This window comes from Capra hircus, chromosome 11 (genome assembly GCF_001704415.2).
Source record: "Capra hircus breed San Clemente chromosome 11, ASM170441v1, whole genome shotgun sequence".
Classification (NCBI taxonomy): domain Eukaryota; kingdom Metazoa; phylum Chordata; class Mammalia; order Artiodactyla; family Bovidae; genus Capra; species Capra hircus.
In genome coordinates, this window is record NC_030818.1 from 80,554,273 (window position 1) to 80,842,630 (window position 288,358).

General features: G+C 40.7%; 4 protein-coding genes across 7 annotated transcripts; 2 read left to right on the forward strand and 2 right to left on the reverse strand.

Moving 5' to 3' along the window:
- GEN1 (GEN1, Holliday junction 5' flap endonuclease) lies at nucleotides 822–27,319 on the reverse strand. 2 transcript variants are annotated; one of them, XM_005686984.2, is made up of 14 exons: nucleotides 27,065–27,319; nucleotides 20,627–20,799; nucleotides 19,565–19,751; nucleotides 16,055–16,231; nucleotides 14,281–14,391; nucleotides 12,199–12,272; nucleotides 9,916–10,007; nucleotides 8,296–8,446; nucleotides 7,522–7,558; nucleotides 7,351–7,431; nucleotides 6,295–6,425; nucleotides 5,177–5,238; nucleotides 3,137–3,277; nucleotides 822–2,472 (listed from the first exon to the last, which is right to left on the reverse strand). In XM_005686984.2, the coding sequence occupies exons 1-14, from the start codon at nucleotides 27,110–27,112 to the stop codon at nucleotides 1,142–1,144; spliced, it is 2,796 nt and encodes a 931-aa protein (XP_005687041.2). In that variant the 5' UTR covers nucleotides 27,113–27,319; the 3' UTR covers nucleotides 822–1,141. The 2 variants fall into 2 exon arrangements, with proteins under 2 accessions (XP_005687041.2, XP_017911101.1); XM_018055612.1 differs by having other exon boundaries at nucleotides 20,627–20,816.
- Nucleotides 27,644–100,286, forward strand: SMC6 (structural maintenance of chromosomes 6). 3 transcript variants are annotated; one of them, XM_018055613.1, is made up of 27 exons: nucleotides 27,644–27,835; nucleotides 39,491–39,636; nucleotides 43,189–43,306; nucleotides 45,323–45,428; nucleotides 52,544–52,680; nucleotides 53,313–53,374; nucleotides 56,624–56,704; nucleotides 57,428–57,529; nucleotides 61,202–61,321; nucleotides 61,423–61,521; nucleotides 64,758–64,904; nucleotides 65,329–65,417; nucleotides 66,104–66,268; nucleotides 66,648–66,826; nucleotides 68,156–68,360; nucleotides 71,452–71,566; nucleotides 73,077–73,237; nucleotides 77,117–77,252; nucleotides 78,163–78,243; nucleotides 79,339–79,509; nucleotides 86,249–86,386; nucleotides 87,392–87,537; nucleotides 87,792–87,917; nucleotides 92,301–92,406; nucleotides 93,960–94,112; nucleotides 97,473–97,570; nucleotides 98,396–98,906. In XM_018055613.1, the coding sequence occupies exons 2-27, from the start codon at nucleotides 39,496–39,498 to the stop codon at nucleotides 98,508–98,510; spliced, it is 3,297 nt and encodes a 1,098-aa protein (XP_017911102.1). In that variant the 5' UTR covers nucleotides 27,644–27,835; nucleotides 39,491–39,495; the 3' UTR covers nucleotides 98,511–98,906. The 3 variants fall into 3 exon arrangements, with proteins under 3 accessions (XP_017911102.1, XP_013823302.1, XP_017911104.1); XM_013967848.2 differs by lacking the exon at nucleotides 27,644–27,835 and having other exon boundaries at nucleotides 98,396–100,286; XM_018055615.1 differs by lacking the exons at nucleotides 27,644–27,835; nucleotides 43,189–43,306; nucleotides 45,323–45,428 and having other exon boundaries at nucleotides 39,531–39,636.
- VSNL1 (visinin like 1) lies at nucleotides 112,150–237,421 on the reverse strand. The gene is made up of 4 exons (XM_005686987.3): nucleotides 237,006–237,421; nucleotides 183,478–183,644; nucleotides 116,264–116,479; nucleotides 112,150–113,152 (listed from the first exon to the last, which is right to left on the reverse strand). The coding sequence occupies exons 2-4, from the start codon at nucleotides 183,637–183,639 to the stop codon at nucleotides 112,955–112,957; spliced, it is 576 nt and encodes a 191-aa protein (XP_005687044.1). The 5' UTR covers nucleotides 183,640–183,644; nucleotides 237,006–237,421; the 3' UTR covers nucleotides 112,150–112,954.
- RAD51AP2 (RAD51 associated protein 2) lies at nucleotides 259,169–265,833 on the forward strand. Its single transcript, XM_005687087.3, has 3 exons — nucleotides 259,169–262,568; nucleotides 262,814–262,897; nucleotides 265,715–265,833. Exons 1-3 carry the CDS (start codon nucleotides 259,310–259,312, stop codon nucleotides 265,831–265,833), a joined length of 3,462 nt encoding a protein of 1,153 aa, XP_005687144.3. The 5' UTR covers nucleotides 259,169–259,309.

The window sequence follows — 288,358 nt, forward strand, 5'->3', positions numbered from 1 at the left end:
AGTAAAAAAAATTAAAAATTAAAAAAATAATAATAATATAAGAATACTGGAGTGGGTTGCCATTTCCTTGGGCTTCCCTGATAACTCAGTTGGTAATGAATCTGCCTGCAATGCAGGAAACCCTGGTTTGACTCCTGGGTGGGGAAGATCCATTGAAAGGATAGGCTACCTACTCCAGTATTTTTGGGCTTCCCTTGTGGCTCAGCTGTTAAAGAATCCGCCTGCAATGCAGGGGACCTAGGTTCGATCCCATTTCCTTCTCCAGGAGGATCTTCCTGACCCAGAAATCAAATCTGTGTTTCTTGCACTGCAGGAGGATTCTTCAACCCTGAGCCACCCAGGAAGCCACAGATTCATTTTTTTTTACAAAAAGGGAAAGAAAAAAGTGCTATAAAAAAGAAATCTGGTTCCCATACCACTATTAATTAGTTGCATGATCCTGAGAAAGTTTCTAATCCTCTTCTGGTTATACATCCTATGTTTCAAATCTTTGTCCACTTGGCATACCTGTGAACCTCTGGAGATATGTAAGAAGTAGCTTTCCAAATTTAATCAACTACTACAACCATGAGTTTCACTATATATAAAATTTTGTGAATTTTATTTCACAAAAGAGAATGAGATTACTGAAACTGGAAGAGCAGTTGAAAGTATCTTCACATTGAAAGTAAAATAAATTTAAAAAAAGAGAGTAAATGTAACTCCCAGAAAGGTACAATAGAAGACATGAGAATGCAGGTAATTATAAAGAGTTATCCTCTGGGGAACAAGTTGTAATATCCAAAAATGCTTTAGAGGCTTGTGGAAGAAATGAGTAAAAATGAACAAAAAGGTGCATTTACTGTTTAGTGCTACGCAAACATTTTAAGGATATAACTAAAGCATAATCAATAAAGATATTTTTTTAAATGGAAAAAGTATGTTATAAAAATATACATTATCTAGAGTTCTCACTACGGAGGATAATGCTTTAAAACCAAAGTTTTAGGGAACATTTTAATTACAGTTTTGATTAAAATGGCAAGGGTCTCATAACATATAGAACCACATTAAAATTTTCTACTACACATTAGTCAGATGCCTTCCTTCTGCTTCTGCTAACAGTACTAGAATACTAAGTCATACCTGAATACTTTAAACTTCAAGTGTTTTGGAACCTTAGTTTTAATCTCTGACTTAAAGGAAGAGGACTATCCAAACAGGTACCAGAGTCATCTTTATCCTTATGGTATCGTAGCAAACTAGGAGGCTTTTTTGGGGCATCTGGGAGACAGGCTTCTTCATTTCTAGCTGTTTTATAAGCCTGGACACATTGCTCAATTTCTTTAATATATGACTTAGGGTCACTCAATTTGTTGGCATCATTTTTCTTGAGCTGGGTTGGGCTATGCTTCTGAGAACTCTGCTTCACTTTTTGAGTTGTGGGTTTAGCTTTCCCAAACTTTGGGACACTTTCTTCATCAGAGGAAAGCCTGTCAAGGCAAACACTCTTCTTCATTACAGTTTTCCGAGCGATTTGAACGCCAGCTTTTCTACTATGATATAAAGCAGCATTTGGTGGCCCAGTTCTAACATTGGAGGTTTTCATTCCTGGGTTATTGACAGACAAGGGTACAGATGTATTTGATTTATCATTTTCGTGAAATAGTTGGTCTCCTTTTAGAACTTTACAGTTTCTAGATTCATTTTGCAAATGAATTCCTAGAAGATCCTTGGAAAGATATGGTGGACAATGAGAAGTACTATTAGCAACACATTGTTCTTTTATAGTAAGTAGTGAGAAAGTTTTTAGGTCAACATCTGGTTCTACAGTATTCTGAGGATATGATTTTATAAGTATTCGTTCCTTTAAGGGTAAATCCTGAAGATGTAAATCACTAATGCCAGAAAGTAGGTGCTCCTCAGGATTAGTCTTCTGAAGATCCCAACAGGACAGTTTATTAACACTGGTGTTGTGCCGTTCTGATTCACAATACAATTGCTCTGGATTATTTTTTAAACTGTCAGGAATAGCTGTTTCAAGTTCCGATTTTAAACCATGAGTAAATGTGTTCCTGTGGATGGCCGGTGAATTACTAGAAGAAGTACTAAAAGAAGTACCTTCCCAGTCGATGGTGCTCAAGTGTAGATCAGCAACTGCGGATATATTATGGGATGAGGTACTAGGTTGACTAGATTCTGCAATTAGAGACTTACTGATATCTTTAATTTGCTGCACAGCCAAAGATCTTGGAGAAGATATTGACTGCTCTTGTGTAGTCAAACAGACAGCATCTTCAGGTAAGAGCAAGACATTCAATGGTGTGGAAATAGATTCCTCGGGTGATGCAGAATCAGGGGAAATTTCCAAGCTTAACTTGGAATTCTGCTTAGGAAAGATTTCCCATGTGGGTTTTAAAGTCATATGTGACTGAACTTTCATCATCTCATCTGATTCTTGCAAACCGTTTCCGTTAGACTTAATTTTCATGCCTGAAAAGAAACAAATATATAATACAATTAAAATCTATTTTATTTATTTTTTACACAGGCATCTGTTGGATTTATTGTTACGTGTAATAAAGGTAATTTTTGCAAAGTATTTTTTAAAATAGTGAATAATATCTTAAAGGACAGTGGGAAATCTATTTTAAATCTATTTTATTTTCTTTAATGTGGGTAAATAAGAGTTCAGATCAGAAATCTATATGATCAATTTTTGCCTCTTTTGTCTCAGGGCATTCCTGAAAACTGTTTTATACCTAATTATAACAAAATAATTACTAATAAAATATTATAAAATATTTTCTTTCAGAATTAGTATTATTACTGTCATGTTATAAAAATGTTAAAATTTCTTCACTGAGTTCTGGGAAATAAAATATATTTATAATCCTAAATATGTTATACATACTAATTGCTCAATAAATGGTTAGTGTAATTACTATTATTAACACTCAGTTAAGTTAGCAGACTCAGAGCAGAATAGTTTTTTCCAGGTTTTCATATTTTAAAACAAAGTATGTCAAGACAAAGGAGCAAGAGTATAATCCTTACTATTGATTTTACAGAATCAGCAAAATTTGGACAAGGTAGATTCAAATAGGACAATTCCTTTATGTGTGCAGCATAAATAGTTATCAAATGTGATACTTACTTTTTTGTTTCTTCCCTTTATTTTCTGACTTTTGTTTTTGGTAAATAGCAACAATCTCAGGATAAGCTGCTTCAAACAATGACTCTTCTTCTATTGTTTGTAGAGCCAATTCTCCATGTTTATCTTCTGTAGCATAATGTTCTAATGGATTAAAAATACAATAAAACCACCTTAATAACAGATCTGAAATACTCCATTTTCCCAGGTAACTCATTTTACCAGGTCAACTAGGTTATTAACAAATGGATAACTCATGCATTACAGGCAGACGCTTTAACCTCTGAGCCACCAGGGAAGTCCCTGAAAATCTTACTGTACAACATCTCTATTCTAATAATCTGTTGATACAGAAGTGATCTTTTTCCACCTGGCAAGAGCTGGAAAGAAATTCTATTTAAATTACAACTTTAAATTTCTCTTGTTTTAGAGATGGTAGGAACAGCTTAGAGAAAGGTTCAGTTCAGTTCAGTCCAGTCGCTCAGTCATGTCCGACTCTTTGCGACCCCATGAATCGCAGCACGCCAGGCCTCCCTGTCCATCACCAACTCCCGGAGTTTACTCAAACTCGTGTCCATCGAGTTGGTGATGCCATGAAGCCATCTCATCCTCTGTCGTCCCCTTCTCCTCTGCTTCCAATCCCTCCCAGCATCAGAGTCTTTTCCAATGAGTCAACTCTTCACATGAGGTGGCCAAAGTATTGGAGTTTCAGCATCAGTCCTTCCAAAGAACACCCAGGACTGATCTCCTTTAGAATGGCCTGGTTGGATCTCCTTGCAGTGGCCAAGAGGGGCTGTCCCTCACCCAAGGTCAGGGGTGGCGGCCGAGAGGTCAAGAGAAAGGTTAGTCAGTTTTAATTCAGTATAACAAGTGTAAAACTCCAGATAAAGCATGAAAACAGACAACTTCCTAAAACTTTAACATTGGTTTTCTTTAGTAGTAGCTTCTGAAAAGGACAGAACTGAAAGGTCATCAAAACTATTACCATTTTCCAGATTGCGTTTCAAAGATTATCAGTCTCTCAAGGAAATACCCAGGCTTACTTGGACTCACAAGAACTCAATAAACAAAAATGAGAATGCTAATGTGTACATTTACAATGAGATACATAAATAGTACACTAGATTCTTATGTTTATCCTATATGAGGGCAAAACTACATAAGAAATGTAAGTTAATGTGTCCAAAGAAGAAACAATGGAAACAAGTGAACTTAAGAGTATTTCTTAAAGCAAGCTGGGGTACATTTTCTCCTTAAGGGATAACTCCAACAAGGATAAATGAAAGTGGGCACCTAACCCTGAGTTCTAGACAGAAGAGATGCATGGCCAAACTGGGTTAATGGCATTGTCTTTCCTGAAAATACACTGTAGTAGGTGAAATTGTTTCTATATGGTTTTCAAAATTCTTTAGCTACTTTTCTACTATTCCCTTGAACAGCTTACGTAATTCTTTATCGTTCATCAACTAGAACTTATTGACAAATCTGTTCTCTCACTCAGTCACATGTAATTATACAATCTAATTTCAAAGCCAAACAGAAATGAATTTGGAATTATTTTCCATTTTAAGTGCTCAGTTCTTCCCCTGCCTTCAGTTTTGGAACTAATTCAGAGTTCACTGTATTTCTGTCTACAGAAAATAAGAGTCATTTGATACTATAAATTCCCATGAAAACTAAACACAGTAAAGAAAGAAGAGGAAGGAAAGGAAGAAAGGAAAGGAAGGACCACAGGTGCTTCATTCTATCAGCAACCTTCATTTCTCGAGAACTGATTATACAGTGAAATCCAATGACCAGACTATTTGTAGTAGTATTTTCTTTACAGATAGACATCAAAACCATTTCCATATTGTTTTTGTAAACATTAACTACAAAAGGAATATGCATTTAAGACATTTAAAATTTGCTATGAGTTACATATAGTACAGGGACACCGATGTATGTGATTCATTTCTTTTTTATATACACACGTTTTACATATGATATCTGCTAAACGTACATGACTAAATGTTATAAATTTTCCTTAAAGTATGTACATACCAGGCTTTTCCCATTCTATTTCAAAACAATGAACTCCATTTCTGATTCGGTTTTTAACGATTCTGAAAAAAACAAACAAACAAACCACATCTAATGGGGTCTAATTGCATGAGTTATTTGGAAATCTTTAATTTGTTGATTGAATAACTCAATGCCCACTAATTTTTATTGTTTTAATAATATTCTAAAGATTCTGTAAGGAACTACTGTATAGTTATTTCTGATTTGCTTATTTAAAAGATAGTGTTTATAATTGTTAGATCTTATCAGATAATCTTCATATGTCTGCAAGTGTCTTGCCAACCAGTGAATAATTTTAATGAAGTCTCAGTTGCCAATTATTTTTACTCAAAGCTTTGAAATATTACTCCATCATTCTGACGTCTACTATTGTCATCAAAGATGTACGCTAATGGATTGTGACTCCTTTGGAACTTATCTTTTTTAATACTTTCCCAAAACTTTTTATTTTGAAAATTTTCAAACATTAAGAAAAGTTTCAAGAATAGTAAAATGAATAATCATATACCTTCACTGAGAGTCACCAATTCTCAGTTTCAGCCCCTCCACTTACTTTACATTTCTGTTCCCTTTCTGGTCCACTGACACTGAGATAATTACCTAGTTAAGCCTAGCTACAACTTTTTATAGGGGCCTCCCAGGTGGCACTAGTGGTAAAGAACCCACCTGCCATTGCATGTTAGACATAAGAAACACAGGTCCTTGGGTCAGGAAGATCCCATGGAGGGCACAGTAACCTATTCCAGTATTCGAGAATCCCATGAACAGAGGAGCCTGGCGGGCTAAAGTCCACAGGATCGCACAGAGTCAGAGACAACTGAACCAACTTAGCACAGCACAACTTTTTATACTTCTTTAACAGTCTATTATTACTACATGTTTGAGGCTGAAAAGTATCAAAGCATCAACTTACTATGTTATCTTGACACTAACCCCTGAACAAGCTTTTAATATTCCAGCAGACCTTTCCTCCATTCTTCTAAAACAAAGAGATATATTGATATATCCTGCTATTAAAGATATTAAGAAGAATACTTTAGATCATAAGATGTTCCCATGAAAACATAGGGAGTTGTCCATACAATTCTTTATATTACCGAATCGGCTGCAGTTGATTAGAGTTCCTTCGACCGAGCTTCCTTTCTGTCATGTCATAGTGGGTCAACAGTGTCAACAATTTCTCACATGCATAGTGATTGGGCCACTCCATTTTTTCAAGAGTAAATCTCTGTAAATGTAATAAAAAATATAATAAGACTTCATTATCTCTTGGTGAACAAACAGCACTCTCAGGTGATCTTATCTTTTCCGTAAGAGACAACTAATATTAAAAGTTGTGTCAACAGGAAGATTCCCATAAGCAGTGAGCCTCCTAAGGAGGCAATACTGCACAGTGATTTCAGTGTGAGGGTTCTGGGTCTGAATGCCAGCATATTTCCTAGATGATGGGTAAATTACTTAACCTCTTTCAGCCTCAGGTTTTCTCTCTGTAAAAATACAATCCAGCACACGGATTATGAAGTTAGGGAAGATTACACGCAATGTGTTAAATATAATATCAAATTTTAAATGTTCAATAAATGTTGGTTGCCATTATTATTACTGTGGTTGGTAGAGCTAAGCAACAAGCAGTTACAATTTATCGAGTGACTGTTTTTCTACTTACTGTACTAGGGGTTAATACAAATAGTCTCATTTAATCCTCAAAGTGACTTCACAAGATAGGTAATCTTGTTTCTATTTTTGAGGAAAACACATATCTAGGGTTACATGGTAAGTGACAGACTGTCCAAATTTAAATTTAGGTCAATGTGCTTGTAAACTATACTGTCTTCCGAAACAATATGCTTGATCTTTACATTCTCCAGTTATTAGCATCTCTCCCTCAACACAGTCCTGAATACAAGACATCTGCACATGGCCTTTAAGGTGTCTTGTAAAGAACAGCGTAACTGTGATTTGTCTTACGGTCTGCAATTTATAGCTACTGTGTGACAAAGGAATGAAAAGTAGATATAAATGCCTGCAAAATACACATGCACTCAACAGCTATCTACTTCAAACCTCCTCTCAGAGCAATCAAAGTGATTACCCCTTCTTATCTTTCTAGTATACAACTTTACACTGTAAAGTAAGAGTTTATTTCCAGATACCTGAAACAATAATAAATCAGGTCTTTGGTACCTGACTGCCTTCACCAATTTATCCTTGTTCAGAAGGAATTCTTGAGTAACCTAGCAAGAGAAGAGAAAGTAAGAATGGAGACTTCAAACTTTTATAAAAACCTTCTGAGATAAATACATAGTTGAATTATTATTCATTACCTCATGGAATGGGAATCCCTCACAACTGCAAGCTTTTCTGAAAATAAGTTATATACAGGTTATTAATTAGGCAATTTTAGATAGACTCTAAAATCATGTATGGATGTGAGAGTTGTACTATAAAGAAAGCTGAGTGCTGAAAAATTGATGCTTTTGAACTGTGGTGTTGGAGAAGACTCTTCAGAGTCCCTTGGACTGCAAGGAGATCCAACCAGTCCAACCTAAAGGAAATCAGTCCTGGGTGTTCACTGGAATGACTGACGCTGAAGCTGAAACTCCAATACTTTGGCCACCTGATGCCAAGAGCTGACTCATTTGAAAAGACCCTGATGCTGGGAAAGATTGAGGGCAGGAGGAGAAGGGGACGAAGGAGGATGAGATGGCTGGATGGCATCACCGACTCAATGGACATGGGCTTGGGTAGACTCCGGGAGTTGGTGATGGACAGGGAGGCCTCATGTGCTGCGGTTCATGGGGTTGCAAAGAGTCGGACACAACTGAGGGACTGAACTGAACTGAAAATCATCACCTCTAATCTCATCTCCTTTACTGAAAAGTGTCCTTGCACAGTATACCAGTTATCAACCTTCTCACTGAAATATTATTAAATTACTATCTTATAAGACGGCCAAACTTTTGAACAGAATCAAGAAAGGGATTTTGTGAAACATTATTAATCTACACATGAGGGAAAGTTATGTGGAAATAATTCAACCAAAGGTATATAAATAGGTCACACAGCAGAAAACACTGAGTACAAAAATATAACCTTACTTCTTAATATTGTTTTCTATTGTACTCAGTTGCCTCTCATGTTCTGCATGGTGCCATTCACAAGGACAACAGTATTCATGATCATGTGGTTCACAGTATCGATCAGTTTGACATAATTTGCATCCAATACGTTCATGATCCTTAGATGAACCTTTACGGAGACACAAAAAGTATAATTTTCACTGCCTTTTAGAATTATCTTCTATATACTTTTTTTTTTTTTTTGCCTTACCTAAATTTTCAATAACAAACACTGCCTAGCATAACACCTAGCATATAGAAGGGTTTCAACACATTTAGGTTGAATAGAGTAATAAACACAACAGTAATTCTTAGGATAAACTAAGTCCTTAGCTGTTACGATCACTGACATTATTTTATTTTTTCGTAAATTACTCTTCTATCTGCAAGTGTTAACTTGTAATATGAAACTGTACATTTAGAGTAATCAGTGGAAGACTGTGGAGTACGTGGTAGTTACATACAAGAAGGATATTGTTGGTAAAAATTATTTAGTCAATAGAATAATTCTTTAAAGAATACAAAAGGAATACAGCAGTTATTACCTCTGCTAGTGGCTAGCTCTCAGTTACCTATATAGTTATTTTTAAACTAAGCTTGGAATATAAACAAATTCTGGTTGTGGCCTGGATGTTGGGCCCTAGTGACCATTAAAAGGAAAGCATGACTACCTTCAGCACTGTCTTGAGAATACATGAGAGCTTACATAAGTGATATAACCTAAAACCACCATTCATAAGGCATCAAAAAACAAAAAACAAAAAAAACCACCCTGCAGAATGGCATCTTATCTATAAGAACATTTATTTCTTCCATGCTATCATCTATAATTCTTAAATGCCAATGAAAATATATTAAGAAAAATAGATAGAGCAGAATTTCTTTTAAAAGATGAGCTAACATCATCTCCTAATCTCTCCTGAGAGCAAAAGGCTTTTTTAACCCAGTATATGTCAGACACATCTTTTTTTTTAAAGATAATTCTTATATTGCAAAGAGAGAAATGGGCTTTTTTTTAGTCTATTTATTAGTTCCCTGATCAGGGATTGAACTCAGGCCTTTGGCAGTGAAAGCATGGAGCACTAGCAACTGGACTGCCAGGGAATTCCCAGGAACATCATTTTTTAAACCAAGACTAATGAAGAGAATCCAAGCTATTTTTAGTAACAGTGAACATGTATTAGAAATTAATGTTGTCACTATCTTCACACACAATAAAAATACACCATATAAAGATAAACAAAACACTGATATAAAAATACTTCCATTTTCCCCTAAGATTTATCAGTACAATTTTTTCTTAAAATGGATTTCTACACTGAAAACATAATTTTAACACTGAAATACTTTGATAATGCAGTTTGAAGCTACAGTTATCCTATATCTATCACTGATATGACATTACTTCATTCAGTAAGTATTTACAGGGTGTCTACTGTGTCTATGTGACACAATTCCTGACTCTGCGGGTTCCTAATCTGGTAAGGAAGGTAGGTAAGTAAAAAGTACCAAAGGAATAGAGATGAAACATAGGTATATACTAAACATAGGTAGCTTGACAGCAGTGTTCTAGAGATATCATTCCTTATGTCTGCTTACCTGGATGGGAACATACAGAGCAATGAGCCAGTTTGTTAACGAGTACTGGTTGTGAATTAGAGTAACAAGATTTTTCATTCCACTGATTAAACCTTTAAAAGAAAATGGTTTAAAAAAAACAACAAACAAATACTAAGGTTACCAAACTGTCATGTTCTCAAAGGTCAGGCTATTCTGATCCTTTCCACTTGCCTACTTATTTTCCCTTTGGCAGTAAAGTTGCTGTCCTAGCCTGGGAACATAAAAACATAAAAAAATTTAAAACTCAGGGGAAGGTTAGTCTAAACCAATAAAAATCAGAATGACAGATTATTATAAGAAAATATAATCTCATTATTTTCAACTGTGAAGACAAACATAAAATATTGCCAAAAGTTCACCTTTGCTGAAACTGTCTCAATAAGAATGATTTATAGTTAGCCAACATTCAGAAAACAAAGATCATGGCATCCGGTCCCATCACTTCATGGGAAATAGATGGGGAAACAGTGGAAACAGTATCAGACTTTATTTTTTGGGCTCCAAAATCACTGCAGATGGTGACACTTACTCCTTGGAAGAAAAGTTATGACCAACCTAGATAGCGTATTCAAAAGCACAGACATTACTTTGCTGACTAAGGTCCGTCTAGTCAAGGCTATGATTTTCCTAGTGGTCATGTATGGATGTGAGAGTTGGACTGTGAAGAAGGCTGAGCGCCGAAGAATTGATGCTTTCGAACTGTGGTGTTGGAGAAGACTCGAGAGTCCCTTGCACTGCAAGGAGATCCAACCAGTCCACTCTGAAGGAGATCAGCCCTGGGGTTTCTTTGGAAGGAATGATGCTAAAGCTGAAACTCCAGTACTTTGGCCACCTCATGCAAAAAGTCGACTCATTGGAAAAGACTCTGATGCTGGGAGGGATTGGGGGCAGGAGGAGAAGGGGACGACAGAGGATGAGATGGCTGGATGGCATCACTGACTCGATGGACGAGAGTCTGAGTGAACTCCGGGAGTTGGTGATGGACAGGGAGGCCTGGCGTGCTGTGATTCATGGCGTCGGAAAGAGTCGGACAAGACTGAGCTACTGAACTGAACTGAACTGAAGAGTCATATTTGCTTGCTTTTCCTTTTTTATTCTTCACAATTCCCAAATCATTCCTTGATTCATCCCCATGCCAAAGTACACCTTTGCTTTCCTGCTTTGGAAAATAGTAATTGCTGATATTAACAATGAGTTTATTAAAGTCTTAGATATATCATTAGTCTTACAGTGGAAAGAGAGGCATCTTAGGAAAGAGCATGAATATCTGAAATCTTTCTCATGGTCATTCCAATCTTCATTTCTACCACTTGATGCTTCTTTTCATTTACTATCTTATACCTACTGGAGGCCAAGATTATTTTAACTGTCTCAGTGTCCTGGTTCCTTTCCTTCTATTCATTCTATGCTTTATTATCATCAATATTCATTTTTTATAAAACATTGCCCTCATCAAGCAAATATAATTGATAGATTCGTTCTGAAAGCTCAAAACAAAACAGCAGAGTTTGCAAACTTCAATATACTCTTAATTTTCCTGGATCCTCAAATGAAGTGTTAGTTGCTCAGTCATGTCCGACTCTTTGCAACCCCATTGACTGTAGCCTGCCAGGCTCCTCTGTCCATAGGATTCTCCAGGCAAGAATACTGCAGTGGGTTGCCATTTCCTTCTCCAGGAGAATCTTCCAGACCCAGGGATCAGATCTTGCTCTACCGCATCACAGGTAGATTCTTTACCTTCTGAACTACCAGAGAAGCCTGAATCCTCAAACCATGTAGGCTAAATTCATTACAATGTGTGGATATAGAGCAAAGGGTAGTGAAGTAAACCTTCTCATCAAGTGTTACTAATTAAATATTTGCAACATGTCAGACATTTCATTTATAGAAAAATACAATATTGAAGTATTTATATAAAAATAATTTTAAATATAAAATTATGTTGGTTTATCTTTACTTGCTAATAAAATAGTCTAAGATAGCTTATGGCAAATGTCCATGGTTATAAATAAACCCATTTGACATCTTCCTACTTGTGTTTGTAGTGAGCTAATAATATTGACGATACAAAGCATGGCTTAGGACGTGTTCTTTTCAGCTTTCTTTGGAAAACATCAGAATAAATAAGTGATTGTCAATGAAATATAGATCAGCTTAAAAATACAAAACCCTTTTTTGGAAAGCCCAATACTTATTGTATACACTATTAAATTCAACAAGACTAGAAGACTAATGTCATAAGCAAAAATAATTTTTAGTTACCTCTGAAGTAAACTTTGCCCTTTCAAAATCTTTATCAGTTTTAATGCTTGCTCTTTTCCAACTCCAGGGACTCCCTTTCAGAAAGTGGGAAAATAAATTCAAATGTTAATCACTAGAGAACAGATTGAAGGATGATGCATTCATTCAACGTAGGACTGTGCAGCTCAGAGAAGAAGGTAACTCTGTGTGTGCAAGACGCATTGTTAGGTGTAAATGAAAACTGCAGAAGAGAATATGGTGTGGCTTAGATTTGTAGGTTAAATAGCAATTATAGTATTAACTTATGTAATCAAAAAAGTCAGAGTTACATACAAAAGCACTTACAGTTTATTTTAGGAGAGGGAGGAACAGCATTTTAGATGAACAGCATTTCATTTTCTATGTTCATTATTTTGATAATATTTTAACTTAAGAAAATTAAAACAAACATTTAATTTCTAATACTATATATTTATATATATACACACATCTATCTATTTACATAAATAAGTATATTCCCATGATAATTTCTGGTTTAGATTGAGTCTTCTAGTTCCTATAAAAGTTTATTAATATGTTTTTGTAAGCAATGCTGCTCTTTAGCCAATATGTATCAGGATAGACATATCAGTGTTAAAATACTTCCAAAGTGGTTAGTAAACAGTCACTGACCACATATCCTGAGTGCCTGCTGGCAAAGGAGTCTTCTCCCTAATGTGACTTCCCTTCCCAACCCACCTACACCGAGGATTAGGGTTACACATGGCACAACAGAGGGTACCAGAAGCTCATTCCATTTCTACAGCCTATGTCTTTAGTAAACCAGTTACTAGATATTTTGCATATGACCCTTCTTGTATTAGCATTTAGTTACATATTAGATTTTTTCCAAAAATTTTTTCAGCAAATTATGTTATTATAGTAGTGTCTTAAAGATCATTAAGTACAATGATATAAATAGATAGCAGTTTTGGTTGCAAAGATATAAAAAATCAAACAGGCAAGGCTAGTCTATAATGTAATAAATACCACTATAGCTGAAACTGGTTTTTGTCAGTTCAAGTTTGCAAATCTTTTCTTATGATATTCAACACTGGGTTGTTTCCAGACTTTAATTATGATACAATTACATATAGGAAATAGTAATTTTCTATTTCAGAATGAGAACTACAATAATTATTTTTGTGCATTATTTAACAGCTTTTTTTCCTCCTGTTTTCTTTTCTTGTTAAAAACATTATTGATTTCTCTATTTGGTCACTGGTGACACAGATTAGAAATCAGAATTAATAATTTTACTATCCTATTATTTTTTCCCTCTTCTATGCCCCAGTGAAAAAAAATACATGTCATCCCTCTTTAGATTTCTCTTAGGTATACAGTCTATAGTATAATGAAGGATTTTAAAAGGATACAAAGATGATCAGCATGGACATAATAATGGGGCTATATAAAAATAGCAGGAGTTACAATATAAAACATTTTGTATTTTTAAATATCATATTTATGAATGGGGTTATGATTTTAATTCTTAATACATCCCTCACCTATTATACCTGTCACTGAGTATGTATTGTTATCTTAAGATATAAAATAAAAAGGCTTTCATGAGCAAAGCTCAATGCAGTGCTAAGAGGCATAGAGGGATGAATGACTTAGCTCAATAATCATGTTGCCTAGCAACAGTAACAATAACATGGAGCATGTGTACAGTTAAAAAGTTACTATGGAGATTCAAAACCAGAACACAGACAAACAGTGATAGAAACTAATATTGGCATGAGACAAGAAAAGAGTAGCTCCTATTTTTCTAAAAGGACAGTCGAATGTGAATATGGATCTCTTAAGAGTAATAGTATACTGAGATTCAGGCTGTAGTACCAGTTATGATTCTATTCTCATTTATAACATTCAGTGTCACAGTGAGCGAGCATTTTAATGTCACTTGAAATATTGATTATTTTAGTTACTGAATAGTTTATTACACCCATATCTAAATTAGATCCTTAAATATATAATACCATATTATATTCATATTTATGTACCATGTAAGGTATGAGAGAAAGCCACTATGAATACTAAATAAATACAATTTCAGCATACCTTTGGAAGATAATCACAGCCAAGTAGTATTGCCAGCCCAACCAGAGCATCTCTATTCAAACCTAGTTTACTCTTGATGGATGACATTGTATAACAGTCAACATGTGGGTCCTAGAAGAAGGCACAGCTTTAGTTTCATCTTCAGAAAACTAAACAAAATCAACATTGTAAAACATAATTTGTCAAAGTGAAGTGAAAGTGAAGTTGCTCAGTCATGTCCAACTCTTTGCGACCCCGTGGACCCACCAGGCTCCTCCGTCCATGGGATTCTCCAGGCAAGAATACTGGAGTGGGTTGCCATTTCCTTCTCCAATTTGTCAAAGCTGCCTCTAAATATTTATCCTAAAAGTTCAAAATTATCTTGATCACCAGAATCTTCATATAACCTAACATTTTAACATCTGAAAATAAAATCAAGTTTCAAAAATAGCTTTAAAAAAACTATAGTAGCAATTTTTTTCTTCTTGTTTTTTGGTGTCTACAAAAGTAGATTTTCATCTTACATAATTAAACATAAAATGTATATTATAGAAAGTAGACATTCCCTGTAAACGCATCATCTGAAGTAACTATTATTGATAGCCACGCATATTCCTTTAAGAAACTAACACATATATACAAATGCTTATTTACAGTAAAAATAGGCTTGTATAAAAATACTATTTTGCAATATTTCTTGCTCACTAATACATTTGGATATCTTAGTTGCTTCAGTCGTGTTCAACTCTTTGCAACCCTATGGACTGCAGTCCTCCAGGCTCCTCCCTCCATGGGATTCTCCAGACAAGAATACTGGAGTGGGTTGCCATGCCTTCTTCCCTGGGTATCTTACTGACCCAGGGATTGAACCCTCATCTCTCATGTCTCCTGCATTGGCAGGTGAGTTCTTTACTACCAGAGCCACCTAGGCCTTAATGACTGCTTACTATTATACTAGATGGACTCCAAGACAGTTTTTCTCAATGGGGACACTGGGAGCATTTTCAGAAAGATAACAGAATTCTCTGGCAAATGGCTTAGTTTTCCTGGCTTCGATCAAATGTCCATAGTCTCCCCTGCTCAACCTTGAACAGTTAGAATGAATATGTCCCATGTATAGTACCTGCCTCCATGAAAACCATGGCTGTATTTAGCCATTCCCTATCAATGGGCATTTGGGTTGTTTGCCAAGTTTTTGTAAGTATTGACAATGCTGCAACTACTAATAACATCCTTATAGATCTCTCTTTGCATACTTGGAGGTGTTTTGAGGCTTACTAACAGTGGAAATTCTGGTTCAAGGCAATACATATCACATGACATTTTATAACACATAACTGAAACTGATTCAGAAGTATACCATGTGAAACAAATCAAGTTCTTGGAGAAATCCACATTTAAAAGAGAATGAACCATGCAGTAGTGATATTTTTAATATGAGTAAACATTTTATTTAGCAATTGCTGTGTACCAAGCATTATGGTAAAGAATCCCCTTTGCAATGCAGGAGATCCTGGTCCTGTCCCTGGGTTGGGAAGATCCCCTGGAGAAGAAAATGGCAACCCACTCCAGTGTTCTTGCAAGGAGAATCCCATGGACAGAGGAGCCTGGCGGGCTGTAGTCCGTAGGGTTGTAGAGAGTCAGACAAGACTTCACGATCATGTGCACACACACAAAAAAAAACACAAGCATTACGGTAAGCATTTTATACGTTTTAGTTTATCTAATCTTCTAATAATCCCCTTTAAAAAATTAGTTCTTAAAACAAATGCTGAAAAAGAGAAAGAAAAAATACCTTGGTGTTCATAGTGAAATTCCTATAAACAGTCTGGGCCCCATAAAGAAAAGTGTCTCCATCATTGGTGAGGCAGCCATCCACATAACCACTGGCGTTGAGGTAGGCACACATGGCTTCAGCTTCACCAGCAGCTTGGACCCACGGAATTCCTAAGCATTCCAGCATATCAAGACACTGAAAAGAAAAAGTAGGTGCAACAAATCTAGGAACATTTGCATTGCTGCTTTTTATGGTGTTTAACTTACTGTTATATTACAAATACTAATAGCTTTTTAGTTACGTTTTAAATTATGATATTTAAGAAATAATTGGAAATGTGAACACTAAATACTTTTGAGCATTAAAGAATGAATAATTGCTGAACTTTTATGTACATTAATGAATACTGTATTGAGTCATGTTTTTATAAGAGCCGTATGTTTTAGAGAAAGGTACTGACCCATTAAGAGAAACAATACTATGTGTGGGATTTGCTTCAAAATAATATGGAAGTAGGGAAGCAGGTGGGAGTATAGGTGAAGCAAAATTGCTCAAGTTGATAATTTTTAAAGATTGGTGATGGGTTACTTTTGTATTATTTAAAATTTTCTGTAATGAAAAGCTAAAAATTTTGATGTCAATTAAAAAGTAATCTATATCCAATTAAATATTAACTTAAAAATTATTTTTTTAAAGTAACAAATATTCAATTTTCACTGTTCAGTATTATCTCAAGAATTTGGAAATATCTTTAAATTATAATAATTAATCACATTAACATTTACATTTGTAAAGCTATAGCAATCCTTTTCACATGATGACCATCCCAATATGAGCTCTTCTGAAGAAGTTGCAAGTACACAATTTTGGCTTGAGAACTTAAAAGTTCACTTTTTATCACCTCCCCTGTACAATGAAACTCTTATTGTGGGAAACCACACAGGGGCCGGCTGTTGGAGTGCTCCAGGGAAGTCACAAGTCTGTGCAGGATGTTTGTTATCAACCTCCTGATGTATAAATAATCTGCTATAGCTTTCTTTGGGTTATGAATTTAACTCTGTTGGGTAGCTTCAGCTTTACAGCTTGGTGCGTTCTTTTTTATTGCATGTCACACTCTCATTCTATCATTGGGGAATACTGGGTATGGTGAGGAAAAGTGGCTATTTACTTGCTTCTAGAGGGACAGAATAAATATCTCTTGTTTTAATTGGTTGTTTACATGTTATATTATGTAATAAAAAACCTCTGCCAGATGTTGCCCAAGGTGGACAAGGTTCAGAAAGACAAAGTACCAAGTCAAAAAAAGGGTACTTTTCAGGACTCTAGCTAGGCGACCTTAGGGAGACAGACTTGTTATAGGTGCTGCTCAACTGAAACATAGTTGTTTCTTCCTTACCCCTAGATAAGAAGTATCCTTTCATAAAAAACAAGAGATTCCAGATTCTTGTGCTGCTGCTGCTGCTAAGTCGCTTCAGTCGTGTCCGACTCTGTGTGACCCCATAGACGGCAGCCCACCAGGCTCCCTGGGATTCTCTAGGCAAGAACACTGGAGTGGGTTGCCATTTCCTTCTCCAATGCATGAAAGTGAAAAGTGAAAGTGAAGTCGCTCAGTCATGTCCAACTCTTAGCAACCCCATGGACTGCAGCCTACCAGGCTCCTCCGTCCATGGGATTTTCCAGGCAAGAGTACTGGAGTGAGGTACCATTGCCTTCTCCAAGATTCTTGTGCATGTCCTCCTAACTCTTTTCAAAAGCCAGCACAGAATTTGTGATGAGGTTGGCTGGAATTTTCCCTGCCCTAAGTCTCGATGATGTGGGGTAGAGGTTGTTTTGGAGGACTAATTTGTGCTTTTCATGCTTGCAACTAAAAATGGCACTAGATTAGGAGAACGTAAGGCCTAGCAACAGACTGCAGAGAAATATGATAATGATTAATGGGCAGGCAACACTGAATCAACATAAAATGTCTAAGTACACCACAACTGGTGAAATAAAGAAATAAGAATAGAAGCATTTTCTCAAAAAGACAAACACCTTTTTGCTTTATACTGGGTGTTTAATGCCTTCAGTATGTGAACCATAGATATTTCTAGGAACTGATATATAATAATTAGAATACAGTACAGATATTTTCTTCAATTATTGATAGTCATTAAGATGGAATAATCACTAATTGAAAATTACTTTTTTTAATCACATGAAAATAAAAAATAGAAAAAAATTGGACAAAACTTCTGGAGAAAAAAGCTTATTAATTTGTGCAATGTCTCTTAAAAGAAATTAAAATTTCAATCAACATTTAAGAAGAAAAACAGGGATGTGAACTCAAAACAAATATCATAAAAGGTTTATATCCTTAGCCTATAAAGAAATTGAACAAAACAATAGTAAAACCTCAAAAAGGTTAAGTGGGAAAAGGATATGATGGTCATTACTTACAGAAGGACTAAAACTAACTTAATGTTTAACTTCACCATTAAAAGAATATGACATATAACTATGTATTATATGTATTTATATGTACTATATAAACCAATAAATGTCTTTGACTTTGCATATAATAGTACAAAGATAGAACTTTAATATCCAAAGATTTTGTGGATGCACTGAAATTGCTTATCTCATATCTGTACTGGTAGGAAGTAGTTGGCAAGAGTTATATAAAATCCTTCCTAAACTTAGGTCTATCAAGCCCACTTTGGGTAATTTATTTTCAAATCACAAGAAAAAGCTATGTTCACAAAAAAAAAGTTTCTCACGATTTCATGTATAATAGAGAAGAACTGAAACCATGGGGAATGATTTCAAGTACAACCATTACAAGTAATAATTCTGAATAGAATATGGTAACAGGGAAATACGGGTATGCTACATTAAGTGAAAAGTCCAAGATAAAAATTACTTGTGCAAGATTATGACAACTTTAAAAATTAAACACATTTAAAAAGATACAAAATAGTTATAGCTTCCTATTGTTTTACTTATACACTTTATCTTATTATAGATTTATCTTTTTTTAAGATATATATTTTATAACAGATAAACATATTAAAATAATAACTTTTTATAATTACAAAGCCCTGAGGGAAGCCAAATCAAATTCTATCTATCAACTATTATTAATCCTGAATGAGTAAAATATGAATTAATGAGACTGCTATTCTGGGAATTTGTTAAGTGCTGAAGATTTCATGAAACTTAACATATTAAGTCCCAATTATGAACCAGTTGCTTTAGATATATTTTCTCTGATTTTCACTATAAACTTGTAAAGTATTATTACCCTCATTTTACAGAGTAGGAAATGAGGTAAAGATAGGTTAAAAATCTTGCCCCTAGAGTTTCTAGATGCCAGAATCGGAACTTGAACATGGGTGTTTCACTCCAAAGCATAAACTCTCTTCTCTATTCACATTGGCCTTTTAGTGAAGACAGTAAGTATTAAAGATATTGACCAACAAAGTTTATTACAGTAAAATACACTCTTTAATTCAAATCAGAATTATTGAATCAGGCCCGAATGCTTACCTCCTTCAAGATTGACTTAAAATGTGATCTCCCTGTTTTCTGAGACCATGTTTTTCCAGAAGGTCCATATCGGACCTGATTCCTCTTACTGATGACATCAGCTTTCAGGTGGGGGGGTTCCCCTTCCATAACGAACACCAGCTTTACATCCATTAGCGTTAAATATGAGATACGAAAAAATAGATTCCTGAAATAGAAAAAGTTAATGATACTTTAATCATCATATATGAATAGCAGAAGTCAACACTGCAGAATGACATAATGGCAAAGACACTAGTATCAAAAATGCTACATGCAATAATGTCTTATTTATTATGATTTTCAGTAGACTGAACTGAGAAACCACTGCTTGTTTTTTAGCAAAGGAGATTTATGATTATTCTAATTGCTATGTGGGAAATGGTTTGGAGGAGGAAGAAGCCAAGAGAAGAAGGAGGGAAGCTAGTGAAAACTTCATCTCAACAGGGCATATAAGAGATGTTGTCATACACGGAGGTAGTGCTTCTGGAGAGAAGTTTGTGAATGCAACATATGTTCTGGAAGGGGAACTGGCCAGACTTCAGATGGACTAGATACGGGGAGAGGTAAAGCAGGGGAAGAATGGCTCCCAAATTCCTGGCTTTTAGTCACTGGAACATCCTAGGGGATATGTTAAATAGGCAGTCAGGTCTACGAGTCTGGAGCTTCAAGGGTATGAAGTACAAATTTGTGAGTCACCAGTATGAGATGGCTCAGTGATAAAGAATCTGCCTGTTAATGCAGGAGACATGTGTTCAATCCCTGGGTCAGGAAGATCTCCTGAACGAGGAAATGGCCATCTACTGCAGTATTCTTGCCAGGAAAATCCCATGGACAGAAGAGCCTGATGGGCTATAGTCCACAGGGTTGCAAAGAGTTGGACACAACTGACTGAGCACGCACACACACAATATGGAGATGGCAGATATGGGCATGTGAATACATTTTAAAATCTCAAAATGCAAAATGGCAACAACAAAACAAATGAAGTGGAAACAAAACCAAGAAGTCCACCTACCTATATGCTGAGAATGTTTACTTTACCTGAGGTGGGGCTTCATGACTGTCCCAATCATTTTTTTGACTGTCTGTGCTTCACACACCCAGAGACTCAGATCAACCGCAATGGTTTTCCCACTGAGACTGTGCAAGTGGACGTGTTGTTTAACAGGCTCCAAAATTTGCCACAAGTCATTTACTCCCATCCTGGTGGTTATCTGCTATTTGAAACAAACTTTTCAAAAGATTGTTAAAAGACATAGAAGCTCAGAACAAAAATTTAGACAGCGTATTTTGAGCTAGTTGGGGGTGATTCATAAATAGTATTCTCATTTTCTTTTACTAGTCAGCTCTTCAGGATGAATCAAGAATACCTGAAACATTAAAAATGGTGGTAATACACTTAGTGGCTACAAAAATACTGATGCAGCAGCTGAAAAGTTATCAGCAGAATATAGCATGCTGGATTTGTCCTTAAAATCCACTCATGTCACCCAATATGTTTCTCTGTATTACTGAAAAATAAAGTTACTTTAAAATTTAAAGTCACCAAATGTCAATGGTTGTCTCTCTTCATTCTTTCTTCTTTTCCACGCTGCCTGTAGCAGTGGCTGACAATAAAATTTTTCACATGATCACATTAATACTGAATGAAATCTGGAAAATAAAAGGAAAAATTACCCTCATCCCAAAGGGTGGTAATTGGCTTTGCTCCAGTGAATAATAAGAGCTAACAAATGCAGAGAAAAATCGAAGGAACTGGTAATGTGTATTTGTCTTGTTGAGTATTCACTCCTTGATCTACATACCTAAAGAGAGAATAGGACTAGTCCTCTATCGTAATCAGGAAAAAACAAAGAGACAAAAACAAGGAAGAATGCAAACACACGAACAAAAGACAAAAACACAGGATTAATGAAGGAAAACTGATGGATAAGTGGAGGGGAGATAGAAAATGAAGACTTGAAGAATAGGTAATTATTTTTTTAAAAAAGAGCATTGGCTTTTTAAATTACAACGTCACACATGTTCATTGTGGGGAAATAAAACATCTTTTTAAAGAAAAATATTTTAAAATGACCTACAGTCCCATTTGGGCTTTCCTGGTGCCTTAGCAGTAAAGAATCTGTCTGCAACACAAAAGAGATGCAGGTTTGATTCCTGGGTCAGGATAATCCCCTGGAGGAGGGCACAGCAACCACTCCAGTATTTTTGCCTGGGAAATCCCATGGACAGAGGAGCCTGTAGGGAGGGCTGCAGTCCACGGGGTTGCAAAGAGTTGGACATAACTAAAGCAACTGAGCACAGGAGCACAGTTTCACTATTCAAAAAAAAAAAACTGTTAAAACTGTTTTCTATGCACATGATATTTAAAAAAAAATTAGCTTAAGCTCTGCTATCGTAACCTGCTTTGGTATTTTCTATATGCAAGTTTTCCTTTATTAAACATCTATAGCTGTTTTGAACTGTGGTGTTGGAGAAGACTCTTGAGAGTCCCTTGGACTTCAAGGAGATCCAACCAGTCCATTCTGAAGGAGATCAGCCCTGGGATTTCTTTGGAGGGAATGATGCTAAAGCTGAAACTCCAGTACTTTGGCCACCTCATGTGAAGAGTTGACTCATTGGAAAAGACTCTGATGTTGGGAGGGATTGGAGGCAGGAGAAGGGGACAACAGAGGATGAGATGGCTGGATGGCATCACTGACTCGATGGACGTGAGTCTGAGTGAACTCCGGGAGCTGGTGATGGACAGGGAGGCCTGGCGTGCTACGATTCATGGGGTCGCAGAGTCAGACATGACTGAGCAACTGAACTGAACTGATAGCTGTTTTTCTTTTCCTTTATTATTTGATAAAAACTATTATGTAGCATTTGAAGATTCAGTCTGACTACATAACAGATCAGTTCAGTTCAATCGCTCAGTCGTGTTCAACTCTTTGTGACCCCATGGACTGCAGCACACCCAGCTTCCCTGTCCATCACTAACTCCCAGAGCTCACTCAAACTCATGTCCATTGAGTCAGTGATGCCATCCAACCATCTCATCCTCTGTCATCCCCTTCTCCTCCTTCTTTCAATCTTTCTCAGCATCATCAGGGTCTTTTCCAATGAGTCAGTTCTTCGCATCAGGTGGCCAAAGTATAGGAGCTTCAGCTTCAGCCTCAGTCCTTCTAATGAATATTCAGGACCAATTTCCTTTAGGATTGACTGGTTGGATCTCTTTGCAATCCAAGGGACTCTCAGGAGTCTTCTCGAACACCACAGTTCAACAGCATCAATTCTTCGGCAATTAGCTTTCTTTATGGTCCAACTCTCACATTCATACATGACTACTGGAAAAATCATAGCTTGGACTAGACATATATTACAGATATCCTCTGAGTAATGACCTTATTTCCTTCTAAAAACACAAGGGTATAAAAACATATTAAGACAAAAAACTATCATCATAATGTAAAACAATTCTAAATAAAATGCAACCGTATTGTCTGCTCCTTTAACAGAGTCCATAGTAAAAGTAAATGCTCTCAAGTTGTACATGACTGCAAAGAAAATAAATGCTGGAAGCATGGTTGTCCTTCTCTGAGCTTTTCTGAATCTTAATTTTAAATGTGGCCAGTGTTACCACAAGTAGTATTTTGTGCACTCATTTTTAAGAAGAGCTGCACAAACTTTTGCTCATATGTCACTTTAGAAGGAGTATTGTAGATTTAAAAAGAGAAGAAAGCATTAGCTAATGGTGGTTCCAGTGCTTGTACTATCTATTTCACAAGAAAGCCCACAGATTGAATGTGGGTGACATTGCAGCAGATGCAGAATCAAGGTTGTCTTGCCTAAATATTAAGTAATGAAATATGGATATAGTCATATTTCAAATATGTGGTCAATAAAAAGCAATGTTCTATAACTTTATGAGTGCATCAGTATCAAACATGACTTCAGCATGGCTTTTTTAGGGATGAGAGTCACACCTTCTGGTTTATTGCAGAACACCTAAGAATGAATCACCTGGTCTCAGGCAAGGTAGATCTTTTCCCCAGCCCTTCCAGATCTAAAGCTCACTCCTTCCAACCACGGCTCTAATATAGACAGTGACGAATAAGGGTGTTGGGTGTCACATAGTGCAGTGTTGTTTGTCATGGCACACACAAACACACATTTATGTATAGGACTGAAATGTAAACTGTACTCCTTCTTTGGTTAGGCTGCACAGGGATCTTAGTTCCCCAACACAAGCCCCTTGCAATAGAAGCCCACAGTCCTAACTACTGGACTGTCAGGGAATTCCCTTCTCCAAGTTATTGATAAAGAAAATCTAACCTCCTACTTTATCTTTACATGGATACACAATATGGACATGAGATTGAGCAGGCTCCAAGAGTTGGTGATGGACAGGGAAGCCTGGCATGCTGTAGTCCATGGGGTCACAAAGAGGCGGACACGACTGAGTGACTGAACTGAACTGACAATGGGCATCTAATTCTTGATTCCACCATCTCTCCTCAAAACTGTCTACCCTTAGTCATTCCCAAATACTCAGTTGCTTAGGCCAAAAACCTAGCAGTCATTCTTGATTGTTCTCTTTACTAACAGCAACTTGATCAGCAAGGCCCTTGTCTCTAAAACACACTCTAAATCCCAATTTCTGAAGAAAATTCCCTTAGTTCTTTCTGCAGTCTCCTATCTGGCCTCCCTGCTTCCACTTTTTATTATCTCCTGCTGCCGCCGCTAAGTCGCTTCAGTCAGTCGTGTCCGACTCTGTGCGACCCCATAGATGGCAGCCCATCAGATTCCCCCGTCCCTGGGATTCTCCAGGCAAGAACACTGGAGTGGGTTGCCATTTCCTTCTCCAATGCATGAAAGTGAAAAGTCAAAGTGAAGTCGCTCAGTCGTGTCTGACTCTCAGTGACCCCATGGACTGCAGCCTACCAGTCTCCTCCGTCCATGGGATTTTCCAGGCAAGAGTACTGGAGTGGGGTGCCATTGCCTTACCTCCTACTCCTACACAATCATTAGAAGCTACACACAGAAGCCATTTCATTCTTTGTTCCTTTCTTGGCACCAGCTCTGCCTCTAAAGTGATATTAAGTAGCAATGGTAAGACTGTAAAGCATATAAAGTTCCAAAAAGGGACAGAATGTAACAATTTTTAAGATATCCAGGTACAAGATTTAAATATAGAACTGATGGTTCTTGCATGAGGTCATGATCAACCTGAAAAGGTTACCTGAAAATAGCTCAGCATTGAGTAAAATTTAAAAACACTGCACATAGCAAACTCACCCTAAACTGTATAATTTTATGTTCTGTTTTTATTTCAATAGGGTGCAATTTGAAATTTTTTGTGGTGTAGGATTTGATGAGTCTCTACTCATATTTTATAACATAATGACTTCACTGACATCAATCTGCTCATGCAATCAATGTATATTATTTATATAAAAAATCTCCTATTCTTAATTCTATAGAATTAATATGATGCAAGAACACTTATGTGAATAAGAAAGTCAGAGAAACCTATAGCAAATAATTTTATAGCCTTACTAGTGGTTTCAATTTATTTGCTTTAGTGAAAAAGCATTGGACTTGGGATAGAAAACCTACAATTTTGATCTTGGATACATTAACTGTATGTGTAACCTTGGGAAGACATTTAACCCATCTACAAAATGAGAGATGTTAAAAAAGATGAATCACAAGATTCTGACATTCTTTGAATCTCATCATCAATTTTGATAGCCTGGTATTTAAACTCTATTTCAGATTATTACCACTTGGTAGAAAAAACATGGATTTCTAGTTTAAAGAAAGAGCTTAAGAATCCCCTTCAGATTAAAACAAAACCAAATCCTTTGATGTAACCATATGGTGCCCATAAATCAGTTTATGCTCCTAAAACTTCCTTAAAAGCTAATAAGCTTTTATTGGTTAATTATAAAACTGAATGAGGTGAGAAAAGCACAGAACCTTGCTAATTCCACTAATGAATCAAATTTAAAGAACACAAAAAGAGGTCAATGGTCTTATTTATGTAAAAATATACATTTTATTAAACAGTTTTCCAGTTTTATTTTAGGCATAAACATTAGAAATCTTTTTTAATGATAAAGAAGGAAATACTTTTAATTTCCCAATTCTCATGTAGATAACTGTATTTTCATATAAAGTTTGGTAAACTGTATAAAATTTATTTCAGTACAGGATTATACTGTATAGGATATACCACATAATTTCACTAACTAATGCTATGTTTATTGTTTGTTTTATTTTCATCTGAATTTAGCCTAAACTTTGAAGCATAATATAACCCAGGCTTAACATGCTGAATAGTAAACACTTATTAAATGCTTATAATTTACCAGAACTCATCTTGCTACTGGAGATACAGTAGTGAAAAAGATCAAGCCCTGCATTTAAGGACTGTGGTTAGGTGAGCTTAGAGATAAAAAGGGAATTTCAACAAGGAGACAAGTACAGGCACAGAAGTAAGGTTAAATAGAGGAAGAGGAGTATATAGATCTGAAGAAGGCAGCTTACCTAGTGTAGGGCATCAAGGAAGGCTTCCTAAAGGAAGTGACAGCTAAGCACAGACCTCCCAACCGTGTTTCCCATCTCTTACCAACAAGGACCACCTCGGCCAGAGGCTGTAGTTTTCATCTATTTTGACTGTGTCGTATGTGTGTCATGGCAAGGGCTAGGATCGGGCATATATTTGATTATCTTTAGAAGTAAAGGGGTAGGAATTGTTTTTATTGGAGACCTTAAGTTTGACATCAGTTTCTTTGGGGGTGTTCTGGGTTAGCGGTAAATATCTTTTTTCCATCAAGAAAGGAAGTGTTGGAGTACAGAAAGTGGATTACATAGCTAGATTAGCATGTCACGGGAAGAGTTGTGTAAAGACTGAAGTGGGAAGCAAAGCACTGAAAGCTAAGCCAAGGAATTTACTTTCTTTAGTTCCGATGTTTACTGAGAGGGTTTACAATGTAAACCAGGCACGAGCTGGTGGGGGTGGGGGCGGGAAAGAAAGACTGTATATATAAACAACCACAAAGCCTTAAGGTAGTTGCTACGAGGGAAGTTATTTTCAAACACAGAGTTAACACCGAACAGGAGGAACACCCAAGTGTGCCCACAGGGTGATCGAGAAAGGCTCGCCCAGGATGGCCTAGCACCTGGCGTGGGACTTTGCCCCACGGGGCCCTGGCTCTGCGCTTAGCGGCGGCGGATATCTCCCCCGCGGGGGCGAGCCGCGGGGTGGGGAGACCCCGGGCTCGGAGAGCCAGGGCCAGGCCGGGAGTTCCGGGCCGCGGTCCTACTCGACCCAGAGAGAACGGCGGGAGGTGTCCTGCGAAGAGCGGAGGGCGAGATAAGGACGCGAACACAGCTCGCCTCCAACCAGCTTTCAATCGCCCCTAGATTGCAAAGGAGCGGGTAGAGGGGCCTGGGCGGGGCCGTCTCTCCACAGATCCGCGCGGGACTTACCCGGACAACCCTGCTTCCTTGGTTTTTGGAAAGACGCCCTTCTGTCATTTACCAGTTTGGTCTGAATTTTAACTACTGCTGCCTCCAAGTTTCTAAATCTCCCTCTACTCAAAAAAAAAAAACAGAAAACGAAAACTTTCTTTTTCCCTTCCCAAGCAAAGCCTAGAGTTCGGAGGCTAAGCACTCAGGCCTGGAAACCTCCCGGAAACCACTTGAATCCGGCGCCTCAGCCACGCGGCTCCGCCTCTTCCGGGAAGTGACTTCCGCCTTTCCGCGACCGCGGCCTTACACGCCGCGGCGGCGCCCAGCCAGTCGCTGTACGCATGCGCGGAACTGTAGCCGCCGTTAAGGTTCCAGGGTAGTTTTTTTTTTCTCCCCGCTTTCAGTTAGGCAACTCACCCGCCCCGACCCCTCCGCGCATCCCACAGTCGCAGCGCCCCGGCGCTCCTCCCAGCATCCCCACTGCCCGCCCAAGAGTACTTCCGGCCTCGCCTCCTAGACTCCAGTGGCGCGAAAACTCCGCAGCGCGCACGCGCGGGCGGAGCCCCAGCGGGCGGAGGGGGGGGGCGGGGCGCAGGCGCGGAGAGTCCGGCGGTGGGGGCCGGGGGCGGCGGGGCTCCTGCCTTCTCCCGCGGTGGGCGCGCGGTGTCTCGGGGACCAACGGCTGCTGGGCCGACTGCGAGATTCCACTAACGTGGCTTTAGCGTCCTGTGCTGCGGCGGCAGTCCCGCCGATCGGGGGTTCTTTGGGGGAGACTTCGACTTGTTCGAGGTAGGCTAAGGGCGCGCTCCGTCGCCCTCTCTTGCTTCGGATCCTCCCTTGGCCGGCGCCCTCCCTCAGCCCACCCGGTGGCTGCCGGGTCTTTGGAGCCGCGGCGGTGCCCAGGGCGCGCGAGTCAACGGCCGGCGGTGATCTCCGCGCCCTCTCCGCCGGCGGCGCGGGTCCCTTCAGCCGCAGGAAACTTGCCGGTGTCCGCCGGGCCCCTCCCTCGGAAGGCTCTAGCGGCGGTGCTTGAAAAATCCCGTCTCCGGCTAGCCTGAGGGAACCTGGCGCCCGGCCCCGAACGGTCCCCGTTAGGCTTTGATGAGTGGTTTGAGGGGGAGAAGGGTTAGGGGGATGAGTCTGGGCTCGGGGATTGGGTTCTTATCACCCCCTCTGATGACCCCTTACAAGTAACAACTTAACTACGTTTAAGAGATATGTGTAAATATCCCTGAAGGTGGCTTTGTTGCTGAATGCCAGTTTCAGGAGAACGCAAAACTGTTACCTAGAAAAATTTAAATTGTGACGTTTGGAAGTTTTATGATGGCCTGTCTTTCCCCCTTATTTTCTTGTGGAGATGAATTGGAGAAGAATCACTACTGGGAATTCCAGAACACAGAGCTCAAGGGTGGAGGAAGGGCTGCAGGACACTTTGGGGCATAAGAGGGTGCTGTGCTTAATTCATACGAGAGCAACTATTTGGTGTTTAAACCCTGAACACAGAACTTACGTGAGTGCTTGCTACTCTGTATATGTCGTGAGATTGAAAGGGAGTGTTCTAAATACAAGCTATTCTGGAGTATATTCAAAAGAAGAAAAAGTCCAAATGTCCAGACTTTTAGATGGCTGCTGTGTAGTCTTTTAAAATACTCACTAGCTTATGCACTGGCTTGTAGATAGTGCCATGGGTGTATGTGGGTGGTAAGGGAGCATGTTAGAAATACTTAGATTCACTTTATCTCCTTTTACTGTGAGAAATATGCAGAGTAATTATTTCCTGTAGGAATGTGTGTTTTCAGTTTTCCGTTTTTTTTTTTCCCTTGAATTCCAGTAAGTACAAAGAAGTTTGGAGATTACCAGAATATTACTTTTTACATGTTTTTGTATAAGAACCAGTGTTGTGTGACCCTGAACAGGTTGGCACCACCTCTGTAAATTTCATTTCCTGCTCTGTAATTGGGCTTCCGCAGCACGTCAGATGGTAAAGAATCTGCCTGCAATGCAGGCAACCTGGGTTCAGTCCCCCTGGGTCAGAAAGATCCCCCAGAGAAGGAAATGGCAACCCACTCCAGTATTCTTGCCTGGAGAATCCTATGGACAGAGGAGGCTGGTTTTTTATTTTACTGACTTTATTTTACTGATTAGATGTAGAATTTTGTATAAAACCTGCCTAAATCTTAATGATCATTTTTAGATCTAAGTTAGGAAAATTAGTCAAAGCCATAGTTAGTTTACTTTCAGGAATTAGTGGCTCAGCTGGTAAAGAACCCACATGCCAATGCAGGAGACTGGAGACTTGGATTCATTTCCTGCGTCCTGAAGATCCCCTGGAGAAGGAAGTGGCAACCCACTCCAGTATTCTTGCCTGAAAAATTCCATGGGCAAAGGACCTTGATGGGCCACAGTCCATGGGGTCGCTAAGAGTCACACAGTTGAGTGCCCACACATGCAGGTATTATGTTTAAGGCATAATTAAACATCACAGTTATATATGTGTATATACATATGTAAGTCCAGATGACTGAGAGTCAAGTGTAGACACTTAAGTATTTTTTATTCACTAGTTAATGAGATACATCTTACTCACTAGTTTCCTTGGTGAACAAATTCAAAATAGTTTCTGTGACTTTCTTAGTGCCACTGCCAAATCTCCAGCTTTGTTATTGTCTCGATGCTGAGTCTTGTCTTACTCTTTCGTGACTTCATGGACTAACGCGCCAGGCATCTCTGTCCATGGGATTTTCCATGGACAGAGAATTCTTTCCATGGCAAGAATACTGGGGTGGTTGCCACTTCCTTCTCCAGGGGATCTTCCCAACCCAGGGATCAAGCCTGAGTCAACTGCATTGGCAGGCGGATTCTTTACCACTGAGCCACCTGGGAAGTCTCTACTAGAATCTAACTCTATTATTTTGCTGCCTACTGGCCTATCCATCTCAATTTCCTAGAAGCACTTCAGGCTCAATGTTTTCAAGAAAAATGAATGAATCATTTCCAAACCTCAGTCTGCTGATGATAGCATTTACTATTAAGAGTAAAGATTGTTTCTGAAAATTAAACACAAGATAAAATTTTATACAGCAAGCCCAACATTAGAGGGACATATCACATTAGAATCCTTTTTGTAGTTTTATACATTACCAAAGGAGGAACAAGATGAGCAGACAATTTCACTGCCTATAAATAGTCAAACTTGGTTAAACTCAGTTCATGCCAAGTGGAACCTAGACATTAAAGAGGTTTGATTTGGGGTTTTGACAGCCTGGGTTTGGATCTAGGCTCTGCTAAGATAACACCTACATAAGTTTGGGTATCTTTTAAATGAGCTTCAGTATCCCCTTTTGTAAAGTAAGGGATCACTTATAAGGATGTTGAGAATTAAAGGGTTTGTACCTCTTAATCCCCTTCACTTATTTCACTCCCCTACTTCCCCCCTCCCCCTTTCTGGCAATTATCGATTTGTTCTTTGTATCAGAATCTGTTTTCATTTTGTTTTGATGTTTAGATTTAACATATAAGTGAGGTCATATGAGTATTTGTCTTCCTCTGAGTTATTTCGTATAGTATAATACCCTTTGGGGCTTCCCAGGTGGCTCACTGGTAAAGAATCCACCTGCCAATGCAGGAGATTGGAGTCTGATCCCTGGGGTGGGGAGATCCTGTGGAGATGGAAATGGCTACCCACTCCAGTATTCTTGGCTGGGAAATTGTATGGTCAGAGGAGCCTGGTGGGCTACAGTCCATGGGGTCAAAAAAGATTCAAACATGACTTAGTGACTAAACAAAAACAGCAATACCTATGTTGTTACAAATGGCAAGATTTCTTTTTAACGGTTGTATAATATTCCTTTGTGTGTATGTGTTTTGTTGTTCAGTCACTAAGTCCTGTCTGACTCTTTGCAGTCCTAGGATCTGCAGCACTCCAGGGGTGCAGGCTTCCCTGCCCTTCACCATTTCCTGGAGTTTGCTCAAACTCATGTCTTGAGTCAGTGATGCCATCCAACCATCTCATCCTCTGTTGTCCTCTTCTGCTGTCCTCAGTCTTTCCCAGCATCAGGATCTTTTCCAGTGAGTCAGCTCTTCGCATCAGGTGGCCAAAATACTGGAACTTCAGCTCTAGCATCAGACCTCCCAGTGAATATTCAGAACTGATTTCCTTTAGGATTGACTGATTTGATCTTGCATTCCAAGGGACTCTCAAGAGTCTTCTCTAGTACCACAGTTCAAAAGCATCAATTCTTCAGTGCCCAGCCTTCTTTATGGTACAGCTCTCACATCTGTACATGACTACTGGAAAAACCATAGCTTTGACTATACAGACCTTTGTTAGCAAAGTGAAGTCTCTGCATTTTAACACGCTGTCTAGGTTTGTCATAGCTTTCCTTCCAACAAGCAATCGTCTTTTAATTTCATGGCTACAGTCACTATCGGCAGTGATTTTGTAGCCCAGGATAATAAAATCTGCCACTCTTCCACTTTTTCCCCATGTATTTGCAATGAAGTGATGGGAGCAGATGCCATTTTTGAACTTTGAGTTTTAAGCCACCTTTTTCATTGTCCTCTTTCTTCCTCATTGAGAGGCTGTTTAGTTCCTCTTTGCTTTCTGCCGTTAGAGTGGTATCATTTGCATTTCTGAGATTATTGATATTTCTCCCAGCAGTCTTGATTCCAGCTTGTAATTCATCAAGTCTGGCGTTTCAGGTGGTATACTCTGCATATAAGTTAAATAAGAAGGGTAACAACATACAGCCTTGATATTCCTGTCCATTGTTCCATGTCTGGTTCTAACTGTTGCTTCTTGACCTGCATACAGGTTTCTCAGGAGGCCGGTAAGGTGGTCCGGTATTCCATCTCTTTTAAGAATTTTCCACAGTTTGTTGTGATCCACAAAGGGTTTAGCATAGTCAGTGGAGCAAAAGTGGATGTTTTTCTGGAATTCTGCTTTTTCTATGATCCGTGGATGTTGGATGTATATGTGTATCGTGTCTTTATCCATTTATCTGTTGATGGGCATTTATATTGCTTCCATATGTTGGCTATTGTAATAATGCTGCAGTGAACATTGGTGTTCATGCCACTGCTTTTGTTGAGCACTGCTTGTCCTTTAGAGACTGGTCTGTTTTGCCTTTCTTCTCACTCTGTTTCATTTGTGCTCTATATTGAGGCCACAGGGATTTTTTAAAAACACAAATCTGAGTGTTCAGATTTTATTACCTGAGTTTTGCTCACCTATAATTGTTTGATGGGTGGACTAATGAATTTTTTCACTTACTTATTTATTGTCTGTTGTATCTCATGTATATATTCCAAGCAGTGTGCTTATATTTCAATGTATTAAAAATGAGGTGGTTTAATGCAGAATGAGTTTGTCTGTGGTGTGGTAGGAGCAGAATTGGGAATGAGGTAGTCCATGGCAGATTCAGAAGCAGTAGCAATTTACCTTTCTTTAAAACCTCTGTTTTCTATTGATATTTCCAATTCTGTTATGACTGTTCTCACTGCTGTTAGCCCCTACTTTGATATTAATGGGAAGTATGAATTACTAGGTACTCACATTAAAATGGAAAATTTAGAAATTTATAATCCTGTGTGAAAATGCTTTTGGTTTTTCAAATTTCCTGTGTATATGCTTGCTATAATTAACCCTTGGTGATTGATTTTTTTTCCTCTTGAACTTATTTTTTCTTGATAATCATATTTGTTACTATTCCTGCTTTGATGGAGCTTGCTTTCTGCAAGGGAGAAGTAATATGATCCTTAATTTTGAATTTTTTATTGTAAATAAATATTGAATACCATGAAGAGCTTTATGAATGTATTGAAAATCCCAGAGGGGCTTTCTTCCCCTCCCCTATTTTTATGTTTAACAGGATATTAAAAGTATTTTTCTTTATATCTGTTTATATTATCTTTTTAGCATCTTAGAAACAGTTCTACTGTTGTAACCTGTATTTAAGTCTCAGGACATTCACGTGTATTTTTAAAAGTCCATTATCATTAAATTATAGAATGATTCCTGTTTTTAAAGGTTGGATCCTTCGGTGTCTGTTAGATGCATGTTGCCATGGCAACCTAACAGCAAACTGCAAATCCCAGGCTAAGTACAGCAAATAAAAAAACGTTGTCGTCATGTAGCGCACTGTATTCTGTCTTGTATAGGATCTCACATTGATTATGAGAAGCTAATCACACGTACCGTCATTCCCCTTCCTCCCCCGATTTTACTTGAAAAATGACTGTTTTCTAGTGGTAAAATACTAAGATCAATCAGCTGATGTCTGAGTGTCAGCTAACTGCAAGATCATGTATTAAGCATTAATGAAAACTGTCTAAAAGGACATTTAATATTGGGAAAATGAAGAAGCAGTGCTGCTTCTTTGCTCTTCTGTGATAAATAAATGACTGTAATTGAGTAAGAAACAGGTATGGGTGTGAGAAAAGGCAGTGTTGGGAAAATAATAGTCTGGTAGTGTTCTAGGGAATTTAAGTCAGCTGAAATTAATGAATATTAATTCTTGCTATTAAATAATTTGAAAATTGTGTTTGAGTTTCAAGTTCTGACTTGTGTAAGAGATTCAAAATAAACACTAAGTTACTTGTCAGAAAGATGGTGAATATTATGTAATTGTGACTGTAATGTTAGTACTTTCTCAAAAGGCATTTGTTTAGGTTAAATGTCCTTTGGATGTTAACTAATATTCCCTTTAAATGGTATTTGATTTATCATGATACATTAGGTTCCTTGTTGCATTCAGGACAGGATAAAGTCCTAAATTTTTAATGTTGTTTACAACAATTCTTCTCAGACTTAATGTACTTGTGAGTCACCCGAGACCTTGTTAAAATGAAGATTCAGATTCACTTGTTTTAAATTGAAGTCTGAGATTCTGGATATCTAGCCTGTTCCTAGGAGATGTAGATGCTGCTTGCTGGTCCTTGGACCACACTTTGAATATCAAGTCTGCCACTCATTCTGTGGCTGGCTTCTCTGCGGCCCTAACTTAATTACTGGTAGCTGTGCCTTGTCATTTATGGCAGTATGTCATGGGCATGCTTACAGTATTCCCTGCAGTAGCAGTTGGCCGAATGTAGTCCAGGCTTCCATGAGACTGTTTCAGAAGGGCTACAAGATCAAAGTTGTTCTCATAATTATCATAAGATGTTATTTCCCTTTTTACTTTCATTCACTTGTGACTACACAGTGGAGTTTTCTAGAGGTTATAGACGTGTGATGATGTCTGCTCTGATGGCTGATACAATGTGTACTTGTGGGTTGTTTTAATTTTTTTTCAGTTTTAATTTATAATACAGTCAATATTGTTAGAAACAAAAACCCTCTGAGGTCCTTGGTGCTTTTTAAGACACTGCAGCCTTTGAGAATTGCTGCCCTCTGGTTTTCTTAGGCCATGGACACAGAGACTCACATCTGGAACTTGACCAGAGCTCTTTCCATGGCTTGAGGTGGCTGTTGGGCTGGGGTGTGCGCTTCGCTTCTCTAGGCACTGGTAGAAGGCCTTCTCTGTCACATCCAGTGGGGAATGGGAGTAAATATAGCATCCTGTTACACCCTCTTATGGGTAGACCTCTAGGTTCTTCATCAGATGTCCCTATCATGCCTCCCTACTTGGCCTGCACAGCCTTTTCTGACTCTGGCCCAGATGGGATGTTGCGATGCCTCCTTTTAGCATCACCAAAAGGAGGTCCACACTACCCACTTGACCTTTGCTGATGCAGGGGGTTGTGAGGAAGGGACAACAGTTCTTTTAATGGTATTTGACTAGAGTGATTATTGTCTGAAAGTCTTGTTAGACTTCCTTTTCCTGGCCTTTTGTCTGGAGAGAACAGGCTTTCATTAAGCCTTTTGTTTCCCCCTGCACCTCTTGGTGTTTCCCCTGTTGCTGGCTTCTCCAAGTCTGCAGTAGTTGAGGGAAAACAAAAACAGTCAACCACCGTGACATCTTTCCTTGGATTGTGAGGTTCCTAGCAGATGTAGATGCTGCTTGCTGGTCCTTGGACCACACTTTGAATATCAAGTCTGCCACTCATTCTATGGCTGGCTTCTCTGCTGCCTTTTTCAGAGTTGTGTTATGCTTGTTTTATAGTATATAATTTTCAAGAATGTTTCACTAAGCAAGAGGAATAGGGAAAATATATCTGTTCCACCTTCATAGAAATGGAAGTCTCTGATTGCTTTTTTCAACTTGCACTTTGGGTCAAAGAATTCTGAACTCCAGCTCCACTGCATAACTCTTATATTTGATTGTTGAAAAATATATGAGTAAGTATTAAGATATTTTTGTTAAAGAAAAACGAGATTTGATAAACGTAAGTAGCTACTTTGGGGAGAAAAAAGATTAATTAAATAGAATTGACCTGAAAGGAATCAGGACCACAGTTGAGGATTGTCCAAAACAAGGTAATTTTGTGTAATAAATTTGAAGCTTTAAATTATCAGTGTTCTGGAAAATAAAATTATAGCAGACTTGTTCTAGGAATCTATAGTCAACCTGTAATAGCCAGTATACAAAAAAAGAAATTGAAGTGATTTCATAAAATTAAAATAGTCTCCATTATCTAATAGCTTTAAGGTTAGTTCTTTTTCACTTTCAAAAAAACCTTTCAGTGTCATGCCATAGTGGTGATAGCAGAGCATTAAAAGATAAGCTACCCAGTTCACTTAATGAAGCATGCATTGTCATAATAAAACTTGTCAAAGATAGTTCCCCAAAACAGTTCCAACAAGATACGTATAGATATTTGACATTTCTGCAAAATTGCTCTGTCAGTATAAGTTTGGAGGGCAGTGGATAAAAATTAAGCACTATATGTATCTCTCCCCTGCCCACCTCCTATCTCTCATTTGTACTTTAAAGTCCTTATTCTCCCACTTTGATCTATTTCTTGCTGTCTTTGTAACATACTCCACTGGCCTCCAGTGCACACCTACATGTCTGACTGGCTTCCTTGCCATCCATACATCATCAAGGTGAACTATCCTTTTTTCTACTGAGGACTGAGTTGAATCTTTCAGTCCGAATTAAAGAGAGGGAAAATCTCATTTAATCCCTTGCTGCCCAGATACCTGGCACAAACCTGCTGTGATATAGTTCTGGGGGCACCTAAACGGATTGAACCCCACTCCAGTACTCTTGCTTGGAAAATCCCATGGATGGAGGAGCCTGGTGGGCTGCAGTCCATGAGGTCGCTAAGAGTCTAGCACGACTCAGCGACTTCACTTTCACTTTTCACTTTCATGCATTGGAAAAGGAAATGGCAACCCACTCCAGTGTTCTTGCCTGGAGAATCCCAGGGACAGAGGAGCCTGGTAAGAGGCCGTCTATGGGGTCGCACAGAGTCGGACACAACTGAAGCGACTTATGAGCAGCAGCAGCAAACAGATTGAAAGTAGAGCTATTTTTCATATTCTTGTATCTTAGAAATTTTTTGGTACCTCTGCTGTGGATGTTTCTCATTATTCAGCAGACAGTTATTAGGTACCTATCACTTTAGGGCTCTAAGAGAATTTTTAAGAAAAAAATGGAAGCAACAGTTCAAGTAATCATACCATTTCATTTCAACAAAAGACCATCAACTTGGACTTAAGGTGTGGCATTTATGTTTAAAAAAGCTTGATGATGTTAATTTTCTAGAGAAAAATTTTAAGGAATATTGGTAAAAACAAAAAAACTAGATAATTAGCCTGGGTTATTTCTTAGAGAACAGTGAAGTGACACTACTTAGTTCAGTCGCTCAGTCGTGTCTGACTCTTTGCGACCCCATGGACTGCAGCACATCAGGCCTCCCTGTCCATCACCAACTCCTGGAGTTTACTCAGACTCGTGTCCATTGAGTCGGTGATGCCATCCAGCCATCTCATCCTCTGTCGTCCCTTTCTCCTGCCTTCAGTCTTTTCCAGCATCAGGGTCTTTTCCAATGAGTCAGTTCTTCGCATCAGGCACCCACAGTATTGGAGTTTCAGCTTCAGCATCAGTCCTTCCAGTGAATATTCAGGACTGATTTCCTTTAGGATGGACTGGATCTTATTGCACTCCACGGGATTCTCAAGAGTCTTCTTCAACACCACAGTTCAAAAGCATCAATTCTTTGGTGCTCAGCTTTCTTTATAGTGCAGCTCTCACATCCATACATGACCACTGGAAAAACCAGAGCCTTGACTGGACAGACCTTTGTTGGCAAAGAAATGTCTCTGCTCTTAAATATGCTGTCTAGGTTGGTCATAACTTTCCTTCCAAAGAGTAAGTGTCTTTTAGTTTCATGGCTGCAGTCACCATCTGCAGTGATTTTGGAGCACCCCCCCACACCCCAAAATAAAGTCTTTCACTGTTTTCATTGCTTGCCCATCTGATTGCCATGAAGTGATGGGACCAGATGCCATGATCTTAGTTTTCTGAATGTTGAGTTTTAAGTTTGAGTTTTAAGTTTCTTCTTGCCAACTTTTTCACTCTCCTCTTTCACTTTCATCAAGAGGCTCTTTAGTTCTTCACTTTCTTCCATAAGGGTGATGTCACCTGCATATCTGAGGTTATTGCTGTTTCTCCTGGCAGTCTTGATTCCCTCTTATGCTTCATCCAGCCCAGCGTTTTTCATGATGTACTCTGCATATAAGTTAAATAAGCACGGTGACAGTATACAGCCTTGACATACTCCTTTCCTGATTTGGAACCAGTTTGTTGTTCCATGTCCAGTTCTAACCATTGCTTCCTGACCTGCATACAGATTTCTCAGGAGACAGATCAGATGGTCTGGTATTCCCGTCACTTAAAAAATTTTCCACAGTTTGTTGAGATCCACACAGTCAAAGGCTTTGGCATAGTCAATAAAGCAGAAGTAGACGTTTTTCTGGAACTCTTTACTTTTTCGATGATCCAGTGGATGTTGGCAATTTGATCTCTGGTTCCTCTGCCTTTTCTAAAACCAACTTGAACATCTTTGGAAGTTTATGGTTCACATATTGCCAAATCCTGGCTTGGAGAATTTTAAGCATTACTTTACTAGCGTGTGAGATGAGTACAACTGTGTGGTAGTTTGAGCATTCTTTGGGATTGGAATGAAAACTGACCTTTTCCAGTCCTGTGGCCACTGCTGAGATTTCCAAAGTTGCTAGCATATTGAGTGAAGCACTTTCACAGCATCATCTTTTAAGATAAAATAGCTCAACTGGAATTCCATCACCTCCACTAGCTTTGTTCATAGTGATGTTTGCTAAGGCCCACTTGACGCATTCCAGGATGTCTAGCTCTAGGTGAGTGATCACACCATTGTGATTATCTGGGTCACGAAGATCTTTTTCGTACAGTTCTTCTGTGTATTCTTGCCACCTCTTCTTAATATCCTCTGCTTCTGTTAGGTCCATACCATTTCTGTCCTTTTATCAAGCCCATCTTTGCATGAAATGTTCCCTTGGTATCTCTAATTTTCTTGAAGAGATCTCTAGTCTTTCCCATTCTATTGTTTTCCTCTATTTCTTTACATTGATCACTGAGGAAGTCTTTCTTATCTCTCCATGCTGTTCTTTGGAACTCTGCGTTCAAATGGGTATATCTTTCCTTCTCTCCTTTGCCTTTCCCCTCTCTTCTAGTGCTAGGCAAAAGTGAAAGTGAAAGTCACTGGTCTTGTCAGACTCTTTGAGACTACATGGACTATACAGTCCATTACAAATACGCTTCTTTGGGGGAAATAATTAGTACTAGTTTTATATGATTCAATATTACTTTATAATGTATAAAAATTGGATGATTGCTCTGGAGTAAGTTCAGAAGGCATTATTCCATCTCATCAGTAGATCCACAGTTTCACAAATAAAACCGCTTACCTTTTGTGAAATTAGGAGTTAAAATCCTTAGATAGAAAAGAAAGAACGAAAGAAAGAAAGTGAAGTGGCTCAGTTGTGTCCGACTCTTTGCGACCCCAGGGACTGCGGCCTACCAGGCTCCTCCATCCATGGGATTCTCCAGGCAAGAATACTGGAGTGGGGTGCCTTTTCCTTCTCCAGGGGAAAATACTTAGATAGGTCCGTATCAATAAAAACCTCCATCATGAATCCCTCTGACGTAAAATCAGCTAGTGTTGCATATGCAGATTTTTTAAAACAAGAATTTATTATCTACTTCTGTAGTGAGAAGTCTGACATGTCTGCCTGGGCTAAAATCACGAGAGCAGGAGGGATATGTTCCTTTCCAGAGGTTCTTGAGTATCTGTGTCCTTACCTTTCCGCCTTCTCATGACCACTCACATTGTTTGGCTCATGGCCCCCTCCCTCCACACAGATGATAATTTTACTTTTTCTTAAAGTAAAAATGAATGGATATAGTTCTAAAATTTAAGCTTTGTCTGATTTTGTTAAGTTTTTTTAAATATATATATGGAACAGTTGTATGGGTGCTTTACATGATTTTCTTCATTGTCACTGTAATATTTGTTTAGACCTGATGGCTAAAAGAAAGGAAGAAAATTTTTTCTCTCCTGAAAATGCCAAAAGACCAAGACAAGAAGAGTTGGACGATTTTGATAAAGATGAATGTGACGAAGATGAATGTACAGTTTCTTTCACTAATGGTACCTCTACTTTGGTGAGTGCAAAATTATAAAATTAATAACTTTTGATTGTCCTGTTTCTCCTGTCTGTTTTATATATCGTATTCTTAATTCAATATCCAAAGCTGGGTCGCTAGCTGCAGAGGAAAAATAACATGAATTTTTAAAAGTGAGGTAAAAATCACCTAATTTTGAAGTTCATGTTAATTTTTAGAAAAAATTAGTAGAGGAAACAATAAAACAAAGAGGTAGTTCTTTGGAAAGGTCAGTAAAACTTACAAACCTCTACTAAGATTGACGAAAGGGAAAAATGAGAGAAAACACAAACTACCAGTATCAGGAATGAAACAGTGGATTTGACCATAGACTCTGCAAACAGCAAAAGGACAATAAGGAGACTTCTCAGTGGTTAGGAATCTGCTTGCCGATGCTGAGGACCTGAGTTGGATCCACAGGTGGCGGGGCGGCTGAGCTTGTGTGCCACAGGTACTGAAACCTGCGCTCTCTGTAGAGCCCGTGCTCCACGAGAAGCCGTCTCAGAGAGAAGCCCTCACACCGGAACTAGAGAGTAGCCCCCTCTCACTGCAGCTAAATAAAAGTCTGCTACAGCAATGTGCCCAAAAGTACATTTTTAAAGAAAGGACGATAAGGGAATATTGTTAACAACTCTGCACACATAGATTAGCAGTTTAGAGTGGACCAGTTCATATAACTATCAAGGAAATTTAATTCATCCTTTAAAAACTCCTAAAAAAGGTCTCTTCAGTTTCAGTTGGTTTGACTGAGGAATTGTACCAAATGTTTGGGTTTCATGTTCAAATTAGCATTCAGCAGAGAATTCTTAGACTTGACACCAAACATACAAACCATAAAATGAAAAACTGATAAATTAGACCTCATCAAAATTAAAAACTTTTCGTCGGCAAAGACCTTTTTATGAGGATGGAAAGTCAAGCTAGCAGAATATTTGCTAATCACATATCCAACAAAGTACAAATATCTTGTTTGTATAAAGAATTCTCAAAATTCAACAATTAAAAGCGAAGAATACAATTTAAAAATGCACAGAAGACATAAAGAGACATCTCACTGACATGATGTTCAGAATAACCTGTCGTGAAAGTGAAGTCGCTCAGTCGTGTCCGACTCTTTGTGACCCCGTGGACTGTAGCCCACGAGGCTCCTCTGTCCATGGGATTGTCCAGGCGAGAATACTGGGGATCTTCCCAACCCAGGGATTGAACCCAGGTCTCCCGCATTGCAGGCATACGCTTTAACCCCTGAGCCACCAGGGAAGTCCTGTCACGAGGGAAATGCAAATTAAGACCATGGTGAAATACCACTGCACACCCATCAGAATGACTATTTTATTTTTTTCTCTTAAATGACAATACCATATGCTGGCAAGGATGCAAAGAAAGTGGATCATTCATATATTGGTGGGAATGTAAAATGGTACAGTCACTCTGGAAAATAGTTTGGCAGTTTCTGTAAGAAATTTAGCATGCAACCATCTATAGCATATAACCCAGTATCTGTCACAGAGAAAGGGTCTTCCCTGGTAGCTCAACTGGTTAAGAATCTGCCTGCAGTGCAGGAGACCCTGGTTCTATTCCTGGGTCAGGAAGATTCCCTGAAGAAGGGATGGGTTACCCACTCCAATATTTTTGGGCTTCCCCAGTGACTCAGACAGTAAAGAATCTGTCTGCAATGTGAGAGACCTGGGTTCGATCCCTGAGTTGTGAAGATCCCGTGGAGGAGGGCATGGCAACCCACTCCAGTATTCTTGCCTGGAGAATTCCCAGGGATAGAGGAGCCTGGCGGGGTACAGTGCATGGCTTCGCAAAGAGTCAGACACAACGGAGTGACTAAGCATAGCACAGCATCACAGAGAAAAGATTTATCTTCCCACAAAAATCTGTACATGAGTGTTCATAGAAGCTTTATTTGTAATACTCAAAAACTGACAATCCAGATGTCATACAGTGAGTGAGTAGTTAAACCTGCTATAGGACGTCTCTACCCTGAGATACTATTTAGCAGTAGAAAGCAGGGAACTGTGCACATAGACAACAAAAGACAGTTAAGCTGAGTGAAGGAAAAAGGCTTCTCGAAAGGTTACATTCTGTCTGATTCCATGTATATAACATTCTTGAAATAACAGTGTCTCAGAAATGGAGAGCAGACCAGTGGGCCAGGGTAAAAGAGGAGTGGGTGGGGAGGAATGATGGGGCTGTAGAAGGACAATGTGACAGTTACTTGTGATGGGAATATTTTGTGCGTCACTATCAAAATGAGCACCCTGGTGTGGTATTGTACCATAGTTTTCAAGATTTTACCTTTGGCAGAACCTGGGTAAAGGAGTCACATGATTTCTCTGTATTATTTTTTATAACTACTTCTAAGTCTTCAATTAGATCAAAATAAACTGAAGACTTTTAAAAAGTCTTCAACCATGATTTCTATAGAATTCTGCTTGTTTTTGTTGCTACGTTATGTCCGACTCTTTTGTGACCTCATGGCCTGTAGCCTCCCAGGCTCCTCTGTCCATGGGATTTCTCAGGCAAGAACAGTGGAGCGGGTTCCCATTTCCTTCTCCAGGAGATCTTCCCAACCCAGGGATCGAATTCGTGTCTTCTGCCTTGGGAGACAGGTTCTTTACCATTGAGCCACCTGGGAAGCCACTCACATAAGGATATAAATGTTCTCTGCTTTTTAATAAGCTGCTGTTTAGTGATAGAGAGCCAGAGATTTTTATAATAAATAACTTAAAAGTTGGAGACATTAAACGTTCTTCAAAAACATTTGGAAGGTTTGATAAAATATAGTTGATTTATTTTCATATTTTAACTACAAAGTGTGACCACTGTGTGTTGAACTCTTGGTTAAAACATACATGAACCGTCTCTAATTTAATTATGACATATTCTCAATATGGCAATTATAATTCTACGCTCTCTCTGCAGTGGATACATTTAGCAATGTCTGAATATAATGTTTGGTTGGGGTTGGAGGAGAGAGTGCTGCTGGCATCTGGTGGATAGTGGCTAGAGATGCTATTAAATATCCCACAATGCCAAATGAAGATAGCCTCTCTCCAACAAAAAGTGATCTGACTCAAGATGTTGGTATTGTCCATATTAAAAAAGAACCCTGTGAAATACTTGTTAGAACCTATAAGGACTTTAAAAATAGCAGTTAATCATATGAATTAATGTCATTTGTTCATTGATTAAAGGCCTCTCTAGTGGCTCAGTGGTAAAGAACCCACCTGCCAGTGCATGAGATGCAGGTTCAATCCCTTGGTCAGGAAGATTTGGTGGAGAAAGAAATGGCAACCTACTCCCGTATTACTGCATGGACAGAGGACCCTGGCAGGCTACAGTTCATGGGGTGTCGAAGAGTTGGAAACAATTTAGTGACTGAGTATGCATTTACTCATTGATTGAAATTAACATTTAAAATTATACTTTCTGTAACTTTTTTCATTGGTAGCACTGCTGATCTTTCTCCTGCTAAGAAACAGTTGGATGATTGTAGTGATTGAATTAGATTGATTGTTTTCTCTCATTTTTTAAAATTCATAGACAGCAGCAGAAGTTGGAATAATTGAGAGTATTCAGCTCAAAAACTTCATGTGTCATTCGATGCTTGGACCCTTTAAGTTTGGTTCTAATGTCAACTTTGTTGTTGGCAATAATGGAAGTAAGTGCTTTTGCCTTCCTTCTTATTTGACTTTGAGCAGTACACTGAAGTCAGAATGCTTTAACTTTTTAAAATAGGTGCCTATTAGTGCTGATACAGCTAAGTTTTAGATCTCTGGTTTATGGTCATGAATTTTTCAGTATTTGCTGCCAATCTGCTGCTGCTGCTGCTGCTAAGTCGCTTCAGTCGTGTCTGACTCTGTGCGACCCCATAGACTGCTGCCAGTCTACACTTTAAGAAAATAATGAGTTAACTCTGGGTTCGTTATGCAAGAGGAATAAACCTTTCCTTCATGTTGTTTGCCACTTTATTTTTTTAATTGAAGGATAATTGCTTTAAAGGATTTTGTGGTTTTCAATCAAACATCAACAAGAATCAGCCATAGGTACACCCATGTCCCCTCCCCTCCCTCCCAAACCTCCCTTCCAACTCCTTCCCAATCCCACTCTTCTAGAATGCATAGTGATTTGAATCTATGTATCTTGGAATTCATACCATAGAAGAGTGGGCAAGCTATCCTCATTGCTGTTGAGGCAGTCCTGTGTCTTGTATCTATTAAATGTTGTAACAGCATGAATGAAGTGCCATGGGAATCCAAACAAGAAAGAAATGTGAATTCTCACTCATGTGGCCAATGAAAGCTTTAAAAAGAGATGGTATTTCTGGTGGTACTTGAATAAAAATGAAAGATCTTTTAGATCTTCTGGGGAAGAAGTAGCTGAAACATAGAGGAAGACATAGGAGTTGGAAAGACGAGTTAGGCAGCCTTCGTAGTGAACCTGCTGGGTATGTGGTGAACCATGTTGGCTGCTTGACTGAGCCAGTAGAGAGGGAGAGGAACTTGCCAGGGTCCAGGGATGGTGGTCATCCTAGAACATGAAACTAGTACAGATAGCTCCGTGGTCTGTTTGGTTGTTCTTTGTTTTCCCTCCTCTGTTAGTTCAAGAGAAAAGTGTTTTCAGAAGGGGAGAACAGACAAAGGACCAGAGCTATGGGGAGGTCAAACAGGACAAGTAGTAAAGACAGACTGGTCGGTTCTGCAGTTAGAGCTTAACATTGGTAATAGTGAAGGTATTAATCTAATGCGGGTGGTGGAAGCTGTGAATTTGAAAATGAAGGAAAAGGAGAGAGTTAGGATAGGAACTCGAAAGGCATCCCAGAAACTAAATTGGGTTAACTGTTGTATACTTGGTTTAATTTAGAGTATGTTGTGAAAGATGATGAGTTGATAAGAATTGATCTTTTTGGTTGATTGTGGAGTTGAGAAAATGGTTGTCATATCTGGGTAACTGTTACAGATTTTGCTATTTTAGCTTGTGATATTTTTTGTCTGTTAGGAGTAAAAAAGAATATTCTTTAAAGAGTGAGCAAATGAATAATACTCAAATTAGGAGTAATAATCGTCAAAATATCGCAAAATATAAAAACATCTGTCTATATGACTGGTAGTTTTTCGCATTCAAATTCATTTATTCAGCAAATATGTGAGTGCCTATTATGGGCTGATATTGGAGATAGCCACTGAGTTAAGGTAAGGTCCTGTCCCTGTGGAGCTTGCAATCAGGGTCAAAAATAGTTTTGGGCTTCTGAGAATTTATGGGAAAAGAAAAATCTAATTTTAATTAATTTAGGATGTAAGAAACATTAGATGAGTTAGATATATTTGGGTTAATCAGAAAGATAAGTTCATTTAATATCTGACAGGTCAGGATGATACTGTGAATTTTAGGTTGGAAAGTTTTCAACTGTTTTTTTTCCATTTCTGGGAAAAATTTGATTCCTGAAATGTACTACTGATTTTTTTTTTTCTCCTAATAGCAGCAGCTAAATATTTCATGATGTATACAACTTTTTGTTTGCTTTTGGCACTGGAAGAAAACTATAATTAAAGTGTAACAGTTCCTTTCAGGGATAGACTATTTCACATCTTCTCTGAGAAATATTTTTACATCAAATTATAGAAATCATACTTCTCCCTCTCTAATGCATGTGATTTCCTCAACACCTGTTCTTTAGGTGGCAAGAGTGCGGTGCTCACAGCTCTCATAGTGGGTCTTGGTGGAAAAGCTGTCACTACTAATCGAGGATCTTCTTTAAAAGGTTTTGTGAAGGATGGACAGAAGTAAGTGTTGGCTTTCTACATGTATCTTTCAGTTCTTTAATAAGAAGCAGCTTTAGATTCCCAGTTCATGTAGACATTGTCATAAATGAATTGGCTTCCCAGAAGTGGCGCAGAGGTGTCAGGTGTCATATCTTTTCATTCCTTTCTCTTCCCCACTGTTGCCTCTTTATCTCTCCTGACAGAACGCTTGTGTCACTTAATGCCATGCACCTCCCCCCGACACTTGTTTCTTTTACCTTTATGGAAGAATGAGCAGTGATAGATTTGTGTGCTTCCATCTAAAGGAATATTTATGAACATGGGACTTTAAATTTTTTCGGCCTCATAGCATGCGAGATCTTACCCCGACCAGGGATCGAGCTGCTGCCTTCTGCAGGAAGTGCAGAGCCTTATCCACTGGACCGCCAGGACTTCTCTGGCTCTTGTCCCGAGTCCAGCTTCAGCAAGTACATGTTGATACCACGTGAGCTAGAGCAGAATTAGTAACCAGTCAAGGTGTCCCTAAACAGAATTCTGTCTCCAACTCTCTTAATTCAAAAAAGAAGCATTCCATTCGGTCTCTCATTTTGTATGCTTTACTCAGGTGGTTCACCAGTGAATTTGGTGTGAGGACTACAATCACAAGCCTCTTTGTGGTTCATCGTGACCTTTGTGAATGTTTATATAACAACCATGTGTGGCTTTCTGTTTGTGTTTCTTTCGCTGAATGTTTGTCTTACATTCTCCGTCACCTAACTGTATGTTAATTGCCTGGTTTGCATCATCGTAGACTCCTGGCCTTTTGTCCATTAGGAGCTCTTGTCAGGCTGATCTCCTTATTCTTTTTAGTTCAGCCTCAGAAAACCCTGAAGGGATCCTCATTTCTCCTCTGAACTGGATGTCCAGACTGTCATCCCAGCTCCCACAGTGAGGCGGCTCCCACTGCTTGTTTCTCCCTCACATACTCGGTGCCCAAGGACTTCTGGAACTTTGATAATTAACACCGATTGTCATTTTGTCCCCCTTGTAGCTGACTTTCCTTCTGCTCAGTGTTATATCCATTTAACTTCCCCCATTTTCCATTTGATTTCTAAAAAACAGAATGGGGATGTGATGTGAATCAGAATTGCAGGTTTCTTATGTATTTCTCAGAAATGTTAGGAATCTTACCCCTAAGCCAAGGTTCCAAGTGGACTTAGGAGGAGGGAGGAAAAGATAAACAGAAAATTATTTCCCGTGCTGTATGGCCTTGGAAAGGAACTACTTGAAAACAATTCTCCAGCATGTTTTCTGTCTCTCCCGACCTTATTTGAGCTCGAGTCTGGCAAGGTCTTCTCTCCCACAGTCTCTAAAGAAAATTATGTCTGAAGTCAAAAGTTAGCTACTTGAACACTTCAAAGTTGATGGTCTCAACTCTGTTTCAGTTCAAGTTATCCAAGTATTTACCTAGTCTACCTAGCTAGATAACCCATTGATCTTTCAAATAGAAACCTCAGGAAGAAATTTTTTATTCTGTACCATTAAGTGTTTTATGTCTCAGTTAAAGATTAAAATTTTTTTTTCCATATGGGAAGTACCTGGACCCAAGCAGAAGCTTCTTTCTGAGATTTGTCCTTGGAATGCCATTAAAAAAAGAAAGATGGATAAAGGCTAGTTTGCACAAATCACCACCATTGAAGGACACAGCTGCCTGTAGATAGGAACATTAAAATATTTTAAACAGAGGTAATAACAGCTAAAAGCTTTGACCTGAGCTCAGTCTGCTTTGTACTGACCTTGTCTGAAAAAGTAGCTAAAAACAGCTTTTCCAAACCCGTTCCTACTCCTCTTGTCCTTGTCTTCCTCATTTAAAACGCTTGGTGGCTATAAAATTTCTCTAATTTTATAATCTCTGATTCTGTCATCACTTTTTTTTTTTTTTTAACAGAATTAGCTCACTGAGTATTATGTTTTTGTTTTGTGTCTAAAATCTGTGTGGCTGTTCCATCTTTCCTGAGGGCGCCTGTCAGTCAGGCACAGGTTTAAGGTGGTCCTCAAGACTCCCCCTCCCCACATCTGAAACAGCCTGCTTGTGACATTTGAGCTCCAGGTTGCCTTTGTAGAGGGTTCCAACCCTATAAGATGGTTAGGAGAAGCCAGAGGACTGACTGTGCCTTGAGGCTCTTTACCTGGGGCTCCACCCTCTGATCATCCAGCGAGGCTTTGCAGTTGTAAGGATATGTCTCCTCCTCTCTGAGACCAAAGTCTCAGGCCCATAGCCCTTCACATTCTTCAGCAGGTTCAGTTCACTGTTCCCTCCCTCAGCCTCCCTGATCCTAGTCCTGGAATCTAGGCACCAGGCCAGTTTTTGACATCAGCTGTAGCATTGGGGGAGTGGGTTATGGAGCGATACTACACATGCCTGATTGACTTAGTCATGTTTACAGAAGGTACTGCAGATTAGCTAGCCACCCAGAGAAGGAACAGGTGTGTCCTTATTCTACATGGCATTTTCCTTATTCCTTGTGCCTCGTTTCCATCAATACACAATGCTACAGTCACCTCTGTACAGATAAGGATCTCCTGAAGCCAAGAAAGAAGCCACAACCCCCTGGAGAAGGAAATGGCAACCCACTCCTGTATTCTTCCCTGGGAAATCCCACAGACAGAGGAACCTGGCAGCCTATAATCCATGGGTTGCAAAAGACTTGGACACGACTTAGTGACTAAACAACCACCACCCTACACTCTCTGCACTTCAGCTGCATTTTCCTTCGGGGACCTCCAACATGCACTTCCCTTTTCCACTTAAGTAGCATTAGACGTCCTGTGCTCTTTCGACATCATCTCCCTTCATGGCCCACCTCGCTGGTGATTGTAAGCCACACTTTGCAAGTTTGTAACCTTTATATGTGGAGAAGCACACAAAAGTAAAAAAAAAAAAAAAAAAAACTTCAGGTTTCCCTTCTTACCAGGACCAGAGACGTGTGCCATCTGTTGTTCTGGGTTTGAAAATGGTAGCCTGTTACATTTTTCCTCTTTCACTGTTGTTCCTTTCTTTTTCTGTTTTAAGCCACTTGCGTCTCTTCTTATCATTGGGGATTTTCTGTGACTTTTCTTTATTAATTACTTTCACAGTCCCTCATTGCTGCAGCATCAAGAGGTAAATGTCTAATAAAGCTGCATTTCCCTTGTGCTCATATTTTATGGCCACATTGTGTCCCATTCTCTTCTACCCACTTTGACGTGGGCCTTCTCTCCTTCATCCCATGTATAGGACTTGCTCAGCTAGTTTTTAATTATTTTTATCCTGAGAAAGTTGTTCGAGACATAGCTATAGATTCAGTGTGTTGTGGAGGTCAATTCGGGATCCTGTAGCCATCTTGAACCGAAACCCCTAGAAATTCTAATTTTGACAGGAACTTCAGTGACTTCTTTGTGAGAGTGACATATGAGAAAATAATTTTTGTTAAAATCAGCTTTATTGTAGCATTTTCATAAATTTCACTTGTCAAAAGTGTATAGTTTGAGTTTTAAATATGTAAAAATCTTCATGATGATAAATAAAAAATAGCTTTTGGATCCCCCCCCAAAAAAATGAAGCCACAGCCTTAGGGCAGCAGTGTGTATTCGTGTGTGTGTGTGTGTGTGTGTGTGTGTGTGTGTGTGCTGTCATTCTGGAGGAGCTCTCCATGGTCGTTCCTGTGTGTGTGTGTGTGTGTGTGTGTGTGTGTGCTGTCATTCTGGAGGAGCTCTCCATGGTCGTTCCTCTGTGTGTGTGTGTGTGTGTGTGTGTGTGTGTGTGTGTGTGTGTGTGTGTGTGCTGTCATTCTGGAGGAGCTCTCCATGGTCGTTCCTCTTCTCACTGAAGGGTCTCTCTAGTGACAGACACTGGGCTCTATGGCTCTTGACCCAAATTCCACACCAGCCACGTTAGTAAGTGGGGAGACAGCAGTCAGTCCCAGCACAGGTATCCTGTTTCCTTATATAGGTTTTCTGAGCAATCGTTATGAAGGGTATTTTTTGTAAGCCTTAAATGTTTTTAAATAACTTGCCTTTCTTATGAATTCATATGGTAGTGGGATATCAGTGTCTGCAAAGCTCTCACAATAGTAAAAATAGCTTTCAAATGCAAGGAGTGGCTCAGAAGGAAAATAAGTTGGTATTTGCAAATCAAGGGAGGTATCACTTTATTTTTAAAAATGTTTTCATGAGTTACAAATATTTTTGGCTTTATGTTGTAGGCCAGATACCCTTCCCCTATCATAGGCTTTAGCTGATAGTTTTCAACCTTGACTGTTCATTAGAATCACCGCAGAGAGCTTTAAAAGCTCATTAATTAGAACTTTTCAGGAGCGTGTCTGTCTTAGTTAGATATCGCTATTTCTGATTAAAAACGTACACACCCCAAGCCACTCAAGTTATCTTGAGAAGAGATAGTTCATAAAGCTGTAGGATGTATATCTTGGAAGCTGCAAGGAAGAAGCATAACTGGATCAGGAGTGACTGGAACTGAGAGACTCAGAACCAAACATCACTCTCTGGGTCTTCCTGTTCTGCGTCTCTGGCTCTTTGTGTCTTTGTTTCTGGATCTGTGTCTTCCTTCCTTCGTCAGGCTTATGCTTACAGCTCTTCCTTTCCACTACCTCCCTCCCTCTCCTCAATGGCTGCACTTTTTTAAAAAAACATTTTATTTTATATTGAAGTATAGCTGATTAACAGTGTTGTGGTAATTTCAGGTGCACAGCAGAGTGACTCAGCCATACATATAATGCATCTATTCTCCCCCAGACTCCTCTGCCCTTCAGGCTGCCACATCACATTGAACAGAGTGCCCCACGCTATACAGCATGTCCTTCTTGGTTATCCATTTTAAATATAGCAGTGTGTACATGTCCCTGACTATCCTTTCCCCCACCCTTCCCCCTAGTAACCATCAATTCGTTCTCTAAACCTTGTTATCTTTTCTTACTGCTAAGTGGCAAAAGTTCTGACTTACCCTTTCTGTGAGAGTGTAATCCTTTGTCGGGGGAGGAAGGGGTCCAGACTTCAAACAGGTTTTGCATTTTAATCCAAGTCTCTACAACCCAGACATTCACCTGTCACCATACTTATACATGTATCCATTCTCCCCCAAACTCCCCTCCCATCCAGGCTGAGTGGCCTTCTCTTCAGTGCTGTGCTCTCCCACCTTCCCTCTCCTCACAGGCATGCGGGTGTGTGACTGTTGTTACCGACCCTGGAGCCTGTGTGCTCTTTTAGTCTTCAAGCCTTTGCTATTCTGTATCTCCTTGTTCAGGCATGTGTGTGGGGCTGCCCATGAAAGGAAGCGCTCTTGAGTTCTCTGTGTCTGATTCATGGCCAGTATCCGTGATTCAGTGTCTTTCTTTGTCCAGGTGGTTTCCCAAGAACCTAACTGTTCTGTGTTCTGCTTCTCTCTGTAGTCTCTGCAGACTTTGTACTTGTCAGAACATAACGCCCCAAATTGATCTCTCTAGTCCCAGAGCCCTCAGAACTTCGTAGCTCCAAGGAATTACCTCCTTAACATTTGACTGAGTCTGAATTTGAGTTTGTTTTTAAAACTTGTGATTGTAAAGTAATTTTAGATTTACACAAGTGTTGCAAAGCTAGTACAGTTTTTGTATAGTCTTTACCCAATTTCCTTTACTGTTGATATCTTAAATACCTGAGGTACTTTTATCGAAGTACTGTGTGGTTAACATTGGTATATTATTATTAACTAGACTTCAGACAGTACTTGAGCTTTACTAATTTTTCTTAATTTGAATTTTAAAGAAGAGTATCTGGCTCAGTTACTATCCACTTTCTATATGCTTCCCAAGTGGGGCAGTGGTAAAGAATCTGCCTGTCAATGTAAGAGATGCTAGTTCGATTCCTAGGTTGGGAATATACCCTGAAAGAGGAAATGGCAACCCACTCCAGTATTCTTGCCTGGGAAATCCCATGAACAGAGGAGCCTGGCAGGCTACAGGCCATGGGGTCACAAAGAGTTGGATACAACTGAGCGATCTAACACACACGCACACACACATTAACGGTGTCTTCTATATTTATCTCAGTCCCTGTGGGGAGGGTTGGGGGCTGCTGAGCCCTCTTGTCTATGAGAGCACTTCCCTGCACACGTGTTCGGGGCAAACAAGAACTGAGCCCTTTCAGGATGTTTACCAAGTTCACAGTGAAATTCATCTTGAGTATTTTTACCTGTGTTTCCTGCAGATGGAAGCAGTTTTGGATTATGACTACAAATTCAATAAAACAAGTTTGTTCTGTTTAATATAGCCTTTAATTACCAAAAGCAGATTTATATTAAAGGACTTGAGCATTTTTGGGAGATACTCATTTTTAACCATAGAAAATATTGTCTGCTTTTATGTTTGAGGAAATTATATTTATTTATTAATGCCCTTCATTAACTTTAAAAAATTTTTTCTCCCAAGGCTTTTAACAGAATTTAGAGTAGAAAAACAGAGATTGATTCCTCCCCCATAATATGTTAAAATATACATGGCTATAAATGCTTCAAACTTCTTTTAAACTTTGAAAATAATTGTTTTGTAATACTAATAAAACCTTAGGAAATTTTGAGATTTAGTTTACATTTCTTGATGTCAAATACTTCAGCCATTTTTGTTGTTGTTGCATAAGTAATAGAAGAATCAAAATTGTTTCCCTTAATTCTCATCTTCTTAGAAAATATATTATTTCACCTTAATTCTCACTTCATCATTCTTAGACACCTATTGTCAGGATGATGCTTTATTATGTGATTTAGCATGATATTGATATGCAATATTATTATCCAGGCTGTATAATATTGATTATACATTACAGATAGGAAAATGTATAACTTACCTACATGACATGAAACAACCAAAACTTAAATGGATTTTGTGAAAATGTATTTCTGTTATGGATAGCATAGTCTCAGTTATTTTATTATAAAGTTTCTCTTCTCATCTTTGTTGTATGGTATCTTTAGTATTATTCTGTAGTAGCCTCTCAGCCATCAACTGCTGGTGTAAAGCTACTTTTCCAACGAATTAGCCAAATCACTGAGAGGTTTTGAAAATTACTATAAGTTGGTGTTACAGTTGCCCTGTACATTCCTGTGACTTAGTTTAACCTTATTGCTTTAGCTCAGCAGATATCTCAATAACATTAAGGAACAGAGGGGATGATGCCTACAGAGGAAATGTGTACGGCGACACTATTATTGTGCAACAGCACATCAGCATGGATGGAAGTCGATCTTACAAACTGAAGAGTGCAACAGGTTTGTTATGAATTTCTCTTTTATTTTGGTAAACTAGTAGTAAACATCCAATTAAAAAGAGGTCATTGATTGTGCTGGTATCACTGGAAGGATACTTCTCATCTCTTGAAACTTCCTTCTTGTAAGAGGATTGGTTGGTTGCATATATGTGCATATGCACATGTATGTATACATACATATATTACACATTGTGGTAGTACCACAAGGGATTCTACACCCAAAGTGTGAGTAGCAGAATTTGGGTCAGTTTGAAACAGTCTGTGATATGCCATTTTGATCTTCTTTCACCCCTATAGTTACTATCACATGTGGAAAGAGAAGGTTAGTGAAAGGTGGAAAAGGGCATAAGGGAAGAGGAGGGGGTATAAAGAGATAGATGAGAAGAAAAGAGCAAAGGTTTAGCTCTGGAAAGTAGAGAAACGCTGTCACTACATCTTTGTGCTTCTGCCTCCTCTGTGCTTGTGTCGTGACGTGTGTTGTCCCAGTTCGTTCAGATGTGTGTGCATTCAATGTGCCTTTCTTAATGACATCAGGAAAATAGTTCATATTTATATTTATAAATAATTGCTCGTTTTAAAAAATGTATTACTGCCCTAGAAACAGTCTGATCATTTTGTGTTTCTCATAACTAGGTGCTGTGGTTTCTACTAAGAAAGAAGAACTGATTGGAATTCTTGATCATTTTAACATTCAGGTAATTGCTAAATCTGTGTTTCAGATTAATAAATACAGCTGGCTACTTTTTTGTTTGATTTCATTTGTGGTATAGAAAGAATTTAAATGGCCTCATATGAGTAAATTGACCACAGGAAGAATATATTTAACTATTGTTAGTAAGCTTCTAATGGATCAGGAACCTTCAAGACATAACATCTTTAATTTGATAGAACATATAAGAATATCTTGTCTATAGTAATATATGCTAAAGTTTATGTTAATAAAATGTATGTAATAAAGTTTCTTGGCTTTCTGCTGTCCAAGTCAGAATAGCATCATAGTTTCCTAAACTTGGTTGCTAAGTTTCTTTTGTAGAAAGGAAATTTATTCTAGAAAGATAAAGAAAACATTTCTTTGTATATTTTAGATTTATTTCATCATACCTACAGGTGGATAAGATTTGAGTCCATTCTGCTAAGATACTTTGAGGACTTGGAAACGGGGCTCAGATAGTCTGGTAACGTTAGCCCTGGAGTTGTCCTGGGGGGAATATCTAATCTGGACCCTTTATTCTGTAGATGAGAAACTGGGAGCCAGCAAGAGTAACTGCACTGACAGTTGTCTAGGCGTGGTTACGGGCAGAGCGTGTAATGGGCCCCAGATATCTCTGTTCAGTTTTAATGCTCTATCCACTGTATCACCTCGCTTTACTCCAGGATTAAGAACACCAAGATTAGACACTAAGGGGAAAGAGCAATTATGTGTCTGGGTCTCTTTCCCAGTTTGGTTTAGAACAAGTTGTCCAGAAAAACTTCTGTAATGATAGAATGATAGATATTAGGTATGATTGATGTCCAGTAGGGTGGCCACTAGCTGCATAAGCGTCTGAAATGTGTGACTGAGAAATCAAATGTTTTACTGTGTTTTACTTAATCTGAATGTAGCTAGCAGCTTGCATGTTGGGCAGCACAGGTTCAGAAAAATAATTAGTGAAATCTGAGGAAAAGCAGATAGAGCGTAGAACACAGGCCAGTTTGTTAATCGAAATCAGCAAAACCGAAAGCTTGAGTCGATGGAATCACAGGTGTTGGGAGAAACTTGAAGGGCATCCAGTGTTGTAACATACCGCACGCTCACGTGTGCAGTCTCTACCAGGTGTTCCTTCAGCAGGTGCCTGCGGGGGCACTGGTGGGAAATGATCTCTGCCTGAAGCTGCTGACCCGTGTAGTTGACTGTATTTATTAAAAAGTTGTTTATGGGAAAAGCTGAATCAAGTCTCTTTCTCTTAAGTGCCCACTTCCTTGGGGAATATAAAAACATATTTCTTTTCTTCTGAAATATTTGAAGATATCATAACTGCTTTAGTTCTCTTCTTACACAATTCAGTTAACTAAAGATTCAAGTTCATGGATCAAAAATGCGAAAGGTCTAGAGCTACACTGAATATCCAGTAATCACTAATCACATGAGGATGGGTGTTGTGCACTCAGAATGTGGGTAGTCCGGATAGAGGGGTACTGTAGCGTGAAATGATACTCACTGGATGCTGAAGACTTCATGGAAAGGAGTAACTCAGTTTTCATACTGACTACATGTTGCGCTCAGTCTCGCTCAGTCGTGTCCGACTCTTCGTGGCCCCATAGACTGTAGCCTGCCAGGCTCTTCTCTGCCCATGGCATTTTCCAGGCAAGATTGCATGTTAAAATGATAGAATTTTAGATACACTAGATTTAAAATACATTACAAACATCAGTTTCACCTGTTTCTATATTTTTAATGTAGCTACTAGAAAGCTTGATTGTATGTGTTATTTGCATTGTATTTCCATTGGATGGTGTGGCCTGGAATTGTCAGGAGAAAGGAGGGTGTTTAATGTCTTTAAGTACCTAGTTGTATTTGTCCATCATACCTCTTACTTCTTCTCTGAAGTTTACCTGTTTATGCTTGCCTTTTGCTTACTCCAGGGTCTTGACATATAAGGGTGCCAGATTTTTAAATAATCTCTAGTATAAAAACTAGGAACCCCATTTCAGAGGATGTGGAAAAAAGAACATGAACTTTAGCAAAGCTGTTAATCCAAAGTTGGTGATAAAATGGCTGTCATTAAAGCTTAGTTTTGAGAAATTAGATGCTGTGTGAAATTAAGATACCACACAGGCCTTGTTTGAAAAAAAAAAAAAAAAAGACAATCAGAGCTTGAGCTACCTATATAATGAGAAAAATGTAATATGTAGCGATTTCTTTATAACTGCATAAATCTTTTTTATTATCTTGAAAGGGAAGACCCAAAATTTTGCTTGAAAGAAAGATTTTCACCAGGAGTATACTAAATAAAATACAATCAGTATTTTACACATGGTAAAATAAAGGAGTTACACATTTTTTCATTTCTGCTGACCCTTCATATTCTGTGCTTTACAAACAAGATTATTTTTTGACATTATTTCTGGCTTTGTTGGCAACACACTCCAGTATTCTTGCCAGGGAAAGCCCATGGACAGAGGAGCCTGGTGGCTACAGTCCATGGGGTTCACATAAAAGTCAGACACGACTTAGTTCCACAAATTAATACCAAAGATATAAACGGGAAATGACTGTGAATCTTTTGAAACAAGTAGGAAAAAAAATTCTTAATTCCTCATGAAGAAATAACAGGAAATAAGAAATCTGAAGAAATGCTGTACAAAAAATAAACGATACTTGTCATTTTAATTCTGATGAGAAGTAATGGAGTCGGACTTTTTGTATTTAGTTGGAGGAAGTAGTTAACTTGTCTGAGACTACATAGAATGTTCAGACAGAGCCATATAAGAGCCCAAGTCTGCTGCTTACACACTAGAGAACTTCCAACTTTGTAATCTGATGGTTAACCAGTAGCATAGGAGTGATATCTATAAAACAGGTAGAAGGAATGAAAACTTTCTAATAAAAACACTTCTTTAGAAAGTTCTTATGTAATGGGAGAATATTTAATTTTGGCTGTAGTATTTATTTTTAATTGGAGGATAATTGTTTTACAGTGTTGTGTTGGGTTCTGCCATACATGAACATGAATCAGCCATAGGTGTAGTATTTGTTTCACTACCATGAAATTTTGAAATATTTTCTTTTCATTTAAAGTTTCTAAGATTTTCTTTTTGTGTATTTAATGCTCTAACCTCTGGCTAGTACCTAGCCTTCCTGATGGCAGCATAGATCACTTGTAATGCGTATCTTAGTTCAATTCTCTTTAAGGCATTAAAATGAAATATTTAAAGATAATCTTTTGTTTGTTTGTTTGTTTCAGGTAGATAATCCGGTTTCTGTTTTAACACAAGAGATGAGCAAGCAGTTCTTGCAGTCTAAAAATGAGGGAGACAAGTACAAAGTAAGAAGCACCGAAATAAACATAAACCTACCCAAAAAAGAATACATTTATAAATTAAGTATATATACTGAACATTAATCATGGTCATATAGTAAATACCAAGTATTTTTTTAAGCCACTATTTAAAGTAATATTGTATGACTAATTTAGAAACTTAAGGTGGATGTATAATTTTACTGATAAATCCTTGCTGTAACTTTTTTGGCTTTTAATTCTGAAAGAAAGTGAATTCTAAAACTTACACTTGTAGAAATAGAAGGGAATGAGTGACTGTACACACATAATAACTTTTAAATATTAGATTATTTAGTACTCTTTAAAAAGCCAACAAAATATATGACTACTACTATAGCTTGCAGTGTGAATTTTGAATGGTTTTGGTGTTTGCTATGCTAAAAAATTATGTGCATTGAGAACAAGGATACAGATGTTTTCTTTGTTTTCACATTTGCTTAAAGAATGGAAGAACAGTGAAAATGAGAATTCAGAATGGTATTACCTTCACACCAAATGAGTTTTCTTTCACAAGGCTTTAAGAACTTTGCAAGTAAACATGTAACATGTATGTTTGAATGTAGCACTTTTAAGTAAATTTGGAGTTTGAAGTAAAATGTATTCTTTTGTGTTTGTGTTTAGTTTTCAGAGACCAGATTCTTTTTTTTTTTTCATAGTCACGTGGAAGTTTACAAACTCCTAATTATATTTTTCTTATTGTTTATTTAGTTCTTTATGAAAGCAACCCAACTTGAACAAATGAAGGAAGACTATTCATACATTATGGAAACAAAAGAAAGAACAAAAGAGCAGATAAATCAAGGAGAAGAGGTTTGTAAGCACTTAATACAATTATTTTTTGAAATCAGTCAAATTCTTATACCAGGTAAATAGTATTGTAAAATTATATACTGATGTATCTATATATGTGTGTCTATATAAAAATAGTAACATTTTTGTGTGTTTTTTACCTTCAGGGTATTTATTAGCCTTTGCTTTTTTTGTTTTATAATAATGGGTATGTCCATGTCTTAATCATAGACTGGAGGGCAGGGCGGTATCTAACCTACTGTATGACTAGTTACTTCCGTAATAACGTGTCACTAATTCCCACTGGGCAGTAGTTTAAAAAGTATATTTCTTTTAATGGGAAAATAAACAGAAGCCTCAGCTGGTATTTAACATAATATGCATTTATAATTATAGATGACTCTTCATTACATTGGTTAAATGTTAACATTCTTTTAGCACCTTATGTTTCAGCTGTTTATCTAGTACTTTAAGTCCCAGCAGTTTTTCTGTGATTCTGAATCTTGCTCTTTTGTCATTTAATCAGTTTTATGCAATCAATTGCTTTCAGCAACTTCATAATAAGTTCTTTTGAGACATTAATTAATGATTGACCCAAGTTAAATTTATTAGATGTTACACTGACCTTTTTACTTCAAATTTTTGAGGAATACATATTTAAAATTGGGCTTATAGTTATATGGTTCACCAAGTGAAAACTGAAAAAGTCAGGATGAGTATATTTATTTTTATTCCTACATTATTGCTTTGTACCTGAGGTATGTGATACTGTGTGCAAGGAGGTGCTGTAAGCCATAAAATTGATATAGCACATGTTCTTTGAATATCAGTGTTATTATTGGGGAAAGGAAATGTATATTCAGACAAATATGCATAATATATATTAACATATATTATTTTAAAAACAATAGATCAGGACTTTGAAGAAATTTGTTTGCTTTAAATAGCTTGATGTTTAAATACCCTCTTCACGGTATACTTTGTCATCAGCAATTGAAAATAATTTGTTTATGAAATTTAAGAAGTATATCCCTGTATCATATAGCTGAGTTTCTTATGTATAATATGCACTTTGTAAGAAGTTTTTTTCTGATTGATTAAATGTACTAGATTCTCAAAATAAACCCTGGATTAGCCTTTAAGAAGTAGAATGTGACCCAATGCAACATTGTAAATCAACTATACTTCAATAAAAATTTTTTAAAAAAGCAGTCAGGAAAGAATTCAGTGGGAGATACAAATAAAAATAAGTCGGAGAAAAGAAGTAGAACGTGAAGATTAGAAACTGGAAGTCATTCAGCCATCAAATACTGAGTTCCTGTCGCATGCCTTCTAGCGTTGTGCTTTGGCCGTGGCCATATAGTAGTAAATACATAACAAAATTCTTGGGGTCATGTACCTAACTATGCAGCAGAAAGCACATGGTAAATAATTGAGTATGGTGAGTGCTCTTAGAGGAGTTAAAGATTAATTTTAATAGGTTACTAGCAACAGGGGGCAAGTCAGGGGCAGTGGGAGGGGTGTAGTTATTAAGTAAGTAATGCCTCAGGTAAGAAATGAAGGGTGAATAATAACAGACAAAGGATGGTGAGAGTGAGAAAGTGTGTTCCAAGAAATAAGCATAGATGGAGTTTTGGGCAAGAGAGCCTTTGGTGTTTTTAAAAAGCTGAAGAAATTCTACGTTGTCTAGAGTGAAGAACACAAGAATGAGAGTTAGAAGGCCAGGTTGTGGAGGAGCTTTGAAACTTAAGGGCAGTACAACACATGAAAGTGGATAGCTTGATTGAATGTATATTTTCAGTAGATCACTCTGCTACAGAAGAGAGTGAACTACTCTAAGGAAAGAATATACATAGATCAATAAAGAAAGTAGTATTGTCCAAACAGATGATGACGATAGGTAAGTTAGAACAGTGGCCATGGTAATATGGAAAAGAGCTTTGAAATGGTTTGGGCCACTGTTACATGGAGCATGGAGGGTAGTGGTGAAAACAAAAGTCAGATTTGTGGGGCTGAAAACCAGGAAGAATGGAGGAGCTGGAGATAATTTTCATGAAACTTAGATGTAAAGGGGAAACCACTTTTAGAGAAAAAGGTGGTGCCTTGGGGTGGATATTGTTGAGTTTGTTTGTGAATGGAAAAGATAGGAGTCAATGAAAAGGAATAAATGGAAAAAAGATGAAAAGATGGGATGAAGAATCAACTAATATAGACCTCCTCAGAAGGCAGATGAGGAAGACAATGAAAGCAATGAGAGACTTTATTTTTTGAACTCCAAAATCACTGCAGATGGTGACTGCAGCCATGAAATGAAAAGACGCTTGTTCCTTGGAGGAAAAGCTATGACCAACCTAGACAGCATATTAAAAAGCAACGACATTACCAACAAAGTTCCCTCTAGTCATAGCTATGGTTTTTTCAGTAGTCATGTATGGATGTGAAAGTTGCACTATAAAGAAAGCTGAGTGCTGAAGAATTGGTGCTTTTGAACTGTGGTGTTGGAGAAGACTCTTGAGAGTCCCTTGGACTGCAAGGAGATCCAACCAGTCAATCCTAAAGGAAATAAGTCCTGAATATTCACTGGAAGGACTGATGCTGAAGCTGAAACTCCAATCCTTTGGCTGCCTGATGTGAAGAACCGACTCATTGGAAAAGACCCTGATGCTGGGAAAGATTGAAGGCAGGAGGAAAAGGGAACAACAGAGGATGAGATGGTTGGATGGCATTACCGACACAATGGACATGAGTTTGAGTAAACTCCGGGAGTTGGTGATAGACAGGGAGGCCTGGCGTGCTGCTGTCCGTGGGGTCACAAAGAGTTGGACACGACTAAGCGACTGAACTGAACTGAGAAGGCAGAAGAGGGGCTGGGCAGGATCCAAATAAGTGGGGACTGGTCTTAAGTATAATGAAGCTACCTCTTCCTTTTTAGCTGGAGGAAAAGACTGCTTTTCAGTTTATATATCAGATTGTTGAAAGCTGTAAGAGCTTGCTTTCTACAGCTTCTGGATTCTATGAAAATAGGCATCAGGGAGGAGTGAGGGATTAGAGTGGTAGGTATATGAGGTTTGAGGAGAGTGATAATGGATTGAAATAATCCTGAAGAATGGGAAAGTGACTTGGATAGAGAAACACACTAAGATCCACAGCGAAGTCCCCATTTGAACACAGAAACTCTGAATGGAGAGGAGAGGCTCTCCAGTCAGGTGTGCAGCGTTAGAAGCTATTCATATATCACTGTAGTTAGTTTTTGCTTGATAATTTTATTGATTGATTATTAAGAGAAAATTTTGATGAGAAAAAATATAACATTTGATTTTTAGAAATAAATTCCTTTTGACCATTCCAGTATCATTGAAATGGATCTAGTGGTGTACTTCACCCAGTCTGTCTCTCAGATAGGGAACTGAGAGAAAATGAGAAAACTGAGTTTTTGTGTGGCCTTGAAACTTTTATTCCTTCATTCTTCCTCATTTGAAGACTAGCCGTTTTTAGAGTGCAGAAATTAACAAAACTACTGCACATAGTAACAGTATACCAAAGAAACAAAAATATTTTTATTTCTGCTCTAATTAAATAATTACCTAGCAGATCTTTTTCAGTACTTGTTTAGGCAATGCGTTCAAAAGAAATATATTGGCAGAAAGTCCGTCTTTTTAGTGTTAGTAAGAAATACGTTTTTTTTTTTTAAAGCGACTTGGTGAACTAAAGCGCCAGTGTTTGGAGAAAGAAGAACGTTTTCAAAATATCGCTGGCTTAAGTACAATGAAGACCAACCTGGAATACCTGAAACATGAGATGGCTTGGGCAGTGGTAATTTTACTTAATTACTTATTCACACATATTTGTAATATGCAAAATATATTTGGTTATAGTTGGTCTTATATGTGATTTGCTATATTATTTCTTTTTAGGTCAATGAAATTGAAAAGCAATTGAATGCTATCCGAGATAACATCAAAATTGGAGAAGATCGTGCTGCTAGACTTGAGAGGAAAACAGAGGAGCAGCAGGTGATTACACTTTTTTATACCGAGGTAGAAGTTGGTTGAGTGGTAAATACAGGAGTGATTTTCTGTTGAGGGTCCACATGGACCTTTGTACCACGAGCAGACCCACTTATCTATTTACCTTTCCATTCTCTCTCTTTAAAAGTTATGTTTACACAATTCTGGAGTTATTTTCTATTTGTTATTTATTTATTTGGCTGCCTTGGGTCTTAATTGTGGCACCCAGGATCTTCATTGCGTCATGTGGGATCTTTTCCATGCAGCACATGGACTCTCTAGTTGTGGCACCCAGGCTCAGTAGTTGTGGCACACAGGCTTAGCTGTTCATGACATGTGGGATCTTAGTTCCCTGACCAGGGATCGAACTTGTGTCCCATGAATTACAAAGCGTATTCTTTCCCACTGGCCACCAGGGAAGTCCCTTTCCATTCTCTTTTAACAGCTTTACTGAGATATAGTTCATATACTGTACAGTCCACCCATTTAAAATTTACAGTTCAGTGGGTTTTTTTTTTAATGTTCACAAGGTTTTATAACCACCATTGTGGAATTCTCTGCTGTCTTCCCAGAGATGGATCTAACCTTTCTTTATAGGAGCCCCCATGTACTCAGGGTGACTGACTTACATACTACTATTTTATTCTACTTAGCTTATGAGCTTCTGACTGCCAGGCTTGGTTGTACTACAGGGTGTAATCTTTCCCAGCTTGCTTTTTCCTGTCTACCCCTAAGATAAGCAGATAAGTGTTTTTCCTTTAAGAGCTATAGCATTAATCCATGAAAGGTAATAGAGGAGTGTGTAAAAGTATCAGAAATGGTGAAAGCAGTACATTTACTTTGTGATCTCTGGGCTGAATTTCTTATTCCCTCTTCAGTTAGTGAATGGAAATTCAACCCCACCTGCCTCTCTCACTTTACTTTTTTCCATTTCTGAGAGAATATTCTGAAGTTTTCACTCGATTTTTCTCAGCTTCGTTTCATAGCTTGTCCTTGGGGAAGACCTTGTTGGTTTCCTCTTTAGATATTTTCCCAATCTAAAAGTGAAATCAGTTTTAGTAATAAATGCTCAGTGTTTTTTCAAATGAAGAAAGGAGAATCTTGAGGCTGGATGATACTTAGTTCTGTAGGTATTTGCTCTGCTTGCGTATTTAAGTATTATACTGTGTGAAGTGAAGTGAAGTCGCTCAGTCGTGTCCGACTCTTTGCGACCCCATGGACACCAGGCTCCTCCGTCCATGGGATTTTCTAGGCAAGAGTACTGGAGTGGGTTGCCATTTCCTTCTCCAATTAAATTTCAGGAGAGTATGGATTGTCTTAATTTATATTTATATTCTTCCCACCATGTCTTACATAAAAACCTTTTGTATAGTATATACTTGTTTATAGATTATAGCATAACTATTAAAGAGAAGGCTTCTGAAAAAATAGTATCTAAAGCAGACTTTAAATTTGTACTCACCTAATTTAAAACTGAAAATAAATGAATTTTGTTTAGTTTGTGTAACACCTGAACCAACTTCAATTATTATTAAAAACATACAGATTATACTGCTGATGTCTTCATAATAAAATACACTATTATTCTATAATGTTTCCTAAATGTCTTACATAGTTGTAATCCCTAATCTATATCTCCTGTTCAGACTTTTATCCTGGGCACTTGATTCAAATATCTGTCTTCCTGTCTTTTTACCTGCATGTTCCAGACACTTCAAACTTAGCATGTTTAGTTGAATAACTATGAAAGATACTTTACAGCCCACAAAGCCTGAAGGATACACTATCTGGTTCTTTCTAGAAAAAATTTGCTACTCTCTGATCTGAAACATTTTGATTACTCTTTTAAAAGTTTCAGCTTAACTGCTGCTTTGAAAGCATTCCTGACTTTTTCTGACAGACCTGTAAGTTCTTCCTGTGTGCTTTCACTATTATAAATACATATACCGTACTTAAGCATTATTGCATCCAAACTGTATAATCCACCTGCATGGTTGTTTCTCTGCTAAATTGTATCTGTCTCCCTTTACATTTCCTAAATGTGAATTTAAAATTAAAATATATTTTAGAATATTAGAGAAATGCAAATCAAAACTATAATGACGTATCACATCATGTTGGTCAGATTGGCCATCATCAAAAAATCTACAAATAATAAGTGGTGGAAGAAGGTGTGGAGAAAAGGGAACCTTCCTGTTAACATTGTTGACAGGAATATAGGTTCTTTCAGCCACTATGAAAGACACTGAAGTTCCTTAAAAAACTAAAGATAGAGTTGCCATATGATCTAGGAATCCCTCTCCTAGGCATATATCCAGAAAAGACAGATGCACCCCAGTGTTCATAGCACTATTTATAATAGTCAAAATATGCAAGCAACCTAAGTGTTCATCAACAGGTGAATGGATAAAGAAGTGGTATGTATATACAGTGGAATATTACTCGGGCATAAAAAAGAATGAGATACTGCCATTTGCAGCAACGTGGATGGACCTAGAGATTATCATACTGTAAGTGAACTAAGACAGACAAATGTTCTATGATATCACTTATATGTGGAGTCTAAGAAAAAAGAAACAATACAAATGAGCTTATTTACAAACCAGAAACACCTCATAGACATAGGAGACAAAGAAAACAAATTTATGATTATCAGAGGGGCAAGGGAGGGGGAAGAGTAAATTATGAGTGTGAGATTAACATTAACATACTGTATACAATAGATAAGCAAGAAGGACTTACTATATAGCGTGTATGTGTGTGCTCACTCACTCAGTTATGTCCGACGCAAGAACACTGGCGCATTTCCATTACCATTTCCTACTTCAGAGGATCTTCCCGACACAGGGATCAAACCTGTGTCTGTTATCCCTCCTGCCTTGGCAGGAAGATTCTTTATTGCTGGGCCACCTGGGAAGCCCACTGTATAGCATAAGGAACCTATATTCAATATCTTGTAATAACCTATAATGGAAAAAAAACTTGAGAATGAATATGTATATGTATAATTGAATCACTTTACTGTACACCTAAAACTAATGCAATATTATAAATCAACTATACTTCAATAAAAATATATTTTTTAGCATTTTATTTAGTTACGTTTATCTATTGCTGTCTAGAGTTTAGTTAAAGCAAAATTAAGTTTATTTGAAATGTGAACCATATATAATTGTTTTTTTAACTTTTCAGTTTATTGAAGAAAAATAAAATGTATTCCAACAATGTTAATTTTCTTAAAGGTCAGACTTAATGAAGCAGAAAAAAAATACAAAGACATTCAAGATAAACTAGAAAGGATTAGTCAAGAGACACATGCACGAGCGCCAGAATGTATGGCACTGAGAGCAGATCTTACTTCTAAGAAAAGGGCGTATAATGAAGCTGAGGTGAGAGAAAACCTTTCATATCAAGTATAAATACTGCTCCTCTGTCCATGGAACTCTCCAGGCAAGAATACTGGAGTAGGTAGCCATTCCCTTTTCCAGGGGATCTTCCCGACCCAGAGATTGAATCTGAGTCTCCTGCATTCCAGGTGGACTCTTTACTGTCTGAGCCACCAGGGAAGCCCATTAAAAACTTCATCATATCAAATATCAATACTGTTTGTTTATTTTTAAAAGTAGAGGTTTTGTAGTTACGTTGATTTCAGACTTTAAAAAATCTTACGATTTCATGTGGCCATATATGTACTTCATTTTAAGTATGTATTTCTTCATATATTCAACCTTTGATTTGACCATTTGGCAAAAGTAGACTTGAATCAGGTATTTGTTTTTTCATTGTACTAAAGTGTGTCTGATTTTTTGTTAGGTTTTGTATAATCGTTCCCTAAATGAGTATAAAGCGTTAAAGAAAGATGATGAGCAGCTTTGCAGAAGAATTGAAGAACTGAGAAAAAGGTAAGATAGTTACTTTGCAATTTTCATTTTTACCTCATTTTATAATAAAGTAATCCAAGTGAAATGGAGGAAGTATTTTTTTTTCTTTTTTTAAAATTTTTAAATTTAGTATTGAAGTATAGTCAATTAGGGCTTTCCTGGTGGCTCAGGCAGTAAAGAATCTGCCTGCAGTGCGGGAGACCAGGGTTTGATCCCCTGTTCAGGAAGATCCCCTGGAGAGGGATTTGGCTACCTACTCCAGTATTCTTGCCTGTAGAACTCTATGAACAGGGGAGCCTGGCAGGCTACAGTCCATGGGGTCACAGAGTCAGACACAACTGAGCAACTTAACATGCACACACACATACACGCATGGTGGATTGAGTGTTGTGATAGTTTCAGGTGAACAGTAAGGGGACTCAGCCATACGTATACATGTATGGCTTTCTCCCCTAAACTCCTGGCTCATCCAGGCTACCATATAACATTGAGCAGAGTTCCCATGTACTGTACAGTAGGTCCTTGTTGGTTATCCATTTTAAATATAACAATGTGTACATGTTCTTCCCAAACTCCCTGTTTCTTACCCCCCGGCAACCATTAAGTTTTCTCTACTACTGTGGGAAAATTTTATTACATTGCTTTATGTTTTTTTACAATGTTAGGTTTTTAACTTAACATTTCCACTTTGGATTATTTACTCTTAGTGCCGATCAGTCTTTGGAACCTGAACGGTTGGAAAGGCAAAAAAAAATATCTTGGTTAAAAGAGAGAGTAAAGGCCTTACAAGATCAAGAAAGTTCAGTCAATCAAGAGATCGAACAATTTCAGCAAGCCATAGAAAAAGACAAAGAAGAACATACCAGGATTAAGTAAGTTTTTTTCAGTTATTTGAAAATCATGTAGTTTTCCTCTTTATGAAAATAAAATACTTGGTTTTTATTTTGTTCTTTCTCATAATAAAGTATCTTTCAAAATCACTTTCCTAGTAAAACTTCTAAGCTTGTAGAATTGGACAGTTTCTGGGTTTTCTTGTTTTTGTCACTGTTGCGTTATTTTTAGTGGTCTTCTGACTGTTTTTTCTTGGTAACACAATTGTTTTCAAATAAAGAATCTGCCTTTAGTTCTTAGGATAGCTGTGTCATTTATTGGTATGCAGCTGTGTCATTTATTGGTATGCAGGTGTTAGGGGAAAAGTCTGGATGTTTCTGTATAACCTTTTCATTCTGTTTTTCCACTTGTATTTTTTAGGAGAGAAGAGTTAGATGTGAAGACTGCACTGAACTTTAACCAGAGGCAACTGAAAGAATTGAAAGATAGTAAAACTGATCGACTCAAAAGATTTGGCCCTCATGTTCCAGCTCTTCTTGAAGCCATAGATGATGCCTACAGACGGGGGCACTTTAACTATAAACCTGTAGGCCCATTAGGTATTTGTCAGCAGTTAGTCAGGATATCATAAAAATTAGAAGTGTATTTTTATTTTCAGGAAGGAGTCTGTTGAATATAATTTTTTTGAAACTCTGTCATCAAAGAACCATGTAGTTATGTGTAGACTTCGTACGCATTCTAAGAAACAATGATAAAATCACTATAAGCTTTGTAACTTTCCTCTTGTATCTTTTAAGCACAAAAGAATCAAGAGAACTTAGGAAAAGGAAAAGTAGCTATAGAGTTAAATAATCTGGTTCTTATTTTTTTCCTGAATGAATAAATCAATAAACTAATTTGCATGTAATTGATTAGTAGGAAGTTTCTATTTGGGTTGGACAACATTATTTTTGAGTTCTCTTTCAAATATAAATCTGGGGTTATAGTTAACTATCCTCATATGTACATGAGAAAAAAAATCAATTGAGGGACTTGCCTGTTGGTCCAGTGGTTAAGACTTTGCCTTCCAGTGCAGGGCTGTGGGTTCAATCCCTGGGTGGGGAACTAAGATGACACACGAATCATGACTGAAAAACCAAAACATAAAATAGAAGTAATGTTATAATAAACTCAATAAAGACTTTAAAAATAGTCCACATGAAAAAAATCTTTATTAAAAAATACATTGTTTTGAAGAGTTATTTTTAATTCTGTACATCATTAGCTGAAAATGATGCTATAGATATATTTTTAGTACAATATTATATATTGCGTTAAGTATTGTAGTAATGTCCCTTCGTTCAAATATGTGTGTACCTCTATACCAGGATCCATTTCAATAGGTGAGGTATTTTTTTTTTTCTCTCTAAAATTTCAGTATTAATCAGTTTTGCATTAAATAGAGTCTATAACCCTTTTGGCTTGATCTTCAAAACCATTCAGAGGCTGAGTTAGTATACACAAAGGAAAAACACTGTTGATTTACATTAGAGAAAGACAGCTTTTCATAGGATTTGGTGTTTTTTCCCCAGTGTATCCAGTGGGATGAGGGTATTTCCCATTTGGTTAAAATAAGATCTGTAATATATTATTTAAATTGCTTAGTATGAAATATTTTAAAGTCATTTATGAACTGTTATACAAAGATAATAGTTTCCCTGGTGGCTCAGTTGGTAAAGAGTCCACCTGCAATGTGGGAGACCCTGGTTCAATCCCTGGGTTGGGAAGATCCCCTAGAGAAGGAATTGGCAACCCACTGAAGCCTGGCGGGCTACAGTCCAAGGGGTCACAAAGAGTCAGACATGACTGACTATCGCTTCATACAGAGATAGTTACATTAATGTTTCAAGTATTTAATGGGCATTTTAATAGCTTTCTCTCATTTTTAGGAGCTTGCATTCATCTTCGGGACCCTGAGCTTGCTTTGGCTATTGAATCTTGCTTAAAAGGACTTCTTCAAGCCTATTGTTGCCATAACCATGCTGATGAAAGAGTGCTTCAGGCACTGATGAAAAAGTTTTATCCACCAGGGACCTCACGGCCACAGATAATAGTTTCTGAGTTTCGGAATGAGATGTATGATGTAAGACACAGGTAAGGCATCAGTAATTATTTAAAAACTGTTCTGCTTCTGCATAGTCATGTGCAAGCTCAGAAAGAATTAGAACATTTTTAATGTTAACCATGTCTACACTACTGATCTGTAAAAATTCCATCAGCCACATCTTTAATTTGAATCTAGGCATTGGAGGCATTGGAGATACATAGATCAATAAATGAGTACTCCCTGCCTTTAAGGTCCTCACACGAGATCTGTTGTGGGAGACATACCAGGAAATAGACCTTGTATGGCTTAGAAATTGTACTGAAGAATAAAATGGTACATACCTGTCCACGTTAAAAAGAAGGGTGTACTGCAGAGCTGTGGCACTTATTGCTCACAGTTCAACTAGAGGTGGTTTACGGAGTCCATAAAGAGCTGTGGTTGTTTTCTTTGATCTTTGTTTGTTTTCTTTGACCCTAACAAACCTCAAGGGCACCATACCCAAACTGGCCTCTTTGTTAGCTGCTAGCTAACTAACAATTTACTCTTTTACACACACACACACACACACACACACACACACATCTATGTATGTATGGTATATATGTAAGGTGTCTCTTCCTACCTATATATATTCCTCTGTATATATATTTTCCTATTACTAGATTACAGTTTAAAAATTTTTTTTCTCTCCCACTCCATTTTTTTCTTATGAATCCAATTTTTGCTTCTTTCAATTAAGACATATTTGGAGACATGAAAGATGCCCTATTTTTAAGCATGTTTTTTCCATATTTAATTTGATTGTGGTATTTTTCCTTTTACTTGGCTTTAGAAATCATGTTTTATTAAGATTTTGTCTAAGCTTAATTAGGATCATCAAAGCATTTTGTCCTGTAATTGCTCCTACCGCTGAGGCTCGTCATGCTTGCCTGGAATTTGATGTGCAGTTTTTCCTTTGTCCACATCCTCTTTAGGCTTCTCCATTTTGTTGTTGCGTGAGCCTGTTTCATACTTGTCCTTTCCTTGTCTCATGATTGACCCGTTATTGCTACTATTCCTTCTTACTTTTAGTTCTCCTATACTGATTTTACCACATGTCAGCAGGCAACTGATTGTGATATAAATTAAATATGAAGTACATCCCAGGGCAATAGAGCAAAAGGAAGAGGTGGTTGTGACTGAGAGCTTTAGAGCTGGTAGGAACAGGCCCATCCAGCGGTGGCACGTGCCTACTTGAAAGTACTTGCTCCTCCCCAGCATAGAACCCGTGCTCTCAGTGTCTATGTTTTACCGAAGTCCCCTTCCGCATCCCCTCCCTTAGACTCCTGCTCCCCACCCTCTCTCCCCTCCTTTCCTGGATTGTTTCACTAACATTGTTTGACATTTCTACAGCACCCACCCTCTGTTCTATCCTATCTTTGTTTTCACTTCTGCTTGAGCTCTGTCCTAAGATTACTGTCCTGTTTCTCTGCTTCATTTTACAGAAAAGACTCCTGAGAAGAGTCGTCTCTGTCACTCATTTCTGTCTTCCTCTTCTTTCTTGAACCTTACCAGTCAAGCTTGTAGAACTTCATCACATCCCAGAACAGCTCTTGTCTAGGCACCAATGAGCCTTGCTTGGCTCGGTTCTGGAGTCCTCCCTTCCTACTCACTGACTTGACCTATCAGCAGTGTTTGCCGAAGTGTGTTCTCATCCTCTTTAGGCCTCACTGTGAACTCTCTGGCTTACATGATCTGTCCTCTTGCCTTCTGTCCTGTCCTCGTGTCCAGACACCCTTGCCACACTGCTTGTCCACTGCATGCCAACCTCCTGGCTTCTCCAACAAGCATTTTCAGGGTCTTTGCAAATGCTGCTCCGTTGGCATGAAATGCTCTTCTTCAGAGTGCTAATGCAACTCCCATTCCCTCAGGTGTCTGCTCATCGTTATCCTAGTAAGGCTTTTCCTAACCTTTTCTGTGTAAAAAAGTACTTTTTCTTGCTTTTCTCTCTCCCTTCAATAGACTGTAAGCCTCATGGGGAGGATATAGTCTGTTTTGTTCCTATCTCCTCATCCTCTGAACAGCATTTGCACATAGTAGGTGCTCAGAAAGTACATGGTGAATTAATAACTAAGTGGAAAACATACACACACTCACACGCAGGTATTTTGTTTTAGAATTCTAGAAATAAGCATTATGAATGCCATTGCCATTTCCCCATGTCTTTTATTTTTTTTCCCCCATGTCTTTTAATTAATTGACTTTTATGTTTATGTGGTAGCAGTATAGGACTTAAGGAAATTGTAATAATTAGTTACAGTGGGTGACAGAATATAATGATTAAGAATCTGGGTTCTAGAACTGAGCTGCCTGGTTTAAATCCTAGCCTGACCTCTAAGGTAGCTTTATGACATCAGGGAACTTGCTAAACTCTCTGAAGCGTCCTCACTTGAAAAAAAAGTAGAATGTTATTTATCTCACATAGTTGTTCTGAGAATTAAATAAGCTAGCACGGTCATTCGTCCTTTGGTATCCACGGGGGATTGATTCCAGGGCCCTCTGTTGGTACCAGAATCTGCAGATGCTCATGACCCATAGTTGGCCCTCTGTAGCCACAGTTGCTGATTCAGACAAGCATGGATACTGCAAGACCTACTGTATTTATTGAAAAAGAATCCATGTATAAGTGGACATGTGCAGTTCAAACCTGTGTTGTTCAAGGATCAGCTGTACTAAGAATATACTTAGAACAGTGCCTAGGATTATATGAATGTTTGCTAATAAGATAAAATTAAGCCTATTATAGATGTTTTCAAATGTCTTCCATGTCTTGTTATTATCCATCATTTCTTCAACCTATTTAAAATATATATCTAATATATATAATAGAGCTTCCCTGGTGGCTCAGAGGTTAAAGTGTTTGCCTCCAATGCAAGTGACCCAGGTTTGATCCCTGGGTCGGGAAGATCCCCCTGGAGAAGGAAATGGTAACCCACTCCAGTATTCTTGCCTGGAGAATCCCATGGACAGAGAAGCCTGGTAGGCTATAGTCCGTGGGGTCGCAAAGAGTCGGACACGACTGAGTGACTTCACTTTCACTTTCCATATATATAATAATAAAGTTGGCTAAATTAATCCTTATGTATTTTTGTCTCCTAGAGCTGCATATCATCCAGAGTACCCAACAGTTCTGACAGCGTTAGAAATAGATAATGCAGTTGTTGCAAATAGCCTGATTGACATGAGAAGCATAGAGACAGTGCTGCTAATCAAAGTAAGTCCAAATACTTCCTGTGTTTTATATTATTTTTAAATTTCCTAAACTTAAATTGGTTATATAAATTCTACTTAAGTACTTTACTTGATATTTTATGAATTATTTTTCTTAACAAAAACCTTTGAGCTCTGTAAAATAAATTGTTTACTCTTTATCAGCATATATATTTCCGTGAACTTGTTAGATTATATCACTAGTGTTGTGTTTCATCTATTGGTATAAATTTGCTGAGAAGGGACAAGGAAATTCAAAACAAATCTGTAATTAATACAGTCTCTTTTTCTCATTAGTAGAATCTGAGAGGCAATGATAGCAGTCATCCAAATGTGTACTTGTATATTGCAAGTTCATATTGTAATTATCTGTGGGCTTGGCCCTCTGATATTTTAGACAGATACTTGAAAGAAAATAATGAAGTCCCCTTGTAAAGATCTGTTCCAGGAAAGGTTGATAAGGCCTCAGTTCAGTTCAGTCGCTTAGTCGTGTCGGACTCTCGGCGACCCCATGAACTGCAGCATGCCAGGCCTCCCTGTCCATCACCAACTCCCAGAGTCCACCCAAACCCATGTCCATTGAGTCAGTGATGTCATCCAACCGTCTCACCATCTGTCATCCCCTTTTCCTCCTGCCCTCAATCTTTCCCAGCATCAGGATGTTTTCAAATGAGTCAGCTCTTCACAGCAGGTGACTAAAGTATTGGAGTTTCAGCTTCAACATCAGTCCTTCCAATGAACACCCAGGACTGATCTGCTTTAGGAGGGACTGGTTGGATCTCCTTTCAGTCCAAGGGACTTGCAGGAGTCTTCTCCAACACCACAGTTCAAAAGCAGCAATTCTTCTGCGCTCAGCTTTCTTTATAGTCCAACTCTCACATCCATACATGACCCCTGGAAAAACCATAGCCTTGACTAGACGGACCTTTGTTGATAAAGTAATGTCTCTGCTTTTTAATGTGCTCTCTAGGTTGGTCATAACGTTCCTTCCAAGGATTAAGCGTCTTTTAATTTCGTAGCTGCAATAAGCCTAATCACCTTACTTTCTCTAGGAAGTAAAATATTAAAGATTTCCAGGTTTTCCCTTCATAATTCAGTGTACTAATCTTTTCTTGGAATTTGCTCTTCACTCATCTTTTCTAGGGTATAAAAGACATTTAGAAAAAAGTAAGATTTTATTTTTTCTATGAAAAATAAGATTTCTAAGGTAAATATTTTTATGTGAAAAGGTACTTAAGATTTTGTATTTTAATGGATAGCAGTATTAGAATTTAAAAATAAAATGTCAGTTTGTCATAGAACATTGTTTCCAATGTTTTTAAGACTTAGTTTAATTATTTGAATCTTGAAAGCAGTTTTTTAAATTCTATTTATCTTCATGGAATTGTTTCATTTGAATGTTTAAACAAAAATACTTGAATCCTAAACTAGTGATAGATAACATTTTGAAATTATATACAGTGGAAATGCTTTGGCATATATTAAAAATGTATTTTTCCCTCTGTATTTTTTAGAATAATTCTGTAGCTCGTGCAGTGATGCAATCCCAAAAGCCACCCAAGAATTGTAGAGAAGCTTTTACTGCTGATGGTGATCAGGTTTTTGCAGGACGTTATTATTCATCTGAATATACAAGACCTAAGTTTCTAAGCAGAGATGTGGATTCTGAAATAAGGTTGGTGTGCAATGTAGCTTTATTGCATTATTCCCACCCTTTCTTTTTGATTTATTTATTTTTTGGCTGTGCTGGGTCTTCTTTGCTACAGGTAGGCTTTCTCTAGTTGTGGCAAGAGAGAGCTCCTTTCTAGCTGAGGGTGTGTGGGCTTCTCACTGCAGTGGCTTCTCTTGTTGCAGAGGATGGCTCTAGGGCGTGTAGGCTTCAGTAGTTGTGGTCCATGGGCTTAGCTGCTCCACAGCAGGGTGGATCTTCCCAGATCGGGTGTCGAATCCGTGTCTTCTGCATTGGCAGGTGGACTGTACCACTGAGCCATCAGGGAAGCCTCTGAGCTTTGTTGTTTTTTTATTTTTTTAAACTGTTTCTCACATTAATGAACTTTATTGATTGACAATACAATGTTATTATGATACTTTGTGTCATCTGTTTTGACCAACAAGTATAGTAGTTGTCTGATATTTGGAAGTTTTAAAAAAAATTCACTGGTGTTTTTTAAATACAGAAAAATAGAAATTGGAAAACAAAAGTAACTCATAATCTGATTTCCTGACAGTCCCTATTGACATTTTAAAAATAATTAAAAGTAATATATGCACATGGTGAGAAAATTCAAACAGTTCAGAAATGTATGCATTGAAAAGTGAAGCCCTTTGCCCCCATCTCTCTTTCAAAAGTATGGTAATAGTTTAACAGTTTCTTACATATATTTCCAGAATGGTTTATATACTTGTACTTTCTTATATTTATTTCTAGAACAGTTTGAAGTTGAGATATAATTCAAGTGTACAATTGAGAGATTTTTGTGCAGCCATAACCATTATCTCAGTCCCAAGTGTTTTTGTCACACCAGAAGGAAAACTGCCCATGAGCAGTTGTTCCCTCATTCCTCCCCACCCTCAGCCTCTGGCAACCACTACTCTATTTTTGGATTTGTCTTTATGGATTAGTTTACTCTGGATACTTCATATCAGTTCAGTCGCTCAGTCATGTCCGACTGTTTGCAACCCAGTGAATCGCAGCACGCCAGGCCTCCCTGTCCATCACCAACTCCCGAAGTTCACTCAAACTCAGTCCATTGAGTCGGTGATGCCATCCAGCCATCTCATCCTCTGTCGTCCCCTTCTCCTCCTGCCCTCAATCCCTCCCAGCATCAGAGTCTTTTCCAGTGAGTCAACTCTTCACATGAGGTGGCCAAAGTACTGGAGTTTCAGCTTTAGCATCATTCCTTCCAAAGAACACCCAGGGCTGATATCCTTCAGAATGGACTGGTTGGATCTCCTTGTAGTCCAAGGGACTCTCAAGAGTCTTCTCCAACACCACAGCTCAAAAGCATCAATTCTTCAGCACTCAGCTTTCTTCACAGTCCAACTCTCACATCCGTGCATGACCACAGGAAAAACCATAGCCTTGACTAGACGGACCTTTGGTGGCAAAGTAATGTCTCTGCTTTTGAATATGCTATCTAGGTTGGTCATAACTTTCCTTCCAAGGATTAAGCGTCTTTTAATTTCATGGCTGCAATCACCATCTGCAGTGATTTTGGAGCCCCCCAAAATAAAATCTGTCACTGTTTCCCCATCTATTTCCCATGAAGTGATGGGACCAAGTGCCATGATCTTAGTTTTCTAAATGTTGAGCTTTAAGCCAGCCTTTTCACTCTCCTCTTTCACTTTCATCAAGAGGCTTTTTAGTTCCTTTTCACTTTCTGCCATAAGGGTGGTGTCATCTGCATATCTCAGGTGATTGATATTTCCCCTGGCAATCTTGATTCCAGCTTGTGCTTCTACGAGCCCAGCGTTTCTCATGATTTACTCTGCATAGAAGTTAAATAAGCAGGGTGACAGTATACAGCCTTCGCGTACTCCTTTTGCTATTTGGAACCAGTCTGTTGTTCCATGTCCAGTTCTAACTGTTGCTTCCTGACCTGCATATATGAGTTATATAAAATGCATCCATTTGTGTCCAGCTTCTTCCACTTAGCATAATGTTTCAAAGTTCATCCATTTGTGCTGTGTAAAAGTATGCATATGGTTTCTATGTCTTGCTTTTTGTCTCAATATTATATCTTGGGCAGGGCTTCCCTGGTGGCTCAGTGGTAAAGAATCTGCCTCCTATGCATGAGACATGGGTTCAGTCCCTAGGTTAGGAAGATCCCCTGGAGTCGGAAATTGCAACCCACTCCAATATTCTTTCCTGGGAAATCCCATTGACAGAGGAGCCTGGTGAGCTCCAGTCCATGGGGTCGCAAAAGAGTCAAACGTGATTTAGCGACTAAACAGCAACAATTAAATCTTGGAGATTGTTCCATATCAGCACATGTAAAGCTGCCCTGTAATATATGCTTGACCAGTTCCTGTTGATGGACAGAGACATTGTCTGTAGTTTTCTCTTACTATAGCAGCGCTGCAGTGAAAACACACGTGTGTGTCTTGGCACACTTTTGAAAGTATGTGCATAGCTTAAATTCTAAATAGTGAAAATGCTGAGTCAAAGGATATGTGGATTTTAAAATAATTTAATAGTCATTATCATTGTTTTATTAACATACAATTTATGGGCCCATTTAAAATATTTAATAACATTAAATAATTATTATTTCTAGTACTTAATAATGTTAAATGAGCCTTAATATTTGTTAAAAGAAATAATTTACTATTTAAAATTTCTTTGATTTACATAAATTGATCACTTAATAGCAGTTGCCAAATGACTACAGAATGATTGATTTCCCTAATGCCCTCTCATACTATGAAGATATGAAGAATGCTTTTCTGTGCCCCCTTCAACTCAGCACTGGCAGATTCCCGTTGATGAAAGATTGCCCTGGAAAAGATTTTGTGTCTGGCCCCATTTTTACCAGAAATATACAAGTACTCTCCTCTTTCTTTCATTTGCTAATTTGTTTATCATTCATTCGACATTTACTGATTGTTTTTTAAATTTTGAAAGTTCCGCCAGGTAGCATGGCTATAATAATAGTACATCAGATTTAAAATGCTGTTATTCTGTATACAAGTAAAAAATAAAAATTTTGCTGGTTGAACCATGGACTAGAAGATGATTTTAGAATTCAGAGATGTTAAACTGTGGGAAAATATGCTCTTAGTGAAATCTGACATACACTTTTTATCAGAGAAAAGCTCGTCTTAACTACGCAGGTGGTTCTCTTCCACCAGGCACATGCTTTTGGACAACAGGTACTTGGGTCAGTGAGGAGGAAAAAAGATCACTTCTGAAGGCAGGTGCCTCTGCTGGTGTGGAGACCCTTCTGGCTTTGGTATCTGCTGACCTTATCCTCCACCTCTTTTCATTTTCCTTCTCTCTTCCCCTTTCTCTCCCCACACATTCATAGTGTTTATTGACCACCACAAATGTGGGAGTCTGTTTCTCGCTTTATGTATTTCTTTTCATCTTCTCCTCCAGTTGCTGCAGCTGGTGAAAACTTCAGAGAACACACATCAGTTGTCTCTTCTCCCAGACTTGCTCTTATGTTCCCATAGTGCTGTGGACATGCAGTGCAGTGTCCTGTTCACATTTCAGTGTTATCGTTTATTTCCTGACGCTTGGGCTTTTTGTTTAATTTCTTCATGCCTTAATTCTTTTTCTGCCTCTGCTTATCACTGTGCACAGTGCCTTTCATAGGTAGATCATAAGTACTTATTAATGAAATAAGTAAAATTTAATTCCAGTTTAAAAGATGTTTTTTGAAATCTCCATGTTTCCATGTTATGAATTACTTGTTTAGGAGTAGAAAACTGGTTTAACTGCATAAGGTTTGGCAAAACTCTGTTACAAGTAAGGCTTTCTTTGTAAAGATCTAAATATTTGTAATATTCAGAAGTAGATTTAAAGTATTTTTTCACCTTCTGTTCTATTAAGTGACTTGGAGGATGAAATTGAAAATAAGAAAGCCCAGATATTAAATCTTCAGCAACATCTGTCTGCCCTTGAAAAGGATATTAAATGCAATGAAGAACTTCTCAGAAGGTACCAACTGCATTATAAAGAGTTAAAGGTAAGAAAACATCATTTTATTTTCTCAGCTTAATCATTTGCTAGTTACTTTTAAGGTCTTACCATGCACTGAGTTAGATGAGTAGTTCTCAGATTTTGTGGGCCTCAAGCCCCTTTACAGTCTTAAAAGAGCCCTTATCTGTGTGGGTTTATCAGCATTCCTATTATTAAAAATTAAAGCAACATTTAAGAATATTTATTAATAATTTAAAAATAAAAAGTACATTATGTATTAACATAAATAACATTTTTTTGGCAAATAGCTAGTTTCCAAAGCCAGAAAGATTTAGTAAAATGATTGACATTTTTTATACTTTTCTAAATCTCTGATATCTGGCATAATAAAATTCACCTAACCTGTCATATCAGCTTCTATAATCAGTCTGTTGCAGTATTGCTCATTATAGTTATAAACCTCCTGTACACTTAGAAGAAATCGATAGTAAAAGTGATCTAAAAAAAATAATGCCTTAATGTTTTTATGAAAATAGTTTTTTACCTAATGGACCCTCTGAATGAGTCTCTTGAGACTCCCAGGAGATACTGGGATTGGACTTTAAGAACCATTGGGATAATCATTCTAGCACTTTAGATTGGATGTTTCAAGAAAACACTGTCTCTGTGGACACAACACTGTCATACTGTCATACTGTCTTCATTTTAAATGCTAAAACGGAATACTTCTATCTGCTTTGTATGAGAGTTGATTAGCAATAATGGTAATTGATACAGACTTTATATATAATTTTCTTTGGTTCTTTTAATACTAATGTGTCTTTAACTGTGGAATCCTTCTCTAATATAAACCAGAGTAGAATTTTGTTGATTAATACATCCTTTCCAGGGTTTTTGTTTCTATTTTTCATTTTTATGTTACTAAAATCTAAATACCTTTTTTTTTTTTCCAAAAGATGAAAATAAGGAAAAGTATTTCTGAAATTCGGGAACTTGAGAATATAGAAGAACACCAGTCTGTAGATATTGCAACCTTGGTAAGATTGTTTTCCTCAACTTAAATGTAATGTAAAAGACAAAACTATTACTTAGGTTAAGAGAATCTAGTCTCAGATTTTTAAAAATAAACTTTTTGAGGCTACTTTTTATGAGTGCTGTCTCCATTTACAAATAAGTTAGAAACTTCCTGGTGTATGGCCTTCAAATTCCTTAATATTTTGTACATATAACTTCCATGTATTGTAATTGGTTTTGTCTTCTTATGCATGTAATAAATCTTTGTCAGAGCTTGTTTATCTAAACAGTAACTGTTCAAACTACCTAGCATAGTATTTTTCATAATTAATCAGTACCAGTATTAGTGATATCATTTATTCAGTTGCAGTTGGTCTCTTTGAACTGTTTTCCTTTTTCGGAGTTTAATGGTTTTTATTCACCCCATATTTGTTCTCTTAGGCATCTTTTTATGACATTCAGCTTAACTCCCCAAGTTACGATAATTAGTGAATTAAATCAATTGCAGAGTCTTGTTAAAATGAATCAGTATTTACCTGATTCATTCAGAGTAAATCAGTATTTACTCTGTACCAGGCATGATGTTAAATGCTGAGGGACACAGCAGTAAACAAAACATATCAAGTCACTGCACTGATGGAGCTTTACTCCAATAAGAATTTGTCTCCAATTTGTATTAGTAATTTGGTTTTCCCCTTAGTGTTTTTCTGCTTTAATTCCTATTGTTGATAGACTCAATTTCTTAAAGGTATATGTCTTATTTATTTTTGTTCAGTCAGCATCTGATACATTGTCTGGCATAAGGTATATATTTATATATACTATATTTTGAAGGAAAAAGTGAGTAATAGAATAAAAGTTATCCCCTTTGATTGTGACCTCAAGCACAATAAAATAGTTTGTCTTCTAAATGTAATCCTTTTCTATTTTTTTTAACCTATATTCTTCTACTTTCTAATTTACCAGTAAGAGTATGAAAATATCGTAATGTTCTTTGTATTTGTCTTTAATCTGATTTGCTTGTAGCCTATAGTTTCTCCTTTTCCAGAATTATATATTTTCCTGTTGGATAACTTAAGTAGTTGAATTAATTCTATATGCTCTGTAAATGTTGCCAGGAAGATGAAGCTCAAGAAAATAAAGTCAAGATGAAAATGGTTGAGAAAAATATGGAACAACAAAAAGAAAATATGGAACATCTTAAAAGCCTGAAAGTAGAAGCAGAAAACAAGTATGATGAAATTAAACAGAAAATTAATCAGCTCTCAGAGCAAGCAGACCCACTTAAGGTATATATTGTTATTCTGATATATATGTGTGTGTGTGTGTGTGTGTGTGTGCGTGCGTGCGTGTGTGCGTGTGTGTGTGTGTGTGTGTGTGTATTTATTTATTTATTTTTCAGTTTTATGTCTGCAGTATACCTGCTAGAAGGGCTTTCCTGGTAACTCAGCTGGTAAAGAATCTGCCAGCAATGCAGGAAACCCCAGTTCGATTCCTGGGTTTGAAAGATCCGTTGGAGAAGGGATAGGCTACCCACTCCAGTATTCTTGGGCTTCCCTGGTGGCTCAGCTGGTAAAGAATCTTCCGGCAATGTGGGAGACCTGGGTTCAATCCCTGGATTGGGAAGATCCCCTGGAGAAGGGAAAGGCTACCTACTCCAGTAATCTGGCCTGGAGAATTCCATTGATTGTATAGTCTGTGGGGCTGCCAGGGATAGCAAAGAGTCGGACATAACCTAGCGACTTTCACTTTCACACCTGCTAGATAATATTCTAACAGAATTTATGACTAAATATAAGTAAAGCTGTATAAAACTGGGATGTGTACACCAACTTTTCATCATTAGATCAATCAGAATTAAATACTCTTCTCACACCTTTACAGAAAATAAATTGCCAAATTTTTCTCCCTCTCCCCCCCAAAAGGTTACAGCTTGTGTTACCTTTTTATTTTGTGGGATATTTTCTTCTTTTACATCAGAGACAGGGATATTTATCTGTTTGTTCTGTCTCTGTGCTTATCTGTTCTCTTGTCCTACCTCTCCTCAATAACTCTAGGGTTCAGTTCAGTTCAGTTGCTCAGTTGTATCCGACTCTGTGACCCCATGGACTACCACACGCCAGGCTTCCCTGTCTATCACCAACTCCCAGAGCATACTCAAACTCATGTCCATCAAGTCAGTGATGCCATCCAACCATCTTATCCTCTGTCATCCGCTTCTGCCTTCAGTCTTTCTCAGAATCTGGATCTTTTCCAATGAATGAGTTCTTTGCATCAGGTAGCCAAAGTATTAGAGTATCAGCTTCAGCATCAGTCCTTCCAATGGAATATTCAGGGCTGATTTCCTTTAGGGTGGACTGGTTGGATCTCCTTGCTGTCCAAGGGACTCTCAAGAGTCTTCTCCAGCACCACAGTTCAAAAGCATCGATTCTTCGGCATTCGTCTTGGTAGTCCAACTCTCAATCCATACATGACTACTGGAAAAGCCATAGCTTTGACTAGATAGACCTTTGTTGGTAAAATAATGTCTCTGCTTTTTAGTATGCTATCTAGGTTGGTCATAACTTTTCTTCCAAGGAGCAAGTGTCTTTTCATTTCATGACTGCAGTCACCATCTGCAGTGATTTTGGAGCCCCCCAAAATAAAGTCTGTTTCTATTGTTTCCCCATCTATTTTCTATGAAGTGATGGGACCGGATGCCATGATTTTAGTTTTCTGAATGTTAGGTTTTAAGCCAACTTTTCACTGTCCTCTTTCACTTTCATCAAGAGGCTCTTTAATTTCTTCACTTTCTGCCATAAGGGTGGTGTCATCTGCATATCTAAGGTTGTTGATATTTCTCTCGGCAATCTTGATTCCAGTTTATGCTTCATCCAGCCCTGCATTTCTCATGATGTACTCTACATATAAGTTAAATAAGTAGGGCGACAATATACAGCCTTGACATACTCCTTTCCCAATTTGGAACCAGTCTGTTGTTCCATGTCCAGTTCTAGCTGTTGCTTCTTGACCTGCATATAGATTTCTCAGGAGGCAGGTCAGGTGGTCTGGTATTCCCGTCTCTTGAAGAATTTTCCACAGTTTGTGGTGATCCACACAGTCAAAGGCTTTGGCATAGTCAATAAAGCAGAAATAGATGTAGATGTTTTTCTGGAACTCTCTTGCTTTTTCGATGGTCCAACAGATGTTGGCAATTTTATCTCTGCCAAAGAGTTTAATCTTTGAACTCTAAGATTAGTTGATATAAAAGCCAGCTTGAAGTAAAGTGCTACCCACTTCCTATTTACTAACATATCTGCATTATATTCCAGCCAGAATTCAGTTGACTTTTTTTGTTTGAAGATACATGCTTTCTGAAACCAAATTAAGGAAATAAAGTTTATTATCAGCAGCTTATTATCTTTCTAATTGAACAGCTCAGTTATTCTCAAAGCTTCAGATTTTATTTATAAGACACAGGCGAATCAGTAGTATGTCTTAAAAGGGAAGAGATATGTTGATGATATAACCCTTTTTTGCAGGAAAATTACTTCTTTGACTCAAAATATATTTAAATATTTTAAAAGTTTAAAAGAACTTGCACGCGTATATGCTTTACTATAATTGTCTCCACTGACAGTTTTAGAAAGTGATTTATTAAAGAGAGTTAGAGGAGAAACTGAATAGAAACAATTTTTCCCTATTTGTGGTGACCTCTATATTGTTGCTTTCTATAGAGCTGTGATTTCTGGCTGCCTTGGTAATGGATGTTGTTTGTTTGTTTGTTTGTTTCTATTTCAGCTAAGAATTAAAAAAAATTTTAGTGTTGTGAGGAAGGAAAACATATTAAGGATACTATTGAAAAAGACAAATAGAAAGTAGTTACTACAGGAAATTAGAATTAAAAAGACAAAAAGTCCAAGATAAATAAAGACGACAAAATTAATTTTTAAAAGAAAATAGAATAAGAGGAAATAAAATAAGTATGAAAACTGTCAAGAATGGGAGAGACTGAATTCAAAACTCAGGGATTAGAGAAGTGAAGTTAGAACAAAGATGAGATCAAAGAAAATTTTAAATGATGATGGATTAATTAAAATCGAAATGATAATTTATGATAAAGTAATATAGAAAAAGAAATAGTTAGCACCTGAATTATTCCATGAACTGTAGCCCGCCAGGCCCCTCTGTCCATAGAATTTTCCAGGCAAGATGACTGGAGTGGGTTGCCATTTCCTCCCCCAGGGGATCATCCCCACTCAGGAATCAAACTCATGTCTCCTACACTGGCAGGCAGATTGTTTACCACTGTGCCACCTGGGAAGCCCTGAATTATCCCAGATAAGTTAAGCTGTGTTCTGTTCTTTTAGGGACCTGTAGGCTCAGGCAACTCCTAGAATTGAAAGTCCACAGATAAGTTCAGTAGCAGAATATACATGCAGAAAGCAGTAAGAATTCTTAATCTTAGCTCTTTGCCTTGGTTGCCAGTAAGTGAACCCTTCAGTAAACCTGCACACAGTTGTCTAGTAGTCAAGAGGGTTTTCCTTACAGTGTCGCATCCCACTAGCCATCAATAACAGGACCAAGAAGAGCTGGCTAACAGAGGAATTAATTCCTCAGAAGCTGTCATGATGTATTAGCAGCTTCTAGATATAATCTGTTTTCTGTCAGGACATTTGTTCATTTTGTGTCAGAGGAGTGGCGAGAGGTGGAACATGCTGTTCAAATATGTAGTCATTGAAATCTTAGCATAGGGAGTATTTTTCTCACTTTGAACAGTTTATTTTGATTTATCGGTTCAGTTCAGTCGCTCAGTCATGTCCGACCCTGTAACCCCATGAATCGCAGCACGCCAGGCCTCCCTGTCCATCACCAGCTCCCAGAGTTTACTCAAACTCATGTCCATCAAGTCGGTGATGCCCTCCAGCCATCTAATCCTCGGTCATCCCCTTCTCCTCCTGCTCTCAATCCCTCCCAGCATCAGGGTCTTTTCCAGTGAGTCAGCTCTTCGCATGAGGTGGCCAAAGTATTGGAGTTTCAGCTTTAGCTACTCAGTCCTTCCAGTGAACACCCAGGACTGATCTCCTTTAGAATGGACTGGTTGGATCTTCTTACAGTCCAAGGGACTCTCAAGAGTCTTCTCCAACACAGTTCAAAGGCATCAAGGGTGCTCAGCTCTCTTCACAGTCCAACTCACATCCATACATGACCTCTGGAAAAACCATAGCCTTGATTAGATGGACCTTTGTTGGCAAAGTAATGTCTCTGCTTTTGAATATGCTGTCTAGGTTGGTCATAACTTTCCTTCCAAGGAGTAAGCGTCTTTTAATTTCATGCCTGCAGTCACCATCTGCAGTGATTTTGGAGCCCCAAAAAATAAAGTCTGACACTGCTTCCACTGTTTCCCCATCTGCTTCCCATGAAGTGATGGGAGCAGATGCCATGATCTTCGTTTTCTGAATGTTGAGCTTTAAGCCAACCTTTTCACTCTCCAGACTCCGCCATCCTCCGAGGGGCCGGGGTGGCGCACGGCGTGTCGCGCCATGGTCACTGCCGCTGTGGCCATCAGGAGGGGGCTACTTGATGGTCGTTGTGTGGGCCGTGGCCATGTGCAGTGGTTTTTTTGTTTGTTTTTTGTTTTAATTTATACTGCAAGCTTAATGCTTTAGTTACATATTAAATTTTTTGTACAGGAAGCAGGATCTACATTAAGAATCATGGTCTGCATTATTAGAGTAGGAGGGCTTCTTGGTTTCTGATAGAGATAATGAGTGTTTATTTCTATTGAGACTGACTGCTTTTGAAAATTCCAAGATCTAATGATTTATAGCTTTCTAAAACCTCATAATTGATGTAATTATAGGAAGCAAGTGGCTATAATACATACTATAGTAATTTATCCAATCTTGTCAGCTAACTAAAATTTGTTATTTAGACATCAAAGAGAATAAAAGTTTTCAATGGTCTGTCCCTTCTAGCATCTCAGCCTATTTTTTTTTAAAGGCTGAACTTTCTTAAAGGTTAGAAGCTCTACAGACATAGGGCTACATCAAAATTTAGTTCTAGATCTAACCCATCCTAGCCCTCACCCCAAAACAGGGTGAGTGTCACTTAAGTGAATTAAATATCTTTAGGTCTCTGTTTCACCATCACCAAAATGAAATGAAAGGAAATACTCTCTTGGTTCCTTTTTTAAAGTTTTAAATTTGTTGGTACCCAGGATGAAATTTTATTAAATATTTGAGGACAAATCAAAAGCCACAGTAAGAGAAAGAACCTTAAGTTCTTTTCATTCTGTTTTATAAGTCAAGTTTTTCCCTTTCTAAAGTTGCTCGGAGAAAATTAACCAGCACAGATCCATCCTGATATAACTGACCCCTTTGGCTCCATAAAGCTGATTTGATCCCCTAAAGCAAACATGGACATATTTTGAAAGTTTCTACAAACTTTAGAAAATTTAGTGTTGTCAACCATTCTCTTTCGTAAGCCATTCCAGTTTCGAACTGTAATATCTCCTACTATGAAAATTGTACCCATTTTCTTTTATTTTCTTCAAAGTAAAGGAGCAGCTTATCTCTATCCTCCATATAATAATATTTTTATTTTTAACAGACCTGTGTTATAAAAACTGTATATCATTAAGTGTCTACCTTGAGTGGTAGTTATTTTTACCAGTGTGAATACCTTGCAGAAAATTGTATTCTTAGGTCAGGAAGTAGCCTATATCTGCTTTTTTATATGAGGTGTAAATAACTTGGAATTTTTAGATACATCACGTGTTCTTTTTCTTTTCGGGATATCTGTAAATCTTCTGTCTTCCTTGATGCTGTTGTTTTGGTTTGCCTTTGTTTCTTTTTCTTTATAACTATGATTCCTGAAGGTAAACATCATCATCATAGGATATATGTCCAGTGTTAGTGGCTCAGTTGTGTCCGACTCTTTGTGACCCCATAGAGTGTAGCCCGCCAGGTTCCTCTGTCCATGGAATTCTCTAGGCAAGAATACTAGACTAGGCTCAAAAAATAGACAAACTCAGCAAAATTTAATTTGGTGGTTCTTAAATCAAGAGCCATTTTAAAATTGAGATGTAGGGATTCTCGGCCTACTGAAATAAAATCTCCAGAGGTGGAGTTTGGAAATCTATGTTTTTTTAAAACATCCAAATTGATAATAAAGAAAGCAATCTATATATCAGTATTTAAGAAAGCTGCCATAATTTATGGCATTGTACATATATCATCTCTAAATACCAATAAAATCTTTTTACCAGTCTCTACCTCCTTTAAAGAAATTTATATATTATATGCTGCTGCTAAGTCACTTCAGTCGTGTGCGACCCCATAGACGGCAGCCCACCAGACTCCCCTGTCCCTGGGATTCTCCAGGCAAGAACACTGGAGTGGGTTGCCTTTTCCTTCTCCAGTGCATGAAAGTGAAAAATGAAAGTGAAGTTGCTCAGTCGTGTCTGACCCTCGGCGACTCCATGGACTGCAGCCTACCAGGCTCCTCCATCTATGGGATTTTCCTGGCAAAAGTACTGGAGTGGGGTGCCATTGCCTTCTCCGATATATTGTATATACTCTAATAGAAGACAGATTCCCATAACAAGGGAGAATTCCAATAATAGAAGAAAATGTGTTTTGGGCATCATTCATGTATAAAATTATTAGGCAAAATAATCAAAATGTGTACTTGACATTCAGTCTATTAATTATACATGAACACCACAGAATCACATATACGAAGTGATACGTTTAACATTTAGAAATACTGCTTTGTTTCCATTTACATTTCATGAATTATTTTTTTTAACCTTTCTCATGTGTCTTCAGCATTGGCATCTTTATTGTGGTTAGAGCTATATTTTGAGTAATAAGAATAGTTGAGTGATGCATTTTTCCAATGCTCACAGAAGGATATGAACTCTGAACACTGGCCTCTTCAAGCAGCATAATTCTGTCCACTTTATTACTTGTCAGTTTATACCTAAGCTGGTAATTTTTTAAAGCAGTCTTTTCCTTATAGATTATTTTGGTCCTATTTAAACAGGATGAATTAAACCTTGCTGATTCTGAAGTGGATAACCAAAAACGAGGAAAACGGCATTATGAAGACAAGCAGAAGGAACACTTGGATACTTTAAATAAAAAGAAACGAGAACTAGATATGAAAGAAAAAGAGCTAGAGGTTATCCATGATTTTTTAAAACATTTTGTTTACAACCTTAGTCATGATTATTGAAGTGCATTTTCCTTAATGTCATATTTCCAAACAGAGACAAGCTGTCTGATGGATATCTGTTTTCTCTGGAGTAATAGCTGTTTCAGTGAATCAACAGAGGGAAAGACTTAGGGACTCTCAAAATGTGGGGACTTCATAGACCAACACGAAGAGTACTTTAAGCAGGACTGCCACAGCCCCTTATCATGCCTCCAAGTGATTTGGAAAATGGCACTCCCTGCTCTGAAATAGTTCCTTACATGCCCAACTTGGCAAGCGCATAGCAGCTTTATGTCAGAAAAATACTCCCCTGCCTCTGAGTTAACTCAGGAGTGAGTTGGGCTACAGTCCAGCTCCTCCTTACTAATAACCCTGGTTGACAGTGGAAAGCGAAAGCCCTATTTTTAGAGAAAAGTAAGTTGAAGGCAACCATGGTTTAACCTAAAAGAGATGGATTCCAGCTTTGTTTTTACATGTCTTAGGAAAATGGTTTCAACTCAGATCCATTGCCTTATTTGTTTAAGATTTAATATACCAATGTCATGAATGGAAGTACTATGTGTGCAAGTGCTTTGAGTTTTAAATATTTTAAAAACACAAAGATCTTTATGTTTTCAGTACCATTTGGTATTTAGAATCCATCCTAAAAGTCACAGAAAGCTATGTCTGACCTCAGCATCTGGGGTGCCAAACCTTCATAACTTCTACTTGAAATTTGTTTTACTAGGAGGTTATGGAGCTCCTCTAAATTGTTAAAGTTGTGTACACTAATGCAATTTTCTTTTGAAAATTTATGATGACTCTAAACTGTATTCTCAGTATAAAGCTTAGAAAAATAACATTGGTATTAAGTGTGATTAAAATACATTTCCTAAATATAAGTTCAGAATTATACTTTGCATATTTTGGTACAAATAGTACAGTGAATTGTTGTATCAAAGACGTTTTAAAGTTAGACGTCTGTTATCTTAGGAGAAAATGTCACAAGCAAGACAAATCTGTCCAGAGCGGATAGAAGTAAAAAAATCTGCCTCAATTCTAGACAAAGAAATTAATAGATTAAGACAGAAGATACAGGCAGAACATGCTAGTTATGGAGATCGAGAGGAAATAATGAAGTAAGTGCTTGCTTTTCTACTTTATGATATTATCCATATATATTAATAAGAAAAAAGATATTTATATAAAACCTTAAGTTTGGGTAAAGTGTTTCTATGGCATATGGTTACAGCTTAACTAGTCTTTCATACATGTAATATTAACAATAAATAACTTTTTTCTTTGGAATTATTATAGAACTTATTAAATATATTTGAGATTTTATGTTTCATTGAATAGCATTTATTTGCTTAATTTTTTTTTCATAAAATAGGCAGTATCAAGAGGCAAGAGAAAGCTATCTTGATTTGGATAGCAAAGTAAAGACTTTAAAAAGGTTTATTAAATTACTGGAAGAAATAATGATCCATAGATATAAAACATATCAACAATTTAGAAGGTAAGTGCATTGAAAAATATTACCACATATTATACATTCTTTGTTTTCAATTCTCCCCTATAAACAATAGAATTAGAAGAACTTTTATGATTCAATTAGAAAAGATGTAGTAGTGCTTGGGACCCTATAATTTAATGAGAGAATTCTAGATTTGAAGGGACTTTTATAAATGAGCTTTTTAAACTTAAACTCCATTAGATGTACCTTACTGGATAACTCATAGATGGCTGTTCAGTCTCTGCTTAAATGGGTCATTTGGAAGCTTACTGGCTCTGAAACAGACTATTTCAGTGTTAGACAGTGGATGTCCTAATGAGAGACAATTTTTTAAGGGCTCTTTATGGGCCCTGTTGAGGCAGGTTCTCAGTTGATTACCCTGATCTCCTAGAACCATGTAGCTCCTTGGATACAGAATCTCTGTTTTGTTCATAGATATATCCCCAGTGCCTACTGTGGTGCCTGAAATGTAGTAGAAACGTGATGTATATTGTTTGAATAAATGAGTACAGGGTCAGAGACACTGGATCTCATTAGTATACCCAGAAATGTGCAGATTGTCAGGGATCTATTAACCCCAGCTAAAATCACAAGCAACAGAAATAAACCGGAGGACAGTTGATAGGTAGGCTTGGCTCTTGATATACTTGAATCCTAGGCAGCCCTAGTCTTTCCACCTAACCTATTTTCCTGATGGTATCCCCTCAGTAGCTTGTTTTTTAACTCTGTTTGTACCAAGAACTATTGGAGAAGGAAATAGCAACCCACCCCTGTACTCTTACCTGGAAAATTCCATGGACTTGGGATCCTGGTGGGCTGCAGTCCACGGGGTTATGAAGAGTTGGAAGCAACTGAGCATGCATCCCCATACCAAGAGCTATAGTCTTAAGACTATAGAATTTTTTTAATTTTTGTAAATTTTAAGTTTCCCTAGTATCAGTTCAGTTCAGTTGCTCAGTTGTGTCTGACTCTTTGTGACACCATGAACCACAGCATGCCAGGCCTCCCTGTCCGTCACCAACTCCCAGAGTTTACCCAAACTCTTGTCCATTGAGTCGGTGATGCCATCCAACCATCTCATCCTCTGTCGTCCCCTTCTCCTCCTGCCCTCAATCTTTCCCAGCATCAGGGTCTTTTCAAATGAGTCAGCTCTTCGCATCAGGTGGCCAAAGTATTGGAGTTTCAGCTTCAACATCAGTCCTTCCAGTGAACACCCAGGACCGGTCTGCTTTAGGATGGACTGGTTGGATCTCCTTTGCAGTCCAAGGGACTCTCAAGAGTCTTCTCCAACACCACAGTTCAAAAGCAGCAATTCTTCTGCGCTCAGCTTTCTTTATAGTCCAACTCTCACATCCATACATGACCCTGGGAAAACCATAGCCTTGACTAGACAGACCTTTGTTGGCAAAGTAATGTCTCTGCTTTTTAATATGCTGTCTAGGTTGGTCATAACGTTCCTTCCAAGGATTAAGCGTCTTTTAATTGCATGGCTGCAGTCACCATCTGCAGTGAGGGGAAATTCAAATAAAGCCATAATGAGAAATAGGCTTTGCGTGTTTGGCTATATTCCTTAACTAAACAATAGGTTAGTTTTTGAAATGTGTGTTTCAGTTTTATATGCATGTTATTAGGATTTGACTTAAAGAGTTTCTTGTTTTATCCTTTTGAGGCAGCTTTTAAGTTTTGTTAGGTAGGACCAGAGCAGTCTTCAGTCAAGGACAAATTTTTTTTCTTACCAGTGAAGCCGTGCTCTTCTGAGTCCTCTGTTGCACTGTGAGTTTACTCCACTCGTGCCTGTGGGAATGTGAACTATTCCTGGCTCTGAGTGACCTCGGGGGTTGTTTCTTCTCCTTTTGGGTGTTTCTCTTGCCAGCCTCGGGCAGTATCCCCACACTGCCACTGATAAGAAGGTTGCTTAACCTGGGGATCTCCCAGCCCCTCTGTGGTTCTCTAGAACTCTCTCAGTGCAGCTCTCTCTTCCCCACACTCTGCTTGTTGAACTGGCGGGCCTGGGCCTCGTCAGACTCCTAAACGGGGCTTCTGGGTGCCACCTGGGTTTTCACTGCCCTTTTACTCTTCTTGTTGTTGTTCAGTCGCTGTCATGTCCAACTCTTTGCAACCCCATGGACTATAGCACACCAGGCTTCCCTGTTCATCACCATCTCGCAGAGCTTGCTCAAACTCAGTGTCCGTCAAGTCGGTGATGCCATCCAACTGTCTCATCCTCTGTCATCCCCTTCTCCTACCTTCAATTGTTCCCAGCATCAGGGTCAGTCTTTTCTAATGAATCAGTTCTTTGCATCAGGTGCCCAAAGTATTGGAGCTTCAACTTCAGCCTCAGTGCTTCCAATGAATATTCAGGAGTGATTTCCTTTAGGATTGATTGGTTTGATCTCCTTGCTGTCAACAGGACTCTCAAGAGTCTTCTCCAACACCACAATTCAAAAGCATCCATTCTTTGGCGCTCAGCCTTCATAGTTCAACTCTCACGTCCATCCATGACTGCTGGAAAACCATAGCTTTGACTATACGGACTTTTGTCGGCAAAGTGCTGTCTCTGCTTTTTGATAAGCTAAGTTTATCATAGCCTTTTTTCCAAGGAGCAAGCATCTTTTAATCTCATGGCCTTTTACTCCTAATGTAAAAGTAATTTGTGGCGTCCCTAGGGCTCAGTGTGTTTGTTTGCCATCTTTCAGAGATCGTTTTGACTGGCATTGCCTGCAGTGTCTGATGTTCAGAGTCTGAAAACTCGTTTCATGTATTTTGTCCAGTTTTCTAGTTGTTTCATGCAGAAGAATAAATCCAAAGCCTATTAATACATCTTTTCCAGAAACAGTAGGATTTGTTTTCTTATTATCTAAAAAATTTGTCTTTATTTTCTGTTAAAGTATTGGTCTTATAATTTATTATCTTGATATGTTTCTTCACCACTGACAAGTTTTACATTGTTTACCTAATCTTGAGAGGACAATAGAGATGGTTAAATTTTTTAAATTGTGTATCTCTTTACACTGGAGAACCTTGTCACTTTATGAGGACAATTTTTTAGACATCCCATAAGTGGACACAGTTGAAAAATGCATATCAATATTTCATAAGGAAAGTTAGCAGAAAATTCTGAATACCAGCTAGTAATAGTTATTGTGGCAACAAAGGAAAAACTGAAGCTATCAGTATTTTCAAATGTGGAAATGTAATGCAGTTTAGGAAGGGAATTGGGAGGGAAAAGAATAAAATACAGTTATTCTAAAGAAAGGAGCCTTAAGTTCTTTAGGAACAAAGACTTTAGGAAAAATAGCCGGTTACCTATTGCCCAGATTTTATTTTCTAATTAACACTCCCCACCAAAAGGAATCAAGGCTCCTTGGAGAAGTGGTTAATAATATGGAGCTGAGCAGGGAAGGTATAGATGCCAGAAACGTAAGAAAGTGCTCCCCAAAATGTAGAGTCATGATGAAAGGACATAGGCATCTTGAAAGAGGCTCCCACTGACAAACTGTGGGACGATTTGAGGACCACAATAAACAAGAACAGTAATAGATGGTGGGGCTTCCTTGGTGGCTCCATGGTAAAGAATCCACCTGCCAGGGCAGGAGACTCGAGTTTGATCCCTGGATTAGGAAGATCCCCCGGAGAAGGAAATGGCAACCCACTGCACTGTTCTTGCCTGGGAAGTCCCATGAACAGAGGAGCCTGGCAGGCTACAGTCCACGTGGTCACAAAAAATTGGACACAACTTAGTAACAACAAATGAATGGTAACCCAGTGAATAAAATAGCAATCAGACTGCATCCTTATTAAAAAGAGTGTAAATAAATAAATTATTGAGGAAGAAGGGAAAGGTCTCCCTGACAGCAGGATGCCATCTGATAAATAAGTGGAGTTTGTGTTGTGTGAGGCAGTGTGTAAGGTACTGCAGACACGTGACTGAGAGATTGCCCTCGCCATTTTTGCTACTATAAGGTTAGGAGGAGACGAGCTAATAAATAGGCCATTTACCACTATCTTAACACTGCTAAAGTTTAATCCTCTCAAGGGCATGATTTATGTGTTCTGTGTTAGGGTGATATCTTGTATAAATTAGTTGATTGATACATTCATATGGACTGACTGTAATACAATGGATTTTATTCTGTGTGGGACATTTTTATTCATCTTATAGATGTTTTATTTATTATAAAATGAAATGAATTGATAAAAACATGGAGACATAAATATAAAGACAAGGAGAAAATCGCCTAAAATTTTACCTATTTAAATGGGCACCAATGTTAACACCCTAGCTTATTTTCATTTGGTCTTACATGCTAGTTTAAAGCTCATGCTGAATCTACAGTTCTCTAAAATGTTGTAATCTTTTTAATGTGCCCAATGTCTTTTTTCAAGGTGTTTGACTTTACGATGTAAATTGTACTTTGACAACTTATTATCTCAGCGGGCCTATTGTGGAAAAATGAATTTTGACCACAAGAATGAAACCCTTACTATATCAGTAAGTATCTTAACTCTTTGCATGTTATTCATTAGAAGGATAACCTGCTTCATTTCTTTTTCTGGGCAGGGGCGGGGGCTTCATTTCTTTTGATGATAGGTTGATCTGTTGTCATAGGAAACAAAAGAACTTATTTTTAAGTTAAAGATAGTTTTTGCTAAAGTGTTAAAAATTAATTCTACTGACTAAAGCTGCTGTTGTAGCTCTTTCCCTTCCCCCTTGTGGACAACCAAATTATTTTCTTATGGTGATAATTAAGGAATTTTGTTTTCGGTGGTAAATGTTTACCATCTCTTCTCACTCCACTGGCTCCTTTTTAAAATTCATACAGCATGTTAAATTTTGTGGGACATTATAGAAAGTCTGTAATTATTTTCAAAAGCAGTTTAACCACTAGATGTCACTAGAAATCAAGTAACAAAAGTAAAAACAAATATTTCTTGGCACTTAGAAATATTTGACAAAAAGAAACAAGACAATCTGGTTAACAGTAGCATCAAAAACAATAAAATACCTAGGAATAAATTAACCAAAGAAGTGAAAGATCTATACAGTGAAAAGTGTAAGACACTGACGAAAGAAATTGGCAGAGACACAAATAAACGGAAAGATAACCTTTATACGTGAATCAGAAGAGCTGATATTGTTAAAATGTCTCTACCATCCAAAGCTGTCTATAGATTCAGTGCAATCCCTGTCTAAATTCCAAAGGCATTGTTCACAAAGAGAAAAAACAGTCATAAAATTTGAATGGAACCAGATAAGATAGTAGCTAAAGCAATGTGGAGAAGAAAGAACAGTCTGAAAGCATCACATTTCCTGATTTCAGGCTGTGTTGCAAATATATAGTAGCCAAAACAGTAACCAAAACAGACATATAGACCAGTAGAACTGAATTCTGTGTTCTTGAACTGTGTATTCTTGGCTCCTTTATCAAATATTAGTTTTCTGTATTTGCATGGGTTTATTTCAGGGCTCTCAAATTCTATTCCATTGGTCTATTTGTCTATTTTTATGCCAGCACTTATACTGTATGTATATTTGAAAGTTGCTTAGACATAGATCTCAAAAATTCTTGCCACTGAAAGAAAAAAAATGGCAACCGTGTGAGTTGATGGACATGTTCACCTTATTGTGGTGATAATTATTTTGCAATATATATGTTTGTGTTGTGTCCTATACCTCAAAGTTATACAATGTTAAATGTCAGTTTTATCTCAATGAAACTGGGTGGAGGCAATAACGGTTTTCATTTCCCTAATATTAGTACTCTTATTAAGCTTTTGGAATTTTGGTGTGTTAGACCTGGTTAAGGGGAGAAAATGTTTTCAATTAAATTTCTCACAGTAAAACAGACGCCACTGTTATACAGCTTATATTTTTACTTAAAATATTTTAAATGGAATAGATGTCATTTCCAAGTCACTGACTGATTTTGTTGCACATCTTCATCTTTACTATAAATTCATCCTTTTTAAAAGAGTAGCCAACCACTTCTGTAAAGAAATTAATCTGACTTTTTCTGCATTTTGTTTTTGGTTGCCTCCTTCAAGGTTCAGCCTGGAGAAGGAAACAAAGCTGCTTTCAATGACATGCGGGCCTTATCTGGCGGTGAACGTTCTTTTTCCACGGTTTGCTTCATTCTTTCTCTGTGGTCCATCGCTGAATCTCCTTTCAGATGCCTGGATGAGTTTGATGTCTACATGGTAGTGTTAACTTCTAAATTCTCTAGTTTTTCTCTTTTTTTAGTGGTGGTTTGAAATGTATATTTTGAAAGGAAACTATTTGTTTGTTAGTTCTTCTCAACAGAAAAGATCCTGCTCTGACAGTTCTGTCTGTGATAACTGGTAGGGAAGAGCTAAAGAATCCCAGTTCTTCCCCTTGCTAACACACCGCACTGACGGGACCCCATCCGGGACTTGTGCTCTTTTCCCTCGTTTATTATGATAAGCAGTTCACCACCCTTGCTGTGACCTTCGCACCACTGTTGTCTCCTTTCCTGTTCAGCCACACTTTTCAAAAGAACAACCTCTATAATGTGAGGAACAAGAACATTGGACTTTGAAGTTAAAAAAGTTAACATTGAGGCCTGCCTCTGTCACCAGTTACCCAGGTGACTGTGGACTCAGTATCTATCCTCTTCAGGCCTCAGTTTCTTCATCTATAAAATAAGATCCTCAGCCTTTCCTCCCTCATAGGGTTAGAGTGAGGGTTCAGTGAGGTTCATAGTAAGCCTCTCACTTCAGCTGTTCATCCTTCATTGTTCACTAAACCCACTGCAATCTGGGTTTGGACTGCAGTACTGCAGCAGAACTTGTTTAGCAAAGATCATAAATGAACGTTAATTCTTTGAAGTATTTGTACCACAGACTGAGCCTCCATCTCTTAAGCTGTGTCTTACAGGTTTCCACACTCCTTTTTTTCTCAACGTGCCAGTCTGTCCCCATCACCCCAGTTCACGTGCCCTTAAATGTTTAAGGTCTTTGTTTTTTATAGTGGTGTGAGTTTCCCTGGATATCATGTTCTGCCTACTCCTCCACCTGGCACACACACGCACACGCACACACACGCACACTCCAGTACCTACATTTGCTGCTGTTGCTGCTAAGTCATGTCATTCATGTCTGACTCTGTGCAGCCCTATGGACAGCAGCCCTCCAGGCTCCTCTGTCCACAGGATTCTCCTACATTGGATTCCTACCAAATCTAAGTATCTCGCCTGACATCTCTCTTGCCCCCCAGTGGGACCTCATCTAGTGAACAACCTACATCCCAAACTCAGCATGTCTGAGACTGAATTGGTTTTCCACTCAAAGCTTTTCTTTTCTTAAGTTCCTTTCCTTGATTATTCACAAATTGCCATTACCAACCCAATACCTGATTACAGCACCAGTGATTTATCTGTGATTCTTCTTTCCTTGTTACACATTAAGTCTGACCTCTGTCTCCTCCTCTTCTATAATTTCTCCCTAGCCTCTGCTCCTTCTGTCACCTCTTCTGTCCTCAGCTCTTGGTCATTGTCTTCGTTTCCTGTCCAGACTTCCAGACTTTAATCCTGTTCCTTCTCACTTTCTCCTCACCATCTTGGCAGGTTTCTGTTTCTAAAATGAATCTAATTGTGATCACTCCGTTGTTTAAAAGTCTTTGGTTTAATTCTGTAGGGTGACTTTGAGACCCTTTATGATACCGTCTGTATCCATCTGCTTTTTCAGCTGGACTAAGCTGTTTGTGATTTTCCAAACACTGTGCCCTTCTTCCTTGTATGTCACACTCTGACTCATCTTTCAAGACTTGGTTTGGATGTCACCTTTATGTAGCCTCCATACCACCACCCTGCAGACAGGATTAGGGACTTCTCAGTTTCCTCAGCACCACCTTATATCAACTCATGCAGTTGTATATTTTTATATTTTATAGTATATAACGTTCACCCACATGGTGCTAGTGGTAGAGAATCTGTCTGCCAATGCAGGAGATGCTAGTGACAGGTTTGATCCCTGGGTTGGGAGCATCCCCTGGAGTAAGAAATGGCACCCCACTACAGTATTCTTGCCTGGAAAATTCCATGGGCAAAAGAGCCTCGTGGATTATAGTCCATGGGGTCACCAAAAAAAAGAGAAAAGAGAACTGAACACTACTACTATATAACATTCAATATATTACATACATTTTATTATTATGTATTATATTCATTTAGCTTTCATTTTGTTGCATTCTCCTATTTTCATGTCTGAATCACTCACCAAATTATTTTTTAAGTTATCAACCATGTCTTACTCATATTTCTACCTCTTAATGCCTAGTCCATAATTAGGATTTTAGAAAATGCTTAGTTACAAATAAGAATTCATATTTGCAAACCACGTCAGTGGGTATTTTTTCTATGCTGGCATTGCTGAAGATTAAGAAATTCCTTTGAGATTTGGATTCAAAGCTGATTCACAAGTCATAGATGATGATTGCTCTTTCCATACAATATTTTTGCCAGAATGCCATTATGCAGTCTTATCACGCATATTATTTTTCATATTTAATTCTGAATAATTTCTCGTTCAGAAACTTATAGGTTTTTAATTGGAGTGACATTTTGCCTTGTTGAAATTATTCAGAAAAATGTACCCAAGTTTGGAGAACCAGTCTAAAGGAAATGAATAAATATTTCTTGGTGCATTGGCAGCTTTGTTATTAAACGATAGACTTCCCTCTAGGCATTGTGTTGAAAGGACAGTATTCAGTTTGGGCAAGCCCTGGTTACTTTTGTACCTTAAGTTAGACTACAGATATGCCCAATGGAAGAATTTTTAGGATAAGAGTCACTGAGCAGTATAGCCAGGATGCTGGGCCCTTGCCTGCCCTCCATAGTCCAGTTTCTAAACCTCCATACTATATGGCCACGTGTGGTTTCATTTGCTTGTGTTTTCATATTTCCAGAGTTTTCACGAAAGAGGAGAGATACTTTCATTTTTGTTTTTTATTATTTAATTCAGAAGATGTAAACACAAAGTTTAATTCATTTAGTTTCACAACCTACTGTATATAAACAGGCATTTTTTCCCTATACACTGATATGCCATTTAACTTATTTTAAAGATTCAATTGAAAAGTTAGTCTATAAATTCGAACTTATTACTATTGTACAAATTGTAGAAGGTGATGAGGATGGAGTTTTTAAAACACCTTAATCATTGAGGGAAAATTTAAGAGATTTAATAAGTTTGAATCTGGTCACTTTTGATACCATTCTCCTCACTATTACTGTAGAAATTAGATTAACTTTGCAACAGCTAGTTTTGACTATTTTCTGATTATTTTAATTGTTAACTATATTGGAGGCAAGGAGCTATACTTAAAAAGACTATAGAAATTCCTAAAAGATATATACGTTCAGTTATTTTCCCTAATAATTTAGATACTGGGTTTCACAGTATATAAGAGTTGCTTGACATTGTAGATAAGATAACGGATGATCCTTAGATAAAAATCCAAGGGTGTGTAAAATCCAAGGCTGCTTCCCCAAGAATATAATTGACACGGCAGCAGCTCTAACTTCTGCCTCTGTTCTCCAGGATATGGTTAACCGGAGGATTGCAATGGACATGATACTCAAGATGGCGGATTCCCAGCGCTTCAGACAGTTTATCCTGCTTACCCCTCAAAGCATGAGGTAATTTAAAAATTTCTTCTCTGAATATGTATATATATCTCAAATATATAAAAGGAAGAAATCCTTTATATTCTTAATTTTTAAATGCAAATGCATAAGTGACCAATAAAAACAAACCCCTAAACTCATTCCAGAGACTGAAGGTAGTTTTTACTTATTAGATATTTAAAATACTGTTTGTGTTATCTTCTTTCCATAATAGAGGAGGTTTTATTTGAATGTGAGTATTTACTTTTTAGTATTTCTGTCTTGAATCTGCTCTTCTGTGGTTATCAGGAACCAACTAATATAAAGTAATTTTAGTAACTTACTTAGACAAAAGAAATAATTCATAGTCTCCCTAATCTTAAATCTTTTTCTGGTTACTTACAAGTCTTTCTAAATAAAGAATGTTACTTCGCTGTCAATCAGCATTTATTAGGTACCTGCATGGTGTCAGGCTCTGTGTCACTTAAAGTTTATATTCTTCCTCTAAAATGGTCACTTGATCATTTGGGGATTTAAATTTATGACAGGAAATATTCAGGTGACTCCTTCCTGGCTAGATAAGAAGAGTAAGAGAATTAGATGTTATACAAATCTCCTTCATTTTCTTTTTCCTCCAAAGTGAAAACTCATGGCATTAATCAGGAAGTTAATTTTTGAAAATGAAAATTTATTTCCTTCTTGTAAATTATATTTCTCCTAGAATTTCAGATATCAGACTTATACCCCCTCCCCCATTAGCAGCCATTTGACTTATATTTTCATGAGGTAGTATTAGCATTTTTTTTAATGTGAAAAAGTTTACTTGGAAATTGGAGTAATTAATTTTGCTTCTTTTAGTTCACTTCCATCAAGTAAACTGATTAGAATTCTTCGAATGTCTGATCCTGAAAGAGGACAAACTACATTGCCTTTCCGACCTATATCTCAAGAAGACGACGACGACCGGAGTTGATTTGTGACTTAATATGCCATGTCCTCATGTTGAAAGACATGTAAAGGGAAAAAACGTCCAGGACTATTTAAAGTAAAATGAAACAAGGTATCCTAAAATAAAAGAAACTCCTTTATGTATCTGACATTATGTATTACAAAACATGTAAATAAGCCTAGAAGACCAGCCACAACCAGCAATTTAAAATTACAGTTATTTTACTTTGAGAAAATCCAATTTCATAGTACTGGTTTTAAATCTTTTTGTGTTTTATTTTAACCATCTACTTTTATAGATTCTTTTTCAGAAGTTTCAAATTTTGTACATATGTACATATACATATCTGTTAAGTTTGGGTTCATTTCTATAGTATTTTGTAAGAATTAAAATAAACATTTGAGCATCTGGTTATATTTAGTTTTGCTTTTCCAGGATATTACATTATTCTCATGGAAGGGGGTAGGGCTGTGGTCAGGGACCAGCGTCCAGTAGATTTATTGTCTGTTTTGTGCATATTAACGAGGAAAGACCTACATAGGACCATAGAAACCTTGGTGACACCCTCTGCATAGGTCACTGTTAATCCTGGAGCTGCGACTACAGATCTGGACTATAGTTTTAATTACTGTGTTTCATCACATTTAAGATGCTATTAAGGCACTTTCTCGGAGCACTAAAGCACTGCCAACTCTGACACAGTGCCTTTCCCTCAGTCCTTGACCATCAGCCATCCAGCTAAATGTCCAATCTGTGTCAGAAGTGAAGTTGCTCAGTCGTGTCCAACTCTTTGCGACCCCATGGACTGTAGCCTATCAGGCTCCTCCGTCCATGGGATTTTCCAGGCAAGAGTGCTGGAGTGGATTGCCATTTCCTTCTCCAGGGGATCTTCCCGACCCAGGAATCAAACCCGGATCTCCCGCGTTGCAGGCAGACGCTTTACCGTCTGAGCCACCAGGGAAGCCCCAAACCGGGTTACAACCCACTTGTGCACCCTGACCTCCAGTGTGCTTGCTTTCTTTAGAGTCCCTCGGTTTGCAGTCCAAAGCCTCTCGAGCTCTGGCTCAGCTGAGAGGACGCAGGTCAGAGGGACTCTGCAGACTAGGCTGAGAAGAAGGGCTGGGGAAACAGCCTCAGGCAGCTCCCCCTGGAGCAGAGAAGCGACCAAAGTCAATGGCCAGGCTGCTGGGGGCGGGGTGGGGTAGAGCAGCTGTCAGTTGTGAGACACATCCTGATTTAGAGTTGTTAAGAAGTGTGCTGCTTAGAATGATAAAATAACAGCCTGTTGTAAGCAATTGTGTTTATGAATGCTTTTTTTTTTTTTAAGAAAACATGAGTAGAACTCCTGTTTGTATTCTCATGTTTGATACTAGGATTAGTGCTAACCTTTTTAAAAAGATGTGCATATCCAACAAGAATTCCCTCTATTGCTAGCAGTAAATATTTATGAAGTTGAAGTATTTTAAGAAGAAGGCAATATTTTAAAAGCAGCGACACTTCTGTAGTTACTGAGAAAATTTGGATTTTGTTTTGGGTGAGGGGAGGGAGTCGAATTTTGTCCTAAGCAGAGATCAGTTGGTAAATGAGACGTTCAAAACTGTGCTTTTGTAATCTAAGAATTTGCAGAAGGAGGAAACATGCTGAATGTTTTAAACATCCCCCCACTACCAAGACAAAGTCTGATTTTTTTTTAAAGTTACATTTATAATTCATTTGTATCAAAACTATTTTAACATACATGTGCTTTTTCAAATAAAAAAAAGTAGAATATACCAAATGCATAAACTTTTATCAGCTACACAGCTTCAGTGTCTTGAGTCTTTGTGGTCATTTTTTAATGTTTTGGTTCTTAATACAAAATGGGAAAACTCCTTAGGTATCCAGGCATCTCTTGTTGAGCTGAAGATTTTTCATTGCTTTGGCCTCACAGAGTTTTGGTTTCAACTATCATAAGTGAAAATATTTTTCAATTAATATTCTAATTAATGGTAATATTAATTAGAATAAAAAGAAATTGTTTTTTAAAAATATGTGTAACTTCTAAAAATAAAACTTTATATATATTCAAAGTCATGTTTCTATGAATTGGGGAAGATATTATAATTGACAAAATCAAGCCTCTTTGTGAATAGTAACTTGAATGCCTCATACAGATGACTCTTCCACCCCTGATTTATCATCAGGGCACCTATGACTGAACCGAGTCATAAAGTCTTGGGAAATAAGGAAGAAATGCTTCCTTGGGCTTTTAAATCCTACCTTCTCAGAATTTTGGGGTGAAAGTGAAAGTTGCTCAGTTGTGTCCAACTCTGTGAGGCCATGGACTGTACAGTCCATGGAATTCTCCAAGCCAGAATACCGGAGTGGGTAGCTTTCCCTTCTCCAGGGGATCTTCCCAACCCAGGGATCGAACCCAGGTCACCCACACTGTAGTCGGATTCCTTATCAGCTGAGCCACAAGGGAAGCCCAAGAATACTGGAGTGGGTAACCTATCCTTTCTCCAGCAGATCTTCCCAACCCAGGAATCGAACTGGGATCTCCTGCATTACAGGCGGATTCTTTACCAACTGAGCTATGATTAAAATCATTCTCAAGTAAACCAAGATGTAAGTAATAGTATTTCTCATACTGATGATCAATCCTAGAGATTCAGGGATCACGTTCTTAAGTATTTTCCAAATTTTCCCTTCTCCCTTCTTCCCATCAACCTGATGCCTTTTTGCATGTCTTCAAAATGTCTGGGCTGTTTTATATGGAGATCTAAGTTTTTATTTGGAGTTCTGCCTAAGAGACTATTGCCTGCAGCTCAAAACCTGGATCCGAATTGTTGCTGACTGATGAACATCAAGTGATCCAAAGTGCCTGATTAGAAAATTTCCTAAATATGAATTAGATGTGGTACAAATTATGTCCTGAGTCAGTAGTTATCTGGTTAGATTTTTTTTTACTTTATTCATCTACATAGAGGCCTGTACTTTGCATCACTCAGATTTTTAGAATAGGTTTGAAATGTGTAGCTCTAAAAGTTACTGATATTTCATGATTTTGAACTAACTACCTGTGGGCTTGAAGGTATATCAAAATATTTTTTTGATATATCTTTAAGGAGTTTTGTTCTTTAAAGAGTGAATATAAATTAGTTGTTTCTTTGAGTCGGCAAATGAAGTTTTTGTAATTTTATATAATATTGATACCATGTGCTAGGGACTGTTTTAAGCGCTGGTAATCCTACTGTAATACAAAATCTACCTTCATGGAGCTTAAAGTCTAGTTAGAGAAACAGTACCGCATGTTATTTCAGGGTATGGTCATTGCTATGAATAATAATAGGGTAAGGAGTTGAGATGGAGAGGAGAGGTGTTTTGGATGGAGTGTTAGGAAAAGACTTGGCAGAAGCTGATATTTAAGCAGAGGTCTGAAACAAGTAAGAGAAGAGCCATGGAAAGATGGATGTAGGCTTGACACTTTGAGGCGGAGATGAATGCAAAGGCCTTACTTAGTGTGAGAATGAACTTCACGTTTCAAAATCTCAAGGCCAGAACTTGGTGCTTGCAAGGAATGAAGTTCATAGGCAGACAAAGAAGTGAGATGGTTTGAGGTCCTGGGCAGGTTTTCAGACCTTGTTTGGAGATCATTTTCAAAGAATCTCTCCACCTATGACAGGTGTTAGGAGGAGTTAGGAGTTTGGGCCAACATGGAAAGAGCAAACGAATCTGGAGGCTTCCACCATGATCCAGGTGAGAGGTCACAGGGGTGACTTGGACCAGATAATGAGGATAGAAGCCTTCAGATTTGAAGTTCAGAGGCAGCGGGACTTGCTGATGAGAATACTGTTGACCCTTGAACAACACGGGAGTTAAGGGCAGTCAAAAATCCAAGTTTATCATCAGCCCTCCACATATGCATTTCTGCCCCAGCAACGTGGTTTGGAAAGCACTGTTGTTCAGTCACTAAGTTGTATACAACTGCATCGTCATCGACTGTAGCCCACCAGGCTCCTCTGTCCATGGGATTTCCCAGGCAAGCACACTGGCATGGGCTGCCATTTCCTTTCAGTATTTACTATTGAAAAGATCCACCTATAAGTGGGCCCACACAATTCAAATCTGTACTGTTCAAGGGTCAGCTGTACTGTAGAGCTGTGAGAGAAACCAAGGATCATTGGCCGGGGAGTCGGGGGTCTAAAAACCTGGATGAGTGATGGTGTCATTCATAGAGCTAGGGAAGATGTGGGGTAGGAGAGAAAAATGGACGGCTATGGGGGAGACGTAGACTGGCTCTGATTTGAGCAGGCAGTGGCGTTTGAGACAATCGTTTAGTTAATTGGGTATTTGATGGGTTACTTTACGTTGGTAAATGTAAGAACTTGGGAAATGATAGCATAAGGTAAGAGTCTAGAGATCTATATTTTGCTGCAAAATGCTGGGAAGAACCCAAATTGCGTGCCCAAGATATTTGGGAAACTGAATTGCTTACACAAAAGGCCCTATGGGAACTGTGTCATTTTATTTAGAAGCTAATTGACTATCATTTTCTCACTAAACCCCTACACATCCGGTGAGGTAAGGCTCTCTGAAGATGTCTGCTGAAGCATGTGTTTTACTTCCTGACATGGTTTCTGACGGTGTAGAGGAAATAAGGATCTGGCTTCTTTAAGAAAGTTGTTCATATTATTCATCTAGAGACCGTGATTCTGAAGGAAGGAACTACAGGGAAGATGAAGCCTTAAAGCAGTATGAGTCCTTTTTATAAATAATTTTATAGCTATTCAAGAAAAATGAAATAATACAAGAGGAAATAAGGAAACTTAGTATTTCAAAACACAGAGTTCAAGTTAGCATAAAAGTAAGACATTTGGAAGCCTTTTCCTTTCAGGACAGCAGGAGTTAAAGAGCCAGGTGACAGCATAATCAGAATAGCTGAGTGTAAGCTGAGACAGAGAACGTAGGCCACTGAATAATGAGAGGATGCCCATAGCTTCTTTCTCAAGGGACCACTGAGGCTGGGAGGGACACAGGTTCCTGAGCATCCTTGTCACTGAGGGGGTTGTGTGTGCTCGCGCATGCTGGGAAGGACAGTTTCCTGAGCATCCTTGTCAGTGAGCTGTGTGTGTGTGCCCGCATGCTGAGAAGGACACAGGTTCCTGAGCATCCTTGTCACTGAGCTGTGTGTGTGTGTGTGCTGGGAGGGATACAGGTTCCTGAGCATCCTTGTCACGGAGGTGTGTGTGTGTGTGCATGTGCTGGGAGGGACACAGGTTCCTGAGCATCCTTGTTGATGAGGGGTGTGTGTGTGTGTGTGTGTGTGTGTGTACGTGCTGGGCAGGACATAGGTTCCTGAGCATCCTTGTCACTGAGGTGTGTGTGTGTGTGTGTGTACGTGTGTGCATGTGCTGGGAGGGACACAGGTTCCTGAGCATCCTTGTTGCTGAGGGGTATGTGTGTGCGTGTGTGCATGCTGGGCAGGACACAGGTTCCTGAGCATCCTTGTCACTGAGGGGGTGGGTATGTGTGGTGGGAGGGACACAGGTTACTGAGCATCCTTGTCACTGAGAGTGTGTGTGTGTGCGTGTGCGCATGCTTAAATGGAACTTGATTCCAGAAATTGTCATGGCTCACCTTCAACTCTGGTCCATGGCAATACTTATTTCTTTCTACCTCCTTTCTTCATTTCCTGAGGTAGATTGTATTTTTTAAAGATGACAACACAAGAGATCCCTTCCGTCGTCTTCCAAAACCTTGCTTTGTAGAGTCTAATTCCCTTCTTAAGCTAGACAGATTTGTATGTCACTTATAACAGTATGACAGTATGTAAAAATGTGTTAACTTCGATGGCTCAGTCAGAAAAGGCAATGAAGAGAAAGAGAAGTCCCACCTTGGTCTCTAGAACATTCATGCCAGATCACTGTGCCTCCATGGAAGCAGTCTGACTTCCCTGAGGCTACCACTCCATGAGGCAGCCTGAACGAGACTAGCCTGTGTAGGAAAACCACTTGGAGAAGCCCTGGGACTACATGAAGAGAAGTGCCTAGCCATCCTCAGCTGCTCCAACCACACCAAAACCCCTGTCTCTGTCCATCTGCTTGAGATCTCCAAGCCAGAACTGCCCAACGGAGTCCTTTCTAACACCCTGGCCCAAACAACCATGGAGATAATACAGTAGTTATTGTTTCAAGCCATTAAGTTGTGGGGTGATTTGTCACATAGTATTAGTAACAAACAGATTTTGGTATCTGAGAAAAGGAATACCCAATTTAAACCATATGGCACTGGTTGGAAGGACCTTGAAGTTTAGATTCACAAGTACATAAATTCAAAGGACCTAGAGGAAGATGCTCATGGAAGCTTAAAAGGGCCTTGGGGAGAGTGTTAGAAAATGAAGCATTTCAAGGATGCTCTTGGTGAGAGCTAAAAGAGGAAAATGCCATTGGAAGCAGGAGTAAAAGGGGGACCCTTGTTATATACTGATGGAAAGTTGGCATAGCTGATGCCGTGGTACTAATAACATGGAAAACAGGAAATGTACCTAATCCACTTGTGATCTAGCTGAAGAGATGTGTAGGTAGAATGTGAAAAGTTACTTCTGGTTTCTTGCGGCCTATGACAAAACATGAGAGAGGAGAGATGAACTAAAAGTTCAGCAGTTAACATATAAGGAGCCAGGACTATTTTTTATTTCCACCCCCTCCCAGATGACAACTAATTTTTACACTATGGAGAGGCTTCCGTGCAAAATAAAATCCAGGGTAGAACAATGTAAGACCCTTGCTTAGGACCTCAGAAAGACTTAAGGCAGGGCTTTTAGACCTTTTCAGACAGATGAAAGACCCCTCTTTCTGAGGGTGTGACTTTTGGGTGCTCTTCATTAAACAATACTTAAGAATATCAGGGGTGTTGTTCCCAAGCAATCACACAATGGGCCCTTTCTAATGGCATGGGTTTTATAAGTTCAGTCACTTAGTCATGTCCGACTCTTTGCGACCTCATGGACTCCTGCACACCAGGCTTCCCTGTCCATCACCAAATCCCAAAGCCTACTCAAATTCATGTCCATCGCATTGGTGATGTCATCCTCTGTCATCCCCTTCTCCTCCCACCTTCAATCTTTCCCAGCATCAGGGTCTTTTCAAATGAGTTGTTTCTTCGAATCAGATGGTTGAAGTATTGGAGTTTCAGCTTCAGCATCAGTCCTTCCAGTGAATATTCAGGACTTATTTTCTTTAGGATGGACTGGTTGAATCTCCTTACAGTCCAAGGGACTCTCAAGAGTCTTCTTCAATACCACAGTTCAAAAGCATCAATTCTTTGACACTCAGCTTTCTTTATAGCCCAACTCTCACATCCACATGTGACTACTGGAAAAACCATAGCTTTGACTAGACGGACCTTTGTTGACAAAGTAATGTCTCTGCTTTTTAATATGCTGTCTAGGTTGGTCATAACTTTGCTTCCAAGGAGCAAGTGTCTTTTAATTTCATGGCTGCAGTCACCATCTGCAGTGATTTTGGAGCCCCCAAAAATAAAGTCACTCACTGTTTCCATTGTTTCCCCATCTATTTGCCATAAAATGATGGGACCAGATGCCATGATCTTAGTTTTCTGAATGTTGAGTTTTAAGCCAATTTTTTCACTCTCCTCTCTCACTTTCATCAAGAGGCTCTTTAGTTCTTCTTTGCTTTCTGCCATAAGGACGGTGTCAGCTGCATATCTGAGGTTATTGATATTTCTCCCAGCAATCTTGATTCCAGCTTGTGATTCATCCAGCCTGGCATATCTCATGATGTACTCTGCATAGAAGTTAAATAAGCAGGGTGACAGTATATAGCCTTGACATACTCTTTTCCCTATTTGAAACCAGTCTTGTTCCATGTCCAGTTCTTGCTTCTTGACCTGCATACAGATTTCTCAGGAGGCAGGTCAGTCTGGTATTACCACCTCTTTAAGGATTTTTCAGTTTATTGTGATCCACACAGTCAAAGGCTTTGGAGTAGTTAATACAGCAAAAGTGGATGTTTTTTCTGGAACTCTCTTGCTTTCCCCATGATCCAGCGGATGTAGGCAATTTGATCTCTGCTTTTTCTCACTTTTCTAAATCCAGCTTGAACATCTGGAAATTCATGGTTCATGTGCTGTTGAAGCCTGGCTTGGAGAATTTTGAGCATTACTTTGCTAGTGTGTGAGATGAGTGCAATTGTGCAGTAGTTTGAACATTCTTTGGCATTGCCTTTCTTTGGGATTGGAATGAAAGCTGACCTTTTCCAGTCCTGTGACCTCTGCTGAGTTTTCCAGATTTGCTGGCATATTGAGTGCAGTACTTTCATGGCATCATCTTTTAGGATTTGAAATAGCTCAACTGGAATTCTATCACCTTCACTAGCTTTGTTCGTAGTAATGCTTCCTAAGGCCCCCTTGACTTCCCATTCCAGGATGTCTGGCTCTAGCTGAGTGATCACACCATCTTGGTTATCTGGGTTATGAAGATCTTTTTGTACAGTTCTTCTGTGTATTCTTGCCACCTCTTCTTAATATCTTCTGCTTCTGTCAGATCCATACCATTTCTGTCCTTTATTGTGCTCATTTTTGCATGAAATGTTCCCTTGGTATCTCTAATTTTCTTGAAGAGGTCTCTAGTCTTTCCCATTCTGTCGTTTTCTTCTATTGCTTTGCACTAATCACTGAGGAAGGCTTTCTTATATCTCCTTACTATTCTTTGGAACTCTGCATTCAAATGGGTATATCTTTCCTTTTCTCCTTTGCCTTTAGCTTCTCTTCTTTTCAAAGCTATTTGTAAGCCCTCATCACACAACTATTTTGCCTTTTTGCATTTCTTTTTCTTGGGGATGGTCTTGATCACTGCCTCTTGTACAATGTCACAAACCTCTGCCCATAGTTCTTCAGGCACTCTATCAGATCTAATCCCTTAAATCTATTTCTCACTTCCACTATATAATCTTAAGGGATTGGATTTAGGTCATACCTGAATGGTCTAATGCTTTTCCTTGCTTTCTTCAATTTAAGTCTGAATTTGGCAATAAGGAGTTCATGATCTGAGCCACAGTCAGCTTCCGGTCTTGTTTTTGCTGACTGTATAGAGTTTTTCCATCTTTGGCTGAAAAGAATATAATCAGTCTGATTTCAGTATTAACCATCAGGTGATGTCCATGTGTAGAGTCTTTTCTTGTGTTGTTGGAAGTGGGTGTTTGCTATGACCAGTGTGTTCTCTTGGCAAAACTGTTAACCTTTGACCTGCTTCATTTTGTACTCCACGGCCAAATTTGCCTGTTACTCCAGGTATCTCTTGACTTCCTACTTTCGCATTCCAGTCCCCTCTCATAGGACTTTATAAACTGATCCATAAAAAAACTGTTAAGATTTTTCTTTAAAGAATTGTATCAGCTTAGACAGAAAGAGACAGTACAAAAATGAAAACAAGTTTTGTACTCCTGAAACCTTATGGGCAGGCAGTAAGCAGAGAAACTACTCAGCTATGAACAGGCTCCTTTTTTTATGAAAAAGGAAGGCTAACTCAGAAGGTAGAGACAAGAACACAAAAGACAGAGCCAAAAGCCATGGAGAACAACCGGCAGAAAGTAGGACTGAGCCTTAATCAAGGAAATTACAAGATGTACCTAGCTGGATATCAGAATTGCTATGGGCCAGAGACTACCTTAAGCTTTCCAGTTTCCCCTTTTTTGAAAGTATGTCTCAACTGTAGTTATGCTTCAGTTCAGTTCAGTTGCTCAGTCATTTCCGACTGTTTGCGACCCCATGGACTGCAACACGCAAGGCTTCCCTATCCATCACCAACTCCCAGAGCTTACTCAAACTCATGTCCATTGAGTTGGTGATGCCATCCAACCATCTCATTCTCTGTCGTCCCCTTCTCCTGCCTTCAATCTTTCCCAGCATAAGGGTCTTTTCAAATAAGTCATTCCCATCAGGTGGCCAGAGGATTGGAGTTTCAGCTTCAGCATCAGTCCTTCCAATGAGTATTCAGGACTGATCTTTAGGATGGACTCGTTGGATCTCCTTGCAGTCCAAGGGACTCTCAAGACTCTTCTCCAACACAACAATTCAAAAGTATCAATTCTTCAGTGCTCAGCTTTCTTTAAAGTCCAACTCTCACATGTATACATGACCACTGGAAAAACCATAGCTTTGACTATGCTTCCCCATCCCAAACATTCTATATTGTGTAAGGCAGGTGGGAAAGAGGGCGATAATTACCTGTTGGTTATCCACAGGCCTTTGGATTAAAAAGAATGATATCAATGTGCTACATCTGATGAACCAACTCTGAGGAGCCTTTAGATGATGAGATCTGGGGCTTCAAGCCTGACCCTGAAGTCATAATGGGATGAGACTTTTGTCATTACTTGGGAGCAGGTGAATGCATTTTGAAAGTGGACGAGATGGCTCGTGGCTACAGGGCAGACTGTGGCCAATGATTTTCCAAAAAGGGTGGCAACAGCATTGCTCCTGTTCTAGAGACTAAAAAACCCATCAAGAAAGACATGGAGTGTAATTTCCTTCTTGACTATGGGCTAGGTTTGTGACTTTCCTGTAATCAATGGAATGCCATGGAAGCGCTACTTCATGACAATTGAGGCTAGGTCAGAAAGGACTATGAAATTTGCAGTTTGTTTGCAGGAATGCCTGTGGAGGAGATCTGAACCATCAGGTAAGTGCTATGGCTGCTGTGAGGCTGCCATGCTGTGAGGAAGCACAGACTGGAGACGCTCTGAGGCTGGAAGAGGAGAGAGGCCCTCTCCACTCCAGCCTGCTCCAGGGACCTGTTTCAGCTCAAACTATCATGTGACTGCAACTGCATGAGCAACCCCCAACCAGAAACATTCAGGTGAACCTTCTCAAATTCCCGACCCACAGTAGCTGTGAGGAATGTTAAGATGATGATTTCTATTTTAAGCCATCACAGCTTGGAGAGGATAAAATGTTGTGGTACACCCCTCAACTCTAATGTGATATTTCCTTTTATTTTATGTGCCTTTAGTGTTCTTTTGTGAGAATGGATGCTTCATTTGTTTGTATTGTACTGTGCGACAGATTTCACTGTTGCTTTTTCTCCCCTTCAGCATTGTAAAAACCCACGTGTGGACATCGGCTCCCAGCTGAAGGTGAGTAGGCCATAGGGTGAATGTACCACGTCTTACTTACCTAGTCTTCTAATCACAAACACTAGTCGCCTCCAATCCCCACACCAGAAACAGAGTTGTCATGGACGTGCTTGGAAAAGTCCCCATACAGACTCCTGTGAGAGCATCTTGGGCAACATACCCAGGAGTAGGGATGTTGGGTCAGAGGGCATATGTGCACTTATTCTAACCAATACTGCCAGACTGCTCTCAGCCCCTGCAACAGTCTACACTAGCAGAGCAGTGAGGACTGAAACAAATAATAAGACGTTCACTCGCTGGCCCAATTTCTACATTTTATTTATTTCCCAGCGAGTCTGCTGGGAAAATAAGATCATGGCATCCGGTCTCATCATTTCATTGCAAATAGATGGGGAAACAATGGAAACAGTGAGTGACTTTATTTTGGGGGGCTCCAAAATCACTGCAGATGGTGACTGCAGCCATGAAATTAAAAGACACTTGCTCCTTGGAAGCAAAGTTATGACCAACCTAGACAGCATATTAAAAAGCAGAGACATTACTTTGCCAACAAAAGTCCGTCTAGTCAAAGCTATGGTTTTTCCAGTAGTCACATGTGGATGTGAGAGTTGGAGTTTAAAGAAAGCTGAGGGCAAAAGAATTGATGCTTTTGAACTGTGGTGTTGGAGAAGACTCTTGGACTGCAAGGAGCTCCAACCAGTCAATCCTTAAGGAAATAAGTCCTGAATATTCACTGGAAGGACTGATGCTGAAGCTGAAACTCCAATCCTTTGGCCCCCTGATGCGAAGAACCAACTCATCCGAAAAGACCCTGATGCTGGGAAAGATTAAGGGCAGGAGGAGAAGGGGACGACAGAGAATGAGATGGTTGGATGGCATCACTGGCTTGATGGACATGAGTTTGAGTAAAATCCGGGAGTTGGTGATGGACAGGGAGGCCTGGTGTGCTACAGTTCATGGGGTCACAAAGAGTCACACACGACTGAGTGACTGAACTGAACTGAACTGAGTCTGCTGGAGGGTGTGTGTTTTGCTCTTGTTCTTGTTTGTTTGGCTGCACCAAGGGGCACGGGGGATCTTAGTTCCATGCGGGATCTTAGCTCCCTGAGCACGGATCAAACCCGTGCCCCTATGGTGGAAATGTAGAGACGTAACTGCTAGACCACCAGGGAAGACCCTGGAGAGTTTGTTTCCCCGAACACCCCTGTGGCTACTTCCTTCGCTTGGCTCTCACAGCAGTGCCACCTAACCAGCTTAGAGCAAAACCACTGCTGCACCCCATCGTTTTCCATCTGTCTTCAGCTGCTGTGCTTTTCTTCAGAGTTCTTACAATTGGAAGTTTGTGTGAGTGTGTGTGGTTACTGTCTCTCCCTCCCCAGAAGAATGGTGTTGGGTGTGTTATAGGTAATCAGTCAAAATTTGCTAAGAATTCATTGACTCGAGCTTGATTTCACCAAGTGCCTTTCTAAGGTGTCTTCCCAGTTCCTCGACCCTCCACCTCGACTTCACCCAATCAGAGGAGAGAGTACCGGTGGCTCTGAATGACCGCGTCTCCCCCTGCCTCCACTCTGGACTCACCAAGCACAGGGTTAAGTGCACCCAGAAGTCCTATGAGCCCTTGGGACTGTTCTCTCTGGGGGCGGAAGTGTGGTCTGGCAAGGTCAGGTACTGCTGGCCTCCTGAGAGTTTGTGGGGAGTTTTGCTCACTCCGTTTCTTGCTGAACAGATGAATGGAATCGTCAGGCCCTGGTCTCTGGTCTCACTTAAGGATCCTAAGACAGACAAGGGACGAATATTTAGGAAAAAAGACAGTCCATAAAAAGTGAACAGTTGAGCACTGTACTGTCTGATACGATGACAACTCGCTACATGGGGCAAATCAAATGTAAATTAATTAAAATAAAATGAAAAATTCAGTTTGCCAGTCATATTAGCTGAACTTGAAGTGCTCCAGAGTCACACACAACCAGTGCAGAAGTTTCCACCATTCCAGCAAGTTCTACTGGATGGTCCTGGAGAAAGAAACTAGTCTCATCCACGCTTGCTCTGAAAATGCAAACCCACCCCTAGGGCTCTTCATGGAATCTCTGCCTTCCTCCCTCAAGCTCAAAACGGTCAGGATTTTGTTACATCCTTAAAACCATGAGTACGTTTATGATTTGGCAAGACAGAAGGCCCCTTTTCTGGCAGCATCTTTCAGAGGACGCTTCTCAGTGTGTTGTGTAGAACATAACACATAGTTGTGTAAAACATAACACACAGTCACACTGAGATAGCATGTATTGTCATATAGTGAGCATTTTTTGAGAATGAGCAAGTTTTATGTTTAAACTTGACATGCCATATTAATTTTCCCTCTTCTGAGGGCCAGGATGAAGTATCAAGAAGTCGCTTTTTTCCCGTTGGTTGTCACTAGTCTTTGAATTCCCAAGTTGTGTGTTCAAAGGGAAATTTAGTAAGTTTGTTGCTACTGACCCTGGATGATCATGAAACATCTGTTTCCAATTTAAAATTATGAAATGAGAACTGAGGGGAAAAGTCAAATATTATAAATTTATTTGGGACATCTATTGCCACCTCTTTGGAAGCCTTTGAAAATTCAAGCAGAAATCAATACACATCCATCTTTTTTTCTTTACTTTCAATAAATAATATCTTTGAGTATATGCATATTATAGATAGATATATTTATGAGTCATTTAGCAGAGTTTGTAAGGTTTATACTGCATTAATTCCAACACAGCTCTTTCCAGGTTGATAGGGTGCAAATGAGGTAAGAATTAAGGCAAACCTAAAAGGCATGCAAATGTCGTACATTTATATTCACTGATAATACAAGCTCTTGTGTGTGGACCACACAGAGGAGTCGAGATCTCCTCGGTGTGTCTGTCTAGTACTATTTTACAGGAGAATGGTGACACAGCTTAAAATTCAGTTACATTACCGTGGGGGTCTCAGTGCTACTAACATCATGTAATCAAGGAGACACAAGCATTAGCAAAACATGAACAAGAAATCATAGAACTCTTTGCAGCACGTTTCTGCCAAGGCTTTGGAGGAGGAAGGTTTTTTATGAAATGATATTACACATATCACATTGTGGCAGGTTGTCTGTTTTATAATATATGCTTTTAAAATTCATTAGCAAATGACATTCTCATGCACACAAGTGTTTCAAACACAAGAAGCAAGTCCATTTACAGGTAGTCCAAGCGATATTTGTGTGTGGTGTGTGTGTGTGTGTGGTGTGTGTGCGCGCGTGTGCGTGTGTGAATAGCTGCAGACTGAATGGAACATTGATACTCTTGTGCAGTCCATAACATTGACCTCTGCTCATTTCTGAATGTCGCACTGGAGAAGCAGCACAATGGAAGGGTCGCTCTTGGCAGCTTCTTTGAATTCATCCAGTGTAATCTGGTCATCTTTGTTCTTATCCATCTTGCTGAAAATCTTGTCTACTCGTTGCTCGGGCGTGAGGCCATCCTCATTCATTTTCATCATGATCACTGTGCCCACCATTTTGTAGATAGCCTTGGGAAGACAAGAAATAGATCATAAAGTTCACCTAGGATGGGGGTAAAGAGTTTAAATTTACTTCAAGGGACTCCTTAAATGCTTTTAAATAAGAGAGTGGTGTAATCAAATCGGTGTGAGTCTCATGACTAATGGGATAGAGAAGAATTTTGTGTGACTCCTAATTTTTCTGGCTGGAGGAAGTGAGTGAAAAGAGTTGTGGTGAGACCAAGAATGATGATCAGGAAGGTTTAGGAAGGAAAACGAGAAGCTCAGTTTGAAAGCTTCTGAGTTTGAAGTCAGATGGTAATCAACAAGCTCTACTCCTGGAAGATCTAGGGAAAGATGAAGTGGTCCCAGATGAAATGGACCGTAATCAGTGGTCCCAACTGATAAGGGACTTACAATCTGTCAAGAAAGCAAGAGAGGTGCGCCAGTAAAACTAAGCCCTGAAAGAAGTTAGCTGAGGGAGATCTGCGAGTCAGGGACGCTCTTCGTGAGTGAAAGAACAGAGTAAGATGATTCCATTTTCCATTAAACTGCACACATGGAATTCTCAAAATGGGAATTAAAGGTAGAAACGAGTTTCATTTTTAGGAAAGTGCCTTAAAAAAAGAAATGCTCTTTTACACAAAGACTTGTAGGTAAACATATAGCAGCAATTTCAATAATAGCCCAAAAGTGAAACAGCACAAATACTCAACTGGCAAAGAGATAAATAAAATATGACACATCCATACAACTGAATGTGATTTTAGCAACAGAAAGGAATGAAATACTGACAGCTGCTACAGCAGAGATAAATGTCCAAAAAAGTGCCAGGTATAAAAGGCCAAACGTATATTGCAAGATTCCACTTATATGAAATGTTCAGGGAGACAAATCCATAAAGAAAAAGTAGAAAGGTAGTTTCCAAAATCTAGGGATACCCATGGGTATAAGGGATCCTATTGGGAGAATAAAAACGTTCTATAATTGGATTAGGATGATGGCGAAACAACCTAGACCTTAAAGAGTAAAGAAGATTTGGATGGGCCCAGAGCCCTGAAGGAAAAGGTGAAGAGCCCAGGTGGAAAGCATGGTAGAGGCCAAAGTGGCCAGTGGTGATTTTTCAAGGGTGAGCAGCCCTGGACAGTGAGGCTGCAGCGGACATGCAAGCGAATGGATGTCAGCTGGACAGCCGGATCTGTGTGCACAGCTGTGCATGGCATGGAGGAACCTCTCTGTAGACTTTTGGCTAAATGAATGAGCAGCTCCTGAAGTACAGAGAGGATGTAAAGGCTCTATCAATTACTGATACCTTGGTTCTGAAAACGTGACTCAGCAAAAAGGAACCTGGAGGCAGGAAGGGGTGCCAGGGTGCAAGTGCAGAGGGCTAGAAGCTGGAGAAAATACTAGAGAAGGAGATAGGGAGCCACGTGCAGAGGGAGCATGAAGAAGGAAAGGAGCTGAGAGTCGAAGTGGATGATATTTCCAAGGGAGACAGAGCCTCGACAGTGAACTGCCATGTACTGGGCGTTTCCTACGTGACGGGAAGTGTTGTTTAGTCGCTCAGTCGTGTCCAACTCCTTGTGACCCCCCTGGACTGTAGTCCACCGGGCTCTTCTGTCCATGGGATTTCCCAGGCAAGAATACTGGAGTGAGTTGCCATTTCCTTCTCCAGCAGATCTTCCCGACCCTGGGATCGAACCTGCGTCTCCTGCCTTGGCAGGCAGATTCTTTACCACCGAGTTACCAGGGAAGCCTGAGAGAAAGTGTGCCAGGTGCTTAATCGTTACCACAGTCTTGAGGGGTAGGTTTATTATCATTTTTTCATAAAGACATTGATGATTTGGTACTCAACGCCCTATAGCCAACTCCATGCCTGAACCTTATTGGGTCTCCCAGTTTACTTGGGAAGGGAAGTGGGTACTAAAGGCAGAGAAGGGACTAAAGATGCTGGGGCAGGTGGGGTGAGTGGAAGGCAGGGCTCCAGAGGCCAGAGCTGACTGTGCTAGCGAGCGGCCCCAGAGGGAGGAGAGTCAGCATAGCAGAGCGGGCATCTGGGTCACTTGGGTTTTGGCTACTGTTTCTCGCCATCACCCCTTGGCTTTGCTTTGTGGATCCACCCCTCCGCCCCCCGCCCCGAATCTCAGCCCTGTGGTCTGGACAGGGCCTTGCCCCAGCTCCAGGATGAGACACTTGGTCCTGTCTGCGGCAGTGCACTTCCCTTTTTGGGTCACCTTGTCAGCACAGAGGTGGACACGCGAGCTAAGACAGTGAGTGAGTGAAGAGGCACTGACTCGTTCATCAGCGGGTGAGTGCCCGGCAGGCTCCCGGACTGTTCTAGGCTGGGGGATACAGCAGTGAGAGAGTATGGCCCTCTCTGTACATGTAGCTTGCATTCTATTATATCAGGTGATTTAGGGCAGTGATAAAATCTGTGACAAAAATAAAAATGTTGGTAAGGGATTAGATGGCCCAGGGCTAGAGGGATGTGAGTTCAGTGAGGAATGCCTGCCAATGAGATGAGGGGGCAGCCCCGAGAGGAATGAGGGGACCTGGAGGGCAGTCCTGGGCAGAGGGCAAGGATATCAAGGCCCTGATGTGAGGCTGTGTTTTCCAGGAAAACCAAGGCCCAGGTATCTCACACTCAGTGTGTAAGGAGCAGTGTTGAAGACTGAGGTTGCAGCAGTGGGGAGGGGGTCCTGGGACATTTGCATAGGCAACTGAGGAAGATGCTTGTTGACGTGGAATGATGGGAAACGGGACCACAGTCAGCATCTTGTGCCCACCGCAGGGAAGCTGGCTTGAGGAAGAGAGTGGCGTCCAGCAGGGCAGAGCTAAGCCAAGAGCCAGAGAAGCTGGATCCTGATACCATCCTTCTCACCCTCTAGGCTTGTGTTGGTGGAAGATCTCACAGTGAGAGCATGGCTGGTTGAAATGTGGTTGACAGTCATAACCCAGCAGCTTGGAGCTGAGACATTATCCAGCGTGGAGGGAGGGGACAGGACAGAGGATTCAAGCCTACCAGGGCTCCTGGTGGGGAAGAAGGGGACCTGCCATAGGCCTGTGCCCAGGGAGCCTCTTCCCAAGCTCTGCCTTTGTGCCGGCAGCAGCCCAGGCCCTGAGAACACCCGGGGACCTCACCTCGATGATCTCTAGCATCTCCACTCGGGTGATCTTGCCGTCCCCGTCCAGGTCGTACATGTTGAAAGCCCAGTTCAGCTTCTGCTCAAAGCTGCCCCTGGAGGTGATGGACAGCGCGCAGATGAACTCTCGGAAGTCGATGGTGCCGTCCCCGTTCTTGTCGAAGGTGCGGAAGGCGTGCTGGGCAAACTTGGAGGCATCTCCGTATGGGAAGAACTACAGAGCAGAACACACAAGGTCACCTGTCAGGAGGGGAAGAAGCGCAGGCCCTGAAGTGAAAGCCCACTGCCACACGCTGGCCCGGGGTTCTCCCAGCCCTCCCAGGGGCGAGGGTTCAGGCTCGCCCGTGTGGACAAGGTTTGGCCCAACACTCAAGGTTAAGGACGGGCACAGGGAAGCGGTCTCCCCATGCGTCCTCACTCCCAGGCTCCTCGCTCTTTCCTGAGGGTGAGGCTGGAGACACTGGGCTTTGAGGTGGGTGGGACCTGCATCAGGGCTGCTAGAATTCCTCCTCTGCGGCCTTTCTGGTCATTCTCCCTCAGGGTCTAGGACAGGGGCAGCCAGCTGACTTCTCTCCTGCACAGGGCAGTGTGACCTGGACTCCCACATTTCTCTGGGTGTGATCATCCAGGTTCACTGCCCGTGGGGCCTGAGCGAGGTGACCCTGACCTCCCGCCAGTGGCTCCCAGTCCCCAGCCCACCATGGTCCCCCTGGGTGCTGGGCCAGCGTTCAACTCCTTTTTCTAGAAACTCTTATTTTGCAGGGCATTTAAGACTCACTAAAAATAGAACATGACTGGGCTTATTTCTGAGATTCATAAATAGGTGTCTTCTCAGAGCCCACAGGGTGTTGCAGGAGACAGGAGAGGGACGCAGGAGGAGGAGGGTGCAGACCCCCAAAGTGGGAAGACCACAGAGACCGTGGCGGTGGACACACGTCTGGGCCTAGCACACACCGCAGGGAGCTCTGATACCTGATCCTCTGCCCCAGCAAAGCTAAAGGATATCCTCCATATACGTATATATGTATATACATGGCTGATTCTCTTTGCTGTATAGTAGAAACTAACACAACATGGTAAAGCAACTATACTCTGATAAAAATATTTAAAAAAAGGAAAAGACATTCTCCAGGTGGAGCACAGGAAACTAGCAAGCAAACCTCATCCCACCCCCGAACAAAAACAAGCCACATGCTGTTTTAAACCAGAGAAGGTGCATATGTGTTCCTGGCTGAAGAATTCCACCAAATACAAAGTCCAAAGCAGATTCCTAAGGATGCTGTGGCATTCATACTCTGGTGTGGGTGCTGCCACTTGCTAGGTGGGTCAGGCTGGCCACACACAGATGGCTGGCATCATGCCCTCTCTGACTGCGTCCTCTTTCTCACTGTACATCCAGACCTGGGACCCGCGAAGCCCTGCTACCCACTGTCCCTACACTGAGAAGCACATTGGATGGTAGGAAATCTCCCTCCAGAAGCAAAAGACAAGCATTTCATGAAAGGGGCGAATACAGGAGGCCCAGGGATGAGACAAGCATTCCCGGCGGTGGGGCTGGGGAGAGCTGGTTTCAATTTGCATTTCAGTAGCTCCCACTTCCAGACGCCAGTATCTGATCTGGTGCTTGCCCTTGTTGTCTAAGAAGCTACTCCTAAACCTGGTGGCATGGAACAGTAACAATCATTTTATTAATCTTAGAAAATAAAAACTTGACCATCTCTTCTTTTCTAGTCAAACAACTCATTCTGTAACTATAAGCCTAGTATATTCTGAACTGTTCATTATTCATAACACTTATAACACCCCTAGGGGGGAGGAGTTGGGAGGTTGTTCTATTTTTTTCTCCTCACAACAACCAATTTTCCGACTGGCTGTATCGCAGCTGGGTGTCCTACAGGTCAATCCACTTCTGACCCTAATGGCCTGGAGTTACTGGGGGCTTCCCTCATAGCTCAGTTGGTAAAGAATCTGCCTGCAATGTAGGAGACCTGGGTTCGGGTCCTGGGTGGGGAAGATCCTCTGGAGAAGGAAATGGCAACCCACTCCAGTATTCTCGCCTGGAGAACCCCATGGACAGTGGAGCCTGGTGAGCTACAATCCATGGAATTGCAAGAGTTGGACACGACTGAGCAACTAAACCACCAACACCACCACCAGAAGGGAAGGATCAGTCTGGAAAGAGTGCCCCCACCCTAGGTGCCAGTCACAAGCCTCAGGTTGCCCCCTGTACCTATGAGAGACGTGCTATGAAGTGAAAGGGTTCCTACGGCTCCCTCCTCAGGTTGGAGAATTTGCTGACTCACAAAATTCTGAAAGGCGCTTTGTTTACTATTACCAGTTTGTTGGGGTTTCCCTAATAGCTCAGCTGGTAAAGAATCCACCTGCAATGCAGGAGACCCCAGTTTGATTCCTGAGTCAGGAAGATCCGCTGGAGAAGGGACAGGCTACCCACTCCAGTATTCTTGGGCTTCCCTGGTGGCTCAGCTGGTAAAGAATCTCCATGCAATGAGGGAGACCTGGGTTTGATCCCTGGGTTGGGAAGATCTCCTGGAGAAGGGATAGGCTATCCACTCCAGTATTCTGGTCTGGAGAGTTCCATGGACTGCATAGCCCATGGGGTCGCAAAGAGCCGGACACAACTGAGCGACTTTCACTTCACTTCACTTCACCAGTTTATTATAAAGGATGCAATCCACCGGAGGAGATGCATAGAGTACTGCAAGGGATGCATGGAGCTCCCAGTGCAGGTTGCCCCACTCTCCCAGCCCCGGAATGCTTTCGTCAGCCTGGAAGTTCTTGGAACCCCATAGTTTAAGGGGTTTTTATGGCAGTTTCATTATGCAAGCATGATCGATTAAATCATTGGCCATTGATGATTGAACTCAATCTCCAGACACCCTGTCTCCACTGGAGGTCTCGCTTGGGCTGGAAGTTCCAGTTCTCTAATCTGCCCCTTGTCTTTCTGGGACCAGCTGCCCGCCTCCAGTGCTGCCCCACTCCTGAAGCGACTGGGACCCAACCACCACTCATTAACATACAATAGACACTAAAGAAGGAAATGGCAACCCACTCCAGTATTCTTCCCAGGAAAATCCCATGGACAGAGGAGCCTGGCAGGCTACAGTCCATGGGGCCGCAAAGAGTTGGATATGACTGAACATGCATGCGGACACTGATCTCTCCAGAGATTCCAAGAGAACCGAGGACTAAGATCAAGTATGTTTATTTCTTACTCTAAGTATCATATGTGCCCTCTGCCTGGGCGGTCTTCCTCTCTCTCTAAGGGGGTGCTGTTTGCTAATGTGTCGTCTGTGTTCAGGGGTCTTGAGCAGAGCCTGTACCTGAGAAATATAATAATCTAAAAACAGAGCACACTGAGCCCCTTGGTGGAGTCCAAGGTCTCCCTAGGGATTTTTATCCATCAGCCTTTCTGCATCCAGTGACATGAGGCCACTGGGTCTAATTTTTTTCCATCCCTGTAGGTTTCTGGTGGTGCAATGCTTTACCCATTTTATATCTCATAGCATCCTTTTAAGTTAAAGGCTATCTGATATTTTTATCTGAAAATAGCTGGGCATCTTAAGTCAGTGTATTAAAAATTAATTTAGATCTGGAAGGCCTTCAGAAAAAAAATCAATGGTAAATTTTGAGCTATAAAAGTTGCATGTGTCTTGCTGAAGGTCTGTTTACTGACTTTTACAGCCAACACGTTTTCTCTGGAGGAACGGAGTGTGTGATGAAGAGCCCTCAGATATCTGGAGTGGTTGTTTCCTTTAGAAAATTCATCTTATCATTTTCTGAGTACTTCAAGTTTTTTGAATCAGGGGAATGATCCTTCTTTTGATGAAATAATTCAACTCTGGATGGGTCATAACAGAAAAAATGAAGCCATACTCCCTTCAATTTCTGTAGGAAGAAATCAGGGTCTTGAACTCATATCTACTTCTCTCAGAGGAAAACACTGCCTGAGAAGTACAAGTATTTGGAGAGTATTATTGCTTGAAGGGTATTTTAAAAATTCAATGTATTGTGCATCAACTCCTGCATTAAATATTGATGTAGAAATAATTTTTGTTATTAATAATCCAAATCTTTTAATATAATAAAAAAACTTGGAAGTTGAAAATTTATATATATATAGTTTTATATATTTCACTTGTGTCTTTGTGCGTGCATACTAAGTCATTTCAGTCATGTCCGACTCTTTGCAGCCCTACGGACTGTAGCCCACCAGGCTCCTCTGTTCACGGAATTCTCCAGGCAAGAATACTGGAGTGGGTTGCCATGCTCTCCTCCAGGGAATCCTCACAACCCAGGGCTCAAACCAGAGTTTCTCACATCTCCTGTATTGCCAGGCAGCTACTTTACCGCTAGGGCTATCTGGGAAGCCCTTAGATTGCCATAAAAAACTACCACGGATTGGGTAGCTAGTAAACAACAGATTATTCTGTTTAGTCGCCGGGTTGTGCCTGACTCTTTGAGACTCCATGGACTGTAGCCCACCAGGCTCCTCTGTCCATGGGATTTCCCAGGGAAGAAGACTGGAGTGGGTTGCCATTTCCTCCTCCAGGGGATCTTCCCAAGCCAGGGGCTGAATCTACATCTGCATCTCCTGCATTGGGAGGCAGATTCTCTACCACTGAGCCACCTGGGAAGCCAGGGAGGCAGCTGCAAATGGCCAGTTAATAACGCCTGCTTAATGGGAACCCAGGCTCCCAGCCAGGAATTCTTCTGACCCCAGAAGCTGTGTGGTGTGCTTCCCCGAGGCATTCTTTGGGGTTTGGCATCAGTGGGGCAGCCTGTCCTGCTGAGGATACCCAGGAGAAGGCTCCTTTGTGAAGCAGGGTTTGGGGTGCAGCAGGGTCTGCTCCAGGTTCAGGCCAGCAGAACCCTAGGCTTAATTCTGGGGGCGTCTGAGCTGGCCAGTAGTAGGCTCCTTGGGCTGGGGGTGAGGCTGCCCTGGAGGCAGTCTTCTCTACAGCTCTCTTTTGTCCTTGCCCCTGTGTAGCCCACAGCCCTTTGGTTCACCTGGGGGCTCAGAGCTAGTAACAGAAGGTGGGACCACCAAGTAGCCCCTCTGTCCCTGGGTTCTCTGGGACCCCCAGCTATGGAGGGCTGAGTGTACTAGGCCAGGTTATACAAGGAATCTGAGCATCTGGGGATTTTGGTATTGGAGTCCTAGAACCAACAATTCCCATGGATGCTGAGGGACCAACTACTGTATAACAAACAGAAGGTAGAAAATTAGGGGAAAAAAATTTTATCTGCCTGATCCGCCTGGAACAGTCTGATCATAAACTCTGCATTGTACTCTGAACACTCTGCCATCACAAACTCCTTGTGGACAAGCTTGAAATGTCAAGGCCGTTGCTCATGTGCCTGGCTGGCTATGATAGAGGCAGGATTTGAATGCGTATCTGTCGGGTCATTTCTGCTACATCTTTCTGTTTCTCTTAATCAAGTATTGTGTGTGTGTACTCAGTCTCTCAGTTGTGTTTGAGTCTTTGCGACCTCATGGACGGTAGCCCGCCAGGCTCCTGTGTCCATGGGACTTCCCAGGCAAGAGTACTGGAGTGGGTTGCCATTTCCTTCTCCAGGGAATCTTCCCAACCCAGGGATTGACCCCACATCTCTTGCATCTCCTTCATTGGCAGGTGGATTCTTTACCACTGAGCCACCTCGGAAGCCCTAACCAAGTATTAGCTGAAGAAACAAAGCTAAATCCACATCTGATGAACCAAACGAATTTGTTGTATTATGTAATCCTTAGCTTTCATCCTGCTAATACTGTGTATTTATCGCCACCTCCTGGCAGGACGTATGTACTACATGACAATCATCAGAATGCTCCTGGGGGATATTTTTTTATGATTCATTCATTCTTTAATGCAACAAATATTTACTGAGCAGTTACTACATGTCAAGCACTGTGTTGGGTGGTGGCCAAAGTAGAAAAAATATATATTTATAATCATGGGAGACCTAGACACTAATCATACAACTATATAAGTATAAAATTGCACTATGATATGGTAACTCAGTTGGTAAAGAATCCACCTGCAATGCAGGAGATCCCGGTTCAATTCCTGGGTTGGGATGATCCCCTGGAGAATGAATAGGCTATCCATTGCAATATTCTTGGGCTTCCCTAGTGGCTCAACTGGTAAAGAATCCACCTGCAATGAGGGAGACCTGGGTTTGAAAGATCCCCTAGAGGAGGGCGTGGCAACCCACTCCAGTATTCTTGCCTGGAGAATCCCATGGACAGAGGAGCCTGGCGGGCTACAGTCCATAGGGTCACAAAGAGTTGGACGTGACTGAGCAACTAAGCACAACACAAGTGCATAGAGCCACAAGCGAAAGTTATGCGAATGATCTTATGAGTTTGAAACTTTATGATAATTTAGTGTGCAGCTCCCTTCCCCCACCCTAATATACAGGTGGTGACAATTCACTGCTCTTCATCATAGCTGAAGAAAGGCCTCAGAGTCCAAAACTTTGGGGATTACACAAATCTAGACTGTATCCCGCTGTACTCCACATCCTTACTCAGAACTAACCAATGTGCAGAAGAGGAGCAAAACCAGGAAATGCTCCGAGGACGCTGCCTCTCCCCAGGGGGACAAAGGGAGACTTGTCACAAATTAATCAGCCTACTCCAAAGCCACAGCAGAGGTTTTCCTTACAGAGAGCGGGCTGATGTCCCACATTTCCATCTTTTCAATGAACTATGCAGTTGTGAATATTAAATGGGTTGTCCCCTTAAGAGATGGTGAGTGAAGCCCAGATATCTCATACTGAATATGCCAGTGTTCCCCCAACCCCCAACTACCCCCAGTGCAACACAGGTGGCTGCGTCAAAACAAAAAAAATGACGTCAAAACATAGTGCTTCTATTCCCTGCTCCAGCCCTAGCTGCTATCCGTGTGTCTAGCTCATCCTTCTAGAAGTTGTACTGAGTTCCGAGAAAACATTGGAATATTTCCCATGAGAATCCTCCCTTCTCTCTCGGAGTCACTGGGGCCTGCCTCAATTTGATGGAGGATTCAGGTCCCCTAGAAGCTCTCCGTCCAACCTTTAGGCGGGGGAGGTTTTCACAAGCAAAGCCTTGACCCACTGTGACAGCTGACCGCAGACCTGCTGTTATGGGGGAGTGGTCACAGGACGCTGAAGAGGGCAGTCTCTCTCCAGCTCTGGGCTGCTGCTGGGCAGCCCTCATACCTCAGAATAGATATCTGTCCATTAATCTGCTTGAAATAGGGCTCACGATGGGATCAAAGAACAGAAGAGTATTCTTGGACCACTCTGCGGCTCACTGTCATGGAGAGGCCTGCCATCCAGTCTCTCACCAGACACAGTCCCTTTGGAAAAGTCCTTGCTCAGGTCAGTTCTGTTTTCCTTTGTTCTCAAATGTCAGAAGCCTATATTGTCTGGCTTATGAACCCATAAACAGAATCCCCTCCCCAAGGATGGAGTGGTAGTAGGGAAGAACAAATCTGACTTCGTATTGGATCTATTTTTTTACCTTTAACCTTTATATTCTATTGCTTTGGCCACAAGCTCATCACTAAAGGAATGTTGTCAGTTGCTAAGTCATGTCCCACTCTGTGATCTCACGGACTGCAACCCGCCAGTCTCCTCTGTCTGAGGGATTTCCTAGGCGAGAATACTGGAGGGGATTGCCATTTCCTTCTCCAGGGGATCCTCCCAACCCCAGAATCGAATCTGGATCTGCATCTCCTGCATTGGCTGGCAGATTTTTTTTTTTTTTTTTTTAACCACTGAGCCACCTTAAAGTATACATAATGTCCCACCTCCAGGAAGCTGCCTCCCATGCCTGAGAGTTAAGCTAAAATACTTTTGTTTAAGCTCACAGGAAACATCCTGACCAGGCCCACCTGTGAAAGGATGCAGGAAAGAAGAAATTAACACATCCTCCCTGGAGTCTGGCTGGAACCAGGAAATATTTGCAACAACCTATCGCCTTTTTTTACTTTACCTTCTCACCTCCCCTTCTTTGTTCTATAAAATAAGTTAACATCCCAACTGGGCAAGATGGTTCTTAGGGACTGGAGTTCACCATCTTCTGGGTCAGCTGCTCTCCAAATGAAGTCACTATTCCTTGTCTCAACAACTTCTCTCTCGATGTATTGGCCTGTCATGTGATGAGCGGTACGACAGAGTCTTATCTATTGCACCCCTGAAATATGGCAATTCTGCTTCCATGGTCATCTCCCCTCACCTCTGCTGGAATTAGCCAGAAGCCTCTCCTGGATGACCTGGCTCAGAAATCAACCTCTCCAGGTTCTGCCAGTAAAGCAATGGTTCCTGAGAGACTATCAGGGAGTGAGGTCCTAGGCAGGTCCTTCTCTTGTGCTGCTTCGGCTGGTCTTTCAACACATTTAGGACTAGAGGGTCATCGCTCTGCGTTAAGTAAGTGGCTCCAGGTTGTATCATTGGAAAAGACCCTGCTGCTGGGAAATATTGAGGGCAAGAGGAGAAGGGGGTGACAAAGGATGAGATGGTTGGATGGCATCACTGACTCAATAGACAAGAGTTTGAGCAAACTCAGGGAGATAGGGAAGGACAGGGAAGCCTGGCATGCTGCAGTTCATGGGATTGCAAAGAGTCGAATGTGACTTAGCAACTGAACAACAACAATAAGGCTGTACTTCTAAGGAGGGTGAGGGCACTGGTGTCAAACCCAGCTTGGCCAGTGGACGCTGCCTCTCCTGCACTTGCTGAGTCTGCCTGGCCTTCTGCACAGAAATGGAGCTGCAACTCGCCTCCTCCACCAGGTTCTGGGAAGGATCTGCCCATCTGGCCCGTGGTTCTGCTTGTTCCTCCCCACGCACTCCTGCCTTGCACTGTGCTCACAGGAGCCTCAGTCCTCATCATCAAAGCTGGTCCAGGCCAGAGCAGGCTCACAGGGAGTGGGTACCCACTGTCAGGGACAAAAGCGGGGAAAACACCTGTCCTTCACAGGGGACACCCCCTCCTCTCCAGGCAGTAGGAAGTGCTGGGCCCTGGGCAGGTAGGTGGGGACCATAGCCTCTGGCTCTGGGGCAGGTACTGCTGCGGAGGGAGAGAGGCCACCCAAGGATGACAGTCAGCCTCTTGGACCTCACTGGGGCCCAGCTCAGAGCAGATACTCCATCTTGCCCCCAGGACTGCAGGGGGCGGGGTCCTTGAGAGAAAGGGGGACCACTCCAGGCTCACAGGAGGCAGAGGTGAGATGCAAGCTCAGTTCTGTCTTATTCTGTGATGTTGACGAAGTCATCTGAGCTTCAGTTTCCTCTTCCACAAAATAGGGCAATAATAATTAATACATGTGATGTAGAAGTCTTGTGAGATGTACTGGGCACAGAACATGTGGAAACTGTCTGAGGCTGTGCGGAGCCGGGCCTGGGCCCCTCCATGTTCCCCTCAAAGCTGCCCCAAAGCATCCCATCTCCTGATGTTCGCAGATGGCAGCTGGGTGAACAGCTGGTTAGCGGTGGGCTCTCTCACACACATGCCCCGGGCTGCTGGCCAAGCTGGTGTCCTTGAGGATTCACTTGGTATTTGGTTTTGGCTTTAGGCTCATCACACCCACAAGCCATCACAGGTCCAGAGGGAACTTTTCACACCCAAGTTTTCTCCCGTCCACTTCCCATAACCGTCAATAGCATCTAATTGTTTTCAGGACAAGGAACAAAATTACCCCCAAGCCTCTGTGTCCAGTTTTCGGTCCACTCCTCTCCTCTCTGGGATTCTTTCACTACCTGCTGCCTGGGACCTTACTGAGCTGTCAGCCACAGCTATGCAGCCTTTGCCATGTTTTTCTCTTTGTCTGCAATGCTCCTTTTCTGCTCAAACCCAGTTAAATGCCTGTGTTCTTCTTCAGACCTTGAAGTCTTCTCCGAGCCAATGTCAGAAGCTCCCATTTTACACACGCACATCACTGAGCCCCACCCTCGGTTACATTTACCATCATAGTGAAGAAATGTTCATGGCATTGCTTGATTAAGGCCTGTCTTCCTTAGCAGTTGTTGTGGTTGTTTAGTCGCCAAGTCGTGTCCCACTCTCTTGTGACCCCATGCACTGCAGCCTGCCAGGCTCCTCTGTCCATGGGATTTCCCAGGCAAGAATACTGGAGAGGGTTGCCATTTCTTTCTCCAGGGGATCTTGCTGACCCAGAAACTGAACCTGCGTCTCCTGCATTGACAGGCGGATTCTTTACCCCTGAACCACCAGGGAAGCCCCTCCCCTTGTAGACCATAAACTAAATGGAGGCAAGGAGTGGCCTGTTTTCGCCCACCACTGTGATCCCTGGCATCCAGTACAGGGCCAGGCACATAGGAGGTGGCAGATGAACATATGACTCGGCACAGCAGGTCTTTTTTGAGCCTGAGGATATAGCAGCAAATCCACCCAATGACCAGGGAAGGCCTGAAATGTGTTCCAAAGGGTGTCTTCAGTCAGCTCTGCTAAAGAAGGCTCCCACTTGGCCTTAAATTGTGTCATCCCCATTACGGCTTCAGCTAATGATTCATGAGGATTGAATCATCATCAGAGCAGTATGTGCACCTGGTCATGAGCAGGGGAAAAGGAGAGAGATATTTCCCCTTAATCAGAAATGGTGGATCCCCAAACTGCTCTCAGCCAAGATGTTCATTCAACAGACACTCCCAAAAGCCAGGGGTGGTGCCAGGCTTCATGCTGAGCTCTGTGTGGGAGGGAAGGAGGGTGAGGGGCAGCGAAGAAGAATAAGAGTGAAACATAAGACCCGGTCCCTGCCCTCAAGCAGATATAACCAATCAAATGTAGATGCAGCCCAAAGTGTGAGCTGCCTTCCACATTCGGGCTCTCTGGAAAGAGATTAAAGACACAGCTCCTCTACCCTGCCCCCCATGGGGGGCACCCAGATCCTGAGGTCACTTTTCAGACCTGCCTCTTCACTTGTCCTCTAGGTGACAATATCCATTTTTTACATTATGGGTCCCTCAGGACTCCAGGTTTTATTATGAGACAACCACTATTAGCTCATGGTTCTTGAGCTGCATCTATTTGAGAAGAAAATTAGTCCTGAATTAAATTCCTAGAGAAGGGGTTTGCCCCTTGGGTCATGGAAGCAATTTTCATTTATGTCCTCGACAAGGTCCCTCCATAGGCATATCGCCCCAAGAAGGTCATGAGGCCCAGGGAAGTTCTCTGACCTTCTTATAGAAAACAAGACACAGGCCACAGAAACCCTCCCTCATTTGAGAATTCACACCACGGGTAAAGCCAGAATTGCCTTTTCATTAAAGGAAATACTATGCTTTGCTCTTAATTGCATCTTCACTGGTTTTAGATTAGGATCTGTTATCCAATGGCACCCCACTCCCGTACTCTTGCCTGGAAAATCCCATGGACCGAGGAGCCTGGAAGGCTGCAGTCCATGGGGTCGCTGAGAGTCAGACACGACTGAGCGACTTCCCTTTCACTTTTCGCTTTCATGCATTGGAGAAGGAAATGGCAACCCACTCCAGCGTTCTTGCCTGGAGAATTCCAGGGACGGGGTAGCCTGGCAGGTTGCCATCTATGGGGTCGCACAGAGTCAGACATGACTGAAGCGACTTAGCATATCCTGCAGATGCTTGATAAATGCTCTATAAATGCTTAGAGTGGATAAAGGAAGCAACTTGGTGCAGAAGAGCCAATGCTGGGTTGTGGCAGGGTATCTAGTTGTGACTGAACTCAAGCCACTTTGGATATAAAATGACGGCATAAATCAGGTAAGCTTTAAAATTTCTTTTAGCTATCACGTTTTATTTATTTATTTCTGATTCTAGAAGTGAAATCTTAAAAGAAAAAGGAGAAAAGAAAATGATTTTGGCAAATGGGTGATACTTTCATGAATTTGGATTTGTTAATTTACTGCCCCCTTGTGTGGCTGTTGTCTAGTTGCTAAGTCGTGTCTGACTCTTTGTGACCCCATGGACTGCAGCACGCCAGACCTCCGTGTCCTTCACCATCTCCCAGAGTTGGCTCAAACTCATGTCCACTAAGTCCATCCAATTATCTCAATCCCTGTCCCCCTTTCTCCTCCTGCCGTTAGTCTTTCCCAGCATCAGGGTCTTTTCCAGTGAGTGTGGCCCCTTTGGTTGGTATAGCCTAATCACAGAATCAGACTTTGAAGGGTGAACATATCTATTGTTGTTGTTTAGTCACTAAGTCATGTCTGACTTTTTTGTGACCCAATGCACTGTAGCCCTCCATGCTCCTCTGTTCATAGGATTTCCTCGGCAAGAATACTGGAGTGGATCGCCATTTCCTTCTCCAGGGGATCTTCCCAATCCAGGGATCAAACATGGGTCTTCAGTGTTGGCAGGCAGATTCTCTACCACTGAGCCACCTGAGAAGCCCACTCACTGGTTACTCAGACTTTAAAAATAAACTTTCTCTCTCAAAATATAAATAAAATAAAATAAAAATAAACTCTCTCTGCTGCTGCTGCTGCTGCTAAGTCGCTTCAGTCGTGTCTGACTCTGTGCGACCCCAGAGACGGAAGCCCGCCAGACTCCGTTGCCCCCAGGATTCTCCAGGCAAGAACACTGGAGTGGGTTGCCATTTCCTTCTCCTGCCCAAATACCCAATTCACGTTACAAACTGGTTCAATGATATCTTGATTTGGGACAAGGGGTTTCCTCCAGTACTTCTCTTGTTGACTAATGTTGAACCACCAGGATAAAGCAGTCTACTGTTAGCATTTATTACAAAATAGCGGGCCAACAATAGCAAATTACACAACAGTAAATTGTCATGTTTCCATTTAAGTCAGTCTACTATATTAGAAAGAAGACAATTTTGTCAATTTAAAAAGAAACCCATCTTTGAAACTAAGGAAGGGGTGAGACTCTTTGAAGATGCTCAGTGGAAAGCTGGTTGTGTGGGGGAAAACTGGAAAAGGATTCCTCATCTCACAGTCTCTTCAATTATTCCAACTGAAGTGGGGAGAGCAGCAGATTTTGCAGTGGGTCTGAAACTGCTTATTTATTTCACCTTCTGAACTCCTCCTAGAATAAAGTAGTCTCTTCAAGATCGATGACCATTTCACCCTAGGCCCACCTCATTTCAGTGTCTTGGTGACCACGATGAGAATGCTCAGCCTGGCTGCATCTCAATTAAAACCTTCTGTTAATACAATGTCACAGGCCACCAAGGCTGCAACTCTGAAGAGAGAGCTGTACAGCACAGCTGGCGACAGGGACCGCAATGACTGTCTGAGATGTGGAGTGCTGTCTGTAGCAGTTGAACTCATTTGTAAGAAATGAACATATACAGGGCCACCACCTCAGTAGCTGTGTTCTTCCTTTCCTGGAAAGAGAAGTCTCCCTCCCAACTCTAAAATGTCTCCCTCGATTTTTTACTGTCCATCATTGCTGACATATCCATAACTTTTACCTAAATTGTTCCAGTAAAAGCGAAAGCGTTAGTTGCTCAGCCGTGTCTGACTCTTTTTCGACCCCATGGACTGTAGCCCGCCAGGATTCTCTGTCCATGGGATTCTCCAGGCAAAAATACTGGAGTGCATTGCCATTCCCTTTTCCAGGGGACCCTCCTGGTCCAGGGACTGAACCCAGTGCCTCCTGCACTGCAGGCAGATTCTTTACCATCTGAGACACCAGGGGAGCCACCAATTGCTCCAGATGTAATGCCATCTCTGCCACCAGAGGTATAAGAAAAAGGTCTGACTGCAGACCAAGAAATGAACGAGAGAAACAGATCACATGGAGGAGGAAGGGTGGTATGCCATGGTGGTAGAATCAGACGGGTCTGGGATTGAGCATCAGTTCTGTAGTTTCTTAAATGTGGGACCTTTGGCAAAGTGCTTTTAAAGCTTTTTCAAAGTCTTTCTTTATATGAAAACTGGGCAGGGGGAGAATCGGCTGCTGGGCTGGGATCTTTGAGATTTAAGGAGGAGGACACTAGAGTCGAAAAAATGGAACAATTAGTCAATAATCTACTAAGTGCACCTATGACCAACCTAGAGAGCATATTCAAAAGCAGAGACGTTACTTTGCCGACAAAGGTCCGTCTAGTCAAGGCTATGGTTTTTCCAGTGGTCATGTATCGATGTGAGAGTTGGACTCTGAAGAAAGCTGAGCGCGAAAGAATTGATGCTTTTGAACTGTGGTGTTGGAGAAGACTCTTGAGAGTCTCTTGGATTGCAAGGTGATACAATCAGTCCATTCTGAAGGAGATCAGTCCTAGGTGTTCTTTGGAAAGAATGATGCTAAAGCTGAAACTCCAGTACTTTGGGTACCTTATGGGAAGTGTTGACTCATTGGAAAAGACTCTGATGCTGGGAGGCATTGAGGCCAGGAGGAGAAGGGGACGACAGAGGATGAGATGGCTGGATGGTATCACTGACTCGATGGACGTGAATCTGAGTGAACTCCGGGAGTTGGTGATGGACAGGGAGGCCTGGCATGCTGCGATTCATGGGGTCGCAAAGAGTCAGACACGACTGAGCGACTGAACTGAACTGGACTGAAGTGCACCCATGATGTGCCAGGTGCTAGTCTAACTGCCGAAAGGGATGCAGAAAAGCATAAACTGTGGCCAGATTTTGAGTTGAGGCAAAGAATTCTTGCAACAGGAGAAATTCTAAGAGGTGTAGGCTCTCCCTCACCCCCTGGGGCAGCAATATATCCTACCTTCCCAACCCACCCCGAGAGTGGAAGATTGAAAAAACCAGAACAGATCATAGCAGTAGATTCCTGCTGCTACAGAAAAACCCCAGATCCCTATTTCCAGATCTTGCTGGACTGCTGATTCCAGGAGGGGTTCCTTTTTACCAGAACCCAGAGTCCAGAACCTGCTGTGAGAAGGAGAAGGCTTTATTTGAGAAGGGCCAAAAGAGGAACTGGGCTTGGTGGCTCAGTTGGTAAAAAATCTGCTTGCAATGCAGGGGATCCAGGTTCGACCCCTGGGTTAGGAAGCTCCCCTGGAGAAGGGAATGGCAACCCACTCCAGTATCCCTGCCTGGAGAACTCCATGGACAGAGGAGCCTGCTGGGCTACTGCCCATGAAATCGCAAAGCGTGGGACACGACTGAGCGACTAACACACACAAAGAGGCACCAAGAGTCAGGACTCAAGGTTACAAAGAGCAGGAGCGTAAAACCCACACAGAAGAGCAGCCAAGCCGGGGCGTCAGAACCACACCACCCCTCATCCTGCCGCAGAGCCAGCTCTTGGACTGAGCTCCCTGCGACGGAACCTGCCTCTGCAGCTTCTCCTCCCAAACCTGGACTCCTTGATCCTCCTCTCCATGGGGAGTCACCCCAGTAAAGGCCATCTGATTCTTGACTCGGTTGTCTAGAAGGATCTATTTAGAGATTAGATCTCAGGGTGCAGGGGAAATCTCTGAAGAGTCTGCCAGTAGGCGGCCACAGTAGAATCCTCCCACCCTGATGAGGCCAAAGGGCAGGAGCCACTGGGGTTCTGGGGTGCCAGACGGCAGAGGTTTCACTCTCTAACTATCTCCTGCAGTGTGTGACCCCATCGCAGACAAGGGGCGGAGTCCAAGTTCTGAAGGTGACACTTACTGATGTTGAGGAAGGGTCTGAACAATTGGGCCTGTTTCCTCTCGTGTAGAATGAAGGGGTTGATTCTCCATCAGCCCAAGAGGGTCTATCAACCCCTGTAATTCTAAATCTGCATAATTGACAACATTATACTTGACAAAAGATGCTGATTTAATTAACAACACTTTTATAGCACTTCCTACGTGCCAGGCGTGTTTCAGCACACTGCCAGTGTTTCCCCACGGAATCCTCTAACAACCCTCTGTTAGAGGTACCACTCCCAACCCATTACAGAGATGAGTCAGCAGAGGCAAAGGGGGTATTATGTAACTTAGCCCAAGATCACACACCTAGTTATTGGCAGAATTGAACTCGTTTCACTCTAGAGACTACTCTTTTACCAAGCTACTTGCCTGTGATCTAACACGTAGGAACACAGACACCAGAAAGGGCAAAATCCCAATTCTGCCTCTCACTCTCACCATGTACCAACAGTAGGACATCTGCGTCCATTCTAGTCTGGTAGAGAAGCAGAGAAGCCTGGAAGGTGAGGTCAGCAGAACTTCCGAAGCTCCTGATGGGCTTGGTCGCTCAGAGACTGCATAGGATCGTGGGCTTCGGCCAGAGCCAAGGCTTCTTGACTTAACTGCTCAGCATCGCTAGCAGGGGTTGGGGGGGGGGGGAGGCGCCGTGGAGGTGTTGGGGGTGGCTGGGGGTGGCTGGGGGTAGGGCCTGCAGGGGGTACTGGGGGGGGAGGGTGCCGCAGTGGTGATGTGGGATGTCACTGGCACCTGTGAATGAGCTGCTTCAGCTGCATCAGTCTGCCTGGGTGATCCTGTCTGGGGGTTGGGGGAAGGCTGGAGGGGGCGCTGAGCTGGGGTTAAGGACATAGAGCCATTCAGCCTTAAAGAGCCAGAAGTTACCTCCTCTGGCCCGAGGTGCTTAGGCATTAGATGAGGTGGCAGTTCCTACTCCTGAGGGGAAGTTCTTCTCTCATATTTCCATATTTATCTCTCAGCAGGGAAAGCAGAGAGCAGACTTACCAAGGCTCCCGGCTCCTCCCCTCCCCCCCACCCCCAGGCTCATGAATAAAGATACAGAACCTCCCAAGGAGAGCCTTGCAGGCCTTCCTCTAGGGGAGGGGAGTCCACGTGGGGCAGGAGGCGCTGAAAACACCCACCGGCAGCCTTAGGAGGGGGTGTGGGAATGGGGGCTGGGGGCCAGGTGGAGGGTCTACAGATGATCGTGGAGCACCAGAGTCATTTCTGCTCTCAGCACCTCAGCTTCTCTGCTTATAAATGGGGTTGTTGTTTAGATGCTCAGTCCTGTCCACCAGCTCTTTGTAGCTCTATGCACTGCAGTCCACCAGACTTCTCTATCTATGGAATTCTCCAATCTGGAATACCTGAGTGAGTTGCTATTTTCTTCTCTAGGGGAACTTTCTGACTCAGGGATCAAACCCGTGTCTCCTGCATTGGCAGGCAGGTTTTTTTTTTTACCACTTAGTCACCAGGGAAGACCTAGAATGTGTTTTAATTACCTAGATTCTAGAAATATAGGCTACTGCTTTAACTGAAATTTGTGACGATGTATATGTTATAGCAGAAGCGTCCACTTGGTCAGGGAAGCAGGGGTGTGCGTGTTAACAAGGAAAGTTGTGCTCTGTCAAGCCCAGTCATTGGTTTTCCTTCCCACCCTCAGACACCGCAGGCTTCTCTGCCAGCGGATCTGGGCCTCTTGCTGATGGGTGGTACTTTATTCCAGATCCAGTGTCTAACGCCTTCTCACCTTGGTCACATCTCCCATTTTCTCAAAACCCTGGCTGGTATTTCCCCATTCTGGGTGCACGCACAAGGAGTGCCATGGTGCAAAGCCACTGAACTGGCAGCGTTTTAAGCTGTCACTCTGGGGAGGCGCTGTCTCCAGCAACAAATCCTGACCCTCTGAGAGAGACCAGTGTTTGTTTTTCTTCTCAGAGGAGTAACAGGAGAGACAGCACAGCTGTCAGAGTCCCTCAGAGTGATGCTCTGAAGCCACAGTGACCACATCAAACCCCAGTCCACCTCTGAAGTGGCTGTGTGACCTTGAGGAGGGCACTTTGTTCTGAGCCTCAGTTTCAGGTGTGAAAAGACCAATCCCAGGAGTGGTTAATGCACTAGCTTGTGTAAAGCATTTTGGACTGTGTCGGGTACATGGAGGACACTAAAGGAAATCAATAAATAGAGGGTAGCTTACACCTTCTCCTCCTGCCCTCGAGACCATGCGTGCCTGTGTTTCAGACTCTACATTACGGTTTGTGCCATCTCTAACCATGAACCAATTTTATCCCAGAGAAGTGTAATTGATCACAGGTTGATCCACCCGTGAGCTGGACCTCAGTTTAGGTCCTTTTACCTGTGAAGAGCTGACTCACTGGAAAAGACCCTGATGCTGGGAAAGATTGAGAGCAGGGGTGACCAAAGATGAGATGGTTGGATGGTATCACCGACTCAATGGACGTGAGTGTGAGCAAACTAGGAGACAGCAAAGGACAGGGAAGCCTGGTGTCCTGCAGTCCATGGGGTCACAAAGAGTCAGACACCACTGAATGACTGAACAATAATCTGCTTTAACCTAATTCTCATAACGGTTCTATGAGGTAGTGCCCACAGATGAGAAATCTGAGGCACAGAGAGGTTAAGCAATTTTCTTAAGGTCACACAGGAAATGGCAGAATGGAGGCATGAACCTGGGAAAGCAACCTGCAGAGCCCGGGGCCCTTCCCGGCCCCCCACCCCCACCCCCCGCCGCTGCTATACCAGAGGCAGGACTCTTAAGGGAGAGAATTTTGACTTTAAGCACCAAAGGCAAGAGCTTTCCAGGTGGTGCAATGGTAAAGAACCCATCCACGGATGCAGGAGATGCAGGTTCAGTCCCTGGGTAGGGAAGATCCTTTGCAGGAAGAAATGGCATCCCACTCCAGTGTTCTTGCTTGGAAAATTCCATGGACAGAGGAGCCATGGAATGGAGTCCATGGGGTCACAGGAGTTGGACATGACCAAGTGGTCGGTCAGGCACCAAAGGCAAGAACCACGAACCAGTGTGGAGGACTAATGACCTGAACCCGGGTCATCCTGCCAAGGCAAATCCCATCAGCATATATTTATGAATTTGTACATTTTGCCTGCCACCTGTTATCAGCGTCCGAGCCACTTCCCCACTGCCCATGGCTTTCTGTCGGGATTCTGTTTTCTGGACCATCATTCCAGCAGGCTCCTGAGAGCCGCAGCTCAGCACCAGTGCCTCCGTTGTCCTGTCTCTGCTGTCCTCCTCATGGCCTTGTCCTCAGCTCGAGTCCCTCCCAGGTACCCTCCTTCTCCCATGGGGCACCTGCGGTTACAGCAGCTAGAGAACAATTTAATTCCCAGTTCGGCCCAAGGGTGTGTTGCTAAGCAGCTAGCGCACACTGAAATGTGTGGAAGGAACCCTCAAGGTGGCAAAAAACAAACCCTGATGTGCCCGGAGCCATGGGCATGAGTGTGTGTGTTCGTGTGTGTGTGTTTAAAGGAGCTGGGAGTGGGTAGCAGTGAGCTTCCCACGCACTCAGGTCCAGCTGGCAGCCAGCACTGGCTTTGGGACCAGTTCCCTGCAGCAGGACTGCAACACAGCATGGGTGTGGCAGGAACGCAGGGGGCGGGATGGGGATGGGGCGGGTGCAGCTAAATGACCTAAAGCAGGGAGGTAACCATTTTCTCTTCTTTGGTAGCTGTGCTCCTCGGGGAGGAAAAAAGAATATACAAAAATACCTGTCTTCCCCCCTCTCTTTCAGCGCCAGCTGTGAACCTCATTCTTGCTGTCAGTTCAGTTCAGTCGCTCAGTTGTGTCCGACTCTTTGTGACCCCATGGACTGCAGCATGCCAGGCCTCCCTGTCCATCACCAACTCCTGGAGTTTACTCAAACTCATGTTCATCAAGTCAGTGATGGCATCCAACCATCTCATCCTCTGTCATCCCCTTCTTCTCTAGCCTTCAATCTTTCCCAGCATCAGGGTCTTTTCAAATGAGTCAGTTCTCATCAGGGGGCCAAAGGATTGGAGTTTCAGCTTCAGCATCAGTCCTTCCAATGAATATTCAGGACCGATTTCCTTTAGGATGGACTGGTTGGATCTCCTTGCAGCCCAAGGGACTCTCAAGAGTCTTCTCCACCACCACAGTTCAAAAGCATCAATTCTTCTGTGCTTAGCTTTCTTTATAGTCCGACTCTCACATCCTTACATAATTACTGGAAAAACCATTGCTTTGACTAGACAGACCTTTGTCGGCAAAGTAATGTTTCTGCTTTTTACTATGCTGTCTAGGTTGGTCATAGCTTTTCTTCCAAGGAGCAAGCATCTTTTAATTTCATGGCTATGGTCACCATCTGCAGTTATTTGGGAGCCCATTCTTGCTGGGCTGATCCCAATTTCCACAGAGAGGAGAAATGAGGATGGCAGGACAGAAGGGGCCACAGCCTTGGACTCAGGTTTCTTACTTCTACATTGCAGGGCATCTTCACAGGCCTGGGTAAGGCCACTCATAGCCCCCTGATTTGTCACTCCTGTCTTGTAAATGTGTTGACAAGACCTTTAAATACAATGGCCGAGAGAGGGAGGCCAGGATGGCCTCCCACTATGATCCACTAAAACACGAAGCCTGCCTCTAGTCCCGGCAGGACCTTATACATAATTTGTGGGGCCCAGTAAATAAATTGCCTGCAATCCCGGAGATACATGGGAGATGCAGGTTCGACCCCTGGGTCAGGAAGGAGGAAATGGCAACACACTCTGGTTTTCTTGCCTGGGTAATCCCATGGACAGAGGAGTCTGGTGGCTACAGTACATGGGGTCTCAGAGAATCAGACATGACTAAGCAACTGAGCTCCTTGGAAGAAAAGTTATGACCAACCTAGATAGCATATTCAAAAGCAGAACATTACTTTGCTGACTAAGGTCCGCCTCGTCAAGGCTATGGTTTTTCCTGTGGTCATGTATGGATGTGAGAGTTGGACTATGAAGAAGGCTGAGAGCCAAAGAATTGATGCTTTTGAACTGTGGTGCTGGAGAAGACTCTTGAGAGTCTCTTGGACTGCAAAGAGATCCAACCAGTCCATTCTGAAGGAGATCAGCCCTGGGATTTCTTTGAAAGGAATGATGCTAAAGCTGAAACTCCAGTAGTTTGGCCATCTCATGTGAAGAGGTGACTCACTGGAAAAGACTCTGATGCTGGGAGGGATTGAGGGCAAGAGGAGAGGGGGACGACCGAGGATGAGATGGCTGGATGGCATCACTAACTCAATGGACGTGAGTCTGAGTGAACTCTGGAAGTTGGTGATGGACAGGGAGGCCTGGCGTGCTTCGATTCATGGGTTTGCAGAGTCGGATACAACTGAGCGACTGAACTGAACTGAAGCAACTGAGCACGCACGCATGAGTAAAATGAAAATGTGGCTCCCTTGTTCAACAGTGATTAAGGATTTCAAGATGGCGACAGGAACACTAAAGCAAGGGCAGGCCCTTCTGAACACGCGGTCGTGAGCCGCTGTTCTGGTCTCACATCCAGGAGACCCTGGGCGGACCCTGGGTCTCGCCTCCACACTGCTGTTGGAATGAACTAGTACATAAGTAAATCTAACCTTTTCACATTTCTACTGAAACCTCTTTGATGTTCTCACCACCACGGGATCCCACAGCCCCCGGAACAAAGTCACCCTTTGGGACCTGGGTCCAGCCATCTTCCTGGTCTCATTTCCCAGGCCACCCCCTGGGCACTCCATGCCTGTACGATCCAATGGAAATCCTCCCAAAGTGTTCTTTCAAACTTCTCTCTCTCTCTCCGCAAGGAATATCCTTTTTCTCTCTCACTCCTGGCTACTTCCCATTAGGCCTATGCCAGTCATCTCAAGGGTCACCTCCTCTGAGCTGTCTTCCCAGATCATCCTTCCCTTTCAAGCCCAGAGCCCATGCTCTCCCCTCCTAAGCTTTCCCCCTGAGGAGTGATGGAGCCCAGCCTGTATCACCGTGTACAGGACACTCACCACTCATCACTGTCCTGACCTGTTATGTGCCTGCCCCCAACTCTACCATGAGGTCCTTGAGAGAAGGACTGTGCCTGACTCATTTATGTATCTCTAGCACCTTGAACACGGTGGATATTCAATCTCTAGCTCTTCATCAATTTAATGGGTGAAGCCCTCCACCAGGTCTGTCGTATACAGTTCTGCTGTAACTTTATATGAAGTGAGCCAAGACAAATTTTTCACGTGCTCCATTCCACATTTCTTTTAGAATGCTTCTCCATAGAGTGATCTGCTTGATGTCTAACTGAAGGAGATTTGTGGTTGATTTTAAAGAAACATTTCTATTTTCATTTTTAATGACAATAGCAATTTTTCTGACTATAAAGATAAAGGCCTGGCATGCTGCAGTCCATGTATATGCCTGTGTACAGTTGGCAACACAGCACCTACACACACAAGTATATTTTCACTTTCTAACAAGGTTTATTTATTTAGCGATATGCCATGAAAATCTTTTCATGCCCCTGGCTTTAAATGTATGACCCTCTTTTTCATGGTCAAAATGTTTCGTAATTTCTTTAATCAAGTCTTCAGTCTTGGCATGCTCCATGGCTAAGTTGTGTCTGAGTCTTTGGTGACCCCATGGACTGTTGCCTGCCAGGCTCCTCTGTCCATGGTTTTCCCAGACAAGAATACTGGAGCAGGTTGCCATTTCCTTGTCCAATGGATCTTCCTGATGTAGGGATCAAACCTGTGTCTATTGCGGCTCCTGCGTTGGCGGGTGGATTTTTTACCACTGAGTCACCAGGGAAGCTCCTGAACTCTTGCGTAATTGTTTAACACATCAGGGTCATCAAAACCTTAGTGATTTTTTTTTTTTATTCATAAAATTGATCTATATGGTATGTGTGCGTGCTCAGTTGCGTCCAACTCATTGTGAACCCAAGGACTATAACCTGCCAGGCTCCTTTGTCTGTGGGATTTCCCAGGCAAGAATACTGGAGGGAGTTGCCATTTCCTCCTCCAGGGGATCTTCCCAACCCAGGGATCAAACCCATGTCTCCCGCAGCTCCTGCTTTGGCAGGTGGATTCTTTACCACTGAGCCACCTGGGAAGCCCTGGTTGATCTGGTTACCTCCTAAAATAGATGGCTGGTATAAAGGGCACACACATTTTAATTTTGACACATATACCAAATGACACTCCAATAGTTAACCAGCATTAATTTATCCTCCATCTTTGTCAAATTGGGTATGAACATTCTCCTTCATCTCTTCTCATCTGGTAGAAGGAAAAGGATATCACTTTATTATCTAAGCATTTGTGCATTTCTCCGATTCCTAGTCACCTTAAATATTTTTTTGTATTTCCTTTGGGAAATCATAAATAAACTTGATTATAATTTTCTTTTTTTTCTATGCAGACATTTAAATTTTTTGGTAGTCAAATCCATCAGTATTCCTCTAAATGTCTTCTGGTTTGGGGGTCATACTTTGAAAGGCCTTCCTCACACTGAGATTCAAAATATTCCCTCATATTTTCTTCTAATTCTCTCTCACTCTCTCTCTCATTTACCCTTGAGCAGTCACATGTGTTGTGTGAATATGATGAAGAGACAAACTTTATATGATTTAATGAAGAGTCCATTTATTCCCTGGCTGTTTGAAATGCTACATTTTCCCCATATCTTGGGGCCTATGCTTGCATTTGCTATTCTGTTTCTTTGCCTGTCAGGCAGTCTATTCCTCTGTTAATAGCTTGCTGCTTGAATTACTGCAAGATTATAATACATTTTAACATGGAGAAAGTGAAGAAGAACTAAAGAGCCTCTTGATGAAAGTGAAAGAGGAGAGTGAAAAAGTTGGCTTAAAGCTCAACATTCAGAAAACTAAGATCATGGCATCTGGTCCCATCACTTCATGGGAAATAGATGGGGAAACAGTGGAAACAGTGGCTGACTTTATTTTTTGGGGCTCCAAAATCACTGCAGATGGTGATTGCAGCCATGAAATTAAAAGACGCTTAATCCTTGGAAGGAACGTTATGGCCAACCTAGACAGCATATTAAAAAGCAGAGACATTACTTTGCCAACAAAGGTCCATCTAGTCAAGGCTATGGTTTTTCCAGTGGTTATATATGGATGTGAGAGTTGGACTATAAAGAAAGCTGAGTGCAGAATTGATGCTTTTGAACTGTGGTGTTGGAGAAGACTCTTGAGAGTCCCTTGGACTTCAAGGAGATCCAGCCAGTCCATCCTAAAGGATATCAATCCTGGGTGTTCATTGGAAGGACTAATGTTGAAGCTGAAACTCCAATACTTTGGCCACCTGATGCAAACAGCTGACTCATTGGAAAAGACCCTGGGAAAGATTGAGAGTAGGAGGAGAAGGGAACGACAGAGGATGAGATGGTTGGATGGCATCATCGACTTGATGGACATGGGTTTGGGTGGACTCTGAGAGTTGGTGATGGACAGGGAGGCCTGGTGTGCTGCGGTTCACAGGGTCACAAAGAGTTAGACACCACTAAGTGACTGAACTGAACTGAATACACGATAAGCATTCCTTTTATTCCTCTCTTTTGGATTATTTTGAAAATACGTTCATCAAGAGGAACTTCAAAATAATTAGGTCAAGTTCAAAAACAACTAAACAAAGCAAACCTAATGGCATTTTGACTGAGGTTGCTCTGAGCTGCTACATTCATTCATGGAGAGCTGGCATCTCTGAGTCTTCCTATCCAAGAACTAAGAGCATCCATGTGCTGATTGATGTCTGCCTAACTGATTGGGCTGTTGGAGTGTGAACAGCCAGCTCCCCAGGCATTGAAGAGTGGAGGGGAGGCACTGAGCTCTTGAAATGAGTCCCCCAGCCCAGAAGGACTCTGGGCTGGCATTCCCAGGGGTAGCTTAAACCCACTGCCAGGTAAGTCAATTCTGTTGGACTCGGAGGTGCATACACAGGGAAGGAATTTAGAAAATCCTGCCCTGGGAATAAATATACCTTTCTCTGGAGAACTGCCCTAGCCTAGATCTCAGTAGGGGTGGCTCAAAAGGCCTTTTCTGAGCCAAGTGAAGTGGTGCTAATTCTGGCTCACGTCCTAGGGTAGGTGTTTTATGTAAGCATCTCACCGCATCTTCTCAGTGACCCTGGAGGTGGGTGATGCTGCCCCAAATAACAGGGATAGAGAGGAGGATTCGGTGGCCTGCCCAAGGCCTGGAAGCTGAGGCTCTGGGATTGGATTCTAGATCTGCCTGGCTCTAAGCCTTTCATTAAATCATCGTGATCATCAAGAGACCTAATAACAGCCTGAAAACCCAGCCTAAGGGAGGGAGGAGTATGAGGAGGGGGCAGCTCTGGATCCCTAGGCTGGGTGCCTGGGAGAGGGGCCAGGTGGGCGGACACCCAAGAGAAATGTATGACTGGACAAGGATGGGGCTTTGGCGCTGAGCCCCACGTGGAAGGCAGAGATTCAGGAGCTGGGAGAGCTGAAGTTCAGACAAGGAAGAGCCAACGCTCTGTGAGTGTGGGGGAGGCAAAATCTGAACAGGTGGCACAGAGGAGAGAATGAGGATGCAAGTGGGGGGCTGTGTCCTCCAGTGCCTGGGGGGCAGTGGGCAGAGAGCCTGCTCCTGAGCCCTGGCCTCTCAAGACACCGATGGGGCCACAGACCAGGCAGGAGGCTGAACTTCGTACCCAGCGCAGGGTCCACCTGCCAGGGTTCAAGGGCCATCCCTGACCTTCCAAACTCAAGGACCTTGGATATTATGGGGCAACCTCCTTCACACCCAGAGGTGGCTAGCCTGTTCCGGGGTTCGAGGACTGAGTTTCTCTTTTAAAACTGTGAAGAAAAAATGAACAGAGTGTCACTCATCACCCAGTTATACAAAGGGTAAAGTCACAACCCAGGGACAGTGTCCCTGAGGGGAATTGAGGATGGAAAAAACAGGACTGGACTCTGTCCATTGGGAAAAGGCCCCATAGCTAGTTTGATGTATATCTCAGAAAGAATTTCAATGACCCTAGATTCTTGCATCTTCCTGAATATTCGTTGGAAGGATTGATGCTGAAGCTCCAATACTTTGGCCACCTGATGCGAAGAGCTGACTCATTGGAAAAGACTCTGATGCTGGGAAAGATTTAGGGCAGAAGGAGAAGGGGATGACAGAGGATGAGATGGTTGGATGGCATCACCAACTCAATGGACATGGGTTTGAGCAAACTCCAGCAGATGATGAAGGACAACATATTCAAAAAGCATCATTAACTTGAGATACATGTTCTTTGTGATTAGCGGTCATCTTTTATCAAGATGTACATTTGACCATATGGATTTCCTAACCACAATGACTCATACATATATGGCTCGTCCCCTGTGTCTTTGGAGCAATTTTTCAGAACCACTGAGAGACTGTCTCCTGAGTTACAGTCCTTGGTAAGACTCTGAATAAAACATAACTCACATCTCTTACGCTGTGCGGTTTTTTTTTTTTTTTTTTTTTCGGTTGACAGCACCATTTAAAAGATGGTCCAACAAACTGAAACCCACGTTTGAGGACTCAGATGACTGCAGTCCTCACAAATCTCTTTCCCTCGATCAGAGCTCCTTTGCCACACCTCTTGCCTTTAATCACTACCCAAGGGCAGTATTTTCAAAGCCACACATTTCACAGCTTCTCGTATCTCTTGAACATCTTTTCTGCCCTTCTTGCCCAGAGGAAACAGGGCTGACTCCCACGCACGGCATCCCAAAGCCTTTGAAATGGGGTACCAGATCTCTCTTCACAGTCTCCTCTCTCTGCTGGAATTTAGACATGTTGAATTATTATCTTTTTTTTTTAATTCTCCATATGCTTCCAATCATAAGTTAACTTAACAAATGTTAGGCATCCAATATGTGTCAGACACAGTGCTAGTCCCATACAAATACAGAGAGAGAGAGAGAGACGATGCAAGGCTGTCCTCAGCCCACACTCTTGTGCCTTTACTGATTCAGATTAGAATCTCTATCCTGGGGGACTTTCCTGATGGTCTAGTGGTTAAGCCTCCACATTCCCAGTGCAGGGGGCCCAGGTTCAATCCCTGGTCAGGGAACTAGATCTCACATGCCTCAGCTAAATGGTATCATATGCAGCAACTAAGACCCAGCACAGCCAAATAAATGTTTAAAAATATTAAAAAAAAAATCTCTATCTTGGATGTATGCTTTCTTAACCTTTTATTTATACTTTTCTGCAGGTTCCTACCCTATTGTATCTTATTTTACAGGCAGGTTGTCTGTTTCCAGGGGGAAATGGTCATTTCTATCTTTGTGTTCCTCAAGGCACAGAGCAGGGCACAAGACAGGTGCCCCATTGAAAGAATGAATAACTGAAGAAGCCCTGGAAGCAACTGCAGTTTTGTCTGATGTGTGATATGTATGAGTGTTTGAGGGGTGCTCCTCTAGCTCCTCCAGTAACCCCGAGGCAGCCGCACAGCAGTGGTGCAGTAGAAGGGAGTCAAGTCTGGAGATGCGCAGCCCTGGGTTTATATTCTGATCATTGAAGCTGTTTGGAGGCAGTGTTGTTGGAATGAGGGTGGAGCTGCTGGGGTAGGCCAGGAACAGTAGGTTTTGGACAAAATTAGCCCTTCACGGCTTTTGCTGCTAGGGTCTCACTCATCCTGAGTCTGTGAAGGCGTGGGGGACCCAGCAGGCCCTGGCAATGGTAAGCTGAAAGTGGAGCTGGCATAGGAGTATTGGAGTTCTTACCATGTGAATACATTAATAAATCTTTCTGGTACTTCTTCTTCTAAGTTAATGAAGCTTCTAGCCAGTGACAATTTTTTCCTGGTGTCCTGGAATTGTGGCCCAAGGCCCAAACTGGGAATCAGAGGCGCTAAGCACGTCTCATTCTAGCTTCAGAGAGCTGCTGGCAGTTGGGGTCAGCCATATGCTGAGGGGGGTTTATGAGAAGGTGCTAATCCAAGAATGAGTCCTGCATCCAACCATGGTCTCCCGGGTAGCTGAGAGAGCCTGGTCCCTTTTCCTGCCACGCCTCCCCTCCTCACCATCAAAGTGGGTGGCTCTATAAAAAAGAACGAAATAATGCCATTTGCAGCCAACATGAATGCAACTGGAAATGATTATATCAAGTGAAGTAAGTCAGAAAGACAAAGACAAATGCCACAGGATATCACTTATATGTGGAATCGAAAATATGCCACAAATGAACCTATCTATGGAATAGAAACAGAAACACGGGCGAAAACAGACTGATGGTTGCCAAGAGGCAAGGGAGTAGGGAAGGGATGGAGCGGGAGGTTGGGGTTAGCAGATGTAAACTTTTATACATGTATATATATATATAAATATACATACATATGTGTGTATATATATATATATAGAGAGAGAGAGAATGGATAAACAACAAGGTCCTACTGTATAGCACAGAGAATGATATCCAATATCCTGTGATAAACCACAATGGAAAAGAACATTTAAAAAGAATATATGTAGAAGTATAACCAAATCACTTGGCTGTACAGCAGAAATTAACACAACTTGTAAATCAGCCATACTTCAATTAAAAAAATTGATAAAAATTTTTAAAAAGCAATTTTTCTTTGGAGAAAAAAATAAAAATACACAAATTAATTAAAACTTATAGGGGGATTACTATAAAAGAACAGCAGGCCCTGCATAAAGCAAAGGCTGGCATCTTGTTCCCTGGATGAATGCTGTGTAGGTGGTTCGTTAGTGGCCCCCAGGCTACTGACCAGGAGCCCTGGAGACTCACGATGTGATCGAAAAAGACTAGGCTGGAGGTTCCCCATTCAGGTCCCCCTTTCCAGTTCTTAGTTCCTAAGGGGGTTAGACAATGGATGTGGCAGGCGACCACTAGCCCGAGTGTTAGCATGGGGGTGGCTGATGGGGAACACAGCCCAACTCCTCAAAAAAGTGAAGTTGCTCAGTCCTGTCTGACTCTTTGCGACCCCATGGACTATAGCCTACTAGGTTCCTCTATCCATGGGATTTTCCAGGGAAGAATACTGGAGTGAGTTGCCATTTCCTCCTCCAGGGGATCTTTTGGAGCCAGGGATCGAACCCGGGTCTCCTGCATTGCAGGTAGACACTTTACCGACTGAGCCACCAGGGAAACCCTGACCTCACAGAAAAGCAGCATGAAATCCAAGGGCTTAGTGGGTACCGCAGGGTCATAATTTCTGCTCTTGCTGGGGGAGCCTGCTGGAGTCACAGCCATCCTTCAAGGAGCCTTGGCCATCCTTCAAGGAGCCTGAGACAATGGGTTAGATTAGATCAGCCAAGGAGAGGATGTAACCAGCCCAGTTCAGTTAGGAGAGGACTCCCTTTTCTCTGCATTCTTCCTGCCCTAATGCACTAAAGGGGGAGAGGAGCTATAATGGTAGAGGAAAGAGGAGAGCTTTGCCAAGAGCTGATCATTGAAACTTCCCACTCCCGTCACGAAAAGCTGAGGCTACAGACAAGTCAGCCTACGCCGCGGAGCAGGGCGGGGGAAAGAGAACCAGACGTGAGATGGAGATGGGATTTTTTTTTTTTTTTTTTAATGAATAGGACTGAGCCTAAATACCTGAAATGAGTCTGTTCTAATAAGCGAAAGTGACTGCAAATGTAGGGAATCTTGCCAAGATGCTGTCAAAGCGACTACTACAAAGGCTAGAGTAGCATGGTTGCTATGTGGGATTGTAAGGAAAAAAAAAAAAACAAAAACTTCACGATTATAAGCCAAGGAGTCAAGACTCCTCAGGAAATCTGGTTACTGAGCCTCATTACAGCTGCTCTGTTAAGGCAACCAGTGCTTCCAGTTGAGCATCTGGATGCCAACCACCATACTAGCATTTCACATAGGTGCTTTCATTGAAGATATCTTAATCATCCATTGAAGTATTATTTGTTGCAGGCTTCCCAGGTGGTGCAAGTGGTAAAGAATCCACCTGCCAATGCAGGAGACGTGAGATGTGGGTTCGATCCCCGGGCTGGGAATACCCCGTGGAGGAAAGCATGGCAACCCACTCCAGTATTCTTGCCTGGAGAATCCCACGGTCAGGGGAGCCTGAGGGCCTACAGTACGTGGGATCGTAAAAAGTGGGACACCACTGAATTGAATAAGCATGCATATGTTATTTGTTGCATTGGTTTCCTATTGGTGCTATAACAAGCACCTCAAAGTTGTGGGCTAAAAACAAGGCAAACGTGTTATCTTACACTTCTGGAGGTCAGAAGTGTCACATGGGTGTCCCTCAGTGAATAGCCAGGTGTTGGTAGGGCTGCATCCCTGTCTGGGAGCCCTTGTCATTCTTGCTGTTCAGTTGCTCCATTGTGTCCAACTTTCAGACTCCATGGATTACAGCATGCCAGGCTCCCCTGTCCTTCACTATCTCCTGGAGTTTGCTCAGAGTTGGTGATGCTGTCTAACCATTTCATCCACTGTGGCCCTCTTCTCCTTTTGCCTTCAATCTTTCCCAGCATCAGGATCTTTTCCAATGAATCAGCTCTTCGCATCAGGTGGCCAAAGTATTGGAGTTTCAGCTTCAGCATCAGGCCTTCCAAAGAATATTCAGGACTGATTTCCTTTAGGATGGACTGGTTTGATTTCCTTGCAGTCCAAGGGACTCTCAAGAGCCTTCTCTAACACTACAATTCAAAAGCATCAAGTCATTGGCACTCAGCTTTCTTTATGGTCCAACTCTCACATTTGTACCTAACTATTAGTAAAACCAGAGCTTTGACTATATACATCTTTGTCAGCAAAGTGATGTCTCTGCCTTTCTATATGCTGTCTAGGTCTGTCAGAATTTCCCTTAGAAGGAGCAAGTGTCTTTTAATTTCATGGCTGCAGTCACCGACCACAGTAACTTTGGTGCCCTGGAAGCCCTAGAGGATAGTCCATTCCCATGCCCTTTTTCCCTTCTCATATAGGATGTCCTTTTCTAAATCCAGGCAGAGGAACCAGAGATCAAATTGCCAACAACCACTGGATCACAGAAAAAGCAAGAGAATTCCAGAAAAACATCTACTTCTGCTTTATTGATTGCTTTATTGACTAACCCTATCCCTAATCCTAATTTTGACCCTAGCCTTTGACTGTGTGGATCAAAATAAACTGTGGAAAATTCTTCAAGAGATGGGAATACCAGACCACCTGACCTGCCTCTTAAGAAATCTATATGCATGTCAAAAACCAACAGTTAGAACAAGACATGGAACAATGGACTGGTTCCAAATTGGAAAAGGTGTACATCAAGGATGTATATTGTCACCCTGCTTATTTAACTTATATGCAGAGTACATCATGTGAAATGCCAGGCTGGATGAAGCACAAGCTGGAATCAAGATGGCTGGGAGAAATGTCAATAACTTTAGATATGCAGATGACACCACCCTTAGGGAAGAAAGAGAAGAGGAACTAAAGAGCGTGTTGATGAAAGTGAAAGGGGAGAGTGAAAAAGCTAGCTTAAAACTCCACATTCAGAAAACTAAGATCATGGCATCCAATACCATTACTTCATGGCAAATAGATGGGGAAACAATGGAAACAGTGACAGACTTTATTTTGGGGGGCTCTAAAATCACTGCAGATGGTGATTGCAGCCATGAAATGAAAAGACGCTTGCTCCTTGGAAGAAAATTTATGACCAACTTAGGCATCATACTAAAAAGCAGAGATATTACTTTGCCAAAAAAGTCCATCTAGTCAAAGCTATGGTTTCTCCAGTAGTCATGTATACATGTGGGAGTTGGACCATAAAGAAAGCAGAACACTGAAGAACTGATGCTTTTGAAATGTGATGTTGGAGAGGACTCTTGAGAGTCCCTTGGACTGCAAGGAAATCAAACCAGTCCATCCTAAAGGAAATTAGTCTTTACTATTCATTGGAAGGACTGATGCTAAAGCTGAAACTTCAATTCTTTGGCCACCTAATGTGAAGAACTGACTCATTTGAAAAGACCCTGATGCTGGGAAAGATTGAAGGTGGGAAGAGAAGGGGACAACAGAGGATGAGATGGTTGGATGGCCACCAACTCGACGGACATGAGTTTGAACAAGCTCTGGAGTTGGTGATGGACAGGGAGGCCTGGCGTGCTGCAGTCCATAGAGTTGCAGAATCGGACATGTCTAAGCAACTGAACTGAACTGAACTGATAGGATGTCCACAATCCTTGGCTTGTGGCCCCTTCCTCCATCTTCAAAGCCAGCAATGGGCAGTGGAATCCTCATATCACACATCTTTGAGCTCCTCTTCAGCTCCCTTCTTCCTCTTCTGAGGATCCATTGTGATTATATTGGGCACCTGGATGATCCAAGGTTTTCCCCCTATTTTAAGGTGAGCCTATTAGTAACCTTAGTTCTACCTGCTACCTTACTTCTCCTTTGCCACATAATGTAGCATATCCACAGGCTCTAGTGATGGTGCTGTGGATGTTTTGGGGGAGCATTATTCTGCATCCCACACTTGTCATTTTCCACAGGAGGCAAAAGGCACAGGGAGGCAGAGGGACTCTTCCAAGTTACCCAGTAGGTAAATGCAGGCCAGTTGATCATCACACACTGCAGGTATCTGTCCACAGCAAGGCTTGGCTTCCCAAAAGCACTGGGTCTGACATGTATCAGTGAAATCAACACTATTCTCCCAACCTCTGGCAGACTTGAGCACGTCCTTTCTCAAAAGTTGCCTTGCAGAAATTGGTATTTTTGATCAACAACCTTAGTCCTTATTGTAACTCAGTGCAAGGTGTTTCTACAACAGAATTGGTTTTGGTCTTTAATTTAGCCTGGGGCATTTCTGGATTGACAGTATCTTTAATTTATATATAGTCAAACTATATGTACGGAAACAAATCAAACACATACTTTCCATTTCTTTTAGAAATCGCCCTTCAGGCAGATAATTTACAGCCCCTTCTTTAGACGGTAAAGAATCTGCCTGCAATGTGGGAGACTTGGGTTCGATCCCTGGGTTGGGGAGATCCCCTGGAGAAGGGAACGGCAATCCACTCCAGTATTCTTGCCTGGAGAATCCCATGGACAGAGGAGCCTGGAGGGCTACAGTCCATAGGGTCGCAGAGTCAGACATGACTGAGCGACTAACACTTTTCTATTTCCTTATTTTCCTTATTACTTAATTTAAATAATCAATTCTTTCATTTGCCTGAATTTATTTAACGCTGGATGGAAGGAGAGGATCTGAATTTCTTTTCTACTCTCTCCCCACAGAAAACGAAAAACCGACAAATGTCCGAGGAGTCTTTAGCTGGCGATGGCATCTGAGCACATGCGACATTTTTATGCAGTGAGGCATTGTTTCTGACCTGACTGCCATTTTTCTGTGTTGGACACTGGTACCATACTGTTTTAATTACTGAAGTTATGAAACATGTTCATATCTGAGAGAACAAGTATCCCACTTACTTAAGAGTTAGCTGCTCTCAGCTATTTATTCTTCCAAGTTGACCTTAGAATCATTTAAAATTGACATTTAATTACAGGAAAATTGATACCTTTATAATATGTAATTTTGTTGTCCAGGAACACTGAGTTTCCCTCCATTCACTTCAGGCTTAGTTCCCTCATCATACAAGTCCGGCACTTTTTTTTCAAAAGATTGCTTCTAGGTGTTCTATTTTGTTGCTATTATAATTGTTACCCTTCTTCTAATATGTTTTCTGATTAATTATTAATGTATATAGGGAAGGTGATGACTATTATATTTTTAACTTAGGTCATTTAAAATTAATCATTATTAATATAAATTTTTCTGTTGATACTCATGGAGTTGTTTTTCGGGGACATGGTCTCTTAATAATTATATCTCTTAATTTATGATACTAATGCTGATATCCTATCTTACTGAATGGGGGAGGATTTCCATAACAAAAATAAATAACAGCAGCCAAAGATCATGGATATACCTTCATCAGTCTTGGCTTTAATAAATGTTTATTATTAAAGATGATGATACCAATTAAGGTTTATGATAGTGAACCTTGCTCAAATTGAAGAATTTTCCTAAGTTATTATTTTAGATGGTGTTTAAAAAATGTTTGGTGTAATTATATTATAAAGTATTTTTTCTAAATGCTAAACTTGGGAGAAAACAAAAACTTAGTGGTAAATGATTGTTTTACTATGCATTAAATATGGATGCCTAGGGGGACTTCCCTGGTGGCTCAGTGGCTAAGATTCCGCACTCCCAATGCAAGGAGCCCAGGTTCGATCCCTGGTCAGGGAACTAGATCTCACGTGCCACAACTAAAAGATCTCACATGCCGCAACTAAGACCTGGAATAGCCAAATAAACACATAGTTAAAAAAAATATGGATGACCAGGATTCATGGAAGATTTTTCTATGTTTAGAGGTAAGATGGGTGCTGGATTAAGGGACGAGCTAGAAGAGGTTGATGGTTTGGGATGCCTCTGGGCTAGACTTGGGTTCATAAGTAGGGGGAAGGGGGAGGTAAGAAAGCATCTCAGAAGTGAGGAGAATGAATGAGGACTTCACCTATTCAGGTTAGCCTCTTGCATTGTGACTTCTCCTGGTCTTCCCAGAAGAATCAAACCTAAGAACCAGTAGCTTCCCTGGAGACAACTGATTATTTCAGGGCCATCTGTTCAGCGAGAGATTCTCTATTAAGTGAGAGGCTGGATATTGTTTTAAGAAAGCTACCCATCATCAAGTTCATTCCTGTAAATGAAAATGACCAGACTGCTCCTGACTCACCATTATATAACACAAGTCTATTATATTTTCATATTAACTTGCCTTATTCTACTCATCAGCATCTGATGACACAAATATTCTCTTATCATTAGATGTGAGAGGATTATAATGGCATTCCTTAGGAACCATGTAAAATTCAAATAAGCTTTCCCCAGTGAGTTTAAATTGAGACATTTCACTCTAGATTTTTCCTGAATTTATCAGGAGTTACTCTCTGAGTTTTTTTTTTTTTAATCACAAGCAAGGAAACATTGTATGAGCTTGCTTTTTTTTTTTTTTTTTTACTATACACCCTCTTTGATTTCTGAGGCTTGGAATCTATTTTGTAATGCTACTAGAAGAAAGACAATGGTGGGTGAGAAAATCTTTTTCGCAAAAGAGCATATCATGACTAGCACATTACTCACCTACCTCCTACCTGCCCACTTTTCCAGGAAAGCAGAGATGACTGCACTTTTCCAGTGGCTCCTCGGCTTTAATTAATAGGATTGATCTGTGGGTGAGGGTGTATGCGTGCTCAGTCGCTTCAGTCATGTCTGACTCTGTGTGACCCTATGGACTACAGCTCACCAGGCTCCTCCATCCATGGGATTCTCCAGGCAAGAATACCGGAGGGGGTTGCCATGCCCTCCTCCGGGGGAGGGAGCCCACACCAAAGCCAGAGACAGTACTCTATCCTGAAACCTTTCCATACAGGGCAATCCCCTGGAGGTTCAAGGACCTTCCTAAGGGAAGAGGCAGTGCCCCGCTCTCCTCCCAGCTGGGTCACTTGGTCAATGGCTCCTGACATTGTTGCCTCCAGCTCGCCCCTCTCATTTTGCCAATCCATTGTCCACACACACTGCCAGAACCAACTACTTAAAAGGGGCTGTTCATCTCTCTAAGGTTTATCCCATTCATACAGTGGTGCCCTAGTAAAATATACTTTTGTATCAATACTTTTCAACATACCTCCCAATGTAGTTTCACACCTCCACGCTTCTCCCGTTATATGGAAAGATTTCACTCTGATGCTTTCTTACCTTCTGGCATTTTCCTACACAACTTCCAGGACTTGGGTCACATAGGGAGCCTGAACTCAAGCCAGGTGGACGGCTCTGCTTCCCCGCCCTCTTAACACCCCCAATAGGACCCAGCGTGGCACCAACCACATGCCAGAAGAGCCCAGTAACATCCCTGTGCTCCTGAAGAGTACGGACTGCATTTAATTTTTAATTCTTTAAAAAAGACTGACGTTAGGGACTTCCCTGGTGGTCTAGTGGCTAAGACTCCGAGCTCCCAATGCAGGGGGCCCATGTTCCATCCCTGGTCAGGGAACTAGACCCCACATGCTGCAACTAAGAGTTTGCATGCTGCAACTAAAAAGATCCCACATGCTCCAACAAAGATGGAAGATCCCACATGCCACACCTAAGACCTGGTGCAGCCAAACAACTAAATACATATTTTAAAAGACTAACATTAACTCATCTTCGAATCTCTGGTGTCTAGTACAGTTCCGGGTCATTGCAGGTGCCCAATAAACCTTGACTCAGTGAATGAATGAGTCACTCCTCCTTTTTCAGGTGGGGAAATGCAGCTGGTGAAGTAAAAGAAGCAGGAGATGGGATTCAGGACAGGACAATTCTAATATTGTCAGTGACCCACTTACTCTGCCTAGAAGAGGCCTTTTCTAAAAAGGCAAATATGAGACAATCGACCTGGCTGAGCATGTGGGGCGACGAGGCTCAGATTTGCCACCAGTGTACACTTCGAAGTAGAGAGTACCTGTGGCCTTGGTAGGCTCAGGGGCTGCTGTTTGAAGCTTCACATTTACTTAGCATGTGTTTATTTATTTCACATTTTATTTATGTGAAATCCACCTTATGCTCCCTAAAATGTCTTATTTTAAAAACTGAAATATGCAGCTCAACTCTCCACTGACAGATAAATGGATAAAGAAAAATGAAATATATTGATGCAATGGAATATTATTGAGCCTTTAACAAATGTCGAAATCCTTTCATATGCAGCAATGTAGATGGACCTGGAAGACACTGTACTAAGTGAAAGATGTCAGTTATCAAAGGACATGTGTTAAATGATTCCGTGGTTAAGAAGTATCTAAAGCAGTCAGACTAATAACAGCAGAAAATAGATGGAGTTTGCCAGGTATGGGGGAGGGGGAGATGGAAAGCTGCTCCATGGAGATAAAGTCTCAGTTACAGAAGATGACTAAGCGCTCGAGATGGGCTTACGCTTAGTGCCTGTGGTTAATGATACACTGTCGTGCACTTAAACACTGGTTAAGGTGAACAGATCTCAAGCTAAGTGTTCTAACCACACATAAACACACACAAATCACAAGGGGACCCAAAAAAGTTCTTGGAAGGGATGCATGGGTTCATTACCTGATGGTGGTGATGGTGTAGTGGGTATATGTCTAGCCCAAATTCATCAAACTGTACATATTTTACATATTAAACACGGGGCTTCCCAGGAGGCGCCAGTGGTAAAGAATATACCTGCCAATGCAGGAGGTGCAAGAGACGCCAGTTCGATCTCTAGGTTGGAGAGATCCCCTGGAGAAGGAAATGGCACTCCACCCCAGTATGCCTACCTGGAGAATTCCATGGACAGAGGAGCCTGGCGAGCTGCAATTAATCCATGGGGTTGCAAAGAGTCAGACATGGCTGAAGTGACTTAACATGCACTCAATGTAATCACAAGGGTTCTTAAAAAAGTCAGAGAAGGAGATGTGAGAACATAAGCAGAAGCAGACAGAGACTTGAAAATGCCACTCTTCTGTATTTAAAGGCAGAGGAGGGGCCATCAGTCAAGGAAAGCCAACAGCCCCCAGAAGGTACGAAAAACAAGGAAGCGGATTCTCTACGAGTCTCCAGGAGAAACACAACCCTGCAGACACTCTGATTTTAGCTTAGTGAAACCCATGTCACACATCTAACCATTGGAACTACAAGAATATAAGTCAGTGTTGTTTTAAGCCACTCAGTTGGTAGCAATTTGCTGTAGCAACAGAAGACTGATACACCAGGTGACAACAATCTTGAACACTGACAGTAACAATGACCACCAAACTCTGGTCACTAGGTACGGTGATGACAGCTGGTCCCCCTCACACTTCTCTCATCCCCTCTCCCCACATCCCCTTCCCAGGTTACTGATGCTGTCTGAGGCTGGGAAGGTGCTTCCATACCTGAAAAGGGCCATTGGGAATCAAACGTGGTGAGTGTGTGTGTATGTGTGCGTGTATGTAAGCGAAGGCATTTTCAAAACTGAAAAAGTATTACACGGTGGGGCAAAAATTCAGCCCTGCTCTACTCCAGAATACCTAATCTGGCAAACCAAGGATGAAAGGCAGTTGCCATGGAAACAGCATCCCTTGGCTTCTGCTCACTGCCTCCTTAGAACAGCTCTGCCGCTGTGCAATCTAGTCACCACCCAGGGCTTGGCAGTTCCTGGTCAAGACAGGGTCTGACTTACCATGAGGCTAGGGCACTTCTGCTATGCTCCCTCTTTCTAAATTAACTGCAGGATTCCAGAAGCCAGGAAATTTGATTGAGAACATGGTTCTCAATGGATAGGAGGCTGCAAGGAAGAGTGGGCAGAGCACTGGATTCAAGATCTCTCCATTAAGGCCTTTCCTGCTTAGCCCGTTTCCTCTTTGGTGTGATGAACAAGCGGTTGCCCAGGAGGGCCCGTGTGAGCCCCTCTAACAACTCTGAGATAAAGTTCACTGGGAGACAGTAAACTTAAACTCAAGACTGAGCTGGAGCTAAAGAAATCAGGTTGATGGCTATTTTTTAGTGTTCCCCAAAACCAACCATTTCCCTGCAGCAGCGGGGAGAAGAGCCCCAGCTGACAACTGCCAAAAGATGCTACTCACTGTGTTATTCCAAATTCTCATTTTTCTCCAAGGAGTGCTCCATTCTACAGTGGATGAGGTAGGAGAATAGGTGATGACTCCATCCTCCGGTTGCCATCCACTGGAGGAGCCCCAGAGAGCCTTGCTTCCTGTACTATTTATTTCTCAGAGACCTATTCCTAATCCTATTCCTCAGGCATAGTTCTTAAGCCCCACCCCTGACCAGGATGTACTCCCAGACCCTGTTAATACAAAGCAGGAGAAACTCCTCCAACCAATCTGATCTACCAGGTAACTTTTCTAAGGATGCTCAACTAGTTCCCGACTTCCAGGAGCTGTAGTCAAGCCAGTTGAGACATACACACAAGTAACTGAAATTCAGGGTCGATATGGAGCTCACCTTGACCAAGGTTGCGTTTAGAAAGCAAATTCACTGTGCTCTGTCAGCTCATGCCACCTAAAACTGCACCGCCCATCAGCATGGGGTATTCGGAGTAGTTTATTCTGTCCTTCTTCATCTTCGTGGACTTGCTAGAGTGCTGCAGAGAGCATCCAGGGAGCTAGCAGCAGTCATGGGACAAGGCTACACTGTGCCACTTCATAACTCTTCATAATAAATAAATAGGACTTCATTAATTAACCATGAGAGCCCAACAGGAGCCCCAGAGCTGGCTGCAGGGCCACCCAGAGTCAAGAATCAGTGTGTGGCAGCTGGGCTTCTCTCTGTGATGATGTTCACCGTCTGTGAGTGCCTTGTTCCCTTCACCATGACCTCCCAAGGGAACCTGTCATAGCCAAGAGAACAGTGGAGTACAGGGATGGAGGTGCCCCGTGGAGGCTTGTTTGATGACAGTAAGCTGTTTGTGTTAGCTGGTGCTTGGACTAACTCCATGAGAAAGAAAAGTCACCAGGCTGTCCAGCAGATAGTTTACGTCACCTCCTACTTGCCCTTCCCCATGCTTGACTGCTAAGTCACTTCAGTGCCTCAGTCATGTCTGACTCTTTTGCAACCCTGTGGACCATGGCCCACCAGGTTCCTCTTATCCATGAGATTCTCTGGGCAAGAATACTGGAGCAGATTGCTATGCTCTCCTCCAGGGGATCTTCTTGACCCAAGGATCACACTTGCATCTCCTGCATTGAATGGCGGGTTCTTTACCACTAGCACCACCTAGGAAACCCAAAGTCCTTGGGTCCGCTGTCTCACCAACAAGCAGGTTTGCATTTTTCCATTTTCCTTCATAACTGCCCATGTGTTTCATACTTCCAGATGCAAATATATCTGGATGGCTTTGATGGGACATAATGCAAAGTGAGCACCCAGGGAGCTGCCTCCTGGTGGATTCTGCTGAGAAGCAAAATGCTCTGAACCTGATCCTGAGGGTTAATGCCCCCTTGGATGCTGGCCAAAGCTGAGTAAGTAAGGCAGGGACCAACTGGCATGGGTTTGGAGGGAAAGGACAAGATGAGAAAGCCACAGAAAGTGCTGTGTGGAGCCCATCAGACTGGTTTCCCTTCTGACTGTTAAGCAAATCTCTTGGGAAAAGTGACAACTGGCAAAACTCATAGTGAGGGATAATTATGCTGTCAGAGGCACTCTTTAGTGCTCAGGGCTGGCAAAATCTGCCAACGGGATTCATTGTGAATATGCAGTTTGCTGAACATCGTTAAGCCAATGCTTTCCCCAACTGGGAAGTCTGACAACAGGAAGTGCTGTTTCAGGGCCCTCTCTTCTGCTGCCACAAAAGCAAAGGTGGTGGGAGAGGCCTCAGATAGACTGCAGGGGGCTTTGCCCACATAAAAGCAATGCCTGTTGCAATGCCTTCCCCACTAAAGTCCTGGAGAATTCTACCCTAGTTCAGAGCCCAGCTCTAATACAACTTCTTCCATGAGCTCTCTTCTGATGGCCCCTCCTCAGCATGTTTCCCTCCCAGCCTCCTTTCCAAACCTTTGTGACTTCCCTGTTGAAGGCAGCTGAGCACGTTTTGCTTTATAGAGTTAACAGTTCATCCCTTACACCTGGACTGGGAGCTCTTTATGGGGCGGGATCGTGTCTGGTGGATTTTTCTCTTGATTACCCTATAAAGAGCTCTGTAACTGACACATGCTACTTATGTTTTGGTGGAATAAATGAATGAATAACTGGTGGGAAAGATGTATCCTTTGGTTCTAGGCAACTGTATGAAAAGTGAGGTGATCCAGTGAGCTTTGGACCAGTAGCTCTGTTCAGCTCAGGGGAAAATGAGCATTCTCCAGCATAGGGCCCCACCTTCTGCCTGGCTGTGTGTGTGTGGAGGGCAACCATGAGCAGAGAAGGGAGTTTAACATGAAAGAAACACTGGGGTGACTGTCCCAAGAAGGAGAGTCCTTAGAGGTTATTTAGTCCCCACACTTTTCATGAGGAGGGAATAAACCCAGGGACGAGGTTTGTCTGGTCTGGGATCTCATGGGGGTCAGTTGGAGCCACCCCTGTTCTCTTCAGAATAATCTTCCAAACCTCATCCTAACCTGAAAAAAAATCTACCCCTTGGCCCAGGTCAAGCCCCACTTTCTGGATAAAGCCAACCCCAGAGCCGTCATACCTGAGGGTTCCACTGTGTATTTGTCATAGGCATGGTTACCCTTCATCTGTATCTATACGAGCATGGTATCTCAACATAACGACTGAGCTGGGTATGAAGCGTTGCTGTCTCCATCACTGAGATGGAGAAACTGGGGCCCAGAGAGTTTGTGTAATTTGTCCATGGTCATACAGTAAAGGCCAGAGCTGGGGGTTCCAAAGTTGAAATCTGTGTACAGTTCAGGCGTTCAGCATTTGTGTGACCTGAGACACATTACAGTTCTCTGTTTGTGCTCAGCTGCCTTATCTGCAAAATGGAGACAGTAACGGTACCCAGTACAAAAGGCTGTTGTATGCATTAAGTGAATTAAGACATAGAACATACATAGTACAATGCCTGGCATATAATACATAAGTTTGCTATTATTATTGCTCCTGTCCTTTTTATTGTAACTATTCACTAATTTTCCAAGGAGATCCTATCTCTGTGGTTTCTCTCATAGCATCTACTGGACACATAGTAGGAACTTGGTAAATATTAGATCCCTTTCCCCTGTCTTTTCTCTTTCTTAAAACTGCCATCAGGAATAGAAAAGGGACATAATTGCTTGTTTAATGGAACAAAGATCTTCATGTTCCCCAGGAGAAAAAGCCAACAGAGACACTACTGGATCAAAGCAAGCAAGGTTCAGGGCTTTGGGCTCTACCCTTGCTTGGCTAGAGTTCAGAGGAAGATTCCTTGGAAACACACAGTGGAGATGGACAGCCAAGGCCCCATCACCCGGATGTTTCCAGTCCCCTATCACTGACACGTTGCAATCCAACGTCATGTTTTTGGTCCTCGACAGGGCTCTTCTGATAAAAGGCTGACTAATGGGCAGGAAGGGGAACATTCTGCCAGCGTGCTTGTTTCCATTAGATTATGGATGTATTTTTAGTGTGACTGAGAAATATCTAAGATCTTGCCTTGCAAGATGATTGTGTGGACTAGGACTAGGAAGAAATAAATCTCAGCCAAAAAAGAAAAGGATTGCAAATGCGTGCTGCTGTCAACAGCTCTCACTTTTCATTGCCAACTGGCTCAATGTGTTAAGATTTGGCTCAAGCATTATTTCTTCTGGGAAGCCCCCTCCTTCCACCCCAAATCTCTTCCCCGAACTACCTGCTTTTCACTGCTTCTAGCTCATTTACCTTTTTGCATCATCAATGCCAGCTTCCCAGGTGGCTCAGTGATAAAGAAACTGCCTGCCAATGCAGGAGACGTGAGTTCAGTCCCTGGGTGGAAGACCCCTTGCAGAAGGTAATGGCAACTGACTGCAGTATTCTTGCCTGGAGAAATCCCATGAACAGAGGAGCCTGGCGGGCTACAGTCCACAGGGTCGCAAATAGTCGGACATGACTTAGCAACTAAACAACAACAATAATCATCAGTGTCAGTTTACTTGACACTCTCTCCCATTGACTGAGCTCATTGAGGACAGGAACTCATGGATCATGGCTATTGATTCATTTCAATATCCTCAACTCTTAATTTGGGACTTTTGTAGGGCATCTTAATGAATAAATGGATGGAGGGATAGATGGATGGATGGATAGATGGACAGATGGATGGGTAGATGGGTGCATGAATTGGTGAATGGACAGATGGGTGGATAGATGAATGGATATATGGGAGGAATTCAAAGACTAAACAGTCATTCTGCATCAATAACTCTTACGATGAATGTGATTACAGGCCCTGTGTCTCAGTAACTCTCACCCATTGTTAGGTGTTTGTCCCTCATGTGATGGTGCATTTGCCTAATGCCCCCAGAAGCCTGCTGTTCACGTGATATTCAAGTCACTGAGCAAATAAACACCTCTGCTACCAAACTGACACAAGGAAAGAGATGCAAGCACTAAATCGTGGTCCTCCAGTCCCGTGCTGCACCCTGCAGAGGCAGCCCTGTGGGGATTAAAGATCCAGAAAGCAGGCCCAGGAAAAGGGTAGAAGTGACAGGGGCTTCTTGTGTTAGCAAATTACGGACAGCAGTTTTTCATGCTTCAAAAAGGAATGCCACTGCCTGCAGCATATAGAGTGACCACCGTTGGTACATTTCTGGCCACATCCATTTGGATGAAGTTTCCATCAAGCCCCAGCACATCAGACAGAGCAAAACCTGGGAGAGGTATTGAAGCCCAGTCCAGGCAGAATGGGTAACTTGGCATTGCACACTTTGGTAAAACAAAAGCACACACAGAGTGAGTCCATTTCTGCTTGTCATGCCTCAAATCTCAACCACAGAGATGCTCAAACAATTGAATGTCTGTTTCAACTGAAGAGAGGCTGGTGACAGACTGCTAGGATTCCCCTTTTTTTAGTTTTCTCTCCTTCCAGGGTGAGCGACTTATAAGCTGGGCATGTGGCCATCCAAAATTAAGGCTACTTTCCCAGTGTCCTTTGTGGCTAGGTATTGCCATGAGACTAAGCTCTGCATATGTGCAAGTTTGGGGTCTTGCCTTTAAAAGGAAGGGTATGTTCCCCCATCTCTTCTGACTTCTCTTTCCACTAGCTAGAATGTGATGCCATGGGGAGCCACTTGGGGTTGTTTGAATCAGAGCAACACCCCCAGGAAAGTGCACCAGGAGAGAAGAGGACTGAGTCCCTGACGGCTTGCACAGCAGAGTGGCCAGGCCAGCTTGGACTTGCCATAAGAGAAAAATAACTTTCAGTCATGTTGAAACGAGATGAACCTCTGTTACATTCAGTTGAATTTTCATCTAAATTAAGGCACACATGTAACCAAATACATGTATATGTGTGTAAACTGGACATGTAGATGTGTGTGTGTATGTATAAAATCTTTCTCTCTCTCACAAGACACCCATATAAACAAATATATTTTTATGTGTGTAAATTGAACACATATGTGTGTGTGTGTGTGTGGCTCAGATGGTAAAGAATCTGCCTGCAATGAAGGAGACCTAGATTCAATTCTTGGGTTGGGAAGATCCCCTGGAGAAGGGAATGGCAACCCACTCCAGTATTCTTGCCTGGAAAATTCCATGGATAGAGGAGCCTTGCAGGCTACAGTTCATGGGTTTGCAGAGTCAGACGACTGAGCAACTAAAACACTGTATCTGGACAGTGTGTGTGTGTGTGTGTGTGTGTGTGTGTGTGTGTGTGTGTTTATAAAATCTCTTTCTCTCTCTCTCTCACACACACACACACACACACACACACACACATATACACTCAGCATTATCTTTATGTCTCCTCCATTGACAGTTACAAATTCAACTGAATCTTGGTCCTTCAAGGGAGTCATTCATCCATTTGAACAAGAAACACATATAAACACAAAATAAGAGGGCATCTTCTTCAATATCTCTGACATCTTAAAAGAAAATGGTGAAACTGATTCTTAGGGAAACGGTCATCCTTGCTTTTATGTGTTGTATTAATTCTCTATCAGCTGGAACCCTCAGTTACCCAGAGCTTTCTTCATCAGCCTGTTCCGTAAGATATTCCATTTAGGTGGCCAATCCAGGTGTCTAACGCTGTCCACTTCCAAATGTCCCCACCTTGATCTATGTCCTCCTCCTGAAGGCAGAAGGAACTCTTTTCATCCCTTGACTCCAGGACTTCCCTTAGCTCTTCCTAGTGGGTCTTGTCTTATGTAATCTCTCCCCAAACCAGCCCCATCCTCATCCAGTGAGTTACCCTGGCAACCCAGCTGTGTCATCTTGAAAGATGTCTCCAGGTCCCTGCTTCTGAGTCTGCAAGAGACTTTACTGGGCTGATCTGTGAAGCCACAACATATTAGCTTTAAACAGTGTCATCATTTATTGTGCTCTCAGAAGACACATCACATTTTTTAAAAGAACATGGATAAAAATAAGTCCTACCTTGACTATGCAGAGAGATTTACTTAGAAAGCAGACAGTCATCTATTTTCAGAGACCATCTATGTTTTTAATGGTCTCCTTCGCATCTCTTCTAAAAGAAAATCCTTTCAGTTCTCACAGCTTTTTTTCTTTGACAATCTCATTACAAACTCAAACGTAAGCAGCCTAATTTTCAAGTCATTACATAGCTTTTTCATATGAGACATCTCAACTTTACATTATACTCTTTCATTTCCTCTTTGGGAAAAATAGTACTTAAGGAAGTTCATGATGACTCTCTTTCGCTGGCAAATATTTGTAAGAAAATGAGCCACTGGAATCTGAGAATGGGGATGCTATACCATCCTGTTACCTGTCGTTGCATCCTGTTTACTTAAACGTACTATATGCAATGGTTCATTACGAATCTCTGTAGGCTTATTATTCTGGATTACACACTGGAAAATGTTTCATTCATTTATTTTTCAAACACTTCAAACCTGTAAGACAGAGTCCTTTATTCATTAATTAACTTGTTCTATTAACCAATTAGTTTTTGTTACTGGGTACTGGGGAGACAGTAATGAGTAAGACAGTCCCCACCCCTGAGGGTGAAGTGAGAGTGAACTCACTCAGTCGTGGCCGACTCTTTGCGACCCCGTGGACTGTAGCTCACCAGGCTCCTCTGTCCATGGGATTGTCCAGGCAAGAATACTGGAGTAGGTTGCCATTTCCTTCTCCAGGGGATCTTCCTGACCCAGGGATCGAACCCAGGTCTCCGGCATTGCAGGCAGACGCTTTAACCTCTGAGCCACCAGGGAAGCCACTGCCCTTGAGGGTAGTTGGGCAGAAAAACTGCTGATGCCAAGTGACATGTGGTACTGAGGCATTCACATTAGCAGAGACCTAGTGCCAGCTCTGCTTGGCTTCCAGAACCTTGGTACTGGAGAAGAAATTAAGAGGTCATATGGTTCTCTCCATCGTTTTAGAGAAGTGGAAACTGGGGCTGTGCTTACCTCTTCTACCTCCCGTCTTCTGCCTCTGGTCCCTCCATCTCCCGTGCTTTCATGTTGAACTCCTTTCTTCTGTCCATGGAACATGGAGTTCGCCTCCATATTTATCTTTTAAAATTCATTTTTCCCATTCATTTTTAAATTTCATTTATTCATTCATTTTTATCCACACCCTATTTTATTCATTTCTATTGGGTAGACCAAAAAGTTCATTGAAACCCAAATGAACTTTTTGGCCAAGCCAATGTATCTTCAGAACAAAGTAGGAGGTAGGGCTAAAAGAGTTTCATGTGGTCTCACAAGTGTTCTGAGAAGGAGGTAAAGCAAGGGTTACTAGCCTCTTTAATAAATTAAGGGACTTCCCTGGTGGTCCAGTGGTTAAGACTAAATGTTTCCATTGTAGGGGGCATGGGTTTGATCCCTGATCAAGGAACTAAAATCTCGCATGCTGCAAGGTGCGTCTGAAAAAGTTAAATTAAAAAAAAAAAAAAAAGTATAATATAAAAGTAAATAATTAAATAAATAAATCAATCGTGACTATGCCCCAGAGACGTTGGTAACTGGCCCAGAGTCAGACAACTTCTTAGCAGCGGAGTCCTGACCAGAACCAAGGGCTCCTAGCTCTCAGTTTCAATCTCCTATGATGCTTTCTTCTGCAAGGAACAGACCAATAAAAGATGGCCCACATCACAGAGGGTTACTTATCCCATACAACGCACGGTCCAGACACTGTTTTAGGATCAAGTCAGCAGTTCAGGGATATCAGCAAGGGCCCAGGCTCCTTCTGTCTTTCCATTTTGCCATGTTCAGCTTGGAATCAGCATCTTCCTTCACCTCTGAGAGTTAACCATAGCAATTCCAGAAATCACTTGTAGGCACTATACAAACATTACTACACTGGTCCTTCTAAAATGAAGAAATCTTTTTTCAGTACCAGCCCCAGCTTCCAGCACAGCTTTTCTCAGATACGTTTGGACCAGGCTTGGGTGACATGCACACATCTCCAATGCAAGATGGACCTGGGTTTTTAGCCTCTGCCATGGGAGGTAGGCCATGGGCAGAGGAGAAATGGTGAGGCGAGGACCATGGCCACCGGGTATACAGCCCACAATGTCTAGCACCTCATTTCATCAAGCCACCCCTGTGTCTCCCCTGGTCAGTGCCTGGCAGTAGGCAGCCTGGTCCCATAATCTGTAGTCATTAAGCTTGAGAAGAAAGCTGTAACCCTCAGATACATAGTCAGCTCTCCTTGGTTTTCTGCTGAGCCAACTCTAACACTGCTGGCAAGGAGCTCTCGCACTTGCCAGGCACCATCAGGCACCGTCAGACCTCTGCCTCGTTGGCCTTCACAAGGACCCTGGCCTTTTCCTTGTCTGGTGAAAAAACGTAGACTCGAGAGTGAAGAACTTGCCTCAGTCCGACAGACTCCTGGGCTCCAGGCCCCTCACTGCTTCCACCTGTCTGTACTCCGGAACCACATCAGTTGTTTGTTTGGATGTTTTAAATTAAAGACTGTGGGAAGGTAAACTATACAAACTACCCTTTTCAGTAGGGATCAGGTCCTCTGAGATTTCTATTAGGGATACATCCACCCAGTAAAGAGCACTAGCAATGGGGCTCAGCGGCCTGGGTGTGAATGTCACGTGACCCTGGGAAAGCTGTCAATTATCTTCTGCTTCAGTTTCCTCATCTGTAAAGTGGGGGAATATCAACGCCTACTTCATATACCCTTCTGAGGACCAAATGAGTGAACATACACAAAATGATATGTTTGGAACAGTACCTGACTCTTGATAAGCATTCAGTTAATGTTGCCTATTGTCACCTCTCCATCTCTGCACCTAGTCATTCATCTCTGCACCTAGTCACAGTTTGATTTGTCCTAGAAAGGACCTTGAGGTACTCCCTTCCCAGTTTTGGACCAGTCCATGCCTGATTCTAACTGTTGCTTCTTGACCTGCATGCAGGTTTTGCAGGAGACAGGTCAGGTGGTCTGGTATTTCCATCTCTTTAAGAATTTTTAACAGTTTGCTGTGATCTACAGAGTCAAAGGCTTTAGCATAGTCAACGAAGCCAAAGTAGATGTTTTTGGGAATTCTCTTGCTTTTTCTATGATCCAACAGATCATAGAAAAAGATCATTGATTCTCTGCCTTTTCTAAATCCAGATTGTACATCTAGAAGTTCTCGAGTCATGTACTGCTGAAGCCTAGCTTGAAGGATTTTGAGCATGTCCTTGCTAGCATGTGAAGTGAGTGCAGTTGTCCAGTAGTTTGAACATTCTTTGGTATTGCCTTTCTTTGGGATTGGAGGTCAAACCGGTCAATCCAAAAGGAAATCAACCCTGAATATACATTGGAAGTATGGATGCTGAAGCTGACGCTTCAATACTTGGGCCACCTGATGCCAAGAGCTGACTTATAGGAAAAGACTCTGATGCTGGGAAAGACTGAGGGCAAGAGAAGAAGAGGGTGGCAGAGGGTGAGATGGTTGGATGGCATCACTGACTCAGTGGACTCAAGTCTGGGCAAACTCCGAGAGATGGTGAAGGATAGGGAAGCCTGGTGTGCTGCAGTTCACGGGATCACAAAGAGTTGGACATGACTGAGTGACTTGAACATGACAAGAACAAAACAGAAAGGACTTAAAGCGTGTGGTTTCTACTGTATTTTTTTGTTATAATGACAACCAGCCCCCTCTCTACTCACCTCCAGGGTGTGACAGTGCCCTGGAGCAGACAGCACACTTACAGACTGCACGAGGATAACAGGAACCTTCCCGGCCACCGACCTCCATCCCTAGTGCGAGGATGCTTTGCCTCAAATGGGATTCTGCTCCTCCCCTTCAGCCCTCCGAGGGGCCTGTACCCATGTCCCAGGTGCTCCACCTGGGCTTCCTGTCCAGGGGAAGTCCCTTCCTCCCAAAGCTCTTCTCTGGAGTCAGGGTAACACCTCCGAGGCTGTTACTGTCTGTAGCAGAGACGCACAGGGAAGGGGAGAATTTTCTGTCTGCTAGATTCCCTCCCCAACTGCTGGGAGAATTTGGGCTGGCATCTGTGCCTGGAACAATCTCTTCTCTTCCCCTCTTTCCCCACAGGGGTGGGATGGCTGGTCCCCAGGGAAGCCTGATTCACAGGATGTGAGGCAAGACAGCACTCCCCACCAAAGAGACGGACAAGGCCCTGGGGCAAAGGGTGATGTGAGGCTGCTAAGAGGCCAACAGAAGAATCTCTCCCACACTGTGAGGCCAGCCTTCTCACCCCTGCACCCCTGTCATCAGTCCTCAGGGCCAAAGTGACTGGGGTATTAATTGAGCACCTTTAGCGGAAGCACTTGTAAGGGAGAGAGGGAGAAGCAGTTAACAGTGGCAGAAGCGAAGAGAAGCGAAGAGAAGAGAAGGACCATGTCCAAGAACTCGCAGATCTTAGGGGCAGAACCTGGGTTCAAACTGTGGTGTCAGCTCCAGTGTTGTTCTTTACACACAAATAGGCTGCCTTTTCAGCTCTTACTTATTTAACACATATTCTGAGCTGCTCTCTGCGTCTCTGATAGAGGGATCCAAGCCCCAAATAATGTTAATAATATCCATTATTTTAGCTCCCATCATTGCACCCTTTAGCAAAAAAATACATACACAAAACAGAGGACTGCATCTGTCTTATACTTTTCCCTGAACCCATCCTGCACTAGGCTAAGAAAAAAATCCAATTTGTCTTTCTTAAGTTTTTTTTTTAATGTGGACCATTTAAAAAGTATTTTATTGTATATTGTCACCCTGTTTATTTAACTTATATGCAGAGTACATCATGCGAAATTCTGGCGTGGATGAAGCACAAGCTGGAATCAAGATTGCCGGGAGAAATATCAATAACCTCAGATACGCAGATGATACCACCCTCATGGCAGAAAGAGAAAAGGAACTGAAGAGTCTCTTGACAAAAGTGAAAGAAGAGAGTGAAAAAGCTGGCTTGAAACTCAGCATTAGAAAAACTAAGATCATGGCATCTGGTCCCATCACTTCATGGGAAATAGATGGGGAAACAGTGGAAACAGTGACAGATTTTATTTTTTTGGCTTCCAAATCACCACAGATGGTGACTGCAGCCATGAAATTAAAAGACACTTGCTCCTTGGAAGAAAAGCTATGACAAACCTAGACAGCATATCAAAAAGCAGAGACATTACTGTGTTGACAAAGGTCCATCTAGTCCAAGCTATGGTTTTTCCAGTAGTCATGTATGGATGTGAGAACTGGACCATAAAGAAAGCTGAGCACCAAAGAATTGATGCTTCTGAACTGTGGTGTTAGAGAGTTTTCTTGAGAGTCCCTTGGACTAGAAGGAGATCCAACCAGTCCATCCTAAAGGAAACCAGTCCTGAATATTCATTGGAAGGACTGATGCTGAAGCTGAAACTCCAATACTTTTGCCACCTTATGCGAAAAACACCTTGACTCATTTGAAAAGACCCTGATGGTGGGAAAGATTGAAGGTAGGAGAAGGGGATAACAAAAGATAAGATGGTTGGATGGCATCACTGACTCAATGGACATGAGTTTGAGCAAACTTCGGGAGTTGGTGATAGACAGGGAAGCCTGGTGTGCTGCAGTCCATGGGGTTGCAAAGAGTTGGACACAACTGAGCGACTGAACTAAACTGAACTGATTTAATTTGTTACAGTATTGCTTCTGTTTCATCTTTTGGTTTTTCAGTCGTAAGGCACATGGGATCTTAGCTCCCCAACCGGAAATCAAACCCTCACCGCCTGCATTGGCAGGTGAAGTCTTAACCACTGGATAGCCAGGGAAGTCTCACTATTTCTCTTTCATTTCAAATCAGAACACACTGAGTTTGCTCCTTGACTTCAGAGAGGAGGAATTTCATCTACAGAAGATAGGGGTGTGGGATCTGAAGTTACGGATGCTGCCTGTAACAGCCAGACCCAGAGGGTCTTTCTGGAACACCCAGAGTCACTGTCTTCACCCTGAAAGTTTTGACGAATTCACTTTCTTTCTCAGCAAGCATAGGGCTAGGAGCAGGCAGCTCTGCCTGGGAACTGGGCCAGGATGACAGGACAGGACTAGTCTTGTGGGGTTAGGTCAGCCTCCACTGCTAAAGGGAGGAGGCAGCAAGGCTGCCTGGGCAAACAGACAATGGGAAGGACGTTCCAAATGCCCCTGAGCATTCCAGAAGGCGCCAGCCATTCCAAGAGCAGGGCTTTACCCACCTACTGCTCACCACCTGTGCTGAGGAGGCAATATGCTTTTTCTCCACTTTGTCTCTTGCTTGGGACCCAGCCCCCAGCTCCCACACTGGCCCTGTACCCTCTGCCCAGGAAGACTTACCAGCCCCTCCCTGGTCCTCTCTTTCCCTTCTCCTCTCCTGAGCTCACAAAGCTCTGACTGACCCATAACCTCACTGAGCTCTTAGATTGTCCCTGCACTTGTCTGCTTGGAAGGCTTCATCTCCCCCAGATGACCGGGCTCTTCCATGGGAGTCCTACCTCCTGCTCCCCTCAGGGTTCAGTGTGCACAGACAAGGTACAGCTGGTATGTACTTGATGAATAACTCCGTCAAGTTTGACGTAAGGCATTTGCTGGAGGGCACACCGCAAGCTCCTGCAGCCTCACCCACAGGGTAACTGGGGCCATTTACAAAGGAAATGAAAAATAATTCTTCCTTCCCAGTCCCTCATTATGCTGTTTTAAGAAGAAGACAACACCAGGTCACCAGTATTTCCTGGCTCCTCAAACACATTCCGGCAGGAAGCTGTCTCTTTACCTCGCCACAGCATTCAGGATGTCAGAGCTTTTTCTGGCAGTCTCAGCTCTCTGCGATTGAACCCCACTCACATCTCCAACCTCACTTTTCCCTGATACCTCTTTGGTGAGACAACATTTTAGCCAACAAAGTGGCTTGCTGTTGTTCGCCATACCTCCCCCATCCCCTATACAGCTGCCAGTCTGACCTATATTTCAAAGTACCAGGAAATCTTCAGTGAATACTTTTTTTTTTTTTGCCCACACCATGCAGCAGGTGTGATCTGAGTTCCCCAAACAGGGATTGAACCCATGTCTCCTGCATTGGAAGCATGGAGACTCAACCACTGGACCATCAGGCAAGTCCCTTTAGTGAAGAGAATTATCTAGAGATTCACTATGCTAGAACATCTACACGGGTTTTGCACAGATATCACTTTCTCTATGATCTTTGAGCTCTCTACATGGATTGTTCTACTAGGCTGCAAGCTCTTTAAAGGAGTGAGGGAGTCTGGTGGGTGATTGGTAGAAGCTGCTATGGGTGATTATCTACAACAGGATTCCCCTAAGAGAGCGAAGGGTGCCTTTGGGCATTTCATAGATGGCAAGGCCTGTTTCATGGCTGAACCTCCCCGCTACCTTTGCTGCATTCTCTCCACAGTAATGACAGGAGCACACTGATTGCAGATGCAGGAGGAGAAGCTGTCTTAGAGCTCAACTGCTTATGATAGCCAGCAACACAAGCGCTGTCACAGGGAGGGGACCCCAAGTTCCATCACAACCTCGGAAGGACAGATGAGGGTCCAAGAACCATTCCAAGTGGAGACACAGAGGTACGTAATCAATAAGACAGACAGCTTTCTTCTAGCAGGTGCTGAACAGGCCACAGGGGGAGAGGAAATGATTTCTATTAAGATGGGTCAATGATATCGGATCCCAGTCCCTCTCACCCTTCCAAAAAGTCAGAAAAATCCAATGATGTAAAACAGCTTTACACCAAGAGATCCAAATATAATTTTTTATATTTAAGTCCAACCCTGTAATAGCAATGGGCTGTTTCTTCCTCTTTGGCTCTGTTTCCAATTAGAAATGTATTGTCCTTTAATAATTAACTGAGGAACCAGAGATCAAGTGGCCAACATCCATTGGATCATCAAAAAAGCTAGAGAGTTCCAGAAAAACATCTACTTCTGCTTTATTGACTATGCCAAAGCCTTTGACTGTGTCGATCACAACAAACTGGAAAATTCTTCAAGAGATGGGAATACCAGATCACCTGACCTGCCTCTTGAGAAATCTGTATGCAGGTCAAGAAGCAACAGTTAGAACTGGACATGGAACAAAAGACTGGTTCCAAATAGGAAAAGGAGTATGTCAAGGCTGTATATTGTCACCCTGCTTATCTAACTTCTATGCAGAGTACATTATGAGAAGTGCTGGGCTGGAGGAAACACAAGCTGGAATCAAGATTGCCGGGAGAAATATCCGTAACCTTAGATATGCAGATGACACCACCCTTATGGCAGAAAGTGAAGAAGGACTAAAGAGCCTCATGATGAAAGTGAAAGAGGAGAGTGAAAATGTAGGCTTAAAGCTCAACATTCAGAAAACAAAGATCATGGCATCTGGTCCCATCACTTCATGGCAAATGGATGGAAAACAATGGAAACAGTGACACTTTTTGGTGGGGGGGGTGCTTTAAAATCACTGCAGATGGTGATTGCAGCCATGAAATTAAAAGACGCTTGTTCCTTGGAAGGAAAATTATGACCAACCTAGACAGCATATCAAAAAGCAGACATATGACTTTGCCAACAAAGGTCTGTCTAGTCAAAGCTATGGTTTTTCCAGTGGTCATGTGTGGATGTGAGAGTTGGACTATAAAGAAAGCTGAGTGCCGAAGAATTGATGCTTTTGAACTGTGGTGTTGGAGAAGACTCTTGAGAGTCCCTTGGACTTCAAGGAGATCTGACCAGTCCATCCTAAAGGAAATCAATCCTGAATATTCATTGGAAGGACTGATGCTGAAGCTGAACCTCCAATACTTTGGCCACTTGATGAGAAGAGCTGACTCATTTGAAAAGACCCTGATGCTCAGAAAGATTGAGGGCAGGAGGAGAAGGGGACAACAGAGTATGAGATGGTTGGATGGTATCACCGACTCTATGCACATGAGTTTGAGTGAACTCTGGGAGTTGGTGATGGACAGGGAGGCATGGCGTGCTGCAGTCCATGGGGTCACCAAGAGTTAGAAATGACTGAGCAACTGAAAGGAATTAACTGAAGGGAATAGCTAACAGGAGAGTAGGTTCTTCTGGCTTTAAACCTTCATACAGAAGCTGGAGTTGAGGCATGTCCTTTTAGATGTTAATTGGAGAGATTAGGAAACAGCTCCTTGGAAAGCCCTCCACCCAGCCCCTAGGGTGTCTGTTTCCTCTTTTGTAAAACGGGGGAAGGGTGGACTCTTTCCAACCTTATGAGGCTGCAGAAGTTGAGGTATTCTCTAAGAGCATTCCTTTGGATGGCAAGGCTGCAATGATCATTGCTATCTCTCTAACTGACACCTACCCTATCATGGGAAAGTAAAGTCCCAAGGTGTGGAAGCCATTCAACATAGTTTCACACCCTTTGAGACAGAAGAAGGTTATCACTTCCACCCTTCTGGGATAAATGCTCCCTCTAATGCAAGACGTGCAGGAAATAGCCAGCTATTCCCTGAGACAGTCTCACCGTGATAAAGTATCTTTGCAGTCTTACATGGGACCTTGTTTTCCCAGAACTGTAACTTTATTGTCATCTCTTCCTTGAGATTTCAGACCCCAGCTCTTGTTTTCCACATTAATTCAAGTTGAAGTGCAGCCTGGATCATGTTGGCAAACATTCCAAGTGGAAATGGCTTTCCAGGTTCTCACTAAAAATTATCACGTTCTCACCAGCTCAATCTGGATAACATTTTGTGCCTTATGTAATGTCTATTTCCCAAAGGAATTAAAATGCTTCTGTATATCGCTCTGCCCAACAAATTTTTAATAAGGACTGCTCCTAATTACCTCTTATGAGCAAGCAGAATCTGAATCCCCAAAAACAATTACCCAAAAATCTTTTCTTGAGCTAAGAGTATTATTTTCAAAATGGATTGAATCCAGTGTTGAGAAGCAATGCTACATTTTATTTTGATAGATATCTGATAGGGGAGCCAGCTCTTGATGCCACAGCCCAAAAGACTGGCTACTGGGCATCTGGAAGCCTTCCCACGCTCAGGTGCCTAAGATCAAGTCCTGATCAGTCTTATCTGGGCAAGGATAGTCACTGTTTATAAAGTGCTTTGGTTGGCTTTCACATGATATACGCAGGCTTCGAGTAATTCTCTCCATCCGAAAGATGAGGAGTCTGAGGGTCAGAGTAGTTTGTTGACTTAACAACATTTAAGCATAAGACATTCCCAAGTTCACAAGACTAGCTAAGGGAAGAGCCAGGTACACTTCTAGCCTTCTCATCAAACCACGTCACACTGAAGTGTGTATTCTGGCAAAACACTGACAGCAGCATAGGCTCTGAAGAATGAAGAAAGCTTCTATTTAGAGAGAAGGTGAAAAAAGCTTACAGAATTTTGTTGCAAAACCATAATGTCTTGAGCTGGATACAGGTGAATCAAAGTCAAAGGAACTCAGTGGAGAAAGATTCTTTTGGCTTTGAGGGCAAGGAGATCAAAGGAGATTCTTTCAGGGCGAGACTGAAGGAGGAAATAGAACAGGCTCTATCTTGAAAGCAGGACTCCATCTTGGGCCAGACCGTGGACTTTGAGCTATATGCCCAGTATCTATGGAAACGACATACCAACGGAAAACCAGGGCCCCATTGCCTAAAAGAATACCCTTATTATCTGTGTAACCAAATAGAATCATACATTCTATTATGCTTATTGAGGTATGACCACAAGCCTATTGATAATTGTCCACTGTTAACTACCTAGGCTTAAGGCTTATGAATCAGGGGTTAACGTTGATTGTATCTTTCTTTTTCCTTTGTTCAGACTAGTTTCAGGGAATTTTGGGGAGGTGGGTTTGGACACGTACGCTTAGGGAATATAAGTTTTCCCAAAAACTGGTCGGGGTCCTTGGCTAAGAGGAGACTGACTCTACCTTGGGCCCGCTGGTGTAATAAACTGCACTCCACTATCTGCATTGTCCTTCTGAGTTTCCCGGAACGCGTGGCTACAACCAGACTTCTGAGCTGGCCCTAGAAGGATGGCTGGGTGTGGTGCACATGGCTCACAACGAAGTAGACAGAGAAACTCCCGGTGCTTGTTCCTGACTGTGACCCAGAGGACACAGGAAGCACTGCAAGGAGGGGAGAATGCTGCTTGCAAGGTGGCCCACGTGTTTGACTGCTGACCCCTCTGCAGGTCAGGTCTCCTGCCTTTCCAACTCCTATGGCTTCAAGTGAGGAAACACTATGTCCAAAGTCTGGCTCCTCGGTCATGGAGAATCAGGTGAGCTACCAGGCAGATGGAAGCACGTTAGAGTGATCACAAAGGAAGGGAAGAAAGGGAGGGAGGGAGAAGAGGGGGAAGACACCAGAGAGGAGGCCTGTTGTGGAGTCCTGGTGGGTATGAGCTTTATCTTCAACAGGCGGTTTTCCAGATTATCTCAGCAAGTTTCTGCCGAGAGGTTTTGGTGAGTGAGTTTATTGTGTTTTGTTTCATTGTACTTTTGTTTCAAGCTAATATGCTCAATCAGAAGGGCCTCCTGCCAGCATTATGCAAAGGAGCTTTCAAACACAATAGTTGGTTTTTTTTTAATTTTAGCTTTTGTGATTCTGGTCACTGGGATTTTGGAGTTTCCAGACAGATTGACAGCTCCTGTCCAAATCACTCCTCTTTTGAGGCTCAGCTTTAATATCTCCTTTCCCACCAGGCCTCCCTGGGCCTTCATGTCCTTCCTTGTCTTTCATGATCTTGATAACAATAGCCCCTGTACCATAGGTGTGTGTATGTGTGTATATAAAAAACACATACTTATATATATATCATACACACACACACACATATATATATGTATGCATGTATATATACCGGAGAAGGCAATGGCACCCCACTCCAGTACTCTTGCCTGGGAAATCCCATGGACGGAGGAGCCTGGTGGCTGCAGTCCATGGGGTCGCTAAGAGTCAGACACAACTGAGCGACTTCACTTTCACTCTTCACTTTTATGCATCGGAGAAGGAAATGGCAACCCACTCCAGTGTTCTTGCCTGGAGAATCCCAGGGACAGGGGAGCCTGGTGGGCTGCCATCTATGGGGTCGCACAGGGTTGGACACGACTGAAGTGACTTAGCAGCAGCAGCAGCATGTATATATACACCTACCCATTTATAGGGGTTTCCCAGGTGGTGTTAATGGCAAAGAATCCACATGCCAATGCAGGAGGCTCAAGAGATGAGGGTTTGACCCCTGGGTTAGGAGGATTCCCTGGAGAAGGAAATGGCACCAACTCTAGTATTCTTGCTTGGGAAATCCATGGAGTTGCAAAGAGTCAGACATGATTGAGGAACTGAACACATACACACACGCATACCTCATACACTCGACCTATAGACTTCTTGATAGGACCAGATGATAGCCACTTGAGGTCAAGGATCTGTGATGTGTTCTGTAGACCCAGAGCCTACACATAGGTACTTAGGAGAATGAACGGCAAGCAGATACATTTCATCCCCGTGGGGCCTTCCCATTTTCATGAGGCTCTGGACAAATACAGCTTAAATAATGGGCCCTGAATGAATCAGGAAAGCATCCCCAACAAACTGAAAACAATTTCACAGAGTGAGTCTAGAAGCTTTTGTTCTTTTATTGCCTACAAAGTTTATTTGAAAGTCTAGTATAGAAGGGAGATCTTCCCCATTTGTCTCATGTCAGTTGACAACCCATAACTCTGTTGTTACAGAAATTAGAATGTTCAGCCTGTCAATGATACAAGTATCTTTAGTGGTCCTTAACATTTTCAGACCCTGATGGAAACGACCCTAATGCTGGGAAAGACTGAAGGCAGGAGGAGAAGGGGATGATGAAGGATGAGATGGTTGGATGGCATCACTGACTCAATGGACATGAGTTTGAGCAAGTTCCAGAAGTTGGTGATGGACAGGGAAGCCTGGCATGCTGCAGTCCATGGGGTTGCAAAGAGTTGGGCATGACTGAGCGACTGAACAACAACAACAACACTTTGAGAGCTTGCGAAGAACCCTTTATAAAGGGAAGGGACTTCTCTGGTGGTCCAGTGATCAAGAATCCACCCACCAATGCTGGGCTCGTGGGTTTGATCCCTGCCCTGAGAGGGTTCCACACATCACAGAGCCACCCAACCTGTGTGCCCCCACAACTACTGAGCCTGTGAACCTAGAGTCCAGGAGCCGCGACAACAGAAGCCACTGAAATGAGAAGTGCGTTGACTGCAACTAGGGAGTGGCCCCTGCTGGCTATAACGAAAGCCTGCACATCAACGGGAGATCCAGCACAGCCAAAACTAACTAAATAAAATAAAGCAAATCTGAGGAAGTTATCCCGAGAGGGTAGATACAAAATGTTACATTACAGGCCAGTGTCTCTCAAAATATCATTCATGGGTTTTCTCTGTTAGGACTATCTTTGAGGTCATATTTCCTTCTAATAGTAGATTTTTAAACATAAGAGCACAATTTCAGAGTAAACTGCTGAAGCCATAAAGCGAATTAGGCGTAATGTGTGTCATGTTAGTCGATCAGTAGTGTCAGACTCTTCGCGACTCCTTAGACTGGCCCGCCAGGCTCCTCTGTCCACGGAATTCTCCAGGCAAGAGTACTGGAGTGGGTTGCCATGCCCTTCTCCAGGAGATCTTCCCAACCCAGGGATCAAACCCAGGTCTCCCACATTGCAGGCAGATTCTTTACCGTTTGAGCTACCCAGGGAGCCCTTTAGCGAATTAGCATTATTATCTGGGAAATCTCTCTTGTTCTATTAAAATGTCTTTATCATCAAATGTTTAGATGCTCCTGATTCTATGATAGCATTTAAAAAAAAATTTTGTTTTAATCCTTGTCTCTGGGTAGTTATATCATCAGAATTTGGGGGTCGAGATTTGTATTTCTTAAGTTTTAGGCCCCGACAATTGCTCATTGAATGGAATTCCAATTATATTTTATTGTAAAATGAACATAGTTTTGTGAAGTGAAAAGCATTATACAAAAAAAAAAAAAAGATATTCCAGCTCTACCAGGTTCTGAGATTACCAAGGGCAAGTCCTAAGACAGAGAACATGTTACAGAAAGCATAAAGGAAATGGGCCTTGAATGACTAAATGAATGGATAAACCCAGTCTTTGAAGGATAAGCTGCAAGAGTATTTTCTAATAACCAAATTACAGGAGCTCTTCAGGAAACGACTGCTTGGATGGACACATGGAGTCACTAGGCAAGAACTCTTCTGTTATATTCAAACTGTTGGATTAGAGATGGTTCAAAGGCACTCTCGGGCCCTCCCACCTGCCTCAGTTGCCTAACGCTTAACACTCTTGAGGAGAAAATTTGGTGCTATTGTTTTTGCCTGGTGGAAAAACAGTGGCTCGGTGACCTCAGGTGGCACTAATGGTGAAGAATTCGCGGGCTGATGCAGGACATGCAAGAGATGCACGTTCAATCCCTGGATCAGGAAGATCAACTGGAGAAGGAATAGCACTTCATTCCAGTATTCTTGCCTAGAAAATTCCATGAACAGAGGAGCCAGGCCGGCTACAGTCCATGAGATCACAAAGAGTTGGACACGACTGAGCGACTGAGCACAGAACAGAACCAGAAGAACAATCCTCGGCTACTTAGTTAACCTCTGAGAAATTATCTCTTTCTTCATCTGCAAAATGATATGCAGGAGAGACTGAGCAGGTAGGAGCAGGTAGAGGGGTGTTGGGGACAGGACACCAAGTGGTTGGTGGGACTGAATACAGAAGGTCTGGAATACCACGCCTTATTCTGTCTGGTAGCAGGGATCTGGGAGAGGCCACTGTGCTGGAGAAAACACAGAACTCAGTGGCTAAGAATCTCAGGGCTGGGGATGTAGCCTCGCGGTGGATCCTGCTACCCTGGAAACATGGTAGACAACACTATTTGATTCAGGCTCATTTTCCTATTGAACCTCCGCAGAACCTCACTTCCTCCTCTATAGACCGGTCTATGCTGCCACTGCCTTTGGCACAGGAAATAAAACCTATTTTCCACCTTGGTTCTCTGAGAGTAAATGAGCGGATCACCAATCATGATGGCAAAAACATCTTGTTGTAGGTTGCAAGTCATTTTCACTTCCTGTCTTTCCTTTGGGACTCCACCACTGAGGTGACAGGCCGGAGCTTATTATTTCCATCAGGTAGATAAGGAAAACAGATTCAGAGAGGCAGAGTTCTGGCAAACGTAGCACAGCTAGGATTGAATCTCAGGCCTGCCAGATTCTAAATCCCATGATTTTTTTAAACTTACTCTCTTTTTTTAAAAAAAAGTTGGAGTATAGTTGCTTTATAATGTTGTGTTAGTTTCTGCTGTATAATGAAATGCATCACTTATGTGTATGCATATATCTCTTCCCTCTTGGACCTCTCTCTCAGCCCCTGCCCTATCCCATCCATCTATGTCATCACAGAGCACTGAGCTGAGCTCCTTGTGCTATATAGCAGGTTTCCACTATCTGTTTTACACGCGGCAGTGCACATATGTCAAATACTGTGTATTAACACATGTGAATTGTGGAGCTGGAGAAGACTCTTGAGAGTCCCCTGAACTGCAGGGAGATCAAACCAGTCAATCCTAAAGGAAATCAACCATGAATATTCATTGCTGATATGACTGATGCTGAAGCTGAAGTTTCAATACTTGGGCCCCTGATGGGAAGAGCTGACTTATTGGAAAAGACCCTGATGCTGGGAAAGATTGAGGGCAGGAGGAGAAGGGGATGACAGAGGACGAGATGGTTAGATAGCATCACCAATGCAACGGACATGAATTTTGAGCAAACTCTGGGAGATATTGGAGGATAGAGGAGCCTGGCATGCTATATAGTCATGGGGTCGCAAAGAGATGACTTAGTGACTGAACAAATGGAATCTAGAAAAATGGTACAGATAAAGCTATTTGCATTGCATTAATTAACTTCTTACTTTAATTTGCCATCATGAAATTACATCTACCTTCCGCTTGTGCCCCAACGACATGCATCAGTGTCATTCTGCCTTGGCTTGTGGTTAACTGTGTCTCTACAATTAGCTTCTGAGTTCCTGAAGAGCAGGCAGGACTATCCTTTAGCCGCTTCTCTATGCCTCCACCACAAGGCTTCCCGAAAAGGAGATACACAGCCAGCGTTTATTATTTATAGGTCACTTACCAAACACTGATGCTTGCTCTGTGGCAGGCCCTGTGCTAGCCACCAGGTTTTATGTTAATGGAAGTGAGCTGAGTGTCCTCTATAACAGTGGTCCCCAACTTTTTTGGTACCAGTGACAGTTTTTGTGGAAGACAATATTTCCATGGACTGGGGGTGGGGGTGGGGTGGGATTATTTCAGGATGATTTAAGTGCATTACATTTATTGTGCACTTTATTTCTGTTATTAATACTTTCTGTTGTTATTACAGCAGCTCCATTCCAGATCATCAGGCATTAAATCCTAGAGACTAGGGACTCCTGCTCTACAGGACTGATGAATGAAACCTGCAAAACTGTGCCCCATAGGGTTAACAGGAATCCTTGACTTCTGCAGAACAGCAGATAAGGGAACAGGTTGTTAAAAAAACAAAAACAAAACAAAACAAAAACCACCCTGCTTGTAACCCGCCTTTACTGATTAAGCTTGCTTTAGTGGTTTTTTTTTCTTCTTTAATTGCATTCCCTCCAAGTTTCACATAGCGAGGTAATAATATCACAACACTTCTTAACCACTCTTATAGATAACTCCTCTGACTAGAATCACTATAGGATCAACGGGCACATAAGCTGTTTTCCAGAAACCTGGTGTCAACTCCTGTCTAGTCAGGCTGACTGAAGCAGGTAGGGACCACTGACGCTAAAACTGGGCCTGCACAGTTGTCTGATGAGTGACTTTTTGATGTCAGAGGGCCAGAACACCCATCCTCAGATCTTGCTAAAGCACCTCCATTTCTGAACATGCATCCCATGAAAAAGCATGTAACCGGGACACACCTGCACGGAATGCTGATAACTCACCTTTTCTCTACCTCCCATCACCTTGCCCCAGGCCTCAGACAACCTCACTTCTTTATATATAAATATCTCATGCCCTTTGCTTTAAAGGCAGTGGATCTGAGACTCCTTCTCCTGTCTGTTTTGTCAATCAGCTTGGCTGTTTTGTCAATCAGCTCCTTGGTTGGCTGTCTTGAGTCAGCTCTTTCCCTGCCACAAACCTCAGCATCTCAGCATTTGGCTTGCCGTGCGTCAGGCAAATGAGCCTGGTTCGGTTAACACCAGCCGCAAACCAGGAAGGACCATGCCCAGCCTCGTGTTTTTCAAATCACACTCCAGAAGCTTGTACAGTAGATGGGCTTGGAGGGAGGGTGATGAGAGGCTGCCAAGAGAATCCAAGGGACAGGCAGGGCCATGTGCTGCTGGGCGAGTCAGCATACCCCATCTTTAATGTCCATCCTGATCGCCACTTTTTTTGTGACATTGGGAAAATAATCTACGTTTTCTGAACTTCAGTTTTGAACAGTTCCAAAGAGAGACTGGATGGAATTTCTTTATATTTTGCATACAAAGTCTTTTGAAGTTGAGGGTTTGTGGTTTCTGGCCTTGCAAGGGGCAGGTGGGGAGGCCTCTCTGGTTACCCTGCTCCACCCCACACTCTCATCACAGCTGACTCTACAGCAGTGAGGTGACTCTCCTGAAGCCTAAAAGGGGTCAGGTCAGTAACAGTAAAGGTGCCAGGCTGACCTCACAGATAGAGGGCAGAGGCCACCGGCAACTTTGCTCACTCAGCTGGATTCCAGGATGTCTCACTGTTCAGCCTGAGACAGAAGGAACTACTGAAGAAATGCCTATTCACCAAGATAAAGACTGTGCCTTGGTGAATGTTTGTACTTTTAAGCAGCATTAAAGGAAGTGAAAAGCAAAGGAGAAAAGGAAAGATGTAAGCATCTGAATGCAGAGTTCCAAAGAATAGCAAGGAGAGATAAGAAAGCCTTCCTTACCGGTCAACGCAAAGAAACAGAGGAAAACAACAGAATGGAAAAGACTAGAGATCTCTTCAAGAAAATTAGAGATACCAAGGGAACATTTCATGCAAAGATGGGCTTGATAAAGGACAGAAATGGTATGGACCTAACAGAAGCAGAAGAGATTAAAAAGAGGTGGCAAGAATACACAGAAGAACTGTACAAAAAAGATCTTCACGACCAAAATAATCATGATGGTGTGATCACTCACCTAGAGCCAGACATCCTGGAATGGGAAGTCAAGTGGGCCTTAGAAAGCATTACTACGAACAAAGCTAGTGGAGGTGATAGGTTGAGCTATTTCAAATCCTGAAAGATGATGCTGTAAAAGTGCTGCACTCAATATGCCAGCAAATTTGGAAAACTCAGCAGTGGCCACAGGACTGGAAAAGGTCAGTTTTCATTCTAACCTCAAAGAAAGGCAATGCCAAAGAATGCTCAAACTACTGCACAATTGCACTCATCTCACACGCTAGTAAAGTAATGCTCAAAATTCTCCAAGCCAGGCTTTAGTAATACGTGAACAGTGAACTTCCAAATGTTCAAGCTGGTTTTAGAAAATACAGAGGAACCAGAGATCAAATTGCCAACATCTGCTGGATCATGGAAAAAGCAAGAGAGTTCCAGAAAAACATCTATTTCTGCTTTATTGACTATGCCAAAGCCTTTGACTGTGTGGATCACAATAAACTGTGGAAAATTCTGAAAGAGATGGGAATACCAGACTATCTGACCTGCCTCTTGAGAAACCTGTATGCAGGCCAGGAAGCAACAGTTAGAACTGGACATGAAACAACAGACTGGTTCCAAATAGGAAAAGGAGTACGTCAAGGCTGTATATTGTCACCCTGCTTATTTAACTTCTATGCAGAGTACATCATGAGAAACACTGGGCTGGAAGAAGCACAAGCTGGAATCAAGATTGCCGGGAGAAATATCAAGAACCTCAGATATGCAGATGACACCGCCCTTATGGAGAAAGTGAAGAGGAGCTAAAAAGCCTCTTGATGAAAGTGAAAGAGGAAAGTGAAAAAGTTGGCTTAAAGCTCAACATTCAGAAAACGAAGATCATGGCATCTGGTCCCATCACTTCATGGGAAATAGATGGGGAAACAGGGGAAACAGTGTCAGACTTTATTTTTGGGGGCTCCAAAATCACTGCAGATGGTGGTTGCAGCCATGAAATTAAAAGATGCTTACTCCTTGGAAGAAAAGTTATGACCAACCTAGATAGCATGTTCAAAAGCAGAGACATTACTTTGCCAACAAAGGTCCATCTAGTCAAGGCTATGGTTTTTCCAGTGGTCATGTATAGATGTGAGAGTTGGACTGTGAAGAAAGCTGAGCGCCGAAGAATTGATGCTTTTGAACTGTGGTGTTGGAGAAGACTCTTGAGAGTCCCTTGGACTGCAAGGAGATCCAACCAGTCCATTCTAAAGGAGATCAGCCCTGGGTGCTCTTTGGAGGGAGTGATGCTAAAGCTGAAACTCCAGTACTCTGGTCACCTCATGAGAAGAGTTGCCTCATTGGAAAAGACTCTGATGCTGGGAGGGACTGGGGGCAGGAGGAGAAGGGGACAACAGAGGATGAGATGGCTGGATGGCATCACCGATTCGATGCATGTGAGTCTGAGTGAACTCCAGGAGTTGGTGATGGACAGGGAGGCCTGGCGTGCTGTGATTCATGGGGTCGCAGAGTGGGACACGACTGAGAGACTGAACTGACTGAAAGGAAGTGTTTTCTTCCCAGCCCTTCTCCTGGGCCTTCATTACATAAACCACATCTTTCTCTGTTACTCTCCCTCCTAACCTATCAGACCTGTCTTTCTTTCTTTTATTCTTTTTCCCTGTGGAAGGAAGTGGCATATTTCCTCTGTGATTCTTTTTTGTATTTTGTCCTTGGACAACTCTCAAAGGAGAGGAAGACTTTGCCTACTTTCTGACTACTTGATAACCAGAGCAGCAGCTGAGTTTGAATACGGTTGTTAAGAACTTGCCAAGAATCTAAACTCCATCTACCAGGATAAAACCTCACCTTCTTGGAATAAACTCTGCTCTGAGGTGGACTGAGGAAGGTAGAAACAGGGGCTAATGTTGGTCCATATACATCAGTTGTACCATAAAACGCTGAGGGGTATTTAATGTTTATACACGCTCCTCCCTTATCTTGAGGTGGATTTTATTTTCAGTGTGGAGTCCCTCCAGCGTGTAAATAAAATACTTCATTTCCTGCATTTGAACTATTTCCTCAAAGGCAAAATTGCTCTCACTGTAAACAAATAGTGAGAAACACACAGCTCTCTTAAACACAGAGTGATAGCCTGCATGACCTTTCCTGATAGGAAAGTGGCTTTGACAAATCTCATTTATTTGTACTTTCCTTGGGGCTGAGGGAAGACAATGAGGAGGCACAGGCTCAGTCCTGGGTAATAAAACGGTAGAAGATGTGACTTTGAAAGCTATGGAGAGTGGTATAAATATTTAGGAAAATGACCATCCCACTTCTGTGCAAAAGCAATTTATGTCTATTTATGTCAATGATAAATGCATTTCTCAGTGCTTACATATAGAAGATCTCTACACACTAAAACCAGTGGCTCAGATCATCTTAGAAATGTCACAGTGATCTTATAACATGCACACCTGCCACTTTTTGCCCTTTCTACACACAGGCAAAGAGAGAATTTTATAGATACCTCGAGCTCTCAGGGCATCAGCACTGGATTCATGATAATCATGGATTCTTGACATTCACTAGTGTCCTGCACTTATTGCATTAACAAAATTAATTATTTTATAAGTACCTGCAAACCCAGCCCCCTAAGCTGTGGCTAAGACTTTGACACAATCTGTATCTAACCATGTGGCTAAACTTCTGTCTCACCCTTTGCCTCTTATGCATGGGAGGCAACCGTCAATTTCAATCCTGTCTTCATCACTCTCTTGCTTTCTTTTTTGTGTGATTTTATTGCTTTTATTTGTAGTTCTATAAAGTATATTTTTATCTTATCTGTGTTTAATTTAAAGTATTTTGAGACTGACTTTTAGCACTTAATGCTTCAGTGTTGCTGAAGTTCAACTGTTTGGATGACTGTGTGAGTATACCACAGTTTATTTTCCGCTCTCGTTTTGATGGGCATTTGGGTTGTTTCCCAGTTTTGCTATTGTGAACGGTGCGGCATATCTTTTTTATACGCACAGGAAGGTATTGCTGCAGCAAAGGCTATGTGAGATGTTCAACTTCAGGAGAGAATGACAATGTTTACTATTTTATATGATCATCCCAACACACATACATGCATGTGGATGGTTTATATTGCTCAAATTGGTATTCGCTGCATTTAAATGATAACAGCACTATTATATATTTGGCATTTTAGTCAGAAAAAATTAAAAGAAAAACAAAAAAAAATGCAGTTCTTCCAAAGCCTCAAATTATCCAAGTATAAAGAAAAAGGAATGTCTCAGATCATGCCAAATCTAGAACCAATACAACTGATAAACTCAGAAAAACTGAAACAACATCACTGCAGAACAAATCCTTTCATGAAACGGTTTTATCTAATGCCCATGGCTTCTCTGGTGGCTCAGTGGTAAAGACTCTGCCTGCCAATGCGGGAGACACAAGTTGGATCCCTGGGTTGGGAAGATCCCCTAGAGAAGGAAATGGCAACCTTCTCCAGTATTCTTGCCTGGGAAATCCCAAGGACAGAGGAGCCTAGCAGGCAACATTCCATGGGGTTGCAAAAGAGTTGGACTTGATTTAGTCACTAAACAACAATGGGGGAATTTCAACTTTTAAACAGTAGAAAATGCTGGGGAGAATTCATATTTTAGAACTTGATACAATGATAGAAGACCATCCATGTTGACCTTAATATACATCAGACCTCCCTACTTCCTTTTAAATTCAAAGCTTTGGGGATCTATATATTTTTCTTATCTGCAAATAAAGGAATCTTTGTTGCAAAAGCCCTCCCATGCACTTCCTCTTTAACTGAGGTGTGCTGTGCTGGGGTTAGTCACTTAGTCATGTCCGACTTTTTGCAAGCCCATGGACTGCAGCCTGCCAGGCTCCTCTGTCCATGGGGATCCCCCAGGCAAGAATACTGGAGTGGGTTGCCATGCCCTCCTCCAGGGGATCTTCTGAACCCAGAAATCAAACCGGGGTCTCCTGCATTGAAAGCAGATTCTTTACCAGCTAAGCTACCAGGGAAGCCGGAGAAACGTATAGGTACCTTTAACAAGCCAAACGATGCAAAACGATGCTTGTCCATAATCATCAAGAAACACTATTATCTGGGATTTTTACTCTTCTTTACCAGATACTGCCAAAGTCTGAACTCTGGTGTTTTGATTGAACAGTTACTCTTCTTGTTCAGAAATTGCTTGACTTATCTCTGGAACAAAACACTTTCCTTTACATTTTAAAAAAAATGACCATTTTTCTTTTGGGGTGGAAAACCACCGGAGTTGAAACAAACTGGCTACTTGGAGTTATAATTCCATGTGAAGCTATAATCGATAAAGACAAGGTTTTCTGGCCTGAAAAAGTTTTTTAAAGGTTGAAAAACATCTTACCTTCACGTAGAGTTGCTGAAATTCCTCGAGATTCAGTCTCCCGCTTGGACAGTCCTTGAGAAATCCTTTGTACCACTGCTTGAGTTCATGCTCATTAAACTCTGTGCTCTTCACCAGGTCCTCCATCACTTCAGGGGCCAGTTTGCTATTCTGTTTCCCCATTCTGCCTGAAGAAAAGCAAATTAATGCAATTAGTGCTGTGGCTGTGATCATTTCAAGGTTGATTAGGAGCCAAGCTAGAGTTCTGAGCAGTCCCTTGGTTGGCAGTCCCTCCAGTGTGTCTGATCAGTTTCCCCAAGTCTGTTTCCTTCTATTTGATATTCTAGAAAAGAGACGCATGAAAAAAATTTCTCAAAAGGCTATTGACTTCATCTTCCTTCATCATGTGTCATCTTTTACACACATTGACTCCCACAAGGAAAGCCAATCATCTCCTTTTATGCTATTCAGGTAAAGTATATGGAAACTGTTTATAATCTCATTTTATGAATTATGATTCCTTAGCACTTACTGCCTAGATACCTAATCATGCATTTAGTTTGCAGGGTTACTAAGTGGGGCTACTGACAAGAACAATAAGAAGGCTTTATAGGCAAATCATCAAAAAATTGGCTTTGAAAACATGATCAGCAATGGTGGTTAGTCTAATTCTAAAGTTTCTGCTGTTTTTTCTTTTTCAAATGGAAACAGCTCATTTTTACTGGTCACATTAGCTCTCTATTTCTCTTCTCATTTTCAGAGACTTCCTACAACATTGCCTTCAGTGTTGACAACTTCTGGGTGGCTTTTTTTTTTTTTTAAAGATTGGTTAGTGAATTTCAGTTGGTATAATTTCATTCTTTTATTATTACTGCTGCTGCTGCTGCTGCTAAGTTGCTTCAGTCGTGTCCAACTCTGTGCGACCCCATAGATGGCAGCCCACCAGGCTCCCCCATCCCTGGGATTCTCCAGGCAAGAACACTGGAGTGGGTTGCCATTTCCTTCTCCAATGCATGAAAGTGAAGAGTGAAAGTGAAGTCGCTCAGTCGTGTCCAACTGTTAGCGACCCCATGGACTGCAGCCTACCAGGCTCCTACGTCCATGGGATTTTCCAGGCAAGAGTACTGGAGTGGGGTGCCATTATTACTGCTAGTAAGTAAAATTAATAGTGCATAAAATAAAATATAAAGTATATCAATCACGTGCCAGGTTGTGTGACCAACATCACTCTCAAGTGTAGGTGGGCAGAGCATAGGTTTAGAGTTATCCCTGATTTGGCCATTTATCTTGTGTGCTGCTTGCTGCTGCTGCTAAGTCACTTCAGTCATGTCTGACTCTGTGCGACCCCATAGACGGCAGCCCACCAAGCTCCCCCATCCCTGGGATTCTCCAGGCAAGAACACTGGAGCGGGTTGCCATTTCCTTCTCCAATGCATCAAAGTGAAAAGTGAAAGCGAAGTCGCTCAGTTGTGTCTGACTCTTAGCGACCCCATGGATTGCAGCCTACCAGGCTCCTCCTTAGAGAAATATTAATTATCTGCTTTGTCTTCAATTTCCTTCCCCAAAAAGCACACATTAAAAAAAAAACAAAACACAAAATCTCTATCAGATTAACTGTGATGGCTAATTAAGAAATAAGTAGGTAAACAAAGACCAAAAATTATTCCAAAATTAGTGAAGGGAAATTAAAGATGATTTAAATTTTTCCCCTTTAATAATGTTGTTTTGTAACAAAAAAGGATGAAAACAAAACAAATTAACCACAGGGTGATTTAAAAATCAAGTTAGACTTGAAAATACGAGGGGTCACCAGAACAAGAAAGGTATCACAAGATCTTTAAAGTCCTGTTAGGGGAGATAAAAGGTTTAGAAGAATTTACCTAAGCAGATCTAGCCCTTTGATGTGCTGGATACAAATTCTCTACCAGGCCTTCAGCAGGCCTACACTTGCAATAGCCCAAGAGGGGTAATCTTACCACATACCTTGTTAGTTTTTTTACCTTCTTCTAAAACAGATTCCACACCTATTGTCAGTAGCCTGCCCTAACACTGCACAATTCTTTCATTGTAATGAAACCAAACCACTCTTGCTGCTTTCAGGAGAAGACTTCCTCTTGGGAAGAATACAACACGGTAAAAAAATGCTGTTAAGATGGCCATTTGCTTTCAAATGCTTCTGTTTGAGAAAAGGACCTGAGGATCAGCAACAATGACCTCCGGAGTTTCTCTACTTATTTTTGCTCTTAATTTCAAGTTCCAAGTCTCTTATTAGCAACTGTCTCTTAATTATAAGTTTCTGTGGGATTCCACAGCTGGATATGGAAATCAAGTGGGGACTCAGGTGTCAGATTTAATTAATCTGGGTAAGAAAACTGTAATTCATGGTTTTCTTGATAATCAAAAGATATGTTACCCAACTTTTCAGTACTTCTCTTTGTTCTTTTCAGTAGAGAAGTACAAATTGTCATTTTTGAATTAGAATCTCACCTAATAATAGCTACTGAACCCTGACAGTGGCTGGGGGTAGACAGTATGTTGAACACTTCATAAACTTGACCTCTAGCCCCATGACAGCTGAACAAGTGATTAGAGTGGCTTTCTTCTATAAGTCATACAACCAGAGCTAGAATTTGAACCTGGAACTGTAAGGAAGATATCAGGGCACAACTACCAAGAGATAGGTGGTTGGAAGATATTTCAGGAGAAGGAACAGGAGCAGAAGCAGGAAGGTTTGAGACACTGAATCAGTGTCCTTTGGTGCTGAAAGAAGGGATGAGAGAGCAATCACTTTGCCAGGCTCTTGTTTGGAAAAGCCTGTTAGATTTGCCAAAACCACAATTTCAGAAGTGAGTTTACGTGAATGATGGGAAAATGGATTAAGCGTTATTAAAAACCTCCCCTCCCAAGGGCCATTAGAAGGTCAACAGTGTGTCAGCTTCTCTCTTGAGCAGGGAAACTTGGATTCTCCAAGGATCACTGTGATGCCTTAAACTGTTCAGTTGACCCAGGAGAGGATGGCCTCTTACACATAAGAGGAACACCATTAGCACCATGAATCACAGTTTTGGAGACGCAAATGTATAATCTCATGCAACTTGGTTATGGGTCATGGTCAGTATCATCACTCAGGTGAGCCAGGAAATGAGTGAATCATATAGAAAATCAAGTTCTGGCCTGGATCTGTGCAGCCTGCTACTGCCCTTCTTAGGTTTTGCCTGGATTAGTAATCCTCACTGGGTTCTCTAACTGTAACCTGGCTTCTGCATGGCTGCTTGACAGCATTTCTGAAATGCAAACCTCAACATCTGATCTTCTCCCTAAAACCCTCAGCAGCTCTCCACTGCCTACAAGATGTAGCCCCGGCTTGCTGGCACAGCACAGTCTTGCCTATTCATAAACTCATTTTCTGCCAACCTGTCTTTTCATTTCACACGCCAGCAATAATCAACCGTTACAGGTCCCAGGACTTGCATGCTTCCATACATTCACGCTTGCCATGTGCTCTTCCTTTTCCTGGGATATCATCCTCCTTTGTTTGCTCAGCATACTTCTTTAAGTAGTCTCAGTTTCACATACCTCCTCATCTGTGAAATCTTTGTGGACTTTCCAAGGCTTTCCAAAGGATTTTCTTTTGTCCTAGGCATCTCCCTTCCCTTATAAAATCTTCCATGATCATTATTTCTCTACTGGATTGTTAGTTGCTTGAGAGGACTGCTTTATTTATTTATTTTTAATCTTTGCAGCCTGGTACCTCATACTAGATGCTCCACAAATATTTTTTGAGGGAATGAATAAAGGATACATGAGCCACTATAAAGGAGCTGGTCACTGGTCTTCATTAAGTTATGGGATTTGGTATGTTTCTTTCTGGGAAAATCAGCCTCATAATAATTATACATAAGGAAAGTTAGTGCAACCATAAGTATAAACATAGGGTGCAGATGGCAGATGGGAGGAATATTTCATTTAACTGTATAGAAAACAGCCTGCTCTTCTAAGAGATTGTTTCCTTGCCTGTCTTCGTCATTACATTCTACATAGCTTGAAGTCAGGGCCTGTGCCTTTGTCTTAGCATCCTCAGTATTAGGTACAAAGGTGGTGCTTAATTATATGGTTTTCCCAGTAGTCATGTTTGGATGTGAGAGTTGGACCATAAACAAGGCTGAGCATCAAAGAATTGATGCTTTCGAATTGTGGTCCTGGAGAAGAATCTTAAGAGTCCTTTGGACTGCAAGGAGATCCAACTAGTCAATACTAGAGGAAATCAATCCTGAATATTCATTGGAAGGACTGATGCTGAAGCTGAAGCTCCGATACTTTGGCCACGTGATACAAAGAGCTGACTTATTGGAAAAGACCCTGATGCTGGGAAAGATTGAAGGCAAAAGGAGAACGGGGTGGCAGAGGAGGAGATAGTTAGATAGCATCACCAACTCAATGGGCATTAGTTTGAGCAAACTCCAGGAGATAGCGAGGACAGGGAAGCATGGTGAGCTGCAGTTCATGGGGTCTGAAAGAGTTGGACATGACTTAGCCACTGAACAACAACCACCATACTGGAGTTGCAATGATGTGGGCCAAGTAGTCTTCATGATGAGACTGGGATGAAAGGAAGGGTAAAAATGACAGTAAAGCTTAACATGTTCCCTAAAGCTTCCATGACATAATGGGGAGTTATTTATCCTCGCCCTGTTTCTAGTTAAATCTGTGATCTTGGGCAAGATCCTTTCCTCCTCTGTTGCTCAGTTCTCCAACTGAAAAATGAGTGAGTTGGACAAGATAATCTTTAAGGTCCTTTTAACCCCACCGTTCACTGATTGCAACATAAGTTTCTGAAGTACGAAAATACGAGTCACAGACTTCCATGTGGCTTGTCTCTAAGGAGTCAGGGCATGTTGGCTCTGCGGATTCTTTCCCTGAAAGGCAGTCGGTATTTGAGAGTCTGTTACTTAAGAAGAGAGGGAACAGAAACAGGAGTGTATTATTTTTAGGCTAGGGCTCCAGGCTATAAGATAAAGGGCAGCCCAGCCCCAAATCAAATCACTTCTCATGGTTTGAGTTATCATAGAGAGTTTTGGCGCTAGGCACAAAATGGGACTGGTGGAAGGGTTCTGATGGGCAAGAGGAGACCACCAGGAACAGACCTGTGGGCGAGGCACCAAAGTGCAAATGATAATCAGAAAAGACCACATTTTTATACACTACAGCTTGCAAAAGGCTTTTGTGTAACAATATTTACCCATATAACAATTCTGTTGGCCACCTCATGGGAAGAGTTGACTCACTGGAATAAGACTCTGATGCTGGGAAGGATTTGGGGGCAGGAGGAGAAGGGGACGACAGAGGATGAGATGGCTGGATGGCATCACGGACTCGATGAACGTGAGTCTGAGTGAACTCCGGGAGATGGTGATGGACAGGGAGGCCTGGCGTGCTGCGATTCATGGGGTCACAAAGAGTTGGACATGACTGAGTGACTGAACTGAACTGAACCTAACTCGCTTCAGTCGTGTCCGACTCTGTGCGAACCCATAGACAGCAGCCCACCAGGCTTCCCGTCCCTAGGATTCTCCAGGCAAGAACACTGGAGTGGGTTGCCATTTCCTTCTCCAATGCATGAAAGTGAAAAGTGAAGTGAAGTCGCTCAGTTGTGTCTGACTCCTAGCGACCCCATGGACTGCAGCCTACCAGGCTTCTCCATCCATGGGATTTTCCAGGCAAGAGTACAGGAGCGGGTTGCCATTGCCTTCTCCAACAATTCTGTTAGGAAGAGATAATTATCATCCCTTTTATTAGTGAGGAGTTTGAAGCTCCTCAGAAAGATGAAGTAATTTACCTTAGCTCCACAGCTAGTAGAAAGCTTGAAAAGTGAAAGTTGCTCCGTCCTGTCTGACTCTTTGCGACCCCATGGACTATACAGTCCATGGAATTCTCCAGGCCAGAACACTGCCTTTCCCTTCTCCAGGAGATCTTCCCAACCCAGGGATCAAACCCAGGTGTCCGGCATTGCAGGTAGATTCTTTACCAGCTGAGCCACAAGTACAGAGTAAATGGGTTGTCTCAAACCCCACTGATTTCCAGACTGTCATCTCTTACCTGGATACTGCAATCACCTCTTTATTGGTCTTCCTGTCTTGTGTTTGGCCACTTCTCATCCATTTCCTACCCTGTCTGGATAACAGGTTTCTAGCACAGAAGAGGCAACACATGTAAGAATGCTCTAAGGAGAGAACTAGGAAACTTCCTAGAAGGAGGAAGAGACTCCCCCAGAAGGCCCGAGAAGCTCCCATGACCATCTTTCCTCCGCAGACCCTTTCAGTCTTGCAGAGGATTCAAATTAAATATATTTTTGTATGGTGTGTGTGTGTATTGCCATGAACCTGTCCCCTGCCTACTCTGACATCTAAGCCCAGCTTCTCAGGTCACACTAAGGCTTGCTGTGTGCATTGAGACACTCAGAATAGCACGCCTGGCTTCTCCCAGGAACCTGGCCATTGGCCTGGCTGAGTCTTGGTGAGGCTCATGTAAAGACCGGGGAGCTGCGATGGGGATGGTGCCCCCTCACATGCAGGTGGACAGCACCATTGATAGGGAAATAGTCCTGGAAATAGAGTACAGTTGGAGGACGAAAGATCTTTAGGGGCACAGGTGGGAGGCCTAAGGAACATACAGCAGTGCCTGGTATGGAAGGAGTCTTGAATGGAGTTACGGTGGTTCTAGCGTCAGGTTACCTGGGCCAGATCTGAATGAGTGAAAAGTGAATGAGTTGCATGAAATAATCTTTAAGGTCCTTCCGACCCCACCGATCCCTTATTTGCAACCAAAGTGTGGTAAGTACAAAAACACAAGTTAAAGACTTCTAATTGGCTTGCCTCCAAAGGTTACATCCGGCTTTCTTTCTGGGCCATGGGATTCTTACCTGAACATGGAAATAAGTGGAGGAGCCTGGCTTTGCTTTAACTTCTGCCTGGATTCCTCTTTCTTGTTCTTACCACCTGCCCAAATCTTGCTCCTTCTGCAAGGCTGTTTCCATGCTGTCTTCTCTGTGGCACGTCTCTACAAATTCTCTCCTCCTTGTCCCTAAAGGCATGGATTTGCACCAGTAATGACTAATGGTCTGGTTAACTGAGGCAGATAGAAACTCTCTGGGAAACTCAGTTCAGTGGACATTATGGGCATCATCTGTGAAAAAGGCCCTGTACTGGGCACAGTGGAATGTAAAAAAGATGACATGGTTCCAGCCCTGAAGGGCTCAGAACTGGATGAAATGGACATCTCTTGGAATGTGGGGCTTGGTGAGATGAATGGTCACAGCTGAAAGCCAGGGAGCACAAGGGACAGAGAGACAAATCCCCATCAAGCAATTTTACCTGTGACTGGTCCCCAGGTGAAAATTCTTAGGCAATGTGTCCTTAAGTTGCCTACGTACAAGAATCAACCTTGGTTATTTTGTTACAAATACAGCTTCAAGAGACCCTCACTTAGAAGGAAGCTTGTACTTTGAACAAGCAACTCAGGTAAATATGATTCTCAGTCAATTTGGGAATCACTGATGAAAAATATGAACGAAAATCAAGGTAGGAAATGCCCACAGCAGCACAGACATAACCCCGCTGTCTCTAATCCCTCACGCCTTCCATCTGGCATCCTTGATGTGGTTTCAAGATCTAGGGACTAGCATTAAGGTTTTAAAAATCACACAACCAGGGAAGATCAAAGCTTGTAAAGACTTGCCTCTGGGTTATTCTGTTTTAAGCTCCCTGGTTGTAGGTTGGTGCATTCAAAGTTCCTCCAGGATCACACGGACAACTGATGGCATGGCCAGGATGAAAATCCCGATTCTCCCAACCTAACTGGGTGCCCCTACCCTCTCAGCCCCACAGCACACTGTCCTCATGCCGAACACGCACAGTCCGTCAGCCAGGAGGCATGTTTTTCTCCGTGCCAGGATGTTGAAACAATCCCCATCACCACCCCTCTTGGATCCCATAAACAAATGACATTAGGTTGCTAGTTTCCAGAGACTGTTAAAACAACCCTGAAGACTAAGCCTCAAAGCTTCCTAATACACTGTGTGGGGTTTTCTTTTCTAACAAAGGCAAATGTGTCCTTCTGGCTCTTTCTGTTCTTCTCGTCTTCAACTCCTGAAAGTCAAGTACTTACAAATCCCCAGCAGCATTTCCCATGGGGTAAGGAGAGTGCTGATCATAGGCTGGCATTTCACGCCACCTCTGGGGACAAGAGCAGCTTCAGAAAGGGAGAGACAGGCTTTCTCGGGGCATTCTCTGCTGACCCTACCTCTAACTGGGAACCTCCTGGGATGACAGCAGAAGTCCTAGCCCACAAGCATGAAACAGGCAGGGGGCAGAGATTACATCCTTGAGGACTCAAGATAAGGCAAGAGTACTTATCTGATGTGTCATAAATGAGGAAAGACATTTTGATGGCAGTGGCAGTGGCACTGTTAGGGCAAGTGACAAGAGTTCTATTTCAGAAAGAACAATAAATGTGCACACGAAGGGGAAAGCACAAGAGGGCCCCAGGGACCCACCGTCTGATTCAATCCCTTTGCTTTGCAGAGGCAGCCCTGGAGGTCAGGGGACTTCAGCCCGGGGACTACAGCAAGTTAGTAACAGGCTCTAGCGGCGCCCTGGCTACTGAGCCTTGGCAATAAGATTTGAGGCTGCTGCAATGTCCAGGCCTGCGATCCTCGGGCGCTGAGATGGGCCAAGGGTTCTAGGCCCTGCAGGATTGGGAAGAGCCATCCCATGACCGAGGTGTGGAGAGTGGCCTCCTCCCCAGGCCCGTGTCTGCTGCCCCCAGTCAAGTTACCACCCGAGTTGTCCTTCTACAACTGAGGGTCTGAGAGCTGCCGGGGCCCTGGAGAACCAGTTGGATGGGACAGCCCACCCTGACCCCTGGACAGGAGCTGCCAGTGGACATCAGCCCTTAGAGCTGACTAGGTAGTTCCAATCTGAACCCATCTGGTAACTAGGTGGCCAGGTGCTCAGGATCTGAGAGGAATCAAGTGGCCTTATAAGCCCTTAAGGGTCAGATTCAACTGCCATCTTCCTCCTCGTGTTCTCCGCACAGAGAACAGTTCCTGAACACCTGGAAATGCCACGTAGACAGAAGCCACACTCCATGACCAGGTGCTGGGCTACGACCTTGGGAAAGTTTCTACTCAGACCCAGTTTCCCCTTCGACCTCATTTTGTGGGTTCCCTACTCTTTCTATCATGCCGCGTGCCTCTTTTATTTTGCACTTGGACTTAGTTTAGTGGTGGGGGTCGGGGAACGTGTGCTGGAGTCAGAACCGGCATCAAATGAAGCTCCTGCTGCACACAAGGTGTGTGACTTTTGACAAGTTACTTGCCCGCTGGAGCCTCAGTTTCCCCATTTGTCAAATGGAAATGATGACATTGGTTCACTGAGCTGTTATGAGAATTAATGAGATAACATGCTGAATTCCTTCCACCAGTGCCTTCCACACACCAGGCGTTCAACAAACAGTAGCTATTATTACCCTCAGCATAGGATCCAGGAAACTGGGCTATTCCAGAAGAGGCAGAGGCCAACACTTCAGGATTCAGATCTAGACACCAAGGTGTCATTTTAACCTTGACACCAGGCCTGGTGTACATAAACAGGAGTATGTGCATGCGTGCATGCATGCGTGTGTCCTAAGTTTCTTCAGTCATGTCTGACTCTTTGCGACCCTATGGACTGTAGCCCACAAGGCTCCTCTATCCATGGGATTTCCCAGGTAATTATGCTGGAGTGGGTTGCCACCTCCTTCGCTGGAGGGTCTTCCAGACCCAGGGATTGAACCCACATCTTTTTAAATCTCCTAAATTGGCAGGTGGGTTCTTGACCACAAGTGCCACCAAACGGAAGTACAAACATAGCAACACATGGAGAATTTTACTGTGGTCCTATTTCCTCTGCTTCTTTCCTGTTAGTAAAAGTGTTTCATACGCAACCTGACAGAGGAAAGTCATCTAAGGATTCCACAGTCCTGACGAAGCCTCAACTGTTGAGTGAAGCTTCCATCCAATTCCTTGCTCACTCACTGAACAGAATGTGAGCTGATTAATAGCTGGTAACCTTTCACCTGGGAGTCGTTCAAGCCACCACCCGCTTTTCTGAGTCTTATTTTTCACTTCCCCCTGGGTCTTGCCTCTGACCATGCTATGTGTTTCTGAGCAGCGATTTCTGTGAAAGGAAATGGGCCGCCTCTGGCAGTGTCAGAGCCTCGCTTAGTCCTGTGAGGTCACAGAGGAAATGCTTTCATTAATAATCACCCCCTTCTGTCCAACAGATTGTGTTCCAGGTTGTGCTGCCAAGTCCCAGTAGGGAAGAACCATGGCCCTTATCTCCGAACGGCAGGGAGCTGTGACAGAGAAGTACAGACCGGGGGCACTGATGTCATCCTCACATCCTTAGGCACAGGGCTAGGAGAAGCTTGGAGCATCAGTGGTGCGAGCCCCTCCTAGCCTGCAGAGTAAGGAGATACCCCAAGGGGCGAGGGAGGCATCCAAGTGTCTACCAGTCGTGGCAGAGACCTGCAAGTCTTCTGACTCTTCAGTTGGTGGCCTTTCCCCTCTGAGAACAATTTGCTCTTACCATGTTCCTGAACGGTTATCTCTACAGTATTTCTAAAATTACTTTAACTCATGTTGGTGGGCCTTAAATACAGAGAACTTGGAAATTCTCAGATAAACGTGACTTGATAGAAGTAAAATGCTCTATTTAAAGGATGCGTGCATGCATGCCAACTCGATTCGGTCATGTCCAACTCTTCGTGATCCCATGGACTATATAGCCCACCAGGCTCCTCTGTCCATGGGATCTTCCAGGTAGGAATACTGGAGTGGGTTGCCATGCCCTTCTCTAGGGGATCTTTCTGACCCAGGGATCAAATCCACGTCTGTTATCTTTCCTACATTGGCAGGCGGCTTCTTTGTCACTAGTGCCACCTGGAAGTTCATTTGAAGGATATGCTCAGTCGTGGTTGACTATTGGCGACCCTATAGAATATAGCCCTCCTGGAGAAGGCGATGGCACCCCACTCAAGTACTCTTGCCTGGAAAATCCCATGGACGGAGGAGCCTGGTAGGCTGCAGTCCATGGGGTCATGAAGAGTCAGACACGACTGAGTGACTTCACTTTCACTCTTCACTTTCATGCATTGGAGAAGGAAATGGCAACCCACTCCGGTGTTCTTGCCTGGAGAATCCCAGGGAGCCTGGTGGGCTGCCGTCTATGGGGTCACACAGAGTCAGACATGACTGAAGCGACTTAGCAGCAGCAGCAGCAGCAGCAGCAGCAGCAGCAGCAGCAGCAGCAGACTATAGCCCTCCAGGCTCCTCTGTCCATGGAATTTTCCAGGCAAGAATACTGGAGTGGCTTGCCATTTCCTATTCTACGTTTGAAGGATATGTGATACTAAAATTTAATTTGTTCATTTATTTAACAAAGTTTTATTCAATATTAACATATATTAGAAAGGTAAACATCTTCAAGCTGGTTTCAGAAAAGGCAGAAGAACCAGAGATCAAATTGCCAGCATCTGCTGGATCATCAAAAAAGCAAGAGAGTTTCAGAAAAACATCTATTTCTGCTTTATTGACTATGCCAAAGCCTTTGACTGTGTGGATCACAAGAAACTGTGGACAATTCTGAAGAAGATGGAAATACCAGACCACCTGACCTGCTTCTTGAGAAATCTGTATGCAAGTAAAGAAACAACAGTTAGAACTGGACATAGGACAACAGACTGGTTCCAAATAGGAAAAGGAGTTCGTCAAGGCTGTATATTGTCACCCTGCTTATTTAACTTCTATGCAGAGTACATCATGAGAAACACTGGGCTGGAAGGAGCACAAGGTGGAATCAAGATTGCTGGGAGAAATACCAATCACCTCAGATATGCAGATGACACCACCCTTATGGCAGAAAGCGAAGAACTAAAGAGCCTCTTGATGAAAGTGAAAGAGGAGAGTGAAAAAGTTGGCTTAAAGCTCAACATTCAGAAAATGATCATGGCATCTGGCCCCATCACTTCATGGCAAATAGATGGGAAAACAGTGGAAACAGTGGCTGACTTTATTTTGGGGGGCTCTAAATCACTGCAGATGGTGATTGCAGCCATGAAACTAAAAGACGCTTACTCCTTGGAAGGAAAGTTATGACCAAACTAGACAGCATATTAAAAAGCAGAGAAATTACTTCATCAAAAAAGTCCATCTAGTCAAGGCTATGGTTTTTCCAGTGGTCATGTATGGATGTGAGAGTTGAACTAAAAAGAAAGCTGACTGCTGAAGAATTGATGCTTTTGAACTGTGGTGTTGGAGAAGACTCTTGAGAGTCACTTGGACTGCAAGGAGATCCAACCAGTCTATCCTAAAGGAGATTGGTCCTGGGTGTTCATTGGAAGGACTGATGTTGAAGCTGAACCTTCAATACTTTGGCCACCTGATGCAAAGAGCTGACTCATTGAAAAGACTCTGGTGCTGGGAAAGATTGAGGGCAGGAGGAGAAGGGGATGACAGAGGATGAGATGGCTGGATGGCATCACTGACTCAATGGACATGGGTTTGGGTAGACTCCGGGAGTTGGTGATGGACAGGGAGGCCTGGCATGCTGCGGTTCATGGGGTCACAAAGAGTTGGACACGACTGAGTGACTGAACTAGAACTGGAACTGATTCTCAAATTTCGTTCTACGGTAAGCCTTTCCTGAACACTAGAGAACACACCCTCTACCTGCTGGACATTTCTACCTTCATCCTACAACCATATCAAACTCCACATATCTTCCTGTGCTCCTCACTGGGTAAATGGCCTCACCGCCTGCCCAGGGTCTCTTACGTAGCCTGGGGGTTATCCAGGACTCTGTCCTCTTCTTCATAATGTTATATCTAGTCCATCATCCAGTTAAATAGTGTGTAGATGCTGCTTCCTAACTGTCTCTTAAGTTCTATCTGCTTCTCTCTGTTGCCTCTCCTTTAGTTCAGGACAGGATCATCTCTCACTTTCATTATTACAACAGCCTCTACTGAAATCCATCTGTGTTGCTCTCCTGAAATCCATCTTCCAAACTACAGCCAAAGTGACCTTTTCTCTAAAACATGAAATCCAATCATATCACTGCCCTGCCTCACCTCACAGTGGCCTCCCATTGTCCTTACTCTGAATCAATCTTCACCTGGACCTACTCTGGCCCCGACCCAAAAATCTCTCTGTCCACCTCCCACCCTGGGCTCCAACTTCCTTTACCATCTTGAATGTCTCTGGCTGTTCACTAGCTGTTTCTTTTGCTTTGAGGGCAGTCCCATCAGGTCCACTTTGGTCTGCCAGTTAATCCAATGTCTACTCCAGACACAGACGGGGATCTTCATCAGTGACTTTGTTGTCTGGTTTCCTCTTTCTCACCTTGACTCTTGTGCACACTGCTGTTTCCACCCCACCTGCCATGACGTGGTCACCATAAGGCATGTCTGCTGTCTCATCAGACCTGGGCTTCCTCAAGGGGAAAGTAGACGGTCATGTTCCCCTTGGCATCCAGTTCAGAGCCTAGCTCTGGACAAGGTGCCCAGAAAATGTTGTTGGATCAATTAATTAGGACGTAATCTCTGTCGACAAAGAGCTAGAGCTTATCAGCTGAATGATAAGCAAGAAACAGATCAAAGATGACTGTGCTTAATGATGTTAGAGAGAGACCAGCAAAGTTTTGGGAGAAAGAGACGGACAGAGTGCAAGAGGGTGGGGGGTGGGAAACTTCTAGGAATCAGTAACAAAACTACTTTAGGAGATGAAAAATGAAAAAACTGAATGAAGGATTTTTCACAAAGTGGTCCTGCAAAATTATTGCAAGGAAATAATCACAATTCTGCAGAGACATATACAAAAGAATGTTTACCCCATCATTGTTTAAAATAATTTTAGAAAATCCTTATGAAACTGGAGCCGATTATACAGAGTGAACTAAGCCAAAAAGAAAAACACCAATACAGTATACTAACGCATATATATGGAATTTAGAAAGATGGTAACGATAACCCTGTATGCGAGACAGCAAAAGAGACACAGGTGTATCAAACAGTCTTTTGGACTCTGTGGGAGAGGGAGAGGGTGGGATGATTTGGGAGAATGGCATTGAAACATGTATAATATCATATAAGAAACGAATCGCCAGTCTAGGTTTGATGCAGGATACAGGATGCTTGGGGCTGGTGCACGGGGATGACCCAGAGGGATGGTGTGGGGAGGGAAGAGGGAGGGGGGTTCAGGATTGGGAACACGTGTACACCCATGGCGGATTCATGTTGATGTATGGCAAAACCAATACAATATTGTAAAGTAAAAAAAATAATAATAATAAAATAAAATAAAAAAAATAACCTAACTATCCATCAAAACCAAAAAACCAACTTGTTAAATAGATTTTTGTAGAACTATACAATGGAAATGACAAAGCCATTACAAGTGGTAACGTAGATCTATGCTGATTGAAAACACAGAAATATACAAAACAACTGTGTATATGCAAGAATAAAAACTCACTGAGAGATGTATTAAATAAAATAGAATGGAGGAGAAGAATGGAAGTGAGTGCAGAAGATGAAAATATGTAATAAAACACCAGAGGGACTTTATAATATAGACAGCGATGACTCCATGCCATGAACAGAGGAATAAGAGTATCCTAAGTGTGCTCTTGAGATCCAAAAAAAGAGAAAAAAGAAGACATTGCAAAAAACTGTTAAGTAGAAAACGCAAGTGATAAAACAGTGCATGTCACATTGTCTTGCTTTTACTCTGTATGTGCTCAAGCTCAAGTTATTGAGCACTGAAAGTTGGGGCAGTACATAATTTATGGTGAGGTCTTAACAGTGGTTATTATTACCGCTGGCAGGATGATGGTAATATTTCACTGCTCAGAATCATTGTGGAATTTTTATAATGTGTACATATAACATTTATAATCAGAGAGAAAGTGCATAAATAATTTCAACTAACAAATGAAATGTCTTTCGTTAACAAAACAATCAGTCTCAGGAACTGTGGAAAGAGAACTTTCATGGTGCTTTCAGTTAAAGCCACTTTTTTTTTTTTTTCAAACAATTAATTCACAGCAATATCTCAGGGTTCAGTCTGAACTGGATGGATGCTAAGGAGAACATGGTAATCAGTTTCCCCTTGAGGAAGCCCAGGTATGGTAAGACAACAAACCTTTAGCTCTGAAGCCAGGGTTAGCTCTGGGTGAAGGGATGAGCATGGAAGAGAAGCTCAGAAGAACCCCGAGTCTGTCGCCTCCTCACCTGCATTCACCTTGGAGAGGCAGTGATGGGGAGACACAGATGGGAGGGGGACCCTGTGTGTCAGAGTCTCTGAGGTGAAGGGGAATAGAATTTGTCACCTCAAAACATGCCTCTTTGGCATAAGGATTATTTTAGGCTGATTACTTTTAATAAACACCAGACATGGGAGAATCTCTGAAAACTGAGTAGAAGTTACTCTTCTGAAGCAGACATTTACACTTATGAGGGATATCTCCATTTGTAAGATGTCTCCCTCTCTAAGCAGAAGAGGACAATGACTGAATCTCCAGGAACTCTTATCAGTGGAGAAGGCAACTGACTTAAACCTGCATCACCATACCGTGTTCACTGAGCTTTGCCCCCGCCATAGCGTCCCACATCTGGCTTTCCTTCCCACCAATATCTTCTTTATCCTTAGCTGGAGATGGTATTTAAGGGGATGCTTTGGACCATTTCAGAGAGTTCCTCAGTTTTTTGTATATTTTGCTTGTATAAGGAGTTATACATGTTATTAAACTTCTGTTTTTCTCCAGTTAATCTATTTTAACCAAGGACCCATAGGGCAGAAAGAGAATTATTTTTCCTCCCTTACAAAGGTTTTGGAAATAGTGGTATCTCTGGATGTGTCTGGGATGAAGCTTCCCTGCCATCTTCCTAAGAAATAAGGAAATGGTGATTTGCCTGAAGGTGAAGACCACCATGGGGCTTCCCTGGTGGCTCAGGGGTAAAGAACCCCCCTGCAAATTCACGAGACGTGGATTCAATCCCTGGGTCAGAAGATCCCCAAGAGAAGGAAACGGCAACCCACTCTAGTACTTTTGTCTGGAGAATTCCATGGACAGAGGAGACAGCCTGGCGGGGTACAGTTTATGGAGTCACAAAAGAGTCAGACACGACTGAGCAACTAAACAACCACAAAAAGCCACCACCCAGGGTTCTCAATCTGGAACTTTTGGTCATGAAACCCATTGACATCCTCAGGAGAAGTTTCCCAGGGCCTCCCCAAAGATCTGTATGGGTTTTCTATGCTTTATAGGTTAATGGGACCATGCCTTTTCTTAAAACACAAGAGCTGGGTTTTCAGTCCCAACTCTGCCCATGTTTTCCTGTAAGTTGGCTTCCTCTTTGAACTTCCATTTTCTCATCTCCAAAAGTTCTATGAAAGAATTCACCTAATTCACTGGCACAAACCACAGAGGCAGTTTGCGAAATGGGCAAGTTTTTCTAGCTCTCAATGTAGGCACTTTCCAGGACACCTCAGGAGAGAAAATAAGACCCAGACATGTGGAAAGGAGTGGGCTTTATTAGGCAGGAAGGGAGAGAGTGACTTGCAAGTCCCAGCAAGAAGGAGCAAAGACACCTGGGAATGAGCAGCCATTAGAAGCTTCATAAAGCAGCTAAAGAAGAGGAGGCAACCACACTGCCCGCCTTGGGGTTTTGGAAGGGGAATGGAAAGAGCATATTTACCCAAAATTGCCAGCAGAGAGCTGACCATCCCATCAAGGTTACTATCTTTGATGTATTTCCAGCTCTGAATTATGCTCACCCCGTCCTTGCTGGGTCTTTGTGAAGCACCCAGTAAGGCTGGAACAAAGCACTTTTTTGTGGTGCAGGAAAATATCTTGGCTAAAAGGGACAATGCCAAGGCTGAGAGGGCTAAAATTAGACCTTCTGGTGCTGTTTGACTTGGCAGTTGCGTGCACAGGCTGCTAATATGGCCCTTTCTCCCTGCCTCCCTCCCGGCCCTGGGCCTTCTGAGAGCGCAGGTAACATGTGGTGAAGGAGCGGAAATGCTGCCTCCCCTGGCACCCTGTGGGGATGACAAATGCTTCTGGACCCATTATGTCACTGCCGCTTGGACCTGCAGGTGGAGTAATGCTGCTGCTGCTAAGTCGCTTCAGTCGTGTCCGACTCTGTGTGACCCCATAGATGGCAGCCCACCAGGCTCCCCCGCCCCTGGGATCCTCCAGGCAAGAACACTGGAGTGGGTTGCCATTTCCTTCTCCAATCCATGAGAGTGAAAAGTTAAAGTGAAGTAGCCTCAGTCATGTCCAACTCTTCGCTACCCCATGGACTGCAGCCTACCAGGCTCCTCCGTCCATGGGATTTTCCAGGCAAGAGCACTGAAGTGGGTTGCTATTGCCTTCTCCAAGGTGGAGTAATACTTAGTTTGAAAAGACTAGGTTTCCACATTAGCAAATTTATAGATTAAGATCAAACTGTATATCTGCTTCCTGCTAATCTAATGGCTTTTCATGTTGAAACCAAAAGGAAATCTCAAGATAATCATATATTTGAACCTTATATTTACCTAAGAATTTGCAGCTTCACTTATGTAACAGTCGCCGAACCCAAAGAACCAGTTCTAAGTATCTAACATCATGCCGTGCGGTAGTGTTATCTACGAGAAACATCCCAGACCTTGGAGTTAGACACATGAGGTAAGATCTCCACCTCCAGCACTTCTATTAGTTGGTGCCTTTAGGAAAGTTATTTAATCTTTCTTATCCCATTCATCCAACTTTAAATATACATTAATAATTATCTCAAAATGCTAAATGGCTCAGTGGTAAAGAATTTGCCTTGCTGATGCAGGAGACATGGGTTCGATCCCTGGGTCAAAGATCCCCTGGAGAAGGAAATGGCCACCCACTCCAGTATTCTTGCCTGGAAAATTCCATGGACAGAGGAGCCTGGCCGGCTACAGTCCATGGGGTTGCAAACACTCGGACATGACTTAGCAACTAAACAACAACAACAAAAACTAAATGAAATAATAAATCTATTTCACTGATATTTTAGCAGTAACAATCCTGGCTTATATTAGCAAGTACTTACCATGTGTTCATTCATGGATTATGCACTTCATCTTTACAATAATTTAAAGTAGATGCCACATATATCTTCATTTTAGAGTCAAGAAAATAAGGCCCAGAGAATTTAACAAACTTGTCCAAGGTCACACTACAAGGAAACAGTGGGATTTGAACCCTAGAAGGCTCTTACCCTCTGTTAGCTATTCTGCTTATTAAAGGAGACGAGAAACAAGAAAGCGCTTGCCAGGGTAAAAGCTGTTATTTTAATGTAAGGGTTCATTATTCTCCTTTCTTGCCTGGGTGCTGCCCTGATCGATGCACTTCTTTACCTAAATGAGTCAACTTAAAGGTACTGGTAGTCCTAGTCAGTTACCTCCCAGTTGCTGGGCTTTGGCCCTCATGCGGTTGCGGGAGGGGTTGGTTGCTAAATACAAGGGCAGCAATTGAAGGAACTGGGAATGTTTAGGCTGGAGAAGCAAAGACTCTAGAGAGGAAATTTGAGCTCTCCTCATATAAGTGAAGGATTTACTGGTACAAAAATAGACTTATAAATCAGCGTAACAGAGCGGGGAGTCTAGAAATAGATCTGGCTATACATAATTACTTAATGTATGATCAAGGAAGCTTTTCAGAGCAAGGGGAAAAGAAAATATAATTTTGTAAGGGATGCTAAAATCATCACTTGATAGCCATTTGGTGCAAAAAGGAAGTCAGAACCACACTATGTACATCTTTTAACACATCATTACCATTTAAAATAAAATTAAATGAAAGACAACTATTAGAAACTGAAAAATATGTCAGACAAAATGCTAATAGCTATTATATATATATATATATATATATATATATATATATATATATATATATATATATGGCTCTGGGCTTTCCTCATAGCTCAGTTGGTAAAGAATCCGCCTGCAACGCAGGAGACCCTGGTTCGATTCCTGGGTTGGGAAGATCCGCTGGAGAAGGGATAGACTACCCACTCTGGTATTCTTGGGCTTCCCTGGCGGCTCAGCCACTAAAGAATCCACCTGCAGTGTGGGAGACCTGGGTTCGATCCCTGAGTTGGGAAGATCCCCTGGAGAAAGGAACGGCTTCCCGCTCTAGTATTCTGGCCTAGAGAATTCCACGGACTGTGTAGTCCATGCCCCCATGGACTCAAAGGGTTGGTCACGACTGAGCAACTTTCACTTTCACTTTCATATGGCGCTAGTGGCAAAGAACCCACCTGTCAATGAAGGAGACATAAGAGATGTGGGTTCAGTCCCTGGGTCAGGAAGATACCCTGGAAGAGGGCATGGAAAGACACCCTAGAGGAGGACAGACACCCCAGTATCCTTGCCTGGAGAATCCTATGGACAGAGGAGATTTTCGGGCTATAGTCCAGGGGGTCACAGAGTCAGACACAACTGAAGCAACTTATCATGCATGCACCAATTCCATTTAGACATACAAACCCTAGAGAAACTCACACAAATACACAAGGGGATGTGTGAAAAAGATGTACACTACAAATCTGTACTATCAAAGTAAAAAAAAAAAATGTGACAACAACTTAAATGTTCATCAGATTTGTTGCTGTTTAGTTTCTAAGTCGTGTTTGACTCTTTTGTGACCTCATGGATTGTAACCCGTAGGCTCCTCTGTCCATGGGGATTCTCCAGGTAAGAATACTGGAGAGGATAACCATTCCTTCTCCAGGGGATCTTCCTGACCCAAGGATTGAACACATGTCTCCTGCATTGCCAGGAGATTCTTTACCACTGAGCCACCAGGGAAATAGCAAATGACTAATTAATTTGAAGTATAGTCACATGATGAAACACTATAAAGTAGTCAAAAAGAATGAAGATATTATATGAATAAAAATGGTGATCTAAAAATCTTTTTGAGAGGAGTTGGAGAATGGCACATGCATTATGATGTCATCTACTTAAACATCAAAGAGCCAAACTGGTACTATAGAGATACACATAACTGGTCAAAAGAATAAAGGTATTTAAGAAGAAAATGCATAGCAAATAACAGAATGATTTTTCTGAGGAGGGGAGGGGAGTGGGATTGAGAAGGAAAATGATGATAATTTCAAGACATGAGATGGCAATAGTATTTCTGAATTCTAGGTAGTAGGTCAATGGATATTTGCTATCCTATTCGCTAAATTTTTCTGGATGTTTAAAATTTTTCACAACAAAAAAGTAATTTATTTTCCTTTATTCTGTAATTCAGATTTCTCTGAAATCCCAACTGACTTTTTCTTAGGTATACTCCATTGCGGAAAATTAACTAATCAAATGGCTTGGGTGCCATTATAATTTTGAATAATGATGTTTTCTTTCAGCTCTTATGCAGGGTAATCACATTCATTTCAAAGAAAATATGTGGCAGAATAATGAGGAGAAAATTGTGCCAGACTTTAAGAATTTTAGTGAATACTTTAAATCATGTCCATTTTAAGTCCAGGGAAAAAAGACATTTCTCTTATTCTCCATTGGTAATTCTCAAGTAGTTTCATTTTTGTGGTATGCAAATTGGTAGCACAAAGCAAAGTGGAAATCAAGTTAATTTCCATAGTTTTATGACTGTTTTGTTGTTGCTACAATTGCATCTACAGTTAACACTTTCTAGGTAGTTTTTGTGCATTACAATTACTTGTTTCCTAGCCTGACTTGACTAGACTCTTGGAATGCTTTGAAGATAGACACCTAATTTTGTTCATCAAATACCCTTATCACATGGGCATTCAGTGAGTGCTGTTGAAATGATTTTATAAAATTTCAATTTTCATCTGTGCATGTGTGCTAAGTTGTTTCAGCTGTGTCCGACTCTTTGCAACCCTATGGACTATAGCCCACAGGCTCCTCTGTCCATGGGGTTCTTCAGGCAAGAATACTGGAGTGGGTTACCATGCTGTCCTCCAGGAGATCTTCCTGACTGAGGGATTGAACCCACATGTCTTACGTCTCCTTCTCTGGCAGAAGGGTTCTTTACTGCTAGCGCCACCTGGGAAGCCCAACTTTCATCTGTGAATGGAGATATTAGATACAACAGTTTAATGAAACACTGGCAAGACATTCTGAGAGATTCTGACCTTTTGAGGTGCTGAATCAATAAAGTTGGAATGATAGCAACTCTTTGAGTCCATCTGGTTTCCTGCCATTGTATTAAACACATTAAATGAGTATGTAATTGCTTGTAGTTGCTGTTGTTGTTTTCCCAGAACTGTAAGCATGAGTATTGGGATAATTTTGTAAAGGTCACTCTGAATAGTCTCATGGAATGGTGTAATAAAGTCCACTTAATGATAAATATGTATTTCGTTGCCAAAATGGAACATAATCCTTGGCCAACTATCTAGGCACAGTTTCTTTCAGCTTATAGACTCTAGAAGCATATTTTGGGTCAGATGACTCAAGGAAGGTAGAAAGGAGCTTGCCAGGCCACACAGAAAAACTTCCTTGTTTTCCTTTTTTGAAACCTATCTTTTCTAATTAACTTTTTTTTTTTTTTTTTACTGTTTTATTTCACTGTATTTGATACATTTCCTAAACCTAACTGAAATCACTTCTGAAGTATGGAAGAAGACTAGATAAAAGAAAACAGAGAAGAGCATGACTCTTGAAAAACACGTGCTATCATGAGAAGAATTTGTTTTAAAAAGGAATACTTAGAAGAGGGTAAATTTTCTTTACATCACAACTATGTAAAGAAGCAAGCATATAGAAAAAAGATCAGAAAGAAAATGTCAAATAATCACAATAATTAACTTTGAATATTAAGATGATGATTTAAATTTCTTTCCATTTTAGAATTTTTCAGACTCTTATCATTGTCAAATATTATCTTTATAATGAAACCGAACATTGCTCTTAAAGGACTTACACATTTAGCTAGAACACAGGCAATTCTCAGATGTTTAGCAATTAGACATTTGCTTAATGTCTTTAGAGTTGTCTTGACTGACCTAAATTTAAACAAGTTGACTGATTAACAAGTGTTCTCTCCAGAATTAAACATATAATACTGACTGATCCCAGGGACAGCTAAACACTCCAGGTTAGAAGGGGTCAGCAAAAAGTTCAAGTTCTGGAGTCAAAAAGGCCTGGGTCTGCTGGATGACCAAGCACATTGTTCATTCCCTCAAAGCTCCACTGTCCTCTTTGGTTAAGTAAGAATTTTATAAACCCTCTGGTTTTGTTCTGAAGATCATATGTCCTGCTATGGATGCATGGGAAGTGCCTGAATTATTTTTGTCATGAAATAGTTCCCATCCTCTGCATCTTTCCCTTCCCGGTTATTCCTCACTAGATACACTGGACATGTTACTATTAATATGCCCCATCTTTTCTTTTAGCTGAGATGGTCTTATCTGATTTCATATTCAGGGAAGTATTGTTAAGGGGTTTTTAGGCAGAGATGACCTAAAAATCCAATCAAAGCTGGCATAGCACAGGTCAATCAATGACGCTGGATGGTGGGAAGGGCTGTGCAAATAGAGATAAAAGTCATCAGACTTACACTTTCAGGGATTTGAAATGAAAGCAGATGGTACTGGATCCTTCGTCAATAGTGATTACAAAGCTAAACTGCAGAGAGAGTAGCTGAGATGCTATGTATAGACAGAAGAACATCTTGGATTCCAGAAGACCGAGAAAAGGAGATAACAGCAAGTCCTCAGAGTTCTGCTGGTTCCTGATGGCTCCTTAGGTCTAGTTCTGACGCTCATTCTTAAAATAAGTATTCTTTGTATAAATTCAATGTTCAGAGACAAATCTGCTTTAATGCAATGTATGCCCTGACTGGAGAGAGCTTCTAGGTTCTAAATTTATGCTGTAGCTGAGAGAATACCTGCTTATGTAATCTCATGCCCCGGTCTAAATGCCACCATGAGGGAGAAAAATTGATTGTTTCATGTTAACAGCAACATTCTTTTATGTAAAACAAAAACTTTTTTTAATCATCTGAAAGATACATTTTGGTCTGTGGACTGCTGAGTGAATTGTGCAAGTGGAGAAATCCACTAAACCACTGAATTCAATAAAGGGTCTGTGAACACATGTGAAAACTAAGCCTTGGAAACGGCATAGGGTGTCTTTCATATATCGTTGCATTATTTTCAAATATATGTCAATGCTACTGCTATTAATAATACATGAATTTTAAGCATTACTGAATTTTATAGTAGCTATGTATCACTCTGTGTTCTTTCAATTGACTAATAATGAAATCACAATGATTAACTTGGAGACTTGAAAAAGTGCTAGCATTACAAAGAAGTCCTAGGAGTGTAAAGTAGTGCTAGAAAAAATTAGGAATGCTTGACAAACTGTAGACCTGATGAAAACCTCAATAAGTTTGAATTTATCCTCAATAGAAAAGAATATTAATTCTGAAAGGTGGGGTACTGAAGACCCTGATGGTTGGATTAGAGGGTTTGGTGTGAGTTACATTTTTTATTCTGATGAGTAATGGCAACCCACTCCAGCATTCCTGCCTGGGAATCCCATGGATAGAGGAGCCTGGCAGGCTACAGTCCATTGGGTCATAAAGAGTTGAACATAACTTAGCAAAAACAACAAGCAGCCATCTTTGGGGCTTCCCAGGTGACTCAGTGGTAAAGAATCTGCCTGCCAAGCAGGAGGCGTGGGTTCAATCCCTGAGTCTGGAAGATCCCCTGGAGAAGGAAATGGCAACCCACTCCTGTATTCTTGCCTGAAAAATCCCATGGAGAGAGGAGTTTGGCAGGCTACAGTCCATGGGGTTCCAAGTAGTTGGATACAACTTAGTGACTAGACAACAACAAATACCTTTTTAGAACAACATAAAAGAAGTGCCATTTTCTCTATTAACTTCTGGGCTGTATAGTTAAGAGTTACAAAAAAGAATAGATATTCAACATTCATTCTCTATCTGATGAATTATACCATCAACCCAATCTTCCGTGAACACAATATCATCCTCTCTCTCTTCACAAATACAGTCATGCTCCCATGTGATCTACCTCCTAAATATTTCCCAAGTTTGTACAAGTCTCTGAATCTGCACTGCACTATTTCAGCCCAAGCCAATATCACTTCTCGCGTGGACAATTATAATTGTCTCCAAACTGGTTTGTTTACATTTAGCCCCTCCCTAATTCATTCTCCAGAAGGACCTTTTGCAAATGCAAGTCTACTCAAGTCACTTCTTTCAAAAACCTTTCATGGTTTCCATTTTCTTCTTTGCTGTTGTTGTTCCGTTGCCTAGTCATTTCCTGACTCTGCAACCCCATGGACTGCAGCACATGAGGATTCCCTGTTCTTCACTATTCCTCTTAGGACCCAGTTTAAAAAAAAAAAAACAAAACTCTGAACAGTCCTCATAAGATTCATCACAATATGAAATCTGGCTGTTTGCCACACTTCGGAGTTGCTGTTTCCCACCAGGTTCACTTTCGAATCCAGCTCTTTGCACTTGCTATTATCTGTGTTGGGAGCACTCTTTCTATGCCTCCTTCACCTGGCTGACTCCCACTCTTACTTCACTGCTGTTGTTTAATTGCTAAGTCATGTTGGAATCTTTGCAACCCCATGGACTGTAGCCTGCCAGGCTCCTTTGTCTAGGGGATTCTCCAGGCAAGAATCCTGCACTGGGTTTCTACTTCCTTCTCCAGAGTATCTTCCCCACCCAGGGATGGAACCTGCATCTCCTGCACTGGTAGGTGGGTTCTTTATCACTGAGCCACCTGGGAAACCCCTACTAGATTGCAGCATAAACCTTACTTTGTCTCTGCCCTAAATTCCTTAGATTAAGTTAATCTCTTTGCTATATATGCCCATAGGAGCATAATCTCTGCTTCCCCCAATCCACTGCCTGATCACTTCTTAATCATTTGTTTGTTGTATTTTCTTTACTATAAGCTCCATGAAAGACTCTAGGTTGTTGTTGTTGTTGTTGTTGTTGTTTTTTTCACTTCTAAATTTTCCATTACAGGGCTTGGCACATAATAAGCACTCAATTAAAATCTGCTATTGCCAAATTCAGACTTAAACTAAAGAAAGCAGGGAAAACCACAAGACCATTCAGGTATGACCTAAATCAAATCCCTTATGATTACACAGTGGAAGTGAGAAATAGATTTAAGGGACTACATCTAATAGATAGAGTGCCTGATGAACTATGGAATGAGATTCATGACACTGTACAGGAGACAGGGATCAAGACCATCCCCATGGAAAAGAAATGCAAAAAGGCAAAATGGCTGCCTGGGAGGCCTTACAAATAGCTGTGAAAAGAAGAGAAGTGAAAAGCAAAGGAGAAAAGGAAAGATAGAAGCATCTGAATGCAGAGTTCCAAAGAATAGCAAGGAGAGATAAGAAAGCCTTCTTCAGCGATCAATGCAAAGAAATAGAGGAAAACAACAGAATGGGAAAGACTAGAGATCTCAAGAAAATTAGAAATACCAAGGGAACATTTCATGCAAGATGGGCTCGATAAAGGACAGAAATGGTATGGACCGAACAGAAGCAGAAGATATTAAAAAGAGGTGGCAAGAATACATGGAAGAATTGTACAAAAAAGATCTTCACGACCCAGATAATCACGATGGTGTGATCACTTACCTAGAGCCAGACATCCTGGAATGGGAAGTCAAGCGGGCCTCAGAAAGCATCACTATGAAGAAAATTAGTGGAGGTGATGGAATTCCAGTGGAGCTATTTCAAATCCTGAAAGATGATGCTGTGAAAGTGCTGTACTCAATATGCCAGCAAATTTGGAAAACTCAGCAGTGGCCACAGGACTGGAAAAGGTCCGTTTTCATTCCAATCACAAAGAAAGGCAATGCCAAAGTTTGCTCAAACTACCACATAATTGCACTCATCTCACAAACTAGTAAAGTAATGCTCAAAATTCTCCAAGCCAGGCTTCAGCAATATGTGAACCGTGAACTTCCAGATGTTCAAGCTGGTTTTAGAAAAGGCAGAAGAACCAGAGATCAAATTGCCAGCATCTGCTGGATCACGGAAAAAGCAAGAGAGTTCCAGAAAAACATCTAGTTCTGCTTTACTGACTATGCCAAAGCCTTTGACTGTGTGGATCACAATAGACTGTGGAAAATTCTGAAAGATTTGGGAATACCAGACCACCTGATCTGCCTCTTGGGAAACCTGTATGCAGGTAAAGAAGCAACAGTTAGAACTGGACATGGAACAACAGACTGGTTCCAAACAGGAAAAGGAATTCGTCAAGGCTGTATGTTGTCACCCTGCTTATTCAACTTATATGCAGAGTACATCATGAGAAACACTGGGCTGGAAGAAGCACAAGCTGGAATCAAGATTGCCAGGAGAAATATCAATAACCTCAGATACGCAGATGACACAACCCTTATGGCAGAAAGTGAAGAGGAACTAAAAAGCCTCTTGATGAAAGTGAAAGAGGAAAGTGAAAAAGTTGGCTTAAAGCTCAACATTCAGAAAACGAAGATCATCGCATCCGGTCCCATCACTTCATGGGAAATAGATGGGGAAACAGTGGAAACAGTGAGTGAGTGAATGAGTGAGTGAAGTCCCTCAGTCGTGTCCGACTCTTTGCGACCCCATGAATTGTAGCCTACCAGGCTCCTCCATCCATGGGATTTTCCAGGCAAGAATACTGGAGTGGGTTGCCATTTCCTTCTCCAGGAGATCTTCCCGACCCAGGTCTCCTGCATTGTCAGACTTTATTTTTGGGGGCTCCAAAATCACTGCAGATGGTGATTGCAGACATGAAATTAAAGGACACTTACTCTTTGGAAGAAAACTTATGACCAACCTAGATAGCATATTCAAAAGCAGAGACATTACTTTGCCAACAAAGGTCCATCTAGTCAAGGCTATGGTTTTTCCTGTGGTCATGTATGGATGCGAGAGTTGGACTGTGAAGAAAGCTGAGAGCCGAAGAGTTGATGCTTTTGAACTGTGGTGTTGGAGAAGACTCTTGAGAGACCCTTGGACTGCAAGGAGATCCAACCAGTCCATTCTGAAGGAGATCAGCCCTGGGTGTTCTTTGGAAGGAATGATGCTTAAGCTGAAACTCCAGTACTTTGGGTACCTCATGGGAAGTGTTGACTCATTGGAAAAGACTCTGATGCTGGGAGGGATTGGGGGCAGGAGGAGAAGGGGATGACCGAGGATGAGATGGCTGGATGGCGTCACGGACTCAATGGATGTGAGTCTGAGTGAACTCCGGGAGTTGGTGATGGACAGGGAGGCCTGGTGTGCTGCGATTCATGGGGTCGCAAAGAGTCAGACATGACTGAGGGACTGAACTGAACTGAAGCTGGATTAATCAATTAATGTTTATTGAGTTGGATTAACTGTCACACTCTCACAGAAGAAATTCTGAGGCCTGAAGAGGCAACTTCAAAAATCTACTGATAACAGATTTTTTTTTAGATAGTTAACATCCAAAAAGCATTTGCCTTTCTTAAAATTTTTAATTATAAATATTTTGTATTTGTTGTTATTGAACATAGAATATTTTTTCCAATTTTCATTTCTGAATGTTTTTTTGATAGACTAAAAGAAAAGTCTATTTATTTTTGTAATTTATCTTGCATCCAGCCTCCTAATATTTACTGATTTTTGTCTCTACTTGAAACTTTGGATTTTCTCTAAATAAGCCCAGCAAGGCTTCCATGATAGCTCAGTTGATAAAGCATTCTCCTGCAATGCAGGAGACCCTGGTTTGATTCCTGGGTCGGGAAGATCTGCGGAAGAAGGGATAGGCTACCCACTCCAGTATTCTTGGGCTTCTCTTGTGGCTCAGCTGGCAAAGAATCCACCTGCAATGTGGGAGACCTGTGTTTGACTGCTGGGTTAGGAAGATCCCCTGGAGAAGAGAAAGGCTACCCACTCCAGTATTCTGGCCTGGATAATTCCATGGACTGTATAGCTCATGGGGTTGCAGAGAGTTGGACAGGACTGAGTGACTTTCACTTTCACTTTAAGCTCAGCAAAAAAAGAAAAAAAAATTGATAGCTTAATCTCTTTCTCAGTGTTTATTCTTACTTTGTCATCATATTGCTTTTGTACAAATAAGAACAATAAAAATCTTTAATTTTTTTCTGAGTGAAGACAAGGTATAAATGAAAATGAAAGTGTTAGTCACTCAATCATGTCAACTCTTTGTGACCCCATGGACTGTAGTCTGCCAGGCTCCACTGTCCATGGAATTCTCCTGGCGAGAATACTGGAACAGATTGCCAGTTCCTTCTCTAGGGGATTTTCCCAGTCAAGGGATCGAACCTGGGTTTCCTGCACTGCAGGCAGATTCTCTATCATGTGAGCCAGCAGGGAAGCCCCCAAAGTATAAATATATAGTAATAAATCTGTATCTATTTCTGAGAAAAGTGGCTCATTGCAAGATTTTTGCTCTATAACACTTTAATATTCTGGTAAGACCTTGAGATTTACCTCTTACATTTGATAATAGTAGGTAGGGATGGAAAGATCTTAGAGATATCCTAGTTTAACCCTACTTATTCTACATACGAACTGAGGCCCAGCAAGAGAAAGTGATTTGACTGAGACAAAAAGCTAGGCACAAAGCCCCAGGCAAAAATACCAAAGTTTTATGACCCCTGGGACAATGTTTTTAATAAAAATTTTGTTGATTAGAACTTTAGATGTATTTTTGTGTGTGTGCTGATTTATTAATATTACAGATTAAAAAATTTGATAATCTAAATTAAAATTTGTATTCTAAAATGTTATTATTACTAGCATGGCAGAAGCTTCCAGGTTCCTTCAAAATCCATGTCCTTCTTCCTTAATAATAAAACTCCTAATTTATAGCAGGGGTTTTGTTAAATGTGACTGAATTCTGGCCAATGGCATACATGCCAATTTTCAGGTCTGACTTAGGGAAGGGTCCTTAAAAGGAAAGGATGCACCCTTTATCTCCCCCTTCTCCTTCTTGCTAGTAGAAAGCACATGTGAGGTTTGCAACCATGGTGGATTGAGAGATGGAAGAAACCTGTGAAGGATGGCAGAGGTGAAGGGCAGAAGGAGACCAAGCCCCTGAGAGCTTTGTGAAGCTCCCCTATCAACCTTGCACTGCCAGCTCCTGGATTTCTTTTATATGATTGAGAAATAAACTCTCCTTTTAACTTATTGTTATTTGGTGTTCTCTGTCATTTTAAGCTGAATCTAATTCTAACTGGTCTGTTAGTAAATTATAGGAATGCAAGCTCTTGCTCTGGAGAAGGCAATGGCAACCCACTCCCGTACTCTTGCCTGGGAAATCCTATGGACAGAGGAGCCTGGTAGGCTAGTCCGTGGGGTCACGGAGAGTCGGACCTGACTGAGCGAATTCACTTTCACTTTTCACTTTCCTGCACTGGAGAGGGAAATGGCAACCCACTTCAGGGTTCTTGCCTGGAGAATCCCAGGGATGGGGAAGCCTGGTGGGCTGCCGTCTATGGGGTCGCACAGAGTCGGACACGACTGAAGCGACTTAGCAGCAGCAGCAGCAGCAGCAGCAGCAAGCTCTTGCTCAAAAAAAAAAAAGAAAGCATAATAGATTATGAAAGTGTTAAGTCACTCAGTCGTGTCTGACTCTGCAACCCCATGGATTATAGTCCGCCAGGCTCCCCTGTTCATGATATTTTCCAGGCAAGAATACTGGAGAGGGAAAAAAAAAAAAAAGAAAGAAAGAGAGAGAGAGAGAGAATACTGTGGGGAAAAAACAAGAATACTGGAATGGGTTGCCATTTCCTTCTTCAGGGGATCTCCCTGACCCAGGGATCTAACCCAAGTGTCCTGAACTTGGCACATTCTTTATCGTCTGAGCCAAGATGTTTAATAGAATTTTTGTTATATTCTCAAGAACTTGAAACTTAAAGCAATGATAGTGATAATAACAGCGGTGTATTGACTACCATGGGCAGCCTATGGAGAGCAGTCAAGAAATGGCTCTGAAGTCATACTTTCTGGTCTTGCCGTTTATTGGCTGTGTGATGGTGGGCCTGTCGCCTACTGTTTCTAAGTTTTCTTTGAAATCAGAACATCAAAATTTCTTTAGCATGGGTTGTGAGCATTAGACAAATAAACACATATGATAATGTCAATATAAATGAATCCCATGTAGTATTGATCTTACCATTGAAACCATCACTATGACTACCTCTAAAGTCTAGATATCATATATACTTATGTGGTAATATCTGTAATTTAATTATCATGATAATACTGTCCCATACGTATCATTACCAATATTTCATGATAAAATGACTCATCTAATTTGGAATCCTTTGTGACAGAGCCTGATTACAAAACCCACAATTCTTTCCATTACACCATGCTCATCTTAGTTAAGATTCTATAAACTTTAACACTTTATGTCAAACACACTCATTTGAAAGTATTTTCTCGCCATTACTGTAACTATACTGTGGTTCCTGCTCCTCTTTCCCACTGTCTTCCTAACTCATAGCCTTGGCGTCCTCAAAGTGGTCCCACCTCCAACTCTCATCCTAGGGAGGTCTGGGTCCTGTGTATCCCGGAAGCCTTCCCACAGCATACTCTGCTTCTCTCACAACCGTCCTTACCACACTAGCATCTATCTCCACCACTGGAGTGTGAGTTCTGAGAGGTTACGACAATGTCCTGTATCCTCAGAGTACATTGTGCATTGCTTGATAAACACTTGTTGAATCAATGAAAACCACTTCTGACTTAGTGGAACTATAGAGGCATTTGGGTGTGTTTAAAGGCCCACATGGAAACAACCAAGGGTTTGGGAGAAGTACTTGACACACAGGGGCTTGCAAGTTATCTGGAAACTGTCACAGCGAATTATGCATCAGAGAGTGTGGTTCTCTTAGAGATGAGCTGGCATCAAAAGCTCTGTTGTCCTTATTATTGGGGGACTTGTGAATGACGGTAAAAGTGGGAGATGCTAAAACCTGGAAGCAAAGCCCGTTTCTCTCTTCTCAAAGAGAAATGTAGCACTCATTACCTTCCTAAGACACAGCCACAGTAAACATATCTCAGTAGCAATCCCAGGAGGGTGAGTTGGAAATCTAGACCTCAGTGGATTTCTCTGGTATCTACTATCTACTACTTCAAGCAGCTCAAAATAGATCTCCATATTACCATTTCTTACAGCGCCAAGTATTTTTCTTTCATGATACTTAATCTTGTAATTTTAGGCTATTTTGTGATTCTCATCCTTGCATGCGAATGCTCAGTCCTGTCCGACTCTTCGTGACCCCAAGGACTGCAGCCCACCAGGTTCCTCTGTCCATGGTATTTTCTAGGCAAGAATACTGGAGTGAGTTGCCATTTCCTTCTCCAGGGGAAATTTCGCAACCCAAGCATTAAACCTCTGTCTCCTGCATTGGTAGGCAGATTCTATTATCACTGCGCCACCTGGGAAGTCTAAGTGCAGAGATTGTGGCTGTTTTACTTTACTCTGTACATTTCAGTTCAGTTTAGGTCAGTCACTGAGTCATGTCCGACTCTTTGTGACCCCACGAATCGCAGCACGCCAGGCCTCCCTGTCCATCACCAACTCCCGGAGTTCACCCAAACTCATGTCCATTGAGTCGGTGATGCCATCCAGCCATCTCATCCTCTGTCGTCCCTTTTTCCTCCTGCCCTCAATCCCTCCTAGCATCAGAGTCTTTTGCAATGAGTCAACTCTTCGCATGAGGTGGCCAAAGTATTGGAGTTTCAGCTTTAGCATCAGTCCTTCCAAAGAACATCCAGGGCTGATCTCCTTCAGAATAGACTGGTTGGATCTCCTTGCAGTCCAAGGGACTCTCAAGAGTCTTCTCCAACACCACAGTTCAAAAGCATCAAGTCTTTGGCGCTCAGCTTTCTTCACAGTCTAGCTCTCACATCCATACGTGACCACTGGAAAAACCATAGCCTTGACTAGACGGACCTTTTTTGGCAGAGTAATGTCTCTGCTTTTGAATATGCTGTCTAGGTTGGTCATAACTTTCCTTCCAAGGAGTAAGCGCCTTTTAATTTCATGGCTGTAATCATCATCTGCAGTGATTTTGGATCCCCCCAAAATAAAGTCTGACACTGTTTCCACTGTTTCCCCATCTATTTTCCATGAAGTGATGCCATGATCTTCGTTTTCTGAATGTTGAGCTTTAAGCAAACTTTTTCATTCTCCTCTTTCACTTTTGTCAAGAGGCTCTTTAATTCTTCTTTGCTTTCTGCCATAAGGGTGGTGTCATCTGCATAGCTGAGGTGATTGATATTTCTCCTGGTAATCTTGATTCCAGCTTGTGCTTCGGGCAGCCCAGCATTTCTCATGATGTACTCTGCATATAAGTTAAATAAGCAGGGTGACAATATACAGCCTTGACATACTCATTTTCCTATTTGGAACCAGTCTGTTGTTTCGTTTTCCAGTTCTAACTGTTGCTTACTGACCTGCATACACGTTTCTCAAGAGGCAGGTCAGGTGGTCTGGTATGCCCATCTCTTTCAGAATTTTCCACAGTCTATTATGATCCACACAGTCAAAGGCTTTGGCATAATCAATAAAGCAGAAATAGATGTTTTTCTGGAACTCTCTTGCTTTTTTGATGATCCAGCAGATGCTGGCAATTTGATCTCTTTTCTAAAACCAGCTTGAACATCTGGAAGTTCACGGTTCACATATTGCTGAAGCCTGGCTTGGAGAATTTTGAGCATTACTTTACTAGTTTGTGAGATGAGTGCAATTGTGCGGTAGTTTGAGCATTCTTTGGCATTGCCTTTCTTTGGGATTGGAATGAAAACTGACCTTTTCTAGTCCTGGGGCCACTGCTGAGTTGTCCAAATTTGCTGGCATATTGAGTGCAGCACTTTGACAGCATCATCTTTCAGGATTTGAAATAGTTCCACTGGAATTCCATCACCTCCACTAATTTTGTTCATAGTGATGCTTTCTGAGGCCCACTTGACTTCCCATTCCAGGACGTCTGGCTCCAGGTGAGTGATCACACCATCGTGATTATCTGGGTCATGAAGATCTTTTTTGTACAGTTCTTCTGTGTATTCTTGCTACCTCTTTTCAAAATCTTCTGCTTCTGTTCGGTCCATACCATTTCTGTCCTTTATCGAGTCCATCTTTGCATGAACTATTCCCTTGGTATCTCTAATTTTCTTGACGAGATCTCTAGTCTTTCTGTTGTTTTCCTCTATTTCTTTGCATTGATCGCTGAGGAAGGCTTTCTTATCTCTCCTTGCTATTCTTTGGAACTCTGCATTCAGATGCTTCTATCTTTCCTTTTCTCCTTTGCTTTTCACTTCTCTTCTTTTCACAGCTATTTGTAAGGCCTCCCCAGACAGCCATTTTGCTTTTTTGCATTTCTTTTCCATGGGGATGGTCTTGATCCCTGTCTCCTGTACAATGTCATGAACCTCATTCCATAGTTCATCAGGCACTCTATCTATCAGATCTAGTCCCTTAAATCTATTTCTCACTTCCACTGTATAATCATAAGGGATTTGATTTAGGTCATACATGAATGGTCTAGGGTTTTTCCCAACTTTTCAGTTTAAGTCTGAATTTGGCAATAAGGAGTTCATGATCTGAGCCAGAGTCAGCTCCTGGTCTTGTTTTTGCTGACTGTATAGAGGTTTTCCATCTTTGGCTGCAAAGAATATAAGCAGTCTGATTTCAGTTGTTGACCTGTACATTCAGTTCAGTTCAGTTCAGTCGCTCAGTCGTGTCCGACTCTTTGCCACCCTATGAACCACAGCACGCCAGGCCTCCCTGTCCATCACCATCTCCCGGAGTTCACTCAGACTCACGTCCATCGAGTCCATGATGCCATCCAGCCATCTCATCCTCGGTCGTCCCCTTCTCCTCTTGCCCCCAATCCCTCCTAGGCAAATGATAGATGCCTTCAACAGGTATTTGTTGAATGAATGAATGAACCCTTGAAGCACAGGGATGGTACTTCATGTAAAAGTAACTTAGTGAAGAGAAAAGCAATGTAGTAAAGTAAGTGGAAAGAGCACAGATCTGTTTGGGTCTAAGAAGCAACACTTAGAAACTTTATGACTTTATGTTAATTAATCGATCCCTGTAAGTACTAATTCTTCATCTAAAGTACAGATATTTCATTGAATTATTGTGAAAATGCATGAGATAATATGTATGTAAAGTAAAGCATCTACACAGTCCTTGGCACAGAGGGAGCGTAAGTGCCAGAAGTGTTTGCAAACACTGCACACCTGAAAAAGCAGCTCTTCCTCTTTTCCCCTTCTTTGCTGAATTAACTGTGGGGAGTTTCAGAACATTTGAACATCATAAGGTATAAGACTGTGACAAGTGGAAAGAACTCTGATGAGTAAACCCTGGAGAATGTGAGGTTCTTTTGCCCTTGAAATATCTTCCCCGTATAACCAGAAATTTCCACTTCCCTATTCCATCTCTTAGACCTCTTGGGGTTCTTTGATTCAGTCAATCCATATTTATTGAGCATCTATGCTGTATATGCTAATCACTGGATTTGGTTTTGAGAATACACTGGTGAATTACATAGATGTTGAGTCTAAAAGCTTTGTTGTGCAAATAAGTCCTGGAAGAACCTAGGGACCTTAATTATTCATATTATCGCTATAAACAATAATGACAATAATTATCTGAAATTGCAGATTCCTTCTATCCCCAGCTCTGTCCTACGTATGCTTCGTACATAAACTGATTTAATCTTTACGAGGACGATACAAGATAGACTTTCCATATTCAGGCAAGAAAACAGAAGATGCTGCAACTAGCCAGTGGTAATCCTGGGGTTTGACTTCAGGTCTATGTAACACTACTGACATGATTTTTCCATCTACCACCGACGTCTGCCTATCACTTTTAATGTTCTAACTGATTTAAGAAGTGATGAACTGGCATTAGTTTATAATTTATTTTATTAGGCTAGTCACTTTAATAAATATAGTTCTTATAATAACTGATGTAAAAATATAGGTTCATAAAAGTTGAGTTTTCACACCACTTGCATTTGGTACAGCAATCTTAAAAAAAAAAAAAGCAACTTTAAAATGATAGCAAAAGTCAGGATCCAGGAATTTTTCTTTTACACCAAGAGTGCCAAATTAATGAACCTTGAACCACATGAGACCATGTATGTGCTTATGTTGGCCAGTTTACTCCACGCTATGTTTTAAAAGTAAGTGCAAGCAGTGACAGATATTATTTTCTTGGGCTTCAAAATCAGTGTGGATGGTGACTGCAGCCAAGAAATTAAAAAACACTTGTTCCTTGGAAGGAAAGCTATGACAAACCTAGACAGCATATTAAAAAGCAAAGACATCACTTTGCCAGCAAAGGTCTGTACAGTCAAAGCAATGGTTTTTCCAGTAGTCATGTATGGATGTGAGAGTTGGACCACAAAAAAGGCTGAGTGCCAAAGAAATGATGCATTTTAACTGTGGTGATGGAGAAACTCTTGAGAGTCCCTTTGACTGCAAAGACATCAAACCAGTCAATCCTAAAGGAAATCAACCCTGAATATTCACTTGAAGGACTGATGCTGAAGCTGAAGTTCCAACCCTTTGGCTACCTGATGCGGAGAGTCGACTCATTGGAAAAGACCCTGATGCTGGGAAAGATTGAAGGCAAAAGGAGAAGAGGGTGGCAGAGGATGAGATGGTTAGATGGCATCACCGACTCAATGGGCATGAATCTGAGCAAACTCCAGGACATAGTGAAGGACAGGGAAACCTGGCGCACTGCAGTCCATGGGGTTTCAAAGAGTCAGACATGACTTAGCCACTGAACAACAGCAACAATGTTTTAAAAGGTAGAGATTCTAGGTAAGTATTCTGTTTGATCAAAATATCATCATTTTAACACTCCTTTAACATATAGCCCACTTCATTTAACTGTGGCTTTAGATCATGAGCTTCTTGAAGACAGAAATTTGTCTTAAAGGTCTTCATACTCTTGGAATCAAACTGGATCCCTGGCATATGGTAAAGGCACAAGAGGTGTCTGCTGTATGAGTAAGAGAAATTCTGCCTATTAAGAGGTCCTGGGAGTGTCATAATGGGGCAGAGGGCTAGCCTGAAATGGAACAAATTCTGAATGCAGGAAATGTTATTCACCACCTTCCGGGAGCCTAACAGTAACGATATTTCAGGAAGGTTTTGATCAGAAGAGGTTTTTCAGAACTTCTGAAAGGAATACAGCTATCTGCTCATAAAGTAGTCTCCCAAACCTACAAACTAGTTTAGGTGAATTTTTCACAAACTATTTAACATTATGACTCCTCAGGCCTACTGTTTCTCCAGAGTCCCATTCTCTGTCACCAAGCAGAAAAGCCTACATTCAAAGAAATTACTCATTCTGCTAGTGATGCCTGGAAATGTATACCAAGGACATTGTCCAGTCCATTCTTAAAAAGGCAGTGAAGTTTGTGCACAAGATGCTCCCTTCGGCAGTCTTTAAAAAGTTTAAAGGGTAAGTATAAGAGAACACTGAAGCAAATCTTCTCTATGCATATAGTGGAGAGTAATGTCATAAGATTACATCTGTGAGGCTTCCCTAGTGGTCTAGTGGTTAAGAATCTGACTGCCAATGCAGGGGACATGGATTTGATCTCTGGTCCGGGAAGATCCCATATGCCACAGAGCAACTAAGTCCACAAGGGTCTAGAGCCCAGGCTTTGCAACACGAGAAGCCACTGCCATGAGAAGCCTGTGCACCGCCCTAGAAAGTAGCCCCTGCAACTAGAGAAAGCCTGCAGGTAGCAACAGAGACCCAGCGCAGCCAAAAATAAATAAATAAATCTTTAAAAAAAATTACATTTGTGAACAGTTTTAATTGCAAAGGTGGTGTTAAGGGGAAAAAAAGCAGAATATAAATTTTAAAGAAATGAGTAGTCTCAGTTAGAAAAAAAATATTTATAAAGGAGGAAACTATAACCTATAAATAATAGATTGTAAGTGATTTTTATTCTTTTCTCTGATTTCTCTTTCCTGATTCTATTTTTTCTGAGTTTTGCTTTCTAAATTTTCTACAGTGAGCAAGTATTATTTTTTTTACTCAGAAAAAGTACTTTAAAAGAGCAAAGTCCTGGCTTTCAATGAAGCTCATTTAAGAGCTGTCATACGAGTAGCAGCTTGAAGTGTGGTTGTTTGTTTGGTGAGTTATCTGGAATGCCGACAGTAACCCTCTTTAGTTCTAGTTTTGGGAGTTTTGTCAAATGAATTTTTAAAATTAGATTTAAAAAGTCTTTTGAAAGAAAAAAAGCAGTCTCTGTCTCCACTTAATTAAAAAAGAAAAATTCTGCACTCATATCTAATCTAAGACAACCACAAAACTGGAATATTCTGTTATAATGATGCAAACTCAATCACCATGATAACAATCAGTGAATTAGATTCAAATTCAGAGAAATAATGTGATTCTTGGCTGTTGACCATAGAAATCAGTAACTACACTTCAGATAAACTAGCTGGAATGCTGTGTGAATTTTTAGCCTTCCTTCTATCAGTATTACATCACCTCCTAGTGAGTTTCAATTCACAGATGTATAAGCTTATAGACCTACTACAAAAATCTGAGTACTCTTCACCAGCAAGCTCTGGTTCTCACATAACACAGAAAAAAACTGCTTACTTTATATTTTCTAAATAAGCAGGCATAAGCACTATAAGAACATTATGTTACTGTCACTGGGCTATAAGCTTTTATAAATATGTTTTGAATTCAAACATTGTATTCTAGATAAAGTACCTGTTAACTTCACAAATAGCTTCGCCGCTGCTGCTGCTAAGTCGCTTCAGTCATGTCCGACTCTGTGCGGCCCCATAGACAGCAGCCCACCAGGCTCCCCCGTCCCTGGGATTCTCTAGGCAAGAACACTGGAGTGGTTTGCCATTTCCTTCTCCAATGCATGAAAGTGAAAAGTGAAAGTGAAGTCGCTCAGTCGTGTCTGACTCTTAGCGACCCCTTGGACTGCAGCCCACCAGGCTCCTCCGTCCATGGGATTTTCCAGGCAAGAGTACTGGAGTGGCTTTAGATGTACCCAATTCAAGAGATGGCCTGTCAGCTGTATTCAGTTCTATGCTTCTCGATTATGAATTCACTCCATTTTCTCAATTTAAATGAAAAATTCTTTGAGAAGAGCAAATACCACTTCATTATTAAAAAACTGAGTGTCAATTAAATGCTTGGTTTCTGCTAGTTATTTAAAATGTATGTATAACCTCCGGTTTTCACAAAAATTTTGTGAGACAGCTATAATTTATATTTAACAACTGAGAAGACTGAGGTTCAGAGAGATTAAATTATTTGCCTAAGGCCACACAGCCATTAAATGGTGAAGTCAGAATTCAAATTTGGTTTTATTGCTCAATATTATTTCCATTTTCCCATGTTGCTGATGTCTGATCTTTAGATTATTTTGATTATCTTATTCAGAATTTCTATTTTAAACCCTAGGAAACCGGGATCTCGAGGAATGAAGTGATTTGCCCAAGTTCATAAGAACAAAAAGTAAATTCAAACCTGGATCATTTTAATTGCCCTTATTTGTTTTTTTTTTTTTTAATTATGCTACTTATGCAAAGTTATGTTAACCTCTGCTAACATGATATCATATTTTAATTTTTTCCTATTACTTTTAATTGACATGATAATAGCTTGTAACATTTCATTTTTTTTGAACTTGAGATCATTTTAAACTCACAAACTTCCTTCCTCTTCCTGTGGGAAATCACATGAAACATGCCAGTGAGGAGGATTCAGAGCTGTTAGTCATCAGCCATTATGGGACTGCTGCTGCTGCTGCTGCTAAGTCGCTTCAGTCGTGTCTGACTCTGTGCGACCCTATAGACGGCAGCCCACCAGGCTCCCCCGTCCCTGGGATTCTCCAGGCAAGAACACTGGAGTGGGTTGCCATCTCCTTCTCCAATGCATGAAAGTGAGAAGTGAAAGTGAAGTTGCTCAGTCGTGTCTGACTCTTAGCGACCCCATGGACTGCAGCCCACCAGGTTCCTTTGTCCATGGGATTTAAACGGTGGTCAAATTTATATCCAGAAACAAAACGGGAGTGATCACAAGGGTCAGTAGCCAAAGCACTCCAAGAACTTTCCTTAAGTTTCTTGGCCTAGTATACTATTTTTTTCTTTTAAATTTTTTTAAGGAAAGGAAACTAAAATTTACTAAAATATTTGTACATGCCAGAGATTGTTCTAAGCACTTTCATAGACATTATACTATTAAGCCTTGCAACTAAACTCAGGAATATAATTTTTGCTTTTCAAAAGTTAGATAACTTGTTCAGAGCAACTAGGCTCAAATTTGAAGCCATGTCTCTTTTATCCATACCATACTTTCCTCTAGTGAGAAACATGTCTTATATAAATGTTTTATATAAAACAGGCTGCTGTCTACTGGAGAAAGAAAAGGCAACCCACTCCAGTGTTCTTGCCTGGAGAATCCCAGGGACAGAGGAGCGTGGTGGGTTGCCGTCTATGGGGTTGCACAGAGTCAGACACGACTGAAGCAACTTAGCAGCAGCAGCAGCAGCAGCAGCAGCTGTCTACTAGCCAACTGGGATGTGTAGACCTTATCTAGATCCTGATTCAGATAAATTATAATAATACTTATGAGCTTTGAACACTGACTAAATATTCGATGACATTAAATAATTTTGGGGGTATATAACAGTACTGCGGATGTGTTTCAAAGACTCCTTATAGATACATATTTGAATATTTATAGATGCAATGACATGGTGTCATAATTTGTTCAAACTAAACCATTGGAGGGGGAAGTATGGGTATAGAAGTGAAGCAAAGTGATTCTTGGTGGTTAAATGAGTGATGGGTACATAAGAGTCATTATATCATTCTCTGCAAATGTGTATGCTCTCCATAATAAAAAGCTTTAAAAAAAAAAAGACCAAAGGGGAAAAAAAAAGCCTATGTAGATAGGCAGGTTTTCCTGGGGGCCCAGCAGTAAAGAATCTGCCTGCCAAAGAAGGAGACATGGGTTTGATCACTGGGTCAGGAAGATCCCCTGAAGCAGGAAATGGTAACCCACTTCAGTATTCTTGCCTCGGAAATCCCATGGGCAGAGGAACTTGGCAGGCTACAGTCCATGAGGTCGCGAAGACGACAAAACTTAGCAACTAAACAACTACAAAAAGATAGATAGAGAGAACCCTTGGTTTAAATAACACCTTTATCACTTAGTAAATGTGTGACCTTGAAAAAATTACTTTCTGGGACACAGTTTCTTGGTCATAAAATGAAGCTTACCTTGCAGACCTGTAATGTGGATTCAATGAAGTAACGTGTAAATAGCCCAAACAGTGTCATATACACTTTAAATTCTTTACACCATTATTATTGAATGCTATTACCAAGTATAAATGATCTTTGCTTTCATTTCCTTGCTTTCCTGAAATTAGCTTAGAGATAACTTCCAATATTCAGATGAATCTGATCTTGGTTATGAGCCAAAGATGAATGATACCAGTGCCCTGTGTACTTAGATGTCTACAGAGCGCCTCTTTGGAAGTCATTTTTTCCAATTTCTTCTGTACCATTGGTGATCTGGATCCAGACCATTTTGTTCTGTCACTCAAGTTCACAGCAGTTTTTTCTTTCTAACACCTACACCAGCAATTCTGGCCTATACCTCTTGCTTTATGGATGAATCATATGCCATTTTGTATTATTTCTTTTCTAACCAGTTTGTCAAATGGGTTGGTTACACAGCTTTATTTTCTCATCTCTTCCTCAAATATGCTCTAACTGTGCCTCCCTTTCCCATTCTAGGATGATATATCGGGCACACCTGTATCTTTCCAAGTAACTTTCAGGTATCAGAAAAGTAGGTATTATAGTAGGTATTAAAAAGCTCAGTCTAATTTAACTGTAAATTTCCACTATATTTCCAACCTAGTCTCTCCTTTCTCAGCTCAATTTTGAAGTAAGCAGAAGAGAGGAGATTGTAATCTGTTCTTTATTCTGCTTGCTTTCCTCTTTCACTGTTTGCTCTGCTTTTCCAGGGAGGGGCCAAGAAAAGGAGGTTATATAGGAAATGGGCAGTCTTACTTACTCTTACAGGTAGTGTGTAACCTAGCCATCAACACCCTTTGTGAGTCAGAAGCCCAAATGCTGCTTCTCATAACCCTAGGTGTTTGTGAATTCTTTAATAGTGCCTGACTGGTGATTGCCACTCTTTACGACTTATTAATGGGGCAACAAACACTTGACATGCTACCACCCCTATTCAACTGCCCTCCAGTGGCACACCTCTCTAGAGGGGACCTAAAAATTTATCAGACAGATTTCCTTTCAAGGAACTTCCAGTTTCCTAGGAGAATTGGCACATACGCAAGGAACTATGAGTTCAGATGTGGTAAGAAGCCTGAGAGAAAACGCTTGGCTAAGACGACTAGGGGAGGATTCCGAGGAAAGGATCAGATTTTGATAACCAGGGTTGTGGAAACTCATGAGAAATGACTCCCATTGTCCCCGAGGGGAAGTCACTGCTCCTGCTGGCCTGCACTGAGAGGCACAGACCTTGTTCAAAATGGATTCTCTTTGGACACAGACATATACAGGTCTCTTGTTTCTTCAGTCATTTTCCCCCGTCCTTGCGTTGTTCAGTTCTACATGCCGCATTCACGAATGTAAGGCCCAGTGACTCTCACAGACCTGTTTATTCCATTGGGATAAAAGTCTTATTGCCAAAGCTTGTCTGCTGGAACAAACACCTGGGCATGGCCACGCTTGCCTCTCTTTCCATAAGAGCGCCTCTGAAAATTGGAACATGCTTGCTCCACTGAGAAACACTGTGGGCTCAATTATATGAGAAATCCTGAGGAAAAAAACCAGAAGTTGATGTGCCTACAATTTTAAATAATTTGATTTTCCCCTCCAGATTTATTTTATTTTAAAATCACCTTTTCAATTTTACTGTGTGAAAACCTAGTTATAGTTACCATATATTTGCCATTTCATACTAGGAACTGAGGTAGGGGCGGATAGGGGGCAGAGGACTTCTTTTAGTAGATATAATGTCATTGCAATAATTTGCCCCAGATCAGTACTCTGATTCTCAATTTATCTTTTTCAAATAAGAGACAAACTAAAATTCTAAAGTTGAATAATGATCATAAGTCTCCTACCCTTACTTGGCCCTATCCAGTTTATAGCGTATGTTCAAAAGTCATTTCAATCTCACAATAAACTCCTAACCAGAAAAGAGAAGGAAGAAAATCTCGTATTTATTTTTAAATGACAAAACTAAAACTCAGAAAAGTAAAGTAACTCTTGCAAGACTTTGTACTTATGATACCTAAAACACAACTTTGATACCTAAAAGACACAATTAATGGCTCCTTGTCCTAAAGTACCTTTCACTACATAGTTCAGTTTTTGTCCTTCTTTTCCAATTGGGTTCTTCAGAACCACAATGAGATGGTTAACAAGCGCATTTTAAGATAACCTGCCTGTGCAAAAAGGTTTGGAAACATAAGGTTAAGCAAACAAAACATATGCTGGGTCTTCACAACAGGACCACTCAGACTTACTATTAATATGAAAATATGCACTGAAAACAATTTAAGACTGGGATGTTGGAAATATTATCTACGTCGAAAAGGGTTTCCACAAGACTGTTCAAGGGGAAATAACTACTAGTATTTTGGAAATATTTCTTTAAACAAACAGTCTAAAATGTCCTTAATGTGCGAGTGCTTGGTTGTGTCTGTTTGGATCACATGGACTGTAGCCCTCCAGACTCCTCTGTTCTTGGGACTTCCCAGGAATGCGTAGCCATTTCCCATTCCAAGGGTTCTTCCTGACCCAGGGACTGACCCGCATCTCCTATCTGCACTGGCAGACCGCAGATAGCAGAACCGTATCTGCATAGGCAGGCAGTTTCTTTACCATCGCACCACCTGGGAAGCCTTAAAACCTCCTTCACTTTCAAATCTGTCACTTTAGCTAGAATGAGAAGACTTTCAACAAGGCCTTCCTTTTAATGCCATCTCAAAAGTGCTGATTTATTATAAAGTTATTTGCTCTTGAATCTTTTCCTTAAAATGTAAAACAACCTATGACAACATACCGAGCTTATTGTGTGACGATCATGCATGTAAGTATGTATGTATTTATGTATCTGTATGTAGGCGCACCTCTCCCTCACCCACACTTTGAGAGCTGTTCTCGGCTCCTTGCTAACTTACATCAGTATACACTTCTACAAATGCTCAACAAATGAAGGCTCTGAGAGGCCAACCCTGGCATGAACATGCTCTGCAATAGGTATTATGTACTCCACTGAGGGCTCCCTTTCTGCCATTTATTTGATGTTATTTGATGGACATTAGTTGGACCAAAAATATAGAAGTGACAGTGCTAGAACTGAAACAAAGAAGTGAAGTAAGGATGTCATTAGAATGTTTAAAACACACTCAAGGCACCTTGGAGGAAAAGGTAGGGGAGGGAGAGTATGAAGGTTGAAAGATAATTAAAGGTTGGCAGATATCCTCTGACAAGATTTATGAAGAGCATTATAAATCAATGGAAACAGTGACAGACTTTGTTTTCTTGGGCTCCAAAATCACTGCAGATGATGACTGCAGCCATGAAATTAAAAGACACTTGCTCCTTGGAAGAAAATCTATGACAAACCTAGACAGCATATTAAAAAGCAGAGACATTACTTTGCCAACAAAGGTCCATCTAGTCAAAGCTACGGTTTTTCCAGTAGTCATGTATGGATGTGAGAGCTGGACCATAAAGAAAGCTAAGTGCTGAAGAATTGATGCTTTAGAACTGTCGTGTTGGAAAAGACTCTTGAGAGTCCCTTGGACTGCAAGGACATTAAACTAGTCAATCCTAAAGGAAATCAATCCTGAATATTCATTGGAAGGACTGATGCTGAAGCTCCAATACTTTGGCCACCTGATGCAAAGCACTGACTCCTTGGAAAAGACACCGATGCAGGCAAAGATTGAGGGCAGGAGGAGAAGGAGACGACAGAGGATGAGATAGTTGGATGGAAACAGTGTCAGACTTTATTCTCTGGGGCTCCAAAATCACCACAGATGGTGACTGCAGCCATGAAATTAAAAGACTCTTACTCCTTGGAAGGAAAGTTATGACAACCCTAGATTGCATATTGAAAAGCAGAGATATTACTCTGCCAAAAAATGTCCATCTAGTGAAGGCTACGGTTTTTCCAGTGTTCATGTATGGATGTGAGAGTTGGACTGTGAAGAAAGCTGAGAGCCGAAGAATTGATGCTTTTGAACTGTGATGTTGGAGAAGACTCTTGAGAGTCCCTTGGACTGCAAAGAGATCCAACCAGTCCATCCTAAAGGAGATCAGTCCTGGGTATTCATTGGAAGGACTGATGCTAAAGCTGAGACTCCAGTACTTTGGCCACCTAATGCGAAGAGTTCACTCATTGCAAAAGACCCTGATGCTGGGAGGGATTGGGGGCAGGAGGAGAAGGGGACGACAGAGGATGAGATGGCTGGATGGCATCACCGACTCGATGGACATGAGTTTGGGTGAACTCCAGGAGATGGTGATGGACAGGGAGGCCTGGCGTGCTGCGATTCATGGGGTCACAAAGAGTCAGACACGACTGAGCGACTGAACGGAACTGACCTTCTTTTAAATGGTGTGCGTGGGTGCACTCACCAGTCATGTCCAACTCTTTGTGACCCTATGGTCTGTAGTCTCCCGGGCTCCTCTGTCCATGGGATTCTCCAGGCAAGAATACTGGACTGGGTTGCCATGCCCTCCTCCAAGGAATCTTCCCAACCCAGGGACTGAACCCGTGTCTCCTATGTCTCCTGCAGTGGCAGGTGTGTTCTGGTATACATATACATGTGAGATACACACACATACACAGACATACACACACACACACATATTAGTATCAAGGTAGATATATGACCCCATTTCAAAAATGAGAAAAAAAAGCCCCCAAATTAATTGGAATCAAAACTCCTACCTAATTTTGTGAATTATACAATACTCCCTCCTATAGAAAAGAGCCTCAGAATTTAGGTGCAACTTTGTTACAGACTTCAAAAGGAGAAAAAGATATCTCTTTATCTCCAGATAAGAAATATACTTGAGTTTTCCTAGTAAGTAGGGCAGGAAATAGAGGGAGAATGGAGGAAAAAGCTGAGGAGAAGTGAAAAAGCTCTTAGAAGAGCTGAAGATAGTTAAGGCCATTTTGGATTTATGTATATGTGTATGTGTGGGCTTCCCTGGCAGGCTACAGTCCATGGGGTCACAAAGACTCGGACATGACTGGGTGACTTACACACACACACACACACACACACACACACACACACACACACACACGTGTGGGCCTCCCTGGAGGTTCAGTAGTAAAGAATCCGCCTGCCAGTGTGGCAGACACAGATTCGATCCCTGGGTCAGGAAGATCCCCTGGAGGAGGGCATGGCAACCCACTCTAGTATTCTTGGCTGGAGAATCCCCATGGACAGAGGAGCCTGGCGGGCTACAGTGTTGCAAAGAGTCAGACAGGACTGAAGCAACTTAGCATTTAGCACAAAGAGTATCAGATAGAAAGCTCTTTTGGGGAAGGTATTAAAGGATAGAAGTATCATTGTATAATATTTAAACCAAAGGCAAGGCTCTTTTTTCACTGAGTTTCAATGACTCTCTGGAGGCTTGGGTGGGAGACAAGGACCACATTATTTAGCTACATTGGAAAATAATTAATAGATGACCTTAAAATGTATTCAATAAGGAAACAAGCTTAAAAATATCTTCTTGGTTCCATATTCTGTTGTGTCCAGTTATATGTTGGTATTTTATGGTAGGAAAACAATGGCAAAGAAACAGTATAATGAAAGGAGACGCATTTAAGGAAAGAATGAAAGAAATAAGAATGAGAATAAGGTCTCAGTGGAGGCATTTCTTCTACAAATTTTTTCCTTTATGCATCTATACCATATTTTTGTTTCATTTGACTTACTCAGCTGTGCTTACCTTCCTCAGTAGGCATAAATTCCTTGAAGGCTGAGATTGTAACTTATTTAATGTTGATTCCAGTGACTACACAGTGCTTGGCACACTTACTTAATGGATTTTTTTTACAAGGTAGGTTAAGCACTGTTAACTGTTCATTGGTCATAGCTCAATTTCTTATTCAGAGATTCTATTATGAGTGGGATTACTATAACTCAGAGACTAAAGTGGTTTATGAACCATTAATTTCTGATAAAAGAAATGACAGTAATGATAATGACTATCATTAATTGCACATTTTCAATAATGAGGCATTATATTGTATTCTTTAATACATAGTCTTCTATTTCTGTTCAAAAATCCAATTTTAAATGGAAACTGAGCTTGACAGGTTAAACAATATATTCAAGGTCATATAACTAATAAACTGCAGAATTAGGGATTTTTATCTAAGTGTATCTAGCTTGAAAACTCATTTTACACTTTCATAACTTCTTTTGAGCCAATTGAAATGGTGAGAATTGAAGAATTTTTCCATTTACTAATTAAAAATGGCAGAAGATTGCATGGATGATTTTCATCTCACTCTGAGGAATAAGTATCTTTATAAACACTGAAAAGAAAAACTAACAATTTTGTTTAGAATTTAAACTTATTTCACAATTTCTCTTTTATTTTTCATAAAATTTCACATACGAACAAGAAAGCATATACCATGCACCTTACATATAAATTTCAGAAACACTTGAACTTCTGGAATAAACAAAATTGATAGTCTTTCGTTAGCTCATAACATCAAAAGCCAAAAAACTCCAGAACAGAAGTTGCTAATTGAAAATCAAACTTGTACAGCACTATTCCACACATTAAAAATAAGATATTATATTAATAAGCATGTCAACTTTATTGATAATCCTTAATGGGCCTCCAATGGAAAATTTCACTCATAATTTAAGACTGGGTTTCAATAAGTCAAAAATAAATACACTAATCACAAGTTAGTAAAGCTAAGGTAAAATGTAAAACACGAGACTCTAGCAGCATCAAAATCTACTATTCTGAGAAGCTTTCAACTGCAATAAACATTTTAAACTATGAAACAGCAGAAATACTAGGATCTAGCTGTTCGCACTGGAAAAAAATTTACCAAGGCTGCAAAGCACATTGAACACGTTAATAATTTGCAAAAAATCTATTTACATTCAGCTCTTCAAAAGTTCACAGTCTTTCAGAGCCTGAGAGATAATAAATAAGATCCAAAGAAAGGAGAAAAAAAATACATTTAAAGGGACATATTTCTTAGAAAAGTCCTTCTATGAATAAGAATAAACAAAAGTCATATTCATTCTATAGATATATAAAAATTGCAAGTAAATTTAGCTAATTTGTTAACATGTTGCCTTTTATGAGCAATGTTTCATAAAAATGAACCCTTTTTGAGAGTCTTATTTTCTATAAAAAGTTCTGCAATTATTGCATTAGAAATAGTGAGCTTGAAGGTTGCTGGTGAATGAGAATATTCCAAATCTTAAGTGTAATTTAGAACAAAAGGAAATATGTTATTCACCTGAAAATAATCCAACAAATGGTTAGAAATACAGTGCACTCTCTTTTTTAAAAAAACAATTGATGGCTACACAGCAGGTCATCTGTGTTAGAAATGCAGTTAAGGAAGGCAATGGAGAAATCCAGAGTGAAACAAAAGAATCACCACAAATTACCCGACTTGCATGCTTTAAGTTAGCTGATAAGGGTATAGAGCATCTTTAATGTATTCATAGAACCTTGTTATTAAGATGTCAAACCTCTTTGAGGATTCCTCAGTAATTTTCTATTGCATATCTATTTCATTCATTAAGTAGTTTCTAAAGCACCCCTAAGATTCCATTTGTGGAGTTCTCAATGAATGAAGCTGGAAGCAACTCAAATTATTTTGATTCACTTAAGAGAGCATAAGCTATCTTTAGAAACAAACTGTAAATGAGAAATCCAGTGTTATGGTCCCTTCACAGTGTGAACACATTAAAATAATTCCATAGCTCAAGAGAATCATGATTTAAAGATGTGGTATACATATCTACTACCGTGTAGGTTTATATTCCCTTTTTGACATATTGATATCAATTCTTGTAAATACGTAAAATAATTTACATTTTTTACCTATGAAGAGATAAAAGGGAGTATACTCTGTAAGTACATTAAAAAGCATGCTTAAAGGTATTAGCATAGTGCTTTTATGCCCTTTATTGAAAATAAATTATAAAATAACTTTTAGTTTAGATTTTCCTTTTAGTAACATAAAGATACTTAAAGCAATTCTAATTTTGTGCATGCTTTTAGTGGTGGTGGTGGCTTAGTCACTAAGTTGTGTCCAACTTTTGCAATCCCGTGGACTGTAGCTTGTCAGGCTCCTGTGTCCATGGGATTCTCTAGGCAAGAATCCTGGAGTGTGTTGCCATTTCCTTCTCCAGGGGATCTTCCCAACCCAGGAATCAAACCCGGGTCTCCTACATTGCAGGCAGATGATTTACCAAATGAGCTATGAGGGAAGCCATGCTTTTAGTACACATGATTTAATTTCTTGACATAATTAACAAGGTATATGTAACTGATTCTTATTAGAATAGTTAATTGAGAAATACTACAGAGTATCTATTATAAAGGACATTGTATAGATTTTGTGGAAATATGAAAAAGATCATTAAAATCTCTGCTCTTGTGAAATGTGTTTTCACATTGCAGATATGTCTTTAAGATAAAATGTTCCTTGCTCAGTCGCTTCAGTTGTGTCTGACTCCTTGTGACCCTATGAACCGTAGCCTGCCAGGCTCCTCTGTCCATGGGATTCTCCAGGCAAGAATACTGGAGTTGTTTGCCATGCCCTCCTCCAGGAAAATGTTCCTTACTATACTACAATTTTTTATGTATTGAAGGGATGGATTAGGTAACTTATATGGATCCCATCCAGTTCACATACTCTATAAATTATGTGAATTAACCACCAACATGGTAGAAATATCAACCATTTGTTCACTTATTTCTGTGCCATTTGATACTTTAGAAAATTAATATATCTACATCTAATAATGCAACTGAGATGGACATTGTCAATTTCAACCTTAGATCAACGGCATGGGATCACCTCTATGAGAAGAGCCTTGCTATCTTCCTAAATAATTGCTAATCGTAGAAACATAAAAATTATTCAACACAAAGAAAAAGACCTTTGGAATGACATTAAACATAGTTTGCTCTTGCAAACTAGGAAACCATGCATTTGACATTGATATTATATTGTCATTCTATGAAATTCCACAGGGAGCTCCTCAGCAAGGTTTGGAATCCATATATACATGCAACCCAAATAGAAAACCTACCCACTCCAGTATTCTTGCCTACAGAATCCCATGGACACACGGTCCTGGTGGGTACAGTCCACAGGGTCACAAAGACTCGGACATGAATCAGCAACTAAACAGAGTCGTTAGGTAATTTGTTTACTTTAATTTGTTAGTAACCCGATATTAGAATGTTTTCCATATTACTCATTTTCCTTTGTCCCAGTTGAGACAGAATCTCATCAAATCCCGACATCTCTCCTCAGGAGAGAATGTCACAGGCCAAGGGGGTGGGCAGGGCTTGAGGAGAGAGCGGTTATTACACGAACTGTGTTCGTTCTTGTTTCGAAGTTAAGAGGCAAGACGATTGGCACTGGGATTCCTTCTCAGGATCCTGTTTGCTGCCACATTAGTTAATGTCAGAGCACTTTAATCTGAAGGATGATACTGTAACTTGATTGAACTAATCCGCTTTTAATTATCGATGGCTGTCTTATTTAAAACCCTCCTACATAGAGTACTAGGGACCACTGTAAACCTCTCATATGACTTGTAGTGCTACGAGATTTATTTACATCCCAATAAAGAGAACTGGATGTTTGCTTGAAAAAAAGACATAGAAAAATCTATAGCTTGCTCAGGACATTTCTAATCATGCTGTCTTTTTACAGAATGAGATTCACACCACAGCAAAGCAAAGCATCTTTAGTAGCTACAAGTCTCTGACCTCTGTACAAGGTATGTGGTGTCCAAGGTATGTGGTCCAATAGCTTGGACATGCCTATTTTCAGAAAAGAATAGCAAGGCCAGGTGACAGTTGATCCAAGAGGATGTGTGAGGGACAGACTCTCTCCAAGACAGGGCTCACCCCAACTCAGCAAAAGTTTACCATGAGGGAAATGGTTAAGTTAAACTGTTAATTGGGAAATGTGTTGAGAAACACACTACTTTGCTTTCTGAGCTTCAACACTTGCCAAGCGTATTTAGCTTATCTCTCAAATGAGGAAGAGTCTCAGACTTTGTCTTTCTCAAGCCTCCCCCAACTTCTCAGCTTTTTCAGGTAAGAATTCCTGGCATTTCCCCAAAGGGGACATTTGTGATAGTTCCTGAGTGCCTGGGGAGAAGGGACAGGGGTGACTGAATTATCTTTAAAAGGCCTAGAGCTTCATGGCACAGATACTCAAGAAATTTGTATGGAAGGGAGAATATGAGGGAGAAATAGAGAAAGCAAATGAGTGGAAAAGAGATTTAAAAAGAAGGAAAGAAGAGGGCAAATTAGGCAGGTATTATTATTGCCTGCTTTGCAGTCCCTGTCCAGCAAGATTGCGCTTTAAAAGTGCTGAAGGCTTTAAAAAGCTGCTCTGCTCTCCTCTATAGCGCCTTCTTCAGGAAGGAACAGTCAGGTGTCTTCCTTCAGTCTTCCCGCCCAGCCTTCAGTCCCTGTCTCTGCAGGTGGCTTTGCCTGGTGGATTTCCATGAAGGCTGGAGACAGCTAGGCATCTTGGATTTGGGTTCTGCCTTCTAGGAGCCAGAGGCGAGCTGGCAGCGCCTGCTGTGTGTTGACACTGCAACTTCCTCACTCTGCTAGGTCCCAGTGCCTGCAGCTGCAGCAGAGCTGAAGGAGGTGAGACAGGTAGACCAGAAGGGGAGATGCCTGCAGTGTCTCAGAAGGCTGGATTCCCTGAAAGGTTCTGGGGGAACAGAGCAGAGAGGGGTTGGCGATCGGCCTGGACAGTTTTCAAACGGGAGCTGAAGATTCCAATTGGTTTGTCAGTTCTCTCCAAAAACTCGAAGGATTCCAAAGGAACTGACTGAGATGCCAGGAAGGCCAGACTAAACATCTAATGAAGTGGGTATATTAGAAGTGAGGGGCAACAGAAAAAAGAGATAGAGGCCTTACCAAAAAAGAGAGGCAAAGAGAGGTGCAGCAGTGTAAAAAGGAACCTGCGGGACTCTCTTGAAAGATGTGCTGGGAGCAGGCAATTATTTATTATAAGACCTCAGCGATGTCACTGAGGATGCGATAAGTGCAGAGAGAAGGGAACATTTTCCCTCAACATTACTCTTTAATTCTTTATTCCATAGACTCAAAGTTAATTGACTTTCCCCTGGCTTCATGGCCCTGGGCCTCAATTTTCTCATCTATAAAACAAGGGATTTGGACTAGATGTTTTCGAAGGTCTCTGCCCGATGCGATTCTCTGTAACTCAGCCTTATGAACCAGGGTATCTGGGAGAAAACACCTATGAGCTTTCACACCAGGTTTCCCCCTTCTTTCTCCTCCACTCATTTATCAATGCAGTGTCGCACCTGCACCATTCAGAGAGCTGCTCCAACTTTCACTGATGACAAGGAGCATGGCTCAGTTAGGACAAACGACTGGTCCTTCTGCCCTAGAGTAAAGAAAGGAGGGACCGAGAAGGCAGTATGATTTACACTTTAGGTTTCCAAGGAGAGGATATTCTAGAATTTTCTACTTCAAATTTCATCCACTTAAAAAAAAAATGTAGATTCCTTTGAAAGGTTCCAAATAGTTGAACTGACTAAAGGGTCAAGAGGCTAAAATGGCTTGTCCTATTTGGAGTAAAATGTATTTCATTTCATCATAGAAACTGGATCTGCTTTTTCTGTGGAAATTCAGCACACTGGCCATGCTCTCTCCTGTCTGCCTGCCTCATGCCATTCTGCCAGCCTGCTTCAGAGCAGCAATTTCTGGGGTTAAACACGGAAGCTTAATAAGCGTGTGCTCAAGAGTGGGGTGTTCAATGATGCAGGACCCCTCTATACCACAACCACCCCCTCCGCGCCCCCCCTCAACCCGGCCGCCTCCACCAAAGACAACAATAGCCAGTTTAAACGGTAGTAAGGAAAAAAATGTGTCTTCTCAAGAGTTTCATTCTTAATTTTTTCAATGTGAAATTCCTTTAAATTGAAAAATTCAATATGTAGAAATACAGTTTCCCTGGGTCCTCTTGTCTCCAAGTGAGATGTGACAGATAGTATACACTTTTTTTTTTTACACCCACTAGCATTTCCACTTCATTTTGATCTCCAAAATATGGACAGGAGGGCAACTCTAGAAAAATGTATTCTCACTCTGGCATCTCCTTGCAGTGCTGAGCACCCACAGAGAGCATCACCATTTCCTGCACCCTTCCCCAGTTCCCCAGACCCCCTGATTTCCACAGAGGGTTTGACCTTGCAAAGACCCTTCTTCAGTATCTGGGCAAGGAACAATCCATTTTAACTCAAAACACAGAATGACCTTTTCTCCTTTAAAGAAACACTACCAAAGGTAAAACATCTGGTTTTATATTTTTTCAACCCTGCATTCTGGAATGCAAATACAGCATGCAAAGGCAGGTAACTAGTTTGGATCTGTCAGTCCCCATTCGAAGGCTCTGAGTCTCATACTCTGTTCAAAATAGACCGGGCTGACAGGGTGGTTGAACATCTTTCCTTTTTCTGCCCATTCACCATCGTGACGGAAAATCAAAACCGAAAAATTATCTTCTCATTTCTAAACACTAACAGAGAAATGAGCTGATTTTGCGCCTAGCCCTGTGGTTCTACACATCCCACTTTGGAAACCAATCTTGGTCTCCACATCATCTCGTCCACTCAGTTTTACTTAACAAACACGTTCGCTCCTCTTCCACGGTGAGAAAAATGGTGCACCAGCCCCACGGATGACAGGTTGGTACTTGACTGCAACCGCTCAATAGTTTTATCAGCAACCGGAAAACTTCACAATCGGTCCATTAGCTACTTAAATCTGTGTAAGGAAATCTGCCTATATATAGACACACTTAAAAAGCACCTCAGTTTCACCTGTCTTAAACCTAGCCTAAGGCAATTCCCCAAACACGCCGCCTGTAAACACTCCCCCTTCCCCCACCCCCCCATTATTCCAAAAGGTCCCCCATGGGCTAACAGTATACGTTTAGCATTAACCAAAGCTATTGTCACACCATGCATTTAGACGTATCTATGCAAAGCCAAGTAGGTGACAATAACCAAAGCGTCTCCCAGACAATTGGCTGCACTACACATGCACAAATGCAACGAAGATTGTATTTTCCACTTACAGTTATAGCGCTGCTCACGGTCACTTAACGAAAATGATAAAACTCAACAGTTCTCTATAAATAAATGTATGTATATATATTTAATTCGGATGAACGGTTAAGCCGTCTCTGGGTATGGTTCTCTTGCTCTCTCTCTCTTTTTTTTTTTTTCCAGTGGAGCTCTGGGCTGCTTAAATCCCTCCTGGATCGCGCCTTGCAAGACCAGTCGCCGCCGCAACACGCTCCGGTAGGTCTCTGCTGCAGATTGGGAATCCCATAGAAAACCTAGGGTCCCTGGAGCAGGATGCGCAGGCGCGCGAGCCGCCGCCTCTCCAGGCACCCCCTCCCCTTTCCCCTCCTCCCGCCTCCCTCCTCCCTCCTCCTTTGGCTCCGCAGCCCAGCTCAGAGGGAGCTGGGGCCGGTGACCAAAAGCAGCCAGGCATTGGCGCATGCTCAGTTGGAGAGGCTCGGAGTTGCCGCGAGTGGATTCCGTGTCTCCAGATTTTAGCAGAAACTCGGAAGGAAAGTAGATAGGAAAAGGGAGCCTGGCCACTGGCGCAGCCCTTCACCTGGACTGGCTGAGCGAGTTGGCCTCACCACGCCCCCGCGTTTAACCAGCCAAGTCTGGTGGTGAAGGCTGAGGCCAGAAGTGGGACACGTGGAGCCTGCTTCCCGCCACCCTCAGGCCTGGAGGGCCCCCGGCCCACTCTTTGTCAGGCTTGTAAGGTGAAGGAGGAAACTGCAGAAATCTCTTGCTCCGAAGGAAACGTGCCCAGCAAGCTGTGAGCTTGTCTCCATGGCTCACTCTGAAGAAAACCCTTATGGTTGGCACTTTGCGTGGGCCATTTCTTCCGCGGGTCTTATACTGAGAGCACTGGGAGCCAGGCATTCTAAAAGCCTTCTACTCAGATGGTCGTGGTCCCCAATGGCCTTGGAGAAGCTGTGTGTTGAAGGGAGGGGGTGCTGAAGCTCTTATCCTGATCCTGGGTGACCTTGGGCCAATCATGCTAATCATCAACCAGCATTTACCAATAAGTGCCTTCTTTGTGCACTAAATACATTTTATTGAATATGCTTTGGGTGGGGTTGCAGTGGGCAGTGAAGGGCAGTCAGTGAGCCCTCATGGGAATCCAGGGTTGAGGGATTGGACTAAGCCATTTTATAAAGCCCCCTTCTGTGTCTTTGAAGGACATGTACATTTGCCAGCCCTCCCCGGTTCCTGACTGTCCTAGCCAAAGCCTAGAAGGCTTGGCAAGGAGTAGTGCCCAGTAAATGTTTGGTCGTTTCTCTACCAGACATGCAAGGTGAAGTCTCAAATGTTCTCAACCCAATTAATTTCCTAAAGTGTGTTGTTTGTACTTTTGCTTGCTGCTGCTGCTGCTGCTACTAAGTCGCTTCAGTCGTGTCCAACTCTGTGCAACCCCATAGATGGCAGCCCACCAGGCTCCCCTGTCCCTGGGATTCTCTAGGCGATAATACTGGAGTGGATTGCCATTTCCTTTTCCAATGCATGAAAGTGAAAAGTGAAAGTGAAGTTGCTCAATTGTGTCCGACTCCTAGAGACCCCATGGATTGCAGCCTACCAGGCTCCTCCCTCCATGGGATTTTCCAGGCAAAAGTATAGGAGTGGGTTGCCATTGCCTTCTCTGGTACTTTTGCTTATTCAACAATTATTCATTGACCACCTGCCCACTGACTTGAGGCATTTTTCAATGCCTTGGTGGTAAAGGCAGCGAACAAAATCCCTCTTGAGGTTTTCATTCAGATGGGAGTTTTCAAAAGAGGGACATTCTGCAGGGGCAGTGAAGATGGGGGCTTCCTAAATGGCTCAGTAGTAAAGAACCCACCTGCCATTGCAAGAGACGCAGGTGTGATCCCTGGGTGGGGAAGATCCCCGGGAGGAGGAAATGGCAACCCATTGCAGTACTCCTGCTGGCAAGATTCCATGGACAGAGAAGCCTGGCGGGCTACAGTCCATGGGGTAACAAAGATACTCTTTGTTACCCAGTGTTGATGGACTTTCTTTTTAAGCAGAGAATTTTACAACTTGCAAAGTGCCTTCAAACACCTTATCACATCCAGGAAGCTGATTCACTTTGCGGTACAGCAACTTTTTTTTTTTTTTTTTTTTAACCTGCAGTTAACCTTTCTGATCTGAGGACACTAAGAGTATCTCTTTGGGCAAAAGAGCTGGAGATAGACAAATCTCCATTGCTAGGAGGGTGCCTACTCCTGACTGCTAGTAGGGGGCGCCCAGCTTGGAAGACCTTGAGGCTACTTAAGCAAAGATCAAGAGAAACTCAAGTCTCTGGTTTTGGAAGGCCAGTGGTGGGTGAGGGCCCCAGGTGGTGACACCTAAGCCGCTGCCTCAAGCTCAAAGCCAACCTGGCCAGCCCAGAACTCAGGAACTCGCTCCGCTGGGCGGGAAGCCCTGGAAAGGCGGCACAGAGCAGAGGAGCGCTCCCGGGACTCCCTGAACTAGCCTTGCCGAAGCGCCCTCCCCGCGGGGCTCTTCCGCGCGGCGGCGGAGACCGCGGAAACCCGGAGCGTGGATTAGCGCGGAGCAGGGAGCGCTGCCCCGGCGCGCTGCGGCAGCCGAGCAGGTTGTGGATCTGGCGGGCGCCAGCCCTGCGCTCCGGGGACGCAATGCGCACTGCGCAGCGGGGCTCGCCGGGTCGATTCTTTCTCCGGATGGGGTGGGGGCAAAAGTCACTTCCAGATAAGTCGCTTTTGTTGGCCAGGGACACAACATCCAAAAGCTTTCAAAGTGATTCCTCGTCTTTTGTCGATTTCTCTACTCAAGCATTTTACGCTGTGCTCTCTGATTTCTCTCTCGAGAACAGTCTCCGCACTGCAATCTGCATCAGCCGAAGGGGTCATGATGCCATTTCTTCGGAGAGATGTACCTATTCATTTTCCCTGGAGGTCTCTTTCGTGGCTGTGTTAGGTTTTAGATGACTTACTGACAACTTGTGTGTCGGGTAAAGTGAACACTGAGACTTTAAACCGTGTTCTCTTGTAGGGGAGATTTGATTTAGAAGCGTGCGCTTCTGTGAAGCTGCTTTGTCTCATTGGGCAAGCAGATTTTGTTGGTTCTGTTTGCACTGAGGCGTTGTTTGGCGATATTTTTTTTTAAATCCTCAGTTATTGTGCACCTTTATCTTTTTAGTGTTTGTTGTTAAAATGTTTTGTGTGATGCCTTTTATATATGTAACACTAAGTCACATGTAGTCACATAGGAAAGATGATTCTGAAAACATCGAAGGAATATTATCATTTAAATTACAAAAAGCAATTCATTTCTATAGGATGGTAGAGTGAACTCTAAAAAAAGGAGTGTGGTAAGAACACTAAACGCGGGAGCCCTGTGTTTCCTTCCTTCTTCGGTCATTTACACTTGTGATCACAAGAGAACAGAGATGCGCGGCCCTGGGACAGAGGGACTGGGATGCTGGGCCATGATGAGCGGAGAATGCCATCAGCCATAGCAGTTGCCCTATTACCTGAAGCCAAGTCCCTGACACTGCGGATCGCGGTGTCAGCTTTCACATCCTGGAGGTTTGGGAAGTGCTGCGTGCTAAGTCGCTTCAGTCTTGTGGGACTCTTTGCGACCCCATGGACTGTAGCCCGCCAGGTTTCTCTGCCCATGGGGATTCTCTAGGCAAGAATGCTGGAGTGTGTTGCCGTGCCCTCCTCCAGGGGATATCCCCGACCCGGGGATCGAACCCCCATCTCTGAAGTCTCCTGCATTAGCAGGCGAATTCTTTACCATTAGCGCCACCTGAGAAGCCGGGAGGTTTGGGGAGGGGCTGTGTAAATCGGGGCTGGGGGAAGGGAGGGAGAAAGGTTCTTTAAGGAGAGGATTGTTTGTTTTTTGTCTGAAGGACCTGGTGGAACCCTCACTTGCCTGGAAACCCCTGAGAAGCCATTTTTCCCTTCCTCAGTTGCAAATAAAATTCTTTTCTGAAGTAGCTTTACTTTCGCCTCACAAAATAAAACTAAGGACGATTTTCAGGTGTTCACAACTGATTTAATACTTAGTAAATTAATTTAATATTTCCATCCACTTTATTTGTGACATAGACAAACTGAAACCTGAGAATGGCAGTAAAAGTGCAAATTGCCAGTGATATAGCAGATCTCAGCTCACTGTAATATTATTTACCGGACATGCTCTGTATAAAACATGAGCCAAAAAGGCTGGAACTGAAGACATGGGCGCATTTAGGAAACTGGAAGGAAAAGTGTTCAGAAGAGGACATTAGAAAATGAAAAGAGGCAGGAATTGGAAAAATGAATTTATACTCACTTGAATTCATAAAGAATAATGATAGTAATTTTTTTGTATGGTAAAATGTCTTTATTTTAAAAACCTAAGGGTATTAATCCTTACAGAAGGAAGACATTATGTAAAATAATTATTTTTAGGAAATGGCAATCCAGCCCAGTGTTCTTGCTTGGAAAATCCAATGGATAGAGGAGCCTGGCAGGCTACATACAGTCCATGGGGCTGCACAGTTGGACACAACTGAGGAACTGAGAATACATACATCCTGATTTTTTAATGCTATTTTAGAAAACATATGGATAGACCAACAAAATAACTTCCCTAAAGAAAAACAGAAAGCTATCACCTACAATAAAACTGCACAGTAGTTTTTGTGATACATAGTGTTTCACTCTTTATGTCTATACCCCTTCTACATGCTTCCCCCCCCCCTAAAATAAGTGGAAAAATATAAGATTACTCTCTGAAGGAGTAATTCCCATGCAAATAGAGGGAGTGTTCTATGCCTTCCTATATAGAAAAGGAATGAAAAGGACTTAATGGACTCAGTTGGTCATTTCACCCATCCCACTACTGATTTATCTCTGTAATCCATGCTCAAATCTAAATTTAGAGAGATCATTCTTTGTTGTGTCACCAATTCCCCTTAAAATTTGAACTGCTGCTGCTGCTGCTCCTAAGTTGCTTCAGTAGTGTCTGACTCTATGGGACCCCACAGACGGCAGCCCACCAGGCTCTTCCATCCCTGAGATTCTCCAGGCAAGAACACTGGAGTGGGGTGCCATTGCCTGCTCCGAAAATTTGAACAATCTGCAATAAAAATTTAAGTCCCTACTGAGTGAATTATTGTCAATGTTTTGAGTTTCCAGAAGTTTCTTGGAATGTTAGAACTAGTTCTAGCAAGTGCAGGTGATCTTCAGCCTTAAGAATATAAAATGCTTTATTCCATTCTTTTCCATTCATCCCATGTATTCTACAGTTGGGCCTAACCTGTGGATTCATAGTGGTGCACTTAAGCTGGAAAATTTCACTGCTTTTAGTGACAACAGAAAAGGAATGATGATAGCAGACTATCCATGGCTTATATTCCTTTTCTTTAGTGGCTTTTTAGGTAGCCTTGTTTGCCAGGCTGTACGCTTTTTTAGTTGTGTGACTAGCCACTACAAATATTATTGTGGATTGATGTTCTGGAACTTTTGTACTTTGGATACCATCTGATCCTGAAAGATCTTCAAAAGCACTTCTTACCTGAAGCAGATCTTAATGATTTGTTTTTCCCTTCAATCTTTATTTTCCTTACTATACTTCCTTTGAATTTTTTACTTGAACACAACAAAGAAACCTAAGGGAAAAATAAGTATAATGAATTCTACATCCCTGCTGAGACAACCACAAGAAGCAAACCCACATTCTTTACCTAAGGATTTTCACAGTGGAGTTTACATTTTTACCTACTATCTGAAGGAGGAAAGAAACAGTTGGCACTCTCAGCTTTTTGTGTTCTTATCATATTCCCCCTTTAAAGTTCATGTTACCGTCCTGAGAAGGTTCAAGAAGAGAAAGAGTGACCACTGATGACTGTTGATTTTTTTCAGAATGTAGACTTAGTACTTGCACCATAGTCTCTAGGAGAGTGGATTGTTCTGATTGTTCAGAAGAAAGAAAATGCTTGAGTAACCCATGGTTGTGTTCCGAAATCCATGCAGTCTGAATTTCTTTTGATCTCATTCGTCATTCATTTATCAAACACCTATTGAGCACCTAGTTTGTTTCAGGCAGTGTGCTCAGCACTTTATATGCAACACTGTATTTAGTAACAAAGCTATTTACCTGTGAGATAGGTGCTATTAAAACCCATTTTCAAATCCTATTTCAAATCCTAAAAGATGATGCTGTGAAAGTGCTGCACTCAATATGCCAGCAAATTTGGAAAACTCAGCAGTGGCCACAGGACTGGAAAAAGTCAGTTTTCATTTCAATCCCAAAGAAAGGCAGTGGCAAAGAATGCTAGCAATGTAATGCTCAAAATTCTCCAAGTCAGGCTTCAACAGTACATAAACCATGAACTTCCAGATGTTCAAGCTGGATTTAGAAAAGGCAGAGGAACCAGAGATTGAATTGCCAACATCTGCTGGATCATTGAAAAACCAAGAGAGTTCCAGAAAAACATCTATTTTTGCTTTATTGACTATGCCAAAACCTTTGGCTGTGTGGATCACAATAAACTGTGGAAAATTCTTCGAGAGATGGGAATACCAGACCACCATCCTGCCTCCTGAGGAATCTGTATGCAAGTCAAGAAGCAGCAGTTGGAACTGGACATGGAACAACAGACTGGTTCCAAATCGGGAAAGGAATACGTCAAGGATGTATATGGTAACCCTGCTTAACTGTACGTAGAGTACATCATGAGAAATGCTGGACTGGATGAAGCACAAGCTGGAATCAAGATTTCTGGGAGAAATATCAATAACCTCAGATATGCAGATGATACCACCCTTATGGCAAAAAATGAAGAAGAACTAAAGAACCTCTTGAAAGTGAAAGAGAGTGAAAAAGTTGGCTTAAAACTCAATATTTAGAAAACTAAGATCATGGCATCTTGGTCCCATCACTTCATGGCAAATATATAGGAAAACAATGGAAACAGTGAGAAACTTTATTTTGGGGGGCTTCAAAATCACTGCAGATGGTGACTGCAGCCATGAAATTAAAAGATGCTTGCTCCTTGGAAGAAAAGTTATGACCAACTTAGACAGCATATTCAAAAGCAGAGACATTACCAACAAAGGTCTGTCTAGTCAAGGCTAAGGTTTTTCCAGTGGTCATGTATGGATGTGAGAGTTGGACTACAAAGAAAGCTGAGCACTGAAGAATTGATGCTTTTGAACTGTGGTGTTGGAGAAGACTCTTGAGCATCCCTTGGACTGCAAGGAGATCCAACCAGTCCATCCTAAAGGAGATCAGTCCTGGGTGTTCATTGGAAGGACTGATGCTGAAGCTGAAACTCCAGTACTTTGGCCACCTGATTCAAAGAACTGACTCACTGGAAAAGATCCTGATGCCAGGAAAGATTGAAGGTGGGAGGAGAAGGGGAAGACAGAGGATGAGATGGCTGGATGGCATCACCGACTCAATGGACATGAGTTTGAGTAAACTCTGGGAGTTGGTGATGGACAGGGAGGCCTGGAGTGCTGCAGTCCATGGGGTAACAAAAAGTTGGACACGACTAAGCAACTGAAGTGAACTGAACTGAAAACCCATTTTACAGATGAGGAGGAAACTGAGGCAACATATGTGTTAGTAACATCTCCAGATACCTTCTTAAGTTGGCCTTCATTCCTCTTTATTCTTTACCCCATTCCAAAGAATATTATGATTCTCCATCTATCAATTACTACATTTTTATCCATCTAATATTCCTTTGCAAGATAAATATTTGAATATTGTGATCATCTTATTTCTCTTCAATAATCTCCAGTTTCCTCTTGAAAAAATGTCAAATCCTAAGTCATGTATTCAGAATCTTCCACTATGTGGCAACCTTAATCACAGAGCATCTGGGTTTTTTCAGAGGAGTGAGTGGGAGGCAGGAAGGAAACAGGCTTAGATAAAGACTGCCTTTCCCAGCATTACTACCTTTTGTCTACTGCCTGAGAAAGAGAAACAGAAGACTCCCTGTTTTTCACAGTCCTTACTATATTTCTTCCTTCAGTTCATTTTACCATACTAAATAGGAAGTGTTCAAAAACAGAACAAAGGACCACTGATGGTCTTAAACCTAGACAGTACTCTCTAGTTTGTTATTTATGATTGCCTATAGAACACCTTCACATGAATTTCTTGAAGATACTTCAGGTTCAACATGTTCAAAACACTTACTTCTCTTGCCGCTCACCACCTCCACCAACCTCCCTATGCCCCTACCACTTTAAAGGTAACTTCTATCATCCCAGTCCTATAAATAAGAACCTTGGGTAGCACCTTCAGCTCCCCCATCTTTCTCATTCCCCATCAGTTCATCACTTAAGTCCTAAAAGTCCCGTGTTTTGAAAGTCTCTAACTCATTCCTCACTGACACTGTATTAGATAATCCTTTCATCATCTCTTTTGGATCCTTTCATCATCCAAGCATCATATATTTCCTTCTCGTAACTATTGAAAAAAAACTTAAATAAAATCACATCACTCTCTTGAATAAAACCGTTAATTGGTTTCTCACTTTATATAGTAAAAAGAAAAGGGCACAGCATGCAAGCCCCTTTATTTTCCAGCTCTTGCATACCCCTTCAGCCTCACCTCCTGCTCTGTCTTTTCAGGCTTCCCTGCTCTGTCATACTGTGGAGCAGTACTTGTCTGTACTTTTGCATTTACTCCTTCTCTCTTTTTGAGAAACTCTTCTTTCTTTTGCCTGAAAGATTCCTGTTAATCTGTGAGAGAATAAAATTGTGTGTCTAAGCCACCCAATCTGTTGTATCTTGTTACAGCAGTCCTAGGAAATTAATATAGAGGATGAAAGTGAAAGTGAAGTCGCTCAGTCGTGTCCAACTCTTTGCGACCCCATGGAATGTAGCCTACCAGGCTTCTCCGTCCATGGGATTTTCCAGGCAAGACTACTGGAGTGGGGTGCCATTTCCTTCTCCAGGGGATCTTCCCGACCCAGGGATCGAACCTGGGTCTCCTGCATTGTGTGTAGGCAGATGCTTTACCATCTCAGCCACCAGGAAAGTCTCAATATAGAGGATAACTACATTCAGCAGATCGGAGAAGGCAATGGCACCCTTGCCTGGAAAATCCCATGGATGGAGGACCCTGGTAGGCTGCAGTCCATGGGGTCGCTGAGGGTCGGACACGACTGAGCAACTTCACTTTCACTTTTCACTTTCATGTGTTGGAGAAGGAAATGGCAACCCACTCCAGTGTTCTTGCCTGGAGAATCCCAGGGACAGGGGAGGCTGGTGGGCTGCCGTCTATGGGGTCACACAGAGTCGGACATGACTGAAGTGACTTAGCATACATTCAGCAGATAGGTCTACAGTAAGAATATTCTGGCATTGAGATGATATAAAGATAACATTTTCTTTTCTACAAATAGACTTTTCTCTTTCACTCTCTTTTTTACGTGAAAATCACTGGATTTTGAATTAAGAGATTTTGATCAAGAGCCAGCTTTGCTACTTATTAGATATGGTATTGGGAAAATCAACTAAGTTTCCCTCATGACTTACTTTTTTATAGATATTGGGCATCTACAAAATTTCAGATAGTAAGTCAACAGTGCTAATTTACATCTAAGATAATACTGAGCCAATTTCTTCCAATTGTAAAGCAAATAAAATTCATGGTTTTTAGTTCATTTAAAATAATTTCCTTAGAGACCTTGCATATTGTTGCTTATGAAAATCAGATAAGGGACAGTGATCACAGCACCACTACCAGATGTAATACAAGTGGGTTTAAAATTTCTTGGGCTAGTTTAGATGTTCTAATACACTGTAGTGTTAAACAACATTTTGAAATTAGACTTACATAAATAACACTTTACCTGTATAATATCTTTTTAAAAAGACTATTTCTAGAGCAAAATTCATTGACCTTATTGGTTCTGGTAGTATAGATTATAATATAGTTTTGGAAGTTCAAGTATGTTGATTTTGGATTGAATAAAAAATAAGACTAAATAACAGACTAATTATGTTGCTAATTTAATATATTGTAGACCTTTGACTTGCCTGAAGGATATGTTCTAAAACTTTCCTGATTCCTTATTATATGAATATCACTCATATAATATTTTAGTAAAATTGCTTTGTTGGTAGCTATATTGCTTACTTATAGAATATTAAGTGAGATAATAAATAAGAACAACACAGCTATATTGAGATGCAGACATTAGGTGGTCATTTGATCAGATTTAATACCAATTTAATTATCAGTTACAACTACCAGCTTCCTAGCTGTATAAGATTTATATTTGAATTTTAGCAAATGACATATTACTGTCATTATAACCTTCAGGATCATTCATAAATAGATACAGTCTAAAGACTGAATCTATAAAGACCACATTCTATTAAAATCCTGCTACCTGGAAACATTAAAGTGTTCATACATCATTGTACTACTTGAAAAATAAGTGATTGAGGCTTGAGATCATGGCCATTTTGAAAGTAATTTGAATTCAATGAATGAGGGTCAGGTTTGAAAAGCTAAAATTTACTCTTCAAATTTTATAAATTCAGCATGCATTTTTACAATAGATCTTCCCGAATATTTCTAAATAGATTGAAGTTCTTTCTCCTTAGGAGTTAATAAATCTATTAATCTAAGAGAATGAACCATTAATGATACTATTTATGCTTACACTCTTTCTGTCCTAAAAGCTGTGCAAACAATTTGCTACTTAGGCCAGGAGGAAAGAATACAGCAACCCAACTCTATTTATGTCTTTGGGAAGCTACCAGTGTCTATCTGAGGAGTCCTGTATCTCTCCAGCAGCTGTTAATATAGCTTGTGGGGTCACCTTGAAACAAATTAAGAAAGCCTTATTCAGGAACATTAAGGCAGTTAAGACAAAATGTCCTTGCTGCTGTCGTGTGAGTATGCTTTCTTCTTATTTCTCTGAATATTTCTTTCCTCCTTCTCCCATAGAAAGGACCACATTTTTCCTTGATGATGCGTTTTATTCAAAAATAGTATGAATGAGTGGAAAGATGACAAAGATGAATCTCTTCAGATTTATGACGAGGTATTTTTCCTTCAGAGAGAAGAAAATTGTCCTCTTTGGTAGTTATGATGATGCTCTGCTGTGAAGTGAACTGGAGCTGGGGCAAGTAACAGGTTGTGGTAGTAATTTCTTATCAGATCCTAGATCTGGAATTAGAATAGAATACAGTTTTCCATGGGGTCACAAAAAGTCAGACATGACTTAGTGAATGAACAACAACGGTTGCCTTGGTATCTACAGGGGACTAGTTCTAGGACCCCATTGGTATTGAAATTTATGGATGTTCAACTCTCTTATATAAAATAGCTTATATATAAGTTACGCATATCCTCCCATATACTTTAAATTGTCTCTAGATTACTGTTAATACTGAATGTAATGTAAATACTGTGCAAATACTTGTAAATACAATGTAAATGCTGCGTGAAAATTAAAAGGGTTAGTCACTCAGTCATGTCTGACTTTTTGTGATCCCGTGGACTGTAGCTCTCCAGGCTCCTCTGTTCATGGAATTCTCCAGGCAAGAATATTGGAGTAGGTTGCCATTCCCATCTCCAGGGGATCTTCATAAATAGTTGTAAATACAATGTAAGTGCTATGTAAGTAGTTGCCTGTTCAGCTTTTTGGAACTCTCTGGAATTTCTGCTCCAATATTTTCAATCCTTGGTTGGTTAAAGCTGTACACATTGAACCGGTAGATACTAAGGACCCACCATAGCATCTTTTAAATGAGCCTGAGCAGGGCAGGATCTTCTCACCAATTTGTACCCCACGTGAGGAATTTTAGAATGGATTGGCAAGTTTCCACCAAAGAATCAGAGTACAGGACATTGCTGAATTTGAATAGCAGTAACATTTCCTACTTATTCTTCAAGGTCTTGTTCAAATACTGTGATGACTTCCCTGATTATCTATTCCAAACTGATAGTTCTTTCTTTTCAATTTCTATTGGATGTAAGATGCATGGAACAATCAATGAAATATCACCTAGACACATAGTTTTCCTTTTAGATTTTAATATCCAACTATATTTTAAAGCTCCTTAGTGCAGAATCTGTGTCTTATATTTCTACTTTAATTTACTCAAACTGCCAAGTTCATGCTTCATAGTAGAGCTTAGTAATTATTTGGTGGATTAATTTCCTGTCTCTTTAGTGTTCATTTTCAATGTGTTGTTTTTCTGTGATTTTACTACTTAGAAGATTTAAAAGTCAGTTTAGAATTCTGACAATTGGAAAGATTATTTTTACAACTTATTAATGATTCTGTTTCATAATTGGTATTGTAAGTGTGATACATAATTTTCTGTTTATAGAACTCTAAACAATGAAAAACAGTTTTTTTATACTGATTTTAAAGAGAAAACATCTCCCATCAGGTGATTATATTTATTATTCAATATAGGTTTGTACCATAGGTAGTGAAATATATTATAAAAGAGCTTAAACAAGAAGTGATTTAATGCTTAAATTAATTTCCATGATGCCATGTGATTAAATTTATGAAGAAAAGAGGACTTTATATTTGACAAATGGGAGTTTCTAGGTTTATTTGACTGGGCAACAGTGTTTGCAATTGGCGTTAGACACTAGAACCAAACCATCTTTTGGCAACCAGTGTAATCATTTGTAAGCCAGGAAAATTTTTGTATTCTTCTTTACGTTGACGTCTCTTCCTCCACTCCCCCTTCCCTTCTCTTCTCCTTGCTACTGACAAATGAAGGTTGTGCTAGATTATTTTCTTCCCCTAAGTGTTCCTTGGACCTAATCACAGCTTTTCAAGGCCTTTGTAAAAGTTTAAATGGTTTTCCCTTTTGGAGTTTCTAAGGGAAATGTCATGCATCTCAACATTTTGTGGGTGATTGTCTATATGTAGGTAACCCTTTGTGGTCTAAGACAAATAGACTGCCAGTTATTTCTCCAGCAAAGATGGGTTTATTCAGGATCTGCAGAGAATTGCAGTTGAGGTCTGTAGCCATGGCAAGCCACATGCAAGTGGTTGCACAAGCAAGGGAAGGAGAAATTTTTTGTATAGAGGGGGAAAGTTGGGAGGACTACAGTAAGCAGAGCCCATGGGTTTTCATTGGCCAATTTGTTGCCAGGAAAGAAGAGGAGTCTTCCTTCTTCCTGTTGGGCTCTACTATTGTCATATAGTGTGAGGATTCCCGCTTCTGGTCTCTTAACTTAAAATATTTTGAGGTTCCTGACAAAGTTTGACCTTGTATCAATACTTCAAAGATGGATAATTATAGTTTGAGAAAATTAGTTTATAAATAAAATCCAATATAAAAGTTTTTTCTTCAGTGGCCTGCATAAGTTAAAATATTGCCTTTTTGAAAAAATTATTTTATCAGAGAGGAGTTTGGAGAGTAAAAGTGAAAAAGATGATGCAGCTATTACATTACTGTGCAAGCAGAAGGCTATTCATCAGCAAGACACATATATAAGTCTGTACTTTTCAGAAGAGGATGGCATCTAATACAGTGTTGAGCACATGGATGAGTGTGTGCTAAGTCGCTTCAGTCATGTCTGACTCTGTGAGACTCTATGGACTGTAGCCCGCCAGGCTCCTCTGTCCATGGGGTTCTCCAGGCAAGAATACTGGAGTGGGTTGCCATGCCCTCCTCCAGGGGTATCTTCCTGACCCAGGGATTGAACCTGTGTCTCTTATGTCTCCTGCATTGGCAGATGGGTTTTTTTAACCACTAGTGTCACTTGGGAAGCCCACTGAATACATATTGTGTACTAAATATTGTTTGAATTGAAATGAGAGTTTTTTTTTTTTTTATCTTTTGGTGTATTTGTTTTCATCCAGCAGAGATTTTATAAGCAAAAAACAAAGAAAACCTCTATGCCTTTTTATGTAGTATTACTGAAGATTAAATTACTACAAAACATGGATGGTCATGCTGCTGCTGCTGCTGCTAAGTTGCTTCAGTTGTGTCTGACTCTGTGCGACTCCATAGACGGCAGCCCACCAGGCTCCCCTGTCCCTGGGATTCTCCAGGCAAGAACACTGAAGTGGGTTGCCATTGCCTTCTCTGATGGATGGTCATAGATCATATTAAACTAAAATTCTATTTTTAATCCTTTGATTCTTTATATTATTTTTATAATGGAGAACACATATTTTTCCTTTATATTCTAATTAGGAGAGCTTGGAAATGCATGGTCACAGTGCTTCTCCTTCTCCTTCTCACCTTTTAGTTTTTCTCATATGAGAAAAAGGATCTTTATACCAACCATGATTGTTGTGGTTCTGTCTTTGCTTAGCTACTTATTATATACCAAGCCCAGCCTCTGTCCTGTTTCTCTGTTTTCTGAAAGATGTCATTGTTATACATATATATGTTTTTCCAGGTTATTGTTCAAGATCTGAACTAGATAACTTTTAAGAGTCACCTCTAGAGTCCCTCTGAGTGGTCTCCAGATAGCATAGGTTTAGCTTTTGGAAGCTGATATATAACTGTAGTAAGCCAGTGATTATTACAGGTATATATGGGGGCTTCCCTGGTAGCTCAGTTGGTAAAGAATCCGCCTGCAATGTGGGAGACCCGGGTTTGATCCCTGGGTTGGGAAGATCCCCTGGAGAAGGGAGCAGCTTCCCATTCCAGTATCCTGGACAGGAGAATTCCATGGACTGAGTAGGACACAACAGGGAGCTACTTTCACTTTCACTTTTTCATGCTAATGGGTGATTAGCATGTCTGGCCTCAGGAAAACTGCAAACCAGGTGACAGTGCTAACCCTAACCCTAATCTATTCATGATTAAGCACTATGTATCAAGTATTATGTACATAATGAATATGTGTCAGATAACTTTATGAAACTGAATCTGTATTCCTCTGATACTTTGTTTCTCATAGGGCATAGCTATCTATGAGAAACTTTTAAAAATTAAGGAAAGAGTTGCTGTTTAATAGAATTATGTGACAACACCCTACAGTGGGCAACTAATTGCCTCTCTGCATGTCCTAAAGTTACATTTCCTTTCCACTTTCTATGATTCTTGGCTGTCTTTTTTCAAGACTCCCTCAAAAACCTCCTCAAGAGAGTCATGGCCTGGGTCACATTTTTCTATCATTAACTCTTCTCTGATAAGATCCACTAATGTATAGAATGTGTGGGGTTCAGTTATGAAGAGTGTGCTCAACTCATTCATTATAATTATGAATTCTGGGGCATATATTATTGATACATTCACAATAGATGTGTTACTATATTATAGCCTCTATGTAGATTTGGTTTTAAAAAATATCACTTTATTTCTTTCAAACTGTAGTTATTTTATGTCCTGACTAGGTAGCACTTTCTATAGCCAAACTTCTTGGATTAATGACTTTCCTAATTAGTTCATCCTTATTTCTCTCCATCCAATGTTAGAGCTATTTCTACACTTCTTTTATTTCTGTGAAAGCAGAGTTCTATTTTTTAGATCTTAGATCCTTTTTGTTTTCTAGTTGAAACTACTCTCCTGAGGCTGTCTAGATCCTGTTTTTCAAGACTTCCTTGGTGGCTCAGATGGTAAAGCATCTGCCTACAATGCAGGAGACACAGGTTCAATCCCTGGGTTGGGAAGATCTCCTGGAGAAGGAAATGGCAACCCACTCCAGTATTCTTGCCTGGAAAATCCCATGGATGGAAAAGCCTGGTAAGTTACAGTCCACGGGGTCACAAAGAGTCCAGACACGACTGAGCGACTTCACTTTCACTTTTCAAGACCCAGTTCAATTTCTCTCCTCTGTAAAGATTTCTCACCTTCCTATCTAAAACTTACTTCATTCTTTACTGAATTCCACAGAGAATGAGATGATTTGATGGTATCACCGACTCAATGGACATGAGTTTGAGCACACTCTGGAAGACAGAGAAGGACAGGGAAGCCTAGCATGCTGCAGTCCATGGGGTTGCAAAGGGTTAGACATGCGTTAGTGACTAAACCATAACAACAATCAGTTTCTTAATAGTGCTAATATTACTCAATTGGTATGTAGTCAACCCAACAATTAAAAATTATTATTATTTATTATATGGTAAGACCCATGCTATACACCAGAAATGCAAAGGTAAACAAAATAACTGTTTTAAATGTCAAGGAGCTAATAGTTTAGTAGAGGAGATAGTATATAACAGTATGTAATTTTATAAGTATTACAATAGATGTCTGAAATAATGGGGATATGGATAAAAACTGCTTTGTATGGAGAAGAGAAAAAAAGATATTTTATAGAAAATTATAGGCTCCTAAGTATGGAATGAGTTAATGTATCCTTTAAGAATGAGCTTTTGAGCATCATTTCTTCCTAGGTATCTTCCCTAAACTTCCAGACTAGGTTTCGTCTTGTCTCTTCAGTGCTTGGGTATTCCTCTATTGTAGCACTTATACTATTATATGTCTGTATACTTTATATGCCTGTTTCTCCTATTATATTGTAAACCCCTTGAAAAAAGACTGTCTTGATTTTGAATACCTAATACCTAACTCAGTTCCTGGAACATGAAAGTGGAAGTGTTAGTCACTCAGTTGTGTCTGACTCTTTGTGACCCCATGGATTGCAGCCCACCAGGCTCTTCTGTCCATGGAATTCTCTAAGCAAGAATACTGGCATGAGTTGCCATTTCCTTGTCCAGGGGATCTTCCACCCAGGGATTGAACCTGGATCTCCCACATTGCATGCAGACTCTACCAACTGAGCCATCAGGGAAGCCTGGAACATAATACTCAATAACTGTCTTGAGAACTGAGTAACAACAAGAAAACATGAGTGTTTGGGGAATTGAAAGCAACTTGGTGAGGCAGAGTGTGAGAGGTGTGGGAGAAGGGAATGGATTAGTTGTAGATCAGGCGAAAAAACAGTCTAGGACAAAGTTGTGAACGGCCTGATTAACTGGGCTACGTAACGGGCAATGTAGTGTTAGTTTTATATCACCTTTATCCTTTTATATGCATATTTCTGGCTGGAATGTATTTGTTAGAGACAAAGATTACATTTTATACGTCATAGTATTTACTTCAGTATGAGGCATAGTTTCTTGGAGATAACAGGTATTTCATTCAGCAAATTGAAGGATAGTTAAATCAAATCAGATGAGAGCATTCACTTAAAGTACTTTGAAAATTATGTTATTTAGTTGACAGTGATTATTGATTGATAGTAAACAATGACTATACTCTGCCCTAAATAGTGATAGAAAAAGCATTCTTTCGATCCATTCCTTTCCTCTGACCTGAACCTATGGCTATTCTGAAATTATAGAACTACAGGCAAACTTAAAATATTGAGAGAGTTATACTTTTTTGTGTGTGGCAAATTTAGGATTCTTCACCCATAAAAATTATCAAATGAGATGAAAACAAGCTAATATAGTTTTGTTTTGTTGTTTTAAAGTTTTCACAATATGTCCTGGTACCAATATATAATCTGTCAAATTGCCTCTCTGAGTCGGACGCGGCCTAGCAATTGCACACACATGCACGCACATGTATGCACTGCTTTAGCCAGACAAGACACAAAAACTCCCTGGCTTACCACAGCTACAATTCTGTAGTGAGAATTGATTTAGAGAGTAATGTATCTGAAGTATTGTAAAATAGAGTTTGGTTCAATACTATGCTGGTAGCTGTTTGATACCTGGCTTGTCCAGAACATAAAAAAAATGAAAAAAAAACTCCCTAATTTCTATTGTTTCTGATTTTGGCAATTTAAATAGAAATACTTCCATCAAGGCCTACTCTAAGTTACCCACAGGATATTACTGAAATGGAGGGTTGGATAGAGATGCTGACATTCATCAAACTGTAAGACCTAGTCTTACACCTTGCTAGTTAGATGTTAATAAATATCTATTTACATGTCCAACTCTCTTCTAAATGCTTTACATGATGTATTTCATTTAAATCACAATAGCCTAAGAGGTAAGTTCTATTACTACTTTACAATTCCCATTTACAGGGATCTGTCTCAGAAAGGTTAAGTAACTGGCTCAGATTACAAAACCAGGAAGATGTAGACCATAGATTTAAACACAGACAATTTAACTCCAGAGCCTACTCACCTCAATGTTATTCTATATTGCTTTCAGGATAAAAAAATTATGTTCAGTGTAGTTTTTAATGTTAACTGTATTTTGTATTTAATGTAAATATATATAATTACTTCAAATTTTAAAGTAAATTATAGTTTTATGAATTTTCAATGCCCAGCTAAATATTTATTATGCAACCAATCATAACAAAATGACTAATCTCAGCAGCAAAATTATACAAAAGGAGAAGGTAATCTAAGTAATTACAAGTTTGTATGATAAAAATAATTATAGACATTTTGCCATCTCAAAATCTTGAAAAGATTCTTGTGAAAGGTTAATTGAAAAGAATTCACAATTTTTTTTAAAGAGGTGTTATTTACAATTGTATGAATTTCAAAATAATACAGACTCTTGCTTTTATCTCAGGAGCAAAGAATCTTTTAATTGTTGCTGAAATTTATTAGACCATCAAAGGAATGTTGGAAATAGTTGAACATTTCCCCTGGCTTTCCAACAGTCAGGGCTTAAGAAAAAAAAATTATCTTTGAGTAACTAACCATGCAAAAATATAATAGTACATTAATGAAATCATATTTAGAACTAAAGAATGAGGAGCAGATGAAACTGTGGGTGTCTAAACATATAACATAGCTGTTAACTGGAAGGAATTCAGAAGACTTTTAAGTAAAGCCTGACATCATACTTACACAAATGAACCAGCATATGCCCAAGACTTGAAGCTGTGAAAGGACTTTATATATTTGAAGAATGGTGAAAAGCTTAGTGATGCAGGAAATCAAGTTGTGTTGTGTAATATAAGAAGCAGCTGAAAAAACAGTTTGGAGAACTACAAAGAACTTTGCATATCAAATTAGAGAGTCTGTATTTTATTTTATGGGCATCAATGAGTCAAGATAAGTTCTTGGTTAGGAAACAAGCGACAAAGTGATTAATATTTTAGGAAGAAAAATCTCATGATAGTGGTGGGTGGAAGTCAAAGAGGAGACTAGTGAAAAGACCATTCTTTTTACTCTTCTCAGCAGGAGGTGATGAGGGTCTAAAATAAAGCAGAAGCATTAGGGATAAAGAGTAGAGGAGTCATTCCTGGGTCATATTTAATATGGAATTAATAAGATTTGATGAATGTCTACAAAGGGATTTGGTGATGGGGAAAGACTGTAAAAGATAAAAAAAAATTAAGGATAACAGTAAGAGTTTCTCGGAGAAAGCAATGGCACCCCACTCTAGTACTCTTGCCTGGAAAATCCCATGGATGGAGGAGCCTGGTGGGCTGCAGTCCATGGGGTCGCAAAGTGTCGGACACCACTGAGTGACTTCACTCTCACTTTTCACTTTCATTCATTGGAGAAGGAGATGGCAACCCACTCCAGTATTCTTGCCTGGAGAATCCCAGGGACGGGGGAGCCTGGCAGGCTGCCGTCTATGGGGTCGCACAGAATCGGACACGACTGAAGCAACTTAGCAGCAGCAGCAAGAGTTTCTAGTTCAGAATACTGGGTAGATAATGATGTTATTAATGAAAATGGATAATAAGGAGATAGTTTAAAACTCAAAGTATTTGCATATACATTGTCTCACTTAGGACTTTTATAAATTACTGTTGTTACTCAGCTGAAAGGTTAATTGCATATGTGGATATACAGAACATCACAGTTTTCTTAAATATTTTCCCAACTAGAGCTTCTTAGTGACTTTATAAAGAATGCTTTTTGTGTTATTTATAGCCATATTTATTTTAAACATTTTTAGTAAATGTTGGTATTTTCTTCTTTAACCCCTGTATTTGTTTCAAATATTTTTGTTAGTTGTTAAGTGTTTAAAACATATTTGATTAACTTGTTGTTCTGAAAGTTTTAGGTTGAGTGTATTTATTCATCATTTACATGTTTTATTAAAAGATATAAAAGAGAAAAACTACCCTGTCAAATATCTGGTTTTACCATGAAATTTAAATGACATTAAAACCAGTAATATTTAAAGTCAGTTTTTGGCTTTATGCTGATATGAGCTCAATCAACTCTCCATTTTAACATATAAAATCAAAACCAAAACCATAAGCTTAAAATACACTTAAGACATCACTAAATACATTTTGAATAGTAAAAGTGCTGTTGTTGTTATTTAGTTATTTAATCATGTCAACTTGAATAATGATGCTAATATGAGCAAATTTCAATTTGAGGTTTTTCCAGTGGTCATGTATGGATGTGAGAGTTGGACTGTGAAGAAAGCTGAGCACTGAAGAATTAATGCTTTTGAACTATGGTGTTGGAGAAGACTCTTGAGCGTCCCTTGGACTGCAAGGAGAGCCAACCAGTCCATCCTAGAGGAGATTGGTCCTGTGTGTTCATTGGAAGGACTGATGTTGAAGCTGAAACTCCAATACTTTGGCCACCTGATGCGAAGAGCTGACTCATTTGAAAAGGCCCTGATGATGAGAAAGATTGAGGGCAGGAGGAGAAGGGGATGACAGAGAATGAGATGGTTGGATGGCATCACCAACTCAATGGACATGGGTTTGGGTGAACTCCAGGAGTTGGTGATGGTCAGAGAGGCCTGGTGTGCTGTGGTTCATGGGGTCGCAAAGAGTCAGACATGACTGAGCGACTGAGCTGAACTGGCTATGCAAGTCAGTCTATGGGTTGGTCAAAGCATACAACAGAGTGCATTTGAATGGACTGTAGAATTATGGAAAATCTGAGATTAAAATAAAAACACAATGCAACTAAAGATATATAGGAACAGTACTTTGAGAACTTGCTGATATATAACCTGAACTATTGCCACATTTATATTTATAGTGTTGATGAAGTGCTTATACTGTAAAGCTTTCTATAAATTTAAGTAAACATTTCTCTGGAGGAATTCACAAGCTAAAGTAATGTCTAGAATTGGAATCATAATATATCTAAGAATATTTATGAGACAAGAGGCTGATGAACAGTTTATTAACTAAAGCAGTATGCCAGTCATAGTTTGCCATTTATACACTTACAGTTTCTGAGATTTTATATATATATATACACATATGTTTATGTGAATATACAGCTTATCAACTTTGAAACTATCATCAAGGGGATAGAAGCTTCTGATTACTGAACAGTAATGACATATTTCTTAATGAACATGTATATAAGAATAATAGTAAACACTTTGAGCATTGCTTTCTTTAGAATCATGACAGTCACAAAAATGAGAATTGACTGAAGAGAATATATTGTTTTCAAACCAGAAAAAAAGAAAAATAACATTTACAAAATTTATTATGTGAGTCAGAACTGTCTGATTACACTTACAATAAATAGAATAGCTGAAACATATAATTTTTAAGTAATTGTATTCACAGCAGGGCTTCCCTGGTGGCTCAGAGGTTAAAGCGTGTGCCTGCAAGGCAGGAGACCTGGGTTCGATCCCTGGGTAGGGAAGATCCCCTGAAGAAGGAAATGGCAACCCACTCCAGTATTCTTGCCTGGAGAATCCCATGGACGGAGGAGCCTGGTGGGCTACAGTCTACGGAGCTGCAAAGAGTCGGACACGACTGAGCGACTTAAAAAAAAAAAAAATCACAACATTGGGGAAGAAAACTCCACGGTGCATTGAAAATTTTCTACAATCTTAAAGTGTAGGTTAATAGTTATCTGGATAATAATTTCCACACGACTTTTTTCCTGAAATATTCAGATTGTTAAGTACCAGTGCTGCCTTTTCTCAAAATACACTTCAAGACTGAAGTGGGAATATGATTTTAAACGCCACTGGCATCATTAAGAGCATGTTAGAAAGTTTTACCACACATAGGGAGATTTGGTCTGGTGTTTACAGGGCTACACGGTTTCAATGGACAAGATAGTCCAGAGAAACTGTGGAGACGTTCTTCTGAGAAAAAACAAAATTTTAGAATTTAAAAAATACAGCTGTCTCCGTTCACAAATTAAAGAAAAAAGATTTTGACTTTTCTCTCTAATTCTATCAGAGGGAAGAAAAAGTTTAGATCAGCTACAATTGTAACAATAGCAAGGGGTTCTAAAAATAGACAAAATAACGGTCACAGGCGCTTGGTGTTTTTTGAGGTAGAGACTACGTGGGTGAGGCTCGCTGCCCCGGGGAGGATGGGCGTGGCCCTGGGGCGGGCCCTGGGGACGTGTCAGGGGCGTGGCCGAGGCGGGGCTGGAGCGGGTGTATTGGTTCAGAGCCGCCTCCAGCCGGCTCAGAGACCCGAGTCTGCCTGGAACCTGTGACAGGTTCCCTCATTTCGCTGTCATGTCGCTCACGCAGCGCGCGCCGCAGGTTTCGGAACTCGGGGAGCCTGCCTCCTCTTTACCACCTTCTGAAGACCCTGATTCCCTACCACCCCGTAGTAAGAGGCCCCGTCTTGAGGAGACCGGTGGTGTTTCTGAGGTGGGGTGGAGGCTGCCTTTGGTGCCTTGCTTGTCTGAGGTGGAAAAAGTCTGGGAGTTGTCGCTCAGACCCCTCAAAGAGCTCATGATTTCAACTGAGGAGATTTTTGGTAACGCCAAAAACTCGTGTGTGAAGAAATCTGTCAGTGGGAAACAGATATATAATCCGGAAGGCCAAAATAGCAAATTTGAGATGGATAGTTGTTTGCGGTCTCTACCCTCACAAAATTTTGCTTCTGGTGTGAAGGCTTCTAGAACGTGTTGCGAACCAGGGCTGTATGACAGAGAGATGTTTAGTGTGCATTGCACTGATAGATTTGAAACAGAGACTGGTCAGCTGTCCCACGTCTCTGTACACGATGTACATGTAATTAAAAACGAGGATGGAAAACAATATTTAGTTCAAGAGAGAGACAATAGTCAGGAAGACAATAATGACGTAAAACTGACAGAAAATCCATTTTTAGATATCACATTTTACAAGGAGACCAAATCAACATTTCATGATATTAAGAACAGATGTAAAGCTGGTAGTGTTATGCCATCAAATAAAAAAGAAAATAGCATTCCAGCATCTACGCTAAAAATATCAAAATCTCAAAACCGGCCCAGCATGGAAATTGTCAAACCTAGCTATTTTAGAGATAAGAGTACAACAAGTATCCCTGAGTTTCCAACTGATTTAAATAGCAAAATGTCCTCTGTCTATTTAAAGGAAATAAGGAAGAAAAATGACAAAAATGAGGCATATGTTAGGGATTTCACAAACACTCACTGGTCCCAAAATAGACCTGATGTTAAGAAGCAAAAGTTACAGAATGATGAAAAAATTGTGGATGCAGAAAATATTTTTTCTGAGTGTTGTGAAAGTAACCACCAGTCACTCAGCAACCAAAGTGTTTGTGTGAGAAAAAAAGACTTGATCAGTTTACACTACTATAATCACAGTAGTATCAAGTCTGATGCAATAGACTCTGCAAAGAATCTCACTATAAAACTAGAAAATGCAAATTGCAAGGAGACAGAAACATGCCTGTACAGCTACATATTTACCAGATTGGAAAAACTGCAAAGCTGGGATTGTAACATTATATATATTTTGAGAAAAAATAGGGAAAATAGTTGGACTGTGGATAGTTACAAGGTGAAATATGAAAATATGAAACAAGCTGGAGAAATACTGAATTTGCAACAATTATTAGAAATAGATCTAAGTAAAAGAAATTATCACAATATGAAAGTCATGAAAACACATGATGAAAAAGCAAAGCCTCTCATGACAGAAACACTGGGTAGTCAGAAAGCTTTAAAGCAAATTTTTTGCTTAAAAGATAAAGGAGAAAAAGATAATATGCTACACTTCAGATATTATAGCACACAAAAAGATTTTCATTTAAGCAGCAATTTTGAAAGTTTCATTACAGAAATATTTTATTTCCATGAAAATATTTCAGGAAATCAAAAAGATAATATCTTAACCTGGTATGGAATTTTGAAGTGTAAAAAGCAAATTGATGTTCAAAATCTAATAACTGAGACTATGAATGTCAGTATAAATAATGATATTTCAAGCATATGTTTACAAACCAATGTTTTGGACCCTCTAAATATTATATTGAAAACCAGCATAACTTCTTTGCTCAATGACTTTGTCTCTTTTACAATAGTTGAAAATGACTGTAAATTAGAAGAGGGATGCATTTTCAAATGGATAAAGTGTTTGAATTATCCAAAAAATATCACATTGGAAAATCATACTGTATGTTCAGTCAGGATTTTAACTTTTTCAAGACTATTAGAAAATAATATGAAACCTAAGTTAAAGAAAAGAAAGCTATTTAAAAGTGAACAAAGTTTTGAAGAGCCTAAGAAAAAACTTACCAATTCCTTCAGTATGACAAGTAAAAACATATACTTTCCAATTTTTGAAACATTTAAAAAAATTCCTCTTTTAATGGACTTTGATGACATTGATGAAATTTTTCCAACAAAAGAAATTAGTGACAAGAATAAGAATTGTCCTGAACGAGTCATGAGTGTGGAAAATTGGATTCACTGTAGCTCTAAAACTAATAAAACACATGTTAGGTCTTGTTCTCAATTTACACAGAACTGGAAATATATTAACAAAAAAACTTATGAATTAAATGTGCAGAATCAAGATTTATATGCTGAAGAAAAGCAAAAGCATAATAAGATCAGTAGTTTTAATTTTAACTACATATTTAAAGATTTCTTCAATCCTAGGCAACAGGCTATACAGGCAAGCCATGACAAAAAGCATAGTGAACAAACCAATCCCATGACTGTAACTCAGGTGCTAGATTTTGGGAACTTGATAAATGAAATTGAAGATAAAAAATACGACTTAACTTTGAAGGAGGAAGGAAAAATCACAGCACAAAATTTAACAAAACTTTGCCAAGGTCATGAAAATGTTAAGACAGAAAAAGAAGAAAAAAATAGTTTTTATTCAATGGATGACATGTTTATTGTGCAACCAGTTTCATTAATGACTAAATTGGATGTGGAAGAGACTAAATACGTTAATCAAAGTAATATAGTTGACAGAAATGAATATGAGAGTGTTTTTCAAGAAAGTAGGTTAGCTAATTCAAAGCATTTTCATCCAAAGAATGACTCTTCAGAATGTTTTAATCATCAGTTTGAAACTCATTTGAGTGTAGGGAACAATGAATGTTTTCAGGACTTAACTGCCAAGTGTTTATCGACAAACATTCTGACACTAGCAAACAATTTTGAAATGAAGAGTAAATTTAATTTAGTGCTTGAAGAACTTCGTATGTTTCATGAAATTAGTAAGGAAAATGAAATTCTAAGCACTGTGGAAACCAACAATAGACAAGAAAATTACTTTGTAGAAAAAAATGCTGTTGAGGAGGTAAAAATGGAGATAAAAAAAGGTTTGAAAATGGGTACAGAAAACAAATTATGTTCATCTTCTTTGCTTGGTGATATGATAACAAGTCCTAATATGCGTAAAAAACACCAGAGTTTATTTAAGTGGAAAACAGTACCCAAAAATGGTGAACAGGAAGTTCCTAATGATTGCTGCCTAAGAACACCAGAGGAAGAATTACTTTATTCTACTTCTAAGGAAGGTATGAAATTGATTTTAAAATATACTTTCTGAGATAAAATATGGCATTTTTTCCTTTGTAGGCCAAATAGATAATTTTGGCAAAAAAGAAAGTAAGGTGTAAGACAGTGTTTATTGATGTTATTTTTCTATTATATATAAGGAACCAATGGGAGGGAATATTTCTGAAAAAGTAATTCGTTTATAGTACTGACACTTAATATAAAAAGTTACTTTTTATTATAACACATTGGTCTTTATTTTCAGGTTGTGAAAATCCTTCACCTGAAAGACCAACTTTTTTCTCTGATGAATTTAAGGAAGAAAAATGTAATTATCTACTGAAGGCAGGTAGGAGTTTTGGTTATTTTCTTTAATACTTTCTAAGATGGTTACTGCATTCTTGTATTTTTAGCATAAGGAAAATATGCTTAGGTTGTTAAAAAATAAATACAAAGATTTAATACTTTTGTAAACGTTAATAATTTATTGATACAAATTCCTACAGTTAAAAATTGGCTAAAAATAAAAAAAATCATTTAGAATGTAACTAGAAAATATACTCTATAAAACTGTTTAAATATTTTCAGTGATGTCTTGCAATAGCTATATAAGATAGGTATTATATATGTCTAATATGTACATCTAATATATGTAACATTAATTACTAAAAGCAAAAAAGGCATTTGTCTAAGTTAGATTTACATTGGTGTTTCTTCCAATTATAAATTTATTATCAGTTTTCTATCCTTTAAATATTATAGGGCTGTTTATATGGACATTTCATATTGTAATTTTGAAAGAAATTAGCACCATTTAGATATAGTAACATCATTTAGTACTACGGCATTTAAATGTTTGATTATAAAAGAATCAAACTAAAGAAAAGTTAAACAGCTAACCTTATTCTTTGCCTAAGAGGTCTGAAATATCAGAATAAAATACACTAAGTCTACCATCTGTTCTAACTTGTAGTACCAATGAGGGTGAGGTAGGGGTTGGATTGAAATTAGGGAATTATTTTTAAATGACTGCATTTTCATTTGATCTGAAATTGCTGGTTTTATACAAGACTAGATCTAGAAAGAATAATGATGTAGGTGAAATATATTTATCAAAATATCTTCATTTTGCATCACTTCTCAAAGCATTTCTCCTGGCTTCTCATTAGGAGAAATTGCTGTCCCTGACATTGTTATTCAGTCACTTCAAAACTGCATAATTTCTTTTTTCTTAGCTTTCAATGAAATACTGTTAAAAATTAATCCAAGTCCTTGGAAGATCAAAAGCCTGTGGGTTTTCTCCCCTGAAAAAAGGAAATAATTTAAGGAACATTATGAGACTGAAAGCTGGGTAGTAGAATTAGCCTGAAAAGGATAGGGGTTATTTCTTCTAGAACAGGAAAAAAGGAAGAAATTGGGTTTAGGGACATATTCTCTGATAGAGGAAGATTATTAAGAGAACACAAACCCATATTGTCATCTTGATGATAATTGAGTTAATGAAATGGATATTTAAGATAGATTAAAGTATGTGCCTCAATCGGAAAAGAAATGTTACATTTGTTGGAAATATCTGAACCCATAATATTCTATTGTGGCTTCACAAGGAAAGATACCTCCTTGTCAAGAAATATGAAAAATAATGTTAGAGGTCAGCCAAAATTACTTAATACTATGTTAGGATCATTGTGAAACTTCTTTCAAAGTACATAAAAATTGAATGATATATCTGGGATTTGTTAAAATCCATAGTGAAAGGGAAAAGTTGGGAGGTACTGGGGAAAATGGACTAATTATGGACTAAAAATGAACTAATTCTGTCTAGGTAGACCGGGTCCCTACTTATGCAGGATGTTTTTAAAGGTATTGAAAGACTTCTGATTGTGCAGAAATGTTTTTGATACCCACCTACTTGTCATTATGATGCCTCCAGTTAAAGTTTCTGTTACCAACATTTCTAGCACATCCTATCTCCCTTTCTGTCTCTCTCCTTTCTCTGTGGTATGGAGGAGGAAAATACTTTGAGTGTGTCAAATGCCAGCTAGCCAGTATGCCAGGAGCTTTATATATCATTTAGTACCAATACTTCTCTAATTTTAATGTATATGTCAACCAAAGGATATCACAAGTCACCTGATTCTACAAGGAGTGAGTCATTAACCACTGCACTTGCTAACCTCTAGCATAGTCAGAAAGGAGTTCAGGAATTCTGTGCTCTGGAAAAACTGGCAGAACAGGTCTTCAGATAGATATTTTCAAGAGAAAATTGTATGAACCCAATTTCTTGCAACTTCCCATACTTAGAAAAACACTGAAATAATTGACTAAAACATCTGTTCCTCCTGACTGGCACTAAGCTTCTACCAAGATGTGAGTCTGGTTGCACATACCTCTTCTCCAAAATCACATGTATGCTCACCTCCTCTCTAACCTGTCCAGAACAGTTCTTCAGAGCTATGTGACAGGCTGTATCTGGAGGGTGTACTCCTCAGTAAGTCCCCCGACAAAACTGAAACTCACAGCTCTCAGTTCAGTTCAGTCACTTAGTCGTGTCCGACTCCCAGAGTTTACTCAAACTCATGTCCATTGAGTCGGTGATGCCATCCAACCATCTCATCCTCTGTCGTCCCCTTTTCCTTCCACCTTCAGTCTTCCCTAGCATCAGGGTCTTTTCCAGTGAATTCTTCGCATCAGGTAGCCAGATGTTTTGAACTTTTTACAAAATGTTGATACATGATGATGAAATACATTTGTGCTGTATTATCTATAATAATCTCTATTAGAAGCCACATGTACATATTAATCACATAGTCTAATAACTTCTAATGAAAAAATAACATAGTCTTTACAGCCACTACATCATATTAAGTTTAAGCTCTATATAGTTTTATTGATGTTAAGCCAGATTGTATGACTGGAATGCTGATTTTATTTAATTGCTATGATATGTTATGTTGGGCAAGTTACTTAACTTTTTTGTGCTGAGTTTTCCACATTTAAAAAGTGGAGATAAGAGTAAGTAAACTAATGCACTCAAAGCACTTAGTTCAGTGACTCAGTAAATGTTGTTAGTATCATGATTTTAGAAGTTAGGAATCATTTTTAAGCATAGAAACTATGAGTGATTTTTACTCCCTTATGTACCTTTATTGTCTTACACTTTTAGGTAGCAGTTTTTCATATGGAATTTCAAGAGTACTACCTCTTAAGACATGCGGTCGACCAATCAGGATTGGATTGTCAAGAAAAGCTAAGCTTAAACAACTTCATCCCTATCTGAAATGAATATGTTTCGAGAACTTAAAAGAAGATTTTGGACTTTAATATTTCAAAACAGTTCACATCTATAAATCTTTTGTTTCTTTCTTTGGATAAATGCTTTCTTCCATCTTAGAAGTTTTGTGCTTTCTTTATTATAAAATTTGGAGAGGGTTTTGTGTATGTGTGTATCTAATGTGTATATCTATCTTTAAATGCTATAAAATATTTCATTAATGTTTTCATAGCATATTAATACATGTATACATGAAGGCTTTTCATAGTCTTATAAAATATGTCAACTTATTTTCATGATATATGAATATAAAGTGTTTGTGGAGAGCATTGGTAGTATTTATTGGTTTCCGAAAAGAATCTATGACTCCTAAAAATGTAACAAACTACCTATTCTAATCCACTCTCCCTATTTTTAAAGTGAAAAAAAAACAGAGGTACAAAGAGGATGGGTAAATTTTTCAAGACCACTTAGTCAGGATTGAGGGGTTTCCCTGGTAGCTCAGTTGATAAAGAATCCACCTGCAATGTGGTTCGATTTCTGGATCAGGAAGATCCGTGGAGAAGGGACAGGCTACTCAATTCAGTATTCTTGGGCTTCTTGATGTCTCAGCTGGAAAGAATCCACCTGCAATGTGAGAGACCTGGGTTCGATCCCTGTGTTGGGAAGATCCCCTGGAAGAAGGGAACAGCTACCCACTCGAGTATTAGTCCAGGGGGTCTCAAAGAGTCGGACATGACTGAGCGAGCGACTTTCACTTTTTACTTTAGTCAGGATTGAAATAAAAGCACTCTCCTCTGTAGCAATTTTTTCACCTTTCTCTGAATTCACTTTCTAGTATTTGTTTTCCCCTCCAGAGTCTATCTTTGGCTAGAGCAGAATTATGATCATGTAGTTATCAATTAATTAATTTATAAAACAAACATATCTTACTATTGTATTAGGCTCAGTAATAGAATGTATAAGAAGACATGTATAAGACCTACCTTAATGAGCTTACTTTTTATACACAGAGAAAATATATGATATGCATAATTTAAAGATATAATTTAAAGGTCACCATTAGTAGAGCAATATTTTTCAAAACACTTGGCAGAGAAATAGCAATAAATTGGGCTACTTAGCAAAAAGTAAGGAAAAGGCACTCCATTCCAGTACTCTTGCCTGGAAAATCCCATGGACGGAGGAGCCTGGTGGGCTGCAGTTCATGGGGTCGCAAAGAGTCGGACATGACTGAGCGACTTCCCTTTCACTTTTCACTTTCATGCATTGGAGAAGGAAATGGCTACCCACTCCAGTGCTCTTGTCTGGAGAATCCTAGGGATGGGGGAGCTTGGTGGGCTGCCGTCTATGGGGTCACACAGAGTCGGACTTGACTGAAGTGACTTAGCAGCAGCAGCAAGGAAAAAAGGAAGTGTCAAGAAAGGACAAAATCAGCAAAAGGATGACTGATGTATCAGTTCACAAATAAATGTGACTGGATTAAATTATCCTGCTACAAGCCAAGGTTCTCAGACACACTAAATACCATTTCAAATTCAGCTCTGTTCTTTAATTTTCATCCCCCACCATGTACTTTGTAACTTCAACATCCTGCTCTAATTTCTTATTTTTCCCCACAGAACTCACCACCTTCTCACACACATATAATTTATATCTTGCTAGAATGCAAGCCCCTTGAAGGCAGGTTTCTTTTCTCTCCCCCCACTTATATATCCTAAGTGCCTAGAAGAGTACCTGCCCCTTGTAAGTACCCATAAAATATTTGTGTGTACAAGTGAATAAATGTCTACACCAGGTCGTAATAGCTATGTCTTTTGAATTCTTAATAGCTTTATGACCTTGGGAAAGTCTAAAAAGGGGATAATAATATCTCATGGGATCATTGTGATTTTAAATGAGCTAATACATGTTCCAGAAAAACATCTATTTCTGCTTTATTGACTATGCCAAAGCCTTTGACTGTGTGGATCACAATAAACTGTGAAAAATTCTGAAAGAAATGGGAATACCAGACCACCTGACCTGCCTCTTGAGAAATCTGTATGCAGGTCAGGAAGCAACAGTTAGAACTGGACATGGAACAACAGACTGGTTCCAAATAGGAAAAGGAGTACATCAAGGCTGTATATTGTCACCCTGCTTATTTAACTTCTATGCAGAGTACATCATGAGAAACGCTGGGCTGGAAGAAACACAAGCTGGAATCAAGATTGCTGGGAGAAATATCAATCACCTGAGATATGCAGATGACACCACCCTTATGGCAGAAAGTGAAGAGGAGCTAAAAAGCCTCTTGATGAAAGTGAAAGAGGAGAGCAAAAAAGTTGGCTTAAAGCTCAACATTCAGAAAACAAAGATCACGGCCTCTGGTCCCATCACTTCATGGGAAATAGATGGGGAAACAGTGGAAACAGTGTCAGACTTTATTTTTTTGGGCTCCAAAATCACTGCAGATGGTGACTGCAGCCATGAAATTAAAAGACGCTTACTGCTCGGAAGAAAAGTTATGACCAACTTAGATAGCATATTGAGAAGCAGAGACATTGCTTTGCCAACAATGGTCCGTCTAGTCAAGGCTATGGTTTTTCCAGTGGTCATGTATGGATGTGAGAGCTGGACTGTGAAGAAGGCTGAGTGCTGAAGAATTGATGCTTTTGAACTGTGGTGTTGGAGAAGACTCTTGAGAGTCCCTTGGACTGCAAGGAGATCCAACCAGTCCATTCTGAAGGAGATCAACCCTGGGATTTCTTTGGAAGGAATGATGCTAAAGCTGAAACTCCAGTAGTTTGGCTACCTCATGCAAAGACTTGACTCATTGGAAAAGACTCTGATGCTGGGAGGGATTGGGGGCAGGAGGAGAAAGGGATGACCGAGGATGAGATGGCTGGATGGCATCACGGACTTGATGGATGTGAGTCTGGGTGAACTCTGAGAGTTGGTTATGAACAGGGAGGCCTGGTGTGCTGCGATTCATGGGGTCACAAAGAGTCGGACATGACTGAGCGACTGAACTGACTGAATGCATATGATAGATTCATAATAGCTCTGATATTAGTAGAAACTGCTCAGTAATGGAAAATAATGTACTGATACACAGTAAATACTCAATAGCTAGTAACTAGAATGTTTTGACTTTTTTTTTCCTGTATCTTGAATTATTATCTTTGGGAATATGCCTACTCCTTTGAGTCTGTTGAAGACATTCCTTTAACTTTTTTTCTACACGGGCCTCATCTTCCTTCTCCTTCTTTTTGTTATTTTTGTAAGTTCCATGTTGTATTTTTCTTTCATTTTATACATGGCAGATCTCATCACAATCAAAGTTTTTCTTCACAAACCTTGGTCCTTTTCTCTATTCTTTGTTGCTGTGTGTGAATACTGAATTCCATTCTCATATCAATTTCTCTAGGACAAATTTTTATGCTCCCAGTCTTATTCTTAATTTTAGGAAGCTTTTATATATGCTTTCATTTTTCTCTAGTAAATGGTGCATACACTTACAAACACTACAGGTTCTTTCACATTCTGAACTACGTAATAAGTATAAACTCCTAGCACATATCATTTCTATGCCACTATACCATTACTGAGCTTCCCTGGTGGCTCAGACAGTAAAGATATGACTGAGCGACTAACACTTCTTCACTTCACACCATTACTATTAATAGTTTAATCTATAGAGCTTTCCTTATTAAAATTTTGAGGAAGATTCAGTTCAGTTCAGTTGCTCAGTCGTGTCCGACTCTTTGCGACCCCATAAATTGCAGCACACCAGGCCTCCCTGTCCATCACCAAATCCCGGAGTTCACTCAGACTCACGTCCATCGAGTTAGTGATGCCATCCAGCCACCTCATCCTCAGTCGTCCCCTTCTCCTCCTGCCCCTAATCCCTCCCAGCATCAGAGTCTTTTCCAATGAGTCAACTCTTTGCATGAGGTGGCCAAAGTACTGGAGTTTCAGCTTCAGCATCATTCCCTCCAAAGAAATCCCAGGGCTGATCTCCTTCAGAATGGACTGATTGGATCTCCTTGCAGTCCAAGGGACTCTCAAGAGTCTTCTCCAACTCCACAGTTCAAACGCATCAATTCTTCGGCACTCAGTTTTCTTCACAGTCCAACTCTCACATCCATACATGACCACTGGAAAAACCTCAAATTGAAATTTGCTCATACTAGCATCATTATTCAAGTAGTCCTTCCCTCAGTACTTCCTTCCCAAATACACATATGCACACAAAAACAGACACCACCTTCCTCCTTACGCCTAGTTTTGTGAATTCTTGTTTCCGGAATTAGAAAGTTGGAGGATAGGAGGGAAGTAATGTTTTGGCTCTTTTGCTTTTGTCTTCATAGCCAGGTTTGGAGAGTCTGCATTGAGAGCTATGGTTGAAGACATTTAAAATTGAAATCCACCCTCCCTCCACCTTGCTCTTAAAATGTGAAAGTTGAATGCTTTCAGATTAGAAGAAAAATATTCAAAGGATGAAAAGCCAATTCAAAAAATACTTGCTCTTCTTCAACCTTAGAATAACTCTGTGTTATTTCAGTTTAAAGCAACAAGCTTTTGGATGCATTAACAGTGAGCATGAGAAAAGAAGCAGAACCTTCCATTAAATCAACTTGAAAAAGTTATGTTGATAGACAGTGCCTTAAGTCAGTGCCTTAAACTTCTGAGATAATGTTATCCATTTAACATTATTTAGTTAATCAAAATAGAAAATAAAATATTTAGTAAAGTTGATCTTTAGTTCCATCTCAATGGCCACGTGAAAGAATTTATAGAGTCAACCATCAGTTTGGGAAATTTTTCTAATACAAATATTACACATACCTACATAAACATATAGTACTTTGTGACAGAATTTATACTACTAAAAATTATTTTTGGGGACAACTTCCCAGGTGGTCCAGTGGTTAAATTCCATGCTCCCTATGCAGGGGTCATGGGTTTGATCCCTGGTCAGGGAACTAGATCCTGCATGCCTCAATTATGACCTGGCACAGCTAAATAAATAAAAAAGAAATTATCTTTTGGGCTAAAGAGATTAGAATATAAAGATATCAGAAAGGTTCCAAATTATATTTTTTCTACATAGCTGTAAAATATACCACTGTCTGAAGCTATCCTTCAGATATTCCCACTTAATGTTTTTGTTGCTGCTGTTTTTGCCCCCCGCCTTTTTTTTTTAAAGCATAGGTACATGTTATAACAGCAAATTGAGAAGAAATAGTTATTAAACTATTTCACTTATCCAGGATATGGGCAAAAGAATAAACTCATGATATAAAAGTCTCTATAATTATAATGTTTCTGCAGTTTAACAATTTTTATAATTTGGACCATGTGTAATTAAAAAACGAAGAAAAAAAGAAGTCTTGAGGACCTCTTCCCAGAACTTGACTCGTAACTGTTTACTTAGCATCTCTACTATAATGTCTAATAAATATCTCAAACCTGACATGTCCTGAACTGAATTCCTGATATTTTCCCTCAAATCCCTCCTCCTGTAGAATTTCTCATTTCAGTGAATGGTGATGTCATTCTCTCAGTTACTCAGGTTAGAGATCTTAGAGTCTTTTTTGTCACTATCTTCTCATGACCCACAGCTGGCCCAGTGTCAGATCCTGTTGGCTTCATTTCTCTTGCCAGGACTGCTGCTGTAGAGTCCAAACTGGTCTCCCTACTTTTTAGTACTTGCTCCCCTTTAATCTATTTTGGACACATTAGCCAGAATGGTTCTTTAACCAATGGTTCATCTCACTTAGAGAAAAAGCCGTAATTCTTACTTTCATGTACAAGTATATATGATGACTTGATCCTCTTAATTCCCTAAACTCCTCTCTAGTATTTTCCTCTATTTCATTCTACTGAACCCAGCTGGCCTTGTTCATTGGATTCCTTTAGGAATGTCCCTGCCTCAGGGCTTCTTCACTTGCTTTCTTTTCCTGGACTGCTTGTTCCTAAAATTTCTGTATAGCTTGCCCTGAACTGCCTTCCTTGGAACTTTACTTAAATGTCACTTTCTCAATGTGGCTTTTTCTTTCTGCTAACATTCACATATCCTTTCCGTGGTTTTTTTTTTTTTTTTTCTCTTTAATACTTTGCTATCAACATACTATGTATTTTACTTATTTATCTTGTTTATTGTCTGTTACATTTGAAAATCAATAAGGGCAAAAGTTTTTCTTATTTAATTTTTTACTGTGTTTCCAGTGCCTAGAAATGGTGTTTCACACAATAACTCTTCAATTCATGTTAGCTGAATGCAAGAATTAACAATGTGAACCAGAGTAGTTGTGTGTTAAAATGTATCATGCTGATTAAATTTTCTTCTTGAGGCACATAGTTCTGCTAGACCTTTAAAGTTCTCTCCCCTCTTCTTTGATATTCTTTGTTGCATTTTCTCCTGGAGCCAAAGATGTCAAAACAAAGCTTGAATCTAGATGGCTTGCTGTGTATCTTTCTTCAAGAATTCAGGGGCTTGTCAGAATTTTAAAAGTCTTTCCCTTCTTTTATGAAGAGAAAAATAAGGTAGAACAAATAAAAGCCTATATGATTTTTAAATAATTTTGCAAACTAAATTATAAAAATACTTCTCAAAATTTGACTCTCTTACCCCATTTAAAAACCTTCGTTAAGTCTGTTTAATACATTAAAATTTTCTGATTATGTAATCTCTTTGCATTAGTTAAAAAAATAGCTATTATATTGTATTTTTATTTATTTTCCCCTTTATGTTTCTCCTTAAGTAATCTTTTGAATTTTGTTTGTTTTTGAAAAGTTAATATGTAGATATGGTACAAAATACAAAGGATAAAGAAAAAATAAACAGTGAATATAAAGCCCTCTCTTCCTTTTTGACACTCAGCTTTCAATTTTTCTTGATGGAAGAAACAACTGTTAACAATTCCTTGCCTCTACATATTTCTATGAAATAATGACTTTTTATTATAAATAAGCACATGGATTATTTTTACTTGTTGCCTATTCTATTACTATACCTTAAAAATATATAATATTTAATAAATTCAATAATCTATGTATTTCAACATGTTGCTGCTGCTGCTGCTAAGTCATTTCAGTCATGTCCGACTCTGTGCGACCCCAGAGACGGCAGCCCACCAGGCTCCCCCATCCCTGGGATTCTCCAGGCAAGAACACTGGAGTGGGTTGCCATTTCCTTCTCCAATGCATGAAAGTGAAGTCGCTCAGTCGTGTCTGACTCCTAGAGACCCCATGGACTGCAGCTTACCAGGCTCCTCCATTCCATGGGATTTTCCAGGCAAGAGTACTGGAGTGGGGTGCCATTGCCTTCTCCTCAACATATTAAAAGTTTGAAATTAAGAGGAGAAAAAATTAACACTAAAGAAACTGAAATGTAAGTCAAATGGGTTTAGTGAATCTTACATTTTGATTAAAATAACAATTTTTAAGACAACTTTAGGAATTCTGAGTTAACTTTTAATAATAGTCTTAATGCCATTTTAACATAACATTCATATTTCAATAAGTAGAATTTTATTGACATACTAATTACGTAATCCATATGTCTCCTTCTTCTTAAAAAATCTTTGTGATTGATTCTGTTGCCTGGTTAATTGCTGTTTCAGCTTCTTTCCTACGTCATTGCTCTACATTCAGTAGCTCTAATTCCTACTCATTAATTTTGTAATCTTCCGTCTTCATATACACATATCCCTTCTCTTCTCAGAGTCTTTTATTTCTTTTTGCCCTGCCCTGCTTCCTTTCACTAGAAAGAACACTCAAGAGTCATTGACCACTTTGGCTATTTTTCAGTTTGCCTTTTCTCTTATTTCTTTGCATTGCCAGCTGCCTTGCATCTTTGAAATATTCACCTTGTAATAATATACTACCTCTTATTTTCCTGACCATGCTATTTTCTTTAACTTTCTGATTTTTAGATATAAGTAAACTCTAAAGTTTAGCCCATGGACTTATGCTTTTGACTTCTGTATTGCTGGGCTTCCCTGGTAGCTCAGATTGTAAAGAACCCACCTGCAATGTGGGAGATCTGGGTTAGAGTCCTGGGTTAGGAAGATCTTCTGGAGAAGGGAATGGCTACCCACTCCAGTATTCTGGCCTGGAGAATTCCGTGGACATATAGTCCATGGGGTCACAAAGGATCAGACACAAATGAGTGACTTTCGTTTTCTGTATTGTATTCCTTAGAAATCTTATCAATCTGGTGGTATCATTTACTATACCAAATGTATGGTTTTGGCACCAAATTATATCTTTCTCAAATTCTGATTTCAATTGTATAATAATAATAAAGAAACCTAATATTCATTAGATGCATGCTATGAGTCAGGGGCTATTCTAAATTCTTTACATATATTAAATCATTTAATCCTTAAATAATCTTATAGTAGGATTTCTAGCTTTGTTTTACATTGTGAAGTTTAAATACCTTGCTAAAGTTCATAAAGTATTAATTGGCAAAATTAGAATTCAAACCCAGGCTGCCTGCTTCAGGGTCAAAGTGCCTGTTACTATATATTGCTTTAATTTCCACATTGCTACAGGTCAAGAACTTCAACTCATATCTAAAATTCTACATTTATCATTCACTTTTCTATCTGACATTTATTTCATGCTATCATATCCTGTTGCTTCCTTTTTCTGAGGAATTCTTTGACTTATTCATCCTTTTCTATTCTTCCAATACCATGACTTTGCCTTTCTAGGTGATCACCCCACAACTTCCCTACAACTAAACTAGCTTGTGAACACTTCACTTTCTCCAACTATTATAATATTTTCCCATTTTATTCATAATCTTTCCTCTCCTAAAATACTCTCCTACCTATTTAAATCTTATCTATCCTCACATTATAATCTCTATAATGCTTTCTCCAACTATTTGAATGTGTTATGATTACTGTGTCCCATAAATAGCATTAGCAGTTTCTTTCAAAATTCACTCAACAAATGTTTATGACACCTGTTTCAGTACTATTTATCTCTTCACCTGTCTAAGCTTGTGCATAGGCATCATTTTAGAAATATTTTGGAATCTCTAATGCACTTTATCAATGTCTTATATTTAAAAACATTTTATGGTTATATGTTGAACATTAATATGACATTTATTTCATGATTTTTATGCATGACTTTGCATTTTTATTGATAAATCTGCCATATTGATAGCTTTTTTGGTTTGTGGAAGAGAATAAACCCAAGTCCAATGGGACTTGGTGACACTTTTGTTTTTGTCTCTTATTTGTTTACCTTCAGTATTTAGGCCAGCTTCAAGGCAGAACCCAATGTTTACTCATATAAATTCCTTTTAAAATGATTAACATCTACTTAAATTGATTCACACACTCATTTTTTATTTTTGATGACATTTATTTTCAACAAAAATTTTGTGAAATTTTTATGTACTTTCACCTATATGCAAAAATGAATGTTTTATAAGATTATTCTTTTGTGTCTTTTAAAGTTTGTTTCGCAGAATACCCTGCAAATTTACTACTATTCTAACTGCTACACTTGGAATGATTATCCTCATCATTGCTGTCATTTTCATTACTAGCCATCAAATGCCTTTATAAGTAGGATATATGAATGACCAAAATTTATAGGCAACTTATTGTAACAGAGCAGAACAAAAAGTTGTTTTGAGAGAGTCATTTCCTAGGCAGGTTGATAAGAAGTCTAGGGGTCCCCAAGGAGAGAGGGGTCTGGAATTCTCAAGGAGGAAGAAAGGACAAACTTTTTTCCTTCTCTACATTTCTTAGGATTATATAACAACAATGTATTATGCCTGAGGACAGTCTCTGGATTAAACCTTCTGGCTAATTCTGTTATCTTAAAAAGTAAATTATGGGAGTAGGTCTGATGAGGTCTTTACAACCTCCAGACATTCTTTTGATTTACTGGAGAGTATATAACTCCATTGTCAACGCTAGCAAGGGGGTACTCTTTCTACCCCCTTCTGATGCCTATGTCAGAAGCTTTCTCTATCTTCTTTATACTTTAATAAAATTTTATTACAGAAAAGCTCTGAGCGATCAAGCCTCGTCTCTGGCCCCAGATTGAATTCTTCTCCTCCGGGGGCCAAGAATCCCGGCGTCGTGATTCAACAACAACCTTTCAGTTTCATAGCTTGCTAGATGGATCAGAATCTTCCGGCTGCTACTTCATTTTCTAATCAGTAGCATTTTGCTCAAACATTTTATATATTTTTACAAAATTTCTCTACACATCTAAGTCTCCTCCTTTTTTGGGCATGACTAACTACAAAAATATTGATAGAAAATTTAATTTGCATGTTGCAGAGTATTATAGAAATTAGCTCAATATGTAAGTTTGTGTACATACTGATTTATTTCTCTAAAAACAGACCTAATCCACATATATTTTAATGGTTTATTTAATAACTAATATCTTTTTTGACATGAAAGAAATTTCTTGAAATATTTTGATTAGAATGCCACAAGTTGGACTTGGATCTAGGAATATTTTTGAAGGTGCTGTATACAAAGAAAAATAAATTTGAAGGTGATCTCAGCTGGTAAAGAATCTGCGTGCAATGCAGGAGACCCCAGTTCTATTCCTGGGTCAGAAAATTCCCCTGCAGAAAGAATAGGCTCCCCACTCCAGTATTCATGGGCTTCCCTGGTGGTTCAGACAGTAAAGAATCCACCTGCAATTCAGAAGATCTGGATTGGATCCCTGGGGTGGGAAGATCCTCTGGAGGAGGGCATGGCAACCCACTCCAGGATTCTTTCCTGGAGAATCTCCATTGACAGAGGAGCCTGGGGGGCTACAGTCCATGGGATTGGGCTACAGTCTATGGGGTTGCAAAGAGTCAGACACAACTGAGTGACTAAGCACAAGGAAGTGTAATAGCACCAATAATTTATAAATATATAATGTTATAGAAATATATAGAGATGAGCATGTGTTTATCTGAAGAGATATAACACTCTCATGTTAGACTAAAACTCATTAAGAGAGAGCATAGTTTTATAATCATTAATGTTTTTATAATACTAACTTTAGGAAATAAACTATTTCTCAAAGTAGTTTCAGATTTACAAAAAAATTAAATAGAAAATACAGAGTTCATGTATACTACTACTCACTCCTCTCCAGTTCCCCTGTAAAATCTTGTGTTACTATGGCGCATATGTTAGAGCTGTTGAGCCAAAATTGATACATCATTTTTAACTAAAGTTTATAGTTTACACTAGAGTTCATTCTTTGTGTCAAATGCATAATGCCATGTATTCACTGTTATACCATATAGAATAGTTGCACTGCCCTAAAAAACCTCTCTGCTCTACTTATTTATCCCTCTTCACTCCCCTATGCCCACGACTTCTGATAGCTACTCATCTTTTTATAGGTTTGTCTTTTTCACAATATTGGATAGCTGAAGGCATGTATGATGTATTTGCACACTACCTTCTTTCACTTGGCGATATTTATTTAAGCTTCCTATAGTCTTAACTTTTCTAATGAGGCACCTTTTAGGAGAAGATCCAAGTCTCAAATGCTTTAGGCCTTTACCTTCTATTACATTTTCTTTTAGGGAAAAAGAGAGTAATTATAGTTCATTTCAGATTGTGGTTGTGTTTACCTATCAACTTCCGAAAGTCTTTCTTGTAGACTTTCTTATGGGGATTCTTTAAAGAAACTATACTGTTAACACTGGCAAAAGCTTCTTCTTCTTCTTTTTTTTTTTTTTTTTTTTGAACTGAGACACTTCAAAGCATTTTAAGCCATGATAAAATGGCTCCAAAGGAAGTTTTATTTTCTTTTTGTTAGCAAGATCTGCGCTTAGGAACCAAAATGCACAGAGACTAAATGGTCAACATTAAGATGGAGTTGTAAAAGTTGATGCTGGGCCTGAAAAGCCTCTGCTGCTGCTGCTGCTGCTAAGTCGCTTCAGTCGTGTCTGACTTTGAGCGACCCCACGGACTGCAGCCCACCAGGCTCCTCCGTCCGTGGAATTTTCCAGGCAAGACTGGAGTGAGGTGCCATTGCCTTCTCCATGAAAAGCCTCTACTAAATGGAAAATCAAGAACACTAACCAATATAAAGAACATTCTAATGTGTTACTTTTGTGATATTTTGTATATTGAATGCCCTATGGTATAGTGCATGGACAATCAAACACCATCAGTAATTCCCAATTCTGGGACCATATAAATACTAACAACCATCAAGTATGTATTTAGACATAGGAAATGTCCAGCAGTTTGTCAACTACTGCATGGATTATTCATATATGTACTATCTCTCTCTCTCTCTCTCCAGATTAAGAGAGTATAAAATTCAGGTGATAAAACCTAAGAGGTATTATTTTGTAATGACTTTAAATAGAGTATAACCTATAAAAATACTGAATCACTATGTTATATACCTGAAACTATAATATTATAAATCAACTATACTTCAATTAAAAAAAAAAGCAATACTTGCCACTCCTCCCAAAAAATCTAAGAGGCAAAATCCATTAAACAAGTTAAAGAATAGTTAGGAGATTTGCAATTTCAGTCTGATTCTCTCTGCATGACTTTGAATATGTTATGTAGCCTTATTTAGCTTCAAATGTTTCTTCATTTGTAATCACTAAGATAACTTCTGATAGTCTGTCTTTCTGCAAATAAAATTCCCTGTGTGTTAGCTGCTCAATCGTGTCTGACCCTTTGTGACCCCATGGACTGTAGCTGCCTCTGTCCATGGATTTCTCCAGGCAAGAATACTGAAGTGGGTAGCCATTCCCTTCTCCAGGGAATCTTTCCAGTCATGGGATGGAAGCCGGGTCTCCTGCATTGCAGGTAGATTCTTTACCATCTGAGCCACCAAGGAAGCCCCATGGAATAGCTTATGGGTTACTAATTGGAAATAAAGGGAGAAATGCCAAAAGGGAAAAAAAAAATTATCAAATGTAGACAGTAAAGAACATGTAATATTTTTAGGTACTTTAGCAACCTTTATTTACTATTAAAGGATGATGAAAATAAAAAGAAGAATGATTAGGTTAATGATTATCATTATCTCTCAGTATCTCAAATAGGAAGTATAGGATCTGTTTCTTAACTCATTCATTTATGCTCTCAACAAACATTTATTGAGGGCGTATCATGAGTCTATAACAGAATAAATGATCTCATTTCTATAAATGCTCACATTTATAAAACTCAGATATGTTACTTATCTTTCTTTCTCTACCTGAACCATTTTTTTTTTTTTAAGGTAAACTATCCTTGGAATGATTGGGCCTGTCAATTTGTAAGGAACTCTTTTAAGTTCATCCCTATCCTATATCATAAGGATGATTATTTGGATTTGTTGAAGTCCTTTATGAGGGCAATATTAGGGAAGTGACCTGTTTCTCATACCTGAAAAGCTAATATCTGTAGCTCTAATGTTTGTGATTATGGGAACTAGAGGGGTGAAGTAGGGGTTATTTGATTAATTTTCCTGTGATGTACATTAGAGTAATATACATAATAAGATGTCTACCTGGTACATAATAAGAATATAATTATGAATAACTATTATTATTAATATTTTAGAAAGGAATTTTCTCATCCATTATAGATTGCTAAGAAAAAAATTACCAGTAGGGTCTTCTGCCTTAAGGGATCCTACCTATGAAGCACAGTGTTGTGCTGTGCTTAGTTGCTCAGTCGTGTCCGACTCTGAGACCCCATGGACTGCAGCCCGCCAAGCTCCTCTGTCCATGGGGATTCTCCAGGCAAGAATACCATAGAGGGTTGCCATGCCATCCTCCAGGGGATCTTCCCAACCCAGGGATTGAACCCAGGTCTCCCTCATTGCAGGCAAATTCTTTAACCATCTGAGCCACCAGGGAAGCCCATGAATACTGGAGTGAGTAGCCTACTTTTTCTCCAGGGGATCTTCCCAACCCAGGAATTGAACCAGGGTCTTTTACACTGCAGGCAGATTCTTTACCAGGTGAGCTACCAGGGAAGCTGAGCTACCATGAAGCATAGGCTGAGGAATATTTACCTTTATGTTTTGAAGTCCGTTATATATTTTGAATATTTACTTTTCAGGACACTTTCTTTATTAAGGCGCATTTAAACCATTATACATGTTTGGCCAATTTACTTTAACATGTGTAAATTCTATGCCAGGTCCAGTGGAAGTCCTTTTATGATAATAAAACAAAATTGAAAAGGAAACAGCAATTTCTTAATTACAGTAAAATTCTCTTAATACAAATTTATCACTTTAATCATTTTTAGCTAATGTAGTCATTACCTAAAATCATTTAAGTAATGTAATTTAATCCTTTTACATTTCAGTGGCATTAAGTATATTCAGTATTGAACTTCACTTTATTTAAGAAATATAGTTTGCCTAGTTTTCCTTTCTTATCACAAGAGTGACATCATAATTTTATAACAACAGAAGGGAAAAAAGTCTCACTTTTGCAACTCTTTCTAGTTTTTGCTTAAACTGATTTTATGGTAGAATTCTTAGCAATGGCTAACACATTTTTTGTGTCTTTGAAAACTGCTTGGGAATTTGTTAGAACTTGGATGTAAAGTTCCTTTGCTTAACAGCTTTTTCTTACAAAGACAGTACATCAAGGAGATAAATTTTAAATTGAGATGAAATTTATAAAGTAATTGAGATTATCCTTGAAATTAAATTTACAAAATACTTAGTAATCCCCAGGCACAGAAAAAGACTGCATATTGGTAAACTTGAAAGAAAGCATAAAATATTGTTATATTCAAATAGATAAAACACATTTAGTTGAAAAAAACATTTCTTGAGGATTTGATATATACAAAGCCCTGGACAAGGAGGTCTTTCGTGCTGCAGTCCGTGGGGTCACAAAGAGTCAGACACGACTGAGCGACTGAACTGAACTGAACTGGTAAGTACTGTAGTAATTATAATGATAGACAAGGTATGGAGCTTTAATCTAACTGAAGGGAAAAGCATATTGACAGATAATACAGAACAAAATGAACAATCTTTGTACGGTAGAGGTGCAGAAATTTGAAAGACTGAACCTGGCTGAGGAGTGAGAATTTGCAGGAACCAGGTAGAATTTAAACTAAACCTTAAGATTTTTAATAATTATAGATTAAGGTAGGACAGAGAAGATTCTAATCAGAATAGCATGAAGATGAGCAATTTAGTTTAGTTGGAGATTTATAAATTTGTTAACAATGTAATTTCCATTTTATTATTTTTATGTAAAATCATGGGGATTATAGATTAAAAAGAAAATATATTGAAGGACTCAATCCTCTTCTTACAGTGATAAATTGTTCTTTATTTTATGCTTCAAAATTCCTTTTAATTTTAAGAAATTGATTTGTGCTCAATAAATCAAAAAATTAAAAGCAGTTTTCTGGAATAGGAAGCATGCACTGAAATTCCAAGATTTAGAACAAGTTAATTTTTAGTACTTCACACACTATACCCTAAATAAGGAATAATGAATGTTCTCATTTTTCAGTGATTTGTGTGCCTTTGAAGAATTCTTTCTGTAAACCAGAATTGCAGAACCGTAGCTAGTTTATCATTATCATCGTTACTTGTATTTGTATAGTTTTTGAAACGATTACAGTGCGTTTTATATCTTGCATTATTAAATCTTATCCAGCTATTTTCATCTCCATTACAGATAATGAAACTAATATTTAAAGTGACTTTTCCAAGTAAGCCTGTTTTAAGACTTTAGATCCAAACACAGGACCTGTCATATACTAAATTCTATTGAACCTATTCGAATGCGGAGTTTCAAAGAATAGCAAGGAGAGATAGAAAGCCTTTCTGTCATCAATGCGAAGAAACAGAGGAAAACAATAGAATGGGAAAGTCTAGAGATCTCTTCAAGAAAATTAGAGATACCAAAGGAATATTTCATGCAAAGATGGGCACAATAAAGGACAGAAATAATATAGACCTAACAGAAGCAGACGCTATTAAGAAGAGGTGGCAAGAAAACACAGAAGAGCTATACAGAAAAGATCTTCATGACCCAGAAAATCACGATGTTGCAATCACCAACCTAGAGCCAGACATCCTGGAATGTGAAGTCAAGTGGGCCTTAGGAAGCATCACTACGAACAAAGCTAGTGGAGGTGATAAAATTCCAGCTGAGCTATTTCAAATCCTAAAAGATGATGCTGTGAAAATGTTGCACTCTATATGTCAGCAAATTTGGAAAACTCAGCAGTGGCCCCAAGACTGGAAAAGGTCAGTTTTCATTCCAATCCCGAAGAAAGGCAATGCCAAAGAATGCTCACACTACCACACAATTGCATTCATCTCACACGCTAGTAAAGTAATGATCGAAATTCTCCAAGCCAGGCTTCAACAATACGTGAACCGTGCTGCAGTCCATGGGGTCGCAGAGTCAGACACGACTGAGCGACTGAACGGAACTGAGCTGATTGAACCGAAATGAAGACTTTTTCCATTAACTTCATAACTGCATCTTCTTCATAACTGAACTTCATAACTTCATTTTCTTTAATGTTATTTTTCTTCTTTCTTTCCTTTTATTCTCCTTTCCTTTTTTACTGAGTGCTACTGTATGCAAGACATCAGGATAACTTGTGGATATCCAATGAATATCAAACTTGGTTACTCTCATGAGGCTGACAACCTGCCTGAGAAGATACAGGAGTCATACATTTAAAAGTTAAATAAAAATAAATTCTCATTTTTCTTAAATTTCACAGACTAAGTAGAAAGAAAGAAATCCAAAAAAGTTGCGTTATATATCTAATCATAAGGCATAGTATCTTAATCTTTAAACATTAAAACATTTCTTCATGTTTACAATTCTATTTAAAAGACTATTTTTTGAATATTCATAATTTAGGGCATTGTGTGAGTGTGTGCTCAGTCCTGCCTGACTCTTTGCAACCCCATGGGCTATAGCCCACCAGGCTCTTCTGTCCTCAGAACTTTCAGGCAAGAATACTAGAGTGGGTTGCCATTTCCTCCTCCAGGGAATCTTCCCAACTCAGGGACTGAGCTCAAATCTCCTGTGTCTCCTGCATTGTAGGAGGATTCTTTACCACTGAGTCACCTGGGAAACTCTAATTTAGGACATTGGCTTCCTTTAAAATTTTTAATGGAAATGTTGCATTTAATTTCCTTGATTAAAACTATATTTTTTATATTAAACATTAAAGGCATGGCATGACATTAAGTGATGTTAAGGTTTGTGGGCTCTTAATGAACTCTGAAATTTGTGTCTCCATTACTCATTAGTTAAATGTTAGTACCTTGCCATTGCTGTGTTTTCAAAATATGATTGCAAATAAAGGAGACATTAATAAATCTGTCAGTACATGAATATTTTAACTCAGGCATAAAAGATTATGTAATAGCTCAAATATTGCACAGAGTAATCCATTTATGTTCATGTCCACATTTTTATCACTTAAGTATATATGCATATATTTTAACTATAGCTTCACTTATGCTGAAGCCCAGCTTGCCAAATTGATGGAAAAACTAAATTCATTGCAATGAACATATAATTAAAAAATTAAAACATGACCTTATCAAAAATTCTTTCAAGTTGTTGCTGGACAAACAGAATAATGTCATATTTGACAATGTTCATATAAGTGAGAAAAGATTTTGTTTAATATTAGTTAATCTCTAAAAATGAGTTTATGAGGAAATTATTACCTCATTCCATTCCTAATTGCAGACTGATAAGAGGTAAAATGTATTTAGTGGTAGGAGTTAAAAAATCATTTAAAAATAATGATTGGACAGATAGATTCTATATTCTTCAAGTTTTTGAATTTTTAACATTCCTAGACCTTCAACCATGAAAATCTTTTAAGTTTTGGAAATTAAAGGAATTGAGAAAATATACCTTACTTAAATTTCTATTCTGAAGCAAAATAGAGAAAAATCTTTCTCCAGATAAGTGTGTGCTAATTTTCAGCTTCACTGATGAATAAGAGTCTGTGTTGAAAGTTCTTTCTGATCTAATATTTAGTTCTTTAAACATTTGAGTACTATGGGGATGTGGACTAGCCCCTCTTTTCCTGACATATGGAGACTTAATCAGCAGATTGGGTTGTGGTTTTGTGGTAGAAAAGGAGTCAGGCAAGAGATGAAATAAAAATAACTGCATTGTTATGACTTTTGGTTACATCATACCCTGCATTTCCGAAAAGGGTGTGAAACAAATAAACTGAAAGCAGGCACAGCATATTGTAGAAGAAAGATCATGGGGTTTTGAAGAAAGAGGGGTCTGTCTCCAGCCCATTATAACTTCTTAGATTCTCTGTTTCTTCATCTCCCAATTATTGATAGTATGGCCTAACTTTCAAGATTTTTATCAGAATTATAAAGTTTGTAAACCATCCGACAGAGTGCATGGTACATGGTTTCTGTTCGGTCGCTAAGTCGTGTCTGACTGCAACCCCATGAACTGCAGCACCCCAGTCTTTCCTGTCCTTCACTATCTCCTGGAGTTTGCTCAAACTCATGCCATTGAGTCAGTGATGACATCCAATCATTTCACCTTCTGTTGCTCCCTTCTCCTCTTGCCCTCAATCTTTAATAGCATCAGGGTCTTTTCCAATGGTACATGGTGAGCATTTGATAAATGATAGCAATTAATGTTGACTTAGGCTCTGTCATGAACAGTTGCTCAAATACTTATTATTATACAGTAATATAAGAATATAATTTACTTATTAATTTATTCAAAAATATTTATTGGGCACTTTCTATGTATAAGACACTGTTCTAGGCACTTCCACCTTCTATGGCAATGAAATGATTTTCTTTAGCAAATTACTCCTCTAGCACTAGCCATTTGATGTGACACTTGTGGGGCTGTAAATCACTGTAATGTGACTGTGATCACAGACATGCATCTTTGATTTGAGTGTGGCCAATCATAGTACAAGATCACCTGGAGCACAAAGATTTTTTTTTTAAAGAGGTGTCTCAAGTCTGATCAGTCTTTCAAAGGATTTGTATATACTGGTGCAATTTTTATTTTTAAGCAATGAGATGATATAATATCTGAGTAGCTTTAGCCATGCTTTTTTTCCCACAATGTGGAGAAGTGATGTATTCAGTAGGAGAGAGAATGATGCCACAAGACAGGGGGAGAAAAAGAGAAAGATTGAGAAGAAGGAGAGAGGGAGAGAGGGTTAATGACAATAGTTGAAATTCTGGGCACAGTCATGTCTTCATGACTTTTTCTTCCCAGTTGTTTGAGCCAATAGAGTCCCTCTTCTGTTTAAACTTATTTGAATTAGATTTATTTCATTTGCATCTGAAATAATCCTAACCAATGCAGGTAGAAAACTTTTGTAGTTCTTGCATGTTGAAAAACGTCTTTATTTTGTCCAGATACTTAAATGATAGTTCATCTGAGCAAATAATTTTACCTTTTCCTTTAGCCCCCTATAGACATTTCTCCATTCCTCTCTAGTTTTATTCTTCTTCAAAGGCTTGTGAAAGTCTCTCAGTCGTGTCCAACTCTTTGCAACCCGTTGGATGAATTCTCCAGGCAGAATACTGGAGTGGGTAGCTGTTCCCTTCTCCAGGGGATCTTCCCAACTCAGGGATCAAACCCAGGTCTCCCACATTGCAGGCAGATTCTTCACCAGCTGAGCAACCAGGTCCAAAAGCTTATTGCTATCTTAAAGATTATTGCATTTATTTACTTATGTTTGTTGTGTAACTCTCCTCACTAGAATGTGAGTCCCATGAAGGTAGGGGTTTTGTCTATTTGTTGACTGCTGTATACTCATCATATAAAATAATAAAATCAGTCCTTGGTATACGTGGGTCCCCTCCCTCATGAACCTCCCTCTTACCTCCCATCCTATCCCACTCCTCTAGGTTGTCATAGAACACTGAATTTGAGCTTCCTGAGTCATAGAAAAATTTCACTGGCTATCTAATTTTACATATAGTAATATAATTATTACTGAATTTTAAGCTAAATAATAAAGTCAAGATTCTAATGCCTAGAGAGAACAAACCAAATAGACTGTCACCCTTTACAGATTTTTACTTTAATAAAACATATCTACCTGGCTATATATGAAATAGTTTCACTTATTTAGGTTTCACCAGCTAAGGTGAATTAAAATAGATACTTCCAAGCCTATACTCAGATTTTAGCCCTGAATGCTTTATAAATATGTCACATTATTTCTTTGGGTTTTAAGACTTCAGACTTGTATTCAGTGTTTGAGAACCTTCTTGATACTGAAATATAATAGGAAGATTAGTTTGTAATTCTTAAATCCTATATTTTACTTATGAATATTAGTGTGCTTGCTTTAAAAAACAACCGATAATTCGTTGATTCTTATCAGTTTTTTGTCTTTTGTAATTTCTTGTTTTTTTCCATTATTCTCACACAGAGCCTGTTGTTTTCTATGCACTAATCCACAACAAAAAATTGACACGATGGTTTTTGCTCTTCCAATATTGGCTAAGCACTTCATAAGCCTGAGAAACTATAACTCATTGATATAGAAAGTTTTGATCTACCTCCTGGTACTTTGGTGAAAATTTAAGAAAAAAAAAGTATAGTGAGTCCTCTTTTGACTTAGGGAATAGTATAATGTAATAGTGAAAGTGAAAATTTTACTCGCTTCAGTCATGTCTAACTCTTTGCGACCCTATGGACTGTAGCTTGCAGGCTCCTCTGTCCATGGAATTCTCCAGGCAAGAATACTGGAGTGCATAACCATTCACTTCTCTGGGGGATCTTCCCAACCCAGGGATTGAATCTGAGCCTCCTGCATTGCAGGCAGATTCTTTACCATCTGAGCCACCAGGGAAGCTCCTAATAAATGCAGTAAGGAAAAATGATATTTTAAATGAAGCTATATCTTATTCCATTTAGCTTTTTGTAGCAAATGATTGAATTCATTTGTAGGAGATTCCAGATGCAAAGTGTTTCATGCAATTGATGAAATATGCTTTTAGACTTTGGGCTTTGGGAAGGATATTGTGAATGGTAGGACCAGGGCTTACAGATCTTAATTGCTTTTTTCTAATTACTAAGAAAAAGAACTTTGAATTGGCAGAGCAGGTCAGTGTTACTTGAATGCTCACTAGCTGTTAACGGTCATGTGCTATTTTTTTTTTTAGCAGCAGGCTTCATGGTAGTCACAGGCCAGACCAGTGATATTGGCACATGAGTACATGAAAGAATCATGTAAACTTGTTGAAAATGGATAATTCTGAAACTGAACTTCAGAGATACTTATTCATGAGGTTTGGTGTGTGCATGTTTGTGTGTGTGTGTATTTATGTGTTTTTGACAAATATCTTAAGCAGTCTGATATAGTTTTGAAAACACCAGTTTGAAACCTGCCTAGATGTTAACACTAGGTGGATTTTCCCACGTACCCCAAAATCTGCCTGCCTGTAATAATGAGCTTCAAGGGCAGCTCTGACTCCGCTGGCTTCCACATTGTTCTATGAACTTTAATTCTTACCTCTGACACACCTAGACTTTGTGTTTACATGTGCTTTTTCCAGAATTTGGACTTTTGCCTCTTTCCCAGCGACTGTGGCTGGCAATCTCAGTGTCTTCTGTTCCCGCAAGTACTTTGTACTTCACAGAACCAATGACCACTGGCCACTGGGCTGGGCTTATAATGTCTTTATAAATTCTGGTGAGATTATGGACAATTGTTATCTACCTTTTCACACTTGTACTTTCTTAACGAATGTGTGCTACTTCTATGAGAATTCTAAAATAACCAGGTGGCACTAATGGTAAAGGACCCACCTCCTGTCAGTGCAGGAGACGCAAGAGACTTGGGTTTGTTCCCTGGGTCCTGAAGATCCCTTGAAGAAGGAAATGGCAACCTGTTCCACTACTCTTGTCTGCAAAATTCCATGAACAAAGGAGCCTGGCGAACTACAGTCCATGGGGCTGCAAAGAGTTGGACACAACTGAGCAATTGAACACACACAGAACAACAAAAAAGGGAGAAAAATATCCACATTCTAAAATATCACAGGTAATTCTAAACATAAAAGGACCATGTGAGACTTGTAACAGTTGTGGTACAATTGGTTAGGTCATTTTTTCAATGTAGCTTTTATTTTCTCAGCATTTTCAATCTTGCAGTGCCATATAAGATTTCCCAGGGCACATCACGGACTCATTATAGTAGATTATTGCTCCTTGTTTAATTTCTTATGACCTTTAAAGTGAGTCTTTCTCTCTCTCACTTATAAGTTCTCCCCTTGCATCCTAAGACCATAGCATTGGCCTTTATATCTTATGCTATATTTTCTGAGATGCCAATTTGATTACGTCACGTTTCATCCCCACTCCCTCTTCCCATCCTCACATTGCTTCAATGGCATCTCATCTTTCTTAGAGACTCAAGTCTTTAACGTGGTCTTAAATGTGTATTCTCATCTTTATTTACTTCTCTAGCCTTAGTTTTCACAGGAGGCAATGGCACCCTACTCCAGTACTGTTGCCTGGAAAATCCCATGGATGGAGGAGCCTGGTAGGCTGCAGTCCATGGG

What these genes read in the sequence shown, in the direction of transcription:
- GEN1 (XM_005686984.2), bottom strand. Translation starts at nt 27,112, where the DNA reads ATGACAGAAGGGCGTCTTTCCAAAAACCAAGGAAGCAGGGTTGTCCGG. An exon ending in AATAGAATGGGAAAAGCCTG is followed by an intron (nt 3,278 to 5,176) that starts GTATGTACATAC and finishes TTAATCCATTAG; the next exon opens with AACATTATGCTACAGAAGAT. An exon ending in TAAAGGGAAGAAACAAAAAA is followed by an intron (nt 2,473 to 3,136) that starts GTAAGTATCACA and finishes GTTTCTTTTCAG; the next exon opens with GCATGAAAATTAAGTCTAAC.
- VSNL1 (XM_005686987.3), bottom strand. Translation starts at nt 183,639, where the DNA reads ATGGGGAAACAGAATAGCAAACTGGCCCCTGAAGTGATGGAGGACCTG. An exon ending in TTCAGCAACTCTACGTGAAG is followed by an intron (nt 116,480 to 183,477) that starts GTAAGATGTTTT and finishes TCTGCTCTGTAG; the next exon opens with TTCTTCCCATACGGAGATGC. An exon ending in AGATGCTAGAGATCATCGAG is followed by an intron (nt 113,153 to 116,263) that starts GTGAGGTCCCCG and finishes TGTCTTCCCAAG; the next exon opens with GCTATCTACAAAATGGTGGG.
- RAD51AP2 (XM_005687087.3), top strand. Translation starts at nt 259,310, where the DNA reads ATGTCGCTCACGCAGCGCGCGCCGCAGGTTTCGGAACTCGGGGAGCCT. An exon ending in TTATTCTACTTCTAAGGAAG is followed by an intron (nt 262,569 to 262,813) that starts GTATGAAATTGA and finishes CTTTATTTTCAG; the next exon opens with GTTGTGAAAATCCTTCACCT. An exon ending in TAATTATCTACTGAAGGCAG is followed by an intron (nt 262,898 to 265,714) that starts GTAGGAGTTTTG and finishes TTACACTTTTAG; the next exon opens with GTAGCAGTTTTTCATATGGA.
- SMC6 (XM_018055613.1), top strand. Translation starts at nt 39,496, where the DNA reads ATGGCTAAAAGAAAGGAAGAAAATTTTTTCTCTCCTGAAAATGCCAAA. An exon ending in TTTGTGAAGGATGGACAGAA is followed by an intron (nt 45,429 to 52,543) that starts GTAAGTGTTGGC and finishes TTATTGCTTTAG; the next exon opens with CTCAGCAGATATCTCAATAA. An exon ending in ACATATCAACAATTTAGAAG is followed by an intron (nt 87,918 to 92,300) that starts GTAAGTGCATTG and finishes TCTTTTTTCAAG; the next exon opens with GTGTTTGACTTTACGATGTA.